Genomic DNA, 203847 nt, shown 5'->3' with positions numbered 1-203847 from the left:
ATGAAGGAGGGAAATAGGAAGTTGATGAGAAAGAGGTAGTTTTAGAAACGGGACATTTTTATTTTGAAGAAAATATCCAACACATAACTGGAAATGTAGATCTCTTTGGGACAAAATATCTTGGCATGAGGGAAAGAGGTTACAGAAGAAGGAAAACCAAAACAATTCATTGTCAAGCCAATTGAGGGGAATTTCAAGGAACGGCCAGTCAACATAGACAAGTGCCACATGGAGGTCAAAGAGAAGTATTAAGGGAAGTCCACACCACACAGCAATTAAAACATTGTGGATAAGCTGAAGGCAAAGTTTCCCCACAGATTTTCCACTCTAGTCCTACAAGACAATTCAAGAAGAGATAATTAATTTCGTGGTTGAATGAGTATAACAAGCTGTGTATGTTATAGAGCAGGGTTTCTCAATCTCTGAATTGCTGACCTTTTGGGCTTGATCATTCTTTGTTGGTGGAGTGGCGGGGGTGGGGGTGGGGTGGGGGGGAGCTGTTCTGTGCGTAGACGGTCAGCAGCATCACTGGTGTCTACCCATTCGATGGCTATAACACCCTTCCCCAGTCATGACAATCAAAAATGTCTCCAGGGCTTCCCCGGTGGCGCAGTGGTTGAGAGTCCGCCTGCCAATGCAAGGGACACGGGTCCGTGTCCCGGTCTGGGAAGATCCCACATGCCGCGGAGCGGCTGGGCCCGTGAGTCATGGCCGCTGAGCCTGCGCGTCCGGAGCCTGTGCTCCGTAACGGGAGAGGCGACAACAGTGAGAGGCCCGTGTACCGCAAAAAAAAAAAAAAAAAAGTCTCCAGACAATGTCAAATGTCCCCTGGAGGCAAAATCACCACCCTCCACTGAGAACCACTGTTAGAGTATCTACCCCTAGCAAATGCCCAGCCTTAGATTCACAAAGCGCAATGCACAGGGTAATGTCAATTAAATGTTCTGAAAGTTCTACAGCAAGTAAAACTTTTTAAAACTTTTTCAAACCAGAATTTCCCAAATTCATGTGACCACAGACCTTTTTTTTTCTTTTTCTTTTTTAAATTAATTTTTTATTTTTGGCTGCGTTGGGTCTTTGTTGCTGCGCGCAGGCTTTCTCTAGTTGCGGCAAGCGGGGGCTACTCTTAGCTGCAATACGCGGGCTTCTCATCGCAGTGGCTTCTCGTTGTGGAGCATGGGCTCTAGGTGCACGGGTTTCAGTAGTTGTGACACGTGGGCTCAGTAGTTGTGGCACGTAGGTTCAGTAGTTGCGGCTCACAGTCTCTAGAGCACAGGCTCAGTAGGAGTGGCGCACGGGGTCAGTTGCTCCATGGCACGTAGGCTCTTCCAGACCAGGGCTCAAACCTGTATCCCCTGCATTGGCAGGCAGATTCTTAACCACTGTGCCACCAGGGAAGTCCCAGAACTTTTATTTTTAACAACCCCCAAAACTGGTACATGTGACAGGCTTTGGCAAATTGTGTCTGAGCCAACACTGAATGAGTAGAAGGGGAAGCAGATTTCTGCCAGACTGTGGAAGAGTCTGCAAGGACCCAGTCCTCTCCCCTTCTGCTGCAGAGACACACTCCCTGTTCCCCACTAGTCCCCACTTCCTGAAGTAGCAATTCAAAAACTGTTACTGTCCCCAGACCCTAATGAAACTGTTAGACCACTGATGATATCAAGAAGCTGTTCTGGTCCATCTCGGAGAGATACTAGAAAACATTTTAACAAGCCTATTTCATTTACTAGTTATTTTGTTTTGTTCTGAATTGTTCCAACATATTCCACTTACTCTGGGACATACGAGGAACACACTCGGGAAGGATAAAACCTCCTTTTTTCTGTTAAGTCTGATAAAGTCAGAATTGAAACCGCTAGAGGCTGGAGTAAAGAAGCAACAGCACCCCCTAGTGGCAAGAATGCTCCAGTCCCTAGAGTTAGACAATAGCGTTAGGCTCTGGAGTTAAACCACTCAGAGGGAACGAGAAACATGGAATCTTCTTAGACTCCCAGTCAAGGGCTTGTTAAGCTAATAAGTACTCCAGATGGTATCTCTTTTTCCATTAAATTGTCACTGTGTGAATAGTTTGAGAAAGAAAAATGGCTGCTAGGCAATGACTTAGCTAAAGGAAGATTTCAGCAAAATAATTATTGTTAATGCTTTATCATTACACCTTTATCATTACACCTAAATACTGTGATTTGTGCATTAATTTTTTTCTAATAAGACATTTTATTCCAATATTATTTGTATAATTTTTACTTTTCTATTTTTTTAACATCTTTATTGGAGTATAATTGCTTTACAATGGTGTGTTAGTTTCTGCTTTATAACAAAGTGAATCAGCTATACATATACATATGTTCCCATATCTCTTCCCTCTTGCGTCTCCCTCCCTCCCACCCTCCCTATCCCACCCCTCTAGGTGGTCACAAAGCACCGAGCTGATCTCCCTGTGCTATGTGGCTGCTTCCCACTAGCTATCTATTTTACGTTTGGTAGTGTATATATGTCCATGCCACTCTCTCACTTTGTCACAGCTTACCCTTGTGCATTAAAGTGAGGTCACTAGATGAGTATTCTCTGCTGGCATCAAGTCCTTCATAAGAATGTTGTTTTAGGTTTAAATATTAAGTAGTATGAACAGGGCTTCACACTTCCCTTTTAGGTAAGATATCCTTGCCCTTTACAACACTGGACACATTTTGCCCTGGTGGTCCTGATGGCTGCAGATGGCAAGGATCAAATGACAATCAGAAGGCGATAAGACATTTTGTCATGATGGTTTTCAATAGTGGCAGGCACTTGCTAAATTTAGGAGAGGACCCGGATTTGTTTGGGTTTCTAGCTATCATCTGGGTTTTTCAGTTCTTTGCAGTACGTGGCAGGAGCCTGCAAGTCTAAGAAACATTTCAGTTGGTTTATATTTGAATGAAGTCAAACAGCTCTGAGAAAGCAGATACGAAATGCAAAGATTTCCATGGCTCTACAACTGTATTGGGTAAAATCCTGCAGAGGAAGTGTGAATATCAAAGGGCAAGGTCATTTATTTGCTCTTCACTTTAAACTTGTGGTGCCCAAGTAAAAAAAGGTGGTTTTTTTTTTTTTTTTCAGACTAAGACTTCAGCATATTATACCCTAAAATGAAAATCAGTCACTTTCAGAAAATGTCAATCTATCCCATAATTTTAAACACTACCTCCTTAAACCGTCTTTAAACAGATATATTTTGATATCAGGTTCATCATTACATACTCCACAGGTCAAGAAAGAGTAAAGAATGAGTGGTGGAAAGGAGTAAAATCCTGAATTGTACAAATTTTTCAAATGTTTGTGATAAAATCTTAGAAACCAATGGAAAACAGTTGTAAACACAACAACTAGAGACTTTTCCTTAAAAGTAGGACTTTCGCCGAAAGCAATAAAGGGTACTAGTTTGTGTTTCACTAGTACAAATATGTGCTCTAAAGGTTGACAGTCTTTGTTCAAAATCTTGAGAAAGTTGCTTAGCCTCTTTGATCCTCTTGTTCCCTTATGGGAAAAGTGGAAATAATATTATCTAACTCAAAGGGTTGTTACATTAATGAACCCGGGTAAAGCAATTAGACAGCACCTGGAATATAGTAAGCTTAGTCCAATAAATGTGAGCTAGCATCCAAAAGATTAGAGACAACCCAAATATTCATGAGCAGTGGCTTGGTTAAGTAACTTGTACAGTATACACATTAAAAGAAATATTTTGCAGCTATTAAAAAAAAACTGAAGAAGTTTTCTATGCACTGATATGGAAAGATCTACAAAATACACTGTTAAGAAGAAAAAGAAAGATACAGACCAATAAGTTACTTTGGAGTTAAAAGGATGAAGGAGAATAAGAATACATTTGGGGCAGGGGGGGTCTCTGCACCATCCCCAGGTGCAATGGTGCTTCTCTGGGTTTGTGGGGCTCACTGAGTGCGCAGGGAAAGTCAGGAGCACAGCTCTGCACCAGCTGTGGAAGCGGACTGTGCTTCAGTTTGGTCTATGTACCCAGATGATTTTCATCCACCTTGGGTAGTTATCCCCTTTGATAATCAGCACTGCTATATGTTTTATATGAAAGTTGTTAAGAAAGTCCATTCTAAGAGTTCTCATCACAAGGAAAAAAAATTTTTTTTCTGTTTCTTTAATTTTGTATCTATATGAGATGAGGGATGTTCACTAAACTTATTGTGATAATTATTTCATGATGTATGTAAGTCAAATCATTATGCTGTACACCTCAAACCTATACAGTGCTGTGTATCAATTATATCTTAATAAAACAGAAGAAAAAAGTTTAAGCAATTAATTCAAAAAGAATACTTTCATACTTCTTTGTATTTGCATGAAAAAACTCTGAAAGGATACATGAGAAACTAATAAAAATTATTATCTGACAGGCGATACATGGAGAAGGGGACTAGGTTGTCGACTGAAAAAAAAAAAAAAAAAGCACAACCAGAAGTGGAGAATTACGTTTTATTCAGAGGATCTTCTAAGGGCTTAAGCCTGGAAGACAGCCTCCCAGAGCACTCTCAGGCACTGCTCCAAGGAGGCAGAGGGGAGCCAGGATATACAGGAGTTTTGCAACAGACACCAGACAGCTGGAACATCAAAAGATTACTGTTAATGAAGAAAACCAGACATCTCAAGTTATTGAATTTAGCGCTGTTCTGTGTATGGGAAGATGCAAGAGTCTGGGCTCACTGAAATCATTCCTTTGCCATGCACCTTAGCTACCTAGGGCCAGTATCCTGCTTTTCTCCATCCTGAGTCCCCTCAGGGTACACAGTTGGGAGGTGGCTGCAGTGGCTGCTGGCTTGGTGGCTGCAACATCCTTTGTTTACTGATAACAACATTTTTCACCCACAAGGTGAAAAGATGGAAACAGGTTAGATTGAAAAAGAGATGGAACTAAGACTTTACACCTTATACTTCTTATATTTTTAATATGTTAACGAATGCATTACTTATTCGCAAAAGAAATTTTAAATTATTTAATTTTATTTTGTTAGCTATTACTTTTTTATTCACAGTGCAATAAGATAAGCATCCTAAAGATGCTCTGTCTTTTGTATGTCTGCTTGTTTGTTGGTTCTTTTGTTTGAAGGAACCGGAGTATATTGTGATGATACACAGAGCCATGATAGAAACAGGAATCTTATTGAAATGCTTCATGGGCACCAGGGGCAAAAGGATGGTCTGGATGCAAGGTAGGTCCGGTGATTCATAGATCTTCACTTTAATGCACTGCTGGTATAGGTCCTTGATATTTACGTGACCGTGTTTCCAATGTATGCTCTTTAACAGTGAGTATATGGGACTTCCCTGGTGGTGCAGTGGTTGAGAATCCGCCTGCTCATGCAGGGGATATGGGTTCGAGCCCTGGTCCGGGAAGATCCCACATGCCCCGGAGCAACAAAGCCCGTGCGCCACGACTACTGAGCCTGCGCTCTAGAGCCTGCGAGCCACAACTACTGAGCCTGCATGCCACAACTACTGAAACCCACGCGCCTAGAGCCTGTGCTCCACAACAAGAGAAGCCACCGTGATAAGAAGCCCGCGCACGGCAACGAAGAGTAGACCCCACTCACCTCAACTAAAGAAAGCCCGCGGGCAGCAGCGACGACCCAATGCAGCCAAATATAAATAAATAAATAAGCAAATTTATTAAAAAAACAGTGATGGGGATATATGTATAGCTGAATCACTTCGTTATAAAGCAGAAACTAACACACCATTGTAAAGCAATTATACTCCAATAAAGATGTTAAAAAAAAAAGTGAGCATATGAGTGAAGTGCACTGATGGTATGTATTTAAATATACATATAGATGTAATAAGTTACTTGTACTCGTAAAGAAATTAGTTTCACTCTCTTTTTTCTCCTTCTTCAGCTTCTACTAGTATGAACCTGCTTCTTGGGAGAAAATGTGGCTTGCCAGAAAGACCATCAGACAAATCTTGTCTCAAAGGTAGGCTTTACTGTTTGCTATCTGAGTTACACTCTTAAGCGTCAATTTTCTTACTTAAAGGATAATGAAACCTTCTTTATAGGGTCGATGAAATCAAGATATATAAAATACACACTGCAGCATCTTGAACACATATAGGCTTCCACACCCTCCCCACCCATGGGCAATAAGTCCAGAAGGAACCTAATTAATAATTACCAGGGAGATTACCGACTATCTGACATTAGACTCTTATGAGTCTGTGAAGATAGTTGCCGGGGAACCTAGGGCTGTTTTACTGGTCTAAGTTTATATGATCTAAAATGAGAATGTACAGGCTTATCAAAGTATCAAGACCCTTTTCTTTAGACTGAAATTATATCAACCAGCATTGCGATAGTGATGGTACAGTTCACGCAATGGGAAAGGCCAGTTGACAGTTGCATTACTGTAACTTTGATTAGGCAAACAGTGAAACCAGTTATGTTAATAAATGCTTTTATTGTCAAAAATTCTTTCAAAACCTGTGGCCCAATGCAGGGTGAAATGAAGAGGGCACCTCATTTGTGAAAACATCAGGAAGAACTTGGCAGAACATTTAGCACTTAAGAGTCAGTAGAGGTTAGTGGCTTCTCCCATCAAAACTAAAGTGGGGAAACCTCAAAATGGGAAGTAGCCTTTCAACACTGTCCAAACACAGGAAGTAACCTCTCACTTCACAGGGGAAATTGAGCAACTCTCTTGAATTGTATAAAACAGACCCACAAAAATGGACGTACTTAATGTTTGCTCTGAAGTGTGTCTAAAACTGGCACTTACTTTTCCCCCAGAATAGACCCTATGTTTTTAGGTAGAAGGTTGAGAAACACATATTTTAACAGGATGGGCACATACATAAATGAATCCGTGCAATACAAGGTGATGAGGCACCTCAGAATCACTCTTGACTTTATCTTCCTTCTCACTACCTCCCACACCCAATTAGTCAACAAGTTCTGTAGAACATACTTCGAGTTATATACCCCTTCACTCTGTTCTACTGTCAGTGTAGAGCCAAGCCCTCCATATCTTTTACTCCTTATCTTCTGTCTGGTATATTTGCTTATTGGGATATAATTCACACAGCATAAAACTCACCCTTTTAAAATGTATAATTCTGTGATTTTAAAAATATTCACATGAGTGTGAAGCCATCACCACTATCTACAGAAATCCTGTAACCCTTAGCAGTCACTCCCTATTTTCCACAGCCTTCTAGGTCCTGGAAACAACTAATCTACTTTCTGTCTCCATGAATTTACCTCTTCTGGACACTTTATATAAATAGAATCATACAACAAGTGGCTTTTTGTTTCTGACTTCTTCACTTAGCACAATGTTTTCAACGTTCACCCATGTTGTGGCATGTATCAGTACTTTATTCCTTTTCATGGATGAATAATATTCTATGGCTGTACTGCATTTTGTTTATGCATTCATCAGTTCATGGACATTTGAGTTGTTTCACTTTGGGGCTATTATAAATAATGCTGCTATGAACATTCGTATAGAAGTTTTTATATGGACACGTGTCTCCATGTCTTTTGAGACTATACCTAAGAGCAGAATTACTGAGTCATATGGTAACTCTTTGCTTAACATTTTGGGGAACTACCAAACTGTTTTCAAAAACAGCTGCACCATTTTACATTCCCACCAACAATGTAGGAAAGTTTTAATTTCTCCACAACTTCAGCAACACTTCTTACTGTCCAACTTTTTACTTACAGCCATCTGAAAGGGTACAAAATGGTATCTCATTGTGGCTTTGATTTTTATTTCTCTAATAACTAATAATATTGAGCATCTTTTCATGTGCCTTTTGGCCATATGTATTTCTTCTTTGGAGTAATGTCCTTTACACATTTTCTTAATTTGGTTTCTTGTTTTTTTGTTATTGAGTTGTAAGAGTTCTTTACATATTTTAGTTACTAGACCCTTATCAGATATATAATTTACAAATATTTTCTCCCATTCTATAGGTCATCTTTTCACTTTCTTGATAGTGTCCTTACATGGACAAAAGCTTTTAGTTTAGATGAGGTCCAATATATCTAATTTTTTTGTTCTTCCCTTGCTTTTGGTGTCATAGCTAAGAATCCACTGTCAAATCCAAGGTCATGAAAATTTAGCCCTATATTTTATCAAAGAGTTTCATAGCTCTTTTTAGGTCTTCATTCATTTTGAGTTAATTTTGTATATGGTCTGAGGTAGGAGTCCAACTTCATTCTTTTGCCTATGGATATACAGTTGTCCTAGTACCACTTGTTAAAGAAACTTTTTTTTTTTTCGGTACGCGGGCCTCTCTCACTGTTGTGGCCTCTCCTGTTGCGGAGCACAGGCTCCGGACGCGCAGGCTCAGCGGCCATGGCTCACGGGCGCAGCTGCTCCGCGGCACGTGGGATCTTCCCGGACCGGGGCACGAACCCATGTCCCCTGCATCGGCAGGCGGACTCTCAACCACTGCGCCACCAGGGAAGCCCTAAGGAGACTTTTATTCACCCACTGAATTGTCTCAACATCCTTGTTGAAAATCCTCATCTTAGGAGGAAAACTTTTTTTATTCCTTTACCATTAAATGTGATGTTTGTTGTGGGTTTTTCATAAATTCTCTTTATCATGTTGGAGAAGTTCCCTTCTACTCCTATTTTGTTAAGTATTTATATCATGAAATGGTGCATCTCACCTGCATCTACAGAGATGGTTGCGGGCTTTCTGTCCTTTATTGCTTTAATATGATATATTACTTTAACTGATGTTCATATGTTGAACTAACCTTGCATTCCTGGAATAAACCCTCATTTGGCCATGGTATGTACTCCTTTTTATATGTTGTCAGATTCAGTTTACCAGTATTTTCTTGAGGAACTTTGTGTCTATACTAATAAGGGATATTGTTCTGTAGCTTTCTTTTCTTGTTATATCTTTCTCTGGTTTTCATGTCAGAGTAATACTGGCCTCCTAGAGTGAGTTGGAACATGTTCCCTCCTCTTCTATTTTTGGGAAAATTTTGTGAAGGATTGGAAGGACTCCATCTCTGTCACCTTACCCTCCTATTAGTAAACATTTGTATAAGTAACCATTTGTGTTTGTTTGGGGTGTCTTTCCAGTGTTTCTTTCATGCAAATATAAGAAATACAAATATATGTTCTTATGATTGGATGGATGAAAAGAGAGAAGAAAGATGAAACAGTTATCCACAAGTCTTTCAGTGTAAGAAATCTTGGATTCTTACAGTCAAAACTACCCTTGCCAATTCTCCCCATTCCACCCTGTCAATTATCCCTAATATATATGTCAAAACCGTAACGCTTATTAAATTCAGTCTGCCTGTTCTCTTCCTGTACCCTGTGATTGGTCTTACTTTAAAGTGACAATTATGAACCTCAAGTGGGCCTTTAAATGGTAATCACACTACTTTGCCTAGTCCATTCAACTGTTCATCCTGACTATTTCACACTTCTTTTTCTAAACCTTTTTCCACAAATTCACTCTCTGGTCATAACCTTCTTCTCTACCTCCCTGAGAAAACTGAACCAAAAGAGAGAGCTTCCACATACCCTCACTGAACCAATGTATTTTCTCTCTGGTTAGTGTGTTGCTTCTTTATAGTCCTAACTCAGTAGCTAGAAGTTCTACCTCACGTTTCTCTACTAGAGTCCTGAAGAGAAGAAAGATAACTTTGGACTCATACTGAGTCTTTTCTGATCTCTAGAATCCCTGAGATGCTTATCAGAGAACATTGGTTCAGAATACTCTCAGGCATGCATTCTAAACAAGAAAGGAGCCTCTGCCCCAACCTCAGCTCTGGAACTAAACTGGTGTCTTTTGGGGCAATGGGATGGATGTGAAGACGGGTGAGTTGATGCTAACAAGAATTTTTTTTTTTTTTTGTGCTTTAAATATTTGTTTGGGGAAGGGGGTCACACACTTCTACTCAATTAAGAGAAACATTTATACAGTCCAGGTCTTTTATTTTCTTTACACCCATTATGCCATGAATTCATAGGGAATGGGCTCCAACAGTTCAGGCTCCTTTCCATTGGTTCTAACGAAGTGTGCTTCCCTGGGTGGAGCAGGCTGGCGCTTCAGTTGAACCCAAGTCCCTTTCTCTTTGGCTTCCTTCTTTTTCTGATCACTTTCCTTCACCCGTTTCAGGAAGCTGTCCCGGCTCTTAGAGTGCTTAACATGCTCGATACGCACATTAATTCTCTTGGCGAGAATCTTGCCCTTAACTTGTTTGTTTACAATGATGCCAACAGCATGCCGGGTAACATTGTAGACTCTCCCAGTTTTGCCATGGTAACATTTGTGGGGCATTCCTTTTGGAACAGCGCCCATTCCCTTGATATCTACAATATCACCTTTCTTGTAGATTTGCATGTATGTGGCCAAAGGAACAACTCCATGTTTTCTAAAAGGCCTAGAGAACATGTAGCGGGTGCCCCTCCTCTTTCCCTCTGTGTTGGTCATTTTGGCGTATTACGGGAAGATGGTGGTTCCAGCTGAAAAGCCTAACAAGATTTTAAGTGGCAGGAACAGAGCTCTCTCTTAGCCCCACAAGGCTTAGTAGAATCAATACTGGGCTTAACCAGTGTTTGTCTTGCATGTCTATGCCCTATGACATTCCTCTCTTATTTGTCTTGTCATGAATCTTTCTTTACTGGTTTTTACTTAATATTGATAAATTGGGATGCTAGGGATAGGTAGGGGGTGCAATGGGGAAAGCTGGTGCGTATAACTTAGACTGAAAAAATCCAGGAATTCTTACACTGACTTGTTGATAACTATTTCATACTTACTTTCCCCCTCATAGTTTCAAGATCTACTATCTCACATTTGTTCTTAATCAACTGCTTTCTTATTTCATTGAAAAAATGAATCAATTATAAAGGACTTCCACACACTCCCACTGTGCAACGATGCACCTACCAGCATCTAAGCCCAAATACTCTCTGTCTTACCCTTTGTTACCACAGGTGAACTCTGCGTGTTACTGAGGCCAACTCCTCCAACTGTTGACCAAATTCCATCTTGTTCACTCACATTTAGAACCTGCAGAGCCAGCGTTCATTACCCTTAAAAACTCTGCTTAGAAACAGTCCTGCACTCAGTGAGATCACATCCCGACTCTCTTTTACCATTAAACATTGCATGGTGGAGTGATTATGTGACCCTTGTTCCAGCAGAGATATTTAAGTGTTTCCCCAAACAAGTACATTTCCAAGACCCAATGATTCTCTGCATTTGGGCCCAAGGTAGGTACTCAGAGCATTTTGCAGAATGAATAACATTCACAGACACAACCCCAGATCCCAGGGTTCAACTCCAGCCAGAGAGTTTCTAACTCTCTCAGGAAAAGTTTTGCCTAGTGTTTGATTCATTATTGATGAATGCCCCCAATAAAGTACAACAAAGTATGTTGATTAGGCCTATTTCAAGAAGAAAGCTTATTATCCTTTTAAATCCAATAGGTTCCCCACACCTTATACCAGAGGAACTTTTTTCCACTCTCATAACAACTAAGCACTCTGCTGAGTGATACGCCCCTTTGGTTAAAAAAAGAAAAGATAAAATTGACCCTCTACTTACCCTAAGTTTCTTCAGCAAGAGTATAAAAAATATGATGCTGCCCATAAATAAAATTGAATTTCTAAAACGTTTTATATTCTATGTGAAATCATCTTTCAAAAATATATGGGAAAAAGATGCCACTCATGATTTAAGCTCCCAGATGTAATGAAAGGAGCTATTGAGCCTAATTCTTCTAGGATAAATTTAAGACATTAAAGCAGTATTTCTCATGAATTAGTGGCAACATGAGGTCATTGAAAAAACTTTTCCATGTGTCCCAGCCTCTGTCATCTGCCCTCTCTTTTTTTCACTTCTCTTTCAACCCAAAAAAATTCCCCCATGTCAATTTTCAGGCATATTTTCCAGATACCCTTAACCCCAATATTTATCTCTCATGACACCTGAAATTACAACTTTAACAATTTATTCTTTGCTTCAAACCATCCTCCCCCAGGCTGGACAACTTAAAAGTCCTACTTGAAAGAATACTGACTATGTAGAGGGAAAGAGAAAAGAAAGGTAAGGAAAAGATATAAGAAAGAAATTAAGCATATTAGCCTTTCAGTCTGTGTCAGGGCTGAGCCAGTGATACCAACATTCCTGGATCTCAAAGCTCCCACTCTGGCCTTACAACCTCCTCCAGCCCATTCTGCCGCCATGAGTAAAGAAGTCAGCTCCTGTCTTTGTATAGTGACAGATGGTAACTAGACTTATCATGGTGACGATTTTGAAATGTATAGAATATCGAATCACTATGTTGTACACCAGGAACTAACATAGTGTTATAGGTCAATTATATTTCAAGAACAAACAAACAAAAGAACTCATAGAAAAAGAGATCAGATTTATGGTTACCAGAGTCAGAGGATGGGGGAGGAGGAATTGAATGAAGGCAGTCAAAAGGTACAAACTTCATGTTATAAGATAAATAAGTATCAGACATGTGATGTACAATGTGATTAATATAATTAACACTGCTGTGTGTTATATATGAAAGTCATTAAAAGAGTAAATTCTAAGAGTTCTCATCACAAGAAAAAAAAGTTTTTTTCTTTTTCTTTTATTTTGTATCTTTAGGAGATGATGGATGTTTGCTAAACTTGTGATAATCTTTTCATAATGTATATAAGTCAAATAATTATGCTGTACACCTTAAACTTATACAGTGCCTTATGTCAATTATGTCTCAATAAAACTGGAATAAAAAAAGGTTAAAAGTTGGGACTTCCCTGGTGGTTCAGTGGTTAAGAGTCCACGCTTCCACTGCAGGGGACACGGGTTCGATCTCTGGACGTAGAACTAAGATCCCGCATGCCACACAGCACGGCCGGAAAAAAAAAAAAGGTTAAAACTTGAAAGGTCATCTACTTTACAAGGGGTTTCTTGACTGCAGCATCACCGCTGCCATCTCCAAGGCTGCAGTGGTCCGATCAAGTGGGCGAAGCTGCAGCATGGGAACAGAGAGGTTACTGCTAACTCCTTCTACAAAGGCAGAGTGGACTGTATATTCCACCTTCCCAAAGAGTAGGAGTATGTTCCTTCTGGAAGGGCACGATGACAAGTGTCAACAGATGTTTCCTTACTTGAGCCCTTCACTTTGCTTTAAGGATAACTACAAGCAAGGGTTCTTAGGAGGAATACAAACACACACAGCGCCAAGGCATTTTGGTCCTTCGTGCAACAGCTGTAGCCACTTCACTCTTCTTCTTCCCCTCATCAGATTTTCCCAGAACCCAATTTGTATCTGATGTTGGAAAATCTGCCAAGGCAGCAGAATTTAAAAGCCTAGGTGGTTTCCTACCCCCGTGATACTGTGAGTCAATGGTTGATGTTGTAATGTGGGCACAAAGGAGTTGATGTTGTGTCTCCTGGGGTCCTTGAATACTGGAGGAAGATTTTCAGAAATGCAGGCGGGGACATCCCTGGTGGTGCAGTGGTTAAGAATCTGCCTGCCAATACAGGGGACATGGGTTTGAGCCCTGGTCCAGGAAGATCCCACATGCCACAAAGCAACTAAGCCCGTGCGCCGCAACTACTGAGCCTGTGCTCTAGAGCTTGTGAGCCACAACTACTGAGCCTGTGCTCTAGAGCTTGTGAGCCACAACTACTGAGCCCGCGTGCCACAACTACTGACAGCCATGCGCCTACAGACTGTGCTCTGCAACAAGAGAAGCCACCGTAATGAGAAGCCCGCGCACGGCAACAAAGAGTAGCCCCTGCTTGCTGCAACTAGAGACAGCCCACGTGCAGCAACGAAGACCCAACGCAGCCAATAAATAAGTAAATAAATAAATAAAAAGTTCTTTAAAAAGAAAAATGCAGGCACATAAGCTTTTTTCTAGGCGCTTTATTCAAAATTCTTAGGGGCTGCATGGAGCCCCTGTGTTTGTCCTGTACGATAAATTGAAGAAAGCCATCTAGATGCTGTCTAACTAGAAATGGAAACCAAGGGAATCATGTAGAGTACTCATCATACTTACCATATGAACCACTGGCCTTTGACAAATTTCTGGTGCCTTTTTATCCAAGGCAGGTTATATTTGCAGGTTGCTAGGGAAAGCTCTAGAAACAAGAATCAATTATGATCACACCCAACCACTGGCTCTGATGCATCTACATACTGACTATTTCAGTTTAGGCAGGGAAAGAATAACTGTAATTTGGGGTCTAGATATAAGGCCGCTCAGCCAATTGGATTTAAAGATAATCTAATTGAAATACTATTCTGTAAGACCTCAAATTATGTTCAAGTATTTATCTCGACAAATTATGTTTTCCATTTGAACTTAAGTCCTACATACCATTTTGCACAATTGAATATTTTCAGTTATGCTCTACATTGGACATTCTGTTGTAGAAAAATAAATACACAGAACACACTTTAGAAAACATCTATTGAAAAGGAAAGCACAAGTTATAAAAGAAAAGCTACCTTACTTATCACCTCACACTGGTCAGAATGGCTATTCTCAAAAAGACAAGAAATAACAGGTGCTGGTGAGGATGTGGAAAAAATTGGTGCAGCCACTATGAAGAACAGTATGGAAAATTCCTTTAAAAACTAAAAGTAGAGCAACCTTATGATCCAGCAATCCCACTCCTAGGCATATATCCAGAAAAGATGAAAACCCTAATTTGAAAAGGTACATTCACCCCAATGTTTATAACAGCAGTATTTACAATAGCTAAGACATGCAACCTAAGTGTCCACCAACAGATGAATGGATAAAGAAGATGTGGTATATATATATATATATATATATATATATATATATATATATAATGGAATATTACTCAACCATAGAAAAATGAAGTATTGCCATATGCAGCAACATGGATGGACTTAGAGAATATCATACTAAGTGAAGTAAGTCAGACAAAGACAAACATTACATGATATCACTTATATGTGGAATCTAAAAAATAGTACAAATGAATCTATATACGAAACAAAAACAGACTCACAGACATAGGAAACAAACTTATGGTTACCAAAGGGGAAAAGGAAAGAGGGATGAATTAGGAGTATGGTATTAACAGATACAAACTACTGTACATATACTAGATAAGCTACAAGGATTTACTGTATAACACAGAAAACTATATTCAATATCTTATAATAACCTATAATGGAAAATAATCTGAATATATATGTATATATATATATATATATATGAATCACTTTGCTGTACACCTGAAACTAACACAATATTGTAAATTAACTATACTTCAATAAATAAATAAAATATTATTAAATGCAAAAGGAGAAAAAGAATAAAGAAAAGAAACGCTACTTTACTTACCATTTTGCCTATAGTTGACCTTGGATGAGAGAACTCTTTCTTATTTCTCTCTTGGCTCTTCCAAATGAGAAAATATATGTGAGAGTATCCATTCAGGTGCCTGGCACATTGCCAGAAATAAATAAATACTCTTTTCCATTAAGCGTTATCTCCTCAGCTCACCGAACATTGCTATGGAACATAATAAAACCCAGAGTAAGTTACAAAAATAGCAACCTTTGGAACACTAACTAGAAATTATGAGTAGTAAACCATACGCAGATGACTTGAAATAATTGATGTTACTCCACCTAATGTCTATTTAGTAACTGGATCAGAGACTGCTTCTGGTCCCTTTATGTTCGTTCTCCCCTTGTTATATAGCAGTGGAACTCTGATGTTGAACTGGACACACTATGACTTGAAATAAAGACTACATGTTATAATCTCCCTTGCATTTAGGTGAGGCCATATTGCTAACTTCTGGCCAAAGTGATATTAGCAAAGGTGGTGCGTGCAACTTCCTGGAAGAGACCTATTCCAGCCCCTCCCCCTAAACACAACAAAACCCCAAGCCTCTCTTTCCCTGCTCTCTCAAGCCATTTTTGGACCAGCTGGAAAGCCTGCCCAGGTCTCTTTTCCCCCAGAAAGCTTCATTACGTATTCCGATACTCTCTTGATATGTGTATGCATCATCAGTTTTGATGTCCAAACCAAATTTTTGGGTGGAGGTCCATTTATGAGGGTATGTAAATACATAATGGAGCTTTCTGAGGATCTACTTTTTTGGGGGATATCTACATGTTTAGCAAGATCCCAGGAAGTTTCATAACCACTAAAACTTGGGAAGCACTACTCTGAAGTGTACAAATTATACAGAAGAGCAAAACAATAGTAAGCTAACATGGCACAGTCAAAAAGAAGAAAAAAGGAGCAAGAAAATCTTCTGGTCTCTCAATCTAGGTGTCAAATGTTTGCTGAGAAGTTAATATGAGCTGTCTTATAGGCCTCAGGAGATAACAGTGAACATAATAGAGAAAACTCCTGCCCTCACGGGGCTTACGCTTCATATGAGTGTGAAGACATTACAACGCAATTGAGAATTTTCAATGGAAGTATTGAGTGGGAAGGATGCTTGCCTCTGTCACTTGGTCAGAGACCTGCCTTTATTGTCCTCTCAACATAATAAAAATAACAAGAGTTATAGTCAACGTTTTTTGAGTATTTATCAATATAATATGCCAGGCAGTGTACTTGGCACTTCATATGTATTACCAAGCATTCTAATATAGGCATATACACCTGTATGTTTTTCCCTTTTGACGCATTTTGGTGTAATAAAAAAAAAGGCACTGCATCCAAATTCAGAATATTTGGACTTATTTCCTGATTTGACCATGTGCTTAACTTTCCTCACTTAACTTTCCTCACTCTCAATTTCATTAAATAGAAATATTGTCTATATACTGTCTTTCCAAAGTCATGGAGAAGACCAACTGACTTCTCACATGCTAAGCACTCAGGACAGCACTTAGCACATAGAAAAGACTTGACAAATACCAGTCATGATTACTGTGCCTAGTCAATCTTTTATTATTAAATAATAAAGGTAAGTAAAAAGACATTGCATTGTAAATTTGGCTTCATGGCATGGATTTCACGGAGTACTAAGTTTTTCTCCCCGTTAGTTTAAACTTTTCTTGAGTAGAAACCACAAAATATAACTTACACTCAAACAATCTTTATCTTATTTATTGTACCATTGATTATGAAGCTAAGATTGAGGACTTTATTGCCTCATGTTCCATTTTTTAAAAGCTGAGTTTATCACTCTTTTAGAGGCAGAAATCCAAATGTAGTTTTTTGCTACATAAGTATCTGTTAGTAAAAAATATGAAAGAGTATTTAATTTGCATAGCATCTTCCAGTTCTAGGCTAAAATATTTTAAACAAACCTCTTAGAATATCAGTCATTATTAGTTATTATTACCAGTGTATTTAGAACTACACCAGTATTTTTAAGCACCTTCAAAGAACCACATTGCATCGATGTTGTAACATCATTTACTTAAGCATGCTGGGTTTTTCTAGTCCTTTATAAACAAGGTGAGATTATACATCTTATTCAAAGATATATACATCTTTGCATACATTAACAAGAATATATGTAGGATGAGTTCCTAAAGTAAATTTACATGGTCAAAAGTTACAGATAGTTTATTTTTACTTTTTAAATAAGCAATCACATTGCCTTCCCAAAAGATAATTTATACTCTCACCAGCAGTGGAAATGCTTTTCTAGCCAATACCTCTATTAACATTAATTTTTAAAACTGTCATTGGTTGAATGACAGTTGAATTATTTGTAAATTTTAACTATGTACGTTTGCCTCCATCCCCTAGAAACAAAAATAACTGACCTCTAAATACATTTACTTTTTAGCCTCTATATTTAATATGTATTAAGTTGTTTAAAGAAAATTTTTCCAATTAACTAAAGAAATAATTTTAATTATACAAAGTTTAATACGTCAGCCCTAGATTAGAGTTGGACGGATGTGGTTTTAAAGATCTATATTGTCATTGATGTGTTAGCATTCAAAAGATCCAGAAGATGGCAGTATAATGATATTTTCCCTAAATTTTAGAGAAAAATTTAAGCAGGAAAATCTGAAAATATAGATTCTTCCCATTTTTATTTTCTCTTTTCTTAAAATGATGCAAGATCACTAGATGTAAGGCACTAAGGAATGTGTAGAGGAGACCTCACACTTACAGGAAAGAGAAGTCATAATGGGTGGAATGCACAGCAGACAGGGAATTTGAGGAGTCCCACTTCAAATTTCAGCCCTTTGGGCCAGGACACTCTAAATCTACACTTTCCTGTAGGTGAAATCATCTAGCAACACCCTCCCCTCAAGACTATTACGAAGACTAAATGAGATAAAATATATAAACCCGTGCAGCACTGAGAATGTAATGAGCATTTTGGTTTTAATTTTTAAAATCCTCCTCTGTTAGAGATATCTATTGAAATATGCATGGTTGAAATAATATGGCATCTTGGGGCTTCCCTGGTGGCGCAGTGGTTGAGAGTCCGCCTGCCGATGCAGGGGACTTGGGTTTGTGCCCCGGTCCGGGAAGATCCCACATGCCGCGGAGCGGCTGGGCCCGTGAGCCATGGCCGATGAGCCTGCGCGTGCGGAGCCTGTGCTCCGCAACGGGAGAGGCCACAATAGAGAGAGGACCGCATACCGCAAGAAATAAATAAATAAAATAAAATAAAATAAATAATATGGCATCTTAAATTTGCTTTTAAATGCTTTTTTAAAAAAGAAAAATGTTGAGATTAGAAAAGATTGACAAGTTATTGAAAATTTTTGGAGTTGCTATGATAAGATTAAGGGGATTCGTGATACTACTCTGTTTATATGTTTTAAAATTGCCATGTGTATACACCATGTGTGTATACCTCAGTCTGGCTGAGATTCAGAGACTGGGTTGCAGGGCGGCAGCAGCAGACGCAGAGAGGGCAGGTAGAACGCTACTGCAGTGGTGCAGTGGTCCACGTAGGAGGTGATGGTGGCTTAGACTGGACTAGTGGAAGTGGAGATCTTAGAGAAGTGGATGGACTCAGAATGCTGTGGAGATAAAATTGACAAGACTTCTTGGTGATTTGGGATGGAGGGAGGTGGAGGGAAGACACTGCCAGAAGTCCTGGGTTTGGGCATTATTATAATTAAGGGAGTGGGCTATGGAGGAGGGTTGCAAGTTTGGGAAAGGTTGTCTTTTGCCCATGATAAGTTTGAGATTTCTATCAGGCATGCTATGGAAATGTTAAGTAAACAACTGGATGGAGTTCACAACACAGGTCAGGACTAGAAATGTAGATTGTGGGGAGCGGGTGGCGGGGGGGACTTTGCAGGCAAAGTCATGTAGATAACACTCACAGTCAGGGGACTGAGTGAGTCACCAAAGGAATGAAGAAATAGAGAGGGAACCTCAGGATAGATGTGCAGAGACTGAGTGAAGGAGAAGCCAGCAGAGGATTGATCTCCCCGTCTGTATAATAGGACTGTCTTAGGGCTATTGGAAGGAGTATATAGGCTTTTTGTATGTAACACCCCTTGTGGCACATAGTAGGGCTTCAATAGCCATTATTCCTCTTTGCCCCATTCGTTTTTCACAGAGGGCCTCTCCTCCTATTTCCCTGGGGAAAGCAGAAAACAAAGGCCATCAGGTGACAATACCATCAACTTCCAGTTTCCCCCACAATTCAAACCTACCTGCAAGTCTATCATTCACTCCCTCTTCCTTCCAGTGTCCCAAGAAGACAAATTCCCTTTTCTTTTCAAAGTTCATTTTTCCCAGCTGCCAATTCTATCCCTCCTACCTCTTCTGGGACATTGTCCTACCAATTATGACATTCTGTCTTATACTTTCTATTCTTTCCCCTTTACAGATTCTTCCTCTCAGTAACTCTGTAAGCATGAGTTCATTCCATCTTAAAAAAAAAAAAGTCTTCCTTATTTCTTTTAGTGATCTTTCTCTAAAAAGTGCTGCTCAATTTTCATTGTGCGTATGAGATACAAATGAACTTATTTACAAAACAGAAATAGACCCACAGGCATAGAAAACAAACTTATGGTTACCAAAGGGGAAAGGGGGAGAGGGATAAATTAGGAGGTTGGGATTAACATATACATATACTACTATATATAAAACAGATAAATAACAAGGACCTAGTGCATAGCACAGGGAACTATACTCAATATTTTGTAATAACTTATAATGGAAAAGAATCTGAAAAGAATATATATATATATATCACTTTGCTGTACTTCAGAAACTAACACAACATTGTAAGTCAACTATATTTCAATTTAAAAAAATCAACTGACCATAAATGTAAAAACAAATTTATTGTGCATATGAAACATCAAGGGATATTGTTAGCATGCAGATTTCGATTCATTAGGTAGAAGGGCTGCAGAGTTCAGGTTCTGCTGAATGCTGATGCTGATACCGCTGGTCCACAGGCCACACTTCGAGTCGTGGTTCTCAACCTTGACTGTGTGTCGTTATCACCTAGAGAGCTTTAAAGAATGCCGATATCTGGGTGCCACTCCCAGAGATCTCTGTACCTTTGACACAGGCTGTAGGCTCAGCATCAGGATTTTTAAAAATCTCCCCTGATTCTAACATGCAGACAATGTTGAGAACTCCTGCTATCCAGAGGGTAGAATTATGAGGGACTTTCTACACCATGTATTTCTATATTGTTTGAACTTTTTGTCAAATATTATGTTACCTTGGACTTAAAAAAAAAAAAAAAAAAGAATTAGAAGAAGAATGAGGATGGGACTTCCCTGGCGGTCCAGTGGTTAAGACTCCACATTTCCAGTGCTTCCACTGTAGAGGACATGGGTTGGGTCCCTGGTCAGGGAACTAAGATCCCACATGCCATGCAGCACAGTCAAAAAAAATAAAGAAGAAGAAGAAGAATGAGGAGGAGAAGGAAAAGGAAGGGAGAAGAGAAGAAAAAAAGGGGGGAGGGTGAGGAAGGAAAAATTTTCTTGATCCAGTAGGTACAGCACTTTCCTTTAAAATCAAATTTCTTGGAAGTGTCCACTTCTTCACTTTCCATTCACATCTCAACCCTCCCCAGTCTGGCTTCTGTGCCCTTTTCTCCCTAAAGCTGTACTGACAAAAACCACACAACGCAACGGGTCACGTCTCAGTTCTTACCTTACTAATCTTTGGCCAATGTTGCAAGAGGTCCCAGGAACCTAAAGCAATATCCCAGCGCACACCATATCATTAATGATTTTTTTCTTCTTTCTTGTGGGCTACAAATGAGAATAGTAAATTATGAATGATTCCTCATTGTCATTAAGCAAGGAACAGGGCTGACACCTGGCAACAGATGAAATATGCATGCATGCAAAGCTCTTGTTAAAAAAGTCTCTCCACATCCAAAATTAATGTCCATCCTAAAGGAACTAAGAGTCAAAACATTTCTCCCTTTTTGGAGCAGACTCTCAAGAATTATAGCAAAGCTTCCCTGGGTCTGCTTTCTCACAAAGGGAGAGGGGGAGAAGTAGGTGTGTCCAAGACTGCTCAGACACTGAAAGAAGAAGAAACGGTTTTCACAAATAACTTGTGCCAGTTCAGGTCCTCCAGGAAGCAGACGCTAAGACAGAATTCAAGTTCGTGAAAAGTCTGTGACACAGAAAGGTAGGAGGGCGCAGAAGTGGGGAGAGCTCATACTGCAGGCAGGTCAGACAAGGCAAGAAAGAAGGGACGGGGGACTGGTGAGGGAGAGCATCGGACTACAGTGCAGCTCAGAGAAAGTCTCAGCCAGGCCAACAAGGAGCCCCAGAGCCAAGACTGCCTGGCAGGGTCCTCCCACGTTGGGAAGGACTGGCCCGGCTCCGGGACCCTCACCATGCTGAGTTCCTGACTCGGAACAGCCTGCCCAGAGTGCCGTCTCTGGACCACCGCAGTGGGTCCCTACAGAGGGCTCTTGGCCGGCAACTCTGCTCACAGCAGCATCCCCAGCAGCACACTCCCAGGCTGCCCAGGACTGCACTCAGCTGGTTATTATTGGAATAATTTTAATATGGTTTCAGCAGAATAAAGAGGCAACAGAATAATCCTTTGACAGTTCTATCTCTTCGTTTCTGAAACTTTCATCTCATTCCTTATCTTAAAAACACCAAAAGTAGGTCTAGTCTAAAAGTAAGGAAATTGGCCCTAATTTGCTAAGACAGTCTCTGCTGACTTCCTGAAACACCCCACCCAGAGCTTCCCCATCCAGTCCTCCTCTGTATATACATCACTGATCCTCTGCCTGTCCCTTAAATTCTGCCCTTCCTCAAGCTGCGCTTGTCACTCTGTCCACACTACCTGGGCTACTGCTGTGATGGAATGATATTTGAAGTATTAACTGATGCAGTTTTTTATTAATATTTCCTCCTCTCTTGCATGATCCCTTCACCCATCCAATTATGGGAAGTGTGAGAGATACTAAAGACATGCGGTATTCGAATCTCTCTTTGGGTTTTATTGCTCACCTGGGGCCTAGGGGTAGGGTTGGGGGTTTACCCAGAACTGGGGATAAGGGGCAGGGGCCCTCTGGACGATATGCACGTCTCAGTATCTTCATCTATTCTCCTTTCTCTCTGCTTCTGCGTCCCAGAGAAATTGATCTGGTCTGCGAGGCATAGAGATGCAGGGCTGTCAAATCAGGACCCGAACCAAAAAGTATAGTGCATTAATCACTAGTAAAGTTGTCTTCCATTAGTGACAGAATGATACTACATATACAGGTGACACAGGACAATAGGAAGAAAGAATTGGGGCTTGAGCAAAAAATCAAGTCTTAGCCATGGAACAAAGAGAAAGAAGCACATTTTGAAAAATAAAAGGATGTCTTTTAGATTTAATCAGATACAAAACTTGCAGGCAAAATGAGAAGTGCTCGATACAGAAGCCTATAGGTAAAACAGCTCTAATCTTTTTTTTTTTTTTTTAAATTTATTTTTGGCTGCATTGGGTCTTCATTGCTGTGCACAGGCTTTCTCTAGCTGCGGCGAGCAGGGGCTACTCTTCGTTGCGGTGCACGGGCTTCTTATTGCGGTGGCTTCTTTTGTGGAACATGGGCTCTAGGGCGTGCGGGCTTCAGTAGCTGTGGAGCACAGGCTTAGTTGCTCTGCGGCATGTGGGATCTTCCCCAACCAGGGCTCAAACCTGTGTCCCCTGCACTGGATTTTTTTTTTTTAACATCTTTATTGGAGTATAATTGCTTTACAATGTTGTGTTATTTTCTGCTGTAAAACAAAGTGAATCGGCTATACCTATAGCAGACAAATTCTTAACCACTGCATCACCAGGGAAGCCCAAAACAGCCCTAATCTTAAACAGCTAAAAGTTTCTACCTCATTATCATATTACACCAGCTTTTCAGTGCCAGATTTTCCAGCAGAAGAGGAATAATGAGTTTAATAAGAATGATAATGAGGAGAAATTATCTCAGCCTCGATTTCTGGCCCAGATGAAAATATCTTTCTCTGAGTACGGGAAGAACAGGTTTGCAGCCCAGTCTGGATCTGGGTTTTTCAGAATGTGGCCCCAGGATCTTCTGCCTCAGTGAGTTCCTGTTAAGAGGCTATTGCAGAGACCTACTCCAGACCTACTGAGTCAGAATCTCTGCAGGGAGCCCCAACAATATACAACTCTAACAACCACCCCGAGTGATTTTTACACACACTCTAATTATGAAACCTCTGCTTTAAAATATAAGAAAATTTGCGAAAAGGGTGTGAAGAATGTTAACACCTTGGATTAAAGAGACAGTCTATTTTATAGTCCCATTATAGAGTAACAGAAAACTTTATGGCTCTTGTGCAGTTTAGGGTCAGGAGCAGGCAATACCCAGACCAGATTACAATGGCAACCTTATATTATTTAAAAGCGCAGATACTCTAAAATCCTCTCTTCATTGCAGCGCCATTCAAAATCTTCTCTTCAGACAGTTGAAGCTGGAAAATGGGAGAGGGCTTGAGTCGGTGGCTCTTTCCTCTCTGTGGGACATGGAAAGAGTAGCTGCGATAGATGACAGGGCCTCGGTCCCTGCCATCTCCTGAAAAGACTTGCAAGTGCGCTGCACCTCAAAGCGGGCAGTGATGGAAATGCTAGAACTGGGTGGCAGCTCTGCGCAAAACCTCGGGGACGCGCTGCCAGAGGAGATTCGGGAGCCCCTGCTGCAAGATGCACAGTGGACTTTTGAATCAGTTGTGCAAGAGAATGTCAACATTCGTGGGCAAGCATGGCAGGAAGCTTCAGACAATTGCTTATGGATTCTGATATCAAAGTCCTTGAAAACCAGTTTGATGAAATCACAGTCCATGTAGCCACAAAACAGTAAGCAGTATCCCAGAAAGATCCTTCAATGTGTCATCAAAATCATAAAAGCAAAACAAGAAATTCTGAAGCAGTACTAACCTGTTGTACATCCATTGGACCTAAAATATGACCCTGATCCAGCCCCTCGTATGGAAAACTTGAAACGCAGAGAAGAAACAATAGCTAAGGAGATCAGTGAAGCTACGAAGTCCTTGCCTGCATTAATTGAACAAGGAGATGGATTTTTCCCAAGTTTTAAAGATGCAGCCTATTATCCAGCTCCAGAAAGTCCACCAAGAAGTCTTCTTCGGGTTGTTATAGGAAACCAGATGTTAAACCTGAGAGCTTTATAGCACAAGTAAAAACCACACCAGTGGAGACTTCTGCTAGGAAAACCACTGACTTGGTACTGAGAAGGAAGGGAACTAAAGACTGCCCCCAGAGAAAATGGTATCCGTTGAGGCCAAAGAGAATCAGTCTTGATACATAAGCTCTTTCTGTTTATCTTGGGAGTTGAAATTAGGCACTATCAACATTTACATTACAGCTTAATGCCTAGACAGGACTTCAATTAAAACAACAGATAACTAGTGATTCCTTTATACAAATATAGTAGCTCTATGCTGGGGTATGATGTAATATTGTGTTTCTTCCCTCACCTTTTCATCTATAGTCAATGAAAAGCATATATTTTTTAATATTTACACAAAGTCTGTCAATGGTCATTAAGAGTGCAAACTTTTACTGTCCTTAAATACCATCAACACTTGGCTGCCTTACAGGCTGTTGTTTTTTAAAATAAATTTATTTATTTATTTTTACATCTTTATTGGAGTATAATTGCTTTACAATGGTGTGTTAGTTTCTGCTTCATAACAAAGTGAATCAGTTATACATATACATATGTTCCCATATCTCTTCCCTCCTGCGTCTCCCTCCCTCCCACCCACCCTCCCTATCCCACCCCTCTAGGTGGTCACAAAGCACCGAGCTGACCTCCCTGTGCTATGTGGCTGCTTCCCACTAGCTATCTATTTTACATTTGGTAGTGTATATATGTCCATGCCACTCTCTCACTTCGTCACAGCTTACCCTTCCCCCTCCCCATATCCTCAAGTCCATTCTCTAGTAGGTCTGTGTCTTTATTTATTTATTTTTGGCTGGGTTGGGCCTTTGTTGCTGCACGCGGGCTTTCTCTAGTTGCAGCGAGCAGGGGCTACTCTTCGTTGTGGGGCGCGGGCTTCTCACTGCGGTGGCTTCTCTTGCTGCGGAGCATGGGCTCTAGGCGCGCAGGCTTCAGTAGTTGTGGCTCACCGGCTCTAGAGCAGAGGCTCAGTAGTTGTGGCGCACAGGCTTAGTTGCTCCGTGGCATGTGGGATATTCAGAGACCAGGGCATGAACCCCTGTTCCCTGCATTGGCAGGAGGATTCTTAACCACTGCACCACCAGGGAAGCCCCAGACTTTCTTAAGACATCTGGAAAATCAATATTTCATCCCGTTTATACTGCCTGCCCCTAACACTATGTTTGACTTTGCCACATCAACCCTGGTACAGACACAAAAATGTAATAGAGTACTGCCTGTAAATTCATAAACAGAAAAAATACATGAAAATGTTATTAGTGAGTTAGAGGACTATATTACTAGCTACTCTAAGTTATGAAATTACAGATTACTTTTTTTTTTTTTTTGGCCACACTGCACAGCATGTGGTACCTTAGTTCCCCAGATGGAACCCGCACCCCCTGCATTGGAAGTGCGAAGTCTTAACCACTGGACCACCAGGGTTAAGAGTTACTTTTATGTTCCTTTCTTCTTTGTCTATTCCTGCATTTTCAAAATCATGTATAATGAGCTTATAGTTTTACAATAGGGAGGAAACACACAGATTTACAGGATCTCACAGCTATAGTAGGATTCTCATTCTGTTTCCATGTCTTCTCAGTTCTGAGTCCAATGACTCACACATAATAGATGCTCGATAAATAAATATGAGAGAAGGAAGAAAGTAAACAAGAGGAAAAATGGAAGAATGGAATGGAAAGAAGAATCTGTTGGTTACCCTCTGTTTGCCCCTCTGGATCCATTCTCCATCCTACTCTGAACCCTAAAAGGCTGACCTACATGAACAGCCTAGATGGCCTCCTTGTTCTCTGTTTTCTGGTTGGGTTTGGTCAAGGGGGTGTACTGGCAGATCAGAGGTAAGGAACAGATATTTAACAGTAAGTCTCCTACATAACAAACCTTCAAGTTGAGAACTTTCAAAGATGCGAACGTAGGACTTCCCTGGTGGCACAGTGGTTAAGAATCCGCTTGCCAATGCAGGGGACATGGGTTTGATCCCTGGTATGGGAAGATCCCACGTGCCAAGGAGCAACTAAGCCCGTGCACCACAACTACTGAGCCCGCGAACCACAACTGCTGAAGCCCACGCACTTGTGCTGCAACTACTGAAGCCTGTGCTCCTAGAGCCCATGCTCTGCCACAAGAGAAGCCACCGCAATTAGAAGCCCGCACACCGCACACCGCCTTGAAGAGTAGCCCCCATTTGCCGCAGCTAGAGAAAGCCAGAGAGCAGCAACAAAGACCCAACACAGCCAAAAAATAAATAAATAATTAAAAAAACAAAACAAAAATCAAAGATGCGAACATGCATCTGGTTCCAGCAAGACTGTGCCATCAACAACTGGCGTGAGTGAAATGGCAGCTTGCCCTCCGTCTCCTAATGCTGACGATCCTTCAGCTCTACCATCTCCCACCTCCTCTCCCTCCTCCAGTCAGTAACTCTTCTTGCCTGTTCACTCGATGCCAGTCCCTTATGCCAGCTGTTGTACTGTACCACTGAACTTTTCATGGTACAGTACTATAAGATTAAAAATGTTTTATTTTTTGTGTTTGTTTTTTACATATTATTTGTGTGAAAAGTATTATAAACCAATTACGGTACAGTACTATATAGCAGATTGTGTTTGTTGGGTACCTAGGCTAACTTTGTTGGACTTACGAACATGCTCTCGGAACAGAACTCATTCATATGTAGGGGACTTACTGTATTCCCTGGGATACCTCCCTGTGGGTCACTGCAACCACCCAGACCCAAGGCCCTTCCCACACAGCTCTTCTGATCAGGGAAAGCACTCCCCGCCACCTTCCCTTGAGACCTTGGAGTAGTAATGTGCCTTGCTTTTACTAGATCCAGGGTACTGCACTCTCCTTTGTACTGTTTTTACATATTGCCTAGCCCTTTATAAATAGTCTGTTTATTAAACTCTCCTCAAATTGTCTAATTTGAATGTACCATATATATATTATTAACCCCAGGCTGATACAGAATCTAGTGGTGACAGTAACCCAACAAGTTCTGTCCTCCAGGAACTAATCTTGAAGAAGGATATAGAGAAAAGTTTTTAAAAACAGCACTACTATTGCTCATTTCAAAAGTTTAAACAACAAAAAGGTTATTTTTGTGAAAAACTTCACTTTTACACCAAAGATTTTGTAGTTTTGAACTTATGCTTTTATTATTATGCTTTTTTGCCTGCCAGAAGATAAAAATTCATATGCATAGTCCTCTATTTCTTTCTTCACCCTTACAGTAAACTTGAGAGAGATTGAACACCTTCTAAATACTCAATATTGATTATTTAATACATGCACAAACGAAGGATACCTATTGTCATATGAAAATGTTTAATTAAACATTTTTAAGAGATTAATTATTCCTTTTCAAAGATCATTTCTCATCTTTTTGTTAATAGGATTTTTTTGTGTCTTTGAAGACAATTTTTGATTTTTTTTTACCCAGAAAAGATGTGGGGATATTTTAGTACTCAAAACTAATGTTAATTTTATAAAAGTTACAGATTCAAAAAGCAGGGCTCTTTATTCAACTTACAAATCCTATTATTTTATTTCTAAATCTAGTGAATTTTAACATCTTCCTTTAAAGTAGCCCTTTAGATGTTGCAAGAATAAAATTAAGATAATATCCATGAAGTCTTTGGAGACCCTTGTAACAGAGATTTTAGATAAATGTTTCATTCTACTGAGAAGCTAAAGCAATCTGCTAAAACCCCACAAAATTTATTTTTTAATTGCAGAAATTTGGAAGCTATTTGGTTTCTGTTATAATTATAATACTTAGATTAAACACACAAAAGTCAAATTAAAGTTAAACTTATTTGCTAAGAATAAATAAGTAAATAAAGTGGTCTTTTATTAATATTTGGTGTCACTCACAAACTTAATTAAACCTCACTTAAATATTTTAAATTTAATATTCCTTCTACTTACTGCTTCTAGCTAGCAGAACTTAACCAAATGTTTAGAACAATAATGTATCTAATAAATTACAGTTGAGAATTATGTGAATCTTCAGTTCTCTTAAACATTTCAATGCTTTTTACAAACTTTGTAAACCTATCTTAATCTTTTCAACTTAAAAAAATCAGAACTCTAAAATTAAAAATTCGATTACACATTTTAAGTTAGAGTCAAGAGGCTAATATATCAGATCCTCTAATTAGCCAAATTATCTTAACCACTACAAACATTTAAAATATGAAACATACACAGATCATTCCCAAAGTTAAGGCAAAATAATTAATTTCCTTGGTTGTTAGCTCATTATTTCTATATGTAAGGGTCAATTGAGTTTTATCATCCGAGCAATTTGGGGCTATTATCACAAGCAAGTTGATTTAAACATTCCAAACAAACAAGGTTACCTGCTTAGCGGCTGATATCAAACCAAAAATTTTTGACCAAAACACCTCTAGAGCAGCCAACATCTAGGGCAGTTTTTCTTGCAACACTGACGCAACTTGCGCCCTATTTTATGGTCACTTTGCAACTAAAGGCATCATCCCCACTCTTTTCCAAGTGAAATTGTCTTACAGCCCCCATTCCCTGGATTCAGGTTATATATTACCTAATACTCAAGGTTGTATTCAATTCTTTTATTTACTGCTTGATTCTATTCTTTACTCTTTTCGTATTTTTCCTTTTTTTTAGGGACACAATTCTTATATTTTTATGATATCCAATTAGGCTGTGCATATCTTGCTATCTGTGTCATGCTAATGATAGTACTCTTTTACCATCACTGCCACTCTTCTTCAGGTTACTATATATATGATAGGAAAGGCCTGGGCAAAGGATACATTTCATAGGTCTCCAGAGTAAGGACTTTAATGCTTCCCTACCCTCTTGGGCCCTGCTCTTGGGTCATATGCCTTAGCCTGAGAAGGACCAGTCAGAAATGACTTGGGTTGAGTGGGTCTGGGCTGGGAAGGCCTAGATTGGGAGGATTGGGGCTGGCATGGCTTGGGCTGAGTGGGTTTGGATGGAGAAGGTTTAGCTTGGGAGGTCTAGGGCTGAGAAGGCTTAGATTGGGAGGACTGAGACTTGGAGGGCTGGTGCTGAGTGGATTTGTCTGAATGAGTTTGGGTTGAGAGAACACAGGTTGAGAGGGTTGTGCTGGGACTGCTTGGCCGGGCACGACTTGGGCTGATTGGATTTGAACTGAGAGCTGAGCAAAAATTTGCTGTTGGACATAGGTTTGAATCCCATTTGGAAAGATGGATTTGAAGGCCCACCTTGTGTCTTCAGCTTAGCTCCTTGCTGAGAGGCAGTCCTTATGGGTTTTTGTATGGCTCCTGCTGCTTGAAATGCTTGATGGTGAGGATTTTCAATATGGGATTTTGTTCTCATGAATTTTCTAATTGCCTCATTTGGCCGTGTTCCCCAGGCACAGACTTGCCTAGGCTGTGACTTCCCAACCGCTCTTGCTGGCTGTGAACCCGGGGAACGGAGGTGACCTCCCTGGGAGTCCACTTCCCCAGATCTTTCAAGGGCTCCCATTTTCTGTGGTCTCTCAGACCAGGCCTGTACATGCTGAGAAATGGGTCTTGGTGGTCTCCCAAAAGTTTTATCCATGTGACGTCCCTGAGCAGTTCTTGAAAATTTCATAAATCTTTCACCTGAATAAAATCTCTGAGGTTGGAATTATTGAATCCCAAAACTTTACCCGGATTATGGACCCTTGTATTCTGAAAGGGTGAAGGATGGAAACTCTGAGACCTCTGCTCTAACCAAAACTGGGAGACCATAACCCAGGGGGCTGTCAAAGAAACACGGTTAAAATTACCTCCATTTCTGGTTGGTAAAGGACAGCAGTTTTTCAGAAGAGGCATGAATACTGGGGTGAGATGGAAATTCTGAAGATTTGGGCTGATCTCACATCTAGCCTCAGCCTCTCTTACTGACATCTAAGCGGGGCTTTCAGATGAGTTTTTTGGCTGACTGTGTCTTTGTGGTCCCTCATCTTCAGCTGTTCCAGCCAAGTTTTCAGTAGGGGAAACTTGAATCCCCTGCATGTTCTCAAATTCGTGGTCTATCTGTATCCCCAACTCCCTGGCCAGGGGTGCAATGTCCTCCACAGACATACATCTGAGTGAAGAGGACATCACTTCTTTCAGGGCAGCTTGAACACCCTCCATGTTCCTCCCTGTCTCTCCAGCTTCCTCCTCCTCCCAAAACAGCAGCTGTGATGGCTTCAACTTCAGGATCCTCTGGGAAATCTGAGCCTCCTCATTCCCCCTGGCCTGTGGACTGAGGACAAAGTAGCATCTTTCAGTGGCAGCTTCTCCTAAAAACATTAGCAAGCCCCATTCCTTCTCACCTAGGCAGTCAATGAAAAAAATCACAGCTGAGAAAACTTCCATCAAGAAACCAAACTGTGTCCAAAAACTTTCTAGATCCCCACGAAGGTTGGCCACAGCAACAGCTTTCTGGAAAAAAACTGGGGTTTTCCTTTAGACCATCACTATCAGGAAAACTGCATGTTACCTCAACCAGGCCATCAGAGATCTGCTGGGGAAGCACCAGAACAGGCAAATCCTGATGGAGAAAGATTTTGTGTGATTTCAGGTGGGCAGGGCTGAGCAGTGTGTTGAGGATTCTGGACTTGGAGAAGCTACAGTATCCTAGACGCACAAAAGAGATGACAGGCATCTTCATGAGAGTCAGAAATTTTCTGTATCCCCTGTAGGCCTTCCTGAAGACTGCGTTGACTGCTCCTTCACAATGTCCTTAATGGCCCCCAGCATTAAAATGCTTTTGTTCTTTTCTGCATCTGGCAGTAGCAGGGAAGGGCAAACTGGCACTGATACGTGTTTGACATGACTTCACGTTGCAAAGAGCTATCTGAATACAGCATAGAGGCACAAAGGACATGAAGGGGATTGTTCTTTTTTTTTTTTTTTCCGTTACGCGGGCCTCTCACTGTTGTGGCCTCTCCCGTTGCAGAGCACAGGCTCCGGACACACAGGCTCAGTGGCCATGGCTCACGGGCCCAGCCGCTCCGCGGCATGTGGGATCTTCCCGGACCGGGGCACGAACCCATGTCCCCTAAATCGGCAGGCGGACTCTCAACCACCGCACCACCAGGGAAGCCCGGTGAAGGGGATTAATGGTTTCTGTTTCTCTAATTTCCAAATTCTCTACTCCAGTCAAAAATTCCCTTTTGCTGGGATAAAAAGGTGAGGGAGGAGTTAAGGCCAGCATGAAGGATTCCCAGAGGAGGCACTGAGAAGGTGGGTTGCAGAAAGCATTTAATTTCTGCTCTTGCCCATCCCCTGCTTTTCCTCTGGACAACCATCCTCTGCTTCCTCAGCACAGAAATCAGTACTCACACAGCCCAAGCCGGATGCCCAACGTTGACAAGGTAATAACAGGCTACTGTGGAGCAGTACAGGGATATACCTAATAAGCATAGAGATTGATGAAAAATTAAGAAGCAATAATGTCTAGAACCCAATACCATTTATGTAAATTAAAAATTCATGAAAATAGCCCATGTGAGGCAAAACAAAATGATCAGAGATTTTAGCTGCCACCCACTGAAAGGACACTGAGTTTTGAATTTGAGCCCAGTCAGGTTAATTGAGAACTAAACCAATGAAAAAAAAACCAAGATACTTTGGAGAATTTCACAATCCAGAGTCTCTATAACTGATCATACACAATGCATAGGACAAAATCCAAAGTTACGAGACATAGGAAGAAACAGGAAATGTAACGCACACTTGATCAATGGAGACCCACTCTAGGATGACCCAGATGTTGGATTTAGCATATAAGAATTTTAAAGCAGCTCTCTTAACTATTTTCAAGAATGTACAATAAAATAAACCCATAATGAATGAGTAAATAGCAATTCTCAGGGGAAAAAAAAGCATTTAAAATTGAAATTCTAGAATTAAAAGTGACATACCTGAATTTTTTCAAAAATCAGTAGATGGACTGAAAAGAAGATTGGAAATGACAGAAGAAAAATTCAGTGTACTTAAAGATATAGCAATAGAAATGACCCAATCTAAAGAATAAAGAGAAAATTAAAAAAAAAAAAATGAATGGAGCCTCAGGGACCTCAGGAAAGATATCAGAAACTCTAACATACATGTACTTAGAGTCTCAAAAAGAGAGGAGGGAGCAAGTGGGACAGAAAAATATTTGGATAAATAACAGCTGAGAAAAAAAATTCCAAATTTATAGATTCACAAACCCTACAGAAGATGAAAACAAAGAAAAGCACACCTAAGCATGTCAGAGTTAACTGCAGAAAAAAATTTTAAGAAAAAAATTTTGAAATCAACCAGAAGAAAAGTAACACAACACTTAAGGGGGAGCAATGATAAAATGACAAGACTTAGCATCAGAAACAATGCAAGCCAAATGACAGGAATGACATCCGTAAAACACTGAAGGCAAAAAATCTCTAATCTGAAATTCATTACAGCAAAAATATTCTGGATTGAAGGCAAAATAAAGACGTTTCAATAAACAAAAAATAAATAAAATTATTCAGGATAACAGGAAATAACATCAAATTAAAACCTGGATCTTCAGGAAGAAGAAAGGGCAGAGGAAATGGTAAATATATGGGTTCCTACCATCGACTGACCCCAACTAGTATAAGCTAGAAGGGAAGGGAGTTGATTGATATAGTCTATATACAAGTTGACTTTATACATTGCAGAGCACACAGGCAACGCCTTAAGTCTTCCTGAGACTTTGACTTGAGACACAATGATGGGCGTAGGGGGCATAAAATTTAACATGACAAAAAGCGTGAAGATCCTTCTCCTTTGACTCAGATGCATTTGGATTTTTTTTTTTCCGGTTCCCAGCTGCATAGACAAATATTACAGAGGAAAGAGACAGAGGATAGCCACATGCCTCCAGTCAACTAGATTGGATTGGTAACCATCTATATTGCAGGCCACAACTACATTATCACTGAGATTTTTCTTGACCTATTTTCTTAAAGGTGTTAAATTGATCGCAAAAATAGCCCCAATTAATGGCTTTCTGGCATCCATACTTTTTGCAATACTACTTCACAAGAGGTGGAGTCTATTTTTCCCCAACCCTTGAATTCGAATTAGCTTTGTGACTTGCTTTTGCCAACAGGGTGCGGCAGAATTGTATGTATGCGTTATGGGTTGAATTGTATCCCCCCCAAAAAGATATGTTGCTCCCAGTACTTCAGAATGTGGCCTTACTTGTGAATAAGGTCTTTACAGAGGTCATCAAGCTAAAATGAGATCATTAGGGTGGGCCCTAATGCAATTTGATCAGTGTCCTTATAAAAAGAGGAAATTTGAAAACAGAGACGTGCACCAAGAAGATGGTCTACAAGCCAAAGAACACCTCAGGCTACCAGAAGCTGCGAGAGAGGGCTGGAACAGCTGCTTCCCTAGTGTCTTCAGAGAGAGTATGACCCTACCAACACCTCGGCTTCAGTCTTCTGGCCTCCATATCTGTGAAACAATATATTTCCCATTGTTCTAAGCCACCATTTTGTAGTACTTTATTGTGGCAGCCCTAGGAAACCTATCATACAGATGGCGTGATAGTTCTGAGCCTAAGCCTAAAAATGCCTTCACCACTCTCTCTCTCTCTCTCTCTCTGACTACTCTCCCTCACCATAAGAATATGCCTCGTGGAGTCTGAGAACAAGTCCAGACTAGCTTGCTAGATGAGAGATGAGCCTATGCCAGCTGACCACAGATATAGGAGTAAACCCAGCGAAGACCAGAAGAACTGCTCAGCCAACTATAGACACATGAACAATTATACACTCTTATGGTTTTAAGTGACCCTAATTTTGAGATGCTATGTTGAGATATTATTATTGTGATAAATAAATGATACAGAAAAATCATGCAAAACAAAAAAAATATCATGCAAGAAACACATAATATTAGAATGTTACCTATGGGGGCTTCCCTGGTGGCGCAGTGGTTGAGAGTCCGCCTGCCGATGCAGGGGACACGGTTCGTGCCTCGGTCCGGGAGGATCCCATGTGCCGCGGAGCGGCTGGGCCCATGAGCCATGGCCGCTGAGCCTGCGTGTCCGGAGCCTGTGCTCCACAATGGGAGAGGCCACAGCAGAGAGAGGCCTGCGTACCGCAAAAAAGAAAAAATAAAAAAGAATTACCTATGGAGGAAGGTGAATGGGAAATAGAGAAAAAAATGAAATAGATGAACAAAAGGGGCTTTTTGCAGAATAATGAGGGTAGTATGCAATGACTAATTACTTAATTCAACCCTATGCAACAACTGTAATATATTTAAAAAATTAAGAATGAGGTCTAAAAGCAACTATATATTGGGAAGGTATAGGGGTGGGACAAGAGCTGTGTTATGGGTTGAATTATGTACGCCTCAAATTCATATGTTGAAATCCTAAGCCCCAGTACCTCAGAATGTAATGGTATTTGGAAATGGGGTCACATGGTAGATGTAATTAGTTAAGATGAGGTCATTATGGTGAGCCCTAACCTAATATGACTGGTATTCTTATAAAAAGGGGAAATTTGAACATAGAGACATGAACCCAGGAAGACAACCATGTGAAGATGAACGCAGATTGTGGGGGTAGGGTGAGGGGGGCGAGGGTGGAGGGGATGCTTCTACAAGCCAAAGAAGCCCAAAGATTTCCAGAAAAGTACCAGAAGCTAGGAACAGATTCTTCTTTACAGCTTTCCAAAGGAACCAACCCTAGAGACACCTTGATTTCAGACTTCCAGCCTCCAAACTGTAGGACAATACGTTTCAATTGTTATTGTTTAAGCTACCAAGTTTGTGGTGCTATTTTGTTACAGCAGCCCTAGTAACTATGTCAAGGTGTGCTAAGGAGGAAATTACTCTTTTCTGACCCATAACTGGATTATGAATTCCCAGGGTTTGGACTGAATGTGAGTTGGTAGTTACCTTCCCCTTCTGTACTCAGAACTTGGTGATGTTTATTTTCCCAGACAATATCTCTCCAAATTAAGCATTTCTCATATTTTGAATTTTCATTGAGAAATATTCAAGACTTCCTCATCAAAATGGCAATATTTGGACTGGATCAAGACAAGCTTTATTTTGGGATTTTATCCATTTATCACAAATTCCTCTCCTGTGCCCACTTCAATAGTCAGGTTCATAACCCCCATATTCCATTGGTCACAAAGGAGCTAAAATTATTAAAAAGGCTTAATCTGAGGAACAGAAGGTAACAGCTAAAATTAGTGGTTATATGTATGATGGAGGTGACTGCAGAAACCTTTAAGTTGATAGTCAATATTTACTTTAGGTTATACTGTCCGCTGTTCCTAGGTCCTGGGTTTTCCTCCCCGTCAACACTCACCTCTGAGGAAATTCCAAGTTAGAGAGGTCCAAGAAATTTTTGTGTAGCTGCTTTTCTGCTGCCATCTGGTGCCTTTCCTCAGCCCCTCTCCCCATTATGTCATGGCAACCTGAAAATAAGTTGTTGCCTAAGTAACTATATACACATCATTCCCATACCTTCCATACTTTTCTCCTCTTCCTCCTCCAATGACATGCCAGTTTCTGAATCTTCATAATTCTGTTCTTCATCAGAGAACTCCATGGTTTCAGAATACAAAGAGTCCTCTTTGCTGTCATAGATAATGCACTCCGGGTCATCATAAGCATCCTCTTCCACGGGGGTGTCTGCATCTTCCGAGTACCCAACAGATTCTAGATAGTCCTCTTTTCCTAAGTGTAAAGAATCATCTGGCTCCTCATATCTCTGTTCATCCTGTAAATACTCAATAGTTGCTGGAAACTCACATTCAACATTCTCAACCAATTGCAGAGATGTGAATTTTGGTGTGCTGTATTCCTTCTCATTTTCCCTTGAGGACCAAGCAGTTTCCCGATAACCAGCCTTCTTGTCCGTGAAAGACTCAGAGGTTTCCAAATCCAAGTGTTCTTTCTCTTTGAAGGACATGGTGATCTCAGGATTCTCAGGCTCTTTCTCTCCAGGAATAAAAAATACCTTCCCTGCTTACCCCCACAGGTTGCGGTGGCTCTATATAATCATGTTTTAAAAGTTCTGGAAAGAATAGGAAAGGTTGGGGGATTTTTATTTTCTTTTTTGAAATTAACAGATGTTATATAATAAATTGACTTTCCATGACCTCAAAGCATCATCTCCTTTATTTCACTGTATAACAGGAATACCTACCACCTCCTACATAAACGGCAACGACTCAACTGTCAGAACTTCCTCCCACTGAAAAATATCAGATCACACTCCTGCCTTGCTCAAAAGTTCGAGTCTTTCACAGCAAACTCAAAGGGTAAATAAGTGAAATAGAAAACTTGAATCCTGTGTTTACTTGTGGATTTACTGTGACCCCAAACCAGCTCAGACTACATAAGGCCATTGCTAATGAAATCTGATCCTAATAATTTCTAATCAAGAAGCAAATAGCTCTGATTTGGAATAAGTCCTGGAAATAACAAGACCTATTTCTCTAAGCATACGGGTCCTGTACTACATTAGAGACCATAAACATTAATCTTTTTATCTGAGCCTCTGCCTCTCTAACATCTCTTAAAATAATCTTCACTATTTTTTAGAAAAGGAGTTACACCTGTCTCTGGTAGTAATTTACAAAACTGCTAAACAATTCATTCTGGAAGAAGTGCGCCCTCATTTGCCACTAATTATCTTTGAACATTGAAAAATTAGAATTTGATTTGCTCCAGAAAACTAAAGTTCTGCTGGCATTCTTCTCACAGAGGAAACGAAGTTGTGGACTTTCCTGGTGGTGCAGTGGTAAGAATCCGCCTGCTAACACAGGGGACACAGGTTTGATCCCTGGTCCGGGAAGATCCCACATGCTGCAGAGCAACTAAGTCCGTGCGCCACAACTACTGAGCCTGCGCTCTAGAGCCTGCGAGCCACAACTACTGAAGCCCGCACGTATAGAGCCTGTGCTCCTCAACAAGAGAAGCCACTGCAGTGAGAAGCCCATGCACCGCAATGAAGAATAACCCCCGCTCGACGCAACTAGAGAAAACCCATACGCAGCAACGAAGACCCAACGCAGCCAAAAATAAATTAAAAAAAAAAAATGAAGTTGCTAATCTACTACATATGTGTGTTAAAAATTATTTTTCCTATATTTTCAAAATGGCTATACTAAGTGAAAGATGCAGCTTTTGGTCTTGAGGTTGTTAATACCCATGAATTCACTTACTTCATAAGGAAATCCTGATGTGTCACTAACAGTAGTCTCTTTCCAACTATGAGTATTTCAGAATGTCACTGCCAGAATAATAAGTTTATACTACCACTAAAACAAGTGCAAGTTTTGGGGACATTCCCTGGTGGTGCAGCATGTAAGACTCCATGCTCCCAATGCAGGGGGCCCAGGTTTGATCCCTGGTCAGGGAACTAGATCCCACATTCATGCTGCACCTAAGAGTTAGCATGCCACAACTAAGGAGCCCACCTGCCACAACTAAGACCCAGTACAACCAAATAAAATAAATAAATATTAAAAAAAAAATTGCAGCTTTTGGATTGAGTTTGAACAAAAAATTATAAATCCCCTAAAACAATAAGATACATCATTCCCTGCATTTTAAATCTTGGACACTTTTCCCTTTTATCATATTTCAGTGAAAATTATCTCCAGGAGAATGACAAATGAAAATAAAAGGTAAAAATTTTCTTTTTTTCAGGAAATCTGCCTCCTCCCTCTCAGCCCAAGAAAGTGTAGAAATTTAACTTACCGTGATTTAAGTGATTTAAGTCCCAAATGGTAGCTGACTCTGAAAAAGTACTAAGTAGGGCTTCCCTGGTGGCGCAGTGGTTGAGAATCTGCCTGCCAATGCAGGGGACACGGGTTCGAGCCCTGGTCTGGGAAGAGCCCGTGAGCCACAACTACTGAGCCTGCGCATCTGGAGCCTGTGCTCCGCAACAAGAGAGGCTGCGATAGTGAGAGGCCCGCACACCGCAATGAAGAGTGGCCCCCACTTGCCGCAACTAGAGAAAGCCCTCGCACAGAAACGAAGACCCAACACAGCCAAAAATAAATAAATAAATATTAAAAAAAAAAAAAGTACTAAGTAAACAGTTGACAAAAAGCTGACCGCTCACTTCTCCCTTTTTCTGTACCAAAATTAATAGCTTCCAACTTTTCTTCATGGGATCTGTAATATTCTCCAGAATTTCATACTCTTCCTCAGAAATTAGCCTCTGAGAGGTTAATGTATCTAAGATACAATCAGGATCTTGTTGGAGGAGTTCAAGTAACTTTTTTCATTCTTTTTCTATGATTTCTGAGGGAACACTCCCAGTAGCCAATGTTCCTGTTCTCTGCAGAGCAGGAAATGAACTATGAAATAGTTCCAATGCATAAATACAAGTTTTGGGGGAGTTTTTTTGTTTTTGTTTTGTTTTTTTTAAGGCAAAGAGTAATTCTATTTGGCAAAGATTAACTATGTCAATGATGCCTAGTGTTGGACAGGGTGGACAGAAACAAGCCAAAGCGGAGGGGGAACCCAGTCCTCAGCCCCCACGGACCCTGGCTCCCTGTAGATTATCGTTTTTTGATGACTTGACTCAGTTTCATATGACTTAGCCCCTGAGAACTCCTCGGAGTCAACTCCTCTGAGAAGCCTCTCTTGAACTTCAGATTGGACTAGGTATTCTCTACTCTGGGCTCTATCTGCGATAATAAGAATGTGAATTGATTAACCGTTTTGGAGAGAAATAAGTCAATATGCAGCAATAAATAAATAAATGTGACAGATAAAAATCAAAATTCATACCATTCAGTGCAGCAATCCCACTGCACTGAATAGGAAATTATCTTATGGAAATGATCAGACAAATGCCCAAAGATGTATGTGCAAGAATCTGCATTACAACATTTTTATAATAGCAGAAAATTGAAAATAACTCAAATATCCACAAATTGGGGGTTTATGGAACAAATGTTGATACAGCGACAATGGTGTTACCTAATCAGGCCTGGCTGTTCACCACTCAAAAAATCAATACTTGAGGGACTTCCCTGGCTGCACAGTGGTTAAGAATCTGCCTGCCAATGCAGGAGACACAGGTTCGATCCCTGGTCCGGGAAGATACCACACGCCCGTGCGCCACAACTACTGGGCCTGTGCTCTAGAGCCCACAAGCCACAACTACTGAGCCCACATGCCACAACTGCTGAAGCCTGTGCGCCTAGATCCCATGCTCCACAACAAGAGAAGCCACCGCAATGAGAAGCCCGTGCACTGCAACGAAAAGTAGCCCCTGCTCACTGCAACTAGAGAAAGCCCGTGCGCAGCAATGAAGACCCAACACAGCCAAAAATAAATAAATAAATAAAGGTTAAAAAAAAATACGAGAGAGAGAGAGAGAGAGAGAGAGAGAGAGAGAGAGAGAGAGAGAGAAATGTTGTTAGCAAAGTTGCTTTTAATCAGAATGCTGGCAATCTGGGGAGATGGTGGACTCAGTGTCCCCAAAAACCACCTCTGAAACTTATGCTTGGCCATGAAAGTTTTTATAGGGAAAAAGGGAAGTAATTTCAGTTAATCATTGAGATAGGGGGTGGGAGTCGCCATCCCCCACTGTGTGCAGACTTGTATGCAGGCTTGTCAACTTCCTGTGATTTTTCTTTAGATGCTATCTTGTTCACACAGTTTGTTTGCAAGATTACTGAAGGGGAAGCTAGGGAAGAGATCTGGTCATCTGTTAATTACTTATTCTTCATTTCAACTTCTTTGATCTATAGAAAGAACCAACAGATTAGGCAACATATTGTGTGATCAAGATTTGAAAGGCATGCTAGGGCTGGAGATGAGTAGAGCATGGGGGTGCCTGGTTTCAGGTTAGTGACAAGGCAAAAGGGGCCTCCTGCAGAAAGGTCTTTCCTGCAAAAAGCTTTCTCCTGCCAAAAGCTGCTTACAAATCCCCACTTGTCAGAACATCATTCCATTTCTCCGGGATCATGGGCGAAGGTCTGTCTTCTGTAACTTCTTCATTCTGACAAAGGGCACCGTATTCTTAGAGTGGAAGATGCCAGCATGGGTTTGCAGCATCTCTTTGCTGACAATTTTAGTTGCCCACTTACATATGCAGGCAGAACAAGCTACAATTATTTTGATGCCCACCAAGATATAGATTATTATGAGCAATAGTGTTAATCCCATTCTCTTAAGGCCAGTTCTTGGAATTGTACTAGCCATAGATTCAGTACTGCTCAAGTTAGAGCAGCTTATGTCATGGCTACAATCTAGTCATCATGCAATTAGCTTTTCCCCTCTGGTGGCAGTTATAGTATCTGTAAAACAACTCAGGAATGTGCATCAGACACTGAGTCTGTGACTCTATTGTCCTAATCATTAATGGCTTGAGTTTGCTGTTTTGCGACTCAGGGAGGCCTGGGAGACTTCAGCTTTTCTATAAACAAGAGGCAGGAGACATGAAGGAGCCTTTGTGCTTGGGGTGGGGTGGGAGTGGGGTGCAGAGTTCTGCTCAGTTCCAATGCAATACCAAAATGAAGTTAAAAGTGATGAAGTAGGGATTTCCCTGGCGGTCCAGTGGTTAAGAGGTTAAGACTTTGCCTTCCAATGCAGGGGGTGCGAGTTTGATCCCTGGTCAGGGAGCTAAGACCCCACATGCCTCACGGCCAAAAACCCAAAACATAAAAGAGAAGCAGTATTTTAACAAATTCAATAAAGACTTTAAATAGATAAATAAATAAAATAAAGTGCAAAAGCTACAAAACCATCTGCCCTCATCCCATATACCACAAAAAAAAAAGGATGACGTAAATCTACACATATTGACAAGTAGTGATATCCATGATATATTATGGAAAACAGCAAGTTATAGATCCCATTTTTATTTAAAAAGTTAATATGTGTATAGTGTATGTATACAATATGTGTATATACATATACATTATATTTAAAAGAAGACAGCCAGGAAAGAGATACTCCAATTGTAACACTGGTTATCTCTGGTGAAATGATTACAGTGGTATTAATACCTTCTACTTTAAATATTTCTATTTATTTTAATAGTTTACATTTTTTGTCTTGTTAGCTGACTTTAATTTTTTTTTAAACTAGTTGGTTTTTATTTTCAGTTATAGTTCACAAGAACCTGAAAACAATCTAAATAACTATCAACAGGACTGGATGAGTAAACTGTGGTATCTCATATAATGTAATATACAGCATTGAAAAAGAATGAACTTCAGTGACCCACAGTATACATAAATAAATCATAACAATATTAAGGGGAAATTTTAAGTCCCCAAATATTATATGTTGCATGACACCCTTTTTGAAAAGCTCAAAATAATGTAAATACAGACACATACACACACATTTTAGGAATACACATGGAATCGGTATAATTATATAAAATGAGAAGTACGGAAATGAACTTCAGAAGGATGGCTACCTTGGTTAGGGGAGGCTAGGGATGGGATGGGATTGGAGGACAGGGAAATCATGGAGTTAGACATAGGATATCATCTGGGAATGAGTTTATAGGTGTTTATTAAATTATTAAAGGTAAATAGTTAAACGTGTAAGTGAAAGCAGACCATGCATGGACCAATGCTGAGCATAACAAAGGAAAATGATTCATTAAATTCTGGTGTCCCTAAGGTTGAAAAAGAATATGAGAATCCATATATGACATTAAAAATTAACTTTAGGTTGAGAGTTTTAAAATGTGTCACAAAGGTATGGGTTTCAAGAGATGTATCCCACCTAATACTAACAATTTGATTGGCAATGTTAGTAGGTTTGCCAATCTTTTTTTTTAATTCAACTTGGTTGGTAAGGTATTCTAATAACCAGCTTCTCAAACCCCATCTCCTCCCCACTGCTCCCCCTAAATACCCTCCTCTCCCACAAGAACTTGCTCCAGGAGATCTCAAAGCTGATGGGAAGAAAAGTGTTTATTTGAAGTTGCATATTTCACAGTAAAATGTAAATTTAGGGGAGAAAGTTTAAATTCAGTTCCTTGGTAACAGGAAATCTGCATTGCACACACTTTGAATGCAAATGGAAGTGAACAGGAAGGGGGCAGGGCAAAACCTTTAAAAGAATGACATAGCCCGAGGACATGACATGAACAATTAGAACCAAATAGGTCCAAGATGGTAGACTGGACTAATTCCACTAGACCTTGAGTCTCAGTATATGCTCATTGTAACACAACTGCAAGCTAAATGACACACCCATAGGCGCCATGACAGTTCCAAGGCCAACCATAAAGGTCAAAAAGTAGGCCTGGGCTTCCCTGGTGGCACAGTGGTTAAGAATCTGCCTGCCAATGCAGAAGACACAGGTCTGAGTCCTGGTCCGGGAAGATTCACATGCCGCGGAGCAACTAACCCCGTGCGCCACAACTACTGAGCCTGCGCTCTAGAGCCCGTGAGCCACAACTACTCAGCGCGTGTGCTGCAACTACTGAAGCCCGCGCACCTAGAGCCTGTGCTCCACAAGAGAAGCCACCGCAGTGAGAAGCCTGCGCACCGCAACGAAGAGTAGCCCCCGCTCGCCGCAACTAGAGAAAGCCCGCACGCGGCAACCACCAAAGCAGCCAAAAATAAATACATACATTTATTAAAAAAACAGTAGGCCCAATTCCTAGAAATCCCCACCCCTTCCCCCAAATAGCTGGAATACTCCTCCTACTCATTAGCCTATGAAATTACCCACCCCTAAAAAACCTGACAACCCCATACCCTGGTGCCTTTCTCGCCTTCTGATATGGCTCACACTCTGTGGAGTGTGTTTCTCTCTAAATAAATCAACTTACCTATCACTTTGTCTCTCACTGGATTCTTTCTGTGATGAGACATCAAGAAAAAACCGTGGGTCTAAATCCTGAGACCAGGTGTGTGATCTCAGTTAAAACACCGCGGGTTCAAGTCCCAATCTGGGTTTTGGCTGGTTCGAGTCCCAATCTGAGTTACACGGTTTCAGAAGTGAGCTGGGGGAAGGGTGGCCAGGAGATGAAGATTTGAAAACACATCCCTCTGGGCTTGCCTGGTGGCGCAGTGGTTGAGAGTCCGCCTGCCGATGCAGGGGACACGGGCTCGTGCACCGGTCCGGGAAGATCCCACATGCCCTGGAGCGGCTGGGCCCGTGAGCCATGGCCGCTGAGCCTGCGCGTCTGGAGCCTGTGCTCCACAACGGGAGAGGCCACAACAGTGCGAGGCCCGCGTACCGCAAAAAATAAAAAATAAAAATAAAAAACAAAAAAAGAAAATATATCCCTCACATCAAATACAGTGAAACAGGTGTAAAAATTTTGTTTGCAGCTAGGAGTTTAAATTATGTGATTTTTTTTTTTAAAGATGAAAGTCAGCACTAATTTCATCTATTGTAGGAAAAGAAGGCAGGTCAAGTCAAGAGACCTGAACTATATCAGAATAACAGACGCAAGATTTATGAAGTCTCTATCACTCTCTGTCAAAAGGCAAAACACCGTAAGTAACAGCAGAGATTGCAACAGGGAAGACCCAATTTTGACTCCATGTTGGATCTGTTTCTTTGACTTTAGCATTTGCTTTTCGTAGCTTTTGTTATTATAATCATACATAATGGACTGCCTCAGGGAACCCTACCCACCTGTGAATGGCTGCAAGAAAGAAGAAATTAACCATCCCCTCCCGGAGGCTGGTCATTCCAGAAGATGTTTATCCTTTTTACTTTACTTCCTCCCCTCATCTCCCTCTCTATTCTGCCTTTTTACTTTACTTCCCTCTCTGATTCTATGAAAGAAACTGGCATCCAGACCCCGCTAAGATGGTTTTTTGGGGACCCTAGTCCGCCATCTTTTCAGTCCGCCGGCTTTCCAAATAAAGTCGTATTCTTTGCCTCAACACCTTCTCTCCCAATTTATTGGCCTGCCGTGCGGCGAGCAGAGTGAGCTTGGACTCTGTAACAAGATCATCTGTTTCAGAAGTCATTCCTGCCGACCTAAACCTGGTATTTGGATAGAAATGATCTCGGCTTGTGGGATCTTCCTGGACCGGGGCACGAACCCGTGTTCCTTGCACCGGCAGGCGGACGCTCAACCACTGCGCCACCAGGGAAGCCCAACACTATAGTGTTTTGAATGAAGTACAGATGTCCCAAGCCCCATCCAAAGATGCTGAACCAGATTTCCTCACGTTAGAGTTTAGGAAACTATTTAACAAGTTCCACGTCTGATTCCTTGGCATAACAAGATTGGGGATCAATCCTTTGCCTCTAAAGTACTATAGTTAGAAAAAACATTATTTGCCTTTCTCTTCATATTCTGAGCCCAGCTCCGTCCCCCTAGCGACTTCTCAGCGATGATCAGCGTCAGCCGAAAGCTTCCAGCGGGACTGCGGAAGAACCTGTCGAAGAACCCCAGTCCCAATCCGAACCCTACACAGACGCCCACCCCGGACCCAGAAAACTGTGAGCCCCGCCCCTCTGAACCTTCTATTGGCCCCGCCTGGCTCGGGATCCTCCTCTCGACTCCACCCACGCTGCAGCAACGGACGCTTGAGAGCGGTGCACCGCGTCCCGCCGGAAGTACTTTCCTGGGCGGAAGCTTCTGAGCGCGATATAGCGGAAGTGCCTGCGATTTTGCTCTCTTTGGTCTCGGCGGCAGAAGCGAGATGGTGAGTTGTTTGCAAGGGCTGTCGGAATCGGCTTCCATCCTAGCGCACTGCGCCGCGTTCCTTGCTATCCGTGGGGGCCCGGCAAGGTTTCCGATAAGGGGAGCCGGTGGGCAGGAAAGGGACATGCGGTGGCCCTCGAGAGGCAGAAGAATGGCCCCTACTTGTCTGGGAGTGCGGGGCCTGCAGTCGTGGAGCTGCAGCTGCTCTAGGCACCTTGCTTCTGTCTGACCTTTGGGGAACCCGCACAGCCCTGTCCGCCTATGGGAAAGGACAGAAGAAGCATAGTTTGAGAGTGGCTCTGTACGCCAAGGAATCGTTGGCGGTGGTCTTTGGGCAGGAGCTCTTAGATTTTGGAGTAGGGGTGGTAGGAAAACCACGTTATCTCTTTTTTTGCATTATATCTTTTTTTAAAAATAATGTAGCGGATTTCAAAACACAGCAGCTCTTGCAGGGGGCATTAGATGACGTGAAATTCCGATAGAGGTCTCTGATTTAGCATTTAAGGAAAGTCAGACTCTGCTATGTTTATAGCATTTGAATTCTTAATACATTGCAGTCGATTTGAAAACATGTAAATAAAATAAATACACCACATTTTAAACAAAAAGAAAAGTCAGACTCCCACAGTTTGAGACCTTGTGGTTGTCATGAAATCTTATCAATAGTTTCTTTAACTGAAAACGTAAGAACGTGTGTAGAAATTGCTACATTGAAGAATCGTCTGTCCCCTTAACTTGTAGACGAAGGGAACGTCCTCGTTTGGAAAGCGTCGGAATAAGACGCACACGTTGTGCCGCCGCTGTGGCTCTAAGGCCTACCACCTTCAGAAGTCGACCTGTGGTAAATGTGGCTACCCTGCCAAGCGGAAGAGGAAGTGTAAGTGCATGTTTACTAAACTCTGATAGAGTGTATCATGGCGTTGAGAATTCTCCCGTGTTTGTTTTGTACCTCAGTGGGGCATGACTGAGCATTTGGTGGCCCCTAGCAGAATGGGGCACCTGTATAGCGATGAAGTGGGGTTAAAACCCAAGGCAGGCATTTTTAAGTATATTGACCGACAGAGCTTACAAGGTGTGTGGGGAAAACCGTTTATAACCTTCACCTGAATGTGTGTTTTAGATAACTGGAGTGCTAAAGCTAAAAGACGAAATACCACCGGGACTGGTCGAATGAGGCACCTAAAAATTGTATACCGCAGATTCAGGTACAGTTTTTATGTTTCAGTTGTAGTTGGTTCTGTGAGCTTGCATAACTGTCCTCTCAACTGCCCTGGTTGGTGGGATGAGGTGTTAGCAAGGGACTTTTTTCTTCTGCCACCATAAGCTTCAGATCAGTTAGTTTAGATCTTGTGAACAGTAAACAGTAGTATGAGCTATACATGCTGGGGCTTAGTTGGAGCTAGACTTCAGAAAATGTGATGACATTTGTTAGCATACCTACATTTCACTTTCCTACCAAAATTTGTCAAGATAATCGTGCATAAAGGAGACTTTGGGGTTTTGTGGCTTTAGGCAAGTGTGCTATAGAAAACTGTCAGTTGCTATTGCGTTTGTGTAGAAAGAAATTTTATAGTCTTCTATTACTTAAAGACAGGCCTTAGAGTTTTAATTTCAGCCCCCATCTAGACTAAACAGAAACTGCATTTTAGTGGTAGCTTTTGAGGGGTTAACCCACGTAAGCACTCAGCTGAGGTGATTTCTTTGTTGGGGAGGGCGGTTGTCCTGTGCAGTGTAGGATATTTAGCAGAATTTCTGACCTACTGCTGAATTCCAGGTTTTCAAATTTTAAAAAACCGGAAGACGGTTTGGGGGTTTGTAAACACAACACCCTTAGATGTGCTTGTGTTCATTTGCTAAAGTGACCTTTCTTTGCGCTTTGCGCTTCATAATGTGTAAGACTATTATACAGTAGTATAGGCTTAGGATTCAGTGGTCTGCTAGTTCAATGTAAGAGTTAAGAGCATGAATTGAAGCCAACTTTAACGTGTCTGTCCCTCAAAAGAGGGATAACGGTACACTTCAAGTAGGTGTTAATATTAAATGAGTTTACGTTATAGAGTAGTTAAGCAGTTGAGAAAATGTCTACCATTAAACACATTGTTTTTCCTTGGCTAAAGGAAAGTAGGATCTCTGGCTCGTAATTTAAGAACTCGTTTTCACAAATGCCTTAGGAGTCTTACGTGGTGGGGAAATGCTGGCCCAGTGATCAGTACAACCAAATATGTTGCCTTTTTTTCTTTTTTTTTTCAATTAAAGTTATCTGTATTCCTGAAATGGCTACCTTGAAGCAGAAGGAAGTAAATACTGCAGCTTATCAGTGATGTTGTAAAAATAAATGTCTGAACATATGAATTCAATATTGATTTCAGATTTAACTGAGATAAGCTCATAAAAATCTGTTATAGCAAAAATTAAAATGTATGCATTGGCATTGCTGAAGTAACTGTTCTTGTTTTTAACGGTGCAGGCATGGATTCCGTGAAGGAACAACACCCAAACCCAAGAGGGCAGCTGTTGCAGCATCCAGTTCATCTTAAGGATTTCAATTATTAGTCACGCAATAAATGTTCTGGTTTTGAAAAACTGCCTGGTGTGCTAAGGTATTTTTAATAGGCTTGTATCAATGATTTGTATAGGTTTGCGAATGGGACAGCTTAAAATCAGATTTACTTGTTAAGTGTTTGTTTTGGAACAGTAACTTTTGAACTGGGTTGTGATACTGCTTAAGAGGACAAGGAACAAGCAGAATTCCAGGATTCCTTCAATCAGACAACACTGGCATATGGTGTGAAGAATATAGCGAATTTACTTAGTACAATTCTTAGTACAACACATGGATATTTAAAATGTTAGAGTGAAAGAGCGTAACTTAATTTCTTTTAGGAACATCTGTGGTCTTTGAGGAGTGGTTATCAATCGTTAGGATAGGCTTTGCAGTACCGGTGAGAACGTGAAGGATAGGAGTTAAATGAACTCTATTTTAGAAAGGTGATTTTTTATTTTTTCTTAAAATGTTTACTGAAGTATAGTTGGTTTACAATATTGCGTTAGTTTCTGGTGTATAGCAAAGTGATGCAGCTATACATATACTTTTTCAGATTGTTGGAAAGGTGATCTTAACTGTTGCTTGGCACCTAGGTTATAGGCTGTGCATGCCGTTTAAGGTGGTCAGCTAATTGAAAAACTAAAGCAACCTGCTCAGTGTGAGTCAGCAACAAAATATGGAAGAAAGTTTGTAGGGCCACGGGCAAATACAGTGGATTGAGTAGAATATAAAGGTAGGCCAAGTATAAACTTACATTTGTAGGCTAAAGGCAATGATAAATAGATCCCTGGAATTATTTTAACCCTTAGCTGGGTGATCACTGATTTTCGGTGCTCTGAATTTTTTTTGCCTTGCTTTCCCAGTTCTAGTGTTACTGCCATTTGAAGTGAAGACAAGGCTGACTTTGTTGGACTGCTGAATGAGAGAATAGAACATTAATTAAACAGCATAAGTGTTGGAACAACTGGCATAAAATAGCAGTGTGGCCAAGCTGTGCTCTCCTAGCTTTTAGCTTCCCATTGTATTAAGTATAACATCCTTAACCTGACCTTGAAGGGGTCTTCATGATCATCACTGCCTCACCAATCTTACCTTTAGAATGCATTCCCAAAATTCTAGCTAATTCTTTTCCTCCCGCTTTTTTCCTAACTCATCCTTCAGGTCTTAGCTTACATTTAACTTCTACAGAAGCCCCTGCTGATCTAAATCTACATCGGGCTTCCTCCCAATATGTGAGACTCAACATAATGACTCAGTACTCTGTACTTTAGGGATGCATAATTGAGAGCATGGTTCCTGGATCCAGCTGACATTCGTTAATGTGATTTTACTGCTGTGCCTGTGCCGCAGTTGTAAGCTGGAGGTCTTAACATTATGGGCTTCCGAGTTCAGTGAGTGAAGGTGCTTCTACAGTGGCTGCGGCCTAAAGTTGGTATAGTAGGTTCAAGTTTATGAAATTGCTTTTGACCTACAAAAATAGTGGTTTTAATATATTTTGGCTTCAGAGTACTGAATCTAACTTGGTGTTAAGATCTTTCTGAAATCTTCCAGTGTTACTAATGGTTGATTCCTGAGTGATGGAGAGGCCCATTAAGATAGGTAATGCCCAGGATGGAATAAATATTAGGCCTTGAGATGAATGGGCACTGACCTGAAGACGTGGAATTTCTAAATCCTGGGCCAGAAAACAATTGGCACAAAGGGGTTGTGAGAGAGGTGGGCAGTGATGCATTAAGAAAGGCCTGTGTATTTGAGTGTAAGGGGAGCTTATCTCTTGTTTGCCAGTGCCTATGACCCTTGACAGACAGGTTGGGTTTCAGTGGGAAATTGTCTGATGCAATGGTAAGTATCTCCATAGATCATAGGTGGCTCACAGACCAATTGAGGCTGTTCCAATCACAGGTAAAATTAATTTTAAGACTCAGGAGCAGCAGTGGGAGAGAGATGGAGCTGGGTTAACACATTAAGTATAGAATGCAATGAAGTGGATTCAGTTCATTGAATACTAGTTTGCAGGAAGTTCACATCTGACGTATCTCATGTCCTGAGGGTCAAAGTTGGTTTGGACAGTGGGCCTCAATCTGACAAAAGATGCCTAGGGCCAATGCCACAACTAAGGAATTTGTGTTTCTTGGGCAGAGGATACTCAGGACCAGATGGGTGTCACCAAAGGGTATCTGAAGTGAGACCCAGGAACATGTCTTAATGTTTTGTGTGTTTACTTGGCCTTTCAATCACAGATACTGTGGTTTGTCAGGTCTAGAGAAGGTGAGGGGGTTGGTAAGAATCTAGAGGGGTGAGGATGATCAGATGTGGAAGGTCTTGAGTATTATACTAAGGAGTTTGGACTTTAGCTTGAAGCAATGATAAATCATTGGAAGGTTTTAAGCACACAGAATGGCATGATTACTTATTAGCAAGATTAATATGGTGATGGGAGGTGATGGTATGGATGTGATACGTTTTGAAGCTGGAAAACCAGGCAACAGGTGCTTAAATAGTCTGAAAATCGTGAGGTCGTGGACTAAGGTAGCAGTGGGGCTGGCTGTAGGGGGGATGTCTCTACTGAGAACATGTAAAACTTGAATCAAAGGGAGTAGCTTCCAAGCCCCCTCTTCTGTATCAGGCTGTGTGAGGCTTCCATGAGATCACATATATAAAAATATAGTGGGACTTCCCTGGTGGTCGAGTCGTTAAGACTCCATGCTCTCAATTCAGGGGGCCTGGGTTCAATCCCTGGTCAGGGAACTAAGATCCCACATACTGCAACTAAGCCCGCGAGCCACACCGGAGACCCAGAGCAGTCAAAAATGAATAAAAAAATAATAACTTAAAAAACAGCGTTGTGTCTAGTGCGGTAGGTCTCAGAAATATTGGAGGTAGGAGTCTTGGATGTTTTGGACTAGGGGGCAAGGAGGTGGTGCATTCACTGGGAGGGAATATAGGGTGGAGGCAACAAGGGGGAAAATTAAAGTTAGGTTTTGTTGCCTGTGCGATACCAAGAGGAAGTACATTGGAAGAAGTGAGTAAGCCTGGTGGCTGTTCAAGTGTAAAGCCTGGGCTAGAGGTCTGCATTTGGAAGTAATGAACAGAGAGTTGTGAAAGGGAACTGATTTTAGGGGTTAAAATGGTGAAGATAATTTAAATGGAGGTATGAGGTGATGGTGAGACCTGGTAGGCATTTAGAAATGATGAGAAAAAAAAGGACTTCCTTTTTTCTTTTTCTCTCTTTTTTTTTTAAGGACTCAGTTTCTTGACTGATGAACTTCAGTAAACCATCCTTGACTCAGTAATGGTTGAAACCATTTGAAAATACAGATACTTAGAAAGAAAAGACAATTTGGAGAGGCTCAAGGAAAGATTTGGGGAGATGTCCATAGGAGACGCGAGGAGAGAGAGTGGTTCATTAATTTGTTCAACATATTACATACGATGATGCTACTATGTGCTACGCAATGTTAGAGATACAGTGGGAGCAACAACTGACATGGTTGAAGTTGACAGTTGACTCTAGTGGTTGCAGAAATAGCCCAGGATGTAGGATAGGGTTGAAACCAAGTATTGTATGTGGCTGAAGCCAAGGAGAAAAAGATTTTAAAATTAAAAGAAAAAACCTTACAGGACTTGCAAAATTTAGGTTAGTGTTTACTTCCATAAACCTTGTTTCAATAGAGCAGCAAGAACAAAGCCAACTTGCTAGAGGTTCAGGGGAGATTGGGCAATGAGAAACTAAGAGTTTAAAATTAAATATACTTCTGGAAGAACCTAGATGTTCTATGATTCCCTTTCATTTCTGTTGATACAGTGCCACTTATGAACCAGATCTAGTGACCTCTATGTGCCAGAAGCAGTTCTAGGCCAAGGAGATACAAGTGGAAAACAAGGCAGACAAGGGTCCTTGTCTGACAAAGATTTCAATAGCATGTGTGTGTGTGTTGGGGGTTGACAGACCTAGAACAGGTAAGCAATTTTGGGTAGTGACAAGTGCTGTGAAGACAAAGATATAAAGTGTGATAGAGTGGGAGTAGAGGAACCTTTAGAAAGGTGGTTAAGAAAGTTAAATTATGGGAATTCTGTGGCGGTCCAGTGGTTAGGACTCTTCACTGCTGAGGGCCCGGGTTCAATCCTTGGTCAGGGAACTAAGATCCCAACCCTAACTTTTACCAAGTTAAATGATAAGGAGCTTTCTCTTTCTCATTCGTACTACATATGGATTGTATTTCATTCTTTTGTTGTTGTTTTTTTTCCTCAAAACAAAAGGTAGTTCAGATCATAGTCTAAGAGAAGCACAGGGCAGAGGTTATCAACCTCAGGAACCAAGAATGGAATCTGAAGCAAAAGCTTCCTTGCATGGTAAGGTAGAGGGATGTCTTGTTTAAAGAAAATACCAGTGAAAAAAAATGGTTCTCATGTATGCAAGTGGCTTGTTGATTAACACAGGCATGGTATGTTGATTGAGGTAAAAACACAGATCTTATTTTTGTGTCCTCATCTTTATACAGTGGAAGTATGGTCCTGTGCCCCAGGATGAAGACTTGGTCTGACCCTTGTTTTTTTGGGTTATTCACAGATAACAAAAAATATCCTCCAGTCATGATTAGTTGTAAAAAGCTTTGTTTCAGTAAGTTATTTTTTTATTTCAAATAAAATTTCCAGTCCTTTGTTATAGTCAAACTTCAAAATTGACTTAACCTTATCTCACATCTTCCAGCATGGGCCTCCTTAGGGTTGGAGCCAGCAGTGGAGAAGGGGGCATGGTCCCTCTGATCTCAGCCTTCTCCCTGTATACGTTCTCTGGGGCTTGTGAGCTGCAGTTGCACTCCTCAGTGGGGTTAGAGGAGACAGGAGGAGGAAGGAGAGGTGGGGGGTGGGGGCTGGTTCCTCCTTGGTCGGGTGGGTAAACAATGTCTGGACCCTGCAGGTGATTAAACTTCTCCTCTCTTGGGCATTTGTATGACCGCTCCTGTAGTTGCCATCTTAATTCAGAGTAGTCTTTTGTGATCCCTTCCTAGCCCCTAGGATCCAACCTCTTTCTCCTGAGGTTTTCTCTACCTCTGAGGGCCCTATAGACAGGATTCAAAATTATCCCATGCTGTCCTTCTCTCCTGAGTGGCCCACATCTTGTCCACAGGAAACATTCCCACCTCCCTGGCCTGAACACGTTCTTAAGTGCAGGGAGATCTCAGGCAGCAGCACTTTCCTGGCCCCCACCAAAACAGTTGCAGGAAGCAAATTTCAAAGCTCTCTGAGTGGTTCCTTTGAGGTTTCCTTCCCTAGGTTTAGAGCTACAAGGTAGTAACCCCCTTTTCCAAGAAGGTTGAGTTGAGTACTTAAAACTCTTGAAAGAAATTTCTTTACCAGTCTTTCCCTTGGACCCCTCTATATCCTTGATCTGGCTGAGGATTCTAAAGGCTGTGACCAGATGTAAACTATTATAGAATGGATGAACAACAAGGTCCTACTGTATAGCACAGGGAACTATATTCAATATCCTCTGATAAACCATAATGGAAAAGAATATTAAAGAATGCATATATATGTATAACTGAACCACTTTGCTGTACAGCAAAAATTAGCTCAACATTGTAAAACAACTATACTTCAATTTTTTAAAAAATGGTTCTTGTATACATTTCCAGTGTGTGTGTGTGTGTCTGTCTGTCTGTCTGTCTGTCTAATTTGGTACTTCGGGCCCACTGCAGTGAAAGCGCCAAGTCCTAACCACTGGACCACCAGGGAATTCAGAGCCCTAATCTAATAGTGTTACATTTATATAGCTCTGCAAATAAACATCTAGCACATGTAAAAAGTGTGATTTGCCCTCAAAAATGTTTAAAGTGATTTGGACTCTATAGAGATATGTGGAGGAAATTAAGGCCTTTAGGGGAAAGGTCTTTTGTAAAAAAGACAACTGATAAAACAGGGTATTGGAGAAAGGTCCAGCTTCCTTAAGTTACGGCAAGTGGTAGAGGTGGCTGAGGAAGAAGCAAATGGGATTAATACCAGGTGGCCAATAGTTCTGTTTCAGAAACACGACCATCTTGGGCAAATGGGAGGAAGGATGGCTTGTCAGTAAATGGCTCAGTCACCTCAAGAGTGGAGAGGGCATAGTCAGAGCAGAAACTGTTTATGGTCCCTGTTTTGCAGGGGAGCAGCCCTCAGGAGAAGCAGCTCCCCAAGGCAGGAGAGAGACAGGAAGCCTCAGAAGTACTGTTCAATTAGGATGACTGGAGAGAGAAACCTCTGGGAACATACACCTCTGAGGTAGAACAGCATGGCGCAGTGCTTTTAAATTTGCAAGAGACTTGAGATGGTGTAATAAAACTTTATTTTGGAGAGGAACAAACTAAGGCACAGAGATGGTGAAAGGTATATATTTTCTTTTTCTGGTAATAAGGATTCTGACAATAGTGAGTGTTATTGGAATGCATTTAATTAATACAGACATTGTACAATGTAAGATTCCTTTTATAGAAAATTTGTCTTTATTAAATAGAATACTTACTCATCTATGGCCTCGGTGTGGAACCACAGTGCTAGTCATACATCATATAGTACAGACATTAACATATGTAATTTTAGCACTGGATTAACTGATTAAGGTAATAGCAAGCCATTTTCCAGTCAGAGGGATCAGAGCAAATCTGCCCTTTCCTGATTCCTGCCCTCCCCCCCAAAAAAAAGTCCTATGAGAATATACTACAGAGTTTTAAATCTTTGAACAGCTCTAAATTTTGAATAAACTTCACATTCATCAGAGACAACTCTTCGAATCTAAGTAGATGAACTGTAGGCAGATTTAGAGACTATCACATGGGACTTCCCTCGTGGCGCAGTGGATAAGAATTCCAGTGCAGGGGATACGGGTTCAATCCCTGGTCTGGGAAGATCCCACATGCCGCGGAGCAACTAAGCCCGTGTGCCACAGCTACTGAGCCCTCGCGCCTAGAGCCCGTTCTCTGCAACAAGAGAAGCCACCGCAATGTGAAGCCCGCACACCACAACGAAGAGTATCCCCCGCTCTGCACAACTAGAGAAAGCCCACGCAGAGCAACGAAGACCCAACACAGCCAAAAAGTAAAAATAAAGTATCACATGATGCCTTTTGGTATTTTTCAATTACTTGAATTTAGACCAATGCTACAGTCTGTGCAGATGCAAGCACAGAAAGTCATTTAGTATTTGCAAACTAAGAAAACTTCAGGGCTTCCCTGGTGGTGCAGTGGTTGAGAGTCCGCCTGCCGATGCAGGGGACACGGGTTCGTGCCCCAGTCCGGGAAGATCTTACATGCTGCGGAGCGGCTGGGCCCGTGAGCCATGGCCCCTGAGCCTGCGCGTCCGGAGCCTGTGCTCCACAACTGGAGAGGCCACAACAGTGAGAGGCCAGTGAAACGCAAAAAAAAAAAAAGAAAACTTCAGTTATTGCTCAAAGCGTGGTAATTATATACATATATAAACAGAAATAACATGTAGAGTATAAAAATACAAACATCCAATTAAAATAGCTGGTATACCAGTGAGGGTTCAATGAGGAGACAGAAGTCACATAGTAACTTGAACAGGAAAAGATTAAGGGATTAGGGTAATAAGGGATTGGCTAGGAAAAACTGAAGTGAACTCTTCAGGAAGAGCAGAAATAAGAAGCAGCCACTACTAGAGCAGAGATAGAGCACCCAGGAAGGAGGCCTCCCCACCCCCGGAGTTGAGATCCAGATGTCTGAGAAGATGCAGCATGGCTCACTGGATGTTGAAGTGTCTTGTTTCTGGGACTTGCTGGGAAGCCAACAGAAGGGTGATGGTGGGGAAGCCATTCATGGGGAAGTGCCTTGTCCAACAATGTTCTGTTTTGAAGCTGCCTGAAGGGGGTCCAGGGAAAGCTTCTGGTCATTAGGGGCACCTAGCTGGTGCACAGGGCAGGAACCTGGCACTGGAGAAGCCACCAACACTGCAGGGGCCTGGCATTGGGAAAGCCCCCATACTGTGGGAGCTTGGTCCTGGAGAAACCATAGGCCTCTTTCTGAATCACCAAGAATCATTTTGATACAGCTTAGAGCTCTTTGTCAGATTCAATATGAGTAAAATCTGTGCTGAATTGGCCAATATAAATGTCTATAAAATGTGCTAGACAAGCATCTAGTAGAAATATAACACGAGCCACAAATGCAAACCACATATGTAGTTGTAAATTTTCTAACAGCCTCATTTAAAAATGTAAAAAAGGTAAAGCTAATTTTAATAGTATTATTTTATTTAAAGTTTTGCCCAGCATAGTATTATTTATCTTGTAATCTTGTATTTTATTGTAATCTTGTATCTTATTTATCTTGTAATCAGTATAAAAATTGAGATATATATATTTTTTCATACTAAGTCTTCAAAATATAGTGTGTATTTATACTTTCAACACATCTCAGTTTGGACTAGTTGCATTTCAAATGTTCAACAGCTACGTGTGGCTGGTGGCTATCCTACTGGGTAGCCCAAACGTAAACAATAACAAGTTTAGTGTTTTGGGGTTGAGTCATCATTTGGTAAAATTGTCTTCATCTAAAATAATGCTGGGACTTACCTGGCGGCGCAGTGGTTAAGAGTCCACGCTCACAATGCAGGGGACCTGGGTTCGATCCCTGGTTAGGGAACTAGATCCCACACGCATGCTGCAACTAAGAGTTCGCATACCACAACTAAAGGAGCCCACATGCCGCAACTAAGGAGCCAGTGCAACAAATAATAAAAAAATAAATATTTTTTAAAATGTAAAATAATGCTGCATTCACCATGTAAGTATATAGGTAAAATCAAAACAGTTGCTAGCTTTTAGGTCAGTTAATTAACTTAAGCCAAGATTTTCACCTGTAAAATGGTACAGAAGTTGTGAAACAGAGCAGGACCCTATGGTCCTTGCCCCCCATGTCCTCAGCCTGCCTTTTGTCTGTGAAAAACTTTAGCCAAAGAATAAGTTTCATCAGAGAAGTGAGAAAATGCAGAAACAAAGACAGTCCAACAAGACTAAATAATAATAGTTGAGTCATTAAGCGAAGTCAAGGACTTTTAGTTCCCCCTCAAGGGCTATAGGTAATATTCTGAGCCATGTCCTGTGAGCTGTCTTATAGATACGGAAACCCTCACCAGGTGGAAGAAGTTAACTACATGATGGCCAGAGTGTAGCCATGACATAAGTTGCCACAATTCCAAGAATTGGCCTCAAGGAAATGGGAACCAACCAACCCTGGAACTGAAGATTAATCGTACTTAAAACAGTCAAGATGACGCTGGTCAGACCACCGATGACCAATTTCAAGATGACTGTCAGAGCTGACTGTATTGTTTCTGCACGTAGCCCCCTCCCTCAGCCTATAAAAGCTCTTGCCCCCGATTGTCAGCTGAGGGGGGAGTCGGCCTTTGGACAGGTATCTGCACCCCCACCACCCGGGTTTCCGGCGTCCAAAATAAAGCAAAGTTTCCTTTCCACCAGCCTTACCTCATTATTGCTTTGAGTGGCGAGCAGCTGGACCCCACTTTGTTACAGTTGTACCTACTTCATAACATTCGTTGTGAAGTGTTGCTATGAGAATAAAATGGGATGGTGCATATAAAGTGTTCAGCATGGTGCCTGGCACAGGGTAAGAGTCTGATAAATGCTAGTGATCATAATTATTACTATATAGGTAATATGCCTGGATAATGGGTGTCACTGATAATAGCAGGAAGACAGAACCCTATAAGACGACATGTATCTTGGTGAATTCACCGTGGTTAGTAGTGTCTGCTATATGCTAGAGACTCTACAGCACTGTAGGCTCAGAAATTTGATTTGATCAGAACAATGAGGGTGGCTTATCTCTCATGGGAAGCTCTTATTAACCAAATCAAGATAAATGTATATTCAATAAACTAAATTTTAACAATATTCTATCTACAGATGTAAACTGTACACTGTCTATGTGCTAGCCACTGATCTAGGCATTGGGAATATATCAGTGAGCCAAGAAGGGTAGGAAGAGGGGAGAGTGGTCATGCATAAGCCCAAGTCATGTTTAAAACAAAATTAGAGTCAACTCATTATTCAGGTAGGGTGGGTTAACCACTGGGGGATTATCTTTGATTGAGGTTCAGAAGCTACTTGTTGTGGATTAGGTTGAAAGGCAGAGGGAGCAGAGAAAGCATGGTCCTGAGATGCCTACCACTTGAGCTCAGTTTGAACCTCAAGGCCTTAATTTCTCCATCTACTCAACTTCTCCACCACACCATGCACTTCACCCGCCCCTATGGTTAATCAGCAAACTGATTAATCCAATCCCAGATTAAATTAATAATTGTTTGAAAATAGGCTTGCCAATTGATCAAAAGTATAACTGTCAAACAGGCAGAATGCCCCTGATGTTCTGACAAACACTCTCTAACTCTGACAGCACTCTTATTTTTGTGTTCTCGAGGAAGCATCTTTCTATAGCTCACATGAACTGACCAAAGAGGAAAGCAGGAAATCTTTGCTTTAACACATAGGCCACAAGGCACTGCTCAAGATCAGTGTCTTAGAATACAGTGTCAGACAGTGTCTTAGAACACTGCCAAGCACAGCCGAGTTACTTACACTATAAGTCTTACCCAAATGGATCTATACGTGAAACTAGACCCAATTACTAGGGGAAAATGTGGGGAACACTGATCCAGCATTCCCAATTCTAAACATGTACCCTACACAAGCACTATCACAAGGGTACAAAGTTATATGCCCATGGGCATTTGTTGCATTATCTGTAATATAAAAAATAGAAACAACTTAACCCCCTAAGTAGAGGCTGAGTTAAGCAAATTACTGTACCTCTTTACAATGGAATAGCAATACAACTGCTTAAAAACAGAACAAACCAAAGAAAAAAAAAAGGCTTTACTATAAAGCTGCAGTAGTCAAGATAGTGTAGTATTGGGACTTCCCTGGTGGCACAGTGGTTAAGAATTTGCCTGCCAATGCAGGGGACATGGGTTCGAGCCCTGGTCCGAGAATATTCCCACGTGCCACAGAGCAACTAAGCCTGTGTGCCACAACTACTGAGCCCGCATGTCACAACTGCTGAAGCCCGTGTGCCTGGATCCCATGCTCTGCAACAAGAGAAGCCAACGCAATGAGAAGCCCACGCACCACAAGGAAGAGTAGACCCCACTCCCTGCAGCTAGAGAAAGCCCATGCGCAGCAACAAAGACCCAATGCATCCAAAAATAAATTTATTAAAAAAAATAAAAACAAGACACAGGCTTGGAGAAAATATATGCAAAACATATATGATAAATGACTTGTATTCAGAACTTAATAATTAAAAAATAAATTGCCCAATTTTTAAAATGGGCAGAAGATTTGAATAGGTAATTCACCAAAGAACAAATATGCATGGCAAATAAACACAGGAAAAGATGCTCAACATTAATATCAGGGAAATGGGGGCTTCCCTGATGGCACAGTGGTTGAGAGTCCGCCTGCCAATGCAGGGGACACGGGTTCATGCCCCGGTCCAGGAAGATCCCACAGGACGCGGAGCGGCTGGGGCCATGAGCCATGGCCGCTGAGCCTGTGCGTCTGGAGCCTGTGCTCAGCAACGGGAGAGGCCACAACAGTGAGAAGCCCGCGTACTGCAAAAAAAAAAAAAAAAAAAGAAAATCAGGGAAATGCAAATTAAAACCACAATGACATAGTACTACACATCTACTAGAATGGCTAAAATAAAACAAATAAATAGATAAAACTGATAATACCAAGTGCTAACGAGGAACAACTGGAATGCTCATTCTTTGGTGGTGGAAATGCAAAATGGTACAGCCACTTTAAAACAAGTTGGCTGTTTCTTAAGGTTAAATATATACCTACTATAACCCCAGCACTCCTACTCTTGAGTATTTATTCAAAAGAAATGAAAATGCAAAGACTTGTATGTGAATGTTCATAACAGCTATTCCTGCTCCAAGAATTAGAAACAATAAAACATCAAAACTAGAGAATGGATTTTTTTTTTTTTTTTTTTTTTGCCCGAGCCACATGGTTTATCGGGCCACAGCAGTGAAAGCACTGAGTCCTAACTGCTGGACCGCCAGGGAACTCCCCAAGAATGGATAAATAAATTTTGGTATATCCAGACAATGGAATACTATTCAGCAATAAAAAGCAATAAGCTACTGACAAATGCAACAACATGGATGAGTCTCAAAAGTGTTATGCTAAGTGAAAGAAGCTGGATGCAAAACACTGTATATTGTATAATTTTCTTTATATGACATTCTGAAAAAGGCAAAATTATAGTTACAGAAATTAAAAGGTCACAAGGGAATTTTGGCAGGTGATGCAATTATTCTAAATCTTGAGAGTGGTGATGCTTACACATAGTATACATTTTTCAAAACATTGAAATCTACACCTAAAAAGAGTGAGTTTTATTTTATGTCAATTACACTTCAAAAAACTTGTCTAAGAAAAAGAAGGGAAGTTAGAAGATAATGGAGCAATGACTTCAAAACCCTCAAGGAAATTCTTTACAACTTAAAACCCTATGTCCAACAAAACTATAATGTGTAAGAGTAGAATAAAGACATTTTCAAACACATAAGCTCTCAGAAAATTTTACTTCCCTGAGGCTTTCTCATAAAACTACTGGTGAGATTGTTCCACCAAAACCAGGGAGAAAGGACAAAAACAAAAACAAACAAACAACAAAAACGGAAACCACGGCATTAGGAAACAATAAACCCAACATAGGAGAAAGGGAAGGGACTCTCCAGGACAATATTGAAGGGGATTCTCAGATGAGAACAGGTATAGAAGGCAAACAACTGAAGCAGGTACGAAAGCTCTAGGAGAGTTCAAGAACCTCAGACTGATAATACACATCACATGTTCCATGTCTTTGAGAGATTTTAGACAACTGGTGCAAGTTCGAGTTGAATCAATAAGTACTTAGAAATCTAAGCAAGTAAAAACCATGACAAAGTATTAATTCCAGGCGAAACAAAAAGCCTTTTATAAAGGTCAATTATAATGTACATGATCCAGTAAGGTGCCTAGAACATTCTCCATGTTAAAATTTCAGAGTCAAGCAATCTAGAAGCATTTCAGTAAAAATAAAATATACTAGACTTAGAACAAATTCCTAACATATAAAAAACTCCTGAATTCCCATATAAAACCAACTTAATTTTTGAAATTAAACACTCTACACATGTTATAATGTACTTTAATTGTGCTTTATGTAAGAGAAATAATAGATATAGAGAATATGAGAATTACATTAGTAATTTCACATGATGGTCACATAGGTAAGGAATAATATTCTTTACTAAAAAAAATCAGGTCTTTAACTCTCTTTTCTTTCTTATATAATTTATTAGTTTTAAGGAATCCACCAGGGGCTTCCCTGGTGGTGCAGTAGTTAAGACTCCGTGCTCCCGATGCAGGAGGCCTGGGTTTGATCCCAGATCAGGGAACTAGATCCCACATGCATGCCGCAACTAAGAGTTCACATGCCATAACTAAGGAGCCCATGTGCCGCAACTAAGAAGCCCACCTGCCACAACTAAGAAGCCCACGTGCTGCAACTAAGGAGCCAGTGAGCCACAACCAAGACCTGGTGCAACCAAATAAATAAATAAATAAATATTTTTTTAAAAATCCACCAAAGCTATATTACAGCTCAGTTCTTCAGAGTATATCCTCAACACATTTAACAACTTTTTTTTCTTTTTTGGCTGTGCTGCATGGCATGCGGGATCTTAGTTTCCTGACCAGGGATCAAACCACTGCCCCCTGCAATGGAAGTGGTAAGTCCCTTACATAACTTTTAATAAATCTCTATCATAGTAAGATTCTTTTCGAAAGTATAAAATATTTCAAAATATTTGAAGAAAATATTTTAGAATGGAGACCAATCTTTTAAAAATTTTTTAAATAGTTCACATTTTCCTTGTTTCAAAAGTCTTTGTGACAGAAAAGATATAGATGAACCTTAATGGAAATTGCTAAGGGAAAGAAGCCAGTCTGAAAATACTACATGCTGTATGATTCCAATTATATGATATTCTGAAAAAGACAAAATTATAGAGACAGGAAAAAGAGGAGAATGGTTGAACGTGTGAAGCAACAGGAGATTTTTTAGGATAGTGACACTATTCTGTATGATACCATAATAGTGGATACAAAAAAAAAATAGTGGATGCATGACATTGTTGAAACCCACAAAAATTTACAGCACAGAGTAAAGCTTAATGTATGCAAATTTTAAAAAATCATATGGAAAGTCGTAGTATAAGGCCTAATATAAAGTCTCAATATTATGTGTTGCCTTAACAGTCATGTTTATTACCTGGGAAAACTGGGAGGGCCTACAATGGCCTATCTGTATGTCCCTGTCCCTACTCTTGCCATAGATAAGTTCCTCTAGCTAAACCTCTAACTCTCCATGCTGAAGGGACCAGGCACAGTCAGTGCTGATCCCTGAGCAGTTAGTTTCAGTTCCCTGCCAGCTTGTGGAATTATTCAAACAACTAATCAAATTCTTCACAGGAACCAGAGGGCACCTCATCCTCTTGGTACTACAAAACTCTCTCCCACAGCCTCTGGTTGTTCCTTCTGTTCCTGAGTGCGACTACCGTGTGGCAGTGCCTTCTCTATGTGGTACCCTCCTGCCCGAGAGACTGTGAGTATCTGTGGCCAACAGACTGCTGTTGATGTCATCTGTCCTGTGTCGGGTGTTGTGTGTTTGGCTATTCCCAAAACCCTAGGGAGGGAACTCTTCCCTCACCAGCAGGGTGACTAGGAGGCAATTAAAACAGAGCTTGGGGGACCCGAGGATGGAATGCAGATTGTGACAACATAATCTGTCTGTATTGTACATATATGAAACGACCTCACTGAAGAGGGTGGAGGAAATAGGTGATTACCTAAGGAAATGGTGGCATTCAAGATTACCACTTGGAAGTGAGTGAAGTCGGTAAAACTAAAGACAAAAGCAACTGCACAAAAGCACTGGACTCAAGTTGATAAAACTGTTATCCACAGGAGTAGGGTTAATAATTCTGATACTTCCATAAATGTACACTCATATTGAGCAATTAGGTAAATATAAGTTAAATGATGGAAGCTAGGTTTCTCACTGTTGGAGCAGGAATTTACAGAAAAGCAATGGGAATGGCTAGAATATGCGGCAATGAATTAGAGTTGGTTGTATGGATCAGTATGAAGTCATGCTTAGCTTAATATAGACAGGGGTGGTTCCACATAGAGAAATAGAGATATGGGTATATTTATTAGTTAGAGTACACACATATATTTCCTTGCTCTGTCAGCTGAGAGGGTCTAGAAGCAATTACACTCCAAATACCAAATCTTGGGTTCTAATACCACTCTCCAATAAAAGTAACAAGGACATCTTTGAGAAATGGCTGATCCTAGGACCAGGACAGGAAATACACAAGTTCAGCATCTTGTAGTGTCAGTAAGTAAGTGACAGACAAACAAAAAACAAAAACAACATTGATGGGCTTCCCTGGTGGCGTAGTGGTTGAGAGTCCGCCTGCCGATGCAGGGGACACGGGTTCGTGCCCCGGTCTGGGAAGATCCCATCATGCCGCGGAGCGGCTGGGCCCGTGAGCCATGGCCACTGAGCCTGCGCGTCCGGAGCCTGTGCTCCACAGTGGGAGAGGTCACAGCAGTGAGAGGCCCGCCTACTGAAAAACAAAACAAAACCAAAAACAAACAACATTGATGGAGGCATGTCAAAGGGATACAAGAGCCAACTGAAAGAGCACCCAATGACCAAAGCTGGAACAATCTGAGCAATACAATGAAGGAGTATTGGATTATAACTCAGTGTATAAAGTAAATATTCATGAGTCTATACTGCTATAAATAAATGATCAAATAAATAAATGGGAGAGAAGAGAGAAATCTCCTGTGAAGAATACCAAATAATTTAAATAAATATCCCACCTTAAAGGAGATGGAGCATAACTCCCCAATCCTTAAGTGTGGGCTATGCTTAGTGATTTCCTTTCAAAGAGTACAGTATGGAAAGGAGGAAAAAACGAGTGACATTACTATAGAGAAACCCAAATAGACCTTTGATGTGATTTGATTAAGATAGACCATTGTTTGTGTTCTTCCTCCCCAAACCCCATAACGCCAATCTGGCCATGAGAAAAACACCCAATTCCAATAGAGGGGCATTCCAGCAAATATTTGACTAATACACCTCAATACTGTCAAAGTCATAAAAAACAAAAACCAAGATATCTGAGAAATTGTCACAGCCAAGAGGAGCCTAAGGAGACATGACAATTAAATGTAATGTGGTATCCTGAATGGGATCCTGGAACAGAAAAAGCACATTAGGTAAAAACTAAAGAAATTGGAATAAAGTATGGACTTTAGTTAATAATAATATAATATCAACACTGGTTTATTTTTCTCATTAATTGTAACAAATGTACAATATAATGTAAGGTGTTAGTAATAGGGGAAGCTGGGCATGAGTATATGAGAACTCTGTAGTATCTTTACATTTTTTCTGTAAATCTAAAGCTGTTCTAAAAATAAAGTCTACTTTAAAAAAAGCATCTGGGAAGCCTAGAGAGTGCTAATATCCAGCAAAGTAAATAATAAATAAATAAGGAACTGAGGGGAAGGAAAATACGTTAATCCAGGGATGAGGTTAGAATACTAACATGCATGCCTTTAGCAACGACGTTCTTGGTTAGAGGTAGGCTGTACATTTGGGTCCACAGAAGTAAGGAAGCTTTGCATGTCTGTTTCTCATAGCAGCCCTCAGCACCCTCCTGCACTGAGGACAGAGACAGCAGCAGAAGAGCAGACAGACCTGAGCTGGGCTGCTGCCCGGAAGCCAGTCTACAAAGGATACTGCACATCTCGGGGGCTCCAAAACGTCACTCTAATCTTTACTTACCTGAGTTCTTCTTGGAAGGATGCGGCTAAAAAGAACTACTTTGGTAAGTCACTTGGGGTGGGATAAAACCTCCTCACCCCCCAAAATGCATGGTTAGATGGCCTGTGGACTGCTGCCTAAGAAGTTAGGGTCTGGGAACAGCAGGGTCTTTGTTTCCTGGGACACCGCTCCAGACATCCTTTATCTCTGCCTTTCCACTTAAATAAACGTTGAATAAATTTTTCAAGAATACTGTTTTGAAGGGAACCAAATTACTAGTTGGAACAGAGAGCGCAATTATTAGCCTATTAAAGGCGTCCACATGTTATCAGCCCCTTGTATTACCAAGTTGAGTAAAAACGAATCTAACAGTAACCAGAGCCAGACAGTCCAACGACCTCTCTCTGATAGTCTCAGATGGTCCAAGGGCACAATTTAGACGATCAGCCTACCCTTCAGGCAACCATCCAAGGACATTATTTCCCTTAACTGATAAGAATAGGGCAGCAAAGAGTTTGGAGTTACGTTTTTTTGGTGAATGACTATTCTTCGTGCTGCTGATCACGGACAGATTCACGTGCCTGATACTTAGTGAATCAACTGAGAGGTGGGCAGGGTTGACATTTTCTTATTAAAAGCAAGGAACCCAACCAGGACTAACCAACCACATTTACCTAGAGATGGACCGAGGGAGTCCTTGTGAACAGTGCTAAGATTTTCCCTAGAAAACAGCTCTGGGCCTATTTTTACAAGGGTAATTGAAGCTTAAAATTCATCATCATGAGGGGGTTCCAAAAGTTTTAACCTAAAAATATTTCAAACCAGGAGCTGGGAATCATCAACCCTAGATAAACAGGGGAGAACTATCCGCAAACTAATTTTAATCACTGTAACTTCCTGGAGAATATCTAACATAAATTGGCTTTTTTTCCTGTTTCTTTCATAGGCTCACATTGCTTCTGGATCTTCTTAATTATCCATATTCTCTAAGTGAGCGTTCTGTCCTTGGGTCCCTTAACGCTACAACCTGGGGAGATCTCACCCAAATTCACTGCCCTACTCTGCCATTTGTTTGGTGAGGACACCCAATCTGTATCTCTACACTGACCTTTTTTTGGGCTAATAGACCTGTATTACCCATACATTCCTGGATATCTTTCCTGAAGGTCTCTCAGATGCCTTAATGTTACAGACATTCCCCATCCTCCTGACAATCTCTCCAGAAACCTGGGAGGTAATTAGGATTCCTTCCTTTCCCGCTCTGTCCACACCAATCTCTGTACCTCACTAATTTCATATCTAAATAGGTCTCGAGTTTTTTCCTTTTTTTTTTTTTTTTTTTTGTGGTTCGCGGGCCTCTCACTGTTGTGGCCTCTCCCGTTGCGGAGCACAGGCTCCGGACGCGTAGGCTCAGCGGCCATGGCTCACGGGCCCAGCCGCTCTGCGGCATGTGGGATCTTCCCGGACTGGGGCACGAACCCGTGTCCCCTGCATCGGCAGGCGGACTCTCAGCCACTGCGCCACCAGGGAAGCCCAGTTTTTTCCTTTTTATACATGGTACCTGCCTCATCATTTCTTCACTAGGCGATTGCAAGTCTCTTGTCATACACATTTGTCTTGCTCTTCCCCAAACTATCCTCCACACTAAAGTCAGAGTTAAAAAATTTTTTTTTCTAACAGTTAATTTTTTCAACTCTGTAATATATGCATAAAGTTTAAAACCAAAACGTTACAAAAGAGTACATAGGGAAAAGTCTGCACTTTGCACCTGACTCTCAGTCACCCAGTTTGCCTTCCCAAAGGCACCCATAGCTATCAATTCCCTTGGTAAAGATTGTATTTCCAAAAGGCATCTACTTCACATCTTCCCATGGCTCACCACTGTCTATAAGAAAATGGTGAAATTGAGAAGCCCATATGGGGCCTCTCAGGGTTTTGTCCTGTTTCTCTCATTTCTTCTAGTCAGTCCCTCTATCCATCCAGATTTTGTCTGCTGTAAGCATTTTGCTCTTCCTTAAAAAGTCTAAGGCTTCCTTCCCTCTGTGATTCTGTATATGCTGTTTCTCTCACCTGGGATGCCTTCCCCAAGTTCCTTCATCCCCCATGCCACCCTTTTCTTTGAGTACAAAGTACTCTTAATACTCCTCTAAATATGTTCAATTTTAAAAGACTTTGTGGACCTCTGCAGATAAAGGTTATGCCCTTGTCTCATGAAGCCCTTTTAGGACCATATGTATATATATTTTTATTATAGCACCTATCACATTGCTTGGCCATGTCAAAGGCAGTACTATGTTCCTTTGTTCTTTGAGTCCTCAGAGTTTAGCAGTCTGCCTAATACCTAGTTGTTGTTGAATAAATACTGAATATTAGTTACAATGTAACTACTATTAAGGATATATTAGGCTGATTAATAGCAACACAGTACTTAAAATTTTTAGTTCTGGCCACCACATATACAGATAGATGTTGAGGAAGTATAGCATCTCCCTGACAATGTATGGTTTACTAACACTGTGATGGCCTTAACAAGAAAAGACTAACAGGGTGCACAGCTCCCTCAGAATCTCTGAAGGGCTAAAGAGGAAGCAGCTGACAACAAACTAGTGAGTTTCCCCATGAGACCAGAGGTTCTCCACCACAGTGTTCGGTCATCTTGGTTTGTCTTCATCAGTGCTGAAAGGTATTGTAACTTATTTGTGCTAATAAAAGTTAAAGTACTGAAATTTGAAAACAATTCACTTTTCTCCCCTCCTAAACTAGACTGGATTCGAGGTTACTTCTACAAAGTCACTCCTGCCCACTTTTATTCCAATATACTTTGTTGAGATAGGGGTCCAACTGATGGGTCCGGAAACTGGGCATAAGTCACAGTTTACCTTATCTTTACTTCCCCCCCGGAAGAATGCTAAACATGTGAATATTATCTATTGTGGGGTTGGGGGGATACAGAGAACTGCCCTCCTAGATTATGAGCTTCTCCAGGGTAGGGACCATGACTTTTCATTTTGTGTCTACCCATAGTGTCTGGGTGGAAGAAAATGTGACAAAAACTTTTAAAAAGGACTGAAGGAAAGAGAAAAAGCAAAGGAATAAAGGAGGTTTATCATTTACTTTCTTAGAAATTGTTAATTGAATTCCATTTTAACTCAGCATAAGAAACAAACAAACAAAAAACAGCAATAAAAGCTGCTTAGGGACTTCCCTGGTGGCGCAGTGGTTAAGAATCTGCCTGCCAATGCAGGCCACACAGGTTCGAGCCCTGATCCAGGAAGATCCCACATGCTGCAAAGCAACTAAGCCTGTCCGCCACAGCTACTGAGCCTGCGCTCTAGAGCCCGCGAGCCACAACTACTGAGCCCTCCTGCCACTACTGCTGAAGCCCGTGTGCCCAGAGCCCGTGCTCCACAGCAGGAGAAGCCACCAAAATGAGTAGCACGTGCGCCGCGGTGGGGAGTGGCCCCCTGCTCGCCGCAGCTGGAGAGAGCCTGCGCGCAGCAAGGAAGACCCAACACAGCCCCAAAATAAATAAATTAAAAAAAAAAAAGCTGCCGAAACTCACATTACAAACAGTAAAGGTTAAGAAACAAAAGGTTAAGAAACAACACTGCCTACCCCTCAAATATCTCAGTAATCAAAGATTTCTTAACTTTTTGGCTCTTCAAAATATGTGCAGTCCATAATACAGTAGGAAGTGATTATCTATCCAAGGCTAGTTGTAAATGTCCTCTGATTATCTGATGTAATTCTAAGCTCAAAGGCTTTTGCCTCTCCTGCAGTACCTTGCTTGGAACAAAGCTGTGCTTAATGCATATTACTTTTATTTCATAAATATAAAGTATATAAAAACCAGAAGAGTTGAGTAACTTTCACTGGGAAGGAAAAAGGTAACATTTTTAGTGTTTTTCTTTTTTATATTATTTTCATGAAGAGTCTAACTCTGCCCATTGACACCTGTCCAAATGCTATGACACTGCAAAACTGAGATCACATAAACTTTTTTTGGACACTTGATTTTGCCCATGTTAAAGGAATATAATTGAGTAACACACTCACTTAAAATTCTATTACAAATAAGCATACTTTCTCTACTCCCCCTGTGATATGCCATGATACCATCTGTATAGACTAACTTTTACTCACTGAAAGTACAATAAATATTTGTCGATTGATTTGGTTGATGCAACTGTAAGCCTTGTTTTCAGTTCAAAGTCTACATTTTACTGGTAATCTAAAAATATTAATTCCTATACATCCAAATGTCTGGGTAGCATCCTGCTTCCCGAACACACACACATTCACCCTTAACCCCAACCTGCTCCTTCCTCAGAGCTTGTTGTGGGGATAACATTTCAGGAGGGCATCCAGCAGGAGGAAAGACCAACATCTCTCGCTTCTTGAGCTGTCGAGGTGCCCAATAGCAACTTAGTGGCTCAAAGTAAAAAAGAGCAGCGCGGGTGGCAGGTGGGGTGGAGGAAAAGGAAACTTCATCAAAGATGCAAGTGACAACTCCCAGGGGCTTACAGATTCCATCCGAACAGGAAAAATGAAAAGGTTAGAAAACAGTGGCAGGGTGGTGTCTCCAGCCATGTTTCAATTCACGGTGCACTGATAACAAGCCACATATCTGCCTTACCCAAGCAACTTCCCCAGTGCCCATCTCCCCACCTTGGCATAAGAAGGGGAGCGGGTCCCCACGACTCCGGAGTAATAATTAGGGGAGACCACTGCCTGTAGAGACTCCGCCAGAGGAAAGGAGCCGAGGGGCTGCGGCCCTTCTCTGCAATCCAGGAAGCCCCCTCCCGCGCGCAGGTTGGCGGGCGCCCGATGCCGCAAGGATGCAGGGCATGGAGCGAGGTACCGGGGCCCCTCCCAGAGACCCCCGCCAGCCCCGCCAGGGGGAGCGTCTGCGCCCGACGGCCGGCTGCGGGGACACGGCTGACGGCGCAGGGCGGTGGCTCGGCTACGCGGCTCCCCTCCCACGTCCCCACCCTCTCCCCGCCCGCCCCCGGCGCGGCCCTGCCCGCCCCCTCCGCCCCCTCCCGCGGCGCCATGCGCAGACTCAGTTCCTGGAGAAAGATGGCGACAGCCGAGAAGCAGAAACACGACGGGCGGGTGAAAATCGGCCACTACATCCTGGGAGACACGCTGGGGGTCGGGACGTTCGGCAAAGTGAAGGGTGAGGACCTCCGGGGCAAGGCTCGGCCCCAGCCCGGGATCCGAGTGACTTCCGCCTTTCGCATCTCTTCATCCTCCCCCGCCCCTTGTGTTCCTCGTCCCCAGGGCTCGGCAGTCCCTGTCCAGGCTCCGGCCGGAGTAGAGCCGGAGGCCACGGCGGGACTGCGGAGCGGCGCCCCCTGGGAGGGCGGGGGTGGGGTGGGGACTGGTCGCCATGGCGACGGTGCGACGGCCGGAGGGGCTCGTCCGTGCGAGGGGCGGGGATGCAGAGGTGCGAACTTTCCCAGGCCTGACGGTCGGGGGCTGCACTACTCGCTCCCTTAGCTGGGTGGGGGCGCCGGGGTCTTGGCCGGGAACCCTGGAGAGGCGGCCCGCCGTTCGTCCCAGCTGTGATCCCTCGGCTCAGGGCCAGCCCATCGGTTCCCTGGCCGTCCTCGGCATTGTCCATATTTCCGTCCTCTTCAGAAGGCTGTTGACTTACCTGCCCTGGCTGATTCTCAAGTGTGAAATGTGTTCCCCCGAAGTAAGGTTGCTTTGGGGAGTAGTTTACAGAGTTTAAAAAAAAAAAAAAAAAAGGCCATTTTGTCGGAAAGGATAACTAATTTTTTTCGGAGCAGTTAATGAATATAAACTGGTATTGTTTATATATTTGCGATCCTTGATTTATGGTCTGAAAGCAGACGCCGTGCCTTCCGTGTTTCTGAATTACCAAACCTGGTAGGCAGTGCAGATTTTGCTTCCAGATAGTGTTTATTAATTCACTGATGCAGTTAGTTTCCGTTTATTTTCACAGGATATTTATATTTTAATTAATAGTTTTATGTACATTACTTGAAAAAAATTTTTTTTAAAGAAAAGTGGAATCGCTTACCCTTGTGTTTCAATACAGTATTCCGGAAATAACAAACTTGCTCTCCAGTCCACCAATGCTGGCACAAAAAGTTTAACTGGAAATTTTGTGAGGCATAAATATTTTTTCCTTCAAAATATTTGACTTTATTATTAGGGATGTAGAGGAAGGAAGTATGGAACTGATAAAAATAATTCATGCATTGGCTTTGGATAAATAGCCTGTGACTTGCATATACTAAGCTCTTGGTAAATATTTGACTTGAAAGAGAAAAAAGTTTGTGAAAGTCTATGCAGTGAATTAACTAACTGAGCCTTGCTCTATCGGAGCTAAATAAACATTTTCTGATTTTATCTAGGGATGGAAGAGGAGAGCCCTTCCTTCTCTTGCTCTTTCTGAGTCATAGAACTGGAAAATTGCTGTATAGCCCACAGGGAAGCAACTGCCTAAACCTTCTTAAGAAAATCAGCAAGGCCAACAATGTAAGAAAGTAAGAAGCAAATGCCAGAATAGGGTAATAACAGCCATTAGGGTGGGTCTGTATTAGGCCAGTAAGATGTTTCTGTGCTTCTGAAGTTATTTATTTTTGGCGATGTTGTCTCTTTACTTGTTAGCAATTACAAACTTTCAGTTTATAAGTATTTGTAAGAAATACTCATTAATGCCACCCAAATAGTAGTAACAGTTTTGATGCCTTCACCCCTCCCAGAGTTCTGTTTGGATTAGGATACTCATTGTTTTCCTAATATAGACCTGAGCAGAGTCAGGTCTCACTTTCTTATTGGCTAGGTGGCTTTTGGCATGGCAGATAGGAAAGCAAGAGGATATTTCTCATTTCCTGGGTTTGATTTGTGATGTGGCTGTGCCTTGAATCCCTCCAGTGACTGCTATTCCTTAACCTTCGCTCCTCCACGTGTACTTCTCTTGAAATACCACACACTGTCAAAGTCAACAATTTCTCCAAATATAGAAAGGCCAGTATTAGTCAAAGGATCATAGGTTTTATAGATATGGTTCATTTGTTCATAAATACATTAATTGATGGTGGTCAAAATCTTCAACCAGTGCATTTTTTAAAGTTGTTAAACAGTTGGGATGCTTTCTGCCCCAAATAAGAAAATCCAACTCAGCCTAGCCAAGAATATCTCTTTCTGTGGTTCTCTGTCCAGAGCAAGGAAGCCCCAGCATAGCCCTCATGAGTCTCATTGGCTCAATCAGTCCCTCTGGCCAGGGATACCATGTGCTAACTGGCTTAGGCTTGTGTTCCTATAAGTAGGCATTAGCAGGATAGATGGTATTACCCTTAGAGGAATATGGCCCACTCCTGGACGTGTGTGTGTCGGGGGGGACATCTTCTTCTGAAGTACTTGAATAGTATGGGGGGCAGAGTAGATACCTACACAGAAATGGGTTTTTTTTAGAAGAGAGGAAGGGGGACATAGCTGCCCAGTGAGCAAGCAAAAATAGCCACTGTAGTGGTGACGATGGTAACTTACAGTAGCCAAGAATTTGACAAGAATTCTTATAAATTATATGATTAGCCACATATTTCAATGGAGACAATTTGGATTAGCTAGAGGTTTTAAAATTAGTCATACACATTGCTAAATTTAACATAGAAAAGGAGTCTAATAGAGGATGTTATACAGATATGCAGAAAGATTCCCGATATGGTATTCCATCTTATAGGAAACTTATTGGGGGGGGGTGCAGAGAGGACTTTAAATTCATATGAATTATTTTGTTTCTTGTTACAGGTTTAAAAAAGATCCTTTGGTAATTTAATGGTAACATTTTGAGGGGAAACTTTAAATAGACAACTAGGGTTAGTTTGGGATTATGCTTGAATTATCTTATTATTTCCAAGATACTTTTTTCTTCCCCCCCCCACCCCCCCGGTTGTCAAGGTGTTAGTCTCCACTCCCTTGTGGGGTCTACTCCTCTTTCCTCCCAGAACAATTATAAAAGCATGGATGAACAGAGTCATGTTACTACTGCAGTAAATTTAAATGACAGTTTTTGTTAGTTTTCCAAAAGAAGATGCCTCTTTAGTAGGGTGGGTAGTCTTTGGCAAATGAGTTGTTTATACATACAATCTATTTATTAATTTGGTGAGTATTTCTATATAAAACTGCAATTTAAGATAAATAGGTGACTCTTTGAATGAATCAAAGAAGTTACTTAAAAGCTTCTTTAAGTAAAAAATCGATATGTGAATTAGAGCTATATATATCAGCATGGGTGAATTTCAAGTATATAAGGTTAGGCCACAAAAACAAGAAGTTGAAGAATATATATAGTCATGTTATTCATATAAAATTTAAAAACATGCAAAAACACTCATGCATTACTGGTAGGAGTACAAATTTGTACCACCTCTACAGAGTATGACAGTATTTATTAAAGTTAACCCAGCAATTCAACTTCTAGGAATTTATCCTATAGGTGTACGAAATAATGAGTTATTCATTATCATATTGTTTATAAATACAAAAGATTGAAAGTAACCTTTCTAGTAGGACAGTAGTTAAATTATGGTTTATCCATAGTGGTATACCTTGCAGATATTAGGAAAAAAGGGAAAAAAAGCAAGCGACTTCATATAATACAGGGAACAGTTTCCAATGTGGTTTTTTTGGGGGTTTTTTTTTGCGGTACGCGGGCCTCTCACTGTTGTGGCCTCTCCCGTTGCGGAGCACAGGCTCCGGACGCGCAGGCTCAGCGGCCATGGCTCACGGGCCCAGCTGCTCCACGGCATGTGGGATCTTCCCAGACCGGGGCACGAACCCGTGTCCCCTGCATCGGCAGGCGGACTCTCAACCACTGCGCCACCAGGGAAGCCCTCCAATGTGTATTTTTAAGAGGAAAAAATAAGGGGATAGTAGAACAAAGTATATAGTATTCCTACCATTTGTGTATAAAGAGCAGGGACAAATTAAAGTAAGTGTAACTGCTTGCATATGTATAGAGTGTCTCTTTAAAGATACACACAAAACTGTTACATTAGTTGTTCAGGGGAGGGGAACTAGGTAGCAGAGGGACATGTCACTGTATATCTTTTTATAGTTTTGAATTGTGTAGTGCAGGTATTATGTATTCAAAAGAATATATAAAATTAAATTTGTAAAATAACCATATGAAAAACATTGTTACTGGATCATTTATGGATTCATACCTGTGGGAAAGACAAACACCACATTCAAGATAGTGGTAACCTCTAGGGAGAGAGAAAGGAGAAAGGAATCTGGGAGGAGTCAGACTGGGCTTCAGTTGCATCTGTAATGTTTTACTGCTTAAGCTGCTGTTGGGTGGAACATGGGTATTTGGCTTGCCTTTTGGGATGCCTGAAATGTTTGGTTAAGGAAAGGTACCTTTCTCACATTTCCACCTATAGCTTTTAAAACTCATCTCTCTCTAGGATTAAGTTATTTCCCTGATACTTTTAGCAGTGAGATTTTTTTTTTTCAATTTTAGAGTGAGAATGAAATAGTTGGGTGATTAGAATATCTTTATAAATATTTCCATCTTTGTGGCGTCTCTTTATCAGTATTTAAAATTCTCTCTTTCAAAGTATGATCTTGTTTTACTTCAGGATTACATAGCTGATTAGAAGAGCATGTGTTACACTGTTCTACAGTTAGACAAAGTTCCCTTTAGAAAGCAATAACAGGTTGTTAGCTAATATTTAGTTGACTCATCTGTTGCTTTTGTTGTGCGGGAGACATTGTGAATTCTGGTAACCTTTGCTGTGAATGACTCAAGTCTTTCATGGCAGAAATACCTGTCTTCCATTTCACTGAAAAGCAACATCTTAGCATTACTGTAAAACAGTGACCGTCTGGAGAGTAACGCTTTGAGCTTTGGAAAAGGGGAGAAATATCTTAGTAATGCATATTCCTGACAAAGTCCATTTACCGCACTGATTGACTGATTGAGCAGCAGTTAATTTGGCTGCAACTGAGTTAAGTCACTGGAGAATCGTTAGCCTAGTTTTGAGAAAAAGTTCAGGTTTTGATATTGTGCCAAGGCTTTTTTTCCCTTCGCACTGCACTTTGATGGTGGGGTAGAGTGGAGAGGTCCAAGACTTGGAATATTTCTAATTAGAAGACCGGTTCCAACTTGATCAGTTAATAGCTTTACTTCAACAAATTAATCTCCCAGAGCCTCATGTTACCTGTATCATAGGTTTATTGTGAGGGTCGAATGTGATAATGTGTTTCCTAAGCTATAATAAGGTGACTATATTTTCAGAAGTATTACGCTACTGAAATTCTAATGCTGAAGTACGTTGGCAGTTGGGTTCAAGGCAGATATCTGTGTTCTTACAAGTAAGGAAAACATGACATATTATATTATGGCCTTAAATTAGTAAGATTTTGCTGGGAGGAGAAAGGGAGAAAAAGAATAGGAGATACTGCCTACTCTGAAAGAGAAAATAGAGAATCAATGTTGGGACATATTTTAAAACTTTTTTTTTTTTGCGGTACGCGGGCCTCTCACTGTTGTGGCCTCTCCCGTTGCGGAGCACAGGCTCCGGACGCGCAGGCTCAGCGGCCATGGCTCACGGGCCCAGCCGCTCTGCAGCATGTGGGATTTTCCCGGATCGGGGCATGAACTCATGACCCCTGCATCGGCAGACGAACTCTCAACCACTGCGCCACCAGGGAAGCCCAACATATTTTAAAACTTTTGAGGGAAAAACCTGTATCCAATTAAGACTGGGAAATACCAGGTTAAACGTTTGATAGGTTTCTTTACGGCAGGGCTCTTTAGAGCCATTACTATATTAATATGTGTAATGAGTTTCCAAAAGGGAGAGCAGACATCCTTTCCCAGACTCCTTGATTATGAAATCTTTTTCTGTGGAGAGTCTCCAGTCCTAGTGTTTTGTAGAGCATACTTTAGAAAGTCTATTCTAATAATTTTAGTTTTATGATTTTTTCTAGCCCATAGAAACTTAGAATCCTGAAATTAGAACATTAGAGAGGAGGCTGTGAGTTGACTCCTGATAGGCTGTGAAGGATGAGACACAAGCAGAAAACCCTAGGAGCTGGAACATAATAGTCTGGGAGCAAGAAGTAACTCCCATGGATGTCACTGTGTGAGGGCATAGGGAGTAACTGATGCTCATACAAGGTAAACATTTGCTTGGTTCCCCGTCATCACTGTGTTCCATTTAAGAATTCTTGGATGGGACTTCCCTGGTGGCATAGTGGTTAAGAATCCGCCTGCCGAGCAACTAAGCCCACGCTCCACAACTACTGAGCCTGTGCTCTAGAGCCCGCGAGCCACAACTACTGAGCCTATATGCTGCAACTACTGAAGCCCATGCGCCTAGATCCCGTGCTCCACGACACGTGCACCGCAATGAGAAGCTCGCTCACTGCAATGAAGAGTAGCTCCTGCTCGCCACAACTAGAGAAAGCCCATGTGCAGCAACGAAGACCCAACACAGCCAAAAATAAATAAATAAAATAAATAAATTTATAAAAAAAAAAAAAGAATCCGCCTGCCAATGCAGGAGACATGGGTTCAATCCCTGGTCCAGGAAGATCCCACATGCCGTGGAGCAACTAAGCCCGTGCGCCACAACTACTGAGCCTGTGCTCTAGAGTCAGTGCTCTGAAGCCCACATGCCTAGAGCCCGTACTCTGCAACAAGAGAAGCCACCACAATGAGAAGCCCACGCACTGCAACGAAGAGTAGCCCCCGCTCGCCGCAACTAGAGAAAGCCTGCGTGCAGCAATGAAGACCCAACGCAGCCAAAAATAAATAAATTTATTAAAAAAAAGAATTCTTGGACATGTGTAGTTCAGTTTAGAAAACCTGTTTTCAAAAAAGATTACTTTTGTTAACTTGTTGATTTTAATGGTGAATATTATAAACCTATCAGTTTCCTAGGGCTGCAGTAACAAAGTGCCACAAACTGGGTGGCTTAAAACAACAGAAATTGTTTTGGAGTTCTGGAGGCCATAAGTCCGAAATCAAGGGTTTAGTAGGGTTACACTCCCTCTGAAGGCTTTAGGGGAGAATCTATTTCTTGCCTCTTCCAGCTTCTGGTGGCTCCTGGTGTTCCTTGGCTTGTGGTAGCAAAGCTCCATTCTCTGCTTCTCTTCACATGGCCCCATTTGTGTGTGTGTGCCTGTGTTCTCTCCTTTTCTTATAAGGACACCAGTCATTAGACATAGAGCCCACCCTACATCTAGGATGATTTCATCCTGAGATCCTTAACTAAGTACACCCCCAAAGACCCTACTTCCAAATAAGATCCCATTCTGTGGATATAGTAGACGTGAGTTTGTGGGGAGGGGGACACTTTTCAACCCACTGCACTTGCCATTACAGTTTATGTGCTTTTATTTGTTTATTTATTTGGCCGTGGTGCACAGCTTGCGGGATCTTAGTTCCCTGACCAGGGCTTGAACCCAGGGCCTGAACCCAGGGCCTGGCAGTGAAAGCCCTGAGTCCTAACCACTGGACCGCCAGGGAAATCCCTATGTACTTTTAGTTTTATGTTCTTAATTTCTCCCTTATGATGCAGTCATCCCTCAGTATCTGTGAGGGATTGGTTCCAGGAGTCCCTGAGGATACCAAAATCTGTGGATGCTCAAGTCCCTTATATTAAGTGACATAGTACAGTCGGCTCTCCATACCCTCAGGTTCTGCATATGGGGATAGGGAGGCTGAATGTTTATTTACTGAAAAAAATCCTAGTATAAATGGACTGTTGCAGTTCAAACCCGTGTTGTTCAAGGATCAATTGTACTTTTTGAGTAGCTTTTTAAAATCTTTTAAAAAATTTTTTGTGGTAAGCGGGCCTCTCACTGTTGTGGCCTCTCCTGTTGCGGAGCACAGGCTCTGGACGCGCAGGCTCAGCGGCCATGGCTCACGGGCCCAGCTGCTCTGCGGCATGTGGGATCTTCCCGGACCGGGGCACGAACCCGTGTCCCCTTCATCGGCAGGCGGACTCTCAACCACTGCGCCACCAGGGAAGCCCTTGAGTAACTTTTAAACTGGTTTAATAGAATGAATAAAATGTCGTCTTTGGTATCTTGTATTAAAACATTGAAATCAATAGGAAGCAGGTTTTTATTAGACTGGATTTATTTTTCATATACAAGAAAAAGGTCATAGTAGCAGTGTCTGGCACATAGTAGGTGCAGGTGCTCAATAACTATTTCTTAAATATATGAATGAATTTTTAGAATAAGTCTTACTAGTATGGGGAATTCAGTCTATTATTCTTTTCAAAACTACAAGACTGTAAATTAAGGGTTCTGCTTATATGTTCAACTTCTATTTATGTTTTATTAAAAGGATATTTAGTATTATTATACTATGTAATATTCTTTTGAGGATTATCTTTTTAAAAATATCACATTTCACTTACCCTTTTTGGAAAAAGCACAAGTTTTTGAGACAGATCTGGCTTTGTATTTTTGCTTTGTCAGTCACTAGCGGTGTAACTTTGGGCAAGTTATTTCATCTTCCTGTGCCTCAGTTACTTGTAAAGCATTGCTAATAATACTAGTCTTCCAGGGTTGGTAAGAGTTGGAGTCAGTATGTTTGGGTACAAAGTGGGTATGTCATGAATATTAACTAGTGAGTTGTACACCTTAATTATGTATTATAAATCAACTAGATTTATATGTTAAAAAGTAGTAGTCATTTAAAAAAATCTGATTTCAACTTAAGTCAAATGAACCTGTTTTCACCTCTGTGCTCTTCTATGACAGAATAAGTGTTTCTATAGTTTTTGGGTAGTAGGTGAAATCCCTGTCAAGGACTTGGCACTATGTATATATATGTCTAGCAATATTATGTTGAAAATTAACCAAAGTTAGGAAATGGGTTGAACTTTGGAAGCTAGAAATCTCTGGTATTGACGGGATAGAGGAGGATGGAGTTTATGGGGATGGAAACTAGATGCATAGAAATTACAGCTATTATTTATTTAGTACTTATTATGTACCTGGATCTAAGTGGATAAAAGGGACAAATCAAAGAGCTGAGATAAGATTGGCTATATAGGATTAAATCAGAAAATTTAGGACTGATTAGCTAGGAATGGGGGACAGGTTTGGAAGCAATGGAAAATATATAACCCTAAATAGCAATAGCCATCCTTTCTTTATTGAGCACTTAACTGTGCCGGTCACTATGGAAAGTGCTTTACAAAGCCTACTTCATGTCACCCTTATGCAGTACGTGGTATTCTGATTTTGAATAGAAGGTTGAAGTAATTTAACTTGTTCAAGTCAAACATTTAGTAAATACCTTCATGCAGGACCAAAGCCCAGATCTTTGTGACTGCAAAGCCCATGCTCTGTACACAGATTGCGTTCTCATGTGGAAGTGGAATTGGGTGCTTAGCCCTACTCCTGAAAAAGATGAATCTGTTAATACCTATCATTGTTTTTTCCTTCTCTTTGAAATTTTTCTTAATTGAATAGAATATTAAAAAGTAAGTAAAATTTGAAAAAAAGACCAGTGTAGAATAACTTTTAATTATGGCACATTATCATTTTTATGTAAATATTTTTGTATAGCTGGAAAATGTAGAATACATATACAATTCTTGTTTGTTCTTTTCATGTTTATGAGAGCATCTCATGTAGTTTTTCTATGAGAGTCTGTTACGTTGGAATGACAATATGTTAAACTGTTCTCTGAAATTGGTCATTTAGGTTAATTGCAGTATTTGTTCTTACATAAGACACTGTAATAAACATATTTATGCACATGTTTTCATTTACTTAATTCTAAGTTAAATTACAAGTCCAGGAACAACAAATTAAAACAAAAATGAAATAGCACCTTTAATGCTATTCTAGGACATTAATTGCCTTTTTATTGCCCTAAAATGTACTGTTGGTTTACACAGCCATGAAAAAGGAATTATTATACTAATATTCCATTAAAAGAACCAAACTGTTGGGACTTCCCTGGTGGTGCAGTGGTTAAGACTCCACACTCCCAACGCAGGGGGCCTGGGTTCTATCCCTGGTCAGGGAACTAGATCCCACATGCATGCAGCAACTGGGAGTTCGCATGCCACAACTAAGGAGCCTGCCTGCCACAACTAAGACCCAGTGCAACCAAATAAATAGGTAAATATTAAAACAAAAACAAAAAAACCCAAACTGATCATGTACTCTGCCTATTGACTTAGTTTGGAATGTCTGTGTATGTGTGAGAATTTGAATGATCTCTTTACAGTTGTTGTCATGACACCTTCCCCCTCCCTGACATTGTCTTAATTTTTGTTTGAATATTTATGCAATCACACTTTTGTGATTTCTTCCACTGTTTCAAAAGTGAAGAAGTTATGCCTCTATACTTCTAATTAATTTATAATTTGATGAAATGCTCAAGTTTTAGAAAAAAGTTTAGCTATACCTTGATTGGTGATTGATTTCATTCTGTTCATTCTGCCTTCTTTATTTTTTGGGGGGGCCATCTATTATTTATAGGTGGAATGATATTCTACTCCTTATTACTCATGAGTTGCATTTTACTTGATTCCCTATGCCTTGTCTATCACCTTCCCTCCTACTCTTGCTAATTTCTTCCTAACTTTTTGGCATGTGCTCCATAAAATTTTCTGTCACATATCTGCTGCAACTTACTGCTTTCTAAATGATTTTAGTTGTTCTGTTGTAAAGTTTGTCTTGCACTCTCTTATTTCATAACTTCTTTATTTTCTTATCATCATGAAATAGTTAATAATTTTCCTAGAACATTCACATATTTCTCAAATGAGCATTATTAATGTCCATTCTTTTTGTTTGCTTGTTTAATTCTTTTGGACTCGTTTTGGTGTTTCTTACCTTACAGTTACTTTGGTCCTCTTCAGAGGCCAGGAACGTCCCAGGGACCCAGGCTGCTTTCCATTGGTACTTTCCCTGGCAGCGTTAACTGGCGTATAGTAGATGCTCCATACATAAGGCCAAATGAATGAATTTGAGAGAATGCTTTGCATTTCCTATTCCAGGTCCTTATTTCATGACAGAATGTACATCAAGAGTTTCAGATAAGCCCTAATTGTTTCTTAAAGTTAATTGGGGTTGAAAATAAGCAGAGTATGGTATAAGAGGAGACTGGTCAATGAATTGGAGTTTCATCAACCAGTTGATGAATTGGGTGATGAATTGGAGTTTAGACCCAAATGGATTCTGCCAATATTAACTGGTATTGTTGCTATTTCCCAGTTCTGTTTCAGTTGTGCAGTTAAAGGGAAAAGGTTCCTACGAAGCCATGCTTGGAGTTTTGGGAGGTAGTTGGGACAGATGAGATTAGTACTTACTCAGTATCAATAAATTAGGTCTCAGAAAGAAGATACTTCCTGAATTAGGGTTTAACAGTCAAGTTGACTCCTCTTAATCACATCTGATTGGTACTGGAGACTGTAGAAAACCTTATCAGAAATTAGAATGTGCTTGATTTCTACAGTTCATTTCAGCTGTGACTATAGGTTTTTCTTCCTCACTGGTTTCATATACATTTTAATGATGTTTTGATGGAAATATATCCAGTGCATTATGTTACCGTGCCATCTTTCAGAAAGCTTCTATAATTTCTTAGCTATGAATGGTTCTTTTTTTTTTTTATTTGAGGTATAGTTGATTTACAGTATTATATTCATTTCAGGTATACAACATAGTGATTCAAAATTTTTATAGATTTATACTCCATTTAAAGTTATTATAAAATGTTAGCTATATTCCCTGTGCTGTACAATATATCCTTGTAGATTATTTATTTCATATTGATACACAGTTTGTACCTCTTCCTCCCCTACCTCTGTCTTGCCCCTCCCCACTTCCTTCTCCCCACTGGTAACCACTAGTTTGTTCTCTATATCTGTGAGTCTGTTTCGGTTTTGTTATATTCACCAGTTTTTTTTATTTTTTAGATTCCATGTATAAGTGATGATATACAGTATTTGTCTTTCTGTCTGACTTATTTCATAGCATAATACCCTCCAGGTGCATCCATGTTGTTGTAAATGGCAAAATATCATTCCTTTTTATGGCTGAGTAATAGTCCATTGTTATATATGGATATATATATATATATATATATATATATACCACATCTTATTTATTCATTCATCTGTTGATGGACACTTAGGTTGCTTCCATGTCTTGGCTATTGTAAATAGTGCTGCTATGAACATTGGGGTGCATGTATCTTTTTGAATTAGTGTTTTCGTTTTCTTCAGATATATACCCCAGGAGTGGGATTGCTGGATCATATGGTAGTTCTACTTTTAGTTTTCTGAGGAACCTCCATACTATTTTCCATAGTGGCTGCACCAATTTGCATTCCCACCAGCAGTGTACAAGGGTTCCCTTTTCTCCACATCCTTGCCAACATTTGTTATTTGTAGACTTTTTTTTTTTTTTTGCGGTACGCGGGCGTCTCACTGTTGTGGCCTCTCCCGTTGCGGAGCACAGGCTCCGGACGTGCAAGCTCAGCGGCCATGGCTCACGGGCCCAGCCGCTCCGCGGCACGTGGGATCTTCCTGGACTGGGGCACGAACCCGTGTCCCCTGCATCGGCAGGCGGACTCTCAACCACTGCACCACCAGGGAAGCCCATATTTGTAGACTTTTTGATGATAGCCATTCTGACAGGTGTGATGTGATATCTCATTGTGGTTTTGATTTGTATTTCTCTGATGATTAGCAATGTTGAGCATCTTTTCATGTGTCTATTGGCCAGCCATGGATGGTTTTGAGATTAGGTGAACTATATAAATGGTACTTACAAGAAAAGTTAGAGATTCCCTTTACATTGTAGTAGTTTAAAAATGGCACTTTTTGGAGATTAATCCTTTGTCAGTTGCTTCGTCTGCAAATATTTTCTCCCATTCTGAGGGTTGTCTTTTCGTCTTGTTTCTGGTTTCCTTTGCTGTGCAAAAGCTTTCAAGTTTCATTAGGTCCCATTTGTTTATTTTTGTTTTTATTTCCCTTTCTCTAGGAGGTGGGTCAAAAAGGATCTTGCTGTGATTTATGTCATAGAGTGTTCTGCTTGTGTTTTCCTCTAAGAGTTTTATAGTGTCTGGCCTTATATTTAGGATTTTTCTTTTCTTTCTTTCTTTTTTTTTTTTTTAATATTTAGATCTTTAATCCATTTTGAGTTTATTTTTGTGTATGGTGTCAGGGAGTGTTCTAATTTCATTCTTTTACATGTAGCTGTCCAGTTTTCCCAGCACCACTTATTGAAGAGGCTGTCTTTTCTCCATTGTATATTCTTTCCTCCTTTATCAAAGATAAGGTGACCATATGTGCGTGGGTTTATATCTGGGCTTTCTATCCTGTTCCATTGATCTATATTTCTGTTTTTGTGCCAGTACCATACTGTCTTGATTACTGTAGCTTTGTAGTATAGTCTGAAGTCAGGGAGCATGATTCCTCCAGCTCCGTTTTTCTTTCTCAAGATTGCTTGGGCTATTTGGGGTCTTTTGTGTTTCACAGATTGCCAACAAACACACGAAAGGATGCTCAACGTCACTAATCATTAGAGAAATGCAAATCAAAGCTGCAATGAGGTATCACCTCACACCAGTCAGAATGGCCATCATGAGAAAATCTACAAACAGTAAATGCTGGAGAGGGTGTGGAGAAAAGGGAACCCTCTTGCACTGTTGTTGCAAATGTAAATTGATACAGCCCCTATGGAGAACAGTATGGAGGTTCCTTTAAAAACTAAAAATAGAACTACCATACCACCCTGCAATCCCACTACTGGGCATATACCCTGCGAAAACCATAATTCAAAAAGAGTCATGTACCACAATGTTCATTGTAGCACTATTTGCAGTAGCCAGGATATGGAAGCAACCTAAGTGTCCATAAACAGATGAATGGATAAAGAAGATGTGGCACATATATATAATGGAATATTACTCAGCCATAAAAAGAAACGAAACTGAGTTACTTGTAGTGAGGTGGGTGGACCTAGAGTCTATCATACAGAGTGAATTAAGTCAGAAAGAGAAAAACAAATACTGTATGCTAACACATGTTCATGGAATATAAGAAAAAAAATGGTTCTGAAGAACCTAGGGGCAGGACAGGAATAAAGACGCAGTCGTAGAGAATGGACTTGAGGACACGGGAAGGGGGGAGGGTAAGCTGGGACGAAGTGAGAGAGTGGTATGGACATATATACACTACCAAATGTAAAACAGATAGATAGTGGGAAGCAGCTGCATAGCACAGGGAGATCAGCTTGGTGCTTTGTGACCACCTGGAGGGGTGGGATAGGGAGGGTGGGAGGGAGACGCAAGAGGGAGGGGATATGGGGATACATGTATATACATATAGCTGATTCACTTTGTTATACAGCAGAAACTAACACACCATTGTAAAGCATTATACTCCAATAAAGATGTTTTTAAAAAAAATGGCACTTTTACTTTATGATTCCCTGATAATCCTTTGGGTTAGACTATGTTGCGGTTGAACATTTGCTCATGTGCTGGGAAGATTTGTATTGTGGGAGTATTGTGAAAGTTAAGAAAGGATCTGGGCGGGTCCCAGCATCAGCTTCGCGAAGGCTCTCGGCCTCTCGGCCTCTCGGCCTCTCGGAGTGCCGCGGCCCGCAGGCACCCGGCACATGCCCGCCCCTCCGCCACAATGCCCAAGAGGAAGGTCAGCTCCGCCGAGGAGGAGCCCGAGAGGAGATCGGTGAGGTTGTCAGTTAAACCGGCTCCCGCAAAAGTGGAAACGAAGCCAAAAAAGGCAGCAGGAAAGGATAAATCTTCAGCCAAAAAAGTGCAGACAAAAGGGAAAAGGGGAGCAAAGGGAAAACAGGCTGAAGTGGCTAACCAAGAGACTAAAGAAGACTTACCTGTAGAAAACAGAGAAACTAAAAATGAGAAGAGCCCAGACTCTGATGAAGCAGGAGAGAAAGAAGCAACTCTGATTCATATCACACATCCCGTCCTATCAGTGGTCCCTGTCTCCCTGCTTGTACAATCCAGAGGAATATTCTTATCAACTATTTTGTAAATGCAAGTGTTTTAGTAGCTCTAGAAACAGTTTTAAAAAGGAGGGAATCCCACCTTATCCCATTTTTTAAGTGTAAATGCTTTTTTTTTAAGAGGTGAAATCATTTGCTGGTTGTTTTTTGGTACAACCAGAAAATAGTGGGATATTGAATATGGAAGGCTTTGATTATCTTGGGTGTCAGCTTAACATTCCACAGATGAGGGGTAGCTTTTATATCCTATAATACAAAGCATACTAAATGGCAGTTTGGAGTCAGTTGTGCATTTAATGTCTTAAACACATGAAATTACTTCTTTTTCCATGTTGTTTTTGGTTGAATTGTTTCCTAAAGCAAACCACTCACTCCCTGATCTTGGCTCTCCTGGTCAGAATTTGTGTACTCTGTAACATCTTTGGTTGTGGTAGTCCAGTTCTTCTCGTAACTTTGTTAATGTGCTCTGAACGATTGACAATTTGAGTATGTAGTGTATATGATATTACATTGTGAATTAGTGGGACTTACGATGTAACAGCATATCAGTATTTGAAGATATTGGTACTTGATACCCTGTCAAGGAAAATTTGCCTCCAAATTTTAAGCTGGAAAGTCACTGGAATAACTGTTCAGAAAAGAATCACAACTACATGATTTTTTAGATTTTTGGTACGTATGTTAAGAAATGTATACAATTTAGGAACTTCCCTGGTGGCACAGTGGTTAAGAATCTGCCTGCCAATGCAGGGGACATGGGTTCAAGCCCTGGTCCGGGAAGATCCCATGTGCCTCGGAGCGAATAATCCTGTGCACCACAACTACTGAGCCTGCACTCTAGAGCCCGTGCGCCACAACTGCTGAGTCCCTGTGCCACAGCTACTGAATCCCACGCGCCTGGACCCCATGCTCTGCAACAAGAGGAGCCACCGCAGTGAGAAGCCTGCGCACAGCAAAGAAGAGTAGCCCCCGCTCGCCACAACTAGAGAAAGCCCGCGCCCAGCAGCAAAGATCCAACACAGCCAAGAAAAAATAGAATTGTATACAATTTAACTGTCTGTGCTGATCCTCAAAACAACCAGTAAAATCTCAATTATGAAAAAAAAAAGGAAAGGATCTGGACAAAATGGAAGGTGAACTTAGGTGGTAAGTTACATTCTTGAAAGGGACTGAGTTAGGACTCTGATTTAAACACTTTTCTTTGAGTCTTATTTAACAAAGACTTTTTCTTCCATTGTGAAATATCTGTATAACCTAACCTTAAATTTAATATTATTAACTAAAATATTTAAGCAAAGTAGCAAATGCTTAAAAAATTCAAAATAATGAGGAACCACCCCATCCCCTGTCCACCCCTCTCAGCTGCAGGGGGTTTCATGGGGCAGAAGATCCCTTCACTCATTGTCTTGGTTAGGTTGGTGGGGAAAAAAATGTTAAATTGTTGAAAACCATTGGACCCGATGATCTGTAAAGTTCTCTTTAGTTCTAAAATTCTAAACTTCTTATTGTTAAATCGTCAAGAGCACATATTAAGTGAGGAGCAAACAATGTGTCTTTTTTTTTCTTTTAGAAAAAATAATTATCTCATTCCTCCCGTGATTAAAAACCTGCAGTGGCTCCTAGTCCTTGGGGGTTTTTAAAGGATGGTCAGGCTCGGCTCCTTCCTAAGTCCCAGATCAAGCAGGAAAGTCTATTGAGATTGGAATAATGAGAATAATTCTTTGTTTAAAATAATGTTTTAAATACAAGGAGTTTAAAATATCAATGCTGAATTTTCAATTTGGAAATAGTAAAAAATATTATATTAGTCTGCCAGCGCTGCCATAATAAAAATATTGCAGACCGAATGGCTTTGACAACAGAAATTTATTTTCTCACAGTCTAGAGGCTAAAAGTCTGAGATTAAGGTTTGGTTTCTTCTGAGGCCTCTCTCCTTAGCATGCAGATGGCTGCCTTCTCTCACTGTCCTCACATGGTTTCCTGTGTGTACCTCTGCTGTTTCTCTGTGTATCCATATTTCCTCCTAAAGGCACACTTGTCAGGTTGGATCAGGACCTACCCCAACTGTTTCATTTTAACTTAGTCATCTCTTTAAAGGCCTTATTTCCAAATACTATCACATTCTGAGGTACTAGGGATTAGGACTTCAACATATGAATTTGGGGAGAGACACAATTCAGCTCATGAAGGATTTCTTGTTATCATTACCCTTGATTTTCAGCTGGTAATTATGAAGATTGCCAGGGAAAGCTCTTTGATATTGGTCTTACAAACTATGTTCTAATTTAGAAGAGAACATTTTCTTCCTGAAAAACGAAAACTCTAAATCACTTATTTAAAATTGAAAAAAAAATTTTTTTTGAAAAGTAATACATGTATATGTTAAAATGTCAAATAGTGCTAAGAGGTCTATTTATAAAACAATTTCCTACCCCCACTTTCAACTCTTAGCTGTTTCTTCTTGTATTTATCTTTTTAAAATTTTTTTAAATTTTTTATTTATTTTATTTTATTTTAATTTAACTTATTTAATTTATTTTATTTTTGGCTGCATTGGGTCTCCATTGCTGTGCACGGGCTTTCTCTAGTTGCGGCGAGCACGGGCTACTCTTCATTGCAGTGTGATGGCTTCTCTTGTTGCAGAGCACGGGCTCTAGGCACGCAGGTTTCAGTAGTTGTAGCATGTGGGCTCAGTAGTTGTGGCTCGCGGGCGGTAGAGCACAGGCTTAGTAGTTGTGGCGCACAGGCTTTGTTGCTCCACGGCATGTGGGATCTTCCTGGACGAGGTCTCGAACCCGTGTCCCCTGCATTGGCAGGTGGATTCTTAACCACTGTGCCACCAGGGAAGCCCTGTTTTTTTAAAACTTCCACATTTCTAATTGATAATGCATGCATAAAAGTTATCTTAATTCTTGTTGACAGACTTTTTGTTAAATTCTTATTATGGTTGATGAGGATTTTAGTTTTTATATTGAGGTATAGTTGATTTACAGTATTATATTAGTTTCCAATGTACAACATAGTGATTCAAAATTTTTATAGATTATACTTCATTTATAGTTATTATAAAATATTGGTCATATTCTCTGTGCTGTATAACATACCCTTGTAGCTTATTTATTTTATGCATAGTCGTTTGTACCTCTTTATCCCCTATCCCTATCTTGCCCTTACCCAATTCCCTCTCCTCACTGGTAACCACTGGTTTGTTCTCTTTATCTGTGAGTTTGTTTCTTTTTTGTTATATTCACTAGTTTTATTTTATTAAAATTAAAAAAAAAATTTTATTGAAGTATACTTGATTTACAATACTGTGTTAGTTTTAGGCATATAGCAAAGTGTTGTGGATATACATATATATATATATACATATATTCTTTTTCAGATTCTTTTCCATTGTAAGTTATTATAAGATATTGAGTATAGTTCCCTGTGCTGTACAGTAAATCCTTGTTGTTTATCTATTTTATATATAGTGGTGTCTGTTAATCCCATACTCCTAATTTATCCCTTCCCATCCTTTCCCCTTGGGTAACCATAAGTTTGTTTTCTATGTCTGTGAATCTGTTTCTGTTTTTTAAAAAAGTTCATTTTTATTATTTTTCGATTCCACATACAAGTGATATCGTATAATATTTGTCTTTCTCTGTCTGACTTCATTCAATATGATAATCTCTAAGTCCATCCATGTTGCTGCAGATGGCATTATTTTATTCTTTTTTATGGCTGAGTAATGTTCGTGTGTGTGTGTGTGTGTGTGTGTGTGTGTGTGTGTGTGTGTATCACATCTTCTTTATCCATTCATCTGTTGATGGACACTTAGCTTGCTTCCATGTCTTGGCTATTGTAAATAGTGCTGCCATGAACGTTGGGGTGCATGTATCTTTTCTTCTTTTTTAAAATTTTTTCTGGCCTTTTGGGAAGTGTCATCTTAGGAGGAACTTGCCTTTCTCCTCTTATGCTTTTTTTTAAAAAAAATAAATTTATTTATTTATTTTTGGCTGCGTTGGGCCTTTGTTGCTGTGTGTGGGCTTTCTTTAGTTGCAGCGAGCAGGGGCTACTCTTCATTGCGGTGCGCAGGCTTCTCATTGTGGTGGCTTCTGTTGTTGCGGAGCATGGGCTCTAGGCGTGTGGGTTTCAGTAGTTGTGGCGCATGGGCTTAGCTGCTCTGCGGCATGTGGGATCTTCCCGGACCAGGGCTCGAACCTGTGTCTCCTACATTGGCAGGCGGATTCTTAACCACTGTGCCACCAGGGAAGTCTGCATGTATCTTTTTGAATTAGAGTTTTCATCTTTTCTGGATATATGCCTAGGAGTGGGATTGCTGGATCATACGGTAGTTCAATTTTTAGTTGTTTTAGGACCCTCCTACTGTTTTCCATGGTGGCTGCACTGATCTACAGTCCCACTAGCAGTGTAAGAGGGTTCCCTTTTCTCCACACCCTCTCCTGCATTTATTATTTGTAGATGTTTTGATGATGGCCATTCTGACCGATGTGAGGTGATACCTCATTGCAGTTTTGAATTGCATTTCTCTAATAATTAGAGATGTTGAACATCTTTTCATGTGCCTATTGGCCATCTGTGTCTTCTTTGGAGAAATTTCTATTTAGGTCTTCTGCCATTGTTTGATTGGCTTGTTTATATATATATATATATATATATATATATATATATATATATATATATATATATAGGCTTGTTTATATTTTTGATATTGAGAGAGCTGTTTGTATAGTTTGGAAATTAAGCCCTTATTGGTCTCATCATTTGAAGATATTTTCTCCCAGTGCTTAGGTTGTCTTTTCATTTCCTTTGCTGTTCAAAAGTGTATATGTTTGATTAGGTCCCATTTGTTTATTTTTGCTTTTATTTCTTTTGCCTTGGGCTGATCTAAGAATATATTGCCATGATTTATGTCAAAGAATATTTTGCCTATGTTCTCTGCTAGGGAGTTTTATGGTATTATGTCTTGTATTTAAGTCTTTAAGCCATTTAGAGTTTACTTTTGTGTATGGTGTGAGGGAGTGTTTGAACTTCATTGATTTACATGAAGCTGTCTGGCTTTCCCAACACCACTTGCTGAGGAGACTGTCTGTCTGACTTACTTCACTAAGCATAATAACCTCCAGGTCAAAGATTTTAGTTCTTTTGTACCTTTTCCTCTACACCCTCATTCTCCTAATATAATTATGTCACACTTTAAAAAAAATCCATATTTGGTGTTTTCGTAATTGTGACTGTGTAAAAACTATCTGCTAAGCCAATACTATGACTATATTTACTTATAGAACTTTTCATTTTTCCTGGAGTTATTAATTTACCTCACTTTTTCATTTGCTTAGTTTTCTTCTAACCTAAGGCTAAATTCTCCACATCTTCAAATGCTTCTGTAAGATCTTTCTCAATGTAACATTACGTACTTTCAAACCTGTCAGATAATTTATCTGTCTATTCTTTTTTCTCCCTAGAAATAACCGTCCTGGATCCTCTGCAACATTTCTGTCTGGATTTGTTGCCTTCCAGCCTTCTACACAGCTGTTACCTATGACTTTGCTTCATTACCTTACTGGGGATTCTCTTCTTTTTCTCCTATATTGGATCCCTTCTTACTGAATACCATCTTGGTTTCTTTTTATTTATTTATTATTTAAAGAAAAATTTTTTTATTTTTAATTTTCTTTTTGAATTTTTGAATTTTATTTTATTTTTTATACAGCAGGTTCTTATTAGTTATCCACTTTATACATATTAGTGTATACATGTCAATCCCAATCTCGCAATTCATCACACCACCCCCTCCCCACTACTTTCCCCCCTTGGTAGCCATAAGTTTGTTCTCTACATCTGTGTCTCAATTTCTGCCCTGCAAACCAGTTCATCTGTACCATTTTTCTAGGTTCCACATATATGCGTTAATATATGATATTTGTTTTTCTCTTTCTGACTTACTTCACTGTGTAAGACAGTCTCTAGATCTATACACGTCTCTACAAATGACTCAATTTCGTTCCTTTTTATGGCTGAGTAATATTCCATTGTATATATGTACCACATCTTCTTTATCCATTCGTCTGTCGATGGACATTTAGGTTGCTTCCATGACCTGGCTGTTGTAAATAGTGCTGCAATGAACATTGGGGTGCATATGTCTTTTTGAATTATGGTTTTCTCTGGGTATATGCCCAGTAGTCGGATTGCCTGGGTCATATGGTAATTCTATTTTTAGTTTTTTAAGGAACCTCCATACTGTTATCCATAGTGGCTGTATCAATTTACATTCCCACCAACAGTGCAAGAGGGTTTCCTTTTCTCCACACCCTCTCCAGCATTTGTTGTTCATAGATATTCTGATGATGCCCATTCTAAATGGTGTGAGGTGATACCTCATTGTAGTTTTGATTTGCATTTCTCTAATCATTAGTGATGTTGAGCAGCTTTTCATGTGCTGCTTGGCCATATGTATGTCTTCTTTGGAGAAATGTCTATTTAGGTCTTCTGCGTATTTATTTATTTATTTACGGCTGTGTTGGGTCTTTGTTGCTGCGTGCGAGCTTCCTCTAACTGTGTTGAGTGGGGGCTACTCTTCACTGCAGTGTGCGGGCTTCTTATTATGGTGGCTTCCCTTGTTGGGGAGCATGGGCTCTAGGCACGCAGGCTTCAGTAGTTGTGGCACGTGGGCTCAGTAGTTGTGGCATGTGGGCTCAGTAGTTGTGGCACGCGGGCTTTGGTATTTGTGGCTTGCAGGCTCTAGAGTGCAGGCTCAGTAGTTGTGGTGCACAGGCTTAGTTGCTCCGTGGCATGTGGGATCCTCCTGGACCAGGGCTCGAACCTGTGTTCCCTGCATTGACAGGTGGATTCTTAACCCCTGTGCCACCAGGGAAGTCCCTTCTGCCCATTTTTTGATTGGGTTATTTGTTTTTTTAATATTGATCTGCATGAGCTGTTTATATATTTTGGAGATTAATCCTTTGTCCGTTGATTCGTTTGCAACTATTTTCTCCTATTCTGAGGGCTGTCTCTTTGTCATCTGTAGTTTCCTTTGCTTTGCAAAAGCTTTTAAGTTTCATTAGGTCCCATCTGTTTATTTTTGTTTTTATTTCCATTACTCTAGGAGGTGGGTCACAAAAGATCTTGCTGTGATTTATGTCAAAGTGTTTTTCCTATGTTGTCCTCCAGTAGTTTTATAGTGTCCGGTCTTACATTTAGGTCTGTAATCCATTGTGAGTTTATTTTTGTGTATGGTGTTAGGGAGTGTTCTAATTTCATTCTTTTACATGTAGCTGTCCAGTTTTCCTAGCACCACTTATTGAAGAGACTGTCTTTTCCCCATTGTATATCCTTGCCTCCTTTGTCATAGATTAGTTGACCATAGGTGCATAGGTTTATCTCTGGGTTTTCTCTCCTGTTCCATTGATCTATATTTCTGTTTTTGTGCCAGTACCATATTGTCTTGATTACTGTAGCTTTGTAGTATAGTCTGAAGTCAGGGAGTCTGATTGCTCCAGCTCCATTTTTCTTTCTCAAGATTGCTTTGGCTGTTTGTGTCTCCATACAAATTTTAAGATTTCTTGTTCTAGTTCTGTGAAAAATGCCACTGGTAATTTGATAGGATTGCATTGTATCTATAGACTGCTTTGGGTAGTATAGTCATTTTCACAATATTGATTCTTTCAGTCCAAGAACATGGTATATCTCTCCATCTGATTGTGTTCTCTTTGATTTCTTTCATCAGTGTCTCATAGTTTTCTGAGTACATGTCTTTTACCTCCTGAGGTAGGTTTATTCCTAGGTATTTTATTCTTTTTGTTGAAATGGTGAATGGGAGTGTTTCCTTAATTTCTCTTTCTGATCTTTCATTGTTAGTGTATAGGAATGTAAGAGATTTCTGTGCATTAATTTTGTATCCTGCTACTTTACCAAATTCATATATTAGCTCTAGTAGTTTTCTGGTAGAGCCTTTAGTATTCTTTATGTATAGTATCATGTCATCTGCAAACAGTGACAGTTTTACTTCTTCTTTTCCAATTTGTATTCCTTTTATTTCTTTTTCTTCTCTGATTGCCATGGCTAGGACTTCCAAAACTATGTTGAATAATAGTGGTGAGAGTGGACATACTTGTCTTGTTCCTGATCTTAGAGGGAATGCTTTCAGTTTTTCACCATTGAGAATATGTTTGCTGTGGGTTTGTTGTATATGGCCTTTATTATGTTGAGGTAGGTTCCCTCTATGCCCACTTTCTGGAGAGTTTTTATCCTAAATGGTGTTGAATTTTGTCAAAATCTTTTTCTGCATCTAATGAGATGATCATATGGTTTTTCTCCTTCAATTTGTTAATATGGTGTATCACATTGATTGATTTGCATATATTGCAAGAATCCTTGCATCCCTGGGATAAATCCCACTTGATCATGGTGTATGATCCTTTTAATGTACTGTTGGATTCTGTTTGCTAGTATTTTGTTGAGGATTTTTGCATCTATGTTCATCAGTGATATTGGTCTGTAATTTTCTCTTTTTGTAGTATCTTTGTCTGCTTTTGGTATCATGGTGATGGTGGCCTCATAGAAGGACTTTGGGAGTGTTCCTTCCTCTGCAAATTTTTGGAAGAGATTGAGAAGGATGGGTGTTAGCTCTTCCTTTTCTAAATGTTTGGTAGAATTCACCTGTGAAGCCATCTGGTCCTGGACTTTTGTTTGTTGGAATATTTTTACCACAGTTTCAATTTCATTACTTTTGATTGGTCTGTTTGTATTTTCTATTTCTCCCTGGTTCAGTATTGGAAGGTTATACCTTTCTAAGAATTTGTCCATTTCATCCAGGTTTTCTATTTTTATTGGCACAGAGTTGCTTGTAGTAGTCTCTTGTGATGCTTTGTATTTCTGCAGTGTCTGTTGTAACTTCTCCTTTTTCATTTCTAATTTTATTGATTTGAGTCCTCTCCCTCTTTTTCTTGATGAGTCTGGGTAAAGTTTTATCAATTTTGTTTATCTTCTCAAAGAACCAGCTTTTAATTTTATTGATTGCTATTGTTTTCTTTGTTTCTGTTTCACTTATTTCTGCTCTGATCTTTTTGATTTTTTCCCTTCTACTAACTTTGGGTTTTGTTTGTTCTTCTTTCTTTAGTTCCTTTAGGTGTAAGGTTAGATGGTTTATTTGAGATTTTTCTAGTTTCTTGAGGTAGGCTTGTATTGGTATAAACTTCCCTCTTAGAACTGCTTTTGCTGCATCCCATAGGTTTTGGATCATCGTGTTTTCATTGCAATTTGTCTCTAGGTATTTTCTGATTTCCTCTTTGATTTCTTCAGTGATTTCTTGGTTATTTGGTAACGTATTGTTTAGCCTCCATGTGTTTGTGTTTTTTACGTTTTTTCCCTGTAATTGATTTATAATCTCATAGTGTTGTGGTCAGAAAAGAAGCTTGATATGATTTCAATTTTCTTAAATTTACCAAGGCTTGATTTCTGACCCAAGATGTGATCTATCCTGGAGAGTGTTCTGTGTGCACTTGAGAAGAAAGTGTAATCTGCTGTTTTTCGATGGAATGTCCTATAAATATCAATTAAATCTATCTGGTCTGTTGTGTCATTTAAAGCTTGTGTTTCCTTATTAATTTTCTGTCTGGATGATCTGTCCATTGGTGTAAGTGAGGTGTTCAAATCCCCTACTATTACTGTGTTACTGTCAATTTCCTGTTTTATAGCTGTTAGCAGTTGCTTTATGTATTGAGATGTTCCTACGTTGGGTGCATATATATGTATAATTGTTATATCTTCTTCTTGGATTGATCCCTTGATCATTATGTAGTGTCGTTCTTTGTCTCTTGTAACATTCTTTATTTTAAAGTCTATTTTATCTCATGTGAGTATTGCTACTCCAGCTTTCTTTTGATTTTCATTTGCATGGAATATGTTTTTCCATCCCCTCACTTTCAGTCTCTATGTGTCCCTAGGTTTGAAGTGGGTCTCTTGTAGACAGCATATATATGGGTCTTGTTTTTTTTGTTTTTAAAATTTATTTTATTTATTTATTTTTGGCTGCATTGGGTCTTTGTTGCTGCGCGCAGGCTTTCTCTAGTTGTGGTGCACAGGGGCTCCTCTTCTTTGCTGTGCATGGTTTTCTCATTGCGGTAGCTTCTCTTGTTGCAGAGCACGGGCTCTAGGCACACGGGCTTCAGTAGTTGTGACACTCGAGCTCTAGAGCACAGGCTCAGTAGTTGTGGTGCACGGGCTTAATTGCTGTGTGGCATGTGGGATCTTCCTGGACTAGGGCTCGAACCCGTGTCCCCTGCATTGCCAGGCGGATTCTTAACCACTGCGTCACCAGGGAAGCCATGGGTCTTATTTTTGTATCCATTCAGTGAGCCTGTGTCTTTTGGTTGGAGCATTTATTCCTTTCACGTTTAAGGTAATTATCGATATGTATGCTCCCATTACCATTTTCTTAATTGTTATGGGTTTGTTTTTGTAGGTCCTTTTCTTCTCTTGTGTTTCTCACTTAGAGAAGTTCCTTTAGCATATGTTGTAGAGCTGGTTTGGTGGTGCTAAATTCTCTTAGCTTTTGCTTGTCTGTAAAGCTTTTGATTTCTCTGTCGAATCTGAATGAGATCCTTGCGGGGTAGAATAATGTTGCTTATAGGTTCTTCCCTTACATCAGTTTAAATATATCATGCTACTCGCTTCTGGCCTGTAGAGTTTCTGCTGAGAAATCAGCTGTTGACCTTATGCAAGTTCCCTTGTATGTTATTTGTCATTTTTCCCTTGTTGCTTTCAATAATTTTTCTTTGTCTTTATTTTTTGTCAATTTGATTACTGTTTGTCTCGGTGTGTTTCTCCTTCAGTTTATCCTACCTGGGACTCTCTGTGCTTCCTGGACTTGGGTGGCTATTTCCTTTTCTATCTTAGGGAAGTTTTCGACTGTAATTTCTTCAAATATTTTCTCGGGTCTTTTCTCTGTTTCTTCTCCTTCTGGGACCCCTATAATGCGAATGTTGTTGTGTTTAATGTTGTCCCAGAGGTCTTTTAGGCTGTCTTCATTTCTTTTCATTCTTTTTTCTGTATTCTGTTCCTCAGCAGTGAATTCCACCATTCTGTCCTCCAGGTCATTTATCCGTTCTTCTGCCTCAGTTATTCTGCTATTGATTCCTTCTAGTGTATTTTTCATTTCAGTTATTGTATTGTTCATCTCTTTTTGTTTGTTCTTTAATTCTTCTAGGTGTTTGCTCTTTAATTCTTCTACGTCTTTGTTAAACATTTCTTGCATCTTCTCGATCTTTGCCTCCATTCTTTTTCCGAGGTCCTGGATCATTTTCACTATCATTATTCGGAATTCTTTTTCTGGAAAGTTGTCTATCTCCACTTTATTGTTTTTCTGGGGTTTTATCTTGTTCTTTCATCTTGTACAAAGCCCTCTGCCTTTTCATTTTGTCTGTCTCTCTGTGAATGTGGTTTTCCTTCCACAGGCTGGAGAATTGTGGTTCTTGCTTCTGCTGTCTGCCCTCTTACCATCTTGGTTTCTTTCCTGATTTTGATGGAATATTAATTCTCCACTAGGTCCTTAAGAAAGCGTGTTTAGAAGCTAAATTTTTGGAGACTTTGTCTCTGTTAAAAAATGTCTAAATTCTATTATAACCATTTATTATCTGGATATAGCATTCAAAATTGAAAGGTAATCACTTAAAATTTTTTTCTTATTTTTCAAAACAGAAATTACATGCTCATGAACCTAAATTTTAAAGGTTCAAGAGATTATAGAGAAAGTGTGTCTAACATGAGGGTGGTTTTTGGTATGATGCAACTGTTCTGTATCTGATTATAATGGTGATTACACCAATTTCTACATGCCTTAAAATCCATAGAACCGCACAACAAAAGAAACAAGTTCAATTTGTATGTGTGATAGTTTAAAAAATGAAAAGTAAATTGAGAGAATTTAAAAGTACAAAAAGGTAGAGAGGGCTTCCCACGTGGCGCAGTGGTTAAGAACCTGCCTGCCAACGCAGGGGACACGGGTTTGAGCCCTGGTCCGGGAAGATCCCACATGCTGCAGAGCAACTAAGCCCATGTGCCCCAGCTACTGAGCCTGCGCTCTAGAGCCCATGAGCCACAACTACTAAAGCCCGCGTGCCTAGAGCCCGTGCTCCGCAACAAGAGAAGCCACGGCAATGAGAAGCCCGCGCACCGCAAAGCTGCAACTGGAGAAAAGCCCACACGCAGCTACAAAGACCCTGCACAGCCATAAATAAATAAATAAATAAATAGATAGATAGATAGATAGATAGATAGATAGATAGCAAAAAGAAGTTTCTTTCTTTCTCTCTCCCTTAGCCTTCCAGCTTTAAACATCTAAACGTTCAGGGGTAAATCAGGCAGAATTGAAAGGAACTTGACATATATTCACTACTATGTATAAAATAGATAACTGATGAGAAGCTACTGTATAGCACAGGGAATAGTACTTAATGTTCTGTGGTGACCTAAATGGGAAGGAAATGCAAAAACAGGGGATATATGTATACCTCTAGCTGATTCACTTTAATGTACAGCAGAAACTAGCACAACATCGTAAAGCAGCCATACACCAGTTAAAAATTAAAAAAGAAAAAAAGAACTTGGAACTGCGCAAGTACATTTGGAGAATGCTAAGATTACTACTCTTAGAATAGTTCTAAATATGTTATTAATCAAACCTGGCGCTAATTTATTAAAATTATTTCTCCTACAGTTGGCAAACATGAATTGACTGGGCATAAAGTTGCTGTGAAGATACTCAATCGACAGAAGATTCGAAGCCTTGATGTAGTAGGAAAAATCCGCAGAGAAATTCAGAACCTCAAGCTTTTCAGGCATCCTCATATAATTAAACTGTAAGATCTGATTGTATTAAATATAGTCATATCATTTTTTCATCATTTTTGTTAACCTTCTTAATCTGACAAGTGAGAAAGATGAGTGACATTGCTTTGGTCTGTTCCTGAGGGTTTTCAGATTTCTTCCTGTTCATGTATTTATCTAACCCCATTCATGGTCACTTAAGCCTAAGTTCACATTTTGCCCTTGTGATGATCAGATGTTATTTTTCTCATTTTCGGGACTGATGCCGTTCTGATAGATAACTTTCAGTGCCCCTATTGCTGTAGAACCAACAATGATTTGCTAGTAAAAACTCCTGCCCTCCAAATTTCCACATGATATCAGCTAGCCTCACTAGAGACCATAAAGTAGGGTCTCCACTCCCCCACACTGCTTATATCTGATAAAACAAGTAACAAATCATAGATTTTCAGGAATCCAAATCCAAATAATAGAATTTCAGGAATCCAAATTGCAAAAGGCAGTAATATTACCATTGTTTTACAGCTGACAATTGTAGGATCTACAGTTAAGTTATTTACTACTCAGCTTTATTATGCAGGCTATAAATTAAAACCATTTAGGCTTTTGTATTGAACTGGTGACACAAAATTTGTTTCACTCTCACCTCTTCTCATGTGTTGAGGTGCCATGGTTTTAAATACCATCCTTATGCTGACAGCCCTTAATATACATCTCCTGCTTTGAAACCTGTTCCCTGAATATGCACACTGCCTATTTTACATCTCCATTTGGGTGACCATGAGGCATGTGAAACTCGATCTCGCCCAAACTGAACCCTTTATTACCTTCTGGTGCTGGTCTTCCTGGTCTTTTCACCATCTCAGTTAGTATCAGTTCCTCAGGGCAGAAACTTAGGAACTATCCTTAACTTTCCTATTTCTCTCACTTCCCAACCTCCATTCCATCCCTTCCTTCAAAAACTAAGATCTCATTGTAGTTCCTTCATTATCATCAACCCAGTGTGGGCCCCCTTCATCTTTCTCATGGACTACTGCAGTAGCCACCCTACTGCCCAGTCAGTTCTTCACATTGCTGCCATCAATTAAAGTTACCCTTTTACTTGGCCAGATCATGTGACTGCTTTGCTTAAAACCTTCAATAGCTTTCTTTCTCCTATAGAGTAAAAGCCAAAGCCTCATCATGACTTTTAAGGTTCTGTGTCCTCTGCTGTCCAGTTACCTCTTTGACCCCACATCCTGTTTCTCTCTCCCAGCTCACTCTGCTCTAGTCTTCCTACCATTGCTCAAATGCGCCAGGCAGGTTTCCCCCTGGGGGCCTTTGCACTTGCTGTTCCTCTGCCTGGTTCACCTTCTTCCTAGATAATGGCATAGTTTGTTCCCTGATTTCCATTAGGCTCTGCTTAAATGTTACTTTATCAGAGAGGCCTTCCTTGAATACCCTGTATGAAAGATTTCCCTTAGTTTTGCTTTGATTCTCTTCATAGCATGTTCCACCACCTGAGATACTGTTTTTTATTTAGTGTCTGTTTCTTGGCTTCTGGAAAATAAACTCCACGAGAGCAGAGAATTTGTTTTGTTCCCTGCAGTTTTCCCAGCGTCTAGCACAGTGCCTGGTGTATTATAGGTGCTTAGTAAACACTTACTGAATGAATGAATATACATGTTTTAATACTGGTAGATAATGTTTTCTCTCACCAGGTACCAGGTCATCAGTACACCATCTGATATTTTCATGGTGATGGAATATGTCTCAGGAGGAGAGCTATTTGATTATATCTGTAAAAACGGAAGGGTAAGCAGTTCTGATTTAATCCTGTGTATATTTTGTAATACCCCTGATCCCTTACTAGCATCAAAATAGCAGAAAGCAATTCTGTTAAGAGGTCTATTTTATAACCAGCTCCCTTGGTCTTGTATTTGCCTAGAATCATAGACTATTTAGAGCTAAGAAGCATCTTAAAGATTATCTCCTTAGCCTACTTACACAGATATGGAAACCAAGAGTCACAGTTTATTTATTTATTTTTTTAAAAATTAATTTAATTTATTTATTTACTTTTGGCTGAATTGGGTCTTCATTGCTGCGCGTGGGCTTTCTCTAGTTGCAGCGAACAGGGGCTACCCTTCGTTGTGTGCGTGGGCTTCTCATTGCGGTGGCTCCTCTTGTTGCAGAGCATGGGTTCTAGGTGTATGGGCTTCTGTAGTTGTGACACGCGGGCTCAGTAGTTGTGGCTCGTGGGCTCTAGAGCACAGGCTCAGTAGTTGTGGTGCACGGGCTTAGCTGCCCCGTGGCATGTGGGATCTTCCTGGACCAGGGATTGGACCCATGTACCCTGCATTGGCAGGTGGATTCTTAACCACTGCTCCACCAGGGAAGTCCGTCATAGTTTATTTTTATTTATTTACTTTTTATATTTTGGTCATACTCTGTGGCACGTGGGATCTTAGTTCCCTGACCAGGGATCGAACCTGTGCCCGCTGCATTGGAAGCGCAGAGTCTTAACCACTGGACCACCAGGGAAGTCTGAGACTCACAGTTTATATATATGCTCAAGGTCACATAATTTATTAATGACAGAATTGGATTGAGACTCCAGAACTCACGATCTTCAGACTTTGCTTCTGGGGCATACAAATACTTTTAATATATATCTTAAATTATGTATGTAATCCTTAAAAAATATATTATTAAATACTTAAAGATCTAGGCCTTGCTAGTCAACCCTAGTCACATTTAAATTGCATTCATTTTTTGGTTTCAGAAATCTGATGTATCTGGAATAGTAAGAACAGGCTCCATGAAGGAGGTAGGAATTAGACTTAAGGAATTTAGAGTTGGAAGGAACTTTAGAAGACATTTTGAACAGTGTCTTAAGTTACAGATACAAAAACTGAACATTGACCCCTGCGCATACTTTTTCTTACACCCAGGGTATGTGGTATACAAAAACCTCTTTCTGGAAGAGCCATGTCAAGCACTGAGAAGCCAATTTTTTTCCCTCCCAATCTAACATTCTTTATATCATTCACTCATTTGTTCTATGTAGCATATCTTTACTTTCATCAAAATCATTAACCAAATTAATTTTGATTTTACCATTTCTTAACATGGTTCATTTCAATTTCAGGTATTCCACTTGTCTTTTCACTCCCTACTCCCTGCCCCCACAATCCCGCACAAATATCCTGCCTAGAAAAACGGAAACAGACACAAATTGAATTGGCATCTTGCTTTCTTATCTTTTGTTTTTCATGTCTTAATCATTTTGCTTTACATTATGGGGATTTTCCTCAATTTTATCTGTTGCATATTAAAATTCCAGCTGTTTTGTTTTGTTTTTTTTGCGGTACGTGGGCCTCTCACTACTGTGGCCTCTCCCGTTGCGGAGCACAGGCTCCGGACGTGCAGGCTCAGTGGCCATGGATCACGGGCCCAGCCGCTCCGCGGCACATGGGATCTCCCTGGACCGGGGCACGAACCTGTGTCCCCTGCATCGACAGGCGGACTCTCAACCACTGCACCACCAGGGAAGCCAGTTGTCTTTCTTTAAATAGCCTATTTTTGTTGTTGTTGTTCCACTGAGATAATAAATGTATCTGTCTGAGGATGACAATTAGTTTAAAATTTTTTTCTTCTTCTCTTCCCTGGATTGCTTCTGTACCTTCTCTGTTCCCTGCTCCCTGTTTTTTTCCTATTCATTTTATTGGTCTTTGTCTTTTGTGCATGACCCTTGCTCAGATACCTGGTGATTCTGGGTTGTCCACTCATATTTGAGAGTGAAATTCTAAATGCCAAGCTCATGAGGATGGAACTTATTAATTGGTGGGCCTTCCCATAGGTTGAATAGGTACGGACCTGTTTGTTTTACTAGGAAACACCAAATGTTAACAATTACAAATATTTTTCCTTGGATCAGAAAGTTGCTCCACAAGAAACCTTCCAGTTTCCTTGAGCGTGTTAGCTTAGCTGCCAGTGCTCTGCGAGCTAAATGGGGAAAGGCCCGCAAGCCTTACTGGTTAGTATGTTGACTTTCATTTTATCTCCATGTTTTCCTTCTGGTGCCTCATTCCTACTCTGGTGTCCTTGAGAACAGAGCTGGTTCAGCCTTATTAAAGAGTAAATCGTGGGTCTTATTCCCCAGTAAGGGTGAGCTTAAAACTTCTTTCTTCCATCAGTTGTCCTGTTTTCAGTCCACTTCTCACTTCTACCTTCAGAAATTCCCAACACTTCCAATATCTAAGCCCTCCCAGGAGTCTGCATGCAGATGAGTTTATCATTGATTTCCACCCCTAAAGGCTTATTAGATTTCAGCTTTTTGTGGTCGGCCAAGTCTTCATCACTGTTCATCTACTCTCTAGCTTAGTGACTCCTTGATTACTGCTGTCTGTTCTCTTGCTCTTTTGTCTTTATATGCTGTCATCTTAGTGATGTTTCAAGGAGTGGAGTACAAAGTTCCATCTGCCATGCTTAAATGGAAATATGCTTTGACTTTTCTAATCTTTCTTTGTAGACTTCCCCTCCTTGATCCTTTGTACTCTATTTATTATTAATAGAGTATAATTTTCATTTTTGTAGCCTATCTAGTTATTTTACCTCTTGTATTTTGCTTTATCAATGAAATTTTCTTCTCTTTCACATTTAGAACACATTCTTTTTTTCATTTAGTGTATTTGATATGAAGTCGTATTAAAAAATGAACCTATATTCTAGAAATAAAGGTATTAGATTGCTAATGCATTATTACTTTCTCTAGAGGAAGGGCATCTCTGAGTGCTTTGATAGTTTTAGTTTTGCTTTCAAAAGAAATTACTGGTTCATATTCCAGATTATCCATACCATTAAAGGTGTAGGAACCTGGTTTTAGAATGCTAATTTGTGACCTGTGGTAGAGAATTGCATATTAGAGTCCTTTGCCTAGAGAATTAATAGCTTATTTATGAAATATGACTTCTTGGGAGCAGGCATACCCAAGTAATGGCTTTCATTTATGGAAAAAACATCATAAAATAATAAAATATAGATAAATGGACAGAGAAGTTTTTAAAGAATATTTTTTAAAATGTAATTACAGCATAAGATGTAATTTTTCAGTAAGCATAGTAAAGATAAATGCTGTTATATTTTATAAAACAAATGAATTAAGGTTTTTCTTTTGTTAAAATTAAAACATCTTTTATTTCAGGAGATATGATAACATGGTTGCTTGCTAATTCATTAACACTGCTTAAATGTTGCTTTCTCATATAGTCCACAACAGTATTCCCCACCCCAGCGTAACTCTTTGTGCCCTTATCCTCCTTTGTTTTTCTTCAAAACACTCTTACTCCTTATATTTGATATTTATATGTTTATTGTCTATTTTCTTTAACTAGATTAGGGCCTTTTTTTAATTCATTGCTGTATCTTGAGTGTCTAAAACCGTGCATGGCACATTGAAGGTATTCAATAAATATTTGTTAAAGGAATCAAGGATTAAATATTTGTAATTTACAGGAGAAAACATGCCTACTTTCAGGTAGAAATTGAAATTATTTGAAATAGTGCATGAGATTAGGTGAAAAAAGTTATTATAGTCAAGAGAGTGATAATATTAGGAAGTTGAGTTACTGATTTGGGTTCTAAGACCCTCCTAGCATTTCCGTTTTATGCTGCCTATATCTCCTCCCCGTTTCAAAAGTATCTCATGAGTGAGGTTCATTTGGAAGGTTTCTTGCATTTTCACAGTTTTATAGGTTGGAAAATTATAGGTAGAATAATTTCTTTTGAAAGACACACGTTTAAGTTGCCTCTCTACTTTTCTTAGCTGGATGAAAAAGAAAGTCGGCGTCTGTTCCAACAAATCCTTTCTGGTGTGGATTATTGTCACAGGCATATGGTGGTCCACAGAGATTTGAAACCTGAAAATGTCCTGCTTGATGCACACATGAATGCAAAGATTGCTGATTTTGGTAAGGATATTTTTATAGTTTCATATATTCATTATGTTTAACAAACATCAGTAGGATTCTTCAGATAACTTTTGCTTTTATATAATAGACTGAGTATCCCAAAGTAGCATATCCTCACCATTTGTATATGAGCTACAAAAAGGAGTAAAAATAAGGAATTCTCTTAGCTTTATGTCTTTAAAATTGACTTTTATGACATAGGCAAACAATTTAAATTGGCAGCATTAGCGACATCACTTGAAAAGAGACCATTATTTGTGAAGGACCATTATTTAACTATTTGCTAAATAGTGTTATCAATAGAACACACTGTTTCCAGTGTGTTCTTCTGATCAAGTTATGGAGCAAGAGGAAAGAGACTGGGCTGGAGTTATTCAAACTTTGAAAGCCAGAAGGCAAACCATATGAACAAAATTATTTTTAGAAAAAGAAAGTAAAATATTTTAAATAGAAAAGCATAGTTTCAGCTTGAGGAAAATTTAATGAATTTATTTTTCCTTTATTTCTTATATAAATTGCCACTGACATTATTAAACCTAAGATAAAAATGAATATCTACAAGTCTCTTTTTTTAGTTTCATTTCAAATCAGAGGAGATACTTATATTTTCTTAAGTTTTGTATATGTTTATATATTTTAATCTATAGAGATTCACTAAATAGTGCCCAACAGCTCTGAGCTACTGAGTGTTTTTTTGTAACTGACTAAATTATTTGACTTTCTTATTCTTTAGTTGTCATTATTTTTTATACATTGTATTTTTGAGGAGGCAGAGTTTTCTTTTTTTCTTTTTTTTTTTGGCCGCACTGCGCAGCTTGCGGGATCTTAGTTCCCCCACCAGGGATTGAACCCGGGCCACAGCAGTGAAAGCACCGAGTCCTAACCACTGGACCACCAGGGAATTCCCGAGTTTTCTTTTTGTAGTAGAGCTATGAAGGAACTTTGATATTAAAAATTATTATTTTTTAAAAATTTTTATTTATATATATATTTTTGCGGTATGCGGGCCTCTCACTGTTGTGGCCTCTCCCGTTGCGGAGCACAGGCTCTGGACGCGCAGGCTCAGCGGCCATGCTCACGAGCCTAGCCGCTCTGCGGCATGTGGGATCTTCCCGGACTGGGGCACGAACCTGTGTCCTCTGCATCGGCAGGCGGACTCTCAACCACTGCGCCACCAGGGAAGCCCTATTATATTTTTTTAAAGAATCAGAATGGAGGTTAATAGAAACTTTGAATTTTAATTCGGTTCTACATTTTTTTCTAGTAATTTCTATATTAATAAAACTTAAACATGCCCAGTTTATTGTATTAAGCAAAATAGCCAATAGCTTAATACATACTCATTAAACTCCAACAATGCACTAACTTTATATGTTGAAACAGATTACAGGTTTTATGGCATAAAGGCAAAATATTTGGGAACAATAAAGACTATAGGATTCTGTTGAAGCAAAGAACAAAATGATGATTTATCACTTTAATGCAAACTCAATTTTATTGTTTAATGGAATTTTGTTTTTATTTTTGTTCTTGGGAAATCTTGAGCAGTGGATTTTGTGCATTTTCAGGTCTTTCAAACATGATGTCAGATGGTGAATTTTTAAGAACAAGTTGTGGCTCACCCAACTATGCTGCACCAGAAGTAATTTCAGGAAGGTAGTGTTTGCCACCTCCTCCCCGCCCAATATATTTGTAATTGTCTTCTTTTCCTAGACTTTGTTAGTCTATAGTGTAATATTCAATTCTATTGAAAGGAATTTAAAGCTTATTTTTTTCTTATCCAGAAGGTATTCTATTTTAAGAATAAAACATTATAAGTGAATAAGGATTAAGGACTCCACTTATTGAGGAGGATGTTGGTTTGCAAGTCAAAATTATATTAGTTAGATGAGAGTACTCTCGTTTTTTCCCCTGGTGGAAGAAACTGAAGGTTTAAAACTAGCAAGTTTTAAAGGTGAGACATTAAAAACTTGAAATATCTAGTAGTAAGAAATAGTGTACTATTTGCTTAGATGAAGAATTAAAAGTGTAATGGGTAGCTTTAATTTTTCAAATTAGCTTTAGCTTTTACGATAACGTGCCTTGGGGAATTGGACTGAAGTATTGATAAAGTCCTCAGATTTTATTTTTCATTCTTTAAATCTTCTAGAGACTGAAATATTTTAAGAATTCTAATCTCCCAATTTGCTAACCGCCAGCATTGAGAACATGAGGATCTTAGTATAGGGCAGCTTTTCGGATAGTTTAGATGACAGGAAAATTTAATTTTTTGAAGAGTAACTGTTCTTCACTATACTACTGAAAGTGAAAACAAAGAAGCTAAAGTTTGTTTACTAGTTTTTATAATTAACTTTTAATAACTTTTCATTCAAACCATGTTTCTTTGTTTGAATGTCTTACATCCTGATTAATTTAGAATGCATAAATAGAGTAGTATTTTCTTTCTATTTTCATAAGCTTGCTTGCCTAGACTGCTCAGAGAAATTATATTTGTGTTAAGGCATGGTTATGAGTAAGGCAGAAATATCTAATTTTAGATTTATCGTAAGTTCATCATTACCTTTTTATATTAACTTAATGTTTAAATTATTATTTCATGTGGGTTGTCTAATTATTTGGGGAAGAAAACAATTTAGGACCTGGATACTGGGGGCAGTGTTAATTAAATAAACAAAAAGAAATGTAATTGTGCATATATGTAATGGGCCATTACTGAAGTCTAATTTTCCCAGTTTGCATAAGGTCTTTCTGTGAGGTCTAGATGTATGGAAACTTTTACTTTCAAAATAGTATATATTGATCAGTTCAATAATTTGACCAATTTAAAGAAATCCTTTCCCTGAAGCCAGACTTTGAATGTGTTATCTAATTAGTCAGTAGCTAGTTAAGTCAGTGGGTTACAGTGTATTGCAAATAAGAGTTTAAAATCTGCGAATTAGTTAGCTGGGCTTCATTCTACAGCCTCAGGCCCCTTTTACCTTGGTATGAGGTCTCGGGTTATTTCGGAGAGTGGCTTTAGAGTCAGAACATTCTCACTTGATGGAAGATTACTTAATCTCTCCTCTGTAACCAAAAAACAATGGTTTTAAATTCAGTAATGATATGTTTGTTCAAAGTTTGGCCCTATTGATTGGATATCATGAGGACCCTTGTGAGGTAGTATGGACAGAATTTTAGCTATAGTTTGTAACTTAAAAAAATTCTTAATTTTTGTTTTCAAAGATAATACTGATAGAATTAGTATAGAATCTGTATGTGTAGTACACAGCAGTGACTTATAGAAACCATATTCTGACTAATAATCCTTTATGAAGTATCTATATTTAAAATGATTAATTGATTTACTCTTTAAGTTACTAATGATTGTTTAATCCAATTGATATTTCCTGTTACAGATTGTATGCTGGTCCAGAGGTAGATATATGGAGCAGTGGGGTTATTCTCTATGCTTTATTATGTGGAACACTTCCATTCGATGATGATCACGTGCCAACTCTTTTTAAGAAGATATGTGATGGGATCTTTTATACCCCTCAGTATTTAAACCCTTCTGTGATTAGCCTTTTGAAACATATGCTGCAGGTGGATCCCATGAAGAGAGCCACAATCAAAGATATCAGGTGATAAAGCAACTTGATTATCAGATCTAATAGTATCAGTGATATAAGTGAAAGAAAATTTTGCAGAACAGTATGTACAATGTAATCCTGTTTTTATGTTAAAAATAGTGTATAGACTCATTTATTTTATTTTGATATTTAAGAACACATACTAACCTGGCTGCTTTAGGGAAGTAAGATTGGTAGGAGGAAGGGCTTTCACTTTTTTGCTTTTGTTTCTTTATTTCTTTTGAAATTGTAGCAGTGAACATTATATTACTTTTTTTTTATTCCATACATCTACAAAGTTGCTTTAATGAAATTCCGAATACAATATTTTTTATTAAAGTAAATGTGTATACTGTAACTAAAATAGAGGGGAATTCACTCTTAGCTAAGTATTGAATAATATACTTGGGGTTCAGTAAGGAGAATATAATCTCTTCTAGGCATTTCAAACAGGATAATATCTGATCAGAAAAATAGGTGCTTACAAAATACGGTGGAGGAGTTAAAGTCAGAAGTGGGGGAAGGGTGCTTTGATCTGTCAGTTTTGTCACTCCTCACTAGTTCTTAGGACACCAGTAAGTTACTTTTTTTTTTTTAACTTTTTTTAAAATTCAAACAGAAAGTCACAAAAATTATAATCATCCTCATCAGTTCACTCAGTCCCATGTAATTATTTTTTTTTTCATCTTGATCTTTTGTTAGCACTTTTATGAATTCATCAGTTTTCCATTAGAGTTCTGAAAATGCTTATTCATTCAGTTCAGCAGTATAGTCAGTTACCAGAAACCTGTACTTGTCAGTGTATTACTTTTTTTTTTTTTTTTTTTTTTTTTTTTTTTTGCGGTACGCGGGCCTCTCACTGTTGTGGTCTCTCGCGTTGCGGAGCACAGGCTCCGGACGCGCAGGCTCAGCGGCCATGGCTCACGGGCCCAGCCGCTCCGCGGCATGTGGGATCTTCCAGGACCGGGGCATGAACCCGTGTCCCCTGCATCGGCAGGTGGACTCTCAACCACTGCACCACCTGCGAAGCCCAGTGTATTACTTTTTAATTTAAAAAAAGAGCTAATAAAAAGGACCCTGGTTGGATATTAGATTTGGTAGTGATTCTTTAAGATTTTCTATAGTATGCTTCATGTTTGACTTTTACATATTCTCATGGGGACTAATATTTTTTCGTAGTAAATTTCTGTGTTGCTATTTGAGTTCTGATCTTATAAATTATTGTATTTTCCCCTTTTGTTCATCTCAGGGAATGAGAAAATTTTAATTCAATCAATGACATGTTTGTTTTTGTAGTAGTATACATTGAATTACATATGAAATTACTGTTTTGTAGGTAAAAAAGTCCATCAGTTTTACCAGTTACATATGGTTCCACGGAATAGTTTAAATAAGGCAAAAGCGATGATGACAAATCTCCTTCTCAAATTTGGGCAGGTCATTTCTGATGAAGATTTTTTTAAAAACTGCAAACTTTGTTTCTTCTACCATCATTTTTCTTTCCTTTTTTTCCCTTATGGAAATTTCTCTTTTGGTCTTCTGACGGCTAGACAGCACACTTATCTGAGATGGAGGGCGAAGGAAGAAAGAAATCAGACGTATATCTGGGAATAGTAAAGAACAAAGCATTAGGATAATGAAGAAGAAAGAAAGATCATATGTAGAACTTAAAGCTTGATTCCCAAAATAGATAACTAATAAGGACCTACTGTATAGCACAGGGAACTCTCTATTCAATACTATGTAATGACTTATATGGGAAAAGAATCTAAAAAAGTGGATATATGTATATGTATAACTGGATTCACTGTGCTGTACGGCAGAAAGTAACACAACATTGTAAATCAACTATATTCCAATTAAAAAAAGAAGAAAAGAAAAAAGCTTCATTCCTTTCCATTTACTCCATATGCTGCAGACTAGCTAAAAAACAGACTGTGAGTGGCGGGGCATGACTTTACCACTAGAGGAGAAGGACTAGTCATTCTGTAAAATTTATATTTCAGACTATCTTAGTGAGAGGTGCTTTTTCTTGTGTTTTACATGTTTTTTCCAATTTAAATGAAATATGTGACAATTGGAAAAGACTTGGAAAACACGAAAAAAATTAGAGAAGAGAATTAAAGTGATTTTTAATTCCATTACCCAGAATATAATCATTGTTCTTTTGGGTGTTTTCCTCTCTTAATGTTTTTAGTTTTAGCATATTTTTTTTTACATAGTTCAAGTCAAAAATATCCTTTTATATATGAAGTTAGGAAATCCTCAGTTCCTTCATTAAAATAAGGGGATATTATCTTCACAGAGTTGTTTGAAAATGAGGTGAGATAATATATATGAAGTGTTTAGCCTAAAATCTACCACATAGTAAGCACTCAATGAATAACAGTTGTCTATTTTTGTTGTTGTTATATATTTTGTCACTTAACATTATATCCAAAGAGTATTATAATGAATCCACAGACTAATTTTGTTCTCTTTCTGAGCTGGAAATAACATGGTCTTTGCCATTGCCATTTGTTCCAAAACTTTAAAGTGTAGACACTTTGTTTCTGGTTGCTCCAGCAGTGTTTTCTCCCTCTTAAAATCAGAGGAAGGCTGGAGAATTTCCCTTAACATATACAATGAAATGTGAGCCAGAAGAGGAAAATCTCAGTTTTAAAAAAATGATAGGGCTTCCCTGGTGGCGCAGTGGTTGAGAGTCCGCCTGCCGATGCAGGGGACACGGGTTCGTGCCCCAGTCCGGGAAGATCCCACATGCCACGGAGTGGCTGGGCCCGTGAGCTATGGCCGTTGAGCCTGTGCGTCTGGAGCCTGTGCTCCGCAACGGGAGAGGCCACAACAAGTGAGAGGCCCGCGTACCGCAAAAAAAAAAAAAAATAATAATAATAATACAGTATGAGTATAAATATAAATGAATTCATATCCTAAATTCCCCCAAACTGTTACTTTCAGTCTCATCTCTCCTCAAAGTCCTTCTGACCCCTGCCATTTTCCCTCAGGGAACATGAATGGTTTAAACAGGACCTTCCAAAATATCTCTTTCCTGAGGATCCATCATATAGTTCAACCATGATTGATGATGAAGCCTTAAAAGAAGTATGTGAAAAATTTGAATGCTCAGAAGAGGAGGTTCTCAGCTGCCTTTATAACAGAAATCACCAGGACCCTTTGGCAGTTGCCTACCACCTCATAATAGACAACAGGAGAATAATGAATGAGGCCAAAGATTTTTACTTGGCAACAAGCCCACCAGATTCTTTTCTCGATGATCACCACTTGACCCGGCCCCATCCTGAAAGAGTACCATTCTTGGTTGCTGAAACACCAAGGGCACGCCATACCCTCGATGAATTAAATCCACAGAAATCCAAACACCAAGGTGTAAGGAAAGCAAAATGGCATTTGGGAATTAGAAGTCAAAGTCGACCAAATGATATCATGGCAGAAGTTTGTAGAGCAATTAAACAACTGGATTATGAATGGAAGGTAAGAAAGAAAGAGCATTCTGATTATTAGCACATTTGACAAACCTGTAGTCTATATAATGTTTTATAGAAGAATTCCTTTTGACTTTGTTTTTCTCCATACCATATGCTAGGTTGTAAACCCATATTATTTGCGTGTTCGAAGGAAGAATCCTGTGACAAGTACATTCTCCAAAATGAGTCTACAGTTATACCAAGTGGACAGTAGAACATACTTATTGGATTTCCGTAGTATTGATGGTATGTACGTCACACAGAACAACATAGATGACATATTAGACCTTTTTACCTAATTTGGCATTTTAGTAAATCTTTGATTCTTTTGAAGCTTCTTGAATTGTTCCTAGTAATTCAATAGCAAAAGAACATAGAATATAAGATTTTGTGCCTTTGTTGACGTGAACATTTGTGTATCTTGTGAATAGTTTATTGTCCTTTTAAGATTATCTTCTAAAATCCTTAAAGCCTGATACAGCCTGATCCTAAAGTGATAGTTTCTGCTACATTTCTGTTTTTTGTAGTTCATTTTGGTAAGATAAAATATTTTATTTAGAATAAATGTTGACTTATAGTAAATGGTGCAAAATCATACCATGGTTTGAAATGTACATTAATTCAGATCTCCCATGCATATACACTATTTTTTTTTTTTTTTTTTTTTTTTGCGGTACGCGGGTCTCTCACTTCTGTGGCCTCTCCCGTCGCGGAGCACAGGCTCCGGACGCGCAGACTCCGCGGCCATGGCCCATGGACCTAGCCGCTCCGTGGCATGTGGGATCTTCCCGGACAGGGGCACGAACCCATGTCCCCTGCATCGGCAGGCAGATTCTCAACCACTGTGCCACCAGGGAAGCCCCGACTCTTAAAACTAATTTACCTTATCTACTAAAAAGCCTGATGGAACACATTTGACTCATAATTCAAATAAATATCAATAATAATTCTACCCCAGCATTATGAAAGGCTATAGCTGTGTGTGTGTGTGTGTGTGTGTATAAACGTTCTCTCACAAACAGAACCTTTTTTAAAAAAATAATTATTTTTGGCTGCATTGGGTCTTCGTTGCTGCGCGCGGGCTTTCTCTAGCTGCAGCAAGCAGGGGCTACTCTTCATCGTGGTGCACGGGATTCTCACTGTGGTGGCTTCTCTTGTTGCGGAGTGCGGGCTCTAGGAGTGCCGGCTTCAGTAGTTGTGGCACGTGGGCACAGTAGCTGTGGCTCGTGGGCTCTAGAGCACAGGCTCAGTAGTTTTGGCACACGGGCTCAGTAGTTGTGGCTTGTGGGCTCTAGACAGCAGGCTCAGTAGTTGTGGCGCACGGGCTTAGTTGCTCTGCAGCATGTGGGATCTTCCAGACCAGGGCCTGAACCTGTGTCCCCTGCATTGGCAGGTGGGTTCTCAACCACTGCGCCACCAGGAAAGCCCCCCAGAACCTTTAATTAAGTAGAAGTTTATGGCAATTCTTCATTGGCCAAATCAATTGAATTAAGATATGTTGCCACTTTTGTTCATTTAAGATTATATGGAATTATTAGATGAGATTTACCTGTGAATTTTTTGTCTTCTTTGTAAACTCAAAGATAGTACCTACATAGTATCAGAAAGACACAGTTTTGAGCTATGATATGTTGGCTAAACCTGTTTGTCTATGTCTAGATGGTATTTTTCTTCTAACACTTACTAACGCAGTCTGAGATACAGAATGGGTTTTATTTTTTTCCATTATATTTGGATTAAATTCATGAACCTTGGGGCTTCCCTGGTGGCGCAGCGGTTCAGAGTGCACCTGCCGATGCAGGGGACAGGGGTTCGTGCTCTGGTCCGGGAGGATCCCACGTGCCGCGGAGCTGCTGGGCCGGTGAGCCATGGCCGCTGAGCCTGCGCGTCCGGAGCCTGTGCTCTGCAACGGGAGAGGCCGCAACAGTGAGAGGCCAGCGTACTGCAAAAAAAAAAAAAAAAAAACATGAATCTTAGGTTTATTAGTACCTGGGTTTACCAATTGAACGGACATTTACTGTTTTTATATTGTGTTCCCAACTTAGGTTTTCCTTGATTTTTGTTCATTGGAATTGTTGTTCTTTTATAAGATCTTAAATCAAATATGAAGACAAAGTGGGAGAATGAAGAGCACCAAGATGAGAGTTAGGAGACTTGGGTTCTAGATTTACCTCTCTGTTCATTTGTCACTTAACTCTTAAGGGGTTTATGTTTTCTTATCAATAAAATGAGGAGTTAAATGAGATGATTTCCAGGGTTGAAATTTTAAGTGCATTTATTCTATGATTTTAATATAGAAAGACTGACTTTTATTGCTAGGGAATGATGTTTATTAAGCCTCATGATTAGTTTCTTGGGCTCTCTTAATCCTGGATTGCAAGACTGATGAGTAGCCAAATATGTACCCAATCTTAATAAGTCATTAGGGGAATGCATTGCTGTGTGTAAAAAAGGCAAGTGGCATAATACAGATTCATTGCTTCTATTTTAGGAGGTATTCAAAATAAACATGCTCTTGATAGCTGGTCAGTGATCTCACTTAAAAGAAGCAAATTAAATACTATTAAAATTTTCGGGAGGGTGTCATGGATTATAATAAATTGAATTTTTTTTTTTACCCAGAGGAAATTACTGAAGCCAAATCAGGGACTGCTACTCCACAGAGATCGGGCTCAGTTAGCAACTATCGAGCTTGCCAAAGGAATGATTCAGATGCTGAGGCTCAAGGAAAATCCTCAGAAGCTTCTCTTACCTCATCTGTAACGTCACTTGACTCTTCTCCTGTTGACTTAACTCCAAGACCTGGAAGTCACACAATAGAATTTTTTGAGATGTGTGCAAATCTAATTAAAATACTTGCACAGTAAACCTAAAACTTTGCTTATTTCTTTGATAGCAATAAGCATGCATAATAAATCATAGCCAAATGCTTCCATTTATAATCAAGCTATACATAATTATAACTGAGGGTTGGCCTTTCGGAATGCAGTTTGCACAGGGACTGGAACATGATTAATAGTTAAAAGCATAATGTGCAGAAATGAATTAAGATAATTTTGTTCATTGTTCAGTAGGCATATAGAATAATATAATATACACAATGAATTATAGTTCTCTCAGGCTCACTTGATTTTTGGCTATTTTATATTTAGTGTATACAGGGCTTTGTCAAATATTAATTTACCATAAAGGCCTTCATATATTAATTATGTGTTGATGTGTTATATATTTGCTTCATAAATTTATTCAATAAATATTTGCCTAGAATCCCCAGAGAACTTTATAGGTGATTTTGTTTTCTGGGCTCCTTAAATAGCAAGTATCTTCAACAGTAGGGACAGCCTGGATGATTCTTCCATATCCCCTCCTTAATATTCTTATTATTCTGTAGTATATGGTAAGTCACCTTAAAGATATTGGACACATTTAAATTTTTTTCTTTCGTTTGTTAAGTCCAAAAACACACAGAACTTATATATTCAGATACTCTAGGCACTAAGTTTAATTTTACAATTTGTCCCACTATATTCTGTACATATATTGCTCTTTTTGTCACAAGAGCTGTGTTGCATATACTGTAAATAAATCATGCTGGTTTTGCCAATATCACAAAGTCCTCTGCTCATCATGTCAGTCAGTATTAAATGTATGCAAAAATTTCTAGTCATTCAATCATGTATCTTTTAAATTGATTCAGTGCATAGAACATGTCTTGCAAACTATTTAAATACTCAGATATGACTTTTTTTCCTAGACTTCATTATGGACATTTTTTAAAAGAAAAGTTGAAAGGCTGTAAGGTGATCACATGTGTATCTACCACTTAGATTCAACATTTGTTAACATTTTGCCATATATGCTTTATCTATATCTGTATATAGATACAGTTATATATATATGTGTGTGTGTGTGTGTGTGTGTGTATATGCTTTTTTCCCCTGAACCATTTGGATTTTGCAGATATATTCATCACCCCTCAACACTTAAAGCATCTCCTAAAAAAATGATGACATTCTCCTAAAAAAACCCATAATACCATTAAAAATTAATAATTCTCTAATGCCATCTAATCATGCATATTTAGATTTCCCCTGTTGTACTACAAATTTATTTCAAACCAGGCTCCAATTAATGTTTATACATTGCATTTGGTGTCTCCTTCATCAACTATTACTTTATTATTGTTTTGATAAAATATGGAACAGATCAGTTAGTTCTTCTAAATAGTAACATTTGCTTTGGATTTTAATTACTTTTTAAAAAGTAGCATTATGGAAACTGCCTAAAGTTGCTTAATCTTCCTAAGAACTCTGATTTATATTTTCTTTCTCTTGCTCTTAGTATAATGCATTACATAATAGGTGTAAGAAAAAAATTTAGTCACCTCAGATAAAATTCGTATCATGTGTATGGTAATAAAAAATTACTGTGTCACCCATAATTGCCTTATACTATATTTTAACTTCAAGAAGAATTTTTTGGTATTATTTTTCCATTGCAATGGAACTATCTTTTTTTCTCTTTTAAGACTCTTTGTATTGTAGTATTGTTTTTGGCACCTCTGTAACCAGATGATAATGTACTCAAATGTCATGATAGCTTGCATAGTTACTGTAGTTGTAGATTTGGCTCCAGTACCCCTAGAAACATGCACTGAATTGAAAAGAAAAACCGTGCTTCCTTTTGTCCAGGGCTTATTCTATTCAACTTAGAATCTGAAAGCTGTATAAAATTATAGGAGTTTCATTTAAATATAAGTTCAAACTGTATTTATAACTTGTATGTGGCCCTCTGTTTTGAGGATATTGACTTCATGTAGGCTCTAAATGCAGCATTATGTTCCTAATGTTAAGAACAGAAGACTGTATTTTTAAAGCTACAGATTTGTATATAGAACTAAGACATCGTTGTAATGTCTCTATAACCTGTTGTGGGGAGCAGGGAAAAAAAGAGGAACCAATTAAATAGGACCTTCTAAAAATTGTTAATTTTGTAAACTGCTTCTTTTAAGTTATTGTGGTTCCTTTTAGTTACTGAGTTTTATTTTGAAGATATTTAAATATTGCACTTGTACAAATAGTATAATAAATGCACAGACTATTGCTGTAAATTCTTTTTTTAAGCTGGGATATTTGAAATGACAACTTTTGGTTGAGTATGTCAAGGTTGCATCAGAATTTTCAGAAATTTACTGTGGTTTGCAAATTCTTACTAATTGAAGATGTAAGGGAGTCAATGCAAATGATTTTTAATCTTTTTTTATTATCTTTTCAGCAATTTATATTTTTTGTGATTTTATGCAACCATATTTTTACTTTGTCTTGACAACTGAAAGATGTATAAGGTTTTTGCCAGAAATGTACTGTATACATAGTTTTAAATATAACAGATTTTACTGATATGTAAAATTTTTGCCATTAAAATAAATGATTTCTCACTGAGAGGAACTTTTCTACCAGGTTGGGGGATATGGGAGCTTAATATATCATATCTAATTTAAAATAATTTCACTGAAATAAACTCCATTGCTTTTACTTTGATTATATTTTTTCTTTGGATGGTTCTGTAGTTTTTCAGAGTTTTAAATGATTTTGTACAAAACGTCCTGCCCTCTCACCCTGCCCCCCCCCTACTTTTTGACCTTGTAGTGATACCATTCACACTGAATTAATGACTGGTGGACTATGGGTGGATGTAGAACTCCATGAACCTTTGGAATGAAAGAAAAAAAATGTATTTAAATCTTTTCCCTTTAACTCCTTCCATCTCCCCCATCCACAACAGAAATCATATTTTCATCGTGAGTTCTCTTCACTAGACGAATGAAAGTCCACATAAAACATAACTATAAATTGGTAGTATGGTAGAAATCAATCTTTGTGGTACAATATTTCTGAGACTTGTTCATGTATGTCTTGACCAGAGTATATTTAAGGATACAATTTCAAATACTTTGATTTGGAAAACGGATAATAAAGAAAAACATCATTTTTCATCGGCTTACAATGTGCTTAACTTTTTTAACTTCTGGGAAAACTACATGGAAAAAAAAGAGGCACTTGTTATGGCTGACCATCTGCACTTTTTAAACAATGTGCCTAAAGTATAGTGCTTGAACAAATTTTAGCACTTGAACGTGGTGATTTTTGCCTCATCTAAATTAGTGAGTTTTTGTTTCATCTAAAAATTAACCACCTGAACAAAATATTAAGTTATATACAATAAAATTCAGAGCAATTATCTTTGGCCGCTAACATTAGATTTGGTTAGAATTCCACTCCTGTTAGAATTCAATCAGTATGAAATCTTATACGGCGTTGTTGGCAGGGCTTGTGTTAGATTGCTGACATTCTGAATCCTTAAAATAGCTTGATAATTTTAACAGAACACAGTACTAGACTGTCATGAACAGCACATAGATTGTTCTTTTAGGGAACTTAATTACTCTTAAGTAACCTGACTGAACAAAATTGTACAAGAAATTCTCTTGTCTGAAAAATAGTTATTGAACTGTTCTATTTATTGTAAACAAATGGGCTGTTCTATTTATTGTGGATGATAATAAACGTTAACTATGACAAATGTAGAGGATTTCTAGCAACTTGGAAGATGATCATGTTGTCTATACAGACATCATGGGAAATTATTAAATATATAAATAGATGCATTATGATCACAGACCAAAGTAAGTAGGAAAGTGGTGGGTGAAGTGTGAAAACTTAGTGTTGGAGGTCGCCTTTACTAGGGTAGAGTGGGTCAAGATTAAGTTATTTGAGAGATTTAGGAAAGACTCCTTTTAGAAAGGGGTACAGCTTCGAGCACCGTTTAATTATTTTACTCTGCAAACTATATCCCCTCATAAGGCAACTATGAACCAAGAAGCACTATGAATGTGACCATAAGGCATAAATCCTGCTCTGAATGCCTTGTTAGGGAGATATATATATTTTAAAGAGTTTTATAGAGGTATAACATATACAGAAAAGTGCACAAATCATAAAATATTTGGCTTGCTGTATTTTCAGTGTTTTAGGTTTGCAATGAACATGGCCATGTAAACCTCTAACCCAGATGAAGTAACATTGCCACCACCTTAGTAGTGTCTTTTTTATTAATATCAGAAGTGATATAATATCAGAAGTGGTATACTATCACTTCTGCCCTATCCTACAGGCCACACAGAACAATCCTGGTATGATGTAGGAAGGAACTACACAAGAGTATGAATGCCAGAATTAGAGATCATAGGTGGCTATCTTGGAGGTTGGCTACCATAATTGCGTATTGCTCATTTTGAAAAAACTGGTTCACTTCCACAGTTCTTACCAATGTTGAAACATTTAATCCAACAATATAAATAAAAATCGCATCTGATAACCACCACTGATCTCACTGGAAAAATCTGAAAGTACTGGGAAGCTGGCAAGCTCACTGTGGCAAATACATGTTTTCCAGAATGATGATTTTTGCTTAAATTCTTGAATTTTATCATTGGTAACTGTCGATTGTTTCCCTTGATGTAACAGGCTCCCTTTGTTCATTTTCACGAAAAGGCCTGTCAGACCCAAGCCTGAAAACCGGCAGGGGTGTCAGCCCTTCTAAGTAAAAAGTGTATTCCACAAAAAAAGCATCTACTTCAGTTTATAAAGCAATTTCACGAGTGCTTTTATCTTGAGACATCATACTTCAATATACAGCAAAAGTACTTTGTACCTCCCATTTTTGTCACACAATATTAAAAAAAAAATGTGTGTACTCAAGGGTCATTTTAATAAAATAATTTTTACTGCTTCTTCAAGGACATTGAGGGACTGCCTCTTCTTTTTCTTACAATGAGTGTGTACAGTGGTGGAGAATACAATGACTACTAGTACAGCTTGGCAGCATTGCCCTGATTCGGGCTGAGGTGCCAGTGGTTTTAGCCACCATTGCTTTTGCACTCTCAGCGCAAATGTCAACATTGTGAAAAAGGTAAATGACGTCTTCATGTTAGTATGAAAATAGGGATAGTTTTGACTTTAAAAGGATCTTGACGACCCTCAGGTCTGAGGATCACCTTTGGAGAATCCTTGCTTCCTATCAGTGGTTCTCAATGGGGTAGGGGTGGGGGGTCCATCTTTTTCCCAGGGACATTTTCTCATGTCTGGAGACATTTTTGCTTGTCACAGCTGGTGGGGTGGGAGTGGATGCTAATGGCATCCAGTGGGTAGAGCCCAGGGATGCCGCTAAACACTCTGCCCTGCACAGGAGAGGCCCCCTTCTCCCAAGAAAGAATCATCCCGTTGGAAAAGCTACAGCCTTGAGGTTGAGAAAACTGGTCTACAAAAATGATCCACAGCGACATTAAGAAATCAAAACGATCTTAATTTATCAATTTCCTAAACACTTCCCCGTATTACATGTCCCCACTTTTTTAAAATTTTCAAGACAGCTACTTTCGGGCCATAATTCTTTCTTCTTTAGAGAAATTGAGTCCAACTTTTTGCGGGTTTTTTTCCCCAACGGTTGAGCCACGGCCGTACCCTTTTTCACTCGGGTTTGCCTCTGTCTTCAGCGTCTGGACGACCTCATCAACTAGGTTGTAAACTCCTTTAGGGAGAGTCGTGAGTCAATGCTCTGGATTCCCCCCAAATCGTTTTCCCGGGCCTCTTCTCCTTTACCTGCTGACTGGATGGACCTCGTGGTTCCGCCAGGGCTGTCCTCTCCGCGCGCACTCAGCCGGCGCAGCCGCAGTTTCCCGCACTTCCGAGTTGTGGGCGCCCACGCGCCGACGCTCTCGTCTGCCACTAGAGGGCGCTCCCGGCCCGGGCGGCCCGGACTACCAGCCTCGGAGGGTAATAATGGGGTGGGGGCGGCCGCAGTGACTTCTGGGATTTGTGGTCCCGGGGAAAGGATTGCGGAAGAGAAAAGCGCTGAGTCGCCTCTTCCCTGCCAGCTTCTCTGGACTGTTCGCACGCCCCAGATCGGGCAACCCCTATCTTGGGACACCCTACACCTACTGCAAGCAGGTAGGAGGTCGGGCGTGGTAATTTCCGTTTCCGGTGGGCAAAGGGCAAGCGGAATGTAAACACGGGACCCGAGGAGTGGTCATCAGGTAACAGGGGTTACGGGTCTGTGGTGGAAGCGGGAGGAAGTTGAGGAAAGCGAGGCTGGTGGGTCTTGGGGTAACGGGAGAAAGGAGCTTCAGAAGTCGGAGTTGAGGCCCACCGCGGGTGTGGCAGAGCCTGGACGCTAAGGTTGGTCTCTAGGGACCAGCAAGTCTGGGGATCGGGCCCTCCCTGGCACCCGCGCCCGGGGCGGCTTCCGAGGCGGGCGGTGCGGCTTTGACCCGTCCTGAGAGGCGGGAGGAGCGGAAGCGAGCTGGCTTTGCCCCCAGCGTGGCAGGGGTCCGCGGCCGCGGGCGGGGCTGTGAACTCGCGGGTGACGTCCTGAGCAGCCTTTATGAACTTCGCTCTTCTTTACTGTTGTGCAAAATGAGGGGAAATCGCTAATGCTGTTTTCTCCTGTGCGGTAACATTTTCGGGTAAATCGGTTCTTGAATTCCTCACCTCTGACTACATCCCTATACCCGGAAGGATGCTGTTTTCATTACCTGTTTGTGTTCATCAGGTTTCTCGTCTTGGGTGCTGCATTTTACGTCTCAGTGAAGAGAAGCATTCTCTAGCTTGTGGCAGGGTATAATGTCTGTATTATTAGTTGCCACACTTCTTGGTCTCTCACATTGCCAACTTGGAAACTTGAAGCCACGAAACTTAATCATCCTCACCCTTGTCTCCTTTAGGGACAGTCATAAATACAAGACTTCTTTCATATCTTGACTTATTCTGTTATCTCGTGAGACCTTCCTAACGATTCATTCTCTCATGTTGTTCTCTTTCTGGGCCTCCGGACTTGTGTTCCTTAGTAACAACACTTACATTTTCAGCCATTTCTTGGTTCTTTCCCTAAGTTACTTGCAGTCATCTTTAAACAGAGGAAACTCATTCTTCTTTATTATAATGGGTCTGGGGAGAGAGTTTGGCATTGTCCTGATTCCCTAGTATAGCTTATAATCCCTTACTCCTACAGGCTTTTCTAGAAATCTCTGCTCCTGTGGAAAGCATGTGGTTACCCGTATCAACCTGTACATTTCTTGATTGCTGTAATTTATTGGCACTTTGTCATATTCATTAAGAACTTAGGTACATGACCCACAATTTTCTTACCCCTCCAAAATCTGCCATTATCTTGGGCCTTTCCATGTTGGTGACCTCATAGCCAACCTCAGTTTTTTTGTCTCCTTCATTCTAGTGGTTACTTATACTTTACTGCAGCATGTGTATCAGTGATAAAGATCTTAATATCTGCTAGAACTTACTTGCTATTTCATTTCTCTCCCTCCCTTACTCCCACAATGCCCATTCTTTGATAGTTTTATGGAGACCTCTGCTTCATTGCTTTTCCTTATCTCGATAGTTGATCAGTCAGTTGATCATAATCTTCTTGGGGTTATAGGCTCCTTTAAGAATGGAATGAAAGCTTAGAGACTCTTGTGCAGATTGCACACAAGCATATAAAAATGTATATAGAATTCCAAGGGTTTCTCAGTATCTTTAAACCCATCCATGTAACTAGCAAGAGCTCTCGATCCCTCAGCAAATCCCTTCTCTAAATAAATATTTGTTCAATTCTTCCAGGGTTTCCTTTAACTTTGTTCCATCAGTTATGCTGTCTCGCTTAGCCCTTATATTTGTATATTATTGAAGATTTACAAAATAGTTTAACATTTCTTATCATTCTGATTAACCCTATAGTTCTGTGAATTAAGTCATTTCCTAAGTTTGAATCTTTCAGAAACTTTTTATGGAAAATTTCAAACATATATGAAAGGAGAGAGGAAAGTACAGAGAATCCTGTGTACTCACCACCTAACCTCATCGCTTATCAACTCAAAAGCAATCTTTTTATCTATATCTCTCTTCTATTGCACTCCCCACTCCCGCTGATTACTTTGAAGCAATTCCTAGATATCGTGTAATTTCATGTAAAATATTTTAATATGTATTCCTAAAAGATAAGCACTCTTTTTGTCAACATAATCGCAATACTGTTATACCAAAAAAAAGGCGGAACTTCTTACTGTTATCAAATATGAAATCATTGTTCTGATTTCCCCTATTATTTCATAAAGGTTTCCTCCCCATTGGCTTGTTTGAACCTGTAGCTAAGCAAGCTCCACACATTATATTTGATTTGTGTGTTTCTTAAGTCTCACTTTTCTTTTTTTCTTGAAGAAACCTGGCAGTTATTTCTTGAAGAAGCCAGTTTTTTCTTTAGTTTCTGTTTCTTGCTGTCTGCATCTCTGACATCTTATTTGGCGTGCTCATCTGTATCCCATATTTCTTGTACACTGGTAGAGGTTTGATCTGATTGAGCTTTAACTTTTGGCAGAAGTACTTCATGGATGCTGTGTCACTTCCATCAGGAGATACAATTGTGGACTTGTCTTTCTTTATGATGTTAGCAGCCTTCAGTGATTATTGCCTAGATCCACTATTTTAATTAGGGGTCAAGAAAATGATGACAGTCTAATCCTATTATCCTATTATCCTTTCTTTTGTTGGAATACTTCTATAAAAGGCCAAGTTTGAAATTTAAAGCTCTTTCCTTGTCATTTTTCCAGAATGGCTTCCTTTGGATGGAAAAGGAAGATTGGTGAGAAGGTCTCAAAGGTCACTTCCCAGCAGTTTGAAGCTGAAGCTGCTGATGAGAAGGATGCAGTTGAGAATGATGAAGGGAACTGGCTTCATGCCGTTAAACGGAGGAAAGAAATTCTCTTTGAAGGCTGTGCTGAGAAAAGTAAACAGCTGAAGGACGAAGGAGCCACTTTGGCTGAAAATAAAAGGTATGTTTTTAGAGTTTTCTTTTCGAGAACAGTTTTGGTCTTTGGTAGGACAGAATACTCCTCAGATCATCCAGAGATCTACAGTCAGGCCTTTGTGCCTTTGACTGGTATCTCCCTTGTGGTGCTGAAGAGTTTGAGAAATTAAAAGTAGTGCTGAACAAGAAGCACGTTTTAAAAATTCTTTTCTTTGTTCTTTATCTTCTTTTTTTGTTTTTCTATTGGTAAGGATGGTTATAAGATTCCCTGTTTATCATTTTTGTCATAATTGAGCCAAAGTTGAGGAACCAGCATTTTTGTTTCTAGGCATGTTATTATTTTTGATTCTGGGAGTAATCTTATTAATCCATTGTAATATAAAACATAAAATAATGCTTAAGCTATAATATATTAGCACCTCAAATTGGGAGTGAATGGTAGACAATAAATCAAGGACAACTAACAGCTTAATGGCCTAATGTTAGATTGTGAATTCTTATTTGCAGTGTTTTAGGCAAAGATTTTTCTCTTGTAGAACTTTGCAAGATTGGCCATTCTGTCTTAGTCAGAAGAAAACCAACTATAAATTTTCCACGTTTATGAAATCATTTTCAGAACATCCATAAAACATCTTTAGAAATTCCTGTAAATGCCTGTTAAAAGTTCATTAACTTTGTTGTTTTTATCTTTTTCTCTAGACCACACTAGTGTGTAGAAGGGAAAAGCTATTCAGTTATTGCCATGGGATTCCCTATGAATTTCCTGTGGTAGATGAGAGATACCAACTTTGTGTATAAACAAAATAACTCATTTTTTTTTTTCCTGCATGTCAAAACACTGAGTCATTTCACTGAAATCAGCTGGATTGGATGCTTTATTTTGAATGGAGAACACTGTGAGATGATTAAGGTTTTTAGCTATTTAGCACTTGTTTTGGAGTAATGTATACACAGCTTTAAAAGATAACAGAATTAAAGGAATCTGGTAGAAATGAGTCGTTCGGCTACTCTAAGCCAAAAATAAATAGAAATAATGGTTTAAAAATATCTAAGAGAATATTCAATTGATTGAAAGTAATGTAAGGAATAGGAATAATATAAGGAAGAATAGTGAAGTTAAATTAAGGAAAATAAAACTCAGTCCCTGTCTTCCAAATCAACTTTATCTTAAACCACCATCATTTTCACTACATTTTTAGCCACATTGGTCTTCCCTGTGTTTTTGAACACAGTTCTTAATACAACTTTGTCTTATGACTCCGTCTGAAAAGCTCTTATTTCCTGTGTTCTGATGTCTGTCGTCTTGTCCTTCAGATCTCTGCTCACATGTCCTCTTCTCAGCAGACCTCTCCCTGACTACCCAGCAACCCCGTACTCCCTCTTCCTCCATTACATCAGCCTTTTTTATTGTTTCTTAAATATTTATTTATTTATTTGACTGCATTGGGTCTTAGTTGCGGCTCGTGGGCTTCTCTAGTTGTGTCGCGTGGGCTTCTCTCTAGTTGTGGTGTGTGGGCTTAGTTGACCCGCGGCATGTGGGATCTTAGTTCCCTGACCAGAGATCGAACATGCGTCCCTTGCATTGGAAGGCCGATTCTTAACCACTGGACCACCAGGGAAGTCATGTTTTTGTTCTTGTTGTTGTTGTTGTTTTTTAAAGATTTTTAAACTTCTAGGACTTCCCTGGTGGTCCAATGGTTAAGCCTCTGCTCTTCCACTGCAGGGGGTACTGGTTCGCTCCCTGGTCAGGGAACTAAGATAGCACATGCCGTATGGTGTGGCCAAGAAAAAAAAAAAAGAATTTTGAACTTCTATTTTGTGATTAGGTGAAAGGAATACTAGTCAAATAAACCTTACAAATGAATGAAAAATAAAACTCTTTACTCATGACTTATGTGTATGTTTTTCAATCTGTGTTTCAAAGGATATCATTAAGTTGATCTCAACTATGGTGACAGATCAGGAAGTAAATTAGTTGCTAGGGTGGCAGTTATTGGTTCAGGAACAGTATTAGACATTTATTGATGTACCAATTTGTATATAATGAGTCAACTTTTAAGAAATGTGTAATGTCATCATTAAAATATAACATCAAATAACCATTCATCCATCCATCCTTCTTTAAAAAAAACATTCAAAGAGAGGTAAGATATATTATCAGACTTTAAGGAGCTCAGCCTTTGATAAGATGCACAGAATACAGATAATTATCAATACATTGCAGAGTAGTGTATGCAGTAAGACAGGTTAGTTCATACAGAATATTTCAGAATCACAGGGAATGGAGCCACCAGTGCTGTCTGGTATATCAAGGAAGTTCTGACAGATAAGTTCAATCTTCAGCTGGGTTTCAAAGAAGGAGTAGTACTTTGCCAAACCAATAGTGGTGGGAAGCATTTCAAGAAAGTGGGAACAGAATATGGAAATGCAAAGAATTTTCCTAAACATGTAAAAGAAATTGTTTTACATGTTTAGGAAGATTCTACCAACTTGGTGTTTCTGGAGCAAAGAAATACAAATAAGTTTGCAGCAAATACTGCTGAAGAAAAAACACTAGACTGATCTCTTTATATGCAACAGTAAGACCCTTTTCATTATATTCTATTGGCAATGGTGAAAAGTAATTTTATGACTTTAACAAAGTAATGAAAAACCACAGTCACATCAGCATATTAAATTTTCTTATAGTATTTCTCCCTTTTTGAAGTTACCTTATACGCTTATTTAGTTGTTTATATTTAGTTGTCTTTCTTCTGTAGAAATGTAAGCTCCAGGAATGTAGGGACTTTGTCTAGACAGACTTTTGTCCTCTGCCTTCAGCTCTTAGACCAATTTGTGGCACTTCCCAGGCCCTCAGTAAATATTTATTGAATATTTATAAGGCTGCTGTGTTTTGCTCTATTATGGCTAAATAGGTTTTTGTGGATTAACTACCATATATTGCATTGTACTATAGGAATATATATTTTAAACTCCAGATTAGAACACAGTATTCTGAGAACATATTTTATTTCATATCCCAACCACAAAGGACCTTTGGGAATAGAATTTTCCTATCTGTATGAGAATATGACACTTGAAAATTATTGTTCTTTTCTGAGTCTTATTCCTTTCCCTATAACCTGTGATGGTAAGGATTAAGTAATAAAATATGGAACAGCTTTGAACTTGGAATGAGTAATAATCCTTAGAATGGTAGAGAAGTAGGGATGCCCCTGGAGGAATTGCTAAAGAAGGAGAGAGGGAGGAGGGAGCACCTTCTACTTCCTGGGATGCATTCTTTTGCCTCCTTGTGATTTTCTTCATTTTTGCCCTCAAGATTCTCTTATTTAGTTTTATTTAGCACCGAGAGAGTTTTCTGAACACATTGACTATGCATGATCCAAGTGTGTTAATGTCAGCCTTCCTCCAAAGGAGGCATAGTTCTTGAGCATCAGAGTCTCCTGTTGTCCATTTTATTTCGTTAGTAAGAAACTATAACTGCTCTTAGAAAAATTTGGTTTGCAATGGAATGGTTTTTAAATTCTGAAGTTCTACCTTGTAGTATTCATGATTCTTTGTAACAGAAGACTAGTTTACTTTTCTACGCAAGCCCTAAGTAATGTTGGTGCCTTATAGAGACAGTATAGTAAGTCTAGTGGTTACGAGTGGGGATTTTGAAGTTATTTTAACTCCGTTCAGATCCTAGTTTTATCATTTATATCTGTATAAACTTGGGGCACATTCTTAACCTTTCAAGGGTCAATTTCTAGTTTCCTTATATTAAAATGGTGACACTTACCTCATAGACTATTGGGGTATTAAAGAGCAAGTCCATGTAAAAGAGCTTAGCATGCCACCTAGCACCTATAAGCACTCAGTAAATATACTTTAGGTAATTTATTTTAAGATTTTATATGTGATTGGTAGATTTCATGCAGTATTAAAGGTTTTTTTAATAAGTTATTTTGTTCAAACAGCTTTTTCTTGAATTAATTCTAACTAGGATATATCTTCTCAAGAATCACAATGTGGGTCCCAGCTTTGATATGTTGGCTTTTAAGGTTTCAACCACTAGATGGTGATATTTGATTGTGTAGCTAAGTGGTTTCATTTTTTTTCTTGTATTAGTGTGTATGTGTGTGAAGCTAGAATATAATTAGAATTTACCATGAATTTTGTTCCTTGTCTAGAAAAGCATACTTACCAAAGTGAACTTGAAGGTGACCTGGCTGTGTGAAACACATTCTGTTGAGTGCCAACCTGAATATATTTAATGACTGTGATCTTGCCTCTTATTCTTTGGAAGAGAATAGATGCAGTCCGTGTAGAATGCCTTTATTTTCTCACCACCACATCTCCTAATCTGAGTGCATCTGCATCCAAGCCATCTGCGTTCACTGTGTTGTAATGAAGTGCCCCTTCTTTTTTCAAAGGCCCACCCCTCCACTTGTGCACTAGACTTCATCTCTCTTGCCTTTTCAGGAATATTGTTCCTAAAACCCCCTTTCATTTTGATGTCATCTGTTGTCTTCTCTCTCCCTCTCTCTTTTTTTACCCTTCTTTTACTGAATCATAATTGATGTACAATATTATATAAGTTACAGGTGTACAATATAGTGATTCACAAGTTTTGAAGGTTATACTCCATTTGTTATTATAAAATAATGGCTGTATTCCCTGTGTTGTATACATAATAGTTTGTACCTTCTATTCCCCTACCCCTTATTGTCCCCCCGCCCCCGGCTCCCTCTCACTGGTATACAAACATACCCTGATAGCATCCATTTGAAAACCTTCCCTTGACTCCACACACCCTACCATTTCTTTGCTCCCCCTTCACAACAAACTCCATTTCTTTTTTTTTTTTTTTTTTTTTTGCGATACGCGGGCCTCTCACTGCTGTGGCCTCTCCCGTTGCGGAGCACAGGCTCCGGACACGCAGGCTCAGTGGCCGTGGCCCATGGGCCCAGCCGCTCCGCGGCATGTGGGATCCTCCCGGACCAGGGCACGAACCCGTGTCCCCCGCATCGGCAGGCGGACTCCCAACTGCCACGCCACCAGGGAAGCCCCCCAAACTCCATTTCTTGATGAATCATCCTCTCAGTCCATTCCAGTCAAGTTGCTGTCCCCACTAATCCACTTCTAAAGGTTGTTGATGACCTCCATGTTGTCAAATCCCATCTTCATGTCTTGGTTCTCATTTAGTGTTCCTCTTGGTATTCAACACAGCTGAGCACTCCCTTCTTAAATATATTGCCCTGTAATCTGCAACACCACACTCTCATGAGTTTCCTTTTGTCTCAGTGTCCACTGCTTGTTAATCTTCTTTGCTTGCTGTTTTCTTTTGCTCATTTTCATTTTCTTTGCTCATTTTCATTTCATTTTCTAAATATTAGTGAGCCACTTTTAACATCAAAAGCCAGGAGTCATCTCTGCTGGTTTATGTGCCATTCCAGAGCTAATCAGCCCCACTCACCTCCAAAACCTTGCCCTTGAGACAGCTCATGGTATTCTTTTTTTTAATGTGTTTTTAAAATTGAAGTGTAGTTGATTTACAATGTTGTGTTAGTTTCAGGAATACAGCAAAGTTATTCAGTTTATATATATATATATTTTTTTTCAGATTATTTTTCATTATAGGTTCTTACAAATATTCTTATTACCATTAAGTCCTGGCAGCTGCTGCTGTCAGCACAGACCAGAGAGCCCCTATGTACGGTGCTAACTGATAATGAAAGACCATCACACCTTGACACTGGCCAGGTTGGACCTATAGGTGCTTTAGAGGCACTGGGTCACACACCCAGAAGTGTGAGTGGGTTAAAGCCTTGTGGGGCTGACTTTGATCTAGGGGAGACAGGATATGGGAGGGAAGCTGCAGATAAATTCTTTTTCCTCCTTTCCCCACTGGACTGTTTCCAATACAAAGAGGTTTCATACTGTCTCTGAAGAAGTTCTACAATATTAACAATCATCTGTGTTTGTTTTGTTGAAGCTGTTGTCAGCTTAACATATGCCTTATATTTATTCTCCCTCCTTCCTGCCTCACTTTTTTTTCTTTTTTTTTTTCCTTCCTTGGATCCTACGCCCCACACAGCGGTAGCCTATAAGCTTAGGCCTCAGGCTTTATTTCCCAGGTAACCCAAGCTAAGATTTCATCCTGGATTCCTTTCTTTTTTTCACTCCTCATATCCAATCCAAGTTGAGATGATTTTACTTTTTAATATATTCCAAATCACTTTTATCCTCCCTTCTGTTTTCATGGCTGTCATCCTAGTCTAATCTACCATCGGCTCTTACCTAGATTACTCTGGTAGTCTCCCAACTAACAGGCCTCCCTGTGCTCATTCTTATACCCCTACAGTTCATTCTCCTCCCCCGGGCCTGACTGATCTTTTCAAAATGTAAAGCAATTCATGTCTCTGTGTTGCATGGAAACTTTATGGAGTCATCACTCATACAGTGAAATCCACACTCACAACCATGGGCTACTAGTTTCATGATCATGGCTTTGGACTACCTCTCTGGCCTCGCAATCCCCTTCCTCCTTCTTTTATAGCCATGCTCGTTTTCTTTTCTTGCCTCAAAAAATGGGGTGTTTGATCCTGCCTTGGGCTCTTCCTTTGTCTGGAATGAACTTCTCCAGATTTTCCATTGGCTGGCTGCTTTTTGTCATTCAGCTCTCAGCTCAGATGCCTTCCCAGAGAGACCTTTTCTGACCATGCATTCGCCCCCATCACATCCGTCCATGTGTTTTTCATCATGGCACTTAACCATGTTTTAACTTATGTTTGTTGCCTTTCTGTGCCTTCTTCACACACATATACAGTCTAGAATGTAAGCTCTAGAAGAGTAGTAGGGTCCTTTTATATCTTATTGAATGCTGCATCCTCAGTACCTAGAATACTACCTAACCCAGAGTAGTATTCTGCTCTGGTGCTCAATAAACGTTTATTAAGTGAATAAGCCGGTAACTGTATAGCTCGTTAAACTTGATGCTACAGTAAATTACAAACATAATTGGGAGCAAAGTAGCTAAACACCTTGATATTTCTATCTGGTAGTAAGCGTGCTGACTTATTTGGCTTAATCACCAGCTGTTCTTTCTTTTTTTTTTTTTAATTTATTAAAAAATTTTTTAACATCTTTATTGGAGTATAATTGCTTTACAATGGTGTGTTAGTTTCTGCTTTATAACAAAGCGAATCAGCAGCTATACATATACATATATCCCCATATCTCCTCCCTCTTGCATCTCCCTCCCACCCTCCCTATTCCACCCCTCTAGGTGGTCACAAAGTCAGCTCAGTGCTTTGTGACCAGCTGTTCTTTACCTCACTGTAGGGTATTATCTCACCCCACCCTTGGGCAGTCCCTGGAACTATTCACTCTGCTTCCTTCTTTGTGCTAGTTTGGTTGCATACTGTTAAGGTTGTCTTTAAACTGGCTGAATCAGACTTTGGTCACTTATTAACCACAGTGACTTTAAACCAAATTTTTATCTTTTAATGTTTCCTATCCAGCAGCTGCAGTAGGGCTATGCCTGTTCGGTCTGTTCCAAACCAAAGTTGAATTATGAGATATGCTGTGGAGCTTACGAGAGACCATTGATTTATTAGGTGCCAAGTTTACTGTGATCCAAAAGTGGAGGAACTAGATGGTGCCACCTTTTATTTGTAGGCCAGGAGAAGTAAATCAAAGAGGAAATGAGAAATGAGGGAGGGGAGGGAATTCACCAAGCCGACAGTAGTGAAGTAAATGCCCACCAGTCCTTGCTTCTCTTTAGCCAGTGGAAAGCAGCTCCCTTGTTCCTTTAAACCTTTGTATGCCTTGGTGAACAAAGCACGTTTCATTTGGCAGTGTCTCTGCTAACAGCAGTGGCTTTGTTTTCAAAACCAAAACAGTGCAACGGGAAGAGGACATTTTTCTTTTTGCCTCAGATCTGTGTATTTGCACAGGTTTGCACATGTGTGTTTGTACGTGTGGGCATGTTTGCATGCCTGCCTAATGAAAAGAGAAAACAGAACTAGGGATGGTCAGTGTCATCTTGAACTTCTTGGTTTATTTTGTACTTTGGGACAACTTAAACTTAGGTGCATAAGCAGCTTTGTGGCAGTGGGTGGATGAGCCGGCCTGATTCTTAGGAATAATGCTCTTGGCATCTTGGGCAGGACAGTGTCTTGTTGTGCAGGATTACCTTTTGCCTTGCAGGATGTTAACATCCCTGAACCCCTGCCACTAGTGCCTCCAAGTCTTAGTGACAACCGAAAAGTCCTCTATAAATTGCCATACATGCCCTCCATGGGGTGATAACTGCCCCTGGTTGAGTTAGGCAGAAAATAAGACTGAAAGAAAAAAGGGCATTTGACAAATGTGGCAGTTTAACAGTGGTTGGCCCAAGTAGAGTAGGTGTTGGCAAACCTTAGTCTATTTTTATAAATAAAGTTTTACTGGGACACAAACATGTCCTTTTGTTTGTGTATTGTCTGTGGCTGATTTTGTGCTACAACAGAATTGAGTAGTTGTGTCAGAGACAATATGGCCCACAAAGCCTAAAATATTCACTGTATGGACCATTACTACGCTGACCTTGGCTTTAGGCCCTTCCTCAAAAGCCACAACGATGCCTGAAACCTTAGACACCCCAGGGTCTCAAGGTACCTATAATTCTAATCTCTTGATTCTTTCTACCCACGTTGCTATTCCCCTGGTCTTGGGAATTTCTTGTAATATCTGTACGTGGAATGGTGAGATGAAACAAAGTAAGAATTAAGGTGTTTGCTACTTTTGTCTTAGGGTATAATTTGTTTTTACGTCTTTCCATCTTTTTTTTTTTTTTTATGTATTGTAAGCATGCTAGCTTCTGTCCTCTTTTCATGTCTTCCATGCTTCTCTTTGCTGCTTTCCAAGACTTCTCTTTGGAGAAGGTAGGACAAATGAGATAGGTAAAATCTGTGATATCAGCACCTTGTATGTGCCCGGTCATGTTCTGGGTGTTGTAGAGAATACAAGCAAATCCACCCTTCGGTCCCTGAACTCATTAGTAAAGAGAAGATAGAAATACATGGAAGAATTAGAGAAAAATTAAACGAAAACAATATTGGGGTAGTTAGAGAAAGCATTGGTCGGGTAGTTATAAGAGCTAGCTTCAAATCCTCGTTTGTGTAGGCTTAGTACCATGTGCCTTTGGACTAGTCCTGTAGTTGCTCTCTACTTTTGTTTCTTCCATCAGTAAAATGAAAACAAGTAATGCCAATCTTATAGGACTTTTTGTGAGCACTAAGTGAATTAACTTTTTACGAAAATAATTATATGTTAAGTAATTGTATGGAAGGTGCTTTGTAAAACATAAATTACTTTAGAAATATAAGTGTGACTGTGTGGTCAGTTAAGTGGTACTCATGGTCTTCATGGGAAAAGGGGATTTTCACTTGGTCTTAGAGGAGAGCCTTTGACTAGGTGAGGAGGGGGGGAACAGGAACCTAAATGTGCACGTTTGTTCACTGAGGAACCCACACGAACAAAGGAGTGATGTGTAGGTAGAGATGGGGCAAAGATGCAGCTAAGTGAAGCAGAGGAGTGGTGGGGAGAAGAAAGACTGGACAGATAGGCTAAGACTGGGAGACATAGACTTGCTACTGTTAAATCCTGTGGAATTTACTACTATGCTATTAGTTAGAAAATTATGAGTATAAAGATTATTATGAAGCAACAATTTAATTTTCCAGAGAAAGAAGGTAGAACATAACATACTTCCAAAGTTTTTCATGTTGTGTCTATAATAACATTTGGAAATATTATTTAGAGACCAGCTTATAATCACCTGTAATATGCCTAAGAAGTAAAAATGCGTTTTTTTAGGTGACACAGTTAATGCTTTTAGAGGTAATACCATTAATACTTAGTGGATAATAGCACCAGGGAACTAAATTTCTTTAATATTGTATATACATTTTGTTAAAAACATTATAGATGATAGCTATAAATAATCAAAATTGGGTATTAAATTATAGTAAGCCTTGTTGAGTGTCATATACTTTTTTTTCTCCATTATCTATTACGTATGAAACCTTTTCTAATGTTTTCTGAGGCGTACCCTACATGGTCAGGTAGATTTTGTACTTTAGCAAGTTGCTGGATTTAATTGCTAATCCTTTATTTAGGATTTTTACATTTATCTTATGGACTAAAAATTCTTCAGTGATCACTAGGATTAATTCTCATTTCTCAAATAATGTATCTTTCTTAGGACAAAAGTGTACTTTATTTTTATTGCTAGATTCTCCAAATATGCTGAAATGCATTAGGACTCTTAAGACTACACTTCTAATTGTGGAATTTAAAATTTTGGATTAGGCAGTGGCTGCTATTTTCCAGTCAGGGCCCCTCCCATACTGTCCCAGTTCGTCCTGTGTTAGCTGATACAGCTGCATATACTGGTGAGCAAAATACCTATTGCACTGTCTACATAGAGCTTTTAGTTTAAATAAGCACAGAGATAAATATAAAGTTTCAAATAGTTTTACAAAGATAAATAACCGGGTACCATGAGCCAGAGCGATTTAGATAAGGGGTCACAGAAGGCTTCTCCAAGGAAGCAAGAAGACAAATGATTGGGTTCATCCAGGCGAAGGGAGTTCTACTTATTGTTTTGCCTTTATTGTGATTTTATATTTATCATTAAAATAAGGGAACTACTGATTTATTTGTAAATGTTTTTATTTAATCCAAATTATACTAGAATTAATTTCTGGTGAATTTTATTTTGTGACATGTATGTGTATGCTAAACAAATGAGTAATATAGGTGGTAAAATATTTCAGATGATTTTTGTATCTAAAGTAAAAATTGGGATATTAAAATGATGACTTTTTAGAAATTTTTCAGAAAATTCTCATTGCCTAGTGTAGCAAGGAGTAGAACAGGGTAATTGCTTTCAATACAGTAACAACTAAGAAACGTTCTGTACTAGTTAGACTTTGGCATTGTTGTTTCAATTTGCTTTGGAAAATGACCTTTATTCAGTGTGTGTGCACTTCCATGTAATTTCAGAGGACCTTCCTACTGTTTCCAGAGTGAATTGATCTGCCTTAAATTGTTTGTTCTTGTCTATAATAAATTAGAAACTTTTAAAGACATGTTTGTTCTTTTGTGTAAGTAAATTGTTTAAATTATTACTGAAAGTAGACTTTATGACTTAACCTAATCCTGTGTCCACATAATTTCAATAAGTGATAGTGACTAAAATTCAGAGCAGTTTAGTATAAAATAAAGTATATTTATATCGTGTCTCTTGCTCTTGCCTAGTAAAAACATACTGGGACTCCAGTCTGAGCATCATTTCAATACTTCTTCCCATTTCACATCCCCTTTCCTTCAGTATGACTGTCTTGAGAGAGTATGCAATTAGGTAGTATATTTTTTTCTTTCATTGTTTTTGCTTCTTTTTTTCTTCCTTTCTGAGCCTAACTGAAGTTGCGAAAAGTTAAGTTCCTTACGATGAATGATCATTATATGGAACTGCACATTATTTTCTCCTTGCTTTCTTCAGAATGTTATTCTAAATTCTAGACAGAAAAACTCAAAGTAATTTATGGAGGATTTTTTTTTTTTTGGTTTAATTCAGGGAATTGACCGTTGTCTAAAACTTGGAACCTGATCTACCTACATTGGAAATCGCATGATTTTCAGTCAAATCTCAACAAATTTCAACATCATTATAATTTCTCTATGAAAGCTCCCACAAAATCAAGGAAGCAAACTAAACTTTAATTTCAAATATTATATACTGAACTTACAATAACAAAATCTAAACTAAGCCAGAAAAGTTATTTCTGTCGTTAAACATTTTGGGGAAACAATGATTATAAATATTAGAAAACACAATATAAAATAAGGTGAAAACTTTAATGTTCTTTTTTTAAAATTTTTTAAAGATTTATTTATTTATTTTTATTTATTTATTTTTGGCTGCGTCAGGTCTTAGTTGCAGCATGCGGGATCTTCGTTGAGCCTGCAGCATCTTTCGTTGCGGTGTGGGGGCTCTTCATTGTGGTGCTTCTCTGTAGTTGTGGTGTGTGGGCTCCAGGGTGCCTGGGCTCTGTAATTGTGACATGCAGGTTCCAGGGCGTGTGGGCTCTGTAGTTTGCGGCACGTGGGCTCTAATTGAGGGGTGCAAGCTCAGTAGTTGTGGCACGTGGGCTTAGTTGCCCTGCAGCATGTGGAATCCTAGTTCCCTGACCAGGGATCGAACCTGCGTCCCCTGCATTGTAAGGCGGATTCTTTACCACTGGACCACTAGGGAAATCCCCTTTAATGTTCCTGACGATATAGTTTTTAGTAAGGAAATAAAATGATGAATCATATATTAGCTGCTGATTTACTGAAATGTAGCTGTATAGGAATAGCTTTTAAATTTGCTTTGGTATTCCCACATGAGCACATAAAATTGTATGATGGAAGTCTATCATGATATTAGTGGAAAGTGGTGATCAATATGTTTAGTTACAATTTATTTGACATTGACAAAAATGCTCTAACATTTGTTCTTAAATACAGTCAGTCCTCATTCATGGATTTTGGATTTGTGAGTTCACTTACTCAGTACAATGTATTTGCAACACCAAAATCAGTACCCATGGTGCTTTCCCATCTGAGTTCCCAGCTGAGTCAAACAAGGCAATGTTCCCTCTGCCTTTGTGTTTTACCTCTCATAGTGAAAGCAAGTGTACTGTCTGTGGTCTAGTTAGTGTTATGTTTTCCCCTTTTTTTTTTTTGCCTTTTCTTGATGATTTTGCTGTTTAAAAAGGCCCCCAAGTAGGGGGTGCTTTTTAAACAGCAAAAAAAGTAGCGCAGAAGTGCTGTCTAGTGTTGTTAAGCCCAAGAAGGCTGTGATGTGCCATATGGAGAAAATACGCGTGTTAGGTAAGCTTCATCCAGGCCTGAGTTACAGCGCCGCTGGCCACGAGTTTAGTATTAGTGAATCAGCAGTGTACATTAAAGATGTCTTTAAACAGAAATGGACATAAAACGGGGTTATATGTTAATCAGTTGATAAAAATGTGACCAGAGGCTTGCTGGAACTTAACCTTAGAACCAATGATTCAGTATTCATTAATTCAGTCTTTATGGTGACTTTATAGAACAAAACTACTGGGAATGGGAATCAGTTATATCTAGAATAAAGATTTTGAGTTTAGCAGTGTTTTCATGTATGCAACTTTTCTTTTGTCAAGAATTTAAATAATCAGGACAAGTAATTAAAATTTACTTTAAAGCTGCATAAAATCTAGCAGTGTGATTCAGCAAAGATAAAATTATGTTCAACATCATTTGTCATTTGTTTCATATTCTTCTCCCCTCACTCAAATTAACTTAGTATATTAATGTCTTGTATCTATTTTTACTCACTGAACATTTATTTAGTCCTTTTGTTAGGCATTGATGCCACAAAGAAAATATTAGGTAAGCATCTTTTGGGGGACAACACAAAGAGGGAAGCTGTTTTGATATGGAGTAAAGAGTACAGTTTTAGAGAGTTCCTTAGATGATATTAAAGGAGGGCGTTTAACTAAATGGGGGAATGGAAGAATTAAAGCGTGTTTTACAAGATTTTTTGGAGGAGATAGCATCAGAACAGTCATAAAAGGTAAATGGAAATTAGCTGAAGAAGGGGCAGAACAATGTTCCAGTCGTAGGAATCTGCATGTGCAAAGCCAAGAAGAGGCCAGAGAAAATCTCTCCCTTTGGAGTATCAAAAATAGTTCAGGGGCTTCCCTGGTGGCGCAGTGGTTGAGAGTCCGCCTGCCGATGCAGGGGACACGGGTTCGTGCCCCGGTCCGGGAAGATCCCACGTGCCGCGGAGCGGCTGGCCCTGTGAGCCATGGCCGCTGAGCCTGCGCGTCCGGAGCCTGTGCTCCGCAACGGGAGAGGCCACAGCAGTGAGAGGCCCGCGTACCGCAAAACAAAAAAAACAAAAAAAACAGTAGAACTGGAAGGAGCATAATGCACAACGTCAGTGAAAGGAGCGTCTAGAGGAGAAAGGGGATTTGGAGCCGAGACGTGTCTATTGGATGTCTAGTGAAATTTAAGAGGCCTGAACTTGAGTGTGTTGAAGGTAACCCGGAGCTATTGAAATATTTTTATCAGTAGATGAACTCATCAAAACTATGTTTTAGAAATTTTTTTCTGAGATAGAGTAGAAAATGGATTGGAGTCAGGCAAGACTGATCTTAGGAAGACTGGTTTATTGAATTTTTGACCATCCTGGAGGGCTGAGGACCTACACTAGTAGCAGTGACAGTGGATTAAAGGAATTGAATTAGAGAATTGAAGACTAATGTGACCTAGAGCAGGGAAAAGTATAGTCAAGAATGGCTTCAGGATTTTCTTAATGCCTCGGTGGTACAGTTCTTTAAGTCAGGGATATACGGGTAGAGTAAATTTGGAGTAGGAGATGATGGTGAGTTCAGTTTAAACACATTGTGTTTGAGATATGTCAATCACCTCTTTATTTTTTTTAATACATTTATTTATTTATTTTTGGCTGTGTTGGGTCTTCATCTCTGCGTGCGGGCTTTCTCTAGTTGTGGTGAGCGGGGGCTGCTCTTCGTTGTGGCTCAGGCTTCTCATTGCGGTGGCTTCTCTTGTTGCAGAGCACCGGCTCTAGGTGCACAGGCTTCAGTAGTTGTGGCACGTGGGCTCAGTAGTTGTGGCTCGTGGGCTTTAGAGCACAGGCTCAGTAGTTGTGGCGCACGGGCTTAGTTGCTCCGTGGCATGTGGGATCTTCCCAGACCAGGGCTCAAACCCAGGTCCCCTGCATTGGCAGGTGGATTCTTAAACCACTGTTCCACCAGGGAAGTCCCGGTAAATCACCTCTTGATCTTATATTCTTATATGCGTAATCTTCTCATTTCTCTCTTTGGTATTCACAGAAAAACCTCCCAAGTGAGTCATTCATTGTCCCTTTTTTACTTCCACTTCACTATTCAGTCTGGCTTCCATTCCAACAATACTGTTTTGGTCAGTGTCACCAATGACCTGCATGACATTAGAGCTTTCTGAAGTATTCAGTACAACTCGTCACTCTCTCCATGACAGACTTCTCTCTTGGTTTCTATAAAATCACACACACTCCTGAATTTTCTCCTTCCATTCTTTCTCTGCTTCTCAGTCATCTTTGCTGGTCCTTCCTTCTTTGCTTTATCTCCACATTTTGAAGACTCCAGCCCTGGTATCTTTTCTCTTTCTTATCTACTCTCTTCTTAAGTGATCTTTCCCAGATCTATGGTTTGTTTAATTTATTCTTAAAGTTTTTACTGAAAAGAAAAAGGCAATGAAATATACTCATGATTTTTAAAAAGCAAACGCAGTAATAACAAAGGATACACATTGAAGAGTCTTACCCTTACTCCTGTCCCCTAGCCTATTATTTCACTTTCCCAGAGGCAGCCACAGTTACCAGTTTCTTGATATCCTGCCAAGATAATCTTTATATTTATAAGCATGTAGGTCTATAGATCTTTTAAAACATCATTAATGGTAGCATTCTAAATATAATATATATATATACCATTCCCTCCCTTGTCTTTTTAACTTAATACATCTTAGAGATCTGTTTTTTTTTTTTTTTTTTTGTGGCTGTGTTGGGTCTTCGTTGCTGCACATGGGCTTTCTCTAGTTGTGGCGAGCGGGGGCTACTCTTTGTTGCCGTGCACGGGCTTCTCATTGCGGTGGCTTCTCTTGTTGCAGAGCACGGGCTCTAGGCACGCAGGCTTCAGTAGTTGCAGCACGCAGGTTCAGTAGTTGTGGCACATGGGCCCTGGAGTGCGTGGGCTTCAGTAGTTGCAGTGCGTGGGCTCAGTAGTTGGGGCACGCGGGCTCTAGGGTGCATGGGCTTCGGTAATTGTGGCGCACAGGCTGTAGAGTGCAGGCTCAGTAGTTGTGGTGCACAGGCTTAGTTGCTCCGTGGCATGTGGGATCTTCCCGGACCAGGGATCAAACCTGTGTCCCCTGCATTGGCAGGCAGATTCTCAACCACTGTGCCATAGGGAAAGTCCTTTTTTTTTTTTTAACGGCTGTGTCGTAGGTCTCTTACTATCCAGACTCTTAACTATCTGAAATCAGGAACCAGAAAGATTTGGATATGAAAGGATACTTGTATTTCATTATATGATGTTCTAAAATGTATTTAACCTTACCTCTTTTGAAAAAGAACGTTTTCATCTTTAATTTTTACAAATGATATAGTGGGTATCCTTTCAAAGATATAAGTGTGCACACATACAGGTTAGTCCAAGAAAGATTTATAGAAATGGAATTGCTAGATCAAACTGGATGTGCATTTAAAAAAACATAGTTTACTTTTTTTCCCTTTTTGTTTTTGAGTATATTGTTATCAAGCAGCAAACTTGGCTTTTAGTGATTGTGTGCATGTGTGTATGTAGAAAGATAGGGGACATGCTTATAACTTTCCATTAAAAACTGCTTTCTAACTTTTTATTGTGAAAATTTTGAAACATACAAAAAAGTTGAAAATTACAGTGAGCATCTGTTTACCCACCACCTAGATTCAGCATTGTTATCTTGCCATATTTGCTTTCTCTGTATATGTTTTATGAACCATTTGATAATAAGTTGCAGACATCATGAAAGCTTATCCCTGAAAACTTCTATATGAATTTTCTATCAATAAGGACATTTCCAAACTAACCATAATATAACTAGCATGTAAGACAACAATAATTTCCTAATATTTGTTAGTATCTCATACGTATTTAGTTTTGCAGTTGTCCATAAAATGTTTTTTATAACTGATTTTTTGGCTGAAGATCCAATCAAGACTCATACGTCGTTACTGGTTGTTAGGTGTTTTTAGTCTCTTTCAATTTAGAGCTGGGTCTAAGACTACATACGGTTAGTGGATCAAACTTTGTATGCCATCTGTTTTTCTAAATAAAGTTTTGTTGGCACACAGCACCACTCATTTGTGTTGTCTGTGGTTGCTTTCACACTAGAGCAGCAGAATCAGGTAGTTGGAACAGAGACTGTCTTGTCTCCAAAGCCTAAAGTATTTACGATTTGGCCCTTTACAGAAAAAAGTTTGTGGACCCTTATTTAGAACATTAGAACAATTCTCTCACCTTTAAAAGTTTTTCCCATGGCATTGACTTTTTGAATTAACTAGGCAAATTGCTTAGTAGACTGGCTCACACTCTGGATTTGCCTGATTTTTTCCCTCTGGATCATTTAATTTTTTTTCTCTCCATCTCTTGTATTTTATGTAAACTGGAAGTTAAGTCAGGCAGCTTCAATTGAAGTTCAATTTTTTTTTTTGCTAGAATATTCATGGTGTTGTTTACTTTCTGTTGCATCACATCATGATATATATAATATCTGGGTGTCCCCTTAGTGATGCTAAGGTCAGTTACAGCATTCAGGGGAATATCAGCCTTATCTTCCATTGTACAGTTCTGCATCAATCTTTTCCCTAATGGTTTTAGCATCCACTGATGGTCATCATTTAGATCCATCTAGATCCATTATTTCATAAGTGATGATTTTTAAAATTCTAATATTTCTCCTGCATTTATTAGCTGTTTTCTTCCCCCGTTAAGAACTTTCCTTCATCAGCATTTGTTTAGAGGTTTATTTTTATGTTTTAAGTTGTTGAAGGAAAAAAGTTTTTTGTCCTTTACAAAGGTTTTGAAAGTAGTGTTCCTGTACATGTCCTCTTATTGTTTACAGTAGTTTAAAAGTAGTTGTTCACGTCCGGAGCCTGTGCTCCGCAACGGGAGAGGCCACAACAGTGAGAGGCCCGCGTACCGCAAAAAAAAAAAAAAAAAAAAAAAGTAGCTGTTCATTTGAAGCAGAGCTTTTAAGTGTATGTTTGTGTGTGCGTGCATGCACCTGCGTACTAGATTGAGGAGAGAAGATGTGAGAGGCTGCTGCTGTATTTGTTTTTCACTATAAGGATTTCCCCTTTTTTCTATAAGGCCAAAATTTTAAAATTATAATTCTAATTGTTAAACACCTAGACTAGTTTCAGAGGATTAAACAACCTGAATATGATTTGTATTTTAGATATAATCTTCTTATACTTAAAAAGTACTAGTGTCATTTGAATTCTTGATTAGTTTAGAGATTGCTAATTCTGATAACTAAACTAACCTGGAACTGTCCCTTGTACGTCTGGCATATTAATAGAAAATCTGAAGGGGAGTTGTATAGACGAGTAAATATAATACTTATTTTTCCCTCAGTGGCTTTTTTTCTTAATTAAAAGAAATCAATGTGAGTGATATCTTGAGTTATACAAACTTCCTTCTAAGGTGATCTCATTTCCAGTCAGTTTTACATCAAATATAATACGTGTATTCTGTTTGACCTCCAAAATACATTTTTTCTTCTTTAATAATTATTATTCGTGGCACACTTTCTTCCAAAAGAGAATTGTAATGGCCAAAGTGTAACTTTTTTCCAGATTTATTGAGATATAATTGATATATAACACTGTGTAAGTTTAAGGTTTACAAGGTGATGATTTGAACATGTATATATTTCAAAATGATTCCCACAATAAGGTTAGTTAACACATCCATCACCTCATAAAATTACTTTGTTTGTATTTGGTGAGAACATTTAAGATCTACTCTCTTAGCAACTTTCAAGTATGTGATACAGTACTGTTAACTAGAGTCACCACACCATGCTGTGCATTATGTCTCTAGAACTTATTCATCTTATAACTGGAAGTTTGTACCAAAGGGTTACTTTTAATATCTAACAAGGGAGGATCCATTTGGAACGGTAGTAATCAGTCTTTAAGTATTATGCTGTAGAGGGAAGAATTCGATGATTTCAGAACTTGAGAAGACGTTTTGTGTGTGTGTTATATACGTTATATTAAAATATACTGGAAGGGTATACAATAAAATGTTAAGTATATTAACTATGGTTATGATCTTTGGGTGGTGAAATTGTGTCTTTAATTTCTGTGTGTGTGTGTGTGCGCGCACACACGTGCACACATACCCACGCCCACTTTCCTCTGTTTTCTGGTTCTTCTCTATTTGTATACCCAGGGAAAATTTTTTTATATCAAAACAGGTATCATTTACTCAGGTAAAGAATATAAGGAAGACCTGATTTAAGAATATTTTTTGTTCAAAAAAATACTGAATACCAATATAAGCCACCAGTGCAATTTATAGTTGCCAGCACAGATTTGCTGTCTTAGCTGCCTTAAAAGATGTACATGTGCAGATCAAGGAAGGAAGAGGTCCATTGGAATCTGCAGGCCCTGTCTTCCTCCTCCTTCCCTTTTCCTCCTCTCTGCAAGCTGTGGTTTTTATCCCTGTTTAAGAGTCTGCCAGTAAAGTTCAGACTTTCTCTTTCCTTCTCTGTGTGTTTTTTTTTTGCTAAGTGCAATACCAGGTGAAGTCCTTGTATCTTTTCTCTCCATCCTTTTGGCTTAAAGGAAGCTGCTTTATCTAAAGGGGCTGGGAAAGGAAAGACTAAGAATGGGCTCCTTTAGGCATTAGTATATGAATCCAAGCAGTGTGACCTGATAGGTGGTGATGCTACAGAAGGAGCTAGTTAGTTAATTCTGTAGAGTTGATGGTATTTTAATAGAATAATTAGAATTCATAAATAAAGAATTTTAATGGTACCTGAAAAGATACTTAAATGTCTTACTTTGAAGTGCATTTGGTGGGTCTAAGCTAACACTGACATGACAATTATTTAAAAATAATTGTGAGCCTCAGGTTCCCCATTCAGGGTAACTAGAAAGTAACAGTGGGACACAGTGGTTTAGCCAGCGTGTGTATACCGCGCACTAAGCACAGTTTGTGTGGAGAATTGTGTGCCAGCCACTCAGGCCTGTGCAGGCCAGGCTAGTGGGTATAGCCTGACTCTGCACAGAAGTGCCAGGGCCCGTGGAAAGCAGAGCAATGCATGGAGCACTGCAAAGGGATCTCTGAGTGAGACAGAAGGAGGAGCATTGAAGGACAGCGGCCAGTGAGACGGCATGTCTCCACTATTACTTCCCATTTGGGGGACCCTGGCTCTACACAGGTGCTTGAGTTTGGCAAAATCCTTGATAGAGAAGTAATTTTCACTTGGTGAAGCTCTTAAAGATTTGATTTGTGTCCTAAGAATAGGTCTGTTGCAGGCAGAGACGGGAAAACATACAGCATCGTGGTAGCACATCATAAAAATGAGGTGAATAATGGTCTCTCTGTCTTCAGGTCATTGGTAGTTCCTAAAATTCGAGTAGTCTTTCACCCAGAGTTAAACAGTCTTCAAGCAAATACCTCCTCGGGGCTCAGCGGGGACCCCTGTTAGGGAAGAAGATATTAACAGTGGTTCTGATAATCATTTCTGTGTATTCAGATGTGGTTTGTCTAGAAACAAAGGCTGCCAGCCATTGTGGGGTGAATCTTCAGCTTATTGTTATATTGATACCTTAGCCTGCTGCTACAGAATAACAGTAGCCATTGCTACAACCCATGCGGCAGTTAAGGCAGGCTTTCTGTAGTGCACTTGCGTGCTGTCCACCTTCACCCCTGCTGCTAGCCATGGAGTCGGCAGTGTGGCAAAATTATTCTAAGATAGCTGCCGCCCTTTTGCCGTGTGCCATGGTGGCACAGGACCCTGGAAATGGTATTGCCATTTGTATTATTTACTAGTAAAGGAGTGCTGTAGCAAGGTGGAAGCAGAGATAGAGAATGTACTTTTTTATGGTTTTCAGCTTTGTATTTTCTACCAGATTCTGCCTTTATTTCTTTAGTTTTCTGCTCCCTGCTTAAATAATAATCAGTGCAGGTTAGCCCACATTTTGGTTGTTATGTTTGGTTTGGATCTTCACATAGAAGGTAGGAAATTATACACTAGAATACATAGAGGAAAGGAAGGGTAGCAAGAAGGGATTTAAGAGAAGACGGTACATGATAGGGCTTAATATCCCAATAGAGATCTTATCAGTGGTTCTGAACTCTGGTTTTTATTAGCATAACTTGGGGAACTTTAAAAAAATACAGCTGCCTGGGCCCTACTCCAAGAATTTGTTTTCATTGATCTGAGACAGGCACCAGCATATATGTGTGTGTGTATGCGTGTGTGTGTGTGTGCACGCACGTGTATTTTTTTCCCCTCACAAACCTTCCTAGATCGTCTCTATGTAGCCAGGAATGAAAACTGGTGGATTATATATTTTCTGTTTAGCTCTAGAAAAGAGAATGAGTAGCATTGAGGGGAAGGTACAGGATAGAAAGTTTCAGCTCATTATAATGAAGAATATTCTAGTAATTTGAACTTTGTCCTCCTAGAAATAATCAGGTATACATGAGTTAACTGCTTGGGAAGGATGCTGTGAAGGTGACTGCTTTGGATAATATGCAGGACTTAGTCATTTCTTAATTTTATTAAAAAAAAAGTGCTACTGTGCTTATGCAGATTTGGCATGGAGTATGCTAAGATCAATTTGGGGCATATTCAGTTTGAGGTGTCTATAGGGAATCTAGGTAGAGATGTTAGCTCACAAGAGAGTTGTGACTGGGAGAACATCAGTGAAAAGATGATAGTGGAAATCACTGTCTTCATACTGTTTTTCGTTCATGTGACCCATATCTTATAAACTTACCATTTATTGATAGTGATAACTAAGACATGGTCCCTGTGTTCTTGGAGCTTATAGACAAAAAATCTTAAAACTGAAGAATCTTTACAGAATGACCTGGCAACATCTTAAATTGTCATCTCTGTCAGCTAGATTGCTGCAGTAGAGCCAAGGGTTGTAATTAGATTATAAATTCTTGGGAGAAATCCTTTGTAATGCATCTGAAATGAATGACAGCACATGCAGACGTTGAGGTTGGTGAAAAAAAGAAATTCTGGTGGTGATTTCTTAGGCCAGAAAATAAAATCTTGAAAAATTTCAGAAATCTTTTTAATTTAGGTTTTGCTTTTTTCTCTTTTGCTGTCCTTTCCCTTCATGTCTTAAATTTTCCTGCTTTTGTAACATCACCATTATCAGTTCTTGAATAGAGATATTTCTTGGTAAACAATTATTCCTTATTTTCTGATTTTTAAATTTGGTCATGTACTCTCAAAGACATACTGAAAATATAATATTAACGTAACTTTAACAACCATAGATACCGAGAGGCGATTCAGAAGTGGGATGAAGCACTACAGTTAACCCCAAATGATGCTACCCTGTATGAGATGAAATCACAGGTAATAATTATGAAGAATTTCCCTTTCATTGTGAAATTGCACTCACTATGTCTGGTGAGCGGTGATGAACCAAAAGAGCATTTCCTCCCATTTTCTTTCTTTTTTTTTGTAAATTTATTTATTTAATTTATTTACTTTTGGCTGCATTGGGTCTTCATTGCTTTGCACGGGCTTTCTCTAGTTGCGGCGAGCAGGGGCTACTCTTCGTTGCAGTGCACAGGCTTCTCATTGCAGTGGCTTTTCTTGTAGCGGAGCACAGGCTCTAGGTGTGCGGGCTTCAGTAGTTGTGGCTCTCGGGTTCTAGAGCGCAGGCTCAGTAGTTGCGGCACACGGGCTTAGTTGCTCAACGGCGTGTGGGATCTTCCCGGACCAGGGCTCAAACCCATGTCCCCTGCATTGGCAGGCGGATTCTTAACTACTGCGCCACCAGGGAAGCCCCATTTTCTTTTTTTTAAAATATAATTTATTTGGAAAAAACATATGTCACCATATTATTTATGGCTCTTCCTCATGCATCAAATTAGAAGTTTGTTTAAAACACTTCACAGTGAAGCTAACTTTCATTTCAACCTAACTGCTTAAGATATGAGCAGATGGATGTCTTTTAAAAAGTCACTGGTGATCTCTTAAATGAATGAAATGTGTTAGCTTTCCTTGGAAATTAATTGTAGTGGACTTAGCAATAACTCAGTCTCTTCAGAATGAGGATGGATTGGATTCTAGATTATGCTATTTCTCTAATAATGGCCTAGTCCATAGCAAAAGGTCAGAATAGACTCAATTTATTAATATTACAAAAATAACATTTGTACTTAAAAATACAGTTTTAATATTTTGTGGGAAATTTCATAAAGAAAACCTCTGAGCACTTGTATTAGATTATCCAAAAGATGTTTAAAATCTCAAACAGAGAATTAACCATACTTCTGGCAGGGAGTGGTTGCAGTTCAGCCTTGATCCACACACCTAGCGTATCTTACAGATGATGATCCCAAACATAGGGCACATCCTTTTTCAGCTTTGATGGTAGTTTATCCAGGAAAAACCCAAATAAATTATTTCCACTGAATGGAGTGCTGTGAGGACCTTCATTTGGATAAGTCTTTAATTTTTAATCTTAAATATGTATGTATTAAAGATAGGATTTGTGGCAAGCTATATGAAATGAGTTGTTTTATTTGGAACGTGATAATGATGGTGTCACAAATCTTGTGAAATGCAGATGGGCAAAATATTATAGATAAAAGCCAGCCCTTTCCCATAAATTGAGGTAGAGGGTTCTGGAACTCCCTGATTTTTCTGATGTGTATGATTTGAAGAACCCAGTTGTGGGGAGGCTGGTGGAGTGTTTAAATGATTTTTATAGCAGAAAGATGTTCACTAGGGATAGGATGGGTAGTTGAACAAATTTAAATTTACCTTGTTTGACAGCAGGACCTGGAGTTCCCTAAAAAAACACATTGTAAGTAGAATAAATAGAAGGGGAATTGGGGTTCAAATAGCTGTGAGCCACCATGGCCAGAATATGACCACCTGGTTTTGACCAGATGGACAGTAGGTTTCATCAGTTGAAAAGGGAATGCTTTATATTTTTCATAGTTATTTCAGGAGTAGGAAGAATATAATTTCTAACCCTGAAGAGCAGAGAAGGGGGTCAAACCCACTAAAATGTTACATTTTCCAGACTAAAAATATATTTTTAAAAATGAAAAGAGTTGTTTACATACAATTATCCATTTTTTCTTTTTGGCTAGTATTTAGTTTGCTAATTTATGAATATTACTGATGGGTTTTGTTTCTTCTTTTTTGGGTATAGGTCCTAATGTCTCTTCATGAAACGTTCCCAGCAGTTCATGCTGCGGAAATGGCTGTCCAGAGAAATCCACATTCATGGGAATCTTGGCAAACTTTGGGACGTGCTCAGCTTGGATTAGGAGAGATAGTCTTGGTAAGTAAGTCAGATTATTACAGTGATGACATTTTATTTTGACATGCTTTTCATCAGCTGAACCAAAAAGTAAATAGTCATTTATCATGTGTACACAAAAAGTAAATAGCAAATAACCTTTTAAAGGTATTAACCCATAAACACAGATGAGTTATTACCAAACATCTTTTTCCATTACAGATATCAATTACATCAGGATCAGAATATTTTTCAGGTATTTGACATCATGGGAATTAAAAAAATATTAACATGAAATGTAGGCATTTGGTAAACCTTATTTAAATATAAAACAACTTTTAGGTTAGTTCCTTGCATCATTAAATTTATCACATTATAAAGTGGTATTAGTATCACCATGGAGACAAAAATCACTAAAAGATTATGTTGAGGAAGGAAGAAAGTGAAATACAGGAGAGTAATGGTGATAAATATTCAGACTGAAAAATTGCTAAGCTTAGTGAGGGGAGAAATGGGGAAGGGTAGAAGCTTATGAAAATGAAATACTCATTGTGTAAAGTTTACTCTAAACTGGTACTTGATGCATTTCTCACCTTGTCTGGACTATACCTTGTAGGTAGCAAAGGCTTGGTAGGTCAGAGTTGGCTGTGAGCATTGTCCTGTTTTTGTTTTTCTTTTGACTGAACTATATATACCTGACAGCTAATTTCCTAAAAGACTTCTGTAAATCTAATATAGTGGTGCCACATTTGCTCTTTGTCATCAAAAATTAAGATTTTTCATGCTTTTATTAGCTTTTTACAGTTAAAAACAAAACAAGCAAAAAAATGCCAAAGAAGTTTCTTTAAAGGCTAAAATTATTGGTAAATCCTGAATTTAACATTACTAATAATGGCTTTAGTCAGTTGTAGATAACTTAGATTTTTCTGGTACTCTTGTAAATATATCATTATTTCTAATTACCAAAGAAGGTATTTGTCAAATTCTCAAAAATCATAAGGAATTTTGATGAGAAAAGGATTGCTTAAAGTAAAATAACTTAAAAATGATAATCTGAAATAAAATTCACAGTGATGGAAACAAGTTAAACCAAAGGTTGTTTTCTTTCCTTGCCATTTAACATAGTCATCTTTCCTCTTTTTTATCTGAAGACTTAAATCATATCAGAGTTGGAAAAAGAAATTCAAGGAATTTAGTTTTCTAACGGGTTAACAGCAAAACAAAAGTCTATTCTATGATACTTTTTACCCATTTCTCTTTATTAGAAACTTACAAATCATTATCTGTTTTGCTTATAAGTACCTATGGTAATGGGAAAAATCTCTAGGACATAATGTTTAGCAAAGATTGTCCTATAAAGAAAGAAAATAAACTGCAGGTGAGACAACAGAGATACTTTGAATAAACCAATAAAAGTAAAATTATTCAATATTTTAAGTTTTTAAAATAGGAGTACCAGTTGTTCAACTGTTATTTTTTCCACTTGATACATTTCTTTCTATTTATATTGTGAAATTCTTAGAATTAAAAGTGTTTTTCCCCCATTTAATATAGTTTTAGGGCTCTACTTGAAAAAAATCTAAATTTGTAATTTTTATGTAAACTTAAGCTGTTCTTTTGAAATACTAGAATGGTTAAAAAAATAACTTTACTCATTGTCATAATGAAGGGAATACTATAAAAAAATATATTGAAAACAAGCTAAAATTTCTAACATCTCACAGTTCTTTCTACATATACATATGGACAATGTATATGTACATTGTACAATGTATATGTACATTGTACAATGTATATGTACATTGGCTGTGAGCCAATGTATACGTACAATGTATATGTACATTGGCTGTGAGCCAATGTATATGTACAATGTATATGTACATTGGCTGTGTTCTTTATACATATACATATGGACAAAAACATAAGAAAATACATAGGTAAATAGAACAGGCAGTAAATTAAAAGTCAATAGTTGTATATACATCTATGAGTATTTAGATTTTTATGCGGAGCTAGGTGTGTATGTTGGAAAATGTTCATAGGCTTAGTTTGTTTTTCATTTTCTAATTCTTCGAGGTATAAAGTTAGGTTTTTTTCCTTGAGATCTTTTCTTTTTTTAACGTAGGCATTTATCATTATAAACTTCCACTTAGTTTTGCTTTTGCTGTATCCTATAGTATCAGGATGTTACATTTTAATTTTCATCTCAAGATATGTTTTAATTTCTCTTTTGATTTCTTCTTTGACTCACTGGTTGTTCAAGAATGTGCTGTTTTATTTCCATGTATCTGTAAGTTTTTCCAGTTTCCTTCTGCTGTTGATTTCTAGTTTTATTCCATTGTAGTCAGAAAAGATACTTGGTATGTCTTCTTAAATTTAAGACTTGTTTTGTGACCTAAGATGTGATCTATCCTGGAAATGTTCTGTGTGTTCTTGAGAATGATGTGTATTTTGCTGCTGTTGTATGAATCATTCTGTATATGTCTGTTAGGTCCCTTTGGTCTATAGTGTTGTTCAAATCTTCTGTTTCCTTATTGATCTTCTGTCTGAATGTTCTATCCATTATTGAAAGTGGGGTGTTGAATCCACTACTAATACTTTATTGCTGTCTGTTTCTCCCTTCAGTTCTGTCAGTGTTTATATACTTAAATGTTCTGATGTTGGGTGCATATATATTTATAATCGTTATATTTTTCTGGTGAATTGACACTTTTATCATTATATAATGTCCTTCTTTGTCTCCTGTGACACTCAAGACGTGTTATCATTATTATGATCTAAACTCTTGGCTTCAAAGATATGCATTCCTGGTACCTTTCTGATCATGGGTTAGCCCAGGAAATCGCCAGATTTATATATTTGCTGATCTGCAGAAGCTGAACAATGCATTTGCCTTGTTTTGAGCCATAATATCAGTACCTCTGTTTTAATAGACTTTTAGTCCTCATCAGCAATTTGTCAGCCACTTTCTTTTACACTCTTTGACTCTTTTTTTTTTTTTTTTTTTTACTGTAACCATCATCTAGTGGGTAGAGAACAGCTCTAACTTCCATCTTTACATTCTAATACATTGAGGAAAAAGAGAGAGAGAGATATGGATATTGTGGATTATATTAAATACACTCCTTTTTTAAAACTAAGCAAACAAAAAAGTCTGACCTTTTCTCCTCCCTAGGCAATTCGAAGTTTTCAAGTAGCCCTTCACATCTATCCAATGAACCCTGAAATATGGAAAGAAGACCTTTCTTGGGCAAGAACGCTCCAGGAGCAGCAGAAGGTAGCACAGAGGATTAAAAAAAGTGAAGCACCAGCAGAGGTAACACATTTCTCACCAAAGTCAATTCCTGAGTATGACTTTGAAAGTGAGGAGATTGTAGCTGTTTGTGCAGCTATTGCTGAAAAACAGAAGACAGTTGCAGCAGATAAAACAATGGTCATTGTGTCGGCTTCTGGGACTGTAGAGACTGTGACTGAGAAGGAAGACGGTGCTGCTCCACCAGATGGCTCTGTTTTTATCAAAGCCCGATGAAGCTTAGCAGGAATCATTTGAATCTATCTTTGCCACCTAAATTTTAGCCGTTGGGGCATTTAGAGAAACAGGGCAAAACTCCTGTTTGTAAAATAAGTTTTTCAGATGAGGCATATGAAAACTAAATGGAAGAATTATTGTGTAGTGTTTGGACTCTGCTTTGATAAGCTATGATTTCAGCTTCTTAAGATTAAAATTCTGAGTACAGTGGTTTTTTGATTAATAAGCTTAATTTAATCCAAATATATAAGTGAATGCATTTTAAAGATACAACTTGAAAAGTAAATTCTCAAATAGTGAATAACTTGATGGCCAGTGTTATTAAAATATTGACTTGTTGGCTTTTATGATAAAGGAAGTAGGCTTCTTGCCCTGCTAGAAATACCCTGCTGTTACTCTTCACTCTTCTTTTTCTCTTCTTTCATTAGAGTAAGTCTGTCACAAAGCTTGAATCTTTTTGACATTCATTTTGATTCAAAGTTGTCATTTGGTTATATGTGGGATCCTTGAAAGTTTGACTGAAAATGCATGCAAATGTGTACATTCTGAATATTTTCTGAAGTTTCTCTTAATTCTGATTTGTGCTTTTGTTTTGACTTTATAGTTATTTATAACAATGGTAGTTGCTAGTTTCAGTATTTGTTAGATGTGTGAAATACTGATAAATGTCAGAATCATGGTTTTATTTTTTAAATTATTAAAGTAGATAGAGCAGTCCTTAGTACCAAATGAGTCATTTTTAAGATGTGCATTTTTTAAAACGAATGGCTCTTATAGATACATCATAACAAATCGCACTGCTGTTGTCCCAGTCAAAAGCAGTTATTTTCTTTTCCTTATTTTTACAAGATTAAAACCCTTGAAAATAACTTATCTCTTGATATAACTTTCCAGCTGATGGTTTGGAATTCCTTTTCTAGTTAACTTTTCTGGAACTACTCAGTGAAATGAGAAACAATCACAGTTTTAAATAGCTAAATTATACCTTTCTAAAAATTGGAGAAAAAAAAAGTAGAGATTTATTAAAGTGCCAATGAACGAATACCTTAGGCACAACATACATAGAAACTGAAATGTGATTTATGGTTCAGTCCCATGAGTAGAAAGGATATATTGCAGAATATATTTCATTGAAAGGCCACAGTCACATCCACAAGTCAATACTGTCATTGCTAATATTAATTGTTATTTTTATGCCACATATATGTTAGTACAGTAGAACTGCTGTGTGCTGTTACTTCTGAAACTCAGGAAGCTATTATTGGTTTAAAATTAATTTTATCCTTGTTAGAGAGGAAGTAAGTTATTTTAAAGAATCTCACCTTACCCTCTGAGGGCATGTACATGTAATACTGTACATTTTTCTGAGATAATTTAAAAACATTTCTTTTAGTCGAATGCTTACCTCTTTTTTTCAGAGTTGGAGAAGCCAGCACTTACCTTGGAAAGTATTATATTTTTTCCCTAAAGTTGTATCAGAAAGTTAGCTCTGGTTAAAGAAGTTAGTTTTAGAAAGACCCAAAAAACAAATATTAATTATATTTTATTTTGTTTAATAAGGTATATTCTCAAAGGGCAGATAGTTGGGGATCTAGAGAAGTGAGCACTTACTATTTTGTACGTTGTTTTGAGTAATGGATGTGTATTGTATAATTTGTGAATAAATAGGTTTTTTCTGCATTTAAAGGTTTGCCTATTATTTTGTGTTGTTAGCTTTTGAAAAATTAGATTGATTTATTTAATTCATTTCTTATGTGAAAATAAAATATGTAAGGCACCTTGTATGGTGTCTTGTGTATGAAGTACTCAGTAAATGCTAGCTATTTCTATGAAGAACTTGAATTGGTTTTATTTAACCTCACTTTCTTCTGATTTTAAGAAAGGAGGAGAACTTCTTTGTAATCTTTTCCTTTCGTGAAAGTGAGAAGTCACTACTTCTGATACTGTAGAACAGATGGCTTTCAGTTGAGGACTCTTCTTGGTGTAAGGTCTATATCTCAACCCAAAAGAAGCAAGACCCAGGATGGAGTGCATGTAGCCACTAAATTCTGTTTATGAACCTAGCGTTTCCTCTGTATTGACATCAGTAGGCCAGGTTTGTCTCTTCCTTACACAGAGATAAGACATAAGATGGTTTAGATGCAAGACGGAGGAGAGAAAGAAATAGTGAATTATACAGAAGGAAGGCAGCTCATTTCTTCAGGCCCCAAAAGATGCTTAGCTAACACTCTTCTGTGTGTGAAGAGAAGAATGCATACATTATTTTATAAGGATGTGAATACCGATAGATCTTTACCAAGCTTGGTAACTATAATAGCAAATTCTTTTGAATCTGAGAGAAAAACAATTGATGTTCATGATAAAGATATAATCAAATATATTTAATATACTTTCTGAAACAGCACTAAACACTAACATTATATTGAACATAGTTTGTAGTATTCTTGTTTGAAAATTGTATGGCATAGACACTCATTAGTCAGAACACTACACATCCAGACCATGCCTGATGATTTGAGAATCATATATTATTCTCTAGACAACGGGTTCTTTTTGTTGTTGTTGTTGTTTGGCCGCACCAGTGGCATGCGGGATTTTAGTTCCCCGACGAGGAGTCGAACCCACACCCCCGGCAGTGGGAGCACAGAGTCTTAACCACTGGACTGCCAGGGAGGTCCCGACAACAGGTTCTTAGATTATAGAGTATCTATCTTAAATGTGCTAAACATTGAAAAGTCATGCAAGGTATAAATCACAGAACCTGGATCTACTTTTTTTTTTTTTGAATTTTTGAATTTTATTTTATTTATTTTTTTATACAGCAGGTCCTTATTAGTCATCCATTTTGTACACATCAGTGTATACATGTCAATCCCAATCGCCCAATTCATCACACCACCACCACCCGCCATTTTCCCCCCTTGGTGTCTATACGTTTGTTCTCTACATCTGTGTCTCAATTTCTGCCCTGCAAACCGTTTCATCTGTACCATTTTTCTAGGTTCCACATATATGCACTAATGTACGATATTTGTTTTTCCCTTTCTGACTTACTTCACTCTGTATGACAGTCTCTAGATCCATCCATGTCTCTACAAATGACCCAATTTCATTCCTTTTTATGGCTGAGTAATATTCCATTGTATATATGTACCACATCTTCTTTATCCATTCGTCTGTCAATGGGCATTTAGGTTGCTTCCATGACCTGGCTATTGTAAATAGTGCTGCAATGAAGATTGGGGTGCATGTGTCTTTTTGAATTATGGTTTTCTCTGGGTATATGCCCAGTAGTGGGATTGCTGGATCATATGGTAATTCAATTTTTAGTTTTTTAAGGAACCTCCATACTGTTCTCCATAGTGGCTGTATCAATTACATTCCCACCAACAGTGCAAGAGGGTTCCCTTTTCTCCACACCCTCTCCAGCATTTATTGTTTGTAGATTTTCTGATGAAGCCCATTCTAACTGGTGTGAGGTGATACCTCATTGTAGTTTTGATTTGCATTTCTCTAATAATTAGTTGGATCTACTTTAATTGGAGCCTATGTACAAAATTTTATGGTACTCACGTACGAAATCAGCTTTTAAATTGATGTTGTATGTCAAAACTATAATGAAGACTTTAAATAAAAAAAAGGTTTGTTTCAGAAAACTAGAGTTTCCAGGATTATAACTAACATTACATTATATACTTTATGTAATGATGTCAAAAGCTTGTTTCCCTTCCTTTCCCAGCAGTAGGAAATTGTCAGTCATTTCTTTAATTTCAGGTTTCATGAGTCAGAAGCCCTTCTAAATTGACTCTGGACTTTGATTTCATGACATACATGTATCTAAATGAGCTGTGAGTTGACACAAAAACCATAGTTCTATAATTATCTTCAAATCATTAGGTATATTAAGTGTGTTTTTCCTCAGAGGTTATTATGAAACTGATGGTGTATTTTGTAATTGATGACATTTTAGGATTGAGAAAGTAAGGTTTTTCTTTTTTTAACCAATAATAAAATACACATGTTTATAAATGATTTACTCATTACCAAAGTAAAATGAAATGTGTCACTTCTGCCACATGCAATTAAGTATGTCCACTTGAATGGAAGAGAAGGGATGGCCCTATAGCCAGTGTACCATGAATTGTGCCTTAATGTGTGTTGTGTGTGAACCTCACTTGCTGTGTGTGCAGGGTGGAAGAAAGGGTGAGAAATGCTGGTCTACACTTTGTTGGGAAGGCAGAGGGTGGGGATGGTGCTGCTTTGGACATCCATTAACCGAGAAATTGCAATCTCTTCCTTGCCTCCCCTCTCCCACCTCACCAGTAAAGGGAATTTAAGATAAAGAACTGGACCTACAGCCCCTTTCTGCCTTTTTTTTTGTTTTTGGATGTATCATGCGTGCAGAGAGCCTGTGTTGTGGTCTCTTGCCAGAAATGTTGTAGGTTTTGCAGTGAAGACTCTCTGTCCCTGTGAGGGGAGACCTGTAGTTGTGCAGGACTGCCCATGCCTTGGTGAGCAGGTCTGTCTAATTCTGGGTTTGATATTAGGTGGCCATTGTTGTCACAAACCTAAATCACATCCTCTGACCTAGACTTTTTCAGCAGTAATTCTGACATATTAAATCTCTACATGACTTTTTGTCTCTCAAGTGGCTCAAAAAGTCAGGAGGGGAAAAGGGTGTTATTTTATGACTCCCTCAAACCCTAACAAAGATTCATGCAGATTATATTTCAATGTAAGCATGAGACAAAAACCAAATTTTTTTCTAATTTTAGATTTTTTTAAATCATGGAAGTTCTATTGAAAATGGGTAGTGTTAATTACAAGGCAACATGTAAACATTTGTTCAGGGTATCTAAAAGGTCTGCTGACTTAGCATTGTGCTAGACCACAATATCGACTCTAGATTTAATTTGAAGGGAAGAATATGAAACAATATCTCTGCCCACCCTGTCAACTTTAAGAGTGTAATTTACGTGTAATAACATGCATTCATTGTAAGAGCTTTGACACCATTACCATCAAGGTGTAGAGTATTTCCATTACCCAGAAAGTTCTCTAATGCCCATTTATAGCCAGTTCCCCTCCACCCCACCAGCCAGCACTAGTCAACTACTAATTTTCTTTCTGTGACTATAAGTTGATTTGACTTTTCTAGAATTTCAAATAAATATATCATACAATATATACTCTTTCTGACCTTTTTCGCTTAGCATAATACTTTTGAAATCCATCCATGTTGAGATCCATCCACGCTATTGTGTATATCAGTAATGTGTTCCTTCTAATGCTCTTACTCTGTTGTACGGATATCATGATTTGCACTTATTCATATCTGTTGATGGACATCTAAGTTGTTGATGAACATCTAAGTTTTGGTCTATTATGAATAAAGCTGCTATATACATATGTCACAAGTTTGTGTGTGGATATATGTTTAAGTACCTGGGGGTGGAGTTACTGAGTTTTATGATAAGTATATGTGGAGCTTTAGAGGAAACTGAATCTTCCAAAGTATCTGTACCATTATGCATTCTGACCAGCAATGGATTAAAAAAGTTTCAGTTGTGCTGTATCCTTGTCAATGCTTGGTACTGCTGTTGGTTTTCATTTTAGTGACTTCTGTGGATATGTAATGATATCTCATTGTGGTTTTAATATGCATTTCCCTGATGATGTTGAGCATCTTTTATATGCTTATTTGACGTTTGTATATCTTCTTTTGGGAAGTACCTTTTTAAACATTTTGCCCATTTTTTAGTTTGGGTTATCTTATTATTGAGTTGTAAAAGTTTTTTCTATATTCTGGATAAAAATCCTGAGATATATGTATTGTGAATATTTTGTCCCCATCTGTGGCTTGCTTTTTTGTTTTCTTAATGGTACCTTTTGAAGAGCAGAAGTTTCTAATTTTGATGAAGTCCAGTATATTTCTTTTATGGTTGTATTTTTTTGTGTGCTGAGAAATCTGTGCTTACTCCAAGATCAGAAAGATTTTATGTTTTCTACTAGAAGTTTTACAGTTTTAGCTTTTATGTCTAGGTCTGATTCATTTCATGGTAATTTTTATGTAATATATGAGGTGAAGGGCTAGGTCCATTTTTTGATTTTCAGTTATTCAAGTACTATGTATTTTTTTAAAAACTGCTCTTTCCCATTGAAATACCTTCACCATGTATTTGAGAGTCTGTCTGAGTTCTGTATTGTTAGGCTGATCCATATGTCGATTCTTATATCAATATCACACTGTCCTACAGTCTTAAAAATCAGTGTGATTTTTCTAACCGTTATTTTTTTCTCAAAGAATCGTTTAACTATTCTAGTTTCTTTTATATACATTTTAGAATCATTTGTCTCTATCTACATGCAGGTCTAATGGAATTTTGATTGGAATTGTATTGAATCTGTAAATCAGTTTGGGAAGAATTCCCATCTTAACAATGTCACATCTTTGAATCCATGATCACAGCGTAATTGTCATTGTTTTAGATCTTTAATTTCTTAGTAATGTTTTTTAGTTTTCTGTGAATAAGTCTTGCCTATATTTTTGTTAAGTTTATCCCTAAGTACTTCATATTTTTTTGATGCTTTAAGAGGTGTCTTTAAATTTTCATTTTCCAGTTTGATACTATTGCATAGAAATATAATCGATTTTTGAATAATGACATTGTAGCCTACAACCTTGATAATTCATTTATTAGTTGCATTAACTTTTTTGTAGATTGTTTAGGCTGTTCTACATATATTATCATGTTGTGAATGAAGATAGTTTTCCTTCTTCTTTTCCAAACTGAATGCCTTTTATTTCCATCTCTTGCCTTATTACACCAGCTAGAACCTCCAGCACAATGTTAAACAGAAGCTGTGAGAATGGACATTCTTGCCTTGTTTATAATCTTTTGGTCTTTCACCATTAAGTACGATGGTAGCTGTAGTTTTTATATATGTCCTTTATTAAATTGAGGAAGTTCCTTCTCTAGTCTACTAAACACCTTTTTTTTTTTTTTTTTTTTTCCCCGGTACGTGGGCCTCTCACTGTTGTGGCCTCTCCCTTTGCGGAGCACAGGCTCCGGACGCGCAGGCCCGGCGGCCATGGCTCACGGGCCTAGCCGCTCCGCGGCACGTGGGACCTTCCTGGACCAGGGCACGAACCCGTGTCCCCTGCATCGGCAGGCGGACTCTCAACCACTGCGCCACCAGGGAAGCCCTAAACACCTTCTATAACAAGTGGGGATTGAATTTTGATAAATGTATTTCCTGCATCCATCAGAAGATCATATGATTTTTCTCTTTTATTCCGTTAATATGATGAATTACATATATTTTTCGAACGTCAAATCAACTGCATTTCTGGGATAAAATAAGCCCTATTTAGTTATGATGGATTATTGTTTTTAGATCCTTTTTGATTCGATGTGGTAATATTAAGGATTTTTATGTCTATGTTCATGAGAAATATTGGTCTGTAGCTTTCTTGTAATACTCTTTTAGCTCCTGAATCAGAGTAATGCTGACCTCATTAAAAATAGAGGTTGAAAAGTATTTCCACCTACTCTTTTCTCAAAGAGTTTCTACAGATCTGGTAATTTTTCAATAGTGTTTAATAGAACTAACAAGCGTTGTCACCTGGATCTAGCATTTCCTTTTTGGGAAAGTTTAAAATTACAAATTAAGTTTCAAAAATAGCTACAACGTAGACCTTGTCGATTGTGTCACATTGAGTGATAGTATGATTTGATTAAATTAGGATCCCAAAAAAGTCCATTTGTTGCATTGTTGATATGTCTCTTAGTCTTTTATAATCTATAGGTTCCCTTTCATTTTTTCCTTGCAGTTTATTTTTTTTTTAAACTGAGTTGTTTGTCCTTTAGAATTTTCTGCTTTTTGTATTTTGTCTCTTGCATCCCACCTAATATCATTATGTTACTCTGTACCTACATTTCCTATAAAATGATTAGAATTCTTCAGTTTTCTGGTAAGAATACATCATGGGTGGTTTTGGATATTTAGACCAGAAGTTAAATATTTCTGGCTGTCTCTTTCTCTTTGTAATGTCAGCAGCTGTTGACTATTTTTGCCTAGATTCATTGTTTCATTAGAGGCTACAAATGGTGATAATTGTTAGAATTTTGGTGCTAGAAAACATCTTTGAAGAAAAACTTCCCCTCATCAACTATTTTGTTACCTTGGAAACAATTTATGTAGTACAGGCAGTTTCTGTAGTGGAGGCTTTGTTCTTCCCCTTTATTTAGCACTTTTCAAAATAATACGTTGGTTCTCTAGCACCCTCCAAAGGTGATGGGTGAGGTGTTCTGTTTCATTTTTGTATCATTATGAAGTCATGCATTGAGACATATATGTTTCGATCCTTGCAGTTATTATTCATATTGATGTTGTGTACATCCTCAATTTCAGTAGATCACGCCAAGTTCATTTTTTCAAAATGGTTCTAATTTTATACCCCACCAACAATGTATTAGAGTTTCTAAAGCATACTTGGTATTTTCATATTATAAAATTTTTACAAATATGATTGGTGTATAAGAGTGTGAATACACACACACACACACATATGTGATTTCACTGCATATATATGTATGTGTGTGTATATATAATTATGATTTCACTGCTTATTCTTTTTTTTTTTTTTTTAGAAATTTATGACATGAACTATTTGGAATATGATTTGGCTCCCTTACATTTCCTCAATATATTTACTTATTACTTCTGCATCCATTTCCGATACAGTCGATTATAATTTTGGCCTCAATTTATATTCATTGTTTAATATGACTATGTAATTATCACACATAGTTCGTCTCACGTAGTCTATTATTTTTATTTTACCTTTCTGATACTTCTCTTTTTCATGGAGTCAATATGCCTTTTTTGTTGTTGTTCTTTAGTTTTCCATGTATATATTACAAATATCCCCTCTAATAGAAATATAATACTCCCCACAATATTCCAAATATAAAATACTCCATTGATTTTCTTTCCTTTCTTTTTTTTTTTTTTTAACCTAGAGACACATCCAGAACCCCTTCTCCTGCCTTAGGCTACTTTCACTGTGTTCTACTGCAGAGCTGTTGCCTTGAGTTCTCTTTCATCACTGTTCTTGGAATTCTCTTTGTTTCTTCCTTGTATTGAACTCAAGAAAGAGAAATGTTTACCCAGTTGTTCAGATTCTAGTGTATGGACTTGCTGTGGTTGAAAGTTGTTAGGACACAGGTATGTCTGGTGTGCTCCTCTGTCCTCTTCTGTGGTGTGGAATGGGGTGGATGACCTGGGAGGGTAAATAAATATAAGGTTGTGAGTGAATGGTAGAGATGCTGATATTGATACAAAGACAAGAAGCCCAACTATCTTCCTCTCTTCTTTTCTTCCAAAGCACTTCCAGCCTAGGGCTACAGCCCCATGTGTGGCTTAGGGCAGCTCAGGCTAAACAATAGGATCAAATGTTCTCTCGAGCTGAGTCTATTTTTCTCTGGTTCCACTTCTGGTGTACCTTGAGAGCAATCATAAGATCACACTTGCAGCATCTTAGACTCAGGCTCTGTGGTGGTAGGAAGGGCATGAGGTGGGGGAGCAGTGAAAAGAGAGGAAACTTCATGGCTTGTTTTGTTCTGAAACTATGACAAGTAGTTTAGGAAAAATGGCTGTTTCATGTAATGCAGATATTTCTGCATTAAAGTCTAAGGCTAAAGGCATAGCTAACGGTGAATACTACTGTGCCTTGATTTTTCCATGGCCCTTTGTGTTTGTGGCTCCAGTAAGAAACTTGTGCAGAGGGGTGGCTGTACTTTGGGAAAAGACTCTTGCATTCCATGGTCTTCTAGTCAAAGTACCACTTTAATAGCTGTACCAATATCACAATCTTTTCTAATATACTTGACCTGGTTGGTTAGATTATGAGATTGTCTTAAAGATTATGAGATGGTGTTAAAATTATCTTCCTGTCTGCTATATCCTACTGGGACCAGGTAGGATTTAATACTAGCCAGTTAGATAATCAAAACTGTCCTGCAGAGAAAGTTTGACACTCTAAATGATCAGAAACAAGTTTCCCACAACAAAAAAACTGTCTTTGCATAACATAGTTGGTAAGTCCTATAAGTAAATGTGGAATGGATGACGAACAATGCTGAAGTTTTTCTTCCTTTGGTTCTTTTTAGAATAAGCCAGACTCAACAATAAAAAGACAGTGTATGGACTGAATTGTATCCCCCTGAAATTCACGTGGTGAAGCCCTAAAACCCCCAGTGTGACTGTATTTGGAGATAGGGCCTTTAAGGAGGTAATTAAGTTAAATGAAGTCATAGGGTGGGCCTTAATCCAATGTGACCGGTGTCCTTTTTTTTTTTTAATAAATTATTTATTTATTTATGGCTGCATTGGGTTTTCATTGCTGTGCGCGGACTTTCTCTAGTTGCGGCGAGCGGGGGCTGCTCTTCGTTGAGGTGTGTGGGCTTCTCATTGCGGTGGCTTCTCTTGTTGAGGAGCACAGGCTCTATACATGCGGGCTTCAGTAGTTGTGGCTCGTGGGCTCTAGGGCGCAGGGTCAGTAGTTGTGGCACACAGGCTTAGTTGCTCCACGGCATGTGGGATCTTCCCGGCCCAGGGCTCAAACCTGTGTCCCCTGCATTGGCAGGTGGATTCTTAGCCACTGCGCCACCAGGGAAGCCCCTGACTGGTGTCCTCTTAAAGAGATACCAGGGATGCATGTGTACAGAGAAGGCCACGTGGCAAGACAGCAAGAAGGCAACCATCACAAGCCAAGGAGAGAGGCCTTGGGAGAAACCAAATCTGCCAGTGCCTTTATCTTGGACCTTCAACCTCCAGAACTGTGAGAAAATAAATTTCTGTTGTTGAAGACAACCAGTCTATGGTACTTTGTTATGGCAGCCCTAGCAAACTAATACAGACACGTTATCCAATTTAAAAATGCACAAATGATTTGAATGGGCATTTCTCCAGAGAAGACATACAAATGGCCAGTATGCATACGAAAAGATTCTCAACATTGGGACTTCCCTGGTGGTACAGTGGTTAAGAATCTGCCTGCCAATGCAGGGGACACGGGTTTGAGCCCTGGTCTGGGAAGATCCCACATGCCACAGAGCAACTAAACCCATGCGCCACAACTAGTGAGCCTGTGCTCTAGAGCCCGTGAGCCACAACTACTGAGCCCACGTGCCACAACTACTGAAACATGTGCACCTAGAGCCTGTGCTCCGCAACAAGAGAAACCACCACAATGAGAAGCCCACGTGCAGCAACGGAGACCCAACGCAGCCAAAAATAAATAAATTAAAAAATATATATATATATATATATATAAAATTACCATTTAAAAAAATAATAAAAAAGATTCTCAACATCATTTGTCACTAGGGAGATGCAAATCAAAACCACAGTGAGACACTACTTCATACCCATTAGGATGACTGTAATAATTTAAAAAGACAATAACATGTATTGGTGAGGATGTGAAGAACTTGAAACGCTTGTACATTGCTGGTGGGAATGTAAAATGGTGCAGTCACTTGGGAAAACATTTGGCAGTTCCTCAAAAAGTTAAATATATACTTAATAAATGACCCAGCAGTTTCACTCCTAGGTATATAGAGAATTGAAAACAATATGTTACCACAAATACTTGTACACAACTGTGGCTATCAGCGGTATTAATAACAGCCAAATAATGGAATCAACCCAAATGCTCATCAACTGATGCATGGATAAACAAAATGTGGTATATTCACACAGTGAAATATTATTCAGCCATAAATCAGGAATGAAGTACTGATTCATGCTGCAACATGGATGAACTTTGAAAATATTATGCAGACAGTAAAGGCCACATATTGTATGATTACATTTCTGTCCAGAATAGGCAAATCCATAGAGATACAGTGGTTGCCAGGGTCTAGGCGGAAAGGTGAATTGGGAGTGACTGCAAATGGGTATGTGGTTTCTTTTGGGGATGATGAATATGTTCTGGAATTAGGAGTAATGGTTGCACTCTATGAATATGCTACAATACTTTACAAGGCAAATTTTATTATATGTGAGTTTAATTCCAATTAAAAAAAAGAATAAGCCAGAATCAGCATTCTGGGTGGTGAACCTGAAGTAAAGGATGAGTGAGATTATGCCTTGGCTATTAGTAATGCCAACTTCTGAATGAGGCTTTGTTTTTCCTCCATGAACATGGGTGATGAATATATATATTCATTTATACGTAAATTTAGATGTTGTCCCATTGTCCATATACATGGAAGAAAAACAAAACTTCTCTCACAAGTAAAATATTCTCTGAAAACAGTGTTTCCTATTCATTGGTAAAATAGAAAGAGCCAGATCTCCTTTTCCCTCAGCAGAAAATCACTAAGCCATCAGGACTGTGAAGATGACAGTCTAGCTTTTCTGATATCATCCAAAAATCTCTCTAAAAAGATCGCAAAAAAAAAAAAAAATCATAAACTCACTCCTGGGGATTGTTGCTACTCAGTGTGTTCTAATACTGGCAGCATCAGCATCACCTAGGATATACCCCAGACCTACTGAATTGGAAACTTCGTGTTTTCACAAGACTTGCAGATGACTGTGATGCATGCTAAAGTTTGAAAAGCACTGATCTAGAGAATTAACAAGTAGGAAGGGTCACAAGTTTATGCTAATTTTTTAATATTAAATATTTGGATACTTCACATGTAGCAAGTTAAGCATAATACTGTCTCCCCTACTATCCATACAGACTGGTAATTTTGAGTACACTTCGCACCCAGATCTTGGTTTCTAAATGCCCGTCTTCATTAAGTGGATCCAAGGCTCTGTGCTATTCTTGTAACTTTACCTTCGACGTTATTTTAAAATAAAAAATTTTAAATATTTCAATTAAAAAAGATGAAAGATGACCTGAAACAAACACACAAAAATCACACAAGTTTTCCAAAACTGATGATATGGAACTCAGACTGAGTGTGTTTATTTATTATAATCTCCAAAATAATTTCAGTTGGTGCAACTGCTTAAAACCACATCACTATCAGGCTCAATTTAATTACAACCAAGCAATTCACAAAAACACTTTAAGCAACAAAACATGCTTAATATTTCTTTGAGAAAGTCCTTCAAATATGTGTACAGCGTTACTGGGCGTTAACACAAAACTTTTAAAAGATGACCCTTACACGCCCAATTTCTGTACCCCTTCTGTTGTGACATCTGTGAAAGGCTAATTTAACCAATCCTTCCACGCCTCCAAGTAAAGCCCTTCATGGTGCAATCTGCCTTTCTCTTAAATTTTAAAGAATATTCTAGATCATTCCTTAGGAAAGTAAAACAAACTATGCACAATTCTGGGGGGAAAACAAGCTGCTTAGACTTTTTATTTTTATATTATACACTTCAATTATGGGTTACTTATTAAACACTTTTTAAAATTTATGTTACATTTTAAAAAGTACCAGCTAGAGAGGACAGAAGTACAAAATATTTATCAGCATGTTAGGTTCTCCCGAAATCACAGTTTTCTGGATAAATGCATGCAGCATCACTAAACGTTTTTTACTATGTATTACACATAGCTTAGAAAGAACTTTAATATTTTGGCCTGTAATTTTCGTGTCTTCAATAGTATTTTGCTTTATTCCTTTAATAGTGCTAACCTCTTTCTTTTAAAAATTTATCTTTTTTATAGATACGACTCTCACTGTGAATTTTCAACACCATAGCCTGAACTTGGTTATGAAAAATATCTAACATCTGCAACTTCAGCTGGTTATACTAGGGGGAGAGGGGTCACCATAATTTTATTATACCTTGTATTAACAATAAACCTTCTCACAGAGAAGACAATACTTTAAATACCTTAAATCATATTTACAACAATAAAATTCACATTTCATGCTTTAGTGAGACACGTAAATCATCCATAAGATAGTCCTCCTAGTTTATTGGAATAGAGCCCTTCTGTACCTGGCCTTCTGCTGTGTGCCAGATATAAAGCTCTTGATGCTATGAAAATAGCAAACTTATGCCATCCTCCTATCAAGTAGAAAAACTGAGGGTACATCTTCCCAGCCATCAAGTTGTAACCGAAATCCTGTATCATAGCGAGATGGCAACCAATGTGCTTCAGACCTCGGGACCCATAGGAATCAACTTGATTGTTTGAAAAGTGCCCAAAAGCCAGGATATTCTCTAATGTGCATTGTAGAATGAAGAGGGCCCTTCTGAGCACGGCTAAAGAGTTCATTTATGTGTCTATTGCACAGGATCTTAGAAGCTTCCAGAAATAGTGCTGTATTTCTTTCCTTCACTACTATATACATTTTTCTGACAAGTTCAGTGTTTCATTGGGAAATGTGACTTGCAGGGAGCTCCCCTTTGGGGCAGGTCCAGCCTTGCCACTCCCACCAACCTCGTCCACCAGTAAGACACTCTCTGAGTCCTGCCCCTGTGAGGAGTCTGAGGTTTCTGATATTCGCAGAGTCCTAAGTGATGTGCTGTCTGTTTGGGTCAGGCCCATGCCAGGCACACCCGGAAGCAAATTCCTGCCTCCAAGGCTATTTTCACTGAGGTCTGGCATGTAAAGGAGGGTCTGAGATGTGCTGCTGACCTCCTTCAGCTCCCGGGAGAAAAAGGAGCGAGAGTGGCTGGACATGGGAGAGGATGTCCTTCTACTGTCTGAGCAGTGCTGCCCCGAACGCTCTCTGCGCGAACCCCCGATGCGGCAGAAGAGGCATTTGATCTTCTCTATCGCTTTACTGAGCACTGTCTTCCGCAGGAGGATGTATATCCAGGGATCCAGGATGGGGTTCACAGCAGCAATTCGGATGGCCTGCAAATCTGGGTTTTTGCTGATCACTCGCTCCAAATTTGGCTGATATAACTGGTTGATGAACACCCGCACCTGTGTAAATGAGATGCCCACATTTTAGTGGTTATCATTAAGCAACTGGGAGAAACATTTTTATGCAACGTCTAACTTAGTAACATTAGGTAGCTGCCCTCTTTTCTGTTAATAAGTGCCAGGAAAAGAGCAGCATACAGTTAGCTTCAGAAGAACCACCGATTAACATTTATGTTTCAAGTCAGTGTAACTTTAATATATTTGTAACTACCTTATGAATATCTTCCCAAGATCAAAGAGGGTATAAAAGAATGCAATGTGTGTACAGGTAACATATGCATGAAGTTCCCTGGAGAAGAATTTTATTAACTTCATTTCTGTGAGTGCTTTCAAGTTTTTGTAATTCTAATGAAGTATCTTTTTTTCCCCAACAGGCACTCATTTCCTTTATGCCAGTTGGCTTTGTATATATTTAAATGAAACTTATTTTGGAAGTCAACTAATCATCTAATCACAGAAATTTATTTTAGGATCTAGAAAGAATAGCCTAGAAACTTTTAAACCAATATCTGAATCTACTATCATCTAGAATGACCAGAGAATAGTTTTTATTTTCTCTATATGAATCTGTTCCCCGGTTATAATAATCATCTAGTGTTATCAACTCTTCCTTCAAAAATCTTTTCTATAAGCTAACTATATGTCAAGAAATAAATAAATACAATAAATGAAAAGAAGAAAAAAAGAAAACCTTTCCCCTTTTTTCCCTCTAACTGCATTCCTCACCTGGGTAACTGTATCAACCCCCAAACTAGCTTTCCCAACTCCGATTTCTGTTCTTTCCAATCCATCCTCCAAACTACCACCAGGAGGTTATTTCTAAAATGCAGATCTGATTATGCTACTTGGCTGCTAAACCTTCACTGGCTCCCTGCTGCCTGGGAACTATAGTTTTGCTCAACAACTGCCACTCAGGGAATCCATCCCTCCTTTGTGTCTCTGGAGCATTTGAGCCAGTAAACAGCCAAGAGCACTCTGGACAGCCCAACAGGGATGACAACTCATTCTAGTGCAGTTTGAGCTATTCAAGGGAAGGGGCACGCTGCCAGCCCAGCACAGGCCGGATGGCATGAATGAAGTAAACACAAGGAGACCCTAACAACCTTTTTGCTGTTGTGGAGTCTTATTTTTGACAGTTAAACGTTTTTGCTCTTACCGTAATCACTTATTTACTCATATTCTTTCATGCATTTAATCATTTAATAGTAAGCCTTTATCGTGTGTTAGGCATTGTGATAGGTTCTGGGCACAAAAAGTTGCGTTAAAGACCAAACAACACTTGAAGGCAGAGAGTAACCTCCAGCGTGCAAAACAGGAAGGTAGATCAACTATTGCTGGGGATAAATGACGAGAGGCATTTACAGGGGGCACAGCTAACCCAGACCTGGAGGGGAGGGCATCAGAAGATGCTTCCTGTGGGAGAGGAGCTTGGACTGAGTTTTGATGGATGAGTGGGAGTTTGCTGAATTTAGAAGGAAGGACATAGCATTTTATTTTATTTATTTTTGGCTGTGTTGGGTCTTTGTTGCTGCGCACGGGCTTTCTCTAGTTGCAGCAAGCAGGAGCTACTCTTCTGCTGTGGTGCGCAGGCTTCTCGTTGCGGTGGCTTCTCTTGTTGCGGAGCACGGGCTCTAGGCACGCCCGCTTCAGTAGTTGTGGCTCGCAGGCTCTAGAGCACAGGCTCAGTAGTTGTGGCGCATGGGCTTAGTTGCTCTGTGGCATGTGGGATCTTCCTGGACCAGGGCTCGAACCCATGTCCCCTGCATTGGCAGGCAGATTCTCAGCCACTGCACCACCAGGGAAGCCCAGACATTGCATATAGAATTACTCTATTTAAAATGCCAAGTCATGGAAGAATGAAATGATATGCCAACTTCTGGGAACTTCAGATGACTCAATGAAAAGAGTATGAATTTGTGTAAACTGAAGGAAGACTATCATTTTATTCCTTAGAGGTAAAAGCACTTGTTAGTTTTTTCTCTTTTTAAAAAATTGAAGTATAGTTGATGTACAGTGTTATGTGTATTACAGGTGTACAATACAGTGATTCACAATTTTTAAAGGTTACACTCCATTTATAGTTATTATACAATATTGGCTGTATTCCCTGTGTTGTACAATATATTCTTGTACCTTATTTAATACCTAATAGCTTGTACCTCTTAATCCCCTACCCCTTTGTTGCCCCTCCCCCTTCCCTCTCCCCACTAGTAACCACTAGTTTGTTCTCTATACCTGTGAGTCTGCTTAAAAAAAGTACTTGTTAAATGTACACTTTCACATTTACTCCTGAAGAGCAGATCTTAGAAGCTCTCATCATAGGAAAAACATCTTGTAATTATGTGTGGGGATAGATGTTAACTAGACTTATTGTGGTGATTATTTTGTAATATATAAAAATATTGAATCCTTATTCTGTGCACCTGATACAAACATATATCAATTATATCTCAATAAACAAATATATATGTGTGTGTGTATATATACAAATTCAAAAAACCCCAGAATTTTTCTCTTAAAGGATGATGATGATGATGATGTCTGGGTCTTACTTTTAATTCCACCAGGATCTTTTATATAAAAATCTCATTGTAATTCATATAAAAATAGTGGTTTTAAGATAACTGCCATCTGTCTTTAGTAATTATTTGATAATTATTATTGCCTTCAGTAATTATTTAAGGTTAGGGAGAAGTAAGAAGTGAGTCTCACAGCCAAGGAGGATGCATTAAAAACCATAAAAAGAAGAAAGAACTCATAAAAACATAGCTGGAGCCATTTAATTAGGGACAAATATCTCTAACTTTAATAAGAGTTGATGACACTGCCACTTTGCCATACAGTATAATAATTAATGTTCGTGGTGTATGAGTCACTAAGAAAGATAGGGATATTTTAGAAAGATTTATAACAAATTGGATAAAAATGTCTAAAATGTGTAAATAAATTTCATTAATCTGCAAAACTCAACTTATATGAAACTTATTTCTAGATGATGCTATATATCAGTGAGGTGTAACTGCATTTCTGTTTCTTCCTACACTGGAGTTTAGACCTCAATCAACCACAGGCTTATAATCCTTTATCAAGAAGTTGTTATTGTTTTGTTTTTTGTTGTAAAACCTGAACTGACTAGACCATGAAGTGATTTATAATTTTATTTATTCTACTTAATGTGAATATTCCTATGTTTTGCTCCAGAGGTCCTGTTCCAGTTCTGATGGGGATATTACATTTTATACATTTATACATTTAGTATATTACTAAATTACTCTTCTAAAAGCCAAGAAGTTCTGAATTTAAAACACATCTGGTGCTAAATGTTTTGAATAAGCAATTGCAGTCCTGCAAATCTCATAGAATAACGCGGTCACATGGCTCTAAGATGAAATTATTACCTTGATCTCTGGAAGACAGCTAAATAAAAACTGAACTAGAATGAACAGCAGTATATGATGACTACTCTTAAAATACTATTAGAAACCATGTTTGGTTAAATGATACTATCAAGACAAAGGATGACTGATTTTCTATCCTTTCAAAAACCAGTGAAACAAAGCATCTTGGTTTCTTCCCACCATACTCTTTATTGAGGTTCTCAGCTGCGCCTGGGCATCGAGATTCCCTCAGGTCTACGGACCTTTTCTCAGATGAAGTGTTACAGAAACCTGGACGTTTTGAGAATCTTATTTAGATCCCCCACCCTGTTGGTGGGCGATTTTGGTCTGGGGCCCAGGTCTCCAGATGACTTCCATGTTGCTTTTTCTGCTGCTTTAAGGCCGGCTGGCCTTCTGTTTAAGAATTATTTCCTGACAAGGGAATTATTGGTAAAAAGCATGAGATCTATATTTTACTCTCACACAGTAGGTTCCTAAGGGTAAAAGAAAGGATAGATTTAAATCTGTTAGTATCAGGCCCTCCCTGGTGTATAGTAGCCTCTAGTGAAAAACCTACGGCAGGATTTGTGCGAATTTGAGACTTCCAACCTCTAGGTGGCAGTGTTGCTCCACTTGGGAGTTTTTGGTCCCACAGGCCGCTTAAGAAGCGTTTTGCAGGCTTCCCTGGTGGCGCAGTGGTTGAGAATCTGCCTGCTCAATGCAAGGGAACACACGGGTTCGAGCCTTGGTCTGGGAAGGTCACACATGTCGTGGAGCAACTAGGCCCGTGAGCCACAACTACTGAGCCTGCGCGTCTGGAGCCTGTGCTCCGCAACAAGAGAGGCCGCGATAGTAAGAGGCCTGCGCACCGCGATGAAGAGTGGCCCCTGCTTGCTGCAACTAGAGAAAGACCTCGCACAGAAACGAAGACCCAACACAGCCAAAAACAAATAAATAAATTAATTTAAAGAAAAAGAAGTATTTTGCCCAGCCACCTCCAAGACCCTCTTTCAGAACAGAATCTTGGTTAATTCTAAACTTTGCATTTCTCAAAATTTTTTTTTTCATATTTTTAACATAGAAATGCTTTGTTGCTAGTTGTTTCTCCCACCGCTTCCTCTAGGGAAACATGGTTACTACTGAAAGGAGGAAGAATTTTGAACAGCTGAAATGGATATAGAAGGAATGAAATTTGTAGCTATTTAAGGGAATGTAATATTAGGAGTTACCATTCAATTTTTAAATTCCCATGACCTTTCAGAAAAGTCAGAGTGTTGTAAAAAAATTAATAATGGACTTACATAATCAAAGGTGACGAGAGGCAAGGAAAGAATCATCTTTGTGGCTCACTTCATATTCAGCAGTAATTAATTCTGACTACTGTTAAGGGAATGAAAGAGCCTTATTTCAGAGTTCCATGGAGGGGGGGGCGGGGGGGCGGTGCTTACAATTAATACAAGCTACTGAACCTGGTCATTTAATGTCTTCTCAGGAAAGGAAACCTCCCGGGGTAGCATAAACATGAGTTTGAAAAGCAACATTCCAAATTCAGGTAAAAACATTCTCAAAAGTTGGTCAAATCATTGGAAAAAAATCAAGATGAAAGAGTTTTCCTTTGCAGCATGTTCTCAATGGAGACTGACTTTAAGTAGAGAAAAAGAAGGCAAAAAAGAACAAAATGCCCACGCACTTCATAAGGTTTGAAAAAAACACAGCCATCTCTGCCTCACTTTAAAGGCTACTTGATTTGCTCTGCCGAAAGGGGGGAAACCCCAGATTAAGATGGGACCATCCACAGCAGGACTTCAGTGTCATGTAGGGAGGGGAAAGCACTTTTCTGCAATTCTTGTCCAATGGGCTCTTGTTACACAAATAAACATGTTCAGGCAGTTTTCAGTTTTGGAAGAGTGTGCTGCTGAGAAAACTGAACCTCTGAGTCCGAGGCGGGCAGGGGAACACCTTAAAAGAATTCACTGAATACAAACAACACATACAGTCTCTTGCAATTTTAAAAGTTAGTCTATTTTTCAGTAGCTGCAGATTTGCGCCTGTGGCTTCTTGTTAAAATTGGCATACACGACAATATTCTAAACTTCTCAAAGATGACTAGACATTAGGATTCAGGAGCATTGGAACATAACTTGGAGAAAAGGTGATAAATTCAAAATTAGATGTGATGACAGGAAAGCTATAAGGGAGGCTACATGTTGTAAAGATAAATGCCCACGTTCTGTTCAAATCCTGGCCCTGCTCCGTAAAGAATTTATGAGCAAATTATGAAAGGGCTTAGTACAAGTATGTGGAGGCTTGGCCACTGTGGAATACACCAATAATTTTTAAACCACAGCTTAGAGGTAGCTTTGGGGTATATAGTTAATGACACGGTATCAAAAACACATACTTCCTGTTTAAGAATTAACTTGTTGGCGGGGAATGTCTAATTGAAAAAGAATGTTGAAATTTTGATTAGACTGATTTGGTAGTTGACTGTCGAGGTAGAAATGTTTTCCAACAAATGACAAGAACCTGTAACTGGATTTGTGTGTGTGTGCTCCTTGTTCTGTTCTGAGCACATAAAAGGAGTGATCTGTGTGTGCTCAGTTATCTAACTGCCCTGTGAAGAGTCCAAAATTGACACAGCTGTTACTAGAAATGCTTACCTTTTTTTTTTTTTAATTTAGTGACAAAAAAAATCTCTAAGTAAAGGAGAGTGGAGAGAGTGCTTGGCTGTGTGGTGGAGTGAGAGCTCTGTTCTCCTTCCCTCTGCCTCACTAACTGGCCATTTAACTGCAGGCGAATTGCCTCGTCTCTATAGGTCAGGTCTGTACATTGAAAATTTATTTCTGCAGTGTTTGTTTTTTTAAACTCTAACTTTCAGCATTCTAATAGGAGCCTGCAAGAATCACTTCAGCTCTGGGGGAAAAATATCTTATTAGCAGATGTTACATAACCAAGCCTTGACAGGTCAGCACAGCATGGTGAAAGGAACATTAGACTAGGACTCACCCACAGCCACCCAGGAAGTAGCATGATATAGTCTTCATCTGCAGTTGAGGAATCCTAGAGCTTTTTTTAAGACTCAGATGAGATGCAGGGAAAACACCTTACTTTTACGTGCTGCTTTGCAGTCTTCAAGGTACTTACTACTGCTGGGTCTGCAATTTTATGTTATGGCTAAAAATCTGCTTTGGGGCATTGCTATTTTTTAATTTAGCCAAATATATTTGAAAACAATAATCAGATCCTTCATGTTCTGCTGTAATAGTGCCTGGATTTATGGTATTCCTCGTGTACCTCTAGATGTGATTTTTACGCATCTGAAACCCCATCAGTTGTTTTAAGATTCCAATTTCAGTCTGCCTACAGTAAACAAAAATCTACACAGCTTTCCTCTGCTCTAATAAACCTTTGCTGCTCAGATGCTGATGAAGTCTTTATGCAGACAACTAGTTTATAGTAAGGAAACAAATAAACACTCACAGGAAGCTATTTTCCTGAAGACCTAAGTTTCACCCATCCCAGGCAGAAGATGAATTAAATTGGCCATTCTGCCCTTAACAGAGATGAATGCTTGCTACTTCAAAGTAAGAAGAAAGAAAATAAAAGAAACGAGTAAGCAATAAATACTGCCATGGCTTGCCTGTGCATGGGGGGAAAATGCCTTTTCAAATCCTACAGTGTAACTGTTTAGCCCTGAGGCAAAAGATTGGATTATAATCATTATCGTAACATTAGTAACTGCAAAATTCGGCACCAGACGTTGATCCAGCTGCAGCATTTAACATCAGGACCTTAGGAGGCTGTCCCACATATTTCTAAGGAATTCAATCCCTTTTATTATCTTAAGCATAGATTCTTTCATTTCTTTAGCTTCTCTTGTATTTTAAAAACCAGAGCCTAGTTATAAATAGAATAGACAAAATGACAACCACCGCCTTCCCACAAAACCTTGTCATGTAATGTTCCCTGTCCATTGTATTTACGTCTTTTCTGTTCATTGTTTATGACTCGCTTTAGAAAATTTTGCAACTTCACAGTTCCTTATATATCCACAACTAATTTTCCAACCTTTCTCAAATTTCCATTCCAAGTTCTATTTATGCAACATATACATTTTGGATAACAAATTAAAATTTACTTTTGATCCTAAATTCAATATCAACTGCCCTCTAAGAGCCACTGTAGTTTTTCCTTCCCTGGTGTCCAAAAGATAAAAAATGTGGGTCCTTTGCAGTGATTGCTTGTTTTCCTTATATGTTGTGAGTCACGCTTTGCCAAACTGCACATAAACTGTATTTGCTCTATTATTTCCAAAGCATTTTAAATGTTTCGAAGGGTTTGATTTGCCTCAGATAGGATTAGCGACCAACTTTATTTGATAAAATTAAAAGAGATGCTTCATTAGTTTCCTTGGAACTGAAGATAGATCTGACTATTTTAAATGTCAAAGTTCAGAAACTTTCAACTTAAATTACAATATGAATAAGAGAAACATGAAAAACAAGAAAGTTGTAAAAATAACCCAAGAAAGGCTACAGTTGTGGATGTTTCCCTTTTAATTCTTTCAGTAATTGCTAAACTGTGGCTGGGTGAGTAGTACAATGACACCATTCTTATCATTGATTTACAATTAAATTGATTCTGAAATTAGATTTTAGTGGCCAAAACTAAAGGCTAAAAACTGAAGCTGCCATTACTTGTACGATTCCTTATTACTTACAAAGGTATGTCCATGTGATTACTTCTCAGCTGAGCCATTGTCAATTTTCAGGGTAAAATGACTTAATATCTACTACTTGATACTGACTTTATATAGAGTATAGTCCCCGTTAGTTAAAATGTGGTTAATTTGCAAACCACAAATACAGCTCCTATAATTTCTTGCCTCTTACTTCTCAAATAATGTCAAAGGCTTTGTGATAAATGGCCCTGCACCATTGGGTCAGATCTGCTATTTCAGCCCATAAGAGGCTTGAAGAAAACAATTCATCTGTGACTGTGTGGTAATCAACAGCTTCACATGCTTATCTCCAACCAAAACACATTTTAAAAGTATGTGCATGTCGCTAAGCTTCTAGCTCTAATTCGTCAGTTCCTTCAAGTGCATGTTCTGCAAACAACAACTCACTTTGGCATTTACTGTTCTGTAAAACATAACGCAGAGGCCACAGAAGGAAGCCCCAGCAGGAGCAGAGCTGTTTCTTCCAAAATCTCACTTTATTCTGAGTTGCCATTACAGACAGTAAAATATATTTATGTGGCTCAATCAATTCTGTAAATTATACTGGGTCCTGCAATGGTTTAAAGGCCCTTCTGGCCAATTATATTTACTTCTGTTTATACAAATTGGCAAGAAGCTGCTGTATGCTGGCTCTCAGCCACCTCGAAGTTCCTTCCATTTACAGTCAATTTTACGAGAGATATAATATTTTTATATTAAAGATCCCCGAACGGCATTAATAAGGGAAAAGAAGGAATAATAACCTGTTACATTTATTTTCTTTTGCTCCCAGTCAGCATAAAAAAAACCCCAAACTTTTTTGAGTTGATAGTTTAGAATTTCCAGGAATGAGGTGTTTTGAGAGATGGAAAAACTCAGAACTAGTTGCTTTCAAGAGAAACTCTAGATACAGTAGTATGTGCATCTGCCCATGGGTTTCTAGTGCAAACAGAGGAGAACTAGGTAGGCTTTCAACCTTCCTGCTTATGACATTTTAAAACACTTTGAAAGTTAATCCAAAGGCAATTTTAAAGAAGGTGGTGTCCTGAAAATAAAGTGTACCAAAACTCAAATACACACACTGCTGCGAAGGCCAAAATTACAAGCGTTCTAGGAGGGAGTCATGACGTAATATAAGAGAAGCAGGGTTTGGAGTCAGAAGGGTCTGAGGTTCATTTCAAGCTGCAAGGCTTTGGCTTGGCAATAAATAAGATGGCCATCTCTAAAACCCCATTCCTCTAGAAAGGCACTGTACCTCTCACAGCTGAGGATTCGAATTCAATACCCCATGTACATCAGCCTGCCCTTAATATGCCCCCTGAGAAACCTTGCTTTCCTGGCCCCTAGAGAGAATGACGGAACCCGAGTCTGGACCATGCCTGTGTAGGGCCACATGTGCACTGCGATGTGCTTCCCACCATGGTAAAGAGCAGGGAGTTCAGCTTGACAGACTAGCTCTGCTGGATTATTTTAAGCAAGTCACTCCCTGTGTAAAGTGAAGGAGTTAGACTAGACCAAAATGCATCTAATGTCCCTTCTAGCTCTAAAATTCTACATAAGCTACCAAGAAAACCGACATAAATAAAAACCCCACTATTGTAAGGAGTGTACACCAAAGAGATCACCACCTGATGTTTCGGATTCTGCCCTAGACAGTGCAGAGGACGGGGCTAAGTCACACTACAACGGTTTCCCCTCCGCATCTGACAGAGTGCGGCGGGTGTTCCCGGAAGGCTGAAGACCAGTGTCAGGCAGCAAGGGGTAGGGGCTGTCCCGAGAGAGTGAGAGAGAGAGAGAGAGAGAGTGAGAGAGAGTGAGAGAGAGTGAGAGAGAGAGAGAGAGAGAGAGAGAGAGAACCCAGCTTTCGGGGAAGGAAACGGCGATGTAGGGGAAAGGCACCTGCTGCATCTCTTTAGCGACGGGGCCTAAAAAGAGGTCGGGGCTGCTCTGAGAAGCAGACCGTGCAGATCCAGCCCCGACCTGGAGGAGACGCGTTGGTGGCCGAGGAATGAGAGGAAGAGGAGGGAGCGGGAGATGGAGGAGGGAGGTGGATGCAGGAAAAGGGCCAAGTGGAGCCCTGGCCCCAGCCACTCACCACAAGCGGGATGGAGCAGATCAGCACCACTAGGGAGGTGGCGATGAGTAAGATGACCATCTGGATCTCGGCGCCCGCGATGCGGCGGAAGCTCCGGCGGCGGCGAAAGTCGCTGAGGCGCGACAGGGCGGGGGAGGCGGCGGCCGAGGAGCCCCGGCAGGCGGCCTGGACCACGGCGGCGGTCGCGTGGTGCTGCTCGGTGCCCAGCGAGGTGCGGCGCATGAACTGACGGTGCATGCGGAGCAGCGCGCCGCACACGAGCACGTTGCAGAGCACGGTGGCGAGAATGAGGAAGGAACTGAAGCCCGCGTACATGTAGGAGAAGGCGGCGTGCGCCGTCACATTGGTGGTCCAGTCGATGAAGCACCAGGTGTCCGGGTACTGCAGCCGCGAGCTGCCGAGGCCCATGTTGGGCAGCGCGCAGAAGAGCACGTTGGACGCGTAGACCGCGAAGAGCGTGAGGCCCGCCAGCCGCTTGTCCACGTAGTGGCTGTAGAAGTAGGCGTGGTTGATGGCCAGGTAGCGCTCGATACTCATGGCACAGATGATGCTGAGCCCCGACAGGCCGAAGAAGAGCAGGATGAAGGTGCTGTACTCGCACAGCGCGGGGCCCCCGGGCCACTGGCCCTTCATGTACGTGGCGATGGTCACCGGGCTCACCAGCAACGTGCCCAGCAGGTCGGTGACCGCCAGCCCGCATACCAATGTGTAGAAAGTCGTCTCCTTTTGCTCTTTGCGCGACTTGCACAGCACCACGATGGCCACCAGGTTGCCCACCACCCCGAATATGAACATAACCGCCGGGATGGTCACTGGGCTGTTCAGTCGGTCGGAGGCCAGGGCGGATGCATTGCTTCCAGGGGTGGCCATGGTGGTGGCCGGCGGCACACTGCCTTGGAGCGCGAGGCTGGGTCTGCGGTTGGTAGGAGAGAGACAAAGACGCGGTGAGCGGAAATTACCACTTGCAAAAAGGTGTCAGACCCGCGCCCAAGAGACAATATGCTGATGAGACCAGGGGAGCAACTCGATCCTACATTGTGGATTGTAGCCACCTACCAGCTGCGGCTACCGAAATCTCCAGGCTCCGGATGCGTCCTGCCAGCAGCACCACTCTACTGGCATTAATATTTATACGTTAGTACTGCCATTCTCTCCTCCTCCAAGCCAACTCATCCACTGCCAAGATGAACAAGACTTATCTCAAGGGAAAAGTGTTTTGCTCGTTTTCCCGACAGATTCTGAGTCAATAAAAGTCTCACTGAAACCAGGTTACGGAAGATAATTTGGAGAGCGCGCTCTTCCCTCCCTGGCTCGGCTCAAGGGGCGCCCGCCCACCGCTCTCTACCCAGTGCCTCCAACCCTATCTCACCTGTGGTAGCCGCGGAGGTGGCAGCCACGTAAGCCCCCAGGGTCAAGCCTCGGATATCCTGGACACGCCTTCACCCTGCCCTCAGCCTTGCCGCGCTCAATGTGGAGCTTACCAAGCCTTTGCCTTCTCAGAGCCTGCTCTCGGTGGCTGCCAATTTTCCGGTACAGGGGTCAGAGTGGTCAGCTTTCAAAAACTTGGAGAACCAGAAGGACAGCGAAATGGGTCAGTGAAGCCTGATCTTGGATTTTTTTTTCTTTGTCCTTTCCTTCGTTTCTTCAAAGACGATCCAAGCTTTGCGAAGCCCGCGGGTCTCGTCCGCGGACGGACGGCGCTCAGGTGTACTGCCGCGCGCGCAGGTGGCACCGAGCCTCGATCCCCGGCTCGGGCCGCCTTCCTTCCCAGCCCAAGGCAGCGCGGGCGGCTACCGGGACTGGCGGCTGCAGCTGAGGCCGCTTTTGGCGCCCTGGGGGCGGCTTGAGGTCCACTCGGCCTTAGGCTCTGACCTGGGGCCGTTCATCTTCCTCTCGCGATGCCTGTTTGGAGCTCCGCTCTTGCCCTTCCAGCCTCTGTACAAACTTTTCTCCTGCTTCAAGTTTCCCTGGCGGAGGCGGGGCCACACTGTGCGCGGCCCGGGCGCCCATTGGCCAGACCGGGAGGGGGCGGGGCGCGTGCTAGCTCCTCTGCGCGGCGAGGAAGCTCCGCGGGCAGGAGGGAGGGGCTCCGGGCTGCGCGGATCCCACCGCGCCTCGGCGGGCGGCTCCCTGCAGCTTTCCCGCCCTCCAACGAGGTAGGGGAGGGGGTGTTGGAGACTTGGTCCTCTCGCCTCAGGCAGGTGGTGCGGAGAAGCAGTGGTCCGCGGGAACCCTGGGGAAGCCCCAGTGCTCTTCTGTGCACCCTCTTAGGTACTCTGAAGTCGGCATCCAGCGGGGCCAGCTCTGAAACCGGCATCTCTTCTTCCTCACTGCCTCCCGCTCCAAGTGGGCTGTTTCTCGCACCTACTTCACGCGGGTCGCAACATCTGGGTGCTGGGAAGGGAGGTCAGCGGCTTAGGACTCTACTTTGGAACGCCCGAGGTGTGTGTGTGCTCGCGCGCGCGCGCGTGGCCCGGGGAGGAGAAACAGGGTGTGTGCGCGCGTGACCCCGGGTCAGCAGTAGGGTGCGCGCGACGGTTGTGGTGGGTGGATGGGCGGGTGGGCGCCAGGCATGGGCGGGGAAACAACGAAGAATCCACCTTCTCACCATAAAAGCAGTTAGTTGGCAGCGCCCAGGCCGTGGGCTGCTCTCGGTAGGGCAGTCCCAGGCAAAAAATAGGAGCCGGGACAGCAACCGCTCCCGGCGCAGGTGGCAGAGCCCTGCGGCTGCGGAGAGGTGGCGCGCGGTCCCCCAGGGGAGGGGTAGTGAGGGGGAAGGGCTGCCTGTCTAACCGCGGAGGCCTTTCTCCTCCTCCGGGGAACTTCTCCGCCTGGTGACAATGGTTAGACTGAGCTTCGTGTCTTGGCCCTGTTACGTTCGTGTTTAGATACCTTCAACACGAATCCTTGGAAAGGCTGATGCAGAGCGAGACTGGGATTTGAAAGTTTTTCGAGTAAAGGAATCAACTCTAACCCTGGTCAACTCTTGGAAAAGCCCAATTGCTCTACCTTTTCACTTTGAATTACACTATAATTTCTTCTGTGATGGGAACAGTTTTTTTGACGACGCGTTATTCACTTCCTCCTGTTCTACCTCCTGAAGTAAGAACTGAAAACTAAAAAAAGTGATTGTAAAACTTTATGGCATAATTATAACTGCTTCACCGTTTTTTTTTTTTTAAACCATGAAGTGAGATTGTGTGAGCCTTCACAATTTCAGTTCCTAAGAAAACCTCTTTCCAGGGGTTGTATACATGTATTTTAACATATTGCATCTCCTCACAGGGTAGGTAAATAACTTGATTCTTCTTATGATGAGCAGGCACTTATGCCTTAAATATTATTTCATGAATGAACAAACCTAAGAATTTATCTGGTTCTCCAGTTATTCTCAAATGACACAGTAACAAATAAGTAATAGGAGAAACAAAAGAGGGCATTCCAGATTTCAACTAATTACAGGACATATTAGAATTGTATTTACACATTTTGTGTAAGGCACCATGTGGATATATTGATACATCATTCTGTTGTTTGTATTGTTTCCTCATGAATATCAGGGATTCAGAAAGAAAAACACATTTGTTAGCCAGTATAAAATAATTGATGGCTATTTGTCAGTTTCTTGGAGTCTTAATCATCACTATAACCACTCCTGTTGTCTGTGCTTCCCATGAGTAGTAAGCTCTCGGATTGTGTCAGCAGTGAAATCAAATCAACACTAGAAAAAGGAAACTGCATCTTCTAACCCCCAGTCTTCTCTGACCACATTGTATCACTATTACCCTGTCAGGTGGTTGTCAGTCACAATATGAAGACGAAGTGGGAAGTTCCACTTATAATCAATCACTTTCTGCTAATAAAAATTTTTTTTCCAGTTCTCTTCCCGCTTGAAGTTCCTAAAATGGAGAACAATTAAGATTAGTACTTGTCAACTTTTCACGATGAAAAGTATATTAAATGTAAAAATTTAGGCGCGCTGTTGAGCGAATTAATATTACAGGTGTTAGCATGTCGTTGATAAACTGGGCTTGTTATCAATAGAGCTGTGTTTCTTACTAGTCCTTTACATTTTATTTCCACAGTAGCTTAGGAAAATGAAAATAAATAAGAATCCAGAATACAAGACCAAAAAAATGTAGGTTTACCTGTAACTTCTTTTGGTGCATGATTCTTAAAACTTAAGTTTAGCCTTCAGAAGTAGAAGTTGAAGATTTGGGAAATAATTATTTTATTTTCTTAACTTGAAAAGCTGAGACAGTGTAGTTCAGTTTCCCTCACACTCTGCCAGGAATCTACATTGCACAAGGAAATGAAGAATTGCCATGATTATGTGGACAATTCCTATCACTGTTTGTATATTTTAATGAAAAGATTTTTTTTCTAAGCATTGTTTGCTATCCTCCCTTGCAGTTGCTGCCTCAGTCCCTATTTCTCTGCACTGGAAGCCCCTAGTTCAGTTCTTTAGAGCTGTCATTAAATCCTCTCTGAAGGTTTGCACTAGTCTAAGAATGGCCTGACTGATCAGTTTGATTGCGCTCTGCTAGCTGATTACTTGACTGCTCTTTTAAGTAAATACCATAAGGGGGGGAGCTCGTTTAAAAGCACAGTCTGCTTGTAGGGTACCAACCATGTTCCCTTTGGTTGAATCTTCCTTGGGTCAAAGGAATGGGTAACAAAGGGGCTAATTCCTGGAAGGAAGGCAGCAGGATGAATCAGATCTGGCCTGGAACCCCTACTAAGCCGAAGTTGGCCACATCTTAGAGCGTTTCTAAAGCGCTAACATTCACGTAGCAAAGCCTGTGCAAAGTGTGTTTGCTCTCTGTCATTCTGGACAGGCCATTACGGATATTCAAAACAGTGAAAAAAGCATCTATCTGGTACAAATAACACAGTGCCTTTGGATACATCTGCCTTCTACACCCTCACCCAGTTGGTTCAGTAAATTAGAAGCATGGCATTAACCTGACCTTGGGCATGAAAAGAGGTCCACGGTTGTGGTTGTGGTCCTAAGGACTGCCCTCCCTTTTTAGTGGTGCATTTCAAATATGCACCTAATTATTTTCATTTTATAAGCATAAATTTTGTGCTGAGTCTAGTGCTTGGAGTTGTTACACGTGTCAGTACTGTGATTAACTCCCCAGCGTCTTCATGTGGGGATAAATTACTGCTGTGGAGGCTGGTGGCCACCAAGTGACAGCCTCAGGCTGCCTTCTTCTCCGACAGTTAACACTCGTCAACAGCATGGCTTTCTACCCTTTTATTCTTCCCCTGTTTTTTCTCCAAATATTTCACTGCACTCCCATTGTGAACTGGACTAATGGACAAAGAAAGGAGATTACTTACGTAGTGTTCCTCATTTTTGAAGATACAGGTGGAGAGATAAAGCCCTACGAGTCCAGGCATCTCTTCTACAGGAAGATGGACATTCTGATTATATTTTAGTTTCTTCTCACACCCCCTGTATTTTTTAGCACTTCAGAAAATAACACAGGGACTCCCTGGTTTAATCATCAACACCAGCGTCATCTGTAGCTTGTTGGCTGCTTTCCACAGAGCTTTCCCAATTGCACTCGCATGTGTTCTTATTAGCAACCCCTGAGGATGTTAGGTAGGTGTGATGGAGACTCATGTTTCACCAAATGCTGTTTGCATTTCTGCTTTAACACATAGCTGGATGGTGTTTCCCAGACTTCTTGTGGTCAGGTAAAGCCCGTGTGACTGTATTCTGGCCAGTGGAAAATGGGAGGATGTGATATGTGCCACTTCCAAGCCTGGTCCCTAAAAGACCCTGATCCTCTGTGCTCTCTGTCTTCCCTTTTCTGCCAACAAGATGCAAGGCCCTGGTGTATGGCAGAACCACTAGATAGAAGTTGACCGGGTCTCTGAATGCCTGCATAGAGTAGGGACCTCATTCCAGTCCCAGCGACCTTCACTGGACAATGAAGTGCAAGAGAAATAATCCACTGAGATTTGAGGGACTGATTGTTTGGTCAGTTAGCTTATACTGACTAATACAGTATAATTGGAATCATCTGTCTTCAGTAATGAGCTTGTGGGCACAGAAAAGCTATGTGACTTACTCAAAGGCACAAAAATTAGTGAGGCCAGCTGAAATTTATCCAGTGCTTAGTCAGTGAGGCACTGTGCTGAATGATTTATGCATATCTCATTTAATGCTCACAAGAAACCTATGAGGAGGGTACTACACTTAGTAGGCCCAGTTTACAGATGAGCAAACATATTTGGTTAAGGAATGTGGAGTCTTTCTTAAAAGACTACACAGCATCTGGGGATGGTGGTGTGAAGGGTCCCACAGTGTAAGCTGAGGGTTGAGGCATCCTTACCATCTTGGTTAGGTGTGACCTTGGCTGAGTTTGCTGCTGCCAGTCGTCTTGTTGACTCCTTGTGTGACTGATTGTTTTCCAGTAAATTATTTTCCTGCTTAAATTGACCATACTCAGTTTCTGTTGCTTGCGAATAATAACCCCACACAGCACAGAGAGGTTGAGTAAATTACAGATCACAGTAGTGATAAATGGCAAAGATTTTAATCTAGGTCTGTCTGATCCCCAAACCTCTATCCCTAACCTCTATATTTCTTAGCCCAAACTGGAACTCCAGCCGTATGACTCTTTGTGTTCTTTTTCTCCCCCTCAATATCATTGGCCTTGGGATAAAGAAAGTTTGGCTTCAAGGTCATAGTAGGTAAGTTAAGTTGCCTAAGCCTTAGCAAAAAGGAGTTTTTACTAAGTTGGTTCCTTTGCAGTTTAAGTAATATAGTAATCCATACAAACAAAATATCTGGCACATATTAAAAACAATAGTTACTATTATTACGTACAGCTATGTTTCCTAAGTTTATTTCTAATGATTATATGATTAGTTGTTGTGCATAAAATGTTTAGAGGGCATAATAATAAGTTGAGTATATATTATTTATTTATTTATTTATTTTTTGTGGTACACGGGCCTCTCACTGTCATGGCCTCTCCCGTTGTGGAGCACAGGCTCCGGACACTCAGGCCCAGCGGCCATGGCTCACGGGCCTAGCCGCTCCGCGGCATGTGGGATCTTCCCGGACCGGGACACGAACCCGTGTCCCCTGCATCGGCAGGCGGACTCTCAACCACTGCACCACCAGGGAAGCCCGGCACTAGCAGTTTTTGCAGGACAGGGTCCCAGTGGTACCCTGGATAAGCTGATGCCAGGTCAAGGGACCCCATAGCTATAGATAGTATCTGGTAGGAAAAGCTGAGTCCTTATGCCTGTCGAAGAACAGCTTCTTTGCTCACAAAGATGCTTGTTCTTTTTCTTTCCATTTTTTACTGGAAATGTTCCCATCCTCGTCCTCCTCCCCTCTGCAAGGTCCCCACATTGGCTCCCTGCTTCCAGGCGGGTTTGCATTCATTTCTCCCAAATAAATGTGCTTCAATTCTTCTTATAAACATCTCAAAATTTAAAAATTGGAAACTTATTTTGGAAGAAAACCAGATGAATTCTGTGTCTGGGTAAAATTCACTAATATCACCTCAATAGCTAGACTGTGATTACAGCCAATATTAGGTATACCCTTGAGAAATTATCTAATAAAGTTAATCAATATAAGTAGGCAATAAAAATCATCTCTTTGGGGGCTTCCCTGGTGGCCCAGTGGTTGAGAGTCCGCCTGCCGATGTAGGGGACGCGGGTTCGTGCCCCGGTTCGGGAAGGTCCCGCATGCCGCGGAGCGGCTGGGCCCGTGAGCCATGACCGCTGAGCCTGCGCGTCCGGAGCCTGTGCTCCGCAACGGGAGGGGCCACGACAGTGAGAGGCCCACGTACCGCAAAAAAAAAACTCTTTGAAAGTAATTCTTTCCTTTTCATCAAGGGAAGGGAAGGAGATTGCCTAAATTATCTGAATTAGTACCTTAATTCTCTTTTTGTGATTATATACACAACTAGTCTTTGGATATTTGGGGCTAGGCCCAGGCAAAAATAAGTTCTATCAAAGTAATATAGGGGGCTTCCCTGGTGGCGCAGTGGTTGAGAGTCCGCCTGCCGATGCAGGGGACGCGGGTTCGTGCTACTGCTAGTGCCCTAGCACAATGCGTGGCACACCCAGAGTAGAGTGAGTGTTCAGAACTTACCCTCTTGACCTTTGTCATCCATACACATTCCACTTTGCATCTGGTCTCACAGTAGTCTCTTCACTTCCAGTACCTATATGCATATAGATACGTATCCAACCTAAAGAGACATACACAGAAGTTGCTGCCCTCATCCCACCAATGAACACATCCCTGCATGCATCCTCAGACACAGATCTCTCCAGCTGACCCAGAACATGGAAAAACATGTTTTCATTCTTCCCTGAGCAAGGTACTTTACCTGGTGTACTCATGGTACTTGAATTGACCAGCCACAGACATTTCTTCCTTTCAATCTGCCATTCATTCATCCATTCAACAAGTACTTGTGTAAAAGGCTGGGTTAACCTCTGAGTGCATCCTTTGAACAAAATAAACAGTTCCTGCCCTCACACAGCTTACTGTGTAATGGGGGAAAGCTTACTGTCCAGAAAGGAAAACAGACATTTAAATAAGCACACACACTTCGATATTTACAACTTGGGATCAATGCTATGAAAGAAAAGAAAGGACAGCCTTCATTTAGATTTGAGAGCAGGAATGGCCATTCTGAAGAGGTTGTATCTTCTAACCAGGGTATTGTTTGTTTCCCTCCAAAATGGCTGTCTAGTTAACAACAGGTTATCTTCCATTCCAAGTACAGGAAGCTTTAAGCATATTCTGGCTCAGAGCTTCACATCCACTCTGTCTGATGCCTCAGAGAAGACAGGTACACATCCTACAGGTCAATATCTAGAACAGAGAAGGTTTCTGAGAATTCAGACAACAGATCTTAAAGAAATTAGGAGCTGAATAACCCGAGTGAGGTGCATTGAAGTAAAGGAAATCATCAAAGTTTGAAAAGAGGAAGCTATGACCAGAGAAAATCTGCCACTTGACTGTGAACTCCTGAAACAGAGGTTCAAAGCTCTTAACTGGGGAGGGCGAGGTGGGAGGAGAAATGAAGCAGGATTGCTTTCTCAGGATAATACCAACTTCACTGTCTGTTGAAGTTCAAGCCAAAATTAGTCTCAGGCCTGGCCTGCTCCTTGCATTTCAGGTTAGTAAGTATTGGTCACAAAGGAAACTAAAAGTATAATTAAAACTTTGCTGTAGTTTAAGAAGGCCTAAAGGTATGAAAGTCACATTCAATGAATAAGGCTGTTCGTTTTATAGGAAAACAAAAAGCTACAGTGCTTGATCTAACAAGAAATGAGATTTGATTGTATAAACAGCAATTTTAAAATAAATTTATTTATTTATTTATGGCTGCATTGGGTCTTCGTTGCTGCTTGCAGGCTTTCTCTAGTTATGGTGAGCGGGGGCTACTCTTCGTTGTGGTGCGTGGGCTTCTCATTGCAGTGACTTGTCTTGTGGAGCACGGGCTCTAGGTGCATGGGCTTCAGTAGTTGTGGCTTGCGGGCTCAGTAGTTGTGGCTCATGTGCTGTAGAGCACAGGCTCAGTAGCTCCGCAGCATGTGGGATCTTCCTGGACCAGGGTTCGAACCCATGTTCTCTGCATTGGCAGGCAAATTCTTAACCACTGCACCACCAGGCAAGCCCAGCAGCAATTTTTTTAATATGACTTTCTGATGTCAAGTTGCTTTGTGTATCTTCCTATAAAATAATAGATTATACATTAAAAGAGCTATAAAATTTGCCTAAGACATTTCTGCAGTAAGATTCATTCATTTAATGCAACAGAAGAAAAGCAAGTGCATTTTTGAAAATTGAAGTATAGTTGACATACAATTTTATGTTAGTTTCAGGTATACAACAGTGATTTGACATTTGCATACATTATGAAATGATGACAGACATATTAACCATCTGTCTCCATACAGAGTTATTACAATATTATTGACCATATTCCTTATGCTGTATATTACATCCTGTGGCTTATTTGTTTTCTAACTGGAGGTTTGTATTTCATAATCCTCTTCACCTATTTCTCCCCACCACTCCCGTCCCCTCTGGCAGCCATCCATTTGTTCTCTCTCTCTCTGAGTCTGTGTTTGTTTTGTTTGTTTGTTTGTTTTGCTTTTTAGATTCCATATATAAACGAGATCATACTTTGCCTTTCTCTTTCTTTCTTTCTGATTTATTTCATTTAGCGTAATACCCTCTAGATCCATTTTGATTGTCACAAATGGCAATATTTCATTTTTGTTATTGCTGAGTAATATTCCATTTATTTTGTGTGTGTGTATATATATATACATATATATATTGCACATCTTTTATCTGTTCATCTATCGATGGACACTTAAGTTGAAAAAGCAAGTACATTTTGAAGATATTGAATGTGAGGACTGAGAATTGAATACGAATTCTTTTTCTCTCAGTCGCGAATTAGTGTAAAAGTGTCAGTTGCTAAGAAGTAAAAATTCTGTGAAATTTTAGTACCTCAAAGAACAGCATACACTTCTCAAAACTGTCCTGTTGTGTTAATGATTTGTCTTCAACTCTGATCCTATTACACTGATGCTGCAGGGATTTTAAAAGATCCGCTGACAGTCTAAATTGTCTGAAGTGTAATTCACTCTAAACTATATAAATTGAATTTAAGCTTTGATAGCAGTCACTTCTTACTGAGTGTTCTACCTATGGATTAAACTTTTTCTTATAGCCAAACAAACTGTCAAAAGAAAAAGTATTATTTAGTTTTGTTTTCCTTTTCCTGGCTTGCATCCCATTTAAAATTTTGTTTTCCAAATTGAACATTAAAAAATAATGCCACAAAGGAATAGAAATAAAATATATCTTCCTTTTGAGGAAGAGGCCATCCACTAGGTGAGGTTTTGCCTGGACTCACATAATTTTGGAGATCCTGTTTACAGACTCCTTTAGGTTCTTATATGTTGCACAGTCACTTGGACTTGAAGGTGTGGTGCTAGAAGTGCCCATTTTATGAAGTGTTCGTAAGTCCGTGATTGTCAAAGCAAGTCCAAAGGTCTCTCTTTTTGGCCCAGATGACAGACCAGTCAGCTTTAAACCCCAAATCAAATCTTTTAACCCTTGCCAAGGACTGGCCTTAGGAAAGATTAAAAAATACATTTAAAAAAATTCAGTACATTCTATTTATTAAAGATTTTCTCTTGCTATTTTTTTTTATTTAACATCTTTATTGGAGTATAATTGCTTTACAACGTTGTGTTAGTTTCTGCTGTATAACAAAGTGAATCAGCTATATGTATACATATATCCCCATATCCCCTCCCTCTTGCGTCTCCCTCCCACCCTCCCTATGCCACCCCTCTAGGTGGTCACAAAGCACCGAGCTGCTCTCCCTGTGCCATGCAGCTGCTTCCCACTAGCTATCTATTTTACATTTGGTAGTGTATATATGTCAATGCTACTCTCTCACTTCGTCCCAGCTTACCCTTCCCCCTTCCCGTGTCCACAAGTCCATTCTCTACGTCTGTGTCTTTATTCCTGTCCTGTCCCTAGGTTCATCAGAACCTTTTTTTTTTTTTAGATTCCAGAAATATGTGTTAGCATATGGTATTTGTTTATCTCTTTCTGACTTCACTCTGTATGACAGACTCTATGTCCACTCATCTACAAATAGTTCAATTTCGTTTCTTTTTATGGCTGAATAATATTCCTTGTATATATGTGCCACATCTTCTTTATCCATTCATCTGTCAGTGGACACTTAGGTTGCTTCCATGTCCTGGCTATTGTAAATAGAGCTGCAGTGAACATTGTGGTACATGTCTCTTTTTGAATTATGGTTTTCTCAGGGTATATGCCCATAGTGGGATTGCTGGGTCATATGGTGGTTCTATTTTTAGTTTTTTAAGGAAGCTCCATACTGTTCTCCATAGTGGCTGTATCAATTTACATTCCCACCAACAGTGCAGGAGGGTTCCCTTTTCTCCACACACTTCAAGCATTTATTGTTTGTAGATTTTTTGATGATGGCCATTCTGACTGGTGTGAGGTGATACCTCATTGTAGTTATGATTTGCATTTCTCTAATGATTAGTGATGTTGAGCATCTTTGCTATTGTTTCCTTCATTTCTTTTTTATTTATTTCTGATCTGATCTTTCTGATTTCTTTCCTTCTGCTAACTTTGAGTTTTTTTGTTCTTCTTTCTCTAATTGCTTTAGGTGTAAGGTTAGATTGTTTATTTGAGATGTTTCTTGTTTCTTGAGGTAGGATTGTATTGCTGTAAACTTCCCTCTTAGAACTGCTTTTGCTGCATCCCATAGGTTTTGGTTGCCATGTTTTCATTGTCATTTGTTTCTAGGTATTTTTTGATATCCTCTTTGATTTCTTTAGTGATCTCTTGGCTATTTTGTAGTGTATTGTTTAGCCTCCATGTGTTTGTATTTTTTACAGACTTTTTCCTGTAATTGATATCTAGTCTCATAGCATTGTGGTCAGAAAAGATACTTGATACGATTTCAATCTTCTTAAATTTACCAAGGCTTGATTTGTGACCCAAGATATGATCTGCACTGAAGAATGTTCCATGAGCACTTGAGAAGAAAGTGTATTCTGTTGGTTTTGAATGGAATGTCCTGTAAATATCAGTTAAATCCATCTTGTCTAATGTGTCATTTAAAGCTTGTGTTTCCTGGGCTTCCCTGGTGGTGCAGTGGTTGAGAGTCCCCCTGCCGATGCAGGGGACATGGGTTCCTGCCCCAGTCCGGGAAGATTCCACATGCCGCGGAGCGGCTGGGCCCATGAGCCGTGGCTGCTGAGCCTGTGCGTCCGGAGCCTGCGCTCCGCAATGGGAGAGGCCACAGCAGTGAGAGGCCCACGTACCGCAAAAAAAAAAAAAAAAAAGCTTATGTTTCCTTATTTATTTTCATTTTGGATGATCTGTCCATTGGTGACAGTGGGGTGCTAAAGTCCCCTACTATGATTATGTTACTGTCGATTTCCCCCTTTATGGCTGTTAGCATTTGCCTTATGTACTGAAGTGTTCCTATGTTGGGTGCATAAATGTTTACCCTTGATATAAATTGTTATATCTTCCTCTTAGATTGATTCCTTTATCATTATGTAGTGTCCTTCTTTGTTTCTTGTTATAGTCTTTATTTTAAAGACTATTTTGTCTGATATGAGAATTGCTACTCCAGCTTTCTTTTGATTTCCATTTGCATGGAAAATCTTTTTCCATGCCCTCACTTTCAGTTTGTATGTGTCCCTAGGTCTGAAGTGGGTCTCTTGTAGACAGCATTTGTATGTGTCTTGTTTTTGTATCCCTTCAGCCAGTCTATGTCTTTTGGTTGGAGTGTTTAATCCATTTACATTTAAAGTAATTATTGATATGTATGTTCCTATTACCATTTTCTTAATTGTTTTGGGTTTGTTATTGTAGGTCTTTTCCTTCTCTTGTGTTTCCTGCCTAGAGAAGTTCCTTTAGCATTTGTTTTAAAGCTGGTTTGGTGGTGCTGAATTCTCTTAACTTCTGATTGTCTGTAAAGGTTTTAGTTTCTCCATCGTATCAGAATGAGATCCTTGCTGGGTAGAGTAATCTTGGTTGTAGGTTTTTCCCTTTCATCACTCTAAATATGTCCTTCCATTCCCTTTTGGCTTGCAGAGTTTCTGCTGAAAGATCAGCTGTTAATCTTATGGGAATTCCCTTGTATGTTATTTGTTGCTTTTCCCTTGCTGCCTTTAATATTTTTTCTTTGTATTTAATTTTTGATAGTTTGTTAGTATGTATCTTGGTGTGTTTCTTCTTGGATTTATCCTGTATGGGACTGTCTTCGCTTCCTCGACTTGATTGACTATTTCCTTTCCCATGTTAGGGACGTTTTCAACTATAATCTCTTCAAATATTTTCTCAGACCCTTTCTTTTTCTCTTCTTCTTCTGGGAAACCTATAATTTGAATGTTGGTGTGTTTAATGTTGTCCCAGAGGTCTCTGAGACCGTCCTCAAGTCTTTTCATTCTTTTTTCTTTATTCTGCTCTGTGGTAGTTATTTCCACAATTTAATCTTCCAGGTCATTTATCCGTTCTTCTGCCTCAGGTATTCTGCTATTCATTCCTTCTAGAGTATTTTAATTTCATTTATTGTTTTCATCATTGTTTGCTCTTTAGTTCTTCTAGATCTTTGTTAAACGTTTCTTGAATTTTTTCTATTCTATTTCCAAGATTTTGGATCATCTCTACTATCATTACTCTGAATTCTTTTTCAGGTAGACTGCCTATTTTTTTCTTCATCTGTTTGGTCTGGTGGGTTTTTACCTTGCTCCTTCATCTGCTGCGTATTTCTGTGTCTTCTCATTTTGTTTAACTTACTGTGTTTGGGGTCTCCTTTTCTGAGGCTGCAGGTTTGTAGCTCCCATTATTTTTCGTGTTTGCCCCCAGTGTGTGAGGTTGGTTCAGTGGGTAGTGCAGGCTTTCTGGTGGAGGGGACTGGTGCCTGTGTTCTTGGGGGTGGGGCTGGATCTTGTTTTTCTAGTGGGAAGGGCCGTGTCCGGTGGTGTGTTTTAGGGTGTCTGTGAGCTTAGTATGATTTTAGGCAGCCTCTCTTCTAATGGGTGGGGTTGTGTTCCTGTCTTGCTAGTTGTTTGGCATGGGGTGTCCAGCACTGGAGCTTGCTGGCCATTGGGTGGAGCTGGGTCTTAGTATTGAGACGGAGATCTCTGGGAGAGCTCTCGCTGATTGATATTACATGGTGCCAGCAGGAGGTATCTGCTGGTCCAGTGTTCTGAACTCGGCTCTCCCACCTCAGAGGCTCGGGCCTGACACCAAGTCGGAGCACCAAGACCCTGTCAGCCACACAGCCAGGTACGTGGGGATTTTCTTGCCTTTTGGGAGGTCTGAGGTCTTCTGCCAGCATTCAGTAGGTGTTCTGTAGGAGTTTTTCCCGATGTAGATGTATTTTTGATGTATTTGTGGGGAAGAAGGTGATCTCTACGTGTTTTACGCCTCTGGCATCTTGAAGGTCCCCCTGCAGTAGGGTACTCCACTAAAGACGCCAACCTCTGCAAGAGCTAGAGATGCAGAGGCATTTTTTTCAAAGGGTTTGTAGCTTGCCTTTTTTTTTTCTTTTTCTTTGTGCTTCGTCTAGTTTCACTTGTTCACAGGGTGCTTCATGCAGAGGCCTCATACCTGGCACTTCAGATCAGAGTGCCTAGTGAGAACTGGCTCTGCTGATACCTCAGCTCGCGGGCCGGGCTGTGTGCCTCCCTTGCTGTTCCTAAAGGGTTAGTTTTCTCTCTTTGGATATTGACAAAATGTGCTTTTGCAGTTGACATTTTTTCCTGTATTTTTCTGAGATGAGATTTGTGCAGGAGGGTTGAAGGATTGGTTCTACTGTTTTACACATCTGCCCAAGCATTCACTTTTACAGAAAGATGCCTGAGATCTCTGCTGCTTTATAAAAGCTCTATTTATTAGAAAGTGTTCAGTTCTGTCCAGGTGATCCCTACATTGCTCTGTAGTGATTAGTGGGACACTCTTTTTGTTTTTAGGAGTTTGAGGAAATCATTTGTCTTGCAAAGCCAGTATCAATCCTATGATCCCTGAACTAATGTGTTAATTGTAGTGGCATTTTAAGCTTGGGCAAATGCTAATATCTTTTTCCCCCACTTCCATCTGTAATAATGATAAAAGCTTTCCTATAATTCAAAGTAAGGCTCTCTCTTGGGAGCTTCCTTCTTATACAACTTCTCTCTGCTCTGCAAAATTGCCTCCCGCCCTTCTTAGGATAGCTGTCCCTGAGCCCTGAATCAACAAACCCAGGAATCCAGCAGGCCACTGGTCTAAAAGGATTGAGAGAGCAATGCCAAGCAGAGCTTCCCTTCTTCTCTTTCCCCCTTTCTTTCCATTTCTCAGTAAATCAACAACCTCAATAACTAACATTTAGTAAGCACTAACCATGGTGCCAGGCAATGTGCAAAGTGCTTTTAGTGAATTATTTTCCCTATGGTACAAATAAGGACACCGAGAGAAGTTATGTAATTTTTCCAAGGTCCCAGAGCTCATAAGTGCTGTGGCAGAGACTGTGTGCTGCTGACCACTGAATTACAGCATCTCTTCCTCCCCAGTGCTGACCAGGGGCCCACTCCTTAACACTTCACCCCATCCCTTAAAGCACAAAAGGGCAAAGCCGCCACATTTCAATAAAGGATAAAGGTAAAACTTCTCTGAGAAATGATGGTATACTTAGTTCAGCTACCCACCACTCATCCCTGGGTGCCCAGGAAGCGGGTCCAAAAAGCAGGAAGTAGAAAATTCTTCACAGTATTTCTGATTGGAGCTTATAGGCACTTATTTTAATTTTCTATTTTATGTGGAGTAGTTTACCACTTCTGCAACTACCAAGGGTATTTATAATAGCTTCTGTGAAGTTTAAATGATCAAATACTTCCTTATACTCTGTCTTATTCTGTTCACAAGCACCCAACCAAAGTCAGTTTTCCTGCTTAAGCTGAACCTATGAATGTATAAAGTGGAGAGTAGAGTGAATAACATGAAAAAAACATCGATGGAGTATAAACTGTGTGCCAGGGATTATGCTAAATGCTTTATATTTATCTTAGGTAAGCCTATGGTAAACCAACAAGGGAAGTGGCATTATTGCACCTGCTGCTCTGTTGGGATGTAAAGTCAGTCAGAAAATCTGCATCTCTTTTATGGGAGATGGGGTAGGAATGGGCATAGGCAAGAAAGATTAGCATAAACTCAGATGCAAATGGGGGGAATGGGAGATGCATCACCTACCCCTTTTTGTCTTTCTATTCTCATTATAGACATTTCTAATCCACAGCACCATTCCTTCCTTCAAGGGCTCACCACAATCTACTAGTGATGGCACAAGAGATGGAAACTTATTTGCCATGCTTGACCTAGCATATGCTGTGTGTAGAATTGACTCCAAGAGACCCTATTTTGTAAACTTTGAAGATATGTTGATGAGGTCCTCCTTGCCTAGGTGATTATGGAAGGGCTCTGAAGATCTTTCATCCGGGATTTTTGCTTTGGAGGGCGAACTTTTTGCCAACAGAATAAGAAAGGGATATAGCAGGAGAGAGATCATGATCATTAAGTATGTAACTAGAAAAAAATCTCACCTAGGACAGAGGGTCCTGCAAGGCATATTCACCTATAAAAACAGTACTTCAAGAATGTCTGGAATGTATCTAACATTATCATACATACCTTTCTGCAAAATACCCACATTTGCAATTCAGAGAGCAGCTGGACACAAACTGAAGAGGCAGGAACAGATTGTATTTGGGTCCAACTGTGACATTTAAGTTTTCAACTCTATGAACCAGCTAAATCTTCCATTACTTTAAATAGAATTTTGGGAGCCAAGTAGGGAGTAAATGATTTTAAAAAATAGATGAATTGCAATAATTAAAACCTAACTTTATTTAGTAGATACTTTGTGATGTTTAAAGATACACGAAAATGAATATTTGGACAATTGAATCATTTGAAACCTATGGCTTAGAAGTTTGCTATAATAACACAGCCCTTTGGGGAATATTTCCCTAAAGGATCAAACATTTATATATATTATCTCTATTTTATCTTTTGTTCTTGATGCTTGTGTATTTTAATAATTCTCACTCATATAAGGTAGGAGACACATTTTAAATTATATTTATACAAGTTGAACTCTTGTTTATCTCCCTTACTGAAAGAGTGAAACACTATTTCTATTATGAACACAGTGCAGTGCACAATTGACTCTAGAACCAGAGAGAGGAGAAAACACAATCTTTAGTCTGTTTGTAGCTGCCTTAGATATTCGAGAGAATTCAGCTTATTCAGGATGATTCTGTTGCAGTGCATTAGTGTTTAATGTGGACACTTGCAAGAGCTGACTCATTTTTCTGAATGTTTTCCTGGCCTCCAGTGTTTGGTGAGGAACCTTAGAAGAACACAACTTTCTAGTTAATAAATATTTTTGAATGAGAACATAAAAAGCATTCTACAGAATAAAAATTTACTTGATAACTTGATAACCTCTGTAAGGTGTAGAGGAAGAATATATTGAGATTTTGTTGTTGGGAAAAAAGTAAGTATTTAAGAGTAATATACTCAACATGGTCTGTGACTTGGTGCATGGTTGGATGAAGGAATATCTTGTTCTTAACACATTAGCATTCTTCCTTACTAATGGACTGCTTAATTTCATTAACAGGAATACTGAAGATAAGGTATTGCAGCATTTTCTTTATCTTGAGTCCTAGTTCTTAATTTTATTTGAAAATGCAAGAAAAGAAATATTTGTACACTTTGGCTTTAAAGCAGTAGTTTAGTAGCTACGGGATGTTTTCCCCATGATAACAAAAATACTTAAAAATGCCTAAGGATGAAAAATACTTTTTAGTTTTTTATATCAAAGTATTTGAAAAGGGAGAGTGTGGGAAAGAGAGAAAGGAAGAAGGAAGGGAAGGGAAGGACCAGGAGAGAGAGAGAGAAAAAAAATGCCTAGGTGGTAAATCTGTTACACATTTTCCCATTGTTACACATTTTCCCATGGTCACATCTGCAGACCAGTGTGATGTTATGGACCTGTCACTCTTGAAGTCCCCAAGGCAACAAAAACAAGCCTTCATAAAAAGCCTGTGTGTTATCAACTACAATCAATAATGTAGGAGATTTGGATGACTTATTAGAAGTGATATATACGTTTTTAGAGTGCCAATGTTATTGCACGGTTTCATTATAAACAAGGTGAGTTTCCTTTACCCAAGAGAATGACGTTTTGAAAATGACAAGAGGAAATATCGATTTTCTACCCATTCTTTTTTCCGACCATAAAAATATTCTAAGTGTTCTAATAGGGATACAAGGTAAATTATTATATACAGTATCTATTTTTGTAATTTATGGGCTCAAAAAGAAAAACTGGTGCCTTTTGAAAATTAATACAGCTCAGAACATGTTTTCAATACTGATTCTGCCTAGAAAAAAGGATTTCATGGTCAGATAAATTTTGGAAATATTGCACTATATTCCCTCTTTAGTCCCTGAGGTGTCTAACCATTAAAAAAATTCAAAGCTCTTTAACTTCATTTTAGTTAGCATCCCCTAGGTTTATTGATCTTGCACTCTTTCCTCACTAATACCTATTAACATGATAAAGATTAGAATTCCTTGGAACACGTGTGGGAGATCTTTCCAAATATGGCAAAGGATGGTTTACTTTTCTGAGGAATAGTTCAGAGACAAACATTGTAATTTCAGTAGATACATATTTATTTTGATGTGTTAGGAAAAAATACACATCTCATTCATGACTGAATGGGTATTGTTGCTTAGAATGAAGCTAAGTTAATGTATGAGAAAGGAGTATATTCAAAGAGAATATAAAGTGAATAATAGTAGAGATAATATATAGTGTGGCAAAATCATTCAGGTGAATGTCTGAAGATTGGGAAATGCTGGTTTTATCTATAAATACAGTGGTCCCCAACCTTTTTGTTACCAGGGACTGGTTTCTCGGAAGACAATTTTTCCATGGACCAGGGAGGTGGGGGATTGTTTTGGGATGATTCGAGCACATTACATTTATTGTGCAATTTGTTTCTATTATTATTACACTGTAATATATAATGAAATAATTATACAACTCACCATAATGCTGACAGGAGGTGGAGCTAAGGCAGTAACGCGAGCGATGGGGAGCGGCTGTAAATACAGATGAAGCTTCACTTGCTCACCCGCCGCTCACCTCCTGCTGTGCGGTCTGGTTTCTAATAGGCCATGGACCAGTACCGGTCCATGGCCCAGGCGTTGGGGACCCTTGTATAAATAGGTTGCAATACTTTGGATGTGCATATTCAAAACTTGGGGGGAGGGGGGAGTTAGTGCTCTGGTTCTGGCTTAAAATAATTTTGTGACCTGGGAGGAGAAGCCCGTTCTAGACCTCAGTTTCCTTGTAAATAGGGAGAGCTGGATTGGAGATCTATGGTTGACTTCAGCTCACCATTGTTGGTGTGACAGAAGGTTATCGTGGTGGTCTGATCTGCTAGCCCCTTTATGCACTCTGAGACTCAGGGAGGGCTCTTTTATTTCTGCATAGCTGGAGAATTACAGCCTGCATTACTATTGTTACCGGAAAATAGTGGCCAAATGTTGCCCTGACCACACCTTAGTGAATGAATGTTGACCAGGCTGTCATGCTGATGCCTTGGTTCCGGGATAGAAGTGGAGCAGAACGCTTCACTCTATGGCCTGCCACTGTTTGAGACGTACTTTTGTCTTTTTCTCAAAGTAGCCAAACCAGATTGCTGGATTTGAGCTACCTTTGTGTGAATGGAGCACCTTGCAGTTCAAGCTCCAGGGACATCCCTGTGTGACTGGCTGGAGGACTGGACTATCTGGAAGATAGAGCTTACTCACTTTTTTTTCATACCCCCCCCCCCATTTTTTTGTTATTTTGGAGAATTGACATCCATTTAATTTATTGAGTCTTCCAATCTGGTCTTGTTTTAAATTTTTTAAAATGTGACTTTTTGGTTACATTTATTGCTAGGGTTTTGTTTGTTTTGATTTTTGTTTGTGTTTTTAATGATCCTGTATTGTTTTGTGAATGAGATCCTGTGACCTATAACATTTCCTAACTGCTTATTGTTAGGGCAATATAATGTATTAGCTATGTGCACAAACTCTGCCAGGCTCTGTCACTTACTAGCTGTGTGACCTCACAGAGTTACTTAACCTCTCTATTCCTTAGGATTTTTTTAATCCTTGAAATCAGGATAATAATACTAACCTCCCTCAGGATTAAATGAGTTAATACATTAAAAAGCATTTAGTACAGTGCTTGGTACATAGCCCTCAAAAATTGTTAGCTGTTATTATTAGAGCTGGTGTCCAGGATAGCCTTGTCCCCTCTGACATCAATCCTGGGCTAATGGAACACTAATAACCAGAGTCAGGTGACTAAAATTGCTGTTATAGATATCATCATTAATGTACAAACTCAGGTTGTTTCTCTAGGGCAAGATGAGCTAGCGCATCCCCAAGTTGTGGACCATTGTAAACCATAGACATCCTGACTCCTGAAACTACAGTTAAATGTCAGAAATGTCACAAGCTGATGTTTAATCCCAGGCTGTTTGTTCATCCCCTTTAAAAAACCCCTAACTCAAAGACCAGGTTGGAGTGAATCTGAGGCCTGTCTCCTACTCCCTTGCTTAGATCCCTGCAATAAAGGCTCTACTTTCCTTCACTACAACCTGGTATCAGTAGATTGGCTTTGCTGGGTGTTGGGCAAGTAGACCCCAGTTTGGTTCTGTAACACTGTCAGTTGATTGTCTTGAAAGTTCTAGGTGTATAATTATATCACATGAAAAGGATATCAGTTTAGGTGCATTCTTCTTTTCTTTTGTTTTGAGATGATTTCTGTGTCTTTGTATTGATGATCCCAACCTTCTTTTACATAATCTATATACCATAATTTATAATTAATTTTATGTCTTTTTTTAAAAAAAAACCTCACCATTATACATGAGCATGTTTCATGTTGATAAACTTTTGGTAAATATGATTTGTTATGAATTTTATAAAAATATAACATATATTTGTATATATTAGTATATAAAATTTATGTACAGTTTAAATAATGATGATAATCAGACTATCTGTATATACAACAAACTTAAATAGAATATTAGCAGGCACTTAGGATACCCTTGTGCCTTCTCCCAGTTGCATCAAGAGTTTTGTATCAGATGCAAACTATTATATATAGGATGAACAACAGGGTCCTACTGTGTAGCACAGGGAACTATATTCAATATCCTGTGATAAACCATAATGGAAAAGAATATGAGAAGAATGTATATGTATATCTGAGTCACTTTGCTGTACAGCAGAAATTAAACACAGCATTGTAAATCAACTATACAATAAAATTTTTAAAAAGAATTTTGTATCAATTATTTCCTTGCTTTTCTTTTTACGTTTATAACCAGTGTATACTTATCACCATATAGATATATTAAGATTTCAGTAAGAGTTCCGCTATTGTGATTATTTAGTTGGGTTTATATTTTGGATGTTGGGAATAGAGCTTTTCTCATACTGAAGATTACTTCCTTGGGATAGATTCAAGAAGTAGAATTACTAGGTCAATGAGTATGACTGTTTTAAAAAGCTTTGGACAAATATTGATTGTCAAAATGCTTCCCAAAAGGCTTACATCCGTTTATATTTCCAAAAAACAATGTATATGAGAATGACCATTTCAGTTCAACAGCCATCAATACTAAGGTTATTAGTTTGAAAGACAAGAATATCTTGTTAAAGTAGTTTCATATAGTTCCTAATGAGGTTGAATTTTTTTTAAAGACCAATTAAATTTTTTTTTGAAGAATACTTTGTATAGAGAAGTGTTTCCATATCACAAGTGTTTAGCTTGAAGTTTTTTTTTTTTTTGGCCTTGCCATGCAGCATGTGGGATCTTGGTTCCCCCGACCTGGGATTGAACCCATGCCCCCTGCAGTGGAAGCGCAGAGTCTTAACCACTGAACCACCAGGGAATTCCCTTGAAGAATTTTTATAAAGAGAACATGGCTTTGTAACTAACACCTAGATCAAAAAACAGAACATTATCTGGAGATAAAAACAGAACATTAACTGTCCTTGTGCTCACTTTCAGTTTGAAGACCATTTTGTATGCGAAAACCTCTGGAGAAAGAAAATTGACGTTGCTTTGACCAATTTAGTTTTGACAGCCAACAGCAAGTTTTCAAATTATGAAGAATGGAAGATTTTGAAAGATTTATATGAGTTTAATACTGTCACTCTCCTCAAAGTAAAGTAATAGATTTATACTTCTGCCTGAAAATCTCTCTTTGGAAACGGTTTGATGTCCTTTGGCTATCAAACCAGATAACTTTGCATATACTTAGAGTTTTTATCAAGCCATGATAGTGTATCCTATAGTACAGATACTTAAATTCTAGTGTATATAAATTGGGTTTCCCTCAATGCTCTTTAAGACACAGGTTCAAGGGGCCCAGCTAGGACTTACTGAATCAGCACTTGTATTTTCATGAGCATCTCGGGTGATGCTGAGGCATGCAAACGGCTCCTGAACCACTCTTTGAGGAATGTTGCTCTAGAGGATAAATGTCTCTAATTGAAGAAAGGAGTTCTGAAGCAGTTACCGTCCAAGAAAACCCTTCTACATAGCGTGACCTCAGTTTTCTAAATGTGCATTCAAGTATGTTTCGCCCTTTCTTCCTTTCTAGCCTTTCCTAGTGTAGACCTAGACACATGGTATTTAACACAGGAGTGGTGCAGTTTAGGTAACCAGAACAGGAAACATCCAACTCAAAACACACCCCTTGATTGCAACACCTTTGGAACTGACCTGGTAGAATAGGTCTAGCTTTTCAAAGGATCACCCTTAGCTTATTTACCTTGGCAATCTTATGGGCATATTATCTGTATAATTGTGGTAGCCAGGTAAAACACTGTAACTTAAGATTTTACGTGACTATACAAGTAGCAATAAAATGGAAACAGACACACAATGGACTCCCTCCCAGATAGTATTCTATTTAACCTAAGTTCACCTCTTTGGTGCTGCAGCTATGTAATTGGATCGTTTTATAAAAGTCTTGATAATTCACATTGTTAGTCAAAAGAAAAGTTCAGAAAATTATTCCTCTGTTTCCTTTCTCTAGACACTGACTAACATTAGAGTTCGTATGCTTTTGGAGAGTCATTTTAGAAAAAGCAGAATGACTATTAAGCAGTAAAATATTAGGTAATAACTCACAGAAAAATTTATATGGGATTTGACTTTGACTTTTTGACCAGGGATTGAACCTGCGCCCCCTGCATTGGAAGTGTGGCATCTTAAGCACTGGTCTGCCAGGGAAGTCCCCTAAATTTTCTTGATTAGAAGTTTTGCTTGTTCTGTTACACTTGATGGATTAAAGTCTTAGTGATTCTGACCCCTTGGTATTGCTTGAATCCATTTACTTCTCTCCATCTCCACTACCAAGGCTGATCCACTTTCTTTCCCCTCCTGGTCTACATTCAGAGGCTCCTAATTGTTCCCCATTCTATTCGTGTCCCTTTCTAATCAATTCTCCATGTGAACTTCAGAGTGGTCATTTAATAAAATACACTGGATCATGTTATTCTTCAGCCTTCAGAGCCTTTCCTCAGCTAAAAACTCCTCATCATGGCCCACAAGTTTCTGCGTGATCTGCTTCTGGCCTCCCTTTCCAACCTCAACTCAATCCCATCTCCCTCCTGCTCATGACACTCGAGTCACATTGCCTCCCTCATCCCCTTGGTTCTTTGATCCATCCATGCCTTCCCCTAACTCAAGGCCTTGGTGCAAGCTCTTTGCTCTGCCTGAAAGTCTCTTCCCACAATTTCAGCTGGCTAAAGCCTGCCCCTCTTTTAGATCTATGCTTAAATGCCACATCCTTATAGAGATCCTCCAAATCTAAATTGCATCTCTCTCATTTTTCTCCTCATTGCATACTCTTTTCTCTCAGTACTTACAACGATCTGTACATATAAATGCACGTGTTTGTTAATATCTGCCTTTCCCACTAGTCTATCTTGAGAGAAAAATTATGCTCACGTTGTTCATTACTATATCCAAGTGCCTACGAGAGCACCTGGCCCTGAATGAATAAAAGTAAAGATTTGTAATTACCCAGTGTATTAGTTATCTACTGCTGTGTAACAGATTAATGCACAAACTTAGATATTAACTTAAAATGGATGGCTGTGGTTCAGAGAATCTTATGAGTTGTAGTCAAGGTGTCAGCCAAGAGTGTACGCATCTGAGGGCCTGGGTGGGGCTGGAGGATCTTTTCTAAGAGGGCTCACTAACTAATTTTTCTGTGGGTTATTAAGGCTATTGGCAGGAGGCCTCAGTTACCTTCCACAGGGGCTGGCTCCGTAGGGCTAATGTGACAGCTGACTTCTCCCAGAGAGATGATCCAAGGGAGAAGGAGATTAAGGAGGAGGCCATCTATAACCTAATTTTGGCTATCACATATTGTTACTTTTACTGCATCTTATTTGTTAAAAGCAAGTCAGTAAGTATAGGTCACTCTTAAAGGGAGAGAAAATAGCTCCATCTTGGAAGGGAGGAGCATCAAAGAATTTATGGACATATTTGAAAACCATCACAGTTCTTCCTCTGGCCACAAATTACTTTTAATGTCTCCACATGCAAAATATACTAAACTCTTCCCCTTACCCCTGAAGAGTCTCATTCACTTAAATTATCAGCTTAAAATCCACGATGTTGGCTTCAAAATCAGGTCCAAGTGTGGAGAGATTCCTTGGGTGTAGTCCCCTTTAATACCATTCCCCTTGATCTGAAGATGTATAAACTGAAGAGACATGTTATCTACTCCTCCTGCAGCCAACATGCAATGGCGAGATGAGCCTGGTGTAACCACTGTAGACCCCCCTGTTGAGAAAGGGGAACATGCAGTGTGCACAGGAGTGCTTGGCCCATGGCAATTCTGAAATCCAGCTGGACACAGGTTGAAGTTCTTGATTAGGAAGCAACGCATGGAAATAATTATTCATGGCTCTTGGTTCCACCGTCTGCTCTTATTTCCAACCTGTGAGCCATTGGTTTTGTTTGTTTAGTGAAAGGTAGTATGTATCTGCAGCTGAGTAGTTTTGTTTTTTTCTTTAATAAATTTATTTATTTATTATTTATTTTTGGCTGCATTGGGTCTCCACTGCTGCACACGGGCCTTCTGTAGTTGCGGTGAGCGGGGGCCACTCTCTGTTGTGATGCGCGGCCTCATTGTCGTGGCTTCTCCTGTTGTGGAGCATGGGTTCTAGGCATATGGACTTCAGTAGTTGTGGCGTGCAGGCTCAGTAGTTGTGACACACGGGCCTAGTTGCTCCACGGCATGCGGGATCCTCCCGAATCAGGGCCTGAACCCGTGTCCCCTGCACTGGTAGGCGGATTCCCAACCACTGTGCCACCACGGAAGTCCACCTGAGTAGTTTTTTGCAGCTTGCTTCCTGCTCGTAGAAGTTTGGGGGTCTAATGGCCTTTTTTTCATTTTTCACTCTCTCTGTCCCTCTCAGTCCAAGCTGGTGGTATCTCTGCCAATGTGATATATGTAGAAACATAAATATTTACAAGGCACAGAAATTATATGGAGGAAGAGATTAATTCTGTGTGGGCAAGGAGGGACTGGGAAGGCTGCAAGATGAATGAGGCCTAAGGGGCATTTTCAAGAATGAATAAAAATCCATTAGGGAGACCACACAGAGAGGAGCAATCTAAGTATAAGGCAGAGTGTGTGCGGAAGTACAGTGGACTCAAAATGTAACATATCTACAGGGACATACACATAACTTGGTATTAGTAGAATATGTGACATGTCAAGACTTTGGGGTTTTTTCTGTAACTCATTATTTCTCAAAATATGGTCTACCAACCTCCTACATCGAAATCATTTGGGCATTTATTGAAACTGCAGCTTTCTGGATGCTACTGTAGACTTGCAGCATGAAACTCTTTGGAGGAGGGACTCAAGGATCCCTGAGTTTTAAGAGTAGCTGCTCTAGGCCATGGGTCTTAGAAGGTTTTCAGTAGGAGGTGGATTCCACGGCATGATTTGCATTTTTGATAAATTACTCCAGGAGCTGTGTGGAGGGTGGTAAGATGGTCAGAAAGGGAGATCAGTATGGAGGCTTTTGCGATGGTCCAGGTAAGAGATACTGAAGGCCTACAGAGATGAAAAAAGGAAAATTGAGAGTTTTAAAGATAACTGAGAGAACATGAACACAAATATAATACAGTGGGGTTTTTATGTATATGCATATAGATATGTAAAATTGACAATGCATAAATGTTTCAAGTTTTGTGAGAACACAGCGGGGTCAGAAAATAACACTAGTTGTTGGAGGAATGAGAGATGGGGAAGAGTGGGAGTGATATTTGAACTAGGACTTGAAGTATGAATAGGATTTTACAAAACAAAGAAGGGAACTTAGATGTAGCAAAGCAGCATGCATAAAGCAAAGTGAGGACCTGACATGCTTTAGAATAATAGGAAGTTGGGTTAGATTTGAATATAGTTGCTTAAGGAAAAGTGGTGGCACATGAGGCAGAAAAGAGAAGGTAAGGTCACCAGAGAGGGGCTGGCTGCTCACCAGGCTGTTTCTTCCTCTTCCTGAGTGTAGCCATTTCCTTTGCACTTAAATGAAGCCATGTGGTAGAGTCCTCACAATTGCCAGGTGGTTGGAAGTGATCCACACCATTCTAGGTCTACATCTCCTACATGCTAATCTCCATCTCACTGTAGATATGCATGGCAACCTTAGAAGCCACTTGTTGCAGATGGACAAAACCTGGGTTCCTGAATTACCTTTTGGAGCATAGGTGCCCATGGATAAGGAACATCCATCTTAGATTGAATATAAGTAGGAGACAGACTCCTATTTGGTTTGAGCCATGGCATATGAATGCCGTGCAAAGGAATTTGGAATTTGGTTATCTCACAGGCAAGGAGGAGTCAACAGACATTTCAAATAGGGAATGATGTGATCTGGTTTGTTTTCAGGGGAAAATCACTTTCAGTATGTAGTAAAAAGAAGTCTCAAGGGGTAATGTGAGAGTCTTCCACAAATGTTCAAATGTTGTCTTGTGTGTGTATACATTACTGTATTTAAAATAAATAACCAACAAGGTCCTACTGTATAGCATAGGGAATACATCTCAGTATTCTGTAATAACCTAAATGGGAAAAGAATTTGGAAAAGAATTAATATACTTGTATGGGTATAACTGAGTCACTTTGCTGTACACCTGTAACTTACACATCACTGTTAATCAACTATACTCCAATATAAAATAAAATGAAAAAAAAAGCTGTCTTGTGAATGGGGGGATTAGCTCCGCTAGGGGTAGGGTGCAGACCAGACACTGAATGCATAAGTGAAAGTTGCAGGGGAAACAAGTACCACTCAAACTAGAAGGAAGAAATTTCTAAGAGAGTTGCTCCTACAAGGGTTTCCTCAGTGAGCTTCCTCTTTCTGAAGAGCTATCCCGTGGGAGGCTGGGGGACTTCCTGTTCAATTTTTTGGTGGAAGACTGAAATAGTATACCTCTAAGGTGTTTTTCAGTTTTGGGATTCCAAGACCTGAAGGTACATCGAGACTTGGGATCAGATGGCCAACTCACCAACTGAACCCACACCAGTTAATGGTGTGACTTGGGGCAAGTCACTTAGCCTTTCTGGAACTTGATTTCCTCATCAGTAAAATGGGGACAATAATAGAATCTACCTAACAGGGCTGTAGTGGGGGTTAAATAGTTAATAATGCCTGGTATATAATAAACACTTAATAAATATTAGCTGTTATTGCTATAGTCCTTAAGGATGTGTCCTCCCTACCCCACACAAAGTGTGTAATTCATTTCTTCATTATATATATCATTACACATATTTTCACATTAGTTATCTAAACATAGACTTCGAATTCTCTTGTTTCATTTTGTGTGTACAGCCACAGTCACCCTTTCCATGTATATAAGTTTG

The 203847-nt window shown here is 39.6% G+C and overlaps 5 protein-coding genes, 1 long non-coding RNA gene, 1 other non-coding gene and 2 pseudogenes across 14 annotated transcripts; 5 read left to right on the top strand and 4 right to left on the bottom strand.

Annotated features, from left to right (window-relative positions):
- Positions 1-4487: 4487 nt before the first annotated feature.
- Positions 4488-12210, bottom strand: LOC149749536 (large ribosomal subunit protein eL21 pseudogene; annotated as a pseudogene).
- Positions 12211-22874: 10664 nt separating this feature from the next.
- CARD6 (caspase recruitment domain family member 6) lies at positions 22875-36973 on the bottom strand. Its single transcript, XM_089908556.1, is given in 10 exon segments — positions 22875-29700; positions 29744-30286; positions 30289-31063; positions 31065-31309; positions 31312-31410; positions 31413-31512; positions 31710-31929; positions 33830-33861; positions 34325-34728; positions 36122-36973. Coding segments are annotated over 10 exon segments (3114 nt in total). The 5' UTR covers positions 36570-36973; the 3' UTR covers positions 22875-29452.
- LOC111162754 (kinetochore-associated protein NSL1 homolog pseudogene) lies at positions 23840-25281 on the top strand (annotated as a pseudogene).
- An 8185-nt stretch (positions 36974-45158) lies between the features above and the next one.
- On the top strand, positions 45159-47840 carry RPL37 (ribosomal protein L37). The gene is made up of 4 exons (XM_022598565.3): positions 45159-45264; positions 46005-46140; positions 46384-46468; positions 47731-47840. Exons 1-4 carry the CDS (start codon positions 45262-45264, stop codon positions 47798-47800), a joined length of 294 nt encoding a protein of 97 aa, XP_022454273.1. The 5' UTR covers positions 45159-45261; the 3' UTR covers positions 47801-47840.
- Positions 47572-47650, top strand: LOC115801642 (small nucleolar RNA SNORD72). The gene has a single exon (XR_004021959.1). It is a non-coding gene; the product is annotated as a small nucleolar RNA SNORD72 (small nucleolar RNA).
- Positions 47841-69767: 21927 nt separating the features above from the next.
- On the top strand, positions 69768-116164 carry PRKAA1 (protein kinase AMP-activated catalytic subunit alpha 1). 6 transcript variants are annotated; one of them, XM_089908809.1, is made up of 10 exons: positions 69768-69909; positions 97474-97615; positions 99284-99377; positions 100348-100392; positions 103390-103534; positions 105103-105190; positions 106930-107154; positions 110145-110631; positions 110744-110870; positions 113247-116164. In XM_089908809.1, the coding sequence occupies exons 1-10, from the start codon at positions 69783-69785 to the stop codon at positions 113489-113491; spliced, it is 1725 nt and encodes a 574-aa protein (XP_089764935.1). In that variant the 5' UTR covers positions 69768-69782; the 3' UTR covers positions 113492-116164. The 6 variants fall into 6 exon arrangements, with proteins under 6 accessions (XP_089764935.1, XP_022454286.1, XP_022454294.1 ...); XM_022598586.3 differs by lacking the exon at positions 100348-100392 and adding an exon at positions 71117-71240 and having other exon boundaries at positions 69821-69909; XM_022598594.3 differs by lacking the exon at positions 100348-100392 and adding an exon at positions 71117-71248 and having other exon boundaries at positions 69821-69909.
- Positions 104310-113435, bottom strand: LOC149749535 (uncharacterized). Its single transcript, XR_016392633.1, has 2 exons — positions 112375-113435; positions 104310-108746 (listed from the first exon to the last, which is right to left on the bottom strand). It is a non-coding gene; the product is annotated as an uncharacterized LOC149749535 (long non-coding RNA).
- A 3341-nt stretch (positions 116165-119505) lies between the features above and the next one.
- TTC33 (tetratricopeptide repeat domain 33) lies at positions 119506-151825 on the top strand. 2 transcript variants are annotated; one of them, XM_022598620.3, is made up of 5 exons: positions 119506-119632; positions 122287-122508; positions 144623-144704; positions 146521-146652; positions 149786-151825. In XM_022598620.3, exons 2-5 carry the CDS (start codon positions 122288-122290, stop codon positions 150137-150139), a joined length of 789 nt encoding a protein of 262 aa, XP_022454328.1. In that variant the 5' UTR covers positions 119506-119632; position 122287; the 3' UTR covers positions 150140-151825. The 2 variants fall into 2 exon arrangements, with proteins under 2 accessions (XP_022454328.1, XP_022454322.1); XM_022598614.3 differs by having other exon boundaries at positions 119507-119718.
- Positions 151826-163103: 11278 nt separating this feature from the next.
- Positions 163104-177577, bottom strand: PTGER4 (prostaglandin E receptor 4). 2 transcript variants are annotated; one of them, XM_022598650.3, is made up of 3 exons: positions 176621-177577; positions 175252-176164; positions 163104-165059 (listed from the first exon to the last, which is right to left on the bottom strand). In XM_022598650.3, exons 2-3 carry the CDS (start codon positions 176119-176121, stop codon positions 164469-164471), a joined length of 1461 nt encoding a protein of 486 aa, XP_022454358.1. In that variant the 5' UTR covers positions 176122-176164; positions 176621-177577; the 3' UTR covers positions 163104-164468. The 2 variants fall into 2 exon arrangements, with proteins under 2 accessions (XP_022454358.1, XP_022454348.1); XM_022598640.3 differs by having other exon boundaries at positions 176733-177576.
- Positions 177578-203847: the final 26270 nt, after the last annotated feature.

The sequence above is a fragment of the Delphinapterus leucas genome, chromosome 3, assembly GCF_059928025.1.
Source record: "Delphinapterus leucas isolate spDelLeu-1000000601 "Yukka" chromosome 3, BTC_Dleu_Yukka2, whole genome shotgun sequence".
NCBI classification, from domain to species: domain Eukaryota; kingdom Metazoa; phylum Chordata; class Mammalia; order Artiodactyla; family Monodontidae; genus Delphinapterus; species Delphinapterus leucas.
This window is presented reverse-complemented; position numbering and strand designations above follow the sequence as displayed.

Coding starts and splice junctions, on each gene's coding strand:
- RPL37 (XM_022598565.3), top strand. Junction 46,141..46,383: donor TGCCAAGCGGAAGAGGAAGT/GTAAGTGCATGT, acceptor TGTGTGTTTTAG/ATAACTGGAGTGCTAAAGCT. Junction 46,469..47,730: donor ATTGTATACCGCAGATTCAG/GTACAGTTTTTA, acceptor TTAACGGTGCAG/GCATGGATTCCGTGAAGGAA.
- PRKAA1 (XM_089908809.1), top strand. CDS start 69,783: ATGCGCAGACTCAGTTCCTGGAGAAAGATGGCGACAGCCGAGAAGCAG. Junction 103,535..105,102: donor TGCAAAGATTGCTGATTTTG/GTAAGGATATTT, acceptor GTGCATTTTCAG/GTCTTTCAAACATGATGTCA. Junction 110,871..113,246: donor GGATTTCCGTAGTATTGATG/GTATGTACGTCA, acceptor TTTTTTACCCAG/AGGAAATTACTGAAGCCAAA.
- PTGER4 (XM_022598650.3), bottom strand. CDS start 176,121: ATGGCCACCCCTGGAAGCAATGCATCCGCCCTGGCCTCCGACCGACTG. Junction 165,060..175,251: donor TCTGCTCCATCCCGCTTGTG/GTGAGTGGCTGG, acceptor TCATTTACACAG/GTGCGGGTGTTCATCAACCA.
- TTC33 (XM_022598620.3), top strand. CDS start 122,288: ATGGCTTCCTTTGGATGGAAAAGGAAGATTGGTGAGAAGGTCTCAAAG. Junction 122,509..144,622: donor ACTTTGGCTGAAAATAAAAG/GTATGTTTTTAG, acceptor TAACAACCATAG/ATACCGAGAGGCGATTCAGA. Junction 146,653..149,785: donor GATTAGGAGAGATAGTCTTG/GTAAGTAAGTCA, acceptor TCTCCTCCCTAG/GCAATTCGAAGTTTTCAAGT.